At 35.7% G+C, this 288,358-nt stretch overlaps 7 protein-coding genes and 1 long non-coding RNA gene across 14 annotated transcripts; 4 read left to right on the top strand and 4 right to left on the bottom strand.

Annotated features, from left to right (window-relative positions):
- Nucleotides 1–13,506: 13,506 nt before the first annotated feature.
- On the top strand, nucleotides 13,507–30,905 carry LOC123548515 (uncharacterized). 3 transcript variants are annotated; one of them, XR_006685900.2, is made up of 6 exons: nucleotides 13,507–14,908; nucleotides 15,955–16,034; nucleotides 23,722–26,124; nucleotides 26,398–26,710; nucleotides 27,256–27,438; nucleotides 27,996–30,905. It is a non-coding gene; the product is annotated as an uncharacterized LOC123548515 (long non-coding RNA). The 3 variants fall into 3 exon arrangements; XR_006685901.2 differs by lacking the exon at nucleotides 27,996–30,905 and having other exon boundaries at nucleotides 23,722–23,778; nucleotides 25,987–26,124; nucleotides 27,256–27,569; XR_006685899.2 differs by lacking the exon at nucleotides 27,996–30,905 and having other exon boundaries at nucleotides 27,256–27,569.
- Nucleotides 30,906–32,381: 1,476 nt separating this feature from the next.
- LOC123550377 (L-xylulose reductase-like) lies at nucleotides 32,382–33,445 on the bottom strand. The gene has a single exon (XM_045338806.2). The coding sequence runs from the start codon at nucleotides 33,311–33,313 to the stop codon at nucleotides 32,558–32,560; it is 756 nt and encodes a 251-aa protein (XP_045194741.2). The 5' UTR covers nucleotides 33,314–33,445; the 3' UTR covers nucleotides 32,382–32,557.
- An 8,379-nt stretch (nucleotides 33,446–41,824) lies between these two features.
- Nucleotides 41,825–65,219, top strand: LOC123548516 (uncharacterized). Its single transcript, XM_045335819.2, has 3 exons — nucleotides 41,825–41,977; nucleotides 55,832–56,634; nucleotides 63,383–65,219. The coding sequence occupies exons 2-3, from the start codon at nucleotides 56,453–56,455 to the stop codon at nucleotides 64,608–64,610; spliced, it is 1,410 nt and encodes a 469-aa protein (XP_045191754.2). The 5' UTR covers nucleotides 41,825–41,977; nucleotides 55,832–56,452; the 3' UTR covers nucleotides 64,611–65,219.
- Nucleotides 65,220–82,160: 16,941 nt separating this feature from the next.
- On the bottom strand, nucleotides 82,161–123,241 carry LOC123548517 (stimulated by retinoic acid gene 6 protein-like). The gene is made up of 16 exons (XM_045335820.2): nucleotides 123,086–123,241; nucleotides 121,365–121,443; nucleotides 113,678–113,763; nucleotides 112,545–112,678; nucleotides 111,730–111,850; nucleotides 110,637–110,688; nucleotides 109,349–109,489; nucleotides 108,832–108,962; nucleotides 106,482–106,581; nucleotides 104,863–104,995; nucleotides 97,051–97,208; nucleotides 95,155–95,203; nucleotides 92,676–92,793; nucleotides 91,171–91,302; nucleotides 85,844–86,007; nucleotides 82,161–85,253 (listed from the first exon to the last, which is right to left on the bottom strand). Exons 1-16 carry the CDS (start codon nucleotides 123,133–123,135, stop codon nucleotides 84,835–84,837), a joined length of 2,067 nt encoding a protein of 688 aa, XP_045191755.2. The 5' UTR covers nucleotides 123,136–123,241; the 3' UTR covers nucleotides 82,161–84,834.
- Nucleotides 123,242–133,445: 10,204 nt separating this feature from the next.
- Nucleotides 133,446–159,232, bottom strand: LOC123548518 (NEDD4-binding protein 1-like). Its single transcript, XM_045335821.2, has 6 exons — nucleotides 158,738–159,232; nucleotides 154,877–156,573; nucleotides 153,729–153,965; nucleotides 147,023–147,130; nucleotides 146,695–146,817; nucleotides 133,446–138,772 (listed from the first exon to the last, which is right to left on the bottom strand). Exons 1-6 carry the CDS (start codon nucleotides 158,951–158,953, stop codon nucleotides 138,163–138,165), a joined length of 2,991 nt encoding a protein of 996 aa, XP_045191756.2. The 5' UTR covers nucleotides 158,954–159,232; the 3' UTR covers nucleotides 133,446–138,162.
- Nucleotides 159,230–179,037, top strand: LOC123548519 (probable tRNA N6-adenosine threonylcarbamoyltransferase). 3 transcript variants are annotated; one of them, XM_045335823.2, is made up of 12 exons: nucleotides 159,230–159,330; nucleotides 163,693–163,836; nucleotides 164,201–164,320; nucleotides 167,317–167,418; nucleotides 167,894–167,967; nucleotides 169,030–169,125; nucleotides 169,627–169,676; nucleotides 170,182–170,260; nucleotides 171,258–171,414; nucleotides 174,443–174,518; nucleotides 177,903–178,001; nucleotides 178,395–179,037. In XM_045335823.2, the coding sequence occupies exons 2-12, from the start codon at nucleotides 163,722–163,724 to the stop codon at nucleotides 178,432–178,434; spliced, it is 1,008 nt and encodes a 335-aa protein (XP_045191758.2). In that variant the 5' UTR covers nucleotides 159,230–159,330; nucleotides 163,693–163,721; the 3' UTR covers nucleotides 178,435–179,037. The 3 variants fall into 3 exon arrangements, with proteins under 3 accessions (XP_045191758.2, XP_045191759.2, XP_045191757.2); XM_045335824.2 differs by having other exon boundaries at nucleotides 159,252–159,330; nucleotides 163,696–163,836; XM_045335822.2 differs by lacking the exon at nucleotides 159,230–159,330 and adding an exon at nucleotides 159,469–159,544.
- On the bottom strand, nucleotides 178,933–213,938 carry LOC123548521 (mitochondrial inner membrane protein OXA1L-like). Of its 2 annotated transcripts, none has more exons than XM_053546336.1 (9): nucleotides 213,885–213,938; nucleotides 205,066–205,188; nucleotides 202,122–202,332; nucleotides 195,187–195,330; nucleotides 193,293–193,378; nucleotides 187,496–187,660; nucleotides 186,240–186,344; nucleotides 185,464–185,623; nucleotides 178,933–180,510 (listed from the first exon to the last, which is right to left on the bottom strand). In XM_053546336.1, exons 1-9 carry the CDS (start codon nucleotides 213,921–213,923, stop codon nucleotides 180,368–180,370), a joined length of 1,176 nt encoding a protein of 391 aa, XP_053402311.1. In that variant the 5' UTR covers nucleotides 213,924–213,938; the 3' UTR covers nucleotides 178,933–180,367. The 2 variants fall into 2 exon arrangements, with proteins under 2 accessions (XP_053402311.1, XP_045191763.1); XM_045335828.2 differs by lacking the exon at nucleotides 213,885–213,938 and adding an exon at nucleotides 208,657–208,766.
- A 307-nt stretch (nucleotides 213,939–214,245) lies between these two features.
- Nucleotides 214,246–247,390, top strand: LOC123548520 (lipopolysaccharide-binding protein-like). 2 transcript variants are annotated; one of them, XM_053546332.1, is made up of 16 exons: nucleotides 214,246–214,391; nucleotides 226,365–226,496; nucleotides 230,461–230,560; nucleotides 231,240–231,362; nucleotides 232,220–232,290; nucleotides 233,604–233,758; nucleotides 234,699–234,762; nucleotides 239,238–239,329; nucleotides 239,686–239,865; nucleotides 240,345–240,425; nucleotides 240,969–241,139; nucleotides 241,884–241,951; nucleotides 242,418–242,460; nucleotides 242,721–242,784; nucleotides 245,112–245,188; nucleotides 246,038–247,390. In XM_053546332.1, the coding sequence occupies exons 2-16, from the start codon at nucleotides 226,388–226,390 to the stop codon at nucleotides 246,161–246,163; spliced, it is 1,524 nt and encodes a 507-aa protein (XP_053402307.1). In that variant the 5' UTR covers nucleotides 214,246–214,391; nucleotides 226,365–226,387; the 3' UTR covers nucleotides 246,164–247,390. The 2 variants fall into 2 exon arrangements, with proteins under 2 accessions (XP_053402307.1, XP_053402306.1); XM_053546331.1 differs by lacking the exon at nucleotides 214,246–214,391 and having other exon boundaries at nucleotides 226,268–226,496.
- Nucleotides 247,391–288,358: the final 40,968 nt, after the last annotated feature.

Below are 288,358 nucleotides of genomic sequence, written 5' to 3'. Positions count from 1 at the left end.
CTTTTAAACTTTATGATATTGATGGATGAATGTACATGTATGCAAAATAAATTACACTGATTTATTCTCCTGGTAAAATCATTTCAAATCGAGTTTGTTTTTAAAGTGTGTTTGTCGTTAAAATTGTGCTACTGATACTCTTATTGTTGTAGATACTGTGTTTTAATATTTATGTAGAAGGCCATATTGGAAATAAGTTGTATGTATACTATGTACTCTTAATATGTCACCTTCTTAAAATAAAGTTATTATTATTTATTATTAATCGTTTGCTTGGTGAGGATGGGCAATTCGACATTCAACTGAACTTCGGAAAAAACTTCACTTGGCAGCAAATTAAAATTATTCTTTAATGTTCAGCAGAACAGAGAAGTCAGACACAAAGCAGAACAAGGTTAGCCTTTGTTTTTCGGCTCTAATTTTATAATATTTTTATTTTAAAGACCTGTTTGTGTAATGGTGGGGCGTATTAATTTCTGTGCAAGACAGACTCAGATCTAGTTGGTGGTAAATTTTGAATTTTAATTAAAGAATGATTTTAGATCAGAAGGTAGGATAAATAGAACATTAGGTTACTGTCTTATAAATTTAAATTTATTAAGTTCGTCTACGAAAAAATAAAAGTCTCGGCAGAGCCTCGACTTTTATATTTTCTCCGACTCACTTAATAAATTTAAATTTATAAGACAGTAACCTAATATTCTCTATTTATTTGTTGTTGAGGTTGATTCATCCCTGGATTTAGTACTTGATGACGGAGATTCATTATGTCTATATTAGAATCTGAAGCGCCATGTTGCGATTATGGCGTCGCATCATATGCTTGCCGGTGATTCTTATTTCCAGGATTCCCGTCTTTTGATGAATTCATTCCACGAGTGGGCACCGTTTGGTTGTGTATGAGTATTCCCTGCTGCGGCGGACATAACCTGAGAAGTAGAATGACACGGTATGTGTTCTTCTTGCGATGGATTTGAACATGTGAGACACTGGTGTCTGACATATGAGTGTTTTGTTCATTAGTTGAAGCACACCGAATGTCGCAATTCTCCAGACTTTGTGAGTTTACTGGTGCCTTTTCTGTGGCTGAAATACCCGTAGTAGGCATGGTGTTCCCATCAGTCTGGGTAGCTGTTTCTGATTGCGACATAAAAAGATCTAATTTCTGCAACTGTTTTTCAATCTGTTTCATAACAAAGTATGTTACATTGTTATGCAAGGTTTCAACAAGATTAGTTTTCGAATTGGAAGCCCGTATTTGATTATCGTTTTGTTGAATTGGTGTTGTGGTTACCAAAGGAAATACAGATGTAGGGTGTTGAGATTTTTCCCCTTGAGCACTCTAGAGATTGTACACTGAGTTTGCTGTTTTCACAGAGTCCTGCAATTCTAGGTTTCTGGCTTCTAACTGTTTAATGTATGACTGAAGTTTTGAGGAAACACGATAATCACGATAATATTTCCAACAAAGTTGCGCATATTTTTCTGAAAACATTATCGCAATATTTTTTTCTGGGTATACTTTTTATATACAAGAAACTTTAGGCTATTAAGATAAACATTTCAGAAAATTCGAAATATCGAGATAATTTCTGAAAGTATCGAGATAGCTATCTAGCTAATAAGTGGCAGCTGTTGGTACTTACGCAAATCGTATCTCGTAATGACCAATCTAAATTATACCAATGATATTTCCAGAAAACTTGCAACTGTTGAGATTATTTTTTCAGAAAACTTCGCTTCATAATATTTTTATCTAAATATCTCGCGGCAGAAATATGCCACCATAATATGTCTACGATGTAATGTTTTGGGTATTTTTTTCTTCTGGAAAACCGTAAGCTACAGATCAGCAGATTTTTTTTTCATAGAAAGCGTATTTCTCGCCCAAAACCTACTTACCTATGGGTGTTGTGGGGAAAGTGCGCACAGGCGGTTAGTAAGGATAAAAGCACACATCTGAAAGACAGTTCTTTTTGCCACAGTGAGAACATATGTGGCGGGTTATTTAAATCATTGTTGAAAATAAGTCTGAGTCGGTACTCCCAAACAATCATATAAAATTATGATTATGGGAGGTGTTGTCAGAGAAACTGCGTTAGTCTTTAAAAGTTAAGTGTTATAGATAAAAAGATAAAAGAGCAAGTTAAGAGAGAGGAATGACCGTCGTCAGCCTCTCGGTAAAAGATCTTGAGGCTATGACTAGTCTAGATATAACCAGGTAGACAAGGTATAGAAGCTAGTTCTAGGAAAGAAACAGTTTAGGTGATACTGAATTCGATACTGCAGTATAAGAAAGTTAAATTTCTAGTGGGTATGGGGGATCATGGTCAACAAACAAAAGCTGGTGTTAAATTTTATACAAAGATATGATAGAGTTATTGACCCTTCGATGCTATAAAGTTTTCCTGTGCAGGTCGTTTATCGTTTGCGTTACATTGTTGGTAAAATTATAATTGTAACAGACATACATAGCCACACCTTTCTGGACATTTTCGATTTTAAAGGCAAGATGTTTCTGCCAGGGGTACCAAACAACTGAGCAGTATAGGCAGCCTCTTCGACCTTTTTGTTTGCTGTCTATATGTTTCTTTTGATATATCCAGGTGAATAGCAGGGTTGTAGTAATGCTAATGTTAAGGCATTAGTATTTTACTGTAATGCATTATTTTTTTCAAATAATGCCAAGTAATGATTAATGCCACAGTTTTAGCATTAAAAGTAATTCTAATTTAATGCCAAAGTTAGTAATGCTATTGCTAATGCTAATGCTTAGCAATATTTAGGCATTATTTTCTGTATCTCTGGAAATCCCAGGTTCAAGTTAACTTGGTGTGAACCAGATCAGATCCAGAGATATACCACAAATTTCAAACTGAAGGACATAAAACACAGTCCAAATGTTCAGGTATGCACAATATTCTGCCTAAATACTGATAAAATTTAAATCATATATCGGCCATCTAGTTATGAAACATTTTTGAACAAACAATTTTACTTAAAACACTAGCACTATTTGTCTGTAACCAATTAAATATTCAGTAACATTCACAGTGTATCTAATGCAAATTAATGCATTGAACTATTGTTTAAATTTAAAACCTGGGACAGCTCCAAAGTGCAAATTTACAATAACCATTAAAGTGTGACATAATTAGTTTTGTCAACCAAAATATCAAACAGAATCATTGTTATCTTTTGACACCTTTTTATCAATTAACAGTATGCCACTGATAGTGATGTTTATGACCTTAAGGCAGCTAGCTTTTACATGTCATATCAAATAGGCTGTTATGGAGTCATTAAACAGGTACTTGACTTTCAACATAAGTGTTCTTTTATAAAGTAATGGTAAAAGAAAAATTCAGATATAATACAAGAAAGTCATGCATGTATTTAACTATAGATTACCTTGGTAAATACTGTAAAGCAGACTAAACGGTCAAATCTTTGAGCAGCTCATGTTCATTAAATGCAACAGTGATACACTTTAATACTTTAACAATATCAAGCACTGGAGATATAGACACATACAAAATACTGTAGAATTTAAATGCTGTGTTTCTTATGCTGCTGTTGGATCATTCCAAGTATTTCATACAAATTATATATAATCCCTAGTTGGTAGATTTGATTATTACAAATGATAAATGAATAAAGTCATGTGTTGCTGCTATGAAATAAACAACTAAAATGATGAAATGAAAAACAAACAAATAGTGTATGTGATTATAACATGCAATGATTCACAAAAAGTAATGCTAATGCTAATGCACCCTATGTAATGTTAATTTAATGCATTATTTTGACAAAAATGAGTAATGCTAATGCTAATTTAATGCAGATTTTTTCTAAGTAATGCTAATTTAATGCATTACTTTTGCAAGTAATTATTAACAGCCCTGGTGAATAGTTAGCTTTACTTGTGATGTTGTTTATTTGATGGGTCCAGTTGAATCCTTAGAGGTGGTCACCCCTACATATTTAGCGAGTCAGTGACTTTAAGTGTGGTTTTATGAAGTACATATGGGGCAATAACTGGGTTTTTCTTCCTGGTGATCACTAGAACCTCAGTATTAAATAAGATTTATGACTTGCTCCACTTTATATATAATGATTTGAATTGACCAACTGAATATGCATTTTAATGTAAATTGGTAGAGCATTCTAAATAGTGGTGCCAGTTAGAGGACGATCTCAAAGTTCTGCTTTGAATGTCTGAACAGAAAGTAAATGTATTTTGAGGTAAATTGGTGCTAGGTCATTAAGACATTTGTACATTAAAATAGCTTTTTTGAAAATAATCCTTTCGGGAAATGTCATCCATTTTAATTCAAGGAATAATTCAGCTGAAGGAGTATTAAATCCTTTTTGAAGAATAAACATTGCAGTCTTTTTTTTTAATAATTCTATCTTCTTATCAAGAACAGGAACCCCATGTAATACACCAACAGTCAATTTACATAAGAATTGTAGAACATTTTCCTCATAGTTAATGAAAGAAAATAGTTTAATGCGAGACAAGAGGTAAAGTAAGAATTGCATTTTTAAAGATACATATCAACATGTGTATTCCAAGACAAAGTATTGTCTAAAGTAACCCCAAGCAGTTTTTCTTCTGTCTACCTGTTTCTGTGCTGCAAGCAAGTGGTTCATTTCTAAATCGAATGACATGGAGATCATTATATACCTGCTTAACTTTGTGCTTTAATGCTGTATACATGACATTAGTTTTTGCAATATTAATTGACATACCGACTACGTTATTTATACACGATGTATCAATACTGTTAATTTCTTTAGAAATCTTCTGTTGGGTTTAATATGCTTGAACAAATATGTTTCAATATGAGACATCGGTCATGCAGTTTACCTATATGCAATTTCCATCAAGTTTAAACTAAAAAGACCAATGTTTTGAAAATGGGTTTCTACTGTTATAATTTTATAAAGAATTTAAATGTTGTCTTATTTTCTTTCCCTTAGAGTATTTCATTGCAAAGAATCTCTGTTACTTTCTACAGAATGCTGGGGTCATCTAGGGTCGGTGTGTATTTCAACATGTAGCTCCATAAATCTCTCGAGTCTAGGCTACCTAGCTGACTGGGCTAATGCTATAACTTATGAGACAGTATTTCATATTTGGAGGATAGTTTACAATATTTTGTAGCTGGTATAAAAGGGTTTGTTTTCATGTTCCTGGACGTTTTCTAGATTCTTTTAAGCTTATTGGAGGGTTTTGAGGTGAAGAAGTCGAATCGCATATATGCGAGAGGAAGAGAACCTATCATTTTGAAACAACAGCTGTACATATTCGTTATAACATAACTTTAGTGTAAATTGAAACTGTATTCGTAGTTGGACTGTGTGTGTTGCGTATAAACATAAATGTACTTATATTACTCACTGGCGGTTGTTGTCGCAAGTAGTAGGCTACTGGTATCGCTGAATATTTCGGTGGTGCTGGTACCCCTCCCCTCTAACACTACACGTAGAGCGTAGGGATTGGAAAGCTTGAGGGCTTCTGTACAGGTTTTCTCGACATTACCAGGGAAGCTGGTCTTCTTTCACAAACAACGCCTTTTTTAATCGCTACTTTAGAATCAATCGAGACACCGGCGGTTGGTGAGTTCCAATAACCTTTCAAACGCTGTGATGCTTTGGAAATCATTGGTCTACAAAAGGCAGCAACATTGAATGCCGATTTTGACCTAATGAATTCACAGGATGTGTTGAGTTATTGCTACACTGATGAAATGTACTTGCTCTTGGCCAAAATACAGCCGTGCTTACCTTTTCCTATCGTCACGGAAAGAAGTGCTATCAAGATATGTTGGGAAGATTCTGCTTGTTAGGTACTCTTTAGTGAGCCTAACCTCAGTACTTACGACGAAATCTGGGTTGTGACCGTCCAGTATAACGTAGAACTGCTGTTTTTCATTGACGATGGGCTGGCATTTGAGATACATGGCTTAAAGGATGGCCGAAAGGGAAAGCTTATTTTTAGATTTTCTAGGTAACATGTCGTGACCTGATTCTGCTGTAGAGGATCTATCATATGATAGGACTGAAAACTATTGTGATGACCGCTTGGTGCGCAGCAAGTACTGGATAGGTTTCTTTAAAAATACGTTTCTGATAGTAAAGATCAAAATTGAACCGTCACGACTAGTCTATATGATTTTTCACTAGATTTAAGGATATTTTGAATAACTACAGACGTGTGTCCATTGGACACAGGTGCCGCCTACTCCTGTTACTGTTCGTGATTTCATGACTCTAGGTGAACTATTTTTTACATATATGCAGCATAAACTTTCAAGCACTTTTTGTGTATTTTGCACTAAGTGAAGGACCATAACTCTGGCCTAGCTGAGTGAAATCCTAAAGGGACCACCCGGTGCACTTTACGTTCTAAATAACAATCCTGCCTCTATGACTCTAGGGCAAGTGCATTATGAGATACATGGAATACACACATTTCTTTTTCGAGTAAGTCAAGGGCGATAAATCTAGTCTTGCAAAGTGAAATAAAAAAAGAATCAGGTGCATACTGGATAATATTCCTACATGGTTTCATGACTTTAGGTGAAATATTTTTAGATATATGCAACACAAACTTTAAAGCACTTTATATGTATTTTTCACGTCAAGGACCATAACTGGTCTGGTTGTGTAATATTTCAAACAAAATACCAGATGCACAACTTCAAATGCTATTTTAAAATACCCTGATGTTTAATGACTTTCATTCAAGTACTTTTGAGATACATGCGACACAAACTTGTATCCTATTTATGGATATGTTTTACAATCAAGGGCCAGAAGTCTGATCTGACTGACAGAGAAAAAACAGGTGCACAACTTCACATGCTGAATAATTTTCCTTTGATGGTTCATGACCCTTAGGTCAAATACTTTTTGAGATATGTGCGACACAAAAGTTCACGCCCGTTTATGCATATATTTGTATATCATACTACGTCAAAGGCCATAACTCCGGTCTAGCTGGGTGATATCTCTATCAAAACCCGAGGTGCACAACATCACCTGCTGAATAATATTCCTGTAATGTTTCATAATCCTAGTTCAAATACTTTTTGAGATATATGCGACACACACTTAGGCCCTTTTCATGCATATCTTTTACGTAGTCAATGGCCGTAACTCTGTTCTGTGTGAGATCCAAATTAAACCCCTTGGTGCACAACTTCCCGTGCTGAATAACAACCCTTTGAAGTTTGATGACTCTGGATCAAATACTTTTTGAGAAATTCACGGCACAAATTCGGACGGACGGACGGACTGACAGACGGATGGACAAGAGCAACTCTGAGTGCCCCCCCCCTTTCCCCTAAAACTTTGTGGGGTACAAAAACCAGGAATTGTATTTGCACTGGAAGGCGAAATATTATCGAACATTGGCGGGTGTTTTTGGCTGTTCTATTTAGATGCTGAAAAGATCTATATATTTATTTTGATTTTCTGAAAACAATCCACTTTTTTGGCAGCAAGTTACTGATAAATGTGAATGTAATGACTGAATGCTATTTTTGTGCATTTATACGGGTATAAACCACATTGGGACTTCTTGCAAGTCATCCAAGAATTGTTGACGTGATTCATGGAGTTGCAAGAAATCCCAATGTGGTTTATACCCATATAAGCTCAAAAGCTTTTAATTATTATTATTTTACCATTTAATGTTCAATGACAGTTTCAGTAAGCAAGATTTGGTGAAAAACATTCCCTTGGTTTTGTTCAGTGACACTAGAATCCACTTGCTCCTTGCCTAAACAACAAAGATTGCGGCATCACGTGCAAGGTATGTTAAAGACACTGACTTCCAGATTTTGGCAAACAAATATCTTCCTTAAAAGTTTGGTTATATTATGGATATTAGAACATGAGTTTCTGTTTCTGAACTATCTTAAAAATGCCAAATATAGAAGAATAAAAGACATTACCGAGTCGAGAATCGTTAAAGAGCGTCGAACATGAGTTTATGTTTCTGAACTATCTTAAAAATGCCAAATATAGAAGAAGAAAAGACGTTACCGAGTCGAGAATCGTTAAAGAGCGTCGAAGACAGGAAAATGAGTGTTTTCCTTTGCACAAACGTCTGCAAACAGTTTCCAACACCTTTTTCTAACACGTCGCTCAACTTCGCAAGTGTATACGTTATCTACACAGTTAATTCACGAAAAGCAGTTGCATGAAATGTTTGAGAAAAGTACTGAGAACTGATGACGATACTTTGTGCGGAGGAAAGCAGTCCTTTTGCTGTCTTCGGCGCAGTTTGTATTTTTAAAGTTCGTCAAGTAATAAGGAAAAAATAGGCAAAATATTATCTAAATCGAGACGTTTTCTCCGTATGTACGGTATCCAGAAGTCACAGGTTGGCCATCTTGAATAGAAATGGATAGTGAATATGAACAAAATAAATCTCAATTCTTTTTTTTTTTAAAGTTTTTTACATACAAACAGTTATTACTGTCAAAATGATTCCAAAACATGACAAGAAGCTGAGGATATGATTTCTAAGTCCTCCAATTTTAACTTTTGTCACGGCGAGATGTTCGTAAAGTACATGTCTTATATCAATACTTAGTCTACTAAGGCTTCCTGAAAGAGACTGCAAAAGCTAACAGTTAGAAGACCTGTACTCATGTATATTCTAAATTACATTGAAATTGCAGATGCAGAAATTTTAATATCAATTTTAAAAAAAGCTTTCTTCAAAATATACTTCCTCAGCAAAACCTTTTGTTAAATACTTTGAGCTTTCAGGGTTAATTTTGTTTATCTACATGTCATGTTCAAAGTCCATGCTTTTTCCGTGGCACACATGCATATAGTGAACAATTTTTTGTTAAAGTTGAACACCCAAGTCTGTATTTAATAAAATTAAGATGGTAGTAGACAATCTGAGGCCAATTCTTAACAACTGCACAATTTTATTCCCTTGTAATATTTAGTGTTGCTTCGAATGTTTATTTACTCCACCCACTTTTTCCCAGTTTGAAAGTGTATTAATCAGAGTGTATTGATATATTGTCAATTTAATGTTTATTTTTTAGTTTACAAAATCTGCAGAAAATAACACCTGAACTTCTCAACTTATAAAAAATGTTTTAGCTTTATGGTGAAGTGCATCCATTGAAAATCAGTAAATTTGATCAGGCCACTTTGTGGCTCTGTGATGAAAAAAGTATTCAAGACAATCTAAAATGCAACATGTTGTGTAAATATCCATTTCATAGTTATTTTATCATGAAAGTTTAAGGTAAAACGTTTGAACCAGTTTTAAAAAAATAACAGACATTGTATTCCTGTCTGGTCACGTGTCAAAGTTTGACTTAGTTATTTTTATTTGAACTTTTTTTCATGTATTGCATGGGTAACTAAAGATTATAAATCATCAATAAAATTTCATGTTGGAATTTGTTTTAGGTTCTGACCTTATTTCTAGTAATTATAACCAGCCTAAGTACATCGCTCAAACCCAAAGTATGTGGACTTTAGCTAGTTGTCCAATAGCGTTCTGTTACTTATAACTTATAATCGCCTTCTATTTGGACAAATGTATCTGAAAGTATCGTTGGTGCAATGGAAGCTCGAGACAACTCCTCTAGTTTATTTGCCAAATCCGCAGCTTCTTCCATTTTCACTTAATTACAGTAAAAGGAGCGAATACAAACGGGCGGTTACTCAAACTCTGTGCTTGTTACAAATGAGGATCAACTTTTGTAGGCTCATTTCACGAAATTATAATAATCACACTTGACTACATGAACCAGTCATCGGTCTGGTAGATGAAATGATGTAAAAATAGAAAAAAGGTAATATCAATCATATGAACGTTTCGAATGAAGAGTAACATAATTTATATAACATATAACTGAATAACATATAACTGATGATAGTTTTCAAATTAATACTCTTTGTGATGTTTTGTAAAAAAGGTAGGAATGATAATCACGATTCACCATTTCAACTAATTGTTGGCGTGAAGTCAATACAATACCTCTTTGAATAATAACTTATTCAATAATGAAAACTTTCTAGATAAAAATAATTAGAATATACTGGTGTTTTCTTTCAGAAAACAAAGAAGTATATAATTCTCCAGGCTGACATATTGAGTATTAATTTGCGACAGTCATTTAAAAAAAATCATTTTAATCTCTTTTCTTGCAACATCTGATGTATACACTAGTATTGATTTGTGGGTCCTGTGACCAGCATAAAGTTGGTCGTTAGTTGATGGTTGAAGGTTGAATATTCAACCGACTTCTAGTTGTCGGTTGAATATTCAACTGCGGCCAGTTGTCAGTTAAATATTCAAACGACTATCAGTTGTCAGTTGAATATTCAACTGACTTGTAGTCGTCGGTTGAATATTCAACTCACTTCTGGTGGCCAGTCGTCAGTTGAATATTCAACCGACTTCTAGTTGTCTGTTGAATATTAAACTTACTTCTGGAAATCAGTCGTCAGTTGATGATTCAAACTTCTACTGAAAGTGTCATACATAACTACATGTAATAACTCCGATTATCTGCCCCTGCCTCCATATTATCCATTAAGTAGTGCATATTTAGAAAGTTATGGCCCCTCAAAAAGTTTCATACATTACTACATGAAGTAACCTCGACTAATTGCGCCTGCCAGGGGGAAGTTGGGGTAGGGGTAGGCGGTGGGGGGCAGGTGTTTTGACAATCCGGTAGGCAAGTGCTTTCACTCGTTTGAAGTTGAATATTCAACCGACGTCTGAAAAGCAGGAATAATTCAAAGACCGTAACCTACTTACTAATGGACAGTCGTCAGTTGAATATTCAACTTCTGGTCAACTGACATCTGGTCGTCAGTTGATGATTCAACTGACTTCTAGTCGCCAGTTGAACATTAACTGACTTCTGGAAATCAGTGGTTAGTTGATAATTCAAGTTTCTACTGAGAGTTTCATAAACAACTACATGCATTAGCCCCGATTATCTGCCCCTGCCACAATTATAGCTATATATAGAAAGTTATGACCATTTGAAAAGCAGGAATATTTGAACGGCCTTAACCTATACGACACAAGACCCTTGTTGGATAGAAGAAAAACAGGGGAAGATGTATTTACAAACAGGTAGGTAAGTGCCTTCACTCCTTCCTATTGGACAGTTGTCTATTCAACCGACTTCAGGTCGTCAGTTGAATATACAACTGACTTTTGGAGATCAGTCGTCAGCTGATGATTCGCGTTTCTACTGAACGTTTCACACATAAGCCAGGGTTGGGCGGATGTTTTGCGAAACAAGTAGGCAAGTGTCTTCACTCGTTTCTAATAGACAGTTGAATGTTCATCTGACTTCTGGAAATCAGTCCTCAGTTGATGATTCACATTTCTTCTAAATGTTTCATACATAACTACATGTAGTAACCCCGATTATTTGCCCCTGCCTCCATTATATTAAATTAAGGGTTAAATCAAGGGCCCTTGGCAGTGCATTTTTAGAAAGATATGGCCCCGTAAAAAGTTTAATACATTAGTACATGTAGTAATCTCGAATAGTTGCGCCTGACAGGGGTGGGGAGGGGGCCAGATGTTTTGACAAACAGGTAGGTAAGTGCCTTCACTCGTTTGTAATGGACAGTCGCCAGTTTAATATTCAACCGACTTTGGGTCATCAGTTGAATACTGCCAGTTGATGAGTCAAGTTTCATACATATCTGTGTGTAGTAACCCCCAATATCTGCCAGCCCGCCCGCTTAGCTCAGAAGGTAAGAGCGTTGGTCTACGGATCTCGGGGTCGCGAGTTCGATCCTCGGGCGGGGCGTATGTTCTCCGTGACTATTTGATAAACGACATTGTGTCTGAAATCATTAGTCCTCCACCTCTGATTCATGTGGGGAAGTTGGCAGTTACTTGCGGAGAACAGGTTTGTACTGGTACAGAATCCAGGAATACTGGTTAGGTTAACTGCCCGCCGTTACATGACTGAAATACTGTTGAAAAACGGCGTTAAACCTAAAACAAACAAACAAACCAATATCTGCCCCTGCTGTGACTTTTTTCCAATGACTTTTTTTCCATGACTTTTTTTCCTGTGACATTTTTTCTGTTCCGCATAAAATGAGAACAAGACTCTATTTAATAAACAATGTGCTCTTTGTTTAATTCCCCAATGCAAAGTACAATGATTATATTATATTGACAACAAAAAGATACATATTAAAGCAGGACCGTCAGTTGGTGCACACCTTATGTATGTTTCAATGTTTGTAAAATTGTCTTTCAATAAAATAGTTGGGTGATGCCAAGCACCAATTACCAACGCTTTAGTACATTAACATTTAAGACAATCAAACAGGCATATTGGGCCGTCCCAAAAGCACATATTAAGCCCATTGCTCTTGTGAACTGAAAACTTTAAAGCATTTGTTTGAACTCACAATCAATATAAAAACAAGGAATCGGTAAAACCAAATGATGCTTCCCGATGCATGTGTTTGTCCCAATATGGGGAATAACGTTAGAAACCAAAAACAGTGGAGATAATAAAAAGAAGAAAATTGAATAAAGTGAGGTAATTAAAAAACTAGGTAAGATAGAGTTATGGTTCTTTGACACTGCACTTCCCGTCAATGGCCTCTATCATTTTGTGAAGTTTCAATGAAATGCCATTAATACTTTTCAAGTAATGCTCCGGAGAAGACTTATTTTGTATAATAAAGGGATATAATTAAAAAACTTGGTAAGGTAGGGATATGATTCTTTGACACTGCACGTTGTCTCAATGGCCTCTATAATTATGTGAAGTTTCAATCAAATGCCATTAATACTTTTCAAGTTATACTCCGGACAAAAGTGTGACATACAGAAAGACAGACAGACGGACGGAATGAAGGACAAAGCGACAACTATATGATCGTCCTTCGGAGAGTATATAAAACTTCTCGTATGCTCAAACAGCCTTTTACGAAGAACAAGGGGCATGAATGGGCGTACTTCATTAGACCTTGGGTGGCTCTTTAACTCAGAACATCTAACTTCTTCAAAGGAATGTTTCATTAAAATGGCATTATGTGCATCTTAGCGTTTCTGTTTTATAAAAGCAATTTTCAGTTGCTCTGCATTTACATGTGTTGCATTAACGATAATGCTGCATAAGTATTTAAAGTTGATGCTTTAGAAACAAAGAAATCAGACTAATAAAACAACAGTTCTTTCCCTTTCAGTGATCTTCCTTATATTGTTGTTGTTGTTGTTATTGTTAGAGAGTTCTGCAGTTCTTGCGTACGGTTTGTTTTTCTTAAAAACAGTGGCCTGGAAAGTTATTTTGTACTGGTAGCAGGAAGAGTTAGGTATATTGGGTTAAAAGCTATTATTTCCTCGACCCTTTTTGTTTACATATATCTATTTCAGCTGAATTTTTACTTGAAAAAAATGCGCTTAATTCCACTTAAAGAAACGTTGAGCATTAACAAAGCTGTGTTCATAGAACGAACGCAAGGTACAGGTGTACGGAGCACACAAACGTCAAAGACGTCATAAAAATGCAAAATTTTCATGAAAAATAGTTTATGGTAATCAAATGTTTTTCTTATTCATCACATTGTGTGCCCTATAAAATTCTGCATACATTGTTGATGTCCTGTTTCTGATTTACAAAACTCATTTGATAATATTTTCTCTACAGGACCTATAGACTGTATGGTGTAGCTAACTGTGAGGTGCGTAAGATGCAACGTATTCAAAACATATAGGCAAAAGTTGTCCTTAACAAGATGAAATTTGACAGTTCTAAACAAGCATTGTATCACTAACATTGGTTGCCGGTGAAAGCAAGAATTGAGTTTAAGATACTTTCTTTCATGTATAGCTGTCACACTGGCAGAGCACCTCTGTATTTAACAGAATTGCTTACAGAGTATATTCCTAGTAGACAAGGTTTGAGACCGTCTGAAAATTCCGAATGTCGTTATGTTGTTCCAAACAACAAGTGCAAAACATTCAATGATAGAAGTTTCTGTACTATCCGTCCAAACCTTTGGAATGGACTGCCGTTAGAACTACACAAAAGTAAATCATTTGACACATTCAAAAAAATCTTAAGACACTGTATTTCAGAGATTTCGCGGCATTGTTTTAATTTTTTTTTGATAACTGTTGATTATGCAAAAAACAGCAGATGATAGTTCTTAAATTTTGTAAAAGGTTTAACATTTCAACATTTATATTTCCAGGGTTTGTTTAATTAAACGCACTTGTTGGTAAGGCTCTATGGGTAGGGTTGTGTGAAATATTTCTTTCTTAAATAGTATATGATGGCACCATTAACCGGGGGGTTTGAACCTCTATATGCAGCTCGTCTGGGCATACCATGGGATGCTTTAAGCACCCGGTATTCGCAATAGGGGTAAAATGACCTCAAGGGGAGGGGTGCAGTCATGACTGTTTGTTACAATAAGGCTGTTATTATTATTATTATTGTCATTTTTAATATTGTTATAATAATAATTATTGTTATTATTATGTACAACGCCACTTAATATACCATTGTATAAAAATAGGCGTTTAATCAAAATATTAAGTTTCAGTTTCTGTTTTACTACAATTATTTTACATGAAAATGCTTCCTGACACTTGTTGTTTTTACTAAATTATCGTAAATATTTAGATCCTGTGTAGATATTATCATAAAGATATACTTAAATTACATAAGTGGGAACTTGGTGAAAGTACTGACAATGCAATTTAATCTAATAACATGTACAACAATAACCGTCTATTGCACCCAAACAAGAGGACCACGATGACCATGATATCAGGGCTCTAAATCGCTCGTCTGAGTTATAGATCCACTACATGTCATCGCTGAGCAGAAATAGGTACATATGAGAATGTCAGGGATAAGTAAGTACTGATACATTGTATATGTTTCCAGTTGTGTGAACATGTTTGAAATGTCAAAGCTGATGTTAAAATATTAAGAAGGTTAGTAACATTTAAGGTCACTTTCTTTAAGTGGAATTAATATAAATCTGGTATAATAATAATAATAATAATAATAGTTAAGCGCGTTTGTTTTCAAGTAAAAATCCAGCTGAAATATATATATGTATAAAAAGGGCCGAGGAAATAATAGATTTTAACCCAATATACCAAACTCTTCCTGCTACCAGTACGAAATAGTAACTTTCCAGAGCCACTGTTTTTAAGAAAAACAAACTGTACGCAAGAGTTGCTTCCCGTCCGCTGCAGAACTCACTAACAACAACAATAACATAAGGGAGATCAGTGCAGAGAAAGGAACTATTATTTTATAAGTCTGATTTCTTTGTTTCTAAAGCTTCAACTTTAAATACTTATGCAGCATTATCATTAATGTAACACATTTAATGCCGAGCAACTGGAAATTGCTTGTGGAGAACAGTTACATAAAACATGAAGATGCACATACATTGTAATGCCACTTTAATGAAACATCCCTTTGATGAAGTTGGGTGTTCTGGGATAAAGAGCTATCCAAGGTCTAGTGTAGTACGCCCATTCATGCCTTTACGGTGAGCATCCTTGTCCTTCGCAAAAGACTGTTTGAGCATATGAGAATACTTTTTTATACTTATTGTGACTTCACACAAATGCTTTAGTTTTCAGTTCACAAGAGAAATGAGCTTAATATGAGCTTTTGGGACGGCCCAATATGTCTGTGTGATTGTCTTAAATGTTAATGTACTAAAGCGTTGATAATTGGTGCTGGGCATCACACAACTATTGTTGTTGAAAGACAATTTTATAAACATTGAAACATACATAAGGTGTGCACCAATTGATGGTCCTGTTGTAAATGCATCTTTTTGTTGTCAATATAATACAATTATTGTACTTTGCATTGGGGAATTAAATAAAGAACACACTGTTTATTAAATAGAGCCTTGTTCTCATTTTGTACTGAACAGAAAAAAGTCACCTGTAGGAAAAAAAGTCATGGAGAAAAAAAAGTCACTGGAAAAAGTCACAACAGGGGCAGATGATCGGGGTAACTACAATTAGATATGTATGAAACTTTCAGCAGAAACTCGAATCATCAACTGACGACTGATTTCCAGAAGTCAGATGAATATTCAACTGACGACCAGAAGTCGGTTGATATTCAGCTGACGTCTGTCCATTACAAAAGAGTGAAGGCACTTACCTACCTGTTTGTCAAAACATCTGCCCCCACCCCACCCCTGGCAGGCGCAACTATTCGAGATTACTACATGTATTGACGTATTAAAATTTTAAAGAGCTAAAACGGTTTAAATATGCACTGCTAAGGGCCTTACTTTTACCCTTAATTTAATAAAATGGAGGCAGCAGATAACCGGGGTTACTACAAGTAGTTATGTATGAAACGTACTACAAGTAGTTATGTATGAAACGTTCAGAAGAAATGTGAATCGTCAACTGACGACTGATTTCTAGAAGTAAGTTGAATATTTAACTGACGACTGTCCATTCAATCAGAAACGAGTGAAGACACTTGCCTATCTGTTTCAACTTGTCCAACCCTGGCTGGGGAGATAATCGGGGTTACTAGATATACTTATGTGCGAAATTTTCAGTAGAAACGCGAATCATCATCTTGCTTTTCAAGTGGCCATAACTTTCTAAATATGCACTGCTAAAGACCCTGGATTAAATATAATGCATACATGGCTTAATACATGTAGTCGGTTGAATATGCAACTAACGACTGTCAATTAGAAAGGAGTGAAGGCACTTACCTACTTGTTTACAAAACGTCTGACCCTGTTTTTCTTTTATTCAGCAAGAGTCTTGTGTCTTCCCGAATATTCTTGCCGTTCAAGGGACCATAACTTTCTATATATATGCAAAGCTAATGGCTCTTAATTTAATGTATCTGTGGCAGGGGCAGGTAATCGGGGCTACTGCATGTAGTCATGTATGAAACTTTTCAGAGGAAACCTGAATCACCAACTGACGACTGAGTTCCAGAAGTCAGTTGAATGTTCAAATGACGACTAGAAGTCAGTTGAATTTTCAATTGACGATCAGAAGTCGGTTGAACAGACAACTGTCCATTAAACAGGAGTGAAGGCACTTACCTACAAGTTTGTAAAAACATCTGCCCCTGTTATTCTTCTATCCAGCAAGGGTCTTGTGACGTATAGGTTCAGGTCTTTCAAACATTCCTGCTTTTCAAAGGGTCATAACTTTTTATATATACCTAAGGCTAATTGCCCTTAATTAAATGTAATTGTGGCAGGGGCAGACAATCGGGGCTACTACTTGTAGTTATGCATGATACTTTCAGTAGAAACTTGAATCATCAACTGACGACTGATTTCCAGAAGTCAGTTGAATGTAGTCAGTTGAATGTTCAACTGACGACCAGAAGTCAGTTGAATATTATGACCAGAAGTCGGTTGAATGTTTGACTGACGACTAGAAGTCAAGTGAATATTCAACTGACAACTAGAAGTCAGTTGAATATTCAACTGATGACTGGCAGTCAGAAGTCAATTGAATATTCAACTGACGGCTAACAGTCAGTTGAATATTTAACCGACAGCCAACTTAATGCTCTCGACAATAAATCGTATTTATCACATGTTAGATGTTGTGGGAGTGAAATAAGTAATAAAATCTGTAAGAAGAATCGATCTTTATAGATACTCTGAGGACCATTTTAGCCAAAAATACCGTGGTTATAGTGGGTTTATAGTGACTTTGCTGCATTCTATGATGCTTCCAAAGGATCTTCGTACAGATTTTATTATTTATTTCACTCCCACGACATCTAACATGTAATATATAAAATTTACTGTTCGAAAAGAAATGCAATAAAATGGAAAAGAAAAATACTTTCATTATCAGTATTTTGCAATTTTCAACTAGAATGGCCGTTAGGGAGGTTCGACTTTCATTTCTTTGAACTATTTGAATGCAATGCGTTGCATTAATAGGAGGTTGACTACCGTATAGCGGGTTATTTCTGCGTTCAAAATATTCTGCGTTTTGGCCCCAACAATTGTGAAACAAATTTCTGCGTTTTTAATTTCTGCGTTTTCACATAAAAGGAAGAGAAATTTCTACGTTTTGATATCAGAGAGGAGGTAATTCCTCGATGATCGTCCGTTGTGAGAATTATAGCGTATGAAAACAATAAACTAAATTACCGGTAACTGTTGTAAAATATCTTTGCATTTAATGAATACAGTGTAGGATATAATAACATGTGAATTGAAAAAATATAAGTCCAAAAACAATTGCACAAACAACAACTGCAAACTACGGTATATCGGCATAACGGTTACACTTATATAAAGGTTAATAAAGTAAAGTTCGGAATTTCTTCACAAGGGATTAATAAGAACAACACAAGTGAAATTCACTCAGTTTATTTCATTCACAGAAGAAAAATGTTTTCTGAGCGATTAACAGTTAGGAATTTGACTGACCATCACACCTAATTATACCCTTATCGGTAATTGTCAGATGGCGACGGTAATTTCTAATAATTAGACCATGCCTTTATGAACTTCGGATTACCTAGGGAAACACAGCGTGAAACAAAGTTTGTGAAAATACCGGGTAATGCATTTTTTTGCGTTTTAAATTTTTGCTGGATGAATATTCTGCTGGAATTATTTTTGCGATTCTACCGAGAGACCGCAGAAACGCAGAAATATTCCCCCCGTAGAAATAACCCGCTATACGGTATTTATAGAACTGGATCACATAATTGGTATATACAGATAAGGAATTTCCCCATGCTGGATCATGTGATAGATTTCCCGGCTGTTTGATATTTGTTATGGAATTGCAAGCCGTGTAAAATAAGACTACAGCAATTTATTATTTACAACACAAGTTGCGCCACTCGCTTAAAATGGTGCTTGATCGCGGTTATATTGTTCTGTGTGTACGCGTGCATGGTAAGACAACCAATAGACTTCGGCAGCTTGAAAATAAAATGCTGTTTGTCTTGAAAAGAAAACAGGCACACACAGTGTAACAGTCTAGACAAGCACACGTCTGCTGGGTTTGAATTTTGCATTTATATGAATTCTGTAATCACAAGTGTTTGGTAGACAGGATGTGTGGCATCCTTCTAAAGCAGACATGGCATATTTGTTCATGATATAATTGAAATACAAGTCCTTTTATTCAGGAAAATCTTGCACTTACTTAGTAGCCGCCAGCTGACTCAATTAGAACCCAAAATTCAGTCAAAAGTATACACTTTGGCATATGGATCCGCCATGAAATGAAAAAATAAAAAGTAAGTATAATGTCAAACGCGTCAAAGGGGAATTCGAGGTAAATTTCTGATTCACGCTTCTCTTTCATTCGAACCATGTTACATGCATAGGCACGCCGTACCCGGATAATATGTATTTAGATAATCAGTGTTGCGCGCACATTGTTTTAAGAATCTGTCACAGTTTGCTCTGTCAATAGTCAATGATAGTGGACATGAGATTTTTCTGACAAAAGCCCATACTAGTATTGTGTTAAAAATATGTAATTTAGAGTACACTATTGCAAATATATGTATGGTAGTCGGCAAGATTACGAATTAATATTTTATCTGTTTAGAAAATGCTGGACAAAACATGCTAAAACGTCATGTAGGCCTAAATCAATTACGTTATTTTAGTGCCAGACCCCTCGAAACGTTGGAATGAAACATAATGCTCAGGGCCCACTGGGTTTTCCTCTAGTGTTATAGCTGGAAAGTAACCATCTGACATAAACTGTGTGTTACATCACAAAAACAAAACAATATTTCTTTCTTCTACCTAGAATAAAGTAACTATTACAGTAATATACATTCCTCCAAATTTAAATTTTATCATCAATATATACCTTTATTCTTTTCTTCGTAGGAGGGGCGGGGTTGGTGCGGGGTTTGGTGAAGGGGGGGGGGCGCTCCTTGGCCGGGTGGATAATGTGAATAACCTACTATAGAAAACAGTATATTGTGTGAATTCTACATATAGATATATGAGATGATAGAAAAAAACACGCATTTTCCTTGCTAGTAAACTCTTATGCCATAAGTAAAGGGGAGGTCTCCATAAGGCTGTTTTTCTGGTACAAAAGATTTTGAGTCTTTTTCTGCAGTCAAGGGTAAATAAGTCACTTCTCAGGCAAAGCACAGAAAAATCCCATTAATTCTGCAATGTCTAGTCATTATTGTATTCTCAATAAATGGGATTTGTCTCTTTTCTTGTATTAAGAAATGTTGTGGTTTTCCGCAAAGATGGTAGATGCAAAATGTATAAGAGTTTACAAAGTGCATATGAAGTGGCATATTTTTGTAAAGGTATGCTGCAGAATCAAATGTTTTACATCATGTCAGTATGTGTTTATAGTGTACACATTATACCCCTTTACTTTTAGTTCAGCTGATATACAAACATTGAAATCCACCTATTTGTTCTGTAAGGCATAGAAGTATGGAATTACCCCATCCACACTTAAGACATAATTCTCTCAAAACTAAAGCTCCGATTGGCTAACTATTTCCAGGATGTAAGGCCCATTCATAATGCTATTAGCAAAAATATATCAAAATCTGTTTGTACCAGGAAAACAGCCTTATGGAGACCTCCCCTTTGTTGCAATTTACTGCATTGTCCTTAATTTTCATTTCATCTCAAACAATAATCCTTTAATCAACATTTATAGGTCATTTTAATACTTAAAATTGGTGTAATCGATTGTAATTGCTAGGTCAAATATTTGATTATTGTGTATTTTTCACCATGGTATCGACAGGCGCGGTTCCAGATAAATATGAGGGAGGTTTGTTGGGGTAGGGGCAGTTTAGAACGAAGGCATCATCGGCGAGGCGGGGTAGGTACGGAAGGGGGCATCTCCTTGTGTAAGGGGATCAGAGGGGCTTCCCCTGGAAAATTTGAAATATAGGTATGAAAAGGCGGCATCTGGTGCATTTTGTGTCTAAATTTTGAGAAAATATTATTCCTTTGTCAAAATAGTTGGGTGCAACTTTCATAGGTCACTTTCTTGCAGACTGGAGGGGTGGGGAGCCTCATCGTTTTGTTGCGATTCTTCGGTGAACACTTCTTACGAAATAAGTAGAAAATGTATATTATAAGTTGTTAAATGAAACTTATTTCCAATAGACGCCTTCAAAAGATGCTATGAATAGATGGTGGCATAGTTCACAAATATAAACATAATTGTAACAGAAAATGACGGCGGCGTTCAGTAGATTTCTAATTATTCATTGTTCATTATTGTTGGGTCGTGTGTTTTCCTCGAGTCTTGGGCAGCAATATGAAGCTCAGTTTCTAGAAAGAAAGAAATGCAGTTTCATTTATTTCTGTCAGAAAATGGTAGTTACATTAAAAAGCAATCTTGGTCTGCGCTCTTCTGCTAATTCTGTGTCATGGAAACTCGGTGAAAATGAACTAGCTATAATGAACTACCTGTAAATATGATCTTGCAAATTATTTAAATGACTATGAACATGGCATGCCCTTCCCGTCAAAGTTTAACTGGAAGTCAATAGTTAATAAGCGCATCGAAGATAATCATTTAGCACCATGGACAGCAAGAATGAACTTATCACCAGATTTCAGTAGGTTTAAGTATGGAAAGCCAAAGTTGTCTTCTGATGTTGATATAGCACTTTATGCTGTACATTTATCAGTATATGGAGTGCTTCTATATGGAGTGCTTATATGATTATATGATGCGCTTAAGACTGTATATGGGGTGCTTTCAGCTGTATGTGCGGTGTTTTTAACTTTATATCGAGGGTCCAGAGCGGAACCAGGCTAAGTGTATATAGAAATAGAAGCAGATAGACTAGTTTCGCGCTGAGTCCTCCTTTCAAATGTATATGCAATGTTTTCATCTGACTGTGAGGTATGTTTTCATCTGACTGTGAGGTATATATAACTTTGTATGCGATCGTTACAACTGTTTATGTGGTGCTTTCAACTTTATATGCGTCGCCTTTATCTGTATATATATGCTGTGAATTTAACTATGTATAATATTTCGATTCTAACACGTTACCAAGGATTTTAAAGTGCATCCTTGACGACATTCATTAAAAATATTTGCCCGTTTTCAGTTGGTTTCCTTTCCAACGCGCCGCTATGCCGTTTGACGCTATGACGTAATAATTGTGACGTCAGAAAAATGAATTGTTGTATAATAGCCTTTTTTGTTTAATAGGAAAATGAATCGGATCGTGTTAGAATGTACTTTTAACTATATGCTGATTTAACTGTACAAGGGGTGCTTGTTTTTTCTTGGTCAATAATAAATAAAAATAAAAATAGATATCTGTTTGAAAAATATTGTAAGATCAGTTAAACTTTTGAACAGGTGGAAAGTTAGTGCTGGTCCTGAATAGTAAAAATCAATAGTTAACAGATACTGACAGATTGTATGCATGTAAAGTATCTTGAAATATGAATTCTCGTCTGCTTTTGACAGATCGTTGCGATTTTTTAATATATCATCATCCCAAAACCTGAGGAGGACCCCAAAGTTTAAAAAGTAGAGATTTCTCCGAGTACCCTGTTCAAATAATTTAGTGTCTAACCCCGGCACCGGATATAAACATAAAGGTACAGCATACACAATTAAACGAACCGTATATACAATTGAAAGCACCGCATATACAATGCAACGCGCCACATATAAAGTTAAAATCACCGCATGTAAATTTAAAAGAAATGCACATACAGTTGCAGGTACCTCATATATAGATGAAAGTTGAGAACACCGCACATAAAGTAATAAAGTTATAACATACATATGCAGTTGAAAGCACCACATATACAATTGAATGCACCACATATACAGTAGAAAGAACTGCATATGAAGTTAAAAAGACCGCAAATACAGATGGAAGCACCGCCTATACAGTGTTAAGCTCTTTATATACGTGTATTATTACTGTATATATGGGTAGAGGCATTTTATATACCGGTATAAGAACAGCGTAAAGTGCTATCTCAACATCAGAAGACAGCTAGGGCGTTCCATATATAAGCATATATCCATGCAAAGGTAGATACTGCTGTTATTTACAAGTACATTTGCACTGAATTTACACCGGGAATGACCCAGTGTATTGCAAATGTACAAGTTCCGAATTCTGATGAAAAACTGTTTGAATATCGTAAATGACATAAATATGTATTATAAGGTAATAGAATGTTTGAAATATTTACACTAAGGTATAAATTATGTAGACTACTGATAGAAGCTGTTGATACAGTGATTATCCAAGAACTTCGACATATGAATGAAGAGATTTTGTATCAAACTCTACTTGGAAAACTAATAATGAGTGCACATAATTGGGATATGCAAAAGAAGTTCCTTATTATGTACTAGGCAAGTAAATATTTAGACTATAATCGAATATAAGTGTGTTCGTGAGGGGTAATGACATAGGCAAAACTCCTCACACCCCTAGCACTGAAATATGTTATACATATCATTATTATTATACATTTATATATCAGTCTTTTTATGCATATGTGCACGATTACAAATGCTGTAAAGAATGCATCCCAACTGTACAAACGATTTCAAATTCAAAAGAACCAACATGAATATAAAAATAATTATACTAACGTTTGCGGAACAAGACAAAACTATACACATATTAAAATTTAAATGGTATTATAGGATGAAATATTGTTTTTCACTTTCATATGAAGATATGTATCTGTTTAACTTGAACTGACTCCGTGAACAGCACTGAAGTAAGTAAATAAGTAAGTAGCGAGTGAATTTTTAGTAAGTAAGGCGTACGGTCCTCTATCAACATACATAGAGCTTGAGAGTTTATTATATTTCATTCCATCAGGCTAAGAAGCTCACGAGGACAATCATCGCATGATAACAATATGACGAACTGTGATATTAACAAATAATATTCGAAGCTTAATGATAAATGTTCTAAATACATACATACACATACACTCATTCAATCAAAGGCGTATATTCATAACAAAAATGATAATGACTCTTGTGATATCAATTTTTCTTATATGTATGAAATATGGGCCAATCAAATGATTGCATTTGAGAAGGGCATACAATGCAACAATTATAGACTTATGTTTTGCAGACTGCGTCCTCGGTCAATATCATTTTTACAGGCCCGTAAAAACACATATTGACTTCAACATAAGTCAATAACTGTATAATTTGTGAGGCAGCAGAGTATATGCATTTAGGTATTGAAGTAGAGCATAAAAAGTGTTTGATTCGTAGAAGACAGCAGAGAACTGAGATGCATCTTTATAATGTGTTTTTTTTTAACTTGTATTTTGCAATTATTAGTTTTGTCAGCTGGAACACCTCTTTATCTGCAAAAAAATCTATTTCCTAATTCTGTAAGAATACGTGTTTGTCTGGTGACATGATAGCGTTTTAGATGTGATTGGACGGTGATATAAACAAAGCTTTTGTCTATTGTGGATTTGTAGCTATATAGTTCCTTAGTAGCAGTCAGTAATGACGTCATTTTATGAAAAGACTGTATAACGTAAGTTATGGTAGCAAAGAAATATCGTCAGCAAACATGTCTGTTGACTCGCTTTTAAAAAGTAGTCATAAGTCATTGTTGGAAGAGGCTCGAGTGTAGTGTCATGTGATTAGTAACTTCAAAATGTCTCGTAAAAACAAATAATTTGTGTGTTACTGGATTAGCGCCGTTTTTCCCAACTGAACGGTTGGCACTTAACCTAACAAGAGTTCCTTGATTCTGTACCATTACTAACTGTTCTCCGCAAGTTACTACCACCTTCTTCATATGAATCAGAGTTGGAGGACAAATAATACAATTACGTAACATCTTATCTTGTTTATAACATACGGCGGTCAGTTAGTTTAACCGATGTTCCTGGCTTTAAGCCGGTTTTCCGCAACCAACCAACAACTTCTCCATAAAACTTGAGAGGTGGTTGACAAATGGTCCTGTACGTTTTTCTCGTAAGTTAATCATAGCGGGGAGAGGCCTCGCTCAGAATTATGAATCTGATACTTCCGCATTGGAAACCAATAAGTTTTGTGTGTGTGTGTGTGTGTGTGTGTGTGCGTGCGTGCGTGCATGCGCGCGTGTGGTGTGTGGGTCTGGTTGTTAAGGTGGCAGAAGCTCAATCTGGAGGCTGCGGCCTAGAGCCCCACTGGGATCACAACCATGCCTTCTAATAGACACCACTAACGCGGACTCAAATACCAACACCAAGGTTGAAGCAATCTCAAGATAATGAGCCGAACTTGTACAGTAACTGTATATTTTCTAGTTAATTAAATACATACATATTTGAATGATATAAACTTTAAATCGAACTAGTCTTATAACTTTGAATGAACAATAATTATAAAAATGATGTTGGTGGTGATGATGATGATAATGATGATGATGATAATAATGATGATGATGAATTTGCTTTACTTTTTTATGTTTACACACTTCAATAATTCTGTCTAACCAAGATGCGCTGTTCAAGAGGCAATAAAGTGTAGAGCCTTGTTTACCTAGGTTAGCAGGTTTATCGATATTATAATGGAAAGGGAAACAACTACAACGGCGCAGAAGGAAAAAAAATCAATTCCGACAAGAGTTGTGGGTTCTCGTATATTTTGCGCTCAATGTTGGTGATGAATTTCTTTGTAGTATTTACATTATTTTGATATATACGAGTGCACCAATAAAGCTATAATGTTAAGTAAATTCAAACGTTTGTTTAATGTGAAAAAAGCTTAAGGACAACATTGTCATCATACTGCTATATTTGTTGTTCATTTTATTTTATTTCTTTATTTTGTAACTATAATGCTTAAAACTATATTTATTTAGAGTAATATTATTAGACTTTTTACTCTATAAAAGAAAAAATGAAATAGATATTTACTTATTTAAGAATAAGTATTGGCAGCTAAAATAACTCTCAATATAGATTTATTTTTTACAGCCATTTGAATTGTTCGTGTATACCAGAAGTGACATTCAAAGATTCAGGATACGTCAGCTTGTGATGCTGGTTGTCTACACCACTTTCCATTTTAAATATCTCTGTTTGTCTCCATGTCAGTGTTTGTGCTGTGAATGGGTAATTTTACATTTTCTATATTTAGAACGAAATCTAATGAACTATAATTAGTTAAAGACCATATTTCCATATTTAACACAATATTTTGAATTCTGTGAATTAGATGCTTGCTAAAAATACTCTCTGTTGACATTTTTGTCTGGGAACCGCCTTATGAAAGAAACCCTGAAGTAACTGAACAATCCGTTTATCCATATCCAAAAATGATCTGGACAGAAGATTGTTTCTGTTTGTTTCTGAAGTAGGTTTTTTCAGTCATTTTTTATTTTTCAGGAGGACAAAATGCATATAAATGAAGAGGTTGCTAATCAGCGATTAGAATTCCATGCTGAATGTATAAATGGTCTCGAGTGCAAGATGTATGAAAATGCAATGAAAATTAATATTCAGAACCATCAGTATGTTTTAAACCTTGTTGAAACTCATTTGAAAGCATAGAGCAGTCTCATACACATGCTTATTGCACGTACCTGTAAGGGATAAATGTGACAGCTAGTTACCATGGTGATACTGGGGAGGGTACTTTAACAGAAGTGAGACCAGACAGGTGCTCCTTTTCGCCAGTGTTGCCGAGGTTGTACAAAAGGTAGGTATTTGTCAGTAACACAAGTAATTTAAACCATTCATTGCATTTTTGAGAGTAGGTTGATATACATAAGCTAAAGTTTGCTGTATACAAAACTCCCTCTTTAGCATGTAAATTGCTGTTTGTACTTAGAGGAAGGCATTAATCGAAAGTCATAAATGTTCATTTACTGTTTTTGACATGTGCCAAGAATTATTTTTACAAGATATCTAAGAACGACTAAAATAAAAGTTAAGGGTAGCCTTCCCGGAAGAACAGAGCTCTTAAAACAGAGCCAGTAGCATCGCAAAGTAAGGTGGTAACGTCTTGATTATCTATATGTATATAGCTTGCTTACATAAATATTGAAACAGACTTTATAAAATCTTATTTCAGGGAAAATAATTGAGCTTCAGCCATTAGTTTTTGCCAGTTACTGAAAAAAAAGAAAAAAACTCATTAAATCGCTGCAGTTAAATCATACACAATCTTTATCTTTTTATGAAAATATGCAATGACATTCAGATTAATGGTTACCTTTGCTCAAACGAATTTTACTTTTTCAGAAATGTGACGTCATCATCATAAATCGCCGGCATGCAGTTTGATGGCTTCTACTTTTCAGATTTTATTTTCTTACTTAATATTCGTAAACTGCTTAACGAGACGTGTTATATCATTGTAATTTATTTATCTGCTATCGTTATAAAGAAACTGCTTGGTACTGTACTGTGGATTTATATCAAACGGTAATACATGTACAGACTTAATACAATCGAGTCTGTTATTATGTTGCTTGTTTATATTTTAGCTTTAAAGAATTTTCTTATAGATTTAATAAAATAACAACAGCAGTATAACGCTGTCAAATATTATCGTCCAGTACTAGTACAGGTTTGTGTTTTGGTCCTTCGGGATCATGTACTTAACTCATATTATTTATGTAATAGAGTATCACTTAAACGGGATGGTGTAAGAGCTGTTGCTCATTTGAATATCATAATTTGATTACCTTATGAACAAACCCAGCCTAACCGAGTCTGCTGTCACTTAGTCTCGTTCTTTGATCTCAAAGATTTATAGATTTTATTTCTTAAGGCATTGTCAGAAGTACATTCTTTCATTTTAATTTGCATTCATTTCGGAACAATGAAACGTGTTTATAGGTAAAAAATAATTGGGAGATCGCAAGTACCCCATCTGGTAGGAAACCTCAAGTAGGAGTTTTTCAAAACGCTTATTGTCGTATTTAGAATAGAAACAACACAAAATTAAATACTAAGGAATACTAACCCTTGAATTTCAGGATTTCAATAACACCCGCAGTTATTAAAAAGGGAGAAAATCTTTCATGGGACCACCCACGAGGTAGCAAAATCCCCAAGGGAAAACAAATCTAATTGAGACGCCAGCAATAAAAAGGTGTGTTGTTATGTGCTGATAACATTAAATTTACTAACACGACATTTATTTAAAATACTGCATAACATACATGCCAGCAGATTCACCTGCTGTATGCTTTGTAGTGTGTATTATGTTCAAATATTGTATAAATTAAGGTATTAATATGAAAACATTTCGTGCATTTTGTTTTAAAACGTCTATTTGTTACACATGTAACTGTGGTATTATGCTTTAATAATGAAGCATTGTTTGATCTTTTTTGCGTTTTAATTTGTTTTAAAAATTGGAAAAAATGTAATAATTTTAACCATTTTTGTTGAGCTATCGATACATGCAGTTAAATAATATGTATTGTTGATAAAAGGATATACACCTAAATAGTTTTAATATACTGACAATGTCTTATAAATCTGTTTAAGCAAATAATTTATTTGCTTGTTTTGTTTGGTATTTAAAGTAACGTCCACACAGTTTATAAACAAAGGGATTTCCCAGGCAATACCCTCTACCCTGCCATAATGTCAAAGATGGTTATGCCCTTTAGTAGATCTATTCAGTTTATGAAAGCCACACGATGGCTCCCTCATTTCAAAGATTTCTTCATCCCAAGTATTGTGTATCAGGGTTTCGAACACAGTGGTTCGGGAAAGGTATATTTAAAGTCATCGATCTTGAACGTTTCGGACTAGAAGCTGCTAATAAAAAATACGTTAATTTAAATACATAACATTTAGTCAAAAATAAGCGCGAAATGCACAATGAAAGAATAGACAATGCTTAGATAGTTCAGACGCAGCCATGGCCTCATGGATAAGCACCTGCCCAGCAACCGAGAGGTCGAAGGTCAAGTCCTGACAGACGCGGTCTTATTTCTGAAGAGAAACCGGTTGGGGAACAGCTAGTTAATTAAATGATGGTTACCGATTTCCTACCTGCCAGGCTCTTGAATGTAAAAATACACTCAAAAATGTTAAAACGCTACATAAAACTTAAAGAAAGTGTTTTAGTATAAAGGTATAGGTCTTGTTTAGTATAGTGTCACCCCTATTGAAAGGGCCAGCTAATTTAACCACTCTGCCACGGTGTATTTTTATCAAATGTGTTAAATGAATGCGGTTGTCAAACTTGTTTTGTGCTACATAAAGTGTGACTACCACTCATAAAACTCTAATTAGGATTATTTTCTTTCGGATATACAAATATTCGATTGTCGCAAAGAAATATGAAATATCCGTAATCTTGTGATATCGTTAAATAATAAGCATGTTGGTCAGGATTTGTTCAGGATTTCCAATTATAAACGTTAGAGTTGATTGTTACGTTGCAAAACGCTCTGTACATGACGTTGACGTAATTGAAAACGTTGATATTGATGTAACAACAGCTGTCTTAAATCTCAATCTGCCCATAACTTGTTCGTATGGCTGAAATGGACTTTAAGTGTTTTTGTATTTGCTACCTGGTGAAATGCAGTATAAACTATTATTACTTTGAAGTACGAGTAAGATTGCAAAGCTTCTACTGTGGGATCGTATCAGCTGTTTAACTGTTGAGTCTATAATAAGATATGATGTTTATTTTGATTATATGAAATCTCGTCAGGTTGTTATTTTATTTCTCCATTTTATGTATGGCTACACTGGTTGGATACTGTGCTGCCTCATAATGTGTGATTTATGTTAGTGGACTTCTTCATATCCAGTTCCAGCCTCTTTCAGCATTTTCGGAATGCCATACGCGCATTCACCAAATTAGGTCCGAAAAATGCCGAATTGCCTTTTTCTTCTCCTTATTTTTTTAGAAAGTCAGTTGTGATTAAAAATGTGCATAAACTACCGACAATAAATTTTTTGTGAAAGTAAGAACAAGTTATAAAAATAAATTTAAAATGGGAAATAATCCCATTTTTAAACAAGAGAAAATCTCCAGCAGGCGAACTATCCCAAGGGAGATCGCAAGTATCCCATTTGGTGGGATTTTTTCAAAACGCTTATTGTCATATTTAGAATAGAAACAACACAAAATTAAAGAGTAAGAATACTTACCATTGATACATTGAATTTTAAAACTGTTATTAACACCCGCAGTTCTTAAGATGGGAGAAAACCTCCCATAGGACCACTCACGGCAAAATCCCAATGGGAAATAAAAAATCTCCCATGGGAGGACAGACTATTAAATCGTCAAAGAAATTCATTTTTTTTTGATATTTGTAAAAGGAAAAAGTGCAATTCTTTATTGTTACATGTCAAAATAAATTAAAGAAATGTCAAAAACAAATTGAGACTAAGTTTTGAGAAATTGTCGGGTTTGCAAGCTAAATCCGGAGACAGTTTTTACGAGTGTACATAAGTCAAGAGCCATTATAGTATCGACTCACTGTTAAACCCATTTTACTAGTTTAGACACCTGTGAAAAAAGAGTGTGTTGTTATGTGCTCTCAGTTATAACATAAATATTACGAACATAACATTTTTTAAAGTACTGCATAACATAATAGATGGAAGAAGATTCACCTGCTGTATGCTTTGTAGCGCGTATTAGATTTAGATATTGTATAAACTAAGGTATTAATTTGAAAACATTTGGTGCATTTTGGTTAGATATACAAGGTCTTTTTGTAATATATGTACATCTTTTATTATGCTTTAACATTTGAACATTTTTGATCGTTTTTGTGTTTTAATTTGTTTTCATAATAATTATTGCAAATATTGTTATTATATATTTTTTGTTTGTAACTGGACAATTGGTCAGTCAATGAAAACATGATTTTATTACACTGACAATGTCTAATACTAGTAATTTAATAAATCTGTTTAAGCAAAGAAATTATTTATTTGTTTTGTTTGGTATTTGAAGTAACGCCGACACAATTTATGTCATATGCTGACTTTCACGCTTTAGTTAACGGTGGAAGAATACTGTTTATGAAAATACATAATGTTCCAGTAGAAAAGTTAGCGAGAAAGCAAAATGAAAGAATAGGCAATACTTATTGTTGTTAGTGAAAAGAGACTGGACGGTCAGCCTTCATGTGTATATTCATCAAATCTGAGGGAAAAGAAACAAGATGTAGAACGCCGGAAATGAATATCAAATATCCGTAAATTATGATATCGATTAATGATAAGCATGATGTCCAGGATTTCTAATATTAAAAGTTTCAGTTGATGGTACGTTGGAAAATTCTTTCGTGTGTGACGTTGACATAATTGAAAACATTACCATTGATGTCAGAGGAAGTTTCTGATTTTTTCGGTCTGCCTGGGATGCTTAAGGCGACTCCGCTGTGTTGTTATTACTTAAGGATGACTGTACCAATGATATAATACATTCGACCGTTTTGGAATGGTTTGCACAAATCTTGTTATTTAATCGAACGCACTTTTTTGTCTTGGTCTAAAATATCGTGCAAAATGTCCAATTTTTCATTCCCAAATAATGTTACATTAGTAAGTTGTGGTTTATCAGATTGTTATATATAGTAACTATTACCTCTTAAATGCAACATAATGTGCCAGAAAATAATTAAATAGATAAATAAATAATAATTCATTTTACAGTTTAAGTTATGAGTACATAACATAACATCAAGATGCACCGTAAGTTCAAGTAACTTTTGGCTATAATACAACAGGCTTCATATAATAGGTATAATTTGACCTCGGGCATTGAGCCATGAATGCTGTGCTGACGGGAATATATACTATATAAATAAAAGAACATCTCTTATTTATGCCTCAGTTGATGAACTATTTTAGGGTAATTAGCATAGCCTGAGGTGTTTATCTCATCTCCATCCGATGTATTCGTATTCAGTGCAAAAAAGGTCAATAAAACACAGCGCTTAAAGAAACATACAGTAAATACACAGTTATTGTCAACATTGAAATTTTCAGGGCGATTAATTAAAAAAAGCAACTTAATACCATAATTTTACACCATAACGCTTCAGAAACAAAACGGGGAATAAGCTTTCAAAAATATGAATTGAGAAAAAGAATTGTTTCGTGAGATGTGTTATGTTTCCTCTTATTAAGCCGGTGCTAGGTGACGTGGGCAGTGTTGCATTTTACTGCTCATGAACAGACTTAATCAAACCGAGTTTGCAATTTTCACTGTTTGCCTTGTTCTCGATGCTTCCAAGGGATCTACTTTCCGGATTTTGTTTTCTTTTGTCATTTAAAACGTCACTCTGGTATACCACGCGTTAAAGCTCTGACCAGTATTTATTGAAATAAACCCGAAGATAGATCTAGAATCTATTCAAATACAAAATGCAAAATGTGTTTCTGTACTTTATTAAAAGAATAGTATGTTATGTTATTCAGATATGTTGCTTAAGGCGTGCAGATAATTTCATTTTTTTTTTCATTTTAATTAGTGATATAGCAATCGGCAATTCTTTGCAAGTTTACACGGACAGTTTTTTTTTGTAACACAACCAAAACAGTTTTATCATCATTTAGAAAAATCATATTTCACCGCTATATTGGACAGCAGTCCTCCGTCAACCGGATGCAACTGGCCAGTAACCATACTTGAATAGTCACTAAGAAGGTACAATACCGGCCAAACAACTTCCTCCACCTTTGCAACTCTACCCATAGGTGTTTGGGAAGTTAAACCCTTTGCAGTATTCTTTAGATTTGTAACCATAGGCGTCACGACAGTCGCAGGATTGACCGAATTAACCCTTATCTGGTATGGTCCAAGTTCCAGTGCAAATTGTTTAGTGACCATATCCAGCCCTGCTTTCGAAACATTGTACGGCAAGTAAGAATAACACGCACCTATTCCGGCCACACTTGAAATATTCACGATAGATCCTTTTACTTTGGCATCAATCATTTTCTTTGCAACCAATTGTGCACAATTTATTGCGCCCAGCAGATTAATGTCCAATATTTTGATGATTTCGTCTCTCGGACAATCAACTGCAGAACAACTCTCTCCAAGAATCCCGGCGTTGTTGACCAAACCATTGAGCGGTTCTAAATCTTCGAGCTTTCTTCTGGTATCATCCCAGTTGGATACGTCAGCAAGTATAGGAACAATCTTAGGATGTTCAGCTACCAAAGTGTCGAGAGTAGACTTCGTACGACTGAGAGCATAAACTTTACACCCAGCTTCATTTAGTGCAATAGCTATAGCGCGTCCGATTCCTTTACCTGCACCAGTAACAAGAACTTTCTTGCCATTAAAATCGAAAGACATTTTTAAAGAGATATCCAGTCAAAATCATTTAAGACCTTTTCAATGTCTTTTCACATTTAATTATAAACACTCAAAATACATCACTTGCTTATGACATTCTTTTTTATAAGATAATTGCGATAACCTAAATGTTCAACGTAGTGCAACGGTAAACATTTATGCTTATACTGTCATTGAATGTCATTAAAGTATCAAATATAGGAGACCGTGTGCTGTGGTAAATAAGACACGTAGCCGTTCAAACACGAATTAAACAGTCAGCCAATAATCAGACTTTTATTGCAACTTTTTAAGTATCCACAAAAAAAAAACAACACTTTAATTTCTGAAAAACATACAATGTGTCATAGAATGGCCTGCATAGAATTTATTATAGTCAACTTAATATACATTTGTAAATGACTTAACTTAATTATTATACATGTACAAAGTTTGAAATTAATTTATAATACTAATAGTTTTTCAGGAGTTGTCCCGATACCGAGGAGAATTTTCAATTTACGACCTTCGCCTTTGTTCAAATTGCTCAAAACAGAACGAGTTCATCTTCTGTCGTGTAGCATAAGCGTGTATTTGTGTGTGTGTGTGTGTGTGTGTGTGCGCGCGCGTGTGCGTGTGTGTGAGTGTGTGTGTGTGTGCGTGCGTGCGTGCGTGTGTGCGTGCGTGCGTGTTCGGGTTTAACGTCTTTTTCAACATTTTTTCAGTCATATAAACGACGATGTCTACAGCAATGAGCACAATGCCCAACTTTATAGTGCTGCCTGACTGGAATATCACGCCGTAGACACGAGACACGATACCCCACCTAGTCACATTATACTGACACCGGGCTGGCCAGTCCTTGCACTACCCTCTTAATGCTGAGCGCCAAGCGAGGAAGCTACTAGTACCTTTTTTATGTCTTTGGTAGAACGCGGCCGGGGATCGAACCCACGACCTCCCGCACTCGAAGCGGACGTTCTACCACTAGGCTACCGAGGCGGTTCCAATAAGTTTTAAATTCAAAGTTATGAACTTTATTTTTTGTTTGGAAGAAAAAAATGCGTCCATATCATAAACGCAATCGGCGAGGATAGAGTCGGAAACATATATACGCCTACTCGTATTTGTAACAAACAGGAAGCAATAGCTCAGATATAAATTTAAAACGTCTTCATGGAATAATATAATGTTTTTGGAGATTGATATGTCGCTGTAAACGAGGCGGAATTAATGCATTTTCCGTGAAACTGTAATATCTGGGGAATTCTATAACAAATCTGTCTAGCGCGAATGCATCAGCATTCAGGAAGCTGCAGTTATAGAATCACAATCAAGAATCAGGAACTTTCCTCTTCACGAAATGAATTTACTGTATTGCATCCGCCATGAATTGTAAAATTGCTCCCCAGTCTTAGAAGAAAAGTTCTAAGAAAACAAGAACAATGGCTAGTTTGAGAAACATGCCCTTCGTAAAAATCAAATTAAATAAAATGTTCTTCTAAGAAGGTGGAGGAAACAGTCCGGAGAATGGAATTATTTCAAACTAGTTAGTGTCCGGTATTGAAAATGTAGTATATGTACACGATATCCTGAAAATGCACTAATTTTTGTAACCCATGATTCAAGTTGCATGCCATCATAAGCCAAAATTTCCCTTAAGATATCCATTTGGCAGATTGCATTAGTTTATCGCTTCGGTTGACATTTTCTTCTTCTGGTGAATATCGCATCATATTAAATGGATTCATAATCAACAATTGTTTTATTACTTTAAAGTTTTTTCTCTCTCGGCTGAATGGTAGTAACCAATATTTGATAGATAAAATACTTCTAATTTTTTATTTAAAAGTTTAACATATTTAAATTTATAACGTATCAGGAAACAGTCGTAGGAAGTGGAGATTCACCTTGCCTCGTCTTGCTTTTAGCCTGCTTACCACACATGAAACAAACATTTTCACTTCGGAGACATTATGTTTGAATCGGCATTAAGTTGATGCTCTAGAAAGGGTTTCTGTCTACAGTCTGACAGATCTATGACTAAGAAATATGGGAGATTTAGACTTCTTCTTTTTTGAAAATTCGTCTGTAATACATGTAACAGACAAACGAGTACATTTCGATTACCAGCAAGTTGTTAATGTTTTTCAGTCAATACTGGTGAAAGTTCAAACCCGACTGACAAATTCTCTTACTAATATTCTTACCAAATACAGTTGAAATCTTTTTAAATTTGGAAATTGCCAGTAGTGCATGTTCTATCGCTTGAATGTTTGACAGAATAATACTCGAAATTATGGCGCTTTTTCCCTGCATGCAAGTGCTTTACATCTAAACGTTCGATGATCTCCCTTACCTGCATCAACGCTTTCAGTGTTGTTACTCGAATGCGTTGTTTCCGCAGGTATGACATATTTCATCTTAAAGACAAGTTGTACAAGAATAGACTGCATCTTTTTAAATATATTTTGGAAGGTTACTGAAAATAGATCAAATTCATATTATCAGCCGCACTATGAGAAAACCAACATAGTGCATTTGCGACCAGCATGGATCCTGACCCTGACCAGACTGCGCGGATGCGCAGGCTGATCTATGCTGGTCGCAAATGCACTATGTTGGTTTTCTCATGGTGCGGCTTATATAATAGGCCTGTAAATTTTGGATGATCCAAATATCAGCCAAATTTATAACGTTTACACCTTGGGGTTTTGTCCAGCAGAGTTGAGTTCTGACGTGTAGGACTATCACTATTTCAAAAAAGTCGCCCGATTCATGGGCGGTTCGAACACTGTGAGTAAGGTACTGCTGAATAGCTCCTGCATATTCGTTGCACGTTAAAATCATTTTTGAGTCGTAGCGCATTGAAAAGTAAGATTTCGAAAGCTAGATTTATAAAAAAGGAGATCATGGCTTAAACACATTCAATACTTTATCACAAAGGAATAAAATTTATCGACACTGACCAGACTTGAGAACTGTTTCATTAACATGTCCCCCAAACTCCTTTGTTACTTATTAAGGGCTAAATTGTCACTTCTAACAAAGAAATGATATTCCCAAATACAGCGCTCTTGTTTCACATATGTGTAGATATTTCACTGAAGACTTGGAATTTCAAATCAAACTTTTTCGAAATAATAATTGTAGTTAAAAGCAGCAAAATGTTGTATCAAACTACTAGTAATAAAAAAAGAAACGTTCGCGTTCGGCATCATCATCTTTAATCAAAACCTGACTATTTACGCGCAACGCATCATTTTCTCATTTTCATTAACATTTCTTTTACGTAGTATCAGGCTATTGACACACAGTCTGTATTTTTGCATAAAATAAACATACATTAGCAATCACTTGAACAATATCACCAAGAAATCTTTATTTTCGATAAATTATTGACTATACGTGTAAGGCATCGTACGACTTTATTTTGAAAAAGTTCTCGACTCGCTCAAAACATCGAGGTAATCTAAGAAACCAAGAAAGCTACAGTTTAGGGTGATATACAGTCGGAAAGTGATTTTTGTGCTGCTTAGCCTGTGTTATGTCTAATGAAAAACGGTTGCATATAAATGTCACTTACTTCGCATTTTTCGTGAAATTTGGCTCCACGGCCGCCATTTTATCAGTGTTACGCATCATTTTAGGTCACGTGTTCTCCCAACACTTAATTTTTTTCAATCTTTACGTTTAACAACATTGAGCTGTATAAACTCAAAATAGATACAGAATGTAAATACATAAATAAGATACATGCTGCATACTTAAATAAAAAAACATACATCGGGCATGATCTATGGAAAAAAAGAAAATTGTGAAGGAAAATAAATGTATGTAGTTATGACGACATTTGAACAATAGAACCCAACATAAGATCTGGAGGAAAAATAAATTGAGATCTATTCCAATGGCGACACCATTGACTAGTCAAGTCTGTAATCGTTTCGCAAACATAGAAGAGACATTTTGCTGTTAAACAGTCATTCTTTTATTAATTACTTTTTGAGACTTTGATTGTTTATTCTGCCGATTGTCAGGAAACTGTCAGAGCGAGTGCTCCGCGAGACTGACAAGTCAAATCGTGTGGAAATCTCCAGAATTTATATGAACGACGTGCACAGATTTGGTGTATTTAGACAAATTTCTTCACGACCTGAAATGAGATTAGACATGTAAGTGGGAGATAGACTATAAAGTAAAATAGGATGAGACGATGTTTTTTCCTTCGCACTGCGAGGGTCTCCTACTTTAAATCATGTAGTAGCTTCTGGATGTTGCATAATTTTGTTGCACCGGTTACTACACTTCACTGCTACTATAGCCTTTGTACTTTCATTTTCTTTACTTTCAAAAAAAAAAAAAAAAAAAGCTTAAGGTCTTCCGACGCCACTTTCTTTTTTGTCAAATACATATAAAAATGTACTATATTCCTTACCTCTAAAAATATGGTGAAAGCGAATACTCCAGTTAAAGATTTCAGATAGTGAACATTATAAATTTCTTTTCTGTTTCTAAGGCAAGGTCACTCACATTTTAGTGGTCCAGCGTCGTAATAACGCTGTAATATCCAGCAAGATTTATCAGTTTAACTCTTGAATGTGGCCATTTGAAGCACTTTGTACATCTTTCTAAGAACAAAGAATGACTGTATATATAATATTCCTGAAGAATTGATGGAATGGGTTACAGAACTGTGATTCATATGCGGGAAATTTTTAGACGTGGCTAAACCACGGGGGAGGAAGTGTTACACGAAAGATGGAGTTCTTCTGATAACCTGTCATGTTTTCTTCTGATAACTGTTACGGAGTTCCTGGAAAACGTTACAGAGTTCTCCTGATGTCTGAATGACGAGCCAAGGAATCGGTGGATAAAATGGTAATTATTTATCTTTAAATAGAGAGAATGGGGTGTAAAACTAAAGTTTGATGATCAAGGTTGCCTGATGTATTGTGCTATGCGTCAGAATAAACTGTTTAGTCTAATAATCAGTGCCACTTCTTTGAAATGAAGACATTTTGAGTAAAATATCGAAATCGTTTGCTTTTTCATACATATTATTCTTCTTATTCACGTTCTTCATCCTCACCACATGCAATAGAATAATTTTAGCGCAAAGTTGCAAGCATAAACCATTTTCTAACAATTTTATGCCCGATTTTTCAAAAGTTACGGAATTTAGGTGATAACTCTGAAGATGTTACAGAGTTCTTATGATAACTTTTATTACTGCCAGGGTGTTTCATGAGCTATGTTAAGATACTTTTTAGCTAATTTAATTATTTACAAAGGGTGTTAATGATGTTCTAACGTAATATATTTATCCAATGCACAGTATTGTGGTTATATAATGTACGGTATGAGTCTTTTGTAAAGTTTAAAACTATGTGCAGTATAATGACATATATAGTAAAATACGAATGGATAACAAATGCAGTAAATTGTATTTTTTCGTTCTATCAATGGATGTGCCATTGTTCGTGAACAACGGTTTATTGGTTTCCGTTTTGATTGATCACTGAATTGAAATCAAATCCGTTCATCTATTTGCTGCATTTGCAGAGGCTGTCTTTTTCTGAAGTGGTTTATCGGATTAATATGTATGACTGCTGTTGTCATCGCATGCAGTTCAATTGCTTGTCTAGTATGCATATTCATATTATGACCTTTACGTTGAGTTAATATGTGGTAGGTTGAAAAGGCCAATATGCTAGGTAAAGCTTTAGATAATTGTCCTTTGTTTCAGGATGCGACAGTCAGATATAAATACTGTCATAAAAGATTCCTAACGTCTGAAGCAGTTGCTCATGTTGTAAATATTCATCCTGAAAGGAAAGTCGCAATTATAACATTGAGGCCATGTAGCAAATTTAAAACAACTGTTTATGCACATTCTTGGTTGGTGTATTTATTCTTTTTAATTTGTGTACAGGACTTTATGTAGTATCTTTCGTCAACACTTGTATCAAACCATCTTTTTGATTCCACATCTCATTGTTTTTTTTTATTTCGATGTAAATGAGATGTGAAACCAAAATTTGTAGTCCTGTTTGGCGCCATATAACCTATACTGTGTTGGTGCGCCGTAAAACCCAAATAAATAAATAAATAAATAAACATTTTTCATCATAGGATATTTTTTATTCGTCCTGTCCAATGTCTCCCCCCAAGTAAATCAAACTGTGTTTTAAGTTTGCCACAGTCATACATATTAATCCAATAAACCGCTTCAGAAAAAGACAGCCTCTGCAAATGCAGCAAATAGATGAACGGATTTGATTTCAACTGGGTGACCAAAAACACTTTTATGTACATATGGATTTGCTTATATTTGGGATAATTCATTTTCGGTTGATAAAAATCTTTTAGAAAATTTTAAGGTAACGGGTGATAGATTGTTTTACGTTGGTTTTAACCAGGTATGTATAACAACTGCCTCGATAGCCTAGTGGTAGAGCGTCCGCTTCGAGTTCCGGCAGCGTCATACCAAAGACGTAAAAAATGGTACCAGTGGCTCCCTTGCTTGGCGCTCAGCATTTAAAGGGCAGAAACTGGCCTCTTCTCTCATACCCTCGTGGCGATGGATTCCATCAGGAATGAGGTGTCGAGAGTGATTAATATAAGTTGTAGAACTTCCTTCACAATCGACCTAAAATAAATTATGTATAAACTAACTGCAAAAAATCCTTTTGATTGCGCAGTATATTTAGTTATTTATTTTTATATAATGCGATTAAGAACGGCAGCAAACGCTCTTAGAAATCAAACAGGAAGATATTCCAGAAATAGAATACCTAGAAATGAAAGATATTGTCAATGCTGTCATTCTGTAGACTTGGAAGATGAATGTCATTTTATTTTAATATGCCATTGCTATATAGAATTACGCAAAAAAGGTATTGCAATATTCTATTTTGCTAGACCAAGCGTTTATAAATTGTTAGATTTGATTCAATCAGAAAATAAAATGAAATTTTATCGATTAGCATTGTACTGTAAAACCGCACTGTCTAAGAGAAACTCTACTTGGATTCAGTGTTGTTATATTTTCTAGTCCTTCGGAATCATTGAGTTCATTCAATATAAGTGTAAAAGAGTTCCGCTTAAGCCGGTGCTAGGGGGCGTGAGAGGTGCTGAACATTTCATTACTTCTCATGAACAGACTGAATCAAACCGAGTCTGCTATTATTCTTCTTTGTTGCATTCTTTGCTTCCAAAAGGTCTTTTTACAAATTTGTATTGTATTCTATTACAGATTATTTTACACTCTTCATCCTCAATTGTTTTACTGACATATAACTTGTCGTGAAATATATAAACTAGTCACTGTGATTGCTTGTATTTGTAGATATGCTACATATGTGTTACCGATGATGTACTTTATAGTTTATACAAATCACAATTAACTGTATTTTCTATTTTGGTCTATTAAATATTTTAGAGAACGCAAAATTGAAAAAAAAAAAACAGCAAAAAAAAACACACACAAAAAAAAAACAAAAAAACAAAAAAAAAAAAAACACCACACACACACACACAAATCGGCCGGATTTCCATTGGGACAATCATTTAATTATTATTTGTCTAAAGGAAATATGTTTTGACATATCGACTAGAAATTCTCTGCTCTATTAGATAACAGCTGCATCATTTTTTATTTGTTAATATATGAAGAAATGAAAAAGCATTTTATGGTACTTATTGAACACCCCTCTTTTTCCAAACACGTAAGAACATGATGATTCTGCCAGCTGCGACACGTTTCCGATAAAGTTCGATAAAGTACAAGCTACTTCATCTTATTCAAAGAAATTAAATGTCTGATAACGAATTACACCTGTTTTACCTTTGAAAATAAATCACATATGATGACGTGCATTCAGCTAGTCTAATTAGCCGCTCAGCTGATATTATATCTACCATTCTAGCCCACATGGTATTTCCGGCGGCGGAGTCAACAAAATCAACACACACATACATTTGTATCTAACTTTAAGCTACTACTTCTAAATAACATACAGATAGTTATTATCAGGTCTACTATGTAGTTCACACATATCAAATAAATGCGTTTACATGTATATTGGTCTACCCAGCTGGCTGATTAGTAAAGGGTAAAAATAATCATATTGTACGCACTAGTACAGAGTATGTTGTTACGTCGCATTAAGCTTACATCAGTATAGAAGTACCTGTTTGTTGCTGTTTTTGTTGCTAATATTTTTGCATAATGCAAGACGGTGCAATAAAACTACTTACCATTCTATTACTTAATACCTTAATCTGATTAAATACTTGTAACTAGCAAACAAACTCTGCACTAACGGGCTTATATTTTTTCCATTGTTAACGTCAAGTAAGAGGACACAAAGAATATATTTTCTAATCACCTTGTTGTTTACCTTCCAATATATTCTGCGAGAGCCAAGTATAGTGGGTATCGATCAGAATCTATAGTTATATCTCTTCCTCGTTCAAACCGACCTAATTTTCGCTGATTGGCCAATATCGTACACGGAAGTACTTCTCGCACGTTTCTCTATTATATTATCGTTTGATACTTTTATATCAAAAAGTTAAATAAAAAATAACAAGAATGACACTGAAATAAAGGAAATAAATGTCATGGAATACCCGTCTGGATTTTACGGAATATTGATACAGATCTCATTTTTGTAAACGGTAAGGTTTTATTTTAATGATGAAAACCCCTAGCTTGAATAATGTTTCAGGATCTGTGAGAGTTTAATATATTTTTTTTGAATTATGTAAAACATCCTCAAGGTAGAGAATAAATTTTATGAAAGGTGAAAATTCGGCAAATTAGGTGCTACAAAATTGGTAATTTTCGCGCGTCTTTTATTTCACGAGTTTATAGGCAACAGGTTTATTCACGTTATTGTGAATATGCCCCGCGTATGTTTTACACTACCGGAGATAATGCCTTCTCGAATTCGCATATCGCTCTGATCATCGTTTAAATCCACAAAATTTAAACCCTCGCATAAAATATTCTCAGTTTGAAGTATTACATTTGAAAATTATTTTGCATTTGAAGATGATTAGACAATTTTCCCCATATTAACAAAATGTGTTTTATAGAATTTTTTGATATATGTTACCTTTAGGCGTTGATATTTGTAGGCGATTAGCAGTCTTGTTTCAGAAATATGCAGAGACTGAAATGCGCGCGAAATCTAATTGCACATACATAGCTAATGATATAAATTACTTATTATAACTAACTCGTTTTTGCTTATAACCAATATATATGTACCCACAATGTTAACAGAAACATTCAAACTTTTGTTCTTTTTAAACATTTATAGGTTTAAAACAATTTATTTGAAAATTTAAAGAAGTTATATCAGTATGTATATTGCACACGCTTGGTAAGATATTGAAAATTTTGACTACAATTTACGAGTATATCATCAAACCTCATAAATATTTGGTAACCAAACAACATGTTTACCAACAGCCTACCGTACTGTCCCCCGTAAGACTGCATACTTCAAGTATGTTCAAAAAATTGTTCCCCTTTAAAAACGAGAAACAGAATGAAGAATTGCTGGGAAGTTTCTACACTATAGGATATTATTACCAATGCATTAAAACGAAGATTTGTAAGAAGTCTTTGAAAATTGTGAGTTTTTACAGACGTTGTGGCCCCTTTATGCAGTCCTTCTCTGAAATTCAATGTATATATCATCAGTAAATTGACAATTGTTTTGTACAAAAATGCACATGTTTTATATGCTGTTCAGCTTTCATGTAAAACAGTCCTTTCTTTCTATGATCAGGTGTTGTTTTTTTTTCTCAAAATATGTTGCTAAGCGTTAACATTACATACGTATATTTGGAAATTACGCAGTTTTGTTGATACTACATATACATTTGTTATTACTTCTTACATGTAGGTATTTCTTTACGGAAGTCTTGTAAATATGACTGGATTTAAGTTTCGCTTTCACGTGACGAATAATTAAGATGAATTACGAAAATAGTTGTGTTTCTGCGCTTGCCCTAATGTGTTGGTGGACACATAGGGCCTTTCATTACCATTGAAAGAAGGATATAGCTGCTGTTGTCTCAGACTAACAAATTACCAGTATTTCTTTTTTTGACTGATTGATCGTGTTTGGGCAAAATTTAATTATCGTACATTAAACGAAATTTCTTCAAGTAGTGATACAACGCATAGTAACATAGCCTACTCCGAACTCTGATACCTGAACTATAAAAGGCAAATATAAACGCAGTTTGATTCAGGTAGCTATTACCTGAAAGCTTGGGCGGCTTTTGCGTGTGCTCGGTCAATTTGCTCGTATGTATTTGCTTGTGCTCATGTTTCCATGCGGGGTGTTGCTGTTGTTGATGCATTTCTTGACTGTGGTTGTTCATATGACGCCTTTGAGTCTTTGACAAGATTTACTTTTGATATCTATGTATTTATGTATTTTGGTTCAAATCCGTGTAGAAGGTCAACAAGATAAACTTGCCAACATGTATTGGATTCCTAAATAACATGCACAATTATATAAAGTTAATGCTTAGCTAATTCAAGCTCTTGCCCAAATTGCTAATATATAATGTTATCTATGTATCACTCAACCAAGTAAACTAATAGTAAATTTAGTTTGATTGAACGTAATGAAATGTACAACATCCCTCACGCCCTGCTCACCTCCCTAACGCCCTGCTCACCTCCCTCACGCTCAACTTCACAGCATCGGCTTAAGCATAATTCTATTAAGTTAAAGTAAAATTGTCTGGACGCCATCATCCCAAAGGAACAGAAAATATAACAATTCTTAGTCCAGACTTCTTTATTAGTTCTTAAATTACTAGATCTACATATGATTTCTTTATTTCATAAATCGCGCGTTAATTTCATATATCGCGCGTTACCATATAATCTATTAAGAGACGTACTTTACTCTTTCATTGAAAAGTTTTTTAGCCACCGAAATACTTTCATAAGAAAGTTATTTAAGCCAGTGAGGATGCTACATCTGGGAATACAGATTTCCGACAGGTTACTGGTATTCCATAAGGACCAGTTATACAGATATTTTGCTTAGTTCTTTTGATTTATAAAACTGTTGCTAACTGAATATTACGAAATCAGAAAACATAGAATTGTTTAAGACTTTGTAGATAATATCGGTTAAACCCGCTTTTGGGAATTGTTTTGATGTTTTCAAACGTGCCGGCGGCACAAAATATACAATAGTTTGGAACGGAACACTGAAAATTCGTCTAAAAATTCTGCATATATGGTGTTTGGTTCTGTAGGAAAATCATTTTTATGTGATGAGGATACTGATTTCTTGGGCATACTTCATGTTTTGCATGTTGATTGTAGAGTAAACTGTGAGAATAAGTGAACCAAAAAAAAAAATAAACATTGAGATAAATTTTAAAACTAGGTGTTGTCAGTATATGCAATGATCAGACAAGACGGGGTATTAAAACATTAAATACGACACCTCAAGTCCTTCATTACAACAGGGTGTAACCATTCATTAAAGAAACGTTTGCCATTAAATGCACGTTTGATAGATATATGATATATAGTAAAACATTTTGACAAAACGTTTGTTAGACATATGATATGTAGTAACAAGAAATATCTTTAAAAATGATGGTCGGCGAATTGTAATAAGGAAAGAAGTCTATGAATTTTTCATCTAACATTCATCTTTCATCTAACATTTTTCAAATTTCAAAACTAAACACCGCACTTTAACAATTTAAATGGTTCTCTTTTAATTTTTCGCAAAGGTTTCGTAGGGTTGCAATTTTGTTTCGTTTATCCTTAGACGAATAATTACAGCAGTAGTTTGATGAAGATTCATGAAGCGGTTCATAAGAAGAGGTCATTAAACGTGTTTATATTTATATGGTCCCTATTCCCATTTGTAACAAAATAGCAGGAGACCTTACGATATTGTTACACATCGAGTTTGATAACAATCCATTACGTTTTAGTGGTTAATGCGAGGAAAGGCATATCTACTTTTAGCTATAGTGGTCCCTAATACGGCCCAAGTTCCTATATAAATAAATTTGGAAGAGGACCTTATAATGATGCTCCAGACCAAGTATGACAAAGATCCACCAAGCTGTTCATGAGACGCTGTATAAAGGCATTTCTAGTTTTAGCTCTAGCAGCCCCTAAAAGGGGTCAAATGTCCCAGCTGAACAAAGTTGGCTGCGGGCCTAATAAAGATGCTACAAATCAAGTTTGATTAGAATACATGAGAAAAAATCAATTAAAGGATTTTTTTATTTATTATTTTTATTTATTTCTAAAATAGGCCAACTGATCCCGCTTTAACAAATAGCATATTCGCTATTCATGAATCTTTGGACAATGACGTCACACCTATAAAAAAGTGAAGGTCAAGCAAAACATACAATTGTAATTATTTCAACATTTCTGTTTCATAAGCAAAGTTTGACTGTAGTCATATCACATAGAAACTGTATGCAGCGCACCTTCGTTTCAGTGTAATGAGATTCAGTCATTATATAGCATATATATAATAAAACAGATTTCAACTGAGTTCAATATTTGCATACCATACTAAAGAAAAATATTCATATATAATAAATCAGTTAAATAATTTATAACAAATATATCAAAGCAAACAAGTACTCATTTTAGTATGCAATCTGAATAAGTCACAAAAGCAAGAAACGTTTTCATATACAGACGACAATTGTAACAAGGAAAATCTTTTAAAAAGCACTTCTCTACATAAGAGACTCTTATCACACCCTTATTCATGTGATACGCAGACCGTATTCAGCTCTTTCTTTAATTTGATATATGTTGGTATTTGAACAGGTTTTTATCATATTTATTAAACTTACTTATCATTTTGAGATATATCAATATTCTTGCTAAATATACTGAGCCAAAGTTAGCTTTAAAACTGTGAACAGCGTCGTTCAGGATAAACGCTTTTTCTACATTTCACTCAGCGTAGCACAATCAACAGAGTGAAAGAAATTGACACTCTCGTCCAATCAGGCAGAGTGTTGCATAAATCTTCCATTTTGATAAATTATCTATAATGCGTTATCAAGTAGTTTGATTTGCAAACTGAAGTCACGTGGCATAGGTAACGAAAACGAATTTAGACGGCGTCGCCGAAAAACATCAAAACAACAATGGAAGTATTGCTATTGGCAGACATAGTAACAGACATTGGCTACAACAAATATATTAGAAGCAATTAATATAAGCAGAAAAACTATTAACAAAAAACATTTTCCCCAATATATTTTGCATTTTTAGCTACTGCACCAGAAATTACTGGCTACTGCCTTTGATATTTAGCAGTTTCCCCTGATATTTAGTCCATTTTGCGTCAAAAGGATTATTCTAATTCAGCATTTTCTTATCAGGGTTTGATTGGTCAGCTTAGATTTACTTTCGGAAACCCTAATTTTATTATTCTTAACAGCAATACATAAAGTATCAAGAGCATTCATTGTCAAAAATGAGTTGAAAGGTTGCTATGCATTTCTAAATTATTCCGCAGGACGTTTAACCTCTAAACCGTGATACGCGTATTATTAAAGCACGGTTACGTTGACGTCACGTCGACCGACAATTTGACGCCACATATGTTCCAAGAAATAGTGCTTCCCTATTGCATCCACTTTTTACATGAAAGACATAATATGAAATAAAGCACTGCCTCAATCGGCAATCGACCCGACTTCAACTCATCCCATAAGGCAACAACGCAACACACGATAGCGCCTTCCTCGTAACTTCATCCCTCATATTGAGTATTATTATACCTCACTTTTGTCTACAATGGTAAAATCCCATTACCCGAAAAAGAGATATTTTGACTATCAGAAACATTTTCAACATTTTTGACACGTGACCTAGCGAAAGTGACTGTCAGGTCATGTGACCGCGCTGATATTTTGAATGTCATATAAGGGCAAATAACTGCTTCAATTTTTTGGCCAAATGATTGCCTCCCTTGTACACAATGTCATATTGTAATGACGTCACTATTCAATGTGTACACAGGTGATTACCGCGCTAAAGATGAAACTGTTGTATTAAATGAATTAAAAACCTTTTAAAAACTTTTTTATGTGCTAATTTTGTTCGGTATAATAAAATAAATATCATATGACAGCGTGTGCGACATTGATATTGTCAACCCTCGAAACAGAATGTCACCACTCGGCTTTCGCCTCGGGTGACATTCTGCCCTCGGATTGACAATATCAATGTCACACACGCTGCCATATGATATTTATATATTGTCGAAGAGTATGCTATTTTCAGTCTTGACGGGAAATAACTCGTGTTTACCGCTTTAGTCTTTCGTTTTCTTTTCAGTCATTATGTGTATAGTCAATCAGCTTGCCCACAAATATTTAAAAAGTAGATTTTTGGAATAAATAACAACACTGCCCATATTTGTACTGATGTGCAATACGTTGCGGTTCGGACAAGTTATGTGAACGCTTATTAGGCACAATGAAAAAGCGTATTCTTCCGAAAAATCCAAAGTCAGACGCTCTCTGCACGTGCCGGAAGTACACATTTTTCAAATTCGATAGTATATCTCATTCGGTAAATCGCATGTTACCATAGATGGATCGATCCCGATTTTCGTCGCTTCACGACGACAATCGGTAGGATCGATTCCCTATAAGAATCGAAATGTTTTATGACTACTGGAAGCATAGAATTATTAGCGTGAAATTATTATGCAGATTTATTACCTCTTCGTCAGTTTTGAATATGTAAAAGAAGCTTCTGCTGTATATGATTTCTTATTTTTGGTAGCATGACGATTTACTTAAAGAAACGAATCTGTTATTCCTAAGCATTTTCGTTGTCTCACAATCCCCATTGATGCACCGTGTAGATTACGTCTTGTACTTAATCAGACACTCTTCAGGCGTGGTGTGGTTTTAAATGATGAATGCATGATTTTGTTACATTTGAAAAGAAATTGAACAAAGACTGTGTAGGAAGGCTGTTTAGACCGATTTTCAGATGAAAAATTCAAAATTGTTTTAGTTATAAAAGCCGCATGAAAACCGAAGTCACTTTTCTATGGAAGCCCTGGAGGGACAATTGATTTCCGTACTTCCCACTTCTGACTTCTAACTTTTGCACTTCTCACTTCCAACTTCTCGACTTCCTACTTCCTACTTCTAACTTCAACACTTCTGACTTCTAACTTCCACACTTCTGACTTCCAACTTCCCGACTTTCGACTTCTGATTTCCAACTTCCACACTTCTTACTTCCGACTTCTTGACTTCTCACTTCCTTCTTCTAACTTCCTGACTTCCCACTTCCAACTTCCGCACTTCTGACTTCCAACTTCCTGACTTCTTACTTCTGACTTCCAACTTCCGCACTTCTGACTTCCAACTTCTGACTTCTTACTTCCGTCTTCCAACTTCCACACTTCTTACTTCCGACTTCCAAAGAGGGAAAGTTGGAAGTCAGAAGTGCGGAAGTTGGAAGTCGGAAGTCAGGAAGTTGGAAGTCAGAAGTGCGGAAGTTAGAAGAGGGAAGTAACAAGTCGGAAGTAAGAAGTATGGAAGTTGAAAGTCGGAAGTAAGAAGCCAAGAAGTTGGAAGACAGAAGTGCCTAAGTTGGAAGTCGGAAGTAAGAAGTCATGAAGTTGGAAGTCAGAAGTGCGGAAGTTGGAAGTCGGAAGTAAGAAGTCAGGAAGTTGGAAGTCAGAAGTGCGGAAGTTGGAAGTCGGAAGTCAGGAAGTTAGAAGAAGGAAGTAAGAAGTCAAGAAGTCGGAAGTAAGAAGTGTGGAAGTTGGAAATCAGAAGTCGAAAGTCAGGAAGTTGGAAGTCAGAAGTGCGGAAGTTAGAAGTCAGAAGTATGGAAGTTAGAAGTAGGAAGTTAGAAGTCAAGAAGTTGGAAGTCAGAAGTGCAAAAGTTAGAAGTCAGAAGTGGGAAGTACGGAAATCAATTGTCCCTCCAGGGCTTCCATACTTTTCACAAGTATCAAAGTTTCATTAGAACTACGTGCCAGCTGCATTTTATTTCTTTAGTAAACCTTACCATTGTACGTTTTATTATAATATTATCTCACAAAAGCTTTTGAAAACAATGTAGAATTCCACATATTTTATACAAATGTTTAAGGGATATAACCAGGTTTTTGACAGGTGGATTTGCCACATGTTTTTGCGATGTTACATGCCAGATTATGCTTTTTATGACAATATTCTAAATAACTTCTTTCATTTGCATTTGTTTAATTAAGTGACATCACAGCGTTGTTTCATTAAAAAAGAGAGATCTTTATCTCTATTTAAACTGTAAAGTTTCGATGATAAACGTAAACGGTGCACCTTAAAAATGGAATACGATAACCCTACGTTCTTTAATTACGGAAGGGTGTAACCGTTCGTGACAATTTCACTTATTGGCAAACTGCCACTTAATGGTGCATTCTTCATGATTCCCCAAATATTCAGTAAGAACCCGGTTCTTATTTCGTAATTTTAAACTGACAGGTTTAATTGGGAAGGTCATGATAAGACCACAATCAGGTGATAAAGGTAATTTATTTATCAGACTCATTTATTGCGGTGTACTTTACAGGAATGCAGTGACATATTGATATTATGAAGTGTGAAAATATTTAATTAAACATTTAATTCTTTGCTAAACATAATCCTTTGAAACAAACTGAAAACGGTCCACCAATTTGCTAGGCATTCACATCTGTTTTGTCACCAAAAATTACAGACAGAATAAATGACGCAATTCGCACTCGGCTTACCTCTAAAGACACAAATGTGTTTGACAACAGCAATTTCATGGTTAATTAGGAAGGTCAGATTTCTTTACCCCCACATATTTGCCAATAAGTAGGTAAGAAGTTCTGATAACCGGGCGAACTTACCTATACTAAGAAAACATTTATTAAGCTCAGAATCATATTACAAAATAGTTTACAACAGACTCATGTGATATGTCGGAAAACATTTGAACGACAAAGGGGGCGCTACTTTTTGTCTGAAGCCATGAAGGTAGAAAGTTAGAATTTTAAGTTTTTGTACATTATTGTAATATTTAACAAAAAATCAATGTATTCGAGCGGTTTTTTTGTGTACTTTATCACGATTCGGTATGCGTCAGCGCGAGTTGTTAAATATCCAAGCAGCTGAACGATAAGCTCAATAAATTACACGACAAACCAGAAGGCCTTGATTGTTTTCATTCTAACATGTTTATTGAAGTATTTTAATAAAAACTAGATCTATGCTGGGCTTCATTTATCCGAGTAGTAATGAACCGGAGTCATGCGTCGATTTGACGTCAATATTGACGTCATAATGTTCTCTTACCGGTCCGCACGTCAACCGTTGTACAGATTTTGAACTTCTTCTTTGTTTAACTGGCAATCAAATCGAACCATGTTATGATTTTATTTAACTACGTGGATTTAACTTTGGATCATACTTTCAAGTGTAAGGACCACTACTGGGAAAGTGGTGTTTCTAGTAAGGTTTTCTCTCTACACAATAACACAAGTTAATTTAAACTGTTAATTAAATGGGAAGAGAAAGTAGTGGCGTTAATTGGCAGATGTTCCAACTGTGGCCTTTATTCTGAGGTGGTCTGTAGTGTAGGGTTGACTGTAAAAAGGTAAAGGTAAAGGTCTCGTTATTATAGTGTCACCCCTATTGAAAGGGTCAGCCAATTTGGCTTATGAGACACCTTTATTATGCGTACCAATTACCTTCCAACTCCTACCACTATACCAGGCGTCAGGCGGATAGAAGTCGGTAACCATTCATTTAACTAGCTCGCGACTCACGAACCGGCCTTTTCGGAACGTGTTTCATGACAAACATCCTCGGACGAACGCTCCCCATTGGGCTCGAACCTTCGACCTCCCGATCCCGCGGCGGACGCCTTAACCACTACCATGCCATTATTTACCCGTGTGTATAAAACAAAGTTTTTGTTTCGCATACTAGTATTTTTAATATAAATTAGTTTGCAGTTTTGAATATGAAGGGGATAAGAGGGATAAATTCTAGAGTGATTTGATATAAAAATATAAAAAAAGTTTGCTCGATTTTCGGAGTATAATGGATAGTTTTACAAAAACAGAATGAATAAGAATATTGTTCGGTTTTGAGAGGTTTCCGGATTAGAGGGGTTCGGATTAAGGAGGTTCCACTGTATTTCAAAATGTTATCTTCCAAATTAAATTTGATTGGTATACTCGCATCAACTAATGGATCTTCTTTTCGTTTTGATTTGAAAAAAATACGTCATGATTTATCAAAAGTAATACGTAATAATTTGAACCATCCCTTGTACAAAGAATCAATATATCCGATAAAACATTTTGCTTAATTATGTAACTCCCAGTGGCACTTTTGGCACTGACCATTCACGGCGTTCCTTTATAAGTCTATTTTTGACCTAGTTATCTATGTGCTTTTTTCTCTACCCACTTTATATATATATATATATATATATATATATATATATCCATAGTTACACTGTTGAAGGGCTTTGGTTATGGAATGGGGATGGTCCTGTTGAAGCTCTGGGCCAGGGTTTGTGCTTATATGATCGATCTATATTCAACTCATGTTCAAAACTGCAAATATTTTAACTTCTGATACACAATGTATGTTAGCGGCAAACCTGATCTAGCTTTCTTCAGAAACATTTACATTTAAATAATAGGTTCAAAAAGTCAGACGGTGCTACCCGTTTTTATTGTAGACTTACAGTACAAGAAATAAAAGTATAGGACCTCATAAAACCTTTTCTTGGTCATCAAATAAACTACAAGTAAACCTTTTAGATATCAAACTACACATTTTGATATGGGTATTACAAATGATTTGTCATGACTTAATTCTATGTGAAGTTAAGTGTTAAAATTTCCACTGCTATTTACAAAATCGCAAATTGCAGAATCACATATAAAACCACGTAGCCATAAAACATTTAAAAAGCATAGAAAAATATACATGCTCAAATTTTAAAGATATTTTCACGACTAAAAGCATTACTTGTTTAGCCTATCTGACCCTGGGGCACTTACGGGAATCCCCACGCGCTCTTCAGCCAATCCGAGAATCTTGTTCCAACAACAACATCATCTGACCAAAAACTTTGTCTGTTATTTTGTTTCCTTGTTATTTCGTTTGCTAAAACCCAACAAGTGTCATTAACCTAAGTACGTCGTCGCGTGCAGTCTGACTTCAGCACGCGATTTTTATGCCCCCGAAGGGAGGCATATAGTTTTTGAACCGTCTGTCGGTCTGTCAGTCTGTCGGTCTGTCCGCAATTTTCGTGTCCGGTCCATATCTTTGTCATCGATGGATGGATTTTCAAATAACTTGGCATGAATGTGTACCACAGTAAGACGACGTGCAGTGCACAAGACCCAGGTCCGTAGCTCAAAGGTCAAGGTCACACTTAGACATTAAAGGATAGTGCATTGATGGGCGTGTCCGGTCCATATCTTTGTCATCGATGGATGGATTTTCAAATAACTTGGCATGAATGTGTACCACAGTAAGACGACGTGCAGTGCGCAAGACCCAGGTCAGTAGCTCAAAGGTCAAGGTCACACTTAGACGTTAAAGGATAGTGCATTGATGGGCGTGTCCGGTCCATATATTTGTCATCGATGGATGGATTTTCAAATAACTTGGCATGAATGTGTACCACAGTAAGACGACGTGCAGTGCGCAAGACCCAGGTCCGTATCTCAAAGGTCAAGGTCACACTTAGACGTTAAAGATCATTTTTCATGATAGTGCATTGATGGGCATGTCCGGTCCATATCTTTGTCATTCATGCATGGATTTTAAAATTATTGGGCATGAATGTGTACCACAGTAAGACGCCGTGTCGCGCGCAAGACCCAGACCCAGGTCCGTAGGTCAAAGGTCCTAAACTCTAACATCGGCCATAACTATTCATTCAAAGTGCCATCGGGGGCATGTGTCATCCTACGGAGACAGCTCTTGTTCCCTATTAATTATGATAAGTATAAATTACTGCGTATTACATGTTAATTATTGGACTAAATTGAGGTATATTCGTTATAATGCAGTAATTCGGTCCTAAATGTGCTTCCGTGGTGTAGAAGAAGTCCCTAACAAATAGATCCTAATTTTTCCATTTTTCGCGCATTTGCGCGTAAATCGGGGGCCAAATGGGCATTATTTCACGCGTGGAATGAATTTTACATAAAATAGGACACGTTTCATGCTAATACTCGCATGTTTTCGAGTTGTTTACTTTAAAACGAAAGTAGGGTGTTTATTCTGCGGACCGCTTTCTGAAATGCGGCAATATGAGGGTACCTGACTTCAGTTGACTTGCATTTCACTGCATACTATTCAACACCCCTTTTTCTTTTCGTTTTCTTGAAGCAAATGCATGGATATCTTGTGGAAAATAGGTCTACGACGGAGTGAAAATCTAGAAACTGCAACAAAACTGGTCTGAAGTAGCTGAATTTTATATGAAACAAAGAACAAATTCTTTTATTGGTATATAGCATATTGCGTCATTAAATAACTGTTTTATTAATTAAAGCGCCCTTTCCCTACATAGCTTCAGGATAATCACCTTTCGCATGACGACTGTTTACGAATAAACTATCAAGTATTCCAATAAAGTGGAAAAATACAGGATTTAATGAAGCAGTGATAAAAGCACATAAGTTCAGTTATTCAACAGGGATTACACTTACGGGAACCTCGCACATTCTTCAGCCAATCCGAGAATCTTGTTCCAACAACAACATCTGGCCACAATGTTTGCCTGCTATTTTGTTTCCTTCTTATTTCGTTTGCTAAAACGCAAAGCGTGTCATTAACCTCAATACGCCGTCGCGTGCAGACTGACATAGCACGCGAAATCCCTAGTAATCGAACTGCAAATTGTGTATTTATTATGGGTCTACAAGGAAATATGAGCCGTGCCATGGGAAAACCAACATAGTGGGTATGCGACCAGCAAGGATCCAGACCAGCCTGCGCATCCGCGCAGTCTGGTCAGGATCCATGCTGTTCGCTAACAGTTTCTCCAATTCCAATAGGCTTTAAAAGCGAACAGCATGGAGCCTGACCAGACTGCGCGGATGCGCAGGCTGGTCTGGATCCATGCTGGTCGCAAACCCACTATGTTGGTTTTCCCATGGCACGGCTCATATGTTGTATAATGAAATAACGGTGTCACTCACCAAAGCGCCATTTCTATGCATAGCCAAAGGATATGAAACTGTTATTCACCATAGCATCTCCGCTCTGTGAAAACGAATACAATATCAGGAGTTAACTAAAACTGTGATAAAGCGAATCAGTTTAGTTCGTTTTTAACTCTCTGTTGTTTCTTTGGATTCTCTTTAAACATCATTCTAAAAATCTCCAGGGGTGGTTACTGTATATGAACGTTTTTACTTTTCAAGATATGTTCGAGATTACTTGTGAATAGCTTATCAAAGTATACACAAACTGATTTTGATGTAAATCTAAGCCATGTATTTCAGTCATTTTTACACCATTTTCTCAAAATTCCAAGTTTGACTTTATTTATGAATAGATTTTTATAAGACTTTTAGAATATCTATAGTATAAAAACAATATCTCCTTGAAAAAAAATTAAAAAAATGAAAAAAGTGCGAATTTGTGATTTTGCCCGATTTTCACAATAGGAAGAATACAATTTTGGAAATAAAATTTCTTAAAAATGTAAAATATCCTACTATTACCCGCGGATATGAAAAATACATATAATTACGAAAAACCTCTTTACAAAATAGGCAGCTTGACAACTTGCATGATTTATGTCTCATACCATATTGATAAACGAAGAAACTGCAAGCAGAACACGTAAGATTGATGATTTATTTTGTTACCGTTGAATTTACATTATGTACGAGGAGAGAGTTTCTAAAAAAAACTTATAGCTTCCTACTCAATCCTTTATGTTGATATTTATAACATTGTATTAATTGCAATTATGTGAATAAATATTGTTTAAACCGAAATAGGCAGATCAAAGAATAAGTAGCACTCCCATTGTCATTTAAATTAGTTCTGAATTATCAAATGACTATATCTTCTTAATGTTGAAATGTGAATCGACCAGTGCAAAAAATACATTGATTACGTGTGCAACCATTTATATATCATTTCATTCAAGGAAATTGTACCGAAACTAGATTTTGTCGAACCGTGGAGTTTTTAGTTAAAGTTCAACTAAATGTTATTTGAGCCGTGCCATGGGAAAACCAGCATAGTGGGTTTGCGACCAGCATGGATCCAGACCAGCCTGCGCATCCGCGCAGTCTGGTCAGGATCCATGCTGTTCGCTAACAGTCCCTCCAGTTCCAATAAGCTTTAAAAGCGAACAGCATGGATCCTGACCAGACTGCGCGGACGCAGGCTGGTCTGGATCCATGCTGGTCGCAAACCCACTATGTTGGTTTTCTCATGGCACGGCTCATTTTATCTTTTCAGGCGAATGAAGCCGCAGTTCCACGGTTACAGTCAGTCTTATATTCCTGATTTGTCTCCGATTGGCCACTCGCTTTAACCAGGAAGTATTAAGTTCAATAAGATCAATACAAAAACGTTTCAAACACCATTGACTAGATACAAGCGGTACGCGGAAGTCAACGTAATTAGTAGATTATGACATATCATGGGAACGGTGCCGAGTGGTATTTTTTTGTTTACTGATATCATCGTTTAGTTTTTTTTATCTCTTTTAAAACAGTGTTGCGGTTTCATACTACAGTAAATTTCCCAGGGAAATTCAATAAATAACAAAACCAGAAGGGGGAAGTACAATTGATAAATTATTGTAGAGAAATAAACTAGAAGAAGAGGAAGTACAGTTTATAATTTATTGTAAAAAACTAGACTTAGATGTTATAAGGAAAGGGTGAAGAGTGTTTCGTTCATAGTGATGTCCGCACAGCTAGAATATCAGTAACTGATTAAAGGACGAAGGCGACAGTCAAATTGAGGGGTGCTAATGGAAAATAGTAATTTTCTTATAAGAATAACGACAAAAATAACTCGGAGTGATCAACTTGTAGGTATCGGCATGTTCCTCTGGATTCATGGACTTAAGCTATGAGTCGGCCATACAGCGACATTATGACTGTATCAGTAACGGTTAATGTCTGTGTGTTCCTCTTCAACGTTGTGCCGAGGCTGCGTACACAGGTACTGGCCACCCCTGCGTTGAGAAAATACAAAACTATTATTACAGTTTGTGGACATTACGCTGAGACACCTCTAGATCTGGCCAGAATGTAAGTAATCATTTCCTATTTTTTCAAAAGTATGTTTTGTTTTAGCATCTAAGCATAATCTCAGTTGCTTTGTAATAATAATGTGGTACAATAATAAGAACTGGAGTATTTTTACAGTGGAAGGGATTTAATTAGTTTCGTTAAATACCAACAAAAAGTAGTTTATTCATTAACAGCAAAAATAAAAATGTAGTCAAACTTGTATATAATTAAAGACAATGCTTGGGGAAAAAGGGCGGCTTTAGTCACAGGTCAAAAATCTAATCAATGTGTAAATTGGGTTACAATCGACGTGTTCGTACATTTATTTTCTTCGATTCTTAGATCATTCACTGCACGATGACCATGGTCTCGATTTAAAAATTGACAAAAAATTGTTTTCGAATTTTTATTGCGGAGAGGAAACGCATTATAACATATTTACTTGGAATTATAAGGATTGTTATGAGCCGCGCCATGGGAAAACCAACATAGCATCTGCGCAGACTGGTCAGGATCCATGCTGTTCGCTTTCAAAGCCTATTGCAATTAAAGAAACCGTTAGCGAACAGCATGGATCCTGACCAGACTGCGCGGATGCGCAGGCTGGTCTGGATCCATGCTGGTCGCAAAGCCACTATGTTGGTTTTCCCATGGCACGGCTCTTATTTTTTCTTCTGAGCTTCATTCATTGTGTACGTTATTCGACAGGGATTTCTCATGTATAAGCAGCAGAAAGAAATAATTGAGAGTCTTTAAACATACTTACGGATTTGCTGTGTTAAACTTACCAAAACATATACGATATAAAATGAAATAATACTCCGGCATTAATACTATTATGAGAATTCCCCATTAACGTTGAACGTAAATATACACTCTATCTGACTCTTACTTTCCTATTATATGATCTGTTTCTTATTTGTATTATTTTATTGGGTGGATTCTTTTTTAATTTAAGATCTGATTTCATCTGGATTAATTCAGTCTCAGCAAGGCGTCATAACGTAATACCGACAAACAGCATATTGATTAAGAGACTTAGAGACATAACTCCCTTAATAGTATGCTCGTGTATTGCATCAAGCGAATCAAACAAGGACAGTAGTGATTATAAATTAACTGTAAATATTTGATGTTGAGTATATTCATATACGTTTACAATTGTATATATAACATATATTGAGAATACTAAATAACACATTTTAAGGAGAATAAAGGCCAATGCCTTTAACAACGGGAGGTAAATGATTTGCTAACCCATTCCCGGTTTTGTACTTAAGGTATTTTGGTTTTGCGGTAATAAAAGGATGATTATGCTACGACAGTAAAAACGGATACCGGTTTGCCTTCTTCGAAACGGAGGATGGTGATTTCAAAGCACGGTTTACCAACATACGGATATGTGTGATTTATTTGCATTATTAAATCGGAACGCGGAATTCATATTATCGATCCCATTCCAGATATTTTTCCGATAAAGGACAACGTAGTCACCGTTTAAGGAAGTAAAGGCATTCTGCGCAAAAGGAAGTAATTACGCATTTTCTATTATCCGCACGAAGGAACGACTGTTATTTTAAACACAGGCAATTTAGATATAAAACATTTAATTATACACAGACTGTCTATGACTTGTTTCTTTGAGAAATTTACTATGGTGGCTGATTTCTGCCATTTCTTGTCTTCATTCGCCTTCGGGGCGACGACATGAAGACACGAGGTGCAGATTAGACATATCTTTGTGTTCGTGTGTGTCAGGGCGAAGGTACGAGAATACGAAATATGCAGCTAAGGCAAATTAAGGAAACTTTATATATTCTTTGTAAACAATGTCATCGTAGTGAAATATATTGTATATTTGATATTTTATCTAAAACATGGCAAATAAGTGCCCGACACAACACTTTAAATACACCCCAACACGACATTTTGCCCGTGTTATATTTCGCTCGTTCGCTATTTATTTTGTCTTTGATGTTTCTTTTCTAAATCGTCTGTTGTCCTTTCGAGTCCTCATGTCCGCGTGTTGGTGTCCCAAAGACACGAAGACATGAAATGGCAAAAATCAGTCAGCATAAATTACTGATTAAACATTTCTTGACTTGATACAGCATTTTGTTTATAGTGAATTGTAAATACAAAAGATTGACCCCGTGTGAGGAGATGTTCTTCATAAGGACTGTTTGCAAATTAACCATAACATTCTATATCTGTAACCAGTACGTCTTTATGAATGTTAGACCGCATCCTCATACCTTGTTTTTAATTTCGTAATGCTAATTTTAATGTTGACGTAAACATACGTGTGTATATACGTATATGAGCCGTTTTTCTTCCTTATTGTTTTTTGCGGTCATATATCAGGGATGGTGAGGCGAACTAATTTCATTGTTTTTACGTAATTTTCTCGTATTTTTCTGAAAATTGCAGCTTCAAGTTACTGCGGAGAGCTAAACTTGTCACCGTCGATAATGCTATTCCATTTTGGTTGCGTTTATTTTCGACTTCGAAGAGGCGACGGGGAAGTGGTTTAAGGGACTTTACCGAGTATGGATACAACAAAATCAGACATTTTGCGAGTCATTTTTAAAACAAAACTGAAATTGGTGCGCATGTTATAAAGTGTTTTCAATATACGGCGGGTATTTATGTTAGCCGGTCCACGCGTAGACCATCTTATTGTACAGTACCTGTATTAATCTAGTGTATCTAAACTTTATCTCATCTTGAAATCTGCGGTTTTGTTTTCTCATTAGTTTTAAAACGGTATTGAATATCTCCTGTTGCAATAGATAGGTACACATGCACCCTTTCAGATAAAACTCAAACATTGAATAAAAGGAAATTAATAGATAGCTATAATGTAACGAATGACGTATAAACCATTTCAAAGGATGAGGAACACGGTGATGTAACATCAGTAGGGTGAAGCTAGTTTTGTGAAAGTTTCATTTTAAGGTCCTTGTAAGGTCCTTTACCATTGGTCGAACAGACCGCGAATACAAGAGTAAATCTCTGCTTGAAATGTATTCTAACTCGGTATCAAGGATTATTATCCGTGACGACAACCGCCTAATAATTGTCTGATATTTCCATAAGCGGCGCTATGACGTTTGAAGCTACGACGTACATAAGTTATTTTGTTACATAATAACACATATAAAAATAAATCAGTCAGGTTCGAATTACTGAATAAAATATAAAGAACTTGTTTGCAGGATCACTGCGGTTACAGTTCTATATTACGTCAGATTATTTTGCGCATATAAAGTAATAAGTTCTTTTCGATGAGACTATAATAGTAAATGTAGCGACTGCATTCCAGTTAAATTTCCATCAGTTTCAGCAGTTTTGTATTTTCGAAGGAGAGCGAATATATGAATCTTGCTATTTATTACTGAGTGTTATGATATTAAGTTTGCGCTTGAGCGCAAAATAAAACCCGTTTTCAACGCGAATATCTCGCATGCTAGTTTTTATTATATTTACGTTATTGATAGGGAAATTTCAGAAATTTGCTCATAAACAAATAGCGAAACGCTCCGGAATTTGTGATTTGTGAGCCGAAGTACTGCCGTTAGTTTTTCATATTTCTTGTAAGTCATTTTTTGTAACATTGTCGGATAATTTCAGCGGAATCAAAACGAAAATAAGCAAGAAAACGCAGACAGCAGCATAATGTTCACAGGATCAAATAGCAACTTAAAGAATGATTGCCGTTCAAGAGCGGGAATAAAAGTTCCTTTTTTACGCTTGCAGTTCTATTCCTATTTTATGATGTTGTACTTTACCGCACGTTTCAGAGATTAAATAGTACTCTTAAGTGTTACTGTTTACATCAAATATTGTAAATGAGGGAGAATGTAAGATAGGCATCGAAGTTTCATTCATTTGCATCTGGCTGAAATCTTCAGGCATTCACATACTTTTTAACGTCCATGTACTCAACACCTGAAAAAACTGTGATATAGATTATTTTGCATTGCAATCTTTTTGTCATTAACCTTTTGAAATAATACCATTTACCGTTTGTAAAGGGGTATACTAATACTTCGCCGATTTTAGAAAAGGCTTGTCAATTTTCTTTCGCCTGTCATTTTTCTGCTTTAGATATGATAAGCAATATCTTGCAAAATGTACTCGTTGGGTGTATTGATTGTTGACTCTGGCGCAAGCCAGTGGAGAAAATGTTCCGAATTTTCGGTGTACTGACTAATACAAACAAGTGAGGTGAAATGCGTTTGTTAATAAAACATCACCATCTTCAAATCAGGAAGTGTTTTCTGTTATCTGCTCCTCGAAAGATCGTCTAACATCAGTAAAATGTGTTATCAAATTTCTCTATGATGAATGAAATATACTAGATTACGTTTGATATGTTTGTTGAAATTGTATCTCAAAAAAATGATATGTATAAAAGATTTGATGAGGGGTAATGTGTACGTTGGGATGTTTTACAATAGCCTAAGCGCAGCGAACGTAAAGTAAAAAGAAATGAATAGCGACATTTGAGACATACTGATAAACTAATTGAACTGGTAGAACAGAATGAATGTTTTTAATGCTTTTTTGGACTAGTTTAGGGACTCAACATTTTTCCTAAGGGAAACGAATTACAAATACTTCAGAATTTCTGTTTTATCTAGTCGAATCGTTGTGCAATTTACATGTGGTAAAATATTAATGCTATCACAACAGAGTTACTGTATAGACAATTACCCGAGAGCCGTATATCCCTCACGCACCTATGTTCGCGATCTATTTAAATAGCACCTATTGCTTATAATCATTGGTTTTGCAACAATCAAGGACGGAATGATCTAATGAATTGCCTAAATCTAACAGCGCTGTGACGTTATTTGCCATAATGTGGATAAAATGACCTTATACGGGTATACATTATCGTTTTCCGTCTAGTGCGGAAACGAAACACTTCATGGATAGATTTTGCGGTTTATATTATTTCCTCTTGGCAACAATTATTGCAACAATTTCGCGTTGTTAGAAAACATTTTGCTAAATTCTACTAGTGAATAAAATATAGACACTCGTTCGGATGAGAATAAATAAATCAATCGTTAATCCAAACTGCTGCCTATATTTCATTCGCTGATTAAATATAGGAGTGTTTTTGTCGAGCCCGCTTGAGGATGCGAAGGCATAGTTGTCCAAATGGCAGTTCGGTGTATGTGCGTGCATCCGTCCGGATTTGTTTGTCCGGACCATAACTTTGACATGTATGGAGCAATCTTGTTTATGTTTGGCATGAATGTTAACCTCGGTGAGACGGAGTGTCATGCGCATACCCCAGGTTCCTATTTCAAAGGTCAAGGTCACAGTTGGAGGTCAAAGGTCATGTCAGATCTTGTCCGGCCCATATATTTGACATGCATTGAGGAATCTTGTTTATATTTGGCATGGATGCTAACCTCAATAAGACGGAGTGTCATGCACAAACCCCAGGTTCCTATCTCAAAGGTGAAGGTCACAGTTGGAGGTCAAAGGTCATGTCAGATCTTATCCAGCCCATAACTTTGACATGCATTGAGGAATCTTATTTATATTTTGCATGAATGTTTAACTCAATGAGACTGACTCTATCTCAAAGGTCAAGGTTACAGTTATGGGTGTGTCAAAGTGTGGGCTCGACATGTTGCCCGTGGGCATCTAGTTATTACATATATATACAATATAGACCGGAGGTATACATGATAGAATTCGCGGATATTTTTAATATTGTGTAGAACTTGTAGCTCACAAAATCACTAAGATATTCCTCAACTTTATTATTTACAATTTACTAGCATATGAAACTTCCTAATTTTCGAAAAAGACTTGACATAACCTGGAAGATTCACCCTTTACAGAGAATATCTTATTTTGTTTTGTTTTTATACTGTACCTATTTCCGCCGTTGTCGCAGCATAACATTGAACATTACTCAAGGATTTTCTTTTTTCCCGTTAACTTGTTACGTATTCGCCCACTATTAAAGAATAAATAAGGAAGAGCCAAGTTCTGTTATCTGCAGTATTGATCGGCCGACATCCATAACATGGTGAATTATGTATAACACATTTGGAATGATTAAGACCTCATTGAAGTGCTATCTATAGATGGGGTCGCAATTTGTAGATTGATTTTGACATCATGTCGGAATACCTTTTCAGTCCGTCTTGTATGTGTCATTTTATGACGCTTTATGTAAGTTACAATGTACATATAGAAGGCCGTTGTTACAACGATGTACATTTTTCAATAGAATTCAGTTGTGGGTGAATTATATACACTACAGTCAATTGCATTCGTAAAGGGTGGAGTGAAATAAAGTGTTCTGACTGTGCGGGTGTTTCAATACTCTCTCTGTGTGTCTCTCTCTCTAAACAGTGCAACCAATGACTATTATAAAACACCTTTGTTAGAAAACTATTATTGATTGGCTATTATACAGACAGTGTAATGTTAAAGCTCACCTCTATGATATATTCTTGAGGAAGGTGGCATATCTACGATCCCTCAAATAAACCAGATACCCTCGCTTTACCATATTCTGTCTAGTTTTATTTCTATGCTATTTTATTATACAAGCTTTTCAAGAAAACGTGGCGACAATTTACTTTATTGTTTGTGGTGTATAAACCATTATCCCAGGTTATTGCTAAGTTGCTAGTAACAGTTATATCAATGACGTCATCTATTTAATATTGCTAGTTATTATCTAAGTTTCACTAATAAATGAATTTATATTATAGTTCTGTATTTCCAGATTAACCAATCAACTATTACTATGGATACTCGTATTATGCAGTCTTCTCGCCATTTGTGCCAGTGATGTCATTAGGTACCCATTTCATTCCGAAGTTTCGAGCAACTGGCAGACGATATTCGTTGAAACTTTATTCGCGGTGAATATAGGCAGGTACATGTTCATCGTAACAGAAAAATTCCTATTTAAAAGAACGACAAGCAAGGTACAGTTCAGAGCAGATATTGTACACCACTTTGTGACAGTTTTGTGTTATATTCTATTTTTAGCATATGGACAGAACTTGTTGCTAGGGCTCGTGGGTATTTTAATTGAATCTACCTCAATATTCGATGAAATTGGACGTTTCTGTAAAGACCGAGAGAGGCGTCATACCCTATTTTACAAAAGATTAGTGGTAGTGAACTGCGTTGGGGTAATTTGCTTTCGTGGTGTTATTCCAACGGTCTTTCTTGTAATAGCCATGTTTCAACAAAGTCCATTTACAATGCATTATGCTCCGCTTATGTTATTTTTTCTCAGTATAATATTTTTTTCTGTAATTAACGTTTGGCAGATACTGTCAAGTATTCAACGATTAATGAAACGTATCTATGAAAAATCTCATGAATTGCCAACGACTGAACCGGATGTGGGTCAAAGTCAAGGAACGCTTGTAAGACATACCACACGTCGACCAAGCCGCATAAAACTCGCAAAAAATAATCTAGGCTACCTTCGTCCGTATGAAAACAAAAATATTGCAAGTTATTCAGATGAAAAATACAACTTAAACAATCGTAAAGAATTTGCCAAAGAAACTGTATGCTTACATGTTAATCCAGAAATGTTTTTCACAACAAATAAATTGAAAGGATTCAGTACGAATTTAGATGGAACTAACATAGTTTTAGAGGACCAAACATTACAGACAGAAACAGGTGAAACTGGGAATTTGGAACATCTAAATAGGGCCCCTACCGTTCTGTTTTATTCCGGACGAAGACCATTACGTGAAAGCAGCAGCACCAATGACTCGTCACAGTCTGACACGGTGCTTATATCCTTAAGTGAGAGAAACAGTGGTAACAGTGCAGTTCATACCTCGTTGAACAATGTTCACGAGAGACTACAGAGCGATGACTTAGATACTTTAGCACTCGAACCAAGATTAAATGCAGTAAGAAGTAATTCTACGGGTAATATTGTTGATTCATGTGGAGCTATAACGGCTACAAACCCTGTCTGATGTTTTTGGCCTTCAGCGCTACAAATAACAGATAGTGCTGGAATAGAGAAAGATGAACGGGTAGAAATGAAGAATGATCATGCAGAATTTTATGAAACAGTAGCCTGGGGTTTGATCAGGTTGTATAAATAAATAATGTTGTGTAATGCGATATTAACAGGTGCTAGTTAATTCTTTTCATAGATTGATTTAAATATAAACTTTATTGAACACCGGGGTTGGAGTAATTTTATTTGGAAATGAAATTAACTCACTCCAAGTGACCATTCATCAGATGTTAACATTGCAATTACTTAGGGCTTTCAATAAAAACGCTTTCACTTTTATATGTTTATGTCAATGGGCATTTACGTGTTACATGTAAACTATTGCAAAGAACACTTGAAGAATAGTACCACCATATCTCTAGTTGGTATTATTAATGATCTAGTCTGGATAGTCGTTATGTGCCTAAAATCCTGTTTTTAGACTCCAGTGTAGACCATTTATAGCTTATTGTTAGGCAAATGATAGTTTCAAGTGTTAAGTATTTATATTGCTTAATGTTTGATTACTCTTATCTAGAAGGAAGTGTCAACAAATTGTCAATCATCAAATGACATTTGTCCTCCTACAAAAAAGCTCTATTCCACGTTGCCGAAGAGCATGCATAATGGGATTCTTTAAAAGATAATAAAATGAGCCGCGCCATGGGAAAACCAACATAGTGCATTTGCGACCAGCATGGATCCAGACATGATCAGGATCCATGCTGTTCGCTAACAGTTTCTCTAATAGCGCTCTCTCGTATTCTATAAATAGAACATACCGCAGATATACCATAGTGCAACGCGCGAATTGCGGACAAGGGAGCGTTGTTTATATATAACGCATGTATATTAAATTTTTACATTAACCTTTCAGTAAACTTCGAAGAGAATTAAAAAAGTAAAATACGGAAAATTTCACTTTGCCTGCATAAAATTCCTTGAAAAACCTGCTAAATAAAGGAATCAATAAGAATATATATTGAAATGAACGTAGGAAATATACAGACATATTATTTGAGCGTTTCAAGATGTGTTCAAATAAAAAAAACTTTTAAAAAGTACAGTACATTGCATACAAATTACTCAATATTCTGCAAATTACATCAATAAAATATAGCATCAGAAGGACTGGCTTAAAGTCTTTATCACAATTCATTTATTATCTTTATTACAATATTTTCGGATTCGAAACACCGGCGGTCGAAAAAGTAAGTGCAAGATTATAATTTTGATTCATGATTTTCAAAGCATATATCAGCACAATCATTAATACATGTACTTCTTTTCATACATTTGGTTCACACAACACCGCGCTGAGCCTCAATGAGGTGCTTGAAAGCGTGGTCAATTAAATACTTCCTAATTGAAAAAATATATGACAGGACGTATGTAGAACTGTATGGTGTTGCATTAAATTAGCACCATGTTTTATCAGATCACATCTAAATATCATTGCTAGAAGTCAAATATCTACATGTCACACTAAGGTGTCATTTGTAACATATCATTACAGATGCATTTCACAGAGATGTTAATTGTTTTAATGAAGAGCTAGATCTAAGTTATGAAATATTGCTGACTTTCAGTTATTGTTCATGACATTTCGAAATTTCAATAGGATTACTAGGATGTGATCATGTGATATCATATACGCAGAATAGTGATAAACGTTTGAACACTTGCGAATGAGGTAAATAGCAAATAGATATAATTATATTGATAAATGACCGTAACTGGAATGTGTAAAAAAATAAAGAACAACATCATCCTTTAAATCATATACTGATGACAATTCGATGTGTTATTACTGACATGGATTAAAAAAATTCAAAACTGTGCTGTCAACATTTTTAAGAATTTCTTTGCATTGGAAGAACTGTTCAGTATTTAGGCCTACAGTAGTATATAGAAATTGAAAGCTATGGGAAACATTCGTTTGATATGCATGAACTTGAAAATACATAAGGAAATAAATGCAAAATCTGTGATTTACTGATGCTAATGTACAGGAAAAGCACCGATTGTTTGTCCACACATTGAGACCTGTGCTATTTTTAGATAAGCAGACATTGTCGGTGACGTCACAGATCCTTACATACGAGACAGCGCTATTGCAATAGGCTTTGAAAACGAACAGCATGGATGCTGACCAGACTGCGCGGATGCTGGTCGCAAATGCACTATGTTGGTTTTCTCATGGCGCGGCTCAAATGATATGAATTATAACTGTATAACTGAAGTAAAACTGAAAAGCAAAACTATGTTTTTGATTTTTCACATGCTTAAATTTCTGAATAAAAGTCCTGTGCCATTCTACCTCAATCGGGCGGACAGACAGTCCAATTAATATGCACGGCAAGAATGGTATTTTGTTCATAGAAATATTGTTTATCACAATATAATATAGCTTACTAAATATCTCGTCTCTCAGGAAAATATACCAAATAAACACCGGGAGGTAGCATGAAACATTCTAATTTCCCGTAGATGAATAATGGTATCTCCCTGAAAATAATAGCGTAGAACTTTTCCTAAAGAAACAAGACAAAAGTCCAATAGGAAAGGTTACATTCAAAGAACACAGTCGCACATACATCATGTGGGTATGTGTAAATATATACACATTCACAGCGGTTGAGCACATGTATACATTGATAAGACCGAATGCAATATTAACAACATAAACATGGAATTAACAAACAAACACAAACGTACTCGGAGAAGGAACACAGCAGGGCACAGCCTTGAAACGTTCCGTTGCAAAAACACCAATGGGAAGTTTAAAATATTATGCTGGCTCCAAACCTTATTCTTTAACCCATACTATTTTCCTACATGACAGTGTCTGAACCAATAAAAAGAGCGAGGATCCCTTAATAGAATGTAATACGAGTTTGGCCGTTTGTATTCAGTAATCTTTAAGGTCAGTAAGCAGACGCTTAAAAAACATGCATTTGCGGATGGTCACACTGTTAATATTACTGAACTAGCCCATAGCATACTCGTAGCTATACTATCTCTTCATTACGTGTATCAGTGCTATACACTGGGCACGTTAAAGAACCAGGCTGTCTATTCGCAACGAGCTAGGCTAAGTTAGCCGGACAAGCCTGTATCTGATTTCTGATCTCTCTGTCGTGGGGGCTTTGTCTCACTCTGTCCCTCTGGTCAGATCGCTCTGTGTCTGTACTGGTAGAGGATGAATTATGCGCCCTGTGTGGCAGCATTTGAGCTATGTAAAGCGCCTTCGAACGTGAAATTGATCATGAAAAGGGCGCTTTATAAATCTGGTATAATAATAATAATAATAATAATAATTACAATCTGAAGTACATGACATGACATATGTCTGGTTGCCGCTGAGACAAGTTTGACACAAGGAAGGAGGAAGGAGCAAGAACAAGTAGTGGCTTAAATCATTGGCAGGTAATTTATGGAATGTAACCTCATAGTGTATAGATTAAATACAGAGTTAAGGTATTGAACCATTTTTTTATTCTAACACGAAAAGCAAATAACCTACGTAAATGAAGAGCAAAGTCTGTCTCGGGTTATTCTACAACAAACCACTCGCGTGCAATGACGTCATCCGATCAAGGTGCGTAGCGCGGTCGTAAAAAGTAGTTACCATTTTTTCTAACACTGTTGATACTATTATGTCGCGTTAGAATCGAAATAATAAGTTCCCAAATGTGATTTATCGTAGAATAACCCGAGTTTTTCATTCTTATGCGAAACAATATATCACTCAGGCGTACGTGATATATTCTTATGCATAAGAACTCAAAACTCGGGTTATTCTACGAAAAACCACGTTTGGGAACTTATTATTTCTTAAATATACATGTAAGTCCAATAGACTTAATATTAAAGAAATCTCCGTAAATCTTCTTAAACAAGACGAGGTTACAAGCATAAGGAATTGTTTTGGTGCCCGACTGTTGTTTTTTCTTGCTTATATGTGTGCGTTTATGTGCTTGTGCGTCTGCGTGTCTTTGGCGGTGCCATACTTCCTTGTTCTGCTTTCCCCTTCAACCCCCCCCCCCCCCCCCCCCCCCCCACACTCCTTTCTTCCCCTTACCCCTTCCTCCCCCTCTATATATATTTTGCATAAAATTAAAATGTACTCGTTGGATTTTTGAAGCAACCCGTCTGTAATATTTGTCCGCTACAGCTCCTTTTTGTTGTGGGCCTACTTTGCAAATGCGTGGTGGCTCTGAGGCTGTGTTTGTGTTGCTCTGTGCTTCCGAGAAATCTACCCTTACCTATTATCTTTTGCATTCGTTTGATATGTAAGAAAAGCAAACAAAAACAAGGAAACAATTCTTAGTTTCTAAGTAGTCTATACTTGAATGAGAAAAAGTGTATCCTATATGTCACTACAAAAGACCTATAGACAGTTATAAACAGCGTATTGGATAAGCGTAAAGTCAATGTCCTACATTTGAAGAATAAGGAAGTACAGTTTACAGTCCACTATTATTGAGAGATTTGATTTTTCTGTAAAATACAAACTTAATTCCAGACCTAACGGCAAACAGTGCCCCCTTGCAAGGGACTGTTGATAAATGTTTCCCTGTTGAATATTTATCCTGGCTATTTTCCACTTTACCCCCAACACCCCCACCCTTTAATCTACCACTTACACCCCCTTTTTGTATTTATTGCCTATTAAAATGTGCTTGCTGTTGGATTCTTGAAGCAACCCGTCTACTATATTTTTCCGTCGCAGATTCTTTTTGTTGCGGGCTTACTTTGCGATGTATTGCTCTACGGCTGTGTTTGGGGTACTCTTTGCTTCCGGGAAATCTACCCTTACCTTTTATCTTTTGTTCTTTTGTTGCGTTTATATGTCTTAGTATGTATATTTATATAATTACTTTAAAATCACCGCAAAACTTTTATATATAGTATTGAAAAGATTTATAAGCCTTTAGTACATGTAGTTATTTATTAGGTAGTGTCTATATTAAGATCATTCAATGTCTTTTAATAATTAAACTTGCGATAAAGTTATATATAACTCTAGACGTTAATGGGCAAACAGTTACCGAAATATTTGCGCCCTAACAACAAACTTGACATTTTTACTTTCTTGGTGACAAGAAAATATAAGCTAAAAATTTGCACGAAATGCTCTTAGTGCTGAGTCATTGAGGTCGTTCCGGGGGTTCATTCGAAATTCAAATTTTGATATTGTTCTGACTTGCTTTGACGGTAACGTCTGTTGCAGATTTATGTACCTTACACATACATGTACACACGAGAACTTTTGTTTTGTAAGCAAAGGATTTTATAGTCATTATATTACGTACACCCCAAATCACCGTTATAACAATTGAATATATGGTATGCATTATGAGGTTGTTGTACAAAACACAATAGGTGATTTTCCTTTAAACTTGGTTGTCAACTTACTTAATCGGTTGAACAAAGATTACGGACAGAAACAGTTGGAACTCAGAATCCGGACCAATCAAATCGGCTTCTACCGTTTTGTTTTATTTAGAAGACCATTGTGTGGGAGCAGCAGTAAGAATGACAAGTCACAGTCTGACACGGTACTGATATCCATAAATGGAAGAAATAGTAATAAAAGTGTAAATCATACCGTGCTGAACAACGTTCACAGGGGAGTTAGGGACCATATATAGTACTTGATCCAGGATTAAATAAAGTAAGACGTATTTCTTTGGGTAATATGATAACATTGCTGATTAAAATGATTAAAAGTGGTGCTAAAATACCTACAGAGCCCGTCTGAAAGACATACAGCTATTTATTTTCAATGCGGAAGTATTGAGAAAGTTGAACGAGTAGAAAATGACGCAAGTTTTCAGATAGTAGCTTGGGCTTATGTTAGGTTGTTTAAATAATACGATATTGATAGGTGGTAGTTGATCTACTACAACGAGGAAGTCAACTTTACAAACCACTTCAATTCATACGTATAGATTAAAATGTTAAACATTGTGGGAAACATGGGTTGAATAATTTTATTTGGAGACGAAATTGACCATTTATCAAATATGAACATTACAACTTACACAGGAGTGTCCATAAATACATTGTGACTTTTAAAACGGGCATTTATATATAATGTGTATATTCATTATACCTTTGAAAATCATTGTAAAACATACGTTAACAGTATTGACAATACATTTGTAGTTGCTTATATTAATGATCTAGTCGGAGTAGCCTTTTTGCCTTAAAATTGTATTTCATTGTACACATTTATGATATTCGGTAAGGCGTAACCAACAGTTTCAAGTATAAAGTGCTTATATTACAGATTTTGACTGTTATCTGAAACGAAGTGTCAACAATTTATTAGTCTCCCAATTAGATTTTTTCTTCTCCTCAAAACATTCAAAATCTCCATTTCATACAGCTGCGTTTCATCAAAAGGTTGTCAAAAATGATAAAAACTACGCCTGTTTCCTTAAAGCAAAAAGAGAAAAAGAAAACCTACTTTTTTCACATGCTGTGGACAAGGTCAAATATACACTTAAGTCATTGACATAGCAAGGTAATCCTGGGCCAAAGTTGTAAAAAACTCTAAATATGATAAATATTTTAAGATATTTTACTTAATAAATGGAGACGTCGCTCGCAGCGGTTTTCACAACTTGAGTTTCTCTGCAATTAACTGACACGTTCCAACATGAATCAGGGACGTCCCTGGTCGTTTTAGCTTCTTTTAGTCATCAAAAAGAAAATACAGCTCGACCGGCCAGCAGTCTTCAGCTCTTACTATAAGTCATAAAGACTCAAAGACAGACAGACAAACTGATGCATATACACGATAAGAACACGGTTTAACGGTAAAATATTAACGTTACTGAGTAATAACATCCTTCAGGAAAAATGGCGAGGAACAAATACAGAGCGAGGACCGCACAACACAAGGAAATGTGGTTTGGCTATTCGATATTTCATTGTATCAGTTCACTGTAAGACGTTTCCAAATAAGCAACATATTTTGACGATGACTAAAACGGAAACGGTAACACCATAAATAACTCTTAGTACCGTTACCGAAGTTTCAGTTCGCGGCATTTACTATCGCTACATATCATACGTGTCTGGTTGCCGTTGTGACAGGTTTGACAAGAGGAAGAAGGAAAAATCAAACACTAATAGTAACTGTTCCTTATTGGTAGAAATATCAACGAATATAATCTTATAGGGTATACATTTAATGCAACCATAAATTTTTTGATTATTAAACCATTATTGTTTTTGAAATCAGTCTTCATAAAGTTATATACCCAAGTAAATGACTTTCTGTTTAAGATTGCACTGAAGCAAAAGCGCGAACATTTTTGTACGTTTGAAAGTGATCCGCATTAAAAAGTTATGAATAACTTCTGACAAGATTATAATCATTCACTACCCCAATAAGTGTATAAACTACATGTTTATATTTTCAAAAAGTAAATGCGGTTGATGTTATCGAGTGTTAGGTCGACACTTTGTGTAACTTTCGTTAAATCATTGGTCGAGTTCATATTTCACCTTTTATTCTTTGTTAGTACTGTATATATCTATTCATTTATTTCGGTAAAAATTATCACAGCATGACGGTAACATGATGCATAAATACATAAAAAGGCCAGCATGAAGAAAACACACTGACATGTACATCAATACCTAGGATAACACAAAAAAGGAAAGCGTGATTTTTCTTATTTCCATTGTGGGCCTTGGTAACCAGAATGCAAATTCAAAGGTAACATAGTATACAACAGTAATAGTGATAGTCCATGGGCAGAAACATTTTTTTTTATTTCGCGGCAAGTAGCAAAACACCTTTGTTCAATTCGAAGAACCTTCTTACGTTCATGCAGCTACGGCGGTTTGAACTTAAAATCGACGAGGGGCCAGTAATTAGAAGAAGTATTTCTCATGGTTTTTACTGGGATATATAACGCGCGGATGATGACGCAATTACCAGGCTTGATTTAAGAAAGTTTGTAAAAATTTCAAAACGCGTAAGAGATGAATTTAGGCCGACAGAGTAGGATTTCTACCCGTGAAGAACGAGGAAGTATCATTTATCATTCACGGAGATAAAAAATATGAAACTCAAACCACCATTGGCTGGAAATTTTCTTTGGTAAATATAATAAACATTTTACAATACTATTTATAACGGTGAACACTGCGATTTCAAAGGGCTTATATTGATATATCCAACCTTAAAGTCTTTTCAATCTGAAACATATGCATTATCTAATCCTTATATTTAGATATATATTCAAATTCTTTAAATAATACACGTATTCGGATCACACATTTGGTTCATCTGAAATTAAGACTTTCTCGCTACACCATTTACCAACGAATTCGATAGTTCTATGCAAGCCTCAGATATCCCAGATAGATTTATATATTCGGAATATTCACATAACCATTCATCTAAGCGTTGTAAAGAATCTGCTATTATCTTTTATTATTTTGGAACTATTTCAAGTCATTTATCGACGATGGGTTATCATTTAGATTATCTATAGACAGTTAGACAATCATAATTATGTACTGTTAATGCGGGAATTAAAAAAAAAAAATTATCAACGTTTCACTAAATCTAATGGGTATGAGGGAATAACGCACGAGGTCATTATGGGACAGTTGAGTCAGGTTTCTACATTTAGTGTTCAAAAATGTCAAGTCGTGAGGAAGTTAAAGTATAAAGCTCGAAAAGTCATTGGTTAGAATTTTATGTGTGTGAGCAATGTAATATTTCCTACCTTTGAAATAATTACAAGTTTGTAATATTATCTTGTCTCTAAATTTAGGTTATTCGGTCTATAAAAAGATAACATAATATAAACATTGGTCTTAATTTTGACAAAATGCCTTGTCATTTGCAAACAGATACCAAAATTGTTCGTTCATGTAACAAATCAAGTTGACATTTTGTGTATCTAGGCGACTAGTAAATAGAAACAAGTATTTGTTTCTGTATGTTTATTTATTTTTTTTAAGACTCATTTGATTTTAAAAGCGGAGATACGGACACAGGGCGATCACAAATTGCTGATGCTACCTCGGAAATACGGACACAGCGGGATCACAAGTTACCCTATAATCCCACAGATAATTGGTTGCTACTTTGCTTTTGAACCAACTGTAAAAATATTCTGCTATAAATGAATAAACAACACTATGTTAAGTTCACTTCATATATTATACCAATGTCCATTCATCAATAATTAAACTTTTATATAGATCTACCGAGGTACCATTAAGGCTGCGGTTAGATCGTCTTAATAAAGTCAGATCCACTGAGGTACCATATAGGCTACAGCTCGATCTGATCAACGTCCTAAAAACAGTTCATTCACTGGAAAAAGTAGCAAAGTTCTTGCGCTTGTCCTGAACAGCTGAAAGTTTCTATAGAGTGGAGAAATGTGGCCGCTACGTGAAAAACCTAATATGCTGCCAAAAATTTCTTTGCAAAATTCTAGCTCCAAATCTGCTTCCTCGTTAAATGCCTAGACCGTGGAAAATTAAATTTATAAAAGCTCTCCCCCGAATTACTGCGTGACTAAAAGGCGCCTTAGATCGGACGCTACAGTGATACAAATTATTACACCTAAACCTGCTTAGATACCATGCGCGAGCAATAAACTAAACTTATACCATGTACAACAGCGCTTATACCATGCGCAACACCAAACTGTGCTTATAGCATGCACAACTGCGCTTATACAGTGCGCAACACCAGACTGTGCTTATACCATGCACAACTGCGCTTATACCATGCGCAACGCCAGACTGTGCTTATACCATGCACAACACCCTACTGCGCTTACACCATACTGTGCTTAAACCATGCACAAATGCGCTTATACCGTGCGCAACACTATACTGTGCTTATACCATGCACAACTGCGCTTATACCATGCGCAACACCAGACTGTGCTTATACCATGCACAACACCATACTGCGCTTACACCATACTGTGCTTATACCATGCACAACTGCGCTTATACCATGTACAACACAATGAACTAGTAAAATTTCGATTTTTGCTGTGCAGTAATAACGGGGGAGGCTTTAGCATACGTTATACACAAGTATATTCAAAATGAAAAGAAAGTAAGGGTTACTTTTTATACAAGCACGTGTGAAGCTAGAATTTCCGCCACAAAAAAGAAAGAAAATAGATTTTTATTTCTTTTTCCGCCAAATTCTAGAAATTTCTTTTTCTTTTTCCGCCAAATTCTAGCGAGCAAACTGTATTAGAAAGCTTTTTAATGCCTCTAGAGTTAAATCAAGACCAGTGTCTGAAAGGTGAACACCATCCGGCCGAAATAAAGCGCTGTTTTTGTGGTCTATGTCTATTGTGAAGTGTCTTCCTCGACTATTTTCACTTACGAGTTTAAGACCGATGTAGTTTATATGTTTCCGTTTAGCCTCGACACTTTTGACAGATTCAGCACCGGACCATAAAATCCTTTGGAAAATATCTAGCCAAACAATAACAGCGTCAGGAAATGTCTTGAATAAATACCGAATACTTTCGGACACTTTTCTAATTAAGCTACAAATACTGATCGATGTAAGATCGTTGCCACCGAGATGAATAACTATTACCCTCGGGCTTGTGTTTTGCAACATTCTCCGTTGCAGCTGCCTGTGAAAGTCTATCCATTTAAGGCCCCTGACCCCAAACCATCCGATAGATGTATTGTTTGGTAAGCTCAAGTTCGGCTGGCCCATATCATTTGCTCTTTTGCCGGCCCAGTAAAGAATCGAATCAGACAGGATCCATATATCTGTTGACGATATAAATTTAGAATTAAAATAGTATTGTACTGATTTAGCCCATATAGCAAACTGATCAAGCTTAAGATTACATGACCTACTGAGGTACCGTTTCGGCTGCAGTTAGATCATTGTATGACCGGGTTTATAATTATTATTTTTATTATTATTAAATTATTATTTTAAATTAGGCCAAAATTTGATATTTGCATAAATCTGATTCGACTATTTGATTGCTGGCTTACTAATCATTATCCTAATTATTATTATCATCATCAATAATAACAACAACGGCATTATCATTATAGTCGTTATTGACGCTGCCATCTCTGTTATTATTTTATTCTTATGTAAGATCTGTATGCGTAAGACCTCCAACGCCCCAGCTTCTGAATTGTTGCCATTTTCACACCATCGACAGCTAATTGAATTGCTCTGCCTATGCGAAATGAGTGCGATGTATAGTGACCGCTATACAGGCCTGCGTGCCTAATGCATTTACTCAAGACTGCGGTAAATTGATATCTAGACAGGGGCTTGCCGTCCTCGTGCACCAAAAGTTGACCTTCGACAGAGGGACGAAATTTGCTGTACCGAAGTAAAGCCCGGACTGGACAATAACCTCCATTTTCAGCTGGAATTATTAAGATATTTGGTGGACCAGACTGGTTTGTTTTAGACTGGCGAACACTTATTATTACCGATTTATAGCAATCTCTGAAACTGACGTCACTCAAGCGCAAAGGACGATGTTTGTAGCTTTCCGTAGAATAAACTAATTCCCCTACCCTAAACAAACCAAAATAAGCCAGTACAAAACTGGTATAGAATAATACGTTTTCATATTCAGTACTACAGACGTACGGAATGCTTGCCAAATTTTTTTTAAGAATTCCAAGAGTAATAGGTGATCTCGAATCAGGGTTAGCCTTTGACCTGCGACATCCTTCCAACAGCTTTCCAACTATAAAAGAGTTAGTTGGATCGTGAAAACCGAAGACTTTGTGAAAGAAGCCTACCCCAGAAACGTAGGTCTTAGTAGTGGCTGGCGTGCACCCGAGCTCGAAACAATATGAAATGAATAAGGCCACGTGCTTGGTTTCATATGGCAGTTGGCAACTTAAAGAGTACTGCTTACAGAATTTTTGAAAGACTGAAATAGCGGTTTGGTATGTTTTAATGGTGTTCTTTGCGAGGCTTTCTTTTAGTAAAAGTGCGACTCTTGCCTGAATACTTCCCAAAGATGGCTTGGCATTGGACACTGTTCGGAATCCGCTTCTGGGGCCAGAGTTCGGAATCGTTCCCACTGAAAACGAGAGAATGAGTGACATATGTCATTTTTTGCACCAGGGACATGAGAGGCTTTTACGAGCATGTTATACTTCAAGCAGCGCATTGTAATACATCGTACAAGGGTCATAACGCGTTCAGATTTTGATGAAAAGGAATTTAGGATTTGGACAACTGCGGCGTTGTCACAGTTAAAAACAATTTTTTTACAGGTTAACTTATCGCCCCAAATATGTAGTGCGACGAGGATGGGAAATAGCTCCAACACAGTTATATCCCTTGTAATGTTTTCCTGTTCCCATTCCTGTGGCCACTTGCCACTACACCAATGACCCTGAAAATAGGCACCAAAACCGAACCCCGCTGCACTGTCAGTGAAGAGCTGGGCAGCCTCGTTGGAAGACCAGTGGCGGTCGTAGAACACTGATATGCCATTATAGCTACTAAAGAATTTTAACCACATCTGCAAATCTAATTTTATGCCTCCATTCACACGAATGTGATGATATGATTTTGTTAAACCACAAGTAGCGTTTATAAGCCGACGACAAAAAGGTCTACCTGGGCGAATTACCCTACAAGCAAAATTGAGACTGCCTATAAGCTTTTAAGGTAGTTTTTTCTTTTGATAGCATTGCGGATATTTTGCCTATTAAGTCTATGATTTTGTCTCGCGGCATACGGACAACCATTTCCTATGAATCAAGCTCTTAACCGAGGAAAGTCAGCACTTGAACGGGACCAATTGTCTTTTCAGACGTAACAGGCACCTGAAGTTCTGCTAATACGTTGTTACAAAGTTTGGGCAAATCTGCGCATGTTTTAAAACAATTGTGGCCTCCTAAAAAATCGTCTAAATAGTGAAGAATCTTTTCAGAATTTGTCAGCCGCCACTTTATGCAAAACTCATGAAAAACTGCGAATTTTTCGAAAAGATTACATGATATACTGCAACCGAAAGGTAAACATTTATCTATAAAGTAGGAATCGAAGAACTTAAAACCGAGCTGATCAAAGTCGTCCGGGTGCACCGGAAGTAACCTGAAAGCATTTTTTATATCCAATTTGAATAGATAGCATCCGCGACCGAGATCTTGCAACATGTGTATTGCTTCGTCAAAGCTAGTATACTGAACTGAACAGAGCTTCGGGTCTATAAAGTCATTCAATGAGTTGCCCTTTAGATGCGATAAGTGATGGATCATTCTAAATTGTCCATTTTTCTTGGGGACGAGTCCAGTTGGCGAAACCCTTAAATTATGCACTGGTAAAGTAGAGATATCAAAAGGACCGGCCACTCTACCTTCTTTTAGTTCTTTTTCAATTTTTTCTTTGGTAATTTCAGCGTAATCTAAGGCTGATTTCAAGTTTTTCGATTCTATGAAAACTCTAGGACCACTGTAGTTCAATGAAAAGCCGTCGGTAAAGCCTTTTTGCAATATTTGTTTATCACTATGTGTGTAAAAGCTTAACTCACGGTACAATACAGTTAGGTTGATTGGTGATTTACAGATTTCAGACACGTTTGTATTCATTCTGGAAATTCCTATGAAATGGTCGGATGGATGGGGCTTTGCCTCTGGGCGCACTGAATGAGCCACGAAAATTAGGCACCTTTCCCCTAGGGGCTGAGATATTGGAATTACCTGCTACTGGAGGAGGATTACTTGATGGTTTCCAACACAAATATTTTGGATGTTGGGCGCCACACGACGAACAAGAGTGTGCAAAGCGACAATTGTTATAAGTACAATGTCCCCTGTTATATGCATTGCACGTGTTTACCTTTTGCGTGCTAGATACATTTTCAGCCAACGACATACAACGAAGCCATAACTCTTGATTTATAGACGCCCAAGATGCTGGACAATGTGCCTGTCGCAGTCGAAACTGCTCATCGTATGTTACCCATGCAAAGCCCTGTAATTGTACTGAAGCCTCACTTATAATTGACATATATTTAATTAAGTCTTGGATTAATGTGGGTGACTTTTTCAAAAGGATACTCATATATATTAAAAAGGCATCCGTCCACTTTTCAATGGATGTTATTTTACCTTTGAACTCTTTAGGTCTAGATTCAATGAGGCCACTTGGTGATATGTACAGACTGTGGCCGTTCGACAGTTCAGACAATTCTAAAGCGCCTTTTAGCAGAAGCGCCAGATTAACGTACTCACCCCGACAGATTTGGTCTTTTATAGACTGCGGGATGTGCATCGCAATGTCATCTGAATTAGACTTCATTGGTTCGAGACCCGGTTGCAAGAGCCGGCTTAAATTAGCAACATCCGGTTCCCTATTGGGACTTAAATCACCACCACACCCAGAGCTTTCCATATTATTATTTGGATTGTAAAGAAGGGATCTAAAGTTAACAATGTTATCTATATCATTACCCGGGTTTTCTGAATCCTCGGCGTCACATAGCCTGACATGTTCAACATCATTTTCGGTCTGACTGCTCTCATCCACCTTTTTTCTTTTCGCTGTAGTATTCTGAGTTGTCGAGTTCTGGGTCTGCGATCTTTTTTTTGCTACCTCTACCCCTCATTTCGTTGATTAATTTGGATATTTTGTTGATGTTAGATTTTTCTTGTTCGGCCATTTATGACCTTGCGGAAAGAGGCAGCTGTGACGTCATTCCGCGTGCATGTGATGAAAAACAAACATCGGCACTTTCCGTTAGCACCGAGAATACCCGACCTGTCATGTGGAGTCGTCAGTTTAAACTGAACTCAATTAAGCGTCAAGAAGTGACTGTAATATAACATTATTTCGCTAAAATAAATATGGTTATTCACGAGGAATAACCACAATTATATTTTTGTTGTTGTACAGAATAGGTAAGGCCTCATCACATTTCAGGTTAACAAGAATTCATTATTTTTTTCTGACTTGCTCTTATGGAAACACCTCAGTTACATTTGGATAAATTCGGAAAATACATTAAAAACCATGAAAACGAAATTTTCGGTGTTCACACCCGCAATATTTCATCTGTATGCATTATCACAATCTAAAAAACATCTAAAATATGTTATACATTATGCACCGTTGCACACTGCTTAGTGGGTGTTTTATCTTGTACATGGATCGTTAAGACAGGTGTCATTTATTTTAACTACGATATTACATCGATCTTCGTAGTCAAGTGGATTGTCAATGGTTCTACCAAAGTATTAACCTGAACCGGAAGGGACACATACGTGCTCCTTTTCGATAAAAACTAACAAATTGTCATATATAACCTAAAATGCGTCAAGGTGGCTTTTAGATACCCAACAATGAAACACTGACTGCATGACTAATATAGAAAAACAGTCCTTTACAATAACTATTTCAAAAATATTTAACTGCAATTTTGGAAACTACGCAATGGTTTCGACAGCATTGTTGGTGATGAATATAGCGTTTTGGTGTAGAATATAGCATTTTTATACTAAGTAGTATTTATGTGGACCATTACATGATTTATATACATACCTATGTCACAGTTGTCGTGACCAGCCTTTAGGAAAACTGGGGAAAATATCAATCTTTAATTTTATCGAGGATGAAAAATCACTTAGTAAGCATTTTTGTGTCGTCAGGCGTAAACCGAGTTTTATTTTATCCTTTTATCTCTACATAAAATATTGAATTTGTAATGAAAGATACAACTGTCACGTGCCGCTGAGAATAACATTGATACCAGGAAGAAGGAAGAAGACAACTGTTATACAGTAGGTTTTTGGGTAATTTGTTCTCAAAATTTTTCTTTTTTCTGTTTTATATTTATTAATACAGCCAAACCTGAGCAAACTACCACCTCTAAACAGAGACCTCCGCTGGTTTTGTTTCCTATTTTAACATTTATTGTGTACTTGAACCTGTGAATAAAGACCACCTACCAATGAAGACCACATTTTATCCTTTTAGGGCGGCCTTTAAAGACAAGTTTGACTGTATTAAGATATAAATGACATCTTTAATGATGCATATGAAGACAGATGTTCACTTTCCTTTAATGATAAATTCAAAACGGGTTTTATAATTTTGATAAAGTGTACGTAATCAGCATTTCTTTATAAAATATATTTAGCGCTGTTAAAACTGAATTCTTTATTTCATTATTTAATATTAACAAATATCATGCAGTTTTTCTTTATAAGAAGATGATAAAATCTGACAAAAAATACCCAGTAATTTACTGCATATAAAGTACAAATAATAACTGTCAAAAATTAAATGATAAACTACAATCTGTAACCTTAGAGACCAAAACATTTTAGATTCAGTTATTCAAGGTTAAAATGCACGTGTTTTTCAGTGTTAAGAAATACGTCGGTGGTTACTTTACATTATAAATAACATCCTTAGCGAGTATTACAAATACAAGGTGATGTTTTAATTTTTAACTTCTCATTTTACTAATATGATACAGAATACTAACATACGCAATTTTTCTCCAACAATATTAAAATGACCAGTGCAAATATAAACGTTAATTTTGAAGGTTTAAATAAATACTTTCATTTTATATCTTTGCAACAATGTGTAAACATTTCATTCAGTCATTTTTAAATTTAAAGATCATGGGATAACAATATTTCGAACAGCAACATCTATATAGCCAAAGGCACAAAAACATCATATTAGATAAATATGACACCCGCCGTCCACATTTTATTTGCTAGACAACGTCGTTTGATTTGTTGATGTTCCGAGTTTCCGTGACGTAACGGTCCAGGTTGTGTAGGATAACCGGGTGTGGCTGGTATCGTTTCAAAAAGTCCTAAATGTGATCTGTTGTACCCAAATCCTGACTTTCAGCGGTCAATTCTATTCTTCGTACAGTGTTATTCATCAACACGTTTCTTTTCATCCGTCAGTTTAGCACTGTGGCCATGATACAGGTTGCAGCAATATGAGGAAGTATGGCAGGGATTTCTTTCAGGTACACCTTGTCTGGCAACAATAAGTTCGGACAGCGAGCTATCGCGATAATGCTGTTGTGATTTCGGCTTAAATTGATGCTGTTGTTTGAACTGTTTTTATTCTGTGATATTTTATGTGAATGAAACAAAACTTTGCGCACTGTTGGTAGGATACAAAAAAAAATGATACATTGGCTTTTGTTGATATCTGCAAGCTCAGTTTAGTGACCAGTTATAAAAGTTGAATGTATAGAATCAAGCAAATTGTCCACGATTACAAAGTTAAGTAAAGAGACTTCTTGTTTCTTTCCATATAACTGGGGATGGGTGCAGCCTTATAAAGTTGTATGTATGAAGGCCAGTCTCAAATTTCTAAAATTCGGCTTCCTTGTTTCTCAGCATAACCTTATGGATTGAACATTGCCGATGACAAATTCTGGAGTGATCTTCAAATATTATCTACATAATCTGAACCTGGCAAGCACAGTAATCATAGGGATAATTGGGTGTTAAATTAAAACAAACTGCCAAATGATATTATATTGCATTTATGTTATGACATTTAAATACAGAGTTTTATAGATTTATATTTTTGTACTGTCATAGTATAACTAGTAGTCACACCACTCTGAAAATGGTTTCTACATACATGTATATTCGCTACTTTGGCACTACCGTCACATATATAACTTAACTAAAATTCTACTGTTATGTGCACAAAGATCGTTCATAGCGGCCATTAATTTTTCTACCTCGGGCTGTAAGAATTATTGATTACCTGAAAAGTGCCTTACGTCTATTTATATCATATCTTAGTTTTGACGTAATTTATGATGCCATTAAATGTTAACTGTAGATTTATTCAATGTGTTAAAAGACGGGCAGGAAGTAGTGATGTAAAATCTGTCGTGACTGAGTTACATAGGAATGGATAAAGAAATTATAAAATTAGCAGGGTGTAACAAAGACATCAAAGTAAAATTAAAAAAAAAACCAAAAAACAACAAAGACAAATATCAAACAGGGAATCCCACGTACCAAAAACGCAGCCTCCCCAAAACGAAATCCGCAGCACGCAGACGACATGCACACCACAAACACACACGCGCATACACAAGCCAACATACGAGGACAAAACGAACGAACAAACAAAGGAACACAGTGGGGCACCGCCTTGGAACGGTCAGTGGCAAAAACACTACTGGGGAGCTCAAACCGGTTTATGGTGCGCACCCAACCTCACTCGTACCCCCATCATGTTCCAAAGACACGGGACAGTGTAAATAAAAGCAATCCCCTCCAGGTGAATCTCTAACACACGCAATGGAAACAAGTATTATTTAAAAAAAAAATCGAAATAACATCTGTGTAAAACCTTGCTAGAAGTAGAAGACGTAAAACCGTCAAATACAGGGATTATCGGTAGATAGAAAACCTTCTGAAAAGTCTAAGGAGGGATACTTTAAGCAAAATGTCTGCTAAATTAAATGAGAGTAGAGACAGAGAAGTGTCAAAACGTACTGTTCAACACCATTTGCACTGATAAGAGTTTAGAAGAAACTTTCTGTGGAAGACGTAAACAAATGTTAACACCTTGCCTGGTGTCACTGGTTATACGTGGTAGGTGACAAGGACAAGGTCATTCTGGTAGTTGTTGGCAATGACAGTCGTGTACGTGTGAAGACTACAGGTCTGGTCTAGTTCAACGACCAACAAACAGAAGATATAAGGTAATGATATGGAGGCTGTATTTGTTGAAATGGTGTTGACATTCCTTGCCTAGGTAAATAAAAACACGATTGCAGAACAATATGAAAACATACTAGAAGGCTAGAAGACCTGTAATCACAAAATGTTTTCTTAATAATTCATATTTATTTCCAGGTGATAATGCCCCCTTTACATCATGCATGCAAACTAAATGATTACACGGCTAGAAACAAATGTGTTACCGAATGACCACAGCATAGTACCTGACCTAAACATTTCTGAAAATGTATGGCTAACACATGTGTCATCCGCATTTAATCAATACATATTTCAAAATATGGAGAATTTGGATATCTATCACACCCTAGTATATTGTACATTCAAAGCTTATATTTGTCCAAGAAGATTACTGCAATTTACTTGTTTCAAGGGCCGCCCTTTAAAGGATAGAAGTAAGAGTTTAACATTGTTTATTTTAGTGTTTGAAATGTAAACTGAATAATGGCCCTGAAGATGGCCGTTATTTACGAATTCTTTTCGTACATTATTATACCTGACAGACATGATAATAAAATCTATCAGAAGATCCTTCGGAAGAAAAGAAATAATAGCAGACTCGGTTTCATTGGATGTGAGTCTGTTTATGAAAGGTAATGGAAAATACAACACCCCAAACGTCTCCTAGCACAGGTTTCAGCAGAATTAATTTTATTACATAGATATTGAATGAACTTCATGATCCCAAAGGACCAGGAAATATACCAAAACTAAATCAAAGTACGGGGAGACTTTTTACGACCGCCACGCGGCACCTAAAAACTGCTGTTGTGATAGTTAATTTATCTGTTAGAAGATCCTACTGAAGCAAAAAATGCAACCAAGCAAAATAAAAACAGACTTGGTTTGACTGAGCCTAGTCGTGAAAAGTAATGGAAAGTGCAATCCTCTCACGCCGCCATGCACCAATTTAAGCTGAATTATGTAACATAGATATTTAATGACTCCGTAAACCAAAAGGACCAGGAAATATGAAAATACCGAATCCATGTACGGGGAGACTTTTTTAAAACACATAAGTGAGTTTACTAGTAAATTAAATGTTGATAAAACAGCTGTATTATAATCCTAAAAGATTACAGATAATAATGATAATGATTATGATGATGGTGAAGATGATGATTTTATAACAATACACACTTCATTTTACGAAGGTAACATATTCAGGCATCACATAATTTTCAATATGGCATTTGTCAAACATGCTGATTTTATCAGCTCTAACATTACGACAAAGTATCATAGACAGCGGTACACGCCAAAGTATCATGTTATAACGCAGTAGGATTGTCAGATGTGATCCCAACGCTAAGATACAGAGACATGTATCAACTGCAATTGATGTAAATATTTAAATGTACATTCTCAATATCACAGAAATGTCCCTAATTTTACATTATTGTTACGCAATTTCTTGAATATTTTTTTCAAGTCAATAATTATACTTCTACGCTGTTTTCAAATGTTTTATCGCTTAAACGTCTGTGACGATAATGTGTTCCTAGATCCGTTAAAGTATCGAATTCTTCCTCAACCTCCTTGTCTTTCAATCCCGGATTTCTAATCATCGTATAAGCTTTAAACCAACGGTTTCTAGCAAGATGTTTGGATTTGTCGAATACATATGGTGTTTGAGTGTTAATGGTTCCATATGTTGCTCCTTGATTCAAATCATTGTTGGAAAGCACTGCCTCGGTGTCATGGATGACATCAGTACTGCCATAATTATCCAAATCATAAGTTTGCTTATCTTGTCTCTTACCTTGCAAACCGTCTAGTAGAATATCACAGAAAACTAATAACACCGGGTGCCGGTGACACTCTTCAACGTATAGGAAACTCACGTAGTACATGTAACCTGCGAAAAAATAAACACAACCATTGGATGTACGCACGCAATACCGACTAAAGGTTAAGGTAAGAAACAGCTACCATTCAACGCGCATGAACGAGTAATGTGGGGGAATTAAAGCCGAAGACAAAAAGACAAAAGCATCCGCTAAATATGCCCAACAATTAAAATATTCGTATCTGAAGTAACAGATACATAATTCCTAAGTGATTTGAAACGTATTAAATCATGAATGACTTTTGTAAACCTGAAACATAGAAAGTATTTCTAAGTTAATGATAATCTAAATACCAGTGGAACTTAAAATTAGTTTTAAAGCATGCACATTCCAATCACAAAAGATATCTTAATAAAGGTCTGAAGAGAAAGTTCTGCTTTGTTGGACTCTAAGCGGGCACATGAAGCTTAATTAACACAATATTCAAAGCCATAACTAAGTCAGAGAACGACTTTAAACATTTTTCTCTTAGGACCCAACAATCTTGCCATTAATGGGTGCTTATCTAATTCTACCTTTGCCGATGATAACAAAATCATACGAACCATTCCTTATTGCGTGGCAAGGCCAAAACCACGTGACGATTGTTTATACGTACCTTTATCCCAAGTCTCGTAGCCGGTAACGAGACCACATTTGTCAAGCCTAGCCAGATGCATTATGCCCAATACCATGCCTTTGAGGATTGTTAAAAAGCATCCAAATACTCCAAGAACGATGTAGAAGAAAAATAGAAAGTAACACACATTGTGGTAGACTTTTCTGCAAGACAGAACACATGTATACCATATAGAAATAGTTTTCAATAAAAACTGGGACGTACAAAACATCTGATCTTTGTTTGTCAATACTAGTACTACCCGATAGTATTCTAATTTAATATCGGTTAATGCTTTAATAACCACACAAATAACTGATAATATTAGTTTGTTAGCAGGTGAACTAAAATTTAAAAAAAATACCGCCTCGATAGCGTAGTGGTAGAGCGCCGAGTGCGGGAGGTCGTGGGTTCGATCCCTGGCCTCGTCTTACCTCACTTGGCGCTCAGCATAAAGAAGATAGTGCTAGAACTGGTCAGCCCGATGTCAGTATAATGTGACTGGGTGGGATGCCACGGGTGATATTCCATTGAGGCAGTACTATGAATCACTGCCGATGTTATATTGTAAACGCATTTACGGCATGCCTACCCAAGACTTAGTTAAGACAGGAAAATGCGAAAATAGCAATACAGTCAAAACTGTGCTAACGGCCACCTGTAAGTAGCGGTCACCTGTCGACAACGGGCAACCAGATTTCGATTTCCCCCCGTCGAAATATAGTCATAAAAAGGCCGTGAAAAGCGGCCACCTGCCGACCGCGGCCAGCGGCCAGCCAAAGTCCTTCCCATTCGTTTTCAAACTTCGTAGATATGGGGTCATTCTAATTTTTCAGCTTATAAAACCTTTCATTAAAAGACGTTATGACAGAACTGTTTTGAGATATACTGCGCAGTTTTTAAATCCCACCGGGACTGAGCTGTTTTGATATCTTAATAATCTATCTTCAGCCTGTTTCGTCGGGCCCTTAAGGGTGTTTCTCTTGATGCTTTGCCTTCAGCAAAGACATTGAGTTCATGCGTTTTTATTTTGGTTCTTAATGTTTAACTTTGTATAGAAATTCACAATTTTGCATGCCATGCCTTCTGATACTTTTTTTGTATTTTATCATGCAACTACTATGCAAAGTGTCTGATATCACTTGCCTGATATTTTATTTTGTTATCAGGTCATTGACTTGATATCAAAATTACGCTCCTCCCATATTGACGGACTAGTTTTTACATCAGTTTCCTTCCAGATTGAATTTTATTACAGAGTCCAGTTTCGATGTTGCACAACTTTTTTTTTCTAAATAGATTCTGTAATCTCAACAAATTTCCTTGAATATGGTTGTCTCTAATTTTATCACACAGACAATAGCACTGTATGACGTCATTGTGAAACGTTCATCATGACATCACAACGTTTACACGAATCGATTCTCGGAAAGGTTTACACCGGGCTAGAGGGCGTGGACGGTAGCATGCATTTCCACTACCGCCCATGAACAGGCTCAATCAAACCGAGCCTGCAACATTTTCGTTTTTGTCGTGTTGAGCGACCTGTGAAGTTTCCACTTTCCTCTATTTTACAATACACTTGACAATGTATGATATACTTATTCTTGATTTATGCCTTATTTAAGGCATGCACATTTTATCAAGTACATGTATTAGCAAAAGTATTTGTGTTAATTATTATTCTTGAATCAGTTAATTATAATTCTTGGATCAGTGTACATTTAGTGATTTTAAAAACTATAAAGTCTGGAACTGGAAGTGAAATTTTCAGCGCTTTGGACATGTAGTTGTCTGAGTCAAATATTTCATGATAGATCTATGGAAATAAAGTATGTTCTGGTTTATTCAAGAGGATGATTTTTGAATTTTACGCAGGTGAGAGTTTATTTCATTGTTATTTTTTTTTTACAAGAATATCAGAAAGTCAAAAACATTGTCGGAGTTGAATTCAATATGGCTGCCGTATTGTTTCGTTCAGAAGTTTCAGGGGCGGATGAATTTTCAAATCCGTAAAATATAAATTTAATCTTTTGCTTCAGAAGACATTTTTTTACGAAATAAGAGATGAAGACATGGTTTTTTTAGGCAGTTTGTATGAGTTTCATGATAAATAGAAAGGTTCCCTCACCCCTTCCAGCCGATATCAGCCTCGACCTGATAACATTGATATCAAAAGACAGTAGCCTGTTATTCTCTATTAGACATAAGCCTGACGGGATAACTTTTATTTGCACTGCCCTGTGACTCTGGAGCTTAATGTCTGTACGAGTGTGGTTAGTTGCGCAACATTAACCGCTTTAAGCTTTCCTGTGTTAGTTTTGCCTCTGACCGTTCCGAGGCGGTGCCGAATTATGTCCCTTGATCTGTTCGTTTAGTCCTAGTGTGTTTGCTTTATCTCTGTGCATGTGTGTGCGTGTGAGCATTTGTGTGCTAGTCTGCTTCTTCTTCTTCTTGTTCGCGACTACACTGTCAGACCAGTAGCCTCGATGAAACGTGTGGTTTGCCGCAGATCCTCAATGTCTCCATACAGTTTCTGGTGGATTGATGTATCTATCGGCCAAGTCGCAGCTCGCTCCTGGTCATGCCTTTTACATCTCTGTAGTATATGCTCCGCAGTCTGATCTTCTTCACCACATGGACAAGCTGGCGATGATGTCAGTCTGTATTTCTTGTACATGTGAGCATTGAGCTTGTTGTGCCCTGAGCGGGGCCTGACCATCATCACTTGTTCAGACCGATCAAGGAGATGAAAAGCATCTTCCTCCATCCTTGGTCTCGTTAGTGCCTTGATGATGGTGACTTTCTCCTTGTAACTCACAGGTTCTGTTGGTTGTTCTGACTGAGCTCCTAGCTTAGCCAGTTTGTCTGCCTCTTCATTGCCTGCAAGTCCACAAGGGGATGGAATCCACCGAAGTGCTACTTTGCAGGTTATACTCAGGCTCTGCATTCTCCTGGCTAGCTGTGGAGCTTTATTGTTGATCAGAGCTTCCATGACAGACAGTGCATCTGTGAGAAAGACAACTGAGGAGCTTTCTTCTGCCGAGTCTTCAACCATTGAGACGGCCTTCATGAGTGCTTCAGTCTCTGCCTTGTAATTGCTGCAGTGTTTTCCTGTGGCTGCATGTAGTGTTTCTCTCTTGCCAGATGGGTACTGAATGAAAACACCTGCTTCTCCATCTTTGACGGCGCATGTGGCTGATCCGTCTGTTTAGACATGAGTCCATGATTCCGGAGGATAATCTTCATTGATCATAGCAAGTGTGAGGCTCTTCCGAATGCCGTCATCCTCTTGCTTCCCGCGGTCAAGACGAGGAACAGCAAGTCTCACAGTCACTGAGGACAGATCATTCGCTAGTGGGTTTATGATTTCTTCACTATCTAGGGGAGTCGTTGGTATGCTCAGCTCAGTTTTGAACTCTCGGTTGAGTTTCTTTGCCTCATGTACGAAGCTGCTACGTTTGAGCCGATTCTTTGTGTAGCCATCTAGCTTGGCTTTCATGAGATGGTCTTGAAAAGACCTGAACTTCTCTGCTTGAAGCATAACCTTTGCATGTCTTCTGTCTTGTAATGGATGTGTGCCTGTCAGTTTCTTCATGAAGGAGATTGGTGTAGACTTTGTAGCACCTGTCATGATCCGCAATGCTTGGTTCTGAACCTTGTCTAGAGCCTGTTGGTTAGTTTTGGCAGTAGTGGACCAGACAGTTGAGCTATATTCTAAATGGGGTCTCACTGTTCCCTGATATACTGTCTTGAGTATTTGCTCATTTGCTCCCCACGTTGTTCCAGCAAGTTTGCGCATCATTGCAAGCTTCCTGCGGGCCTTCCCTTCTGTTTGACTAATTGAGGGGTCCAGGTTAGCCGTTTGTCAAAGGTCACTCCGATGTATTTTGCCTCGTCTGCTTCAATCAGCGAAGTATTTCCCATCTTGATTTTACCCGCCCTTTGCTTTGACGACAGGGAGAAAAGTGTGGTGGACGATTTCTCTGTATTGATCGATACACACCAATCTTCAGCCCAAGCTGAAAGCTTGTTGATGGTTTGCATCCTGTATGTGACTGTAGTGGCATGTTCTTCCTTACACCATAACACCAGATCGTCAGCGTAGAGAGCAGCCTTAACTCCTTTCGGTAGCTCAGACACCAGATCATTGATGAAAAGCAAGAAGAGTGTAGGGGATAAGACTCCGCCTTGTGGGACACCATGACGCAACAGGAACTTCCTACTGCTGGCATGTTCTAAACTGACTCTTGCTCTCCTGTTGTGGAGGTGTTCAGATGGATCTTAATCCATAAGTTGGTGTCTGGTCCTTCAGTTGTTGAGCTTCCGGAATATGTCTGGTCCCATGAGCGTTGCTGAAGCGCTTGTTGCGTTGCGAATAGGTTGTTAGTCTCCATGTACCACTTCAGGCGTGCATTCACAATCCTCACCATGGTCTTTCCAACACAGCTGGTTAGGCTGATTGGGCGGCAGCTTGCGGCCTTCTTTGGATCCTTCCCTTTCTTGTGGATGGAGATCATGACTGCCTCTTTCCATATCTGTGGAAGCAGTCCTTGTGTCCAGCTGTAGTTGTAAATTTCCAGGAGTTTGCAAATTGCTTCAGTGCCTAGATGGGTCAGCATTTCATTTGTGACTCCATCTGGTCCAGGAGACTTCTTTGTCTTCAACTGCCTAAGAGCTGTCTGTAGCTCATGCAGTTTAAGACCCTGCTTCATGCATTCTGGTGTCACTTGGCTTGTCTGCCTTTCCCTTTTTTCTCTTCGGGCGTCCCTTTGCCGTTCCTGTTGATGGGGATGTTGGAAACATCTTTGTAGTTAGAGGCAAAAGTGTTTGCCGCTTGTTTACCCGTCAACAGTTCACCATTCTCTTCCAAAGTTACTGAGCCTCTTCCTGTTTCTTCATCGTTCAGCTGTCTCGTCAATCTCCACAGCTTTTGGCCATCTCGCTCTAGGTTGAGCGAGGCTGTTTTGTTTCTCCAGCTCTTCCTCTATGCTTCCCGTTTGTGCCTGAGGAATTTGGCCTTGGCTTGCTGTAGAGAGAGGTTACTTTCTTGTGAGGGATTCATATCCGCGTGCTTTGCGTTGATCTTTAGGGAGGCTGCGTTTTTGGAACGTGGCTTTACCCCCAAGCGCAACGTTCAAATGGTAAATACCATGCTTCCTGTTGTGTTACAATACGTTTATTTTGTTGTTTCTCCTTTTAGCATTGACATTTCTTAATTTACTATTTAATCAGTAATGCAAAAATTCTATATCAAAACTATTTCTACCCGACATGTTTTAAAAATTAAATAATTTCACTAATCCATATATATAACAAATGTGTACCTGTTATCCAGAGCCAAAATGACAGAGGAAGTGGTTTTGCCTTTTTCGTTAACAGAACTCCGTGTCTGCAGAAGCAGACGACTGAATACTTTCTGCGATATCATCACCAATTGCAATATCGCAACTCCAGGCCTACCAAAATAAACATAAACCAGAATCTAAGTATCATCGTAGGATATACTTAAGCCAGAGTTCTTCAACATTTAATGTCTGATACTTAGACGTAAGAATAGCATGTATTCAAACTGCCATAAGTATGTATAAAGCTAACTGATACTGGTAAAGTTTTGCAGACAATCAAGCAAAGTTTCGTTACAATATGTACTAATTTAGCAATGACAAAACAAAGTACAACCTAGCATATAAAGACTCAGAGAATACGAGCCCTGTGGTTATATCAAATACATTTGAACAGCGTTCTCATTGACTTTCATTCATTTCCTTTTGTACACATTTTAACTTTCTTTAAAAAATGAAATGGCGATTTTACGTTTAGGTACTTTTTAATTTTTTAACAAAAATTATTTTAAAGTCATTATCAAAAATTGTTTTACTGGAGTATTTTCCATTGTAAAAATAATAGTAGAAGGTCACCCAAGGAACATTTCTCTGAAATTATCTCAAAATCGGACGGAAGACTTTGGAGGAGATTCTATTTAGGGAAGCGATTTTTTGACAAAATGGAATATCAATATGATCAACCAAGGAATTTTATGTTGTTTTCAGATTATTATATTTCTAGTTCTGCGGATTATTCTGCTTGAAGAATCAAAGTAAGTTGAACAATCTTGCTGAAAGGTCACTCAAGAAACATTTATGTGAAGTTATTCTAAAATTCCAGAAGTTTCCGCTAGATGCATATATATGGAAAAGGTGATCACGCCCTTCGGCATACATGTTTTGACAAATCTGATGAATGCAGACTATACTAATTTACGGTTACGCATTTGTACGAAATTATTTAAAAACGATCTATCACTTTTTTGAAAGATTTTAAAAGTATGGAAACTGGCGGCCATATTGTTTCTTTACGAATCGGAAAAAATGAACAAACTAAAGTATGTCACCCAAAGAACATTTCTAGGACTGTATTTCGAAATTGGATCACAAGTTTCTACGGGAGGATTGTCCAATTTCCCACTAAGTACATATAGGGAAAACTAACCACGCCTCGGTAAATTTACTTGAGAAGTCACTGGCTGTCATTATATAATCTGTATACTGTTGAAAAGTTCAGTTAATCCTAACCCACTTAAAGTTTATCAATTTGAAAAGTTTTAGTATTATAGCCTAGAAATTATTCGTTATGGAATGTAGTCAGCATAAACATGTACAAGTATTGCATCAAGTGAGAAGCATTGCAACTTACAAAAGATTCCAAAAAAAAAAAAAAAGCCCCTGTGCATGAATTATCAAATGAGCATTTGCTTATACAAAGGGCTATTTTACATAAAATGTCCAATGAGAATGTCTTTATTTATAATCTGTATAACAAAACAACTTACAAAACATTCCACAGGACCTTGAGAAAATCTCGTGGTATGAAGCCAAATGCAGGCAGAACGAGCAGATACATCAAAGCCAAACATGTTATGGTCAACATTACAATTACAATCACATAACCTACAAAGTATTAGACCTATATTTATAAAAGATAGATTTATATTTTCCATAAAAGTGGAATTTTTCCAGGAACAAGGAGCTGCTTTTTCAAAAAAAAAAACAAAAAAACCCCTGTGTGTATGACCAAAGACGTTGCTTTTTATGACACAAGTGAAGATCATCTATATACAGGTCAGTTTGTAGACCTTGCCACAAGATTTATCTATAGTGAGTCTTAAAGGCAAAGAAAATCTCCTATATAAGTGACCCCCCCACAAATACCAGACTTTTTAATCCCCAATATACAAGATCCTGTCTGGTCCAGTCTGAAAAGGGTCCATAAAACCCCTGTAGACTTGACATGTAGCCTAATTATTGTCAGAGAATCATAAATTTTATTGCCTACAGGTAAATTGGTTATTTCCTGTGTTTTGCATTTTATTAATTGAAATGCTTTTGTTTTTTTAGTCTTTTTTCAGCATGTACACAAAATTATTTTAATTGATAAGATACTAATTTTGATTGCTCAGTCATGTTGAGTAATGTCCTGGCCAATTAAATTATAACTCTTATAGCAAAGCGTTTCTCACTATAAAATAATTATTCAAAACTTAATAAGAGAAATTACAAGTTTGTTTATTCAATGATTATGATCTTTTTATCAAAAGTAACAAAATAAAAAACAAAAAATAAAGATAATTGCTGGATTTTATTAGAAATTAAAGAAGCGTTCAGTTGCATTTTTAATAGATAAAGAAGGTATATAGACAGAAGGATGTTATATATTAAAAATGCTTAATTCCTCTTGTGTTGTCTAAATAATGTTAACTTTCTTTTATGTATAATAAAATCCAGCAATAAAGATATATCATTGTTCAAAATACACAATAATTTATTACTTCTAAAAGCTATGTGCCTGAATGCATTTTTTTATATTTTTGATAATAAAAAAACAGCAATAATGAGATGTAATTGTTAAAAAACTTACTTTATTAAAAATATGATAAAACACTGTTGTATCTTATCGCTTTGTTTATTTAGCCCTAATTCAATCAAGCTTTCTAAACTTGTTATAAAGGTGAGAACTGATTTGCTATAAAGGTGAGAAATATCACCTGCAATTTATTTACTGCACAGTAGCTATACAGTAGCTTATTATGATAAACAGAAGCAAGTCTACCAATGGTCCTGACTTGTGTATTGGCCCTTATCGCCAATACGCAGACCTTATCATGGGCATAAACAATATTGTACAAAAGCTGTCTTTGTATGAGCTATAATATTTCCTTAAACGTAGATACAAATAGCACAGACCCTCTTAGACCAAACTTCTAAGGTCATGTCGACAGATAAAGAATGTATACTATAGGGATTTTACATGTTTTGTGTATTAACGCAGAAACTCGCGGGATTGTTTGCGTCGTTCAAAACATTCCATTTATTTTGAGTACGAACACATTTGGAGCACGGATGAGTACGGATGAGTACGTACAAATTGACAAACTTCTAAGATTTATATGAATTCTTTGAGAAATTAAATGAAAACATAACGACTGATACTGCCCAAAAACCTTGATACAATTACTTAAAACGAACAACTGCACAAGTTACACGCGATTTAATACATTCATGCAAAGAAATATAATTATACAAAATTGCAAAAGAATATAATCACAAGTAATCCAGAGAAAAAAATGAGGCAGATCTGCACAAGAATATTTTTTTTGTTCCCGGCAAAGCGTCTCAAAAATAAAAATAATGTACTAATAGGTCGTGAATCGCCTTGTTAATACACGATTTTTCTCCCGTTAAGACATGGGCGGATCCAGTGAAAAAGCAGTTTTATGCATGAATAAGGTACAAGTGTATGTATGCAAGAGATATATAGAAGCATTGCAAAAAACATAACACAACATGTTTTTATTTCAAATGGTTATTTCCGTACTAGAGACAATTTGCAATAATTGTTCAGCACAGACTATACAGCACGACACGTGATTTGAATTACAGATTTTGAAAATGGATGAAAGATAATAAAATCTATCATGTTTGTGATAACAAAAATGCCAGAACACATACAAAATATATCGCATCAATGGATATAACATTATCTATCGGTCCGTAGTTTGTGCTATTGACCAAAAACACAGAGATAAAAATTTTAATTTTATTTCTGGTGTTATGTAATAATTAAAATACCTTTCGGGTCAATAGTAAAATGTAAAAGCTTTCGGTCCTACAGACACCAATGTTAAATTGACAGCCAAGCCATTCCTTAATTATATACTGGCATAAAAGCAATGTATACTTACTGTACGCAAAATAAAGAAATGACGAAAAACATTAAAATCAATATTTACGTAATATTTAGTGAATACATACCCCAAAGTGTGTAAGCAATCTGAGACCCCGCATAAGAAAGACTATCTGACTGTAAAAAATAAAACATTACGATATATTATTATGTCAATTATGTCTGCTATATACGTATGTGTCTATTGTATAATGTCACTGGATTTGATCTTCGTTTATCAGTTGTAATGTTTTATTTTGCATCAATGTCAAAAATGTCTCATTATAAGGCGGTGTACTTCAGTGTTGTTTACTTTAATCTCATTATATTTGTCTCTATCATACAAGCATTTCCAACAAAGCATTTGGAATTGCTACGGGTATGCAAAGGTTTGCTATATATATTACTTTGTTACCTCTGACGCAGACAAGCAAAATAATGGCAGACCAGACTCGGTTTGAAGACTCGGTAAGACTGAGTCTAGTCACGGGGGATAGTATAACAATATATTTGTACAAACGTGTTTGTCGAATTAAAAGCGCGGAGCTATGGCCCAAGCAGAGCAGTTTGCATTTCATACTTAACCGCACTGGAGATTACGTAATAGAACAAATAAGGACAAAACTCCGAACCACGTGATGTGATGTTATTACGCGGGCCTTGCAAAAACCTGTCATTAACTGACTGCCGTAGTTTATCCCAGGTATTTCTTAAAACGTTTCATTGTACTTGCATGGTATGGCCAATAACTAACGATATCCGTTTATTTCGTGCAAATTGCTTTTCAAATGACCGAATTATTTCAAATTGAAATAAATGCAGTCATATACACTGACCAATTTACTCGCACACTGTAAAATGGACGAAAAGACAGAAATTCGTAGCTTTATTAAATACCGTATTAGGATTGAAATAAATGCAAAGCAAATATTTTGTGAGTTGTGTGGTATGTATGGACCTCAAGTCATTTCCATGTTCACAGTTTTAGATGTGTTAAAGCTTTTAAAGCTGGGAAATTATCTATCGAATATGATACCCGTTTTGGAAGACCTAAAACCTTCTGTTGCCATGGCAAACATTGCTGTTGTAAAAGCTGTGATCGAACAGAATGCGCGATTGTCGGTGAGAGATATAGCCAATCGTACTTGCATATCAGAAGGCAGTGTCAGACAATTCTGAAAAAGCGTTTGGACCCTAGAAGGGTTTTGTGGTAGGTGGGTACCTCATTTGCTAAATGTGCCTGGGAACTTTTGAAAACATACAAAGGGTGTGATAGTCGGGTTATTTCTAAATTGCTAACAGATGAAGAAACCTGGATGCACATGTTTGAGCTACAGGGAAGGACTGATAATAAGCAAAAAGATAAAAAACGCCCCTGCATTGCCAAGAGAACCATAAGTTCGAAAAATATATTGTACGCAATTTTCTTCAATTCCAGTGGACCAGTCGTTCAAGTGCCTTGTCCATCTGGTCATACAGTAACTGGACGATTCTACAAGAATTCTATACTGAAGAAAGTGAAAAAAGTTTTACAATAGGATGGTAGTTGAAAACCATCCGCCTTATTCATCTGACCTGATTCCTGTGACTTATTTCTATTTCCAAGGCTCAAGAAAAATCTTTTTAGATAGAAATATAAGTCCAGAAGTTTTCTTGTGCCATTTATCAGTGTCGCAAACAAATACCAAAGGAAGACTATTTATCTGCTTTTCGCGATTGGGTCAAAAGGTTACATAAAATGTGTTTCGGTAAAGGGGGAATACTTTGAAGGTTTGTGATAAAAATGATTTTGATAAAACGAAGCACTTAAGAAATCCGAACCCAATGACAAAACTTTTTGCAGGACCCCCGTAATACATTTACCGAAGGAATTATTCATAACCCTGGCAGAACTAAGAGGAGAATTCTGTAACACCATGTAATTTTTCCATGAAAAAAACTTTGAACAAATGGATTTTGATATACAATCAAGCAAATATCCAAACCAGAATAAATTGGGGATGTCGTTGGTCTCGTCTGAAAGGAAGGTTTTTGAAATCTCCTTTGTACATCCGCTTGATATTTTGTCTGTAGTTGGTCAATATTTGGAAGATTGAAAATATCGTCAGAAGTGATGACACACAAAACGAAAACAACATAGATCCTGAAAGCAGAAACAAAGAATATCCAACTTACGGGTAATACAAAGTAATATAAGTTTAAGCATACTAAGATGACATAATCCCCCATAGCTTGGTGGTTAAAAGCAGTGAGGCGCCTGTCACTTAAATTCAACTTTTTGCCCCTTTTTGTATAAAACGTTAAATATTTTTCAAAGAATTTAACAGATCAGCGCTGGCATATTGTTTAGACTATAATTATACTGGGATTTCTGGATATATATTTTGTATAGTTTACAAATAAAAAACCCAAAGAACATGAAGGAACAGCGAAATGCTAAATTTGTTCTGGGGGACTTTGAAAGAGACGTATTTCAAAGAACTAGAAGCTGAAAAAAGAATATAAGTTATATGTGCAGTTGGGAATATCGGGCTCGAGGGTAAGTGTTTAGGCAGTAACGAGTTACTCGAGAGCCGAATATTCCCACTCGCACCTACAACTAGTAATATAACCATATTCTTGCATGTCATATTCAACAAGCAGCGGTAAAATAAAGTCAAACGAATGACCTTCTTTATAGCACTTTTTTCTTGCAGCAGCGTATTTAAACCAAACGCAGGAAATCAACGTCCGTAAACAGGAAAGATGCCATGACGTTTCGTAGACAAATAACAATGTTTCGATTTTTGTTTAAGAAATAATATATCTCATTCAGTGATTTGTCGCTGAATAAATCATTGTTTGGAGTTCAGATGCGAAGGAATTATATCACGATGGCGCAGTCTGAGTGATATGCTAATACGCATCTGACGACAAACAATGATTTTGTTCAAGAGCAAATCACTAAATGAGATATATCATTTCGATTCTAACACATTACCAAGGACTTTAAAGTATATGCATTCATTAAGTATTTGCCCGTTTTCAATCGGTTTCTTTTGCCAGCGCGCCGCTATGCCGTTTGGCGCTATGACGTAATAACTGTGAATTCAGAACAATGAATTGTTGTATGATAAAAAGACTCTATAGTTCTCACTCAGTTTTATTAACGTTTCGGCCATAAGGCCTTTATCAAAATGACAAATTCCGAGAATTACTCTACATCATGGCGTCTCATAATATAACAACATTTGAAATACAAAACCGGAACTGACGTAACGTTATTAAACGTCAACGTCAAATCCCGCTAAAAATCGATACACATTTATGATGCACAAGGACTGTCTCCTGGCCTAACGAAGTTATGATTAAAAAATAAAAGACTTAATGTGCAGAAACACAACAACCTAGTGAAGTCCCATTGCTATCATGGGAGATAAAATTATATCCTAGTCAATGCGTTGGTAGGACAATGAAAGTTTATATACCATAGATATATGACAAACAAAAAGCTAAAGCAAACAAAGATACTCATAAAATTTTGCACTTAACCATTAGATCATTACTTAAATGAACAAAAATAAATTTAAAACGAATAGTTTATCATCAGACAAAATAAAAACTATAAAAAATAGGCAAATTTTACGTATAAAGGGAAGTAATTACAAAAAAAAAAACTATATAAGTATTGGAACCAGTAAAATATGACAAATATGTATTCGAAACTCACACAAATGTGCGTTAAAGGCAGATAATAGGACATAATACATGAAAGAAATACATATTGAGAATATATTAATGGGTCGCAACGACAAACAACCAAAATTAATACAAAAACGCTTACTTAAAACCAAAATACCTCCGGATATTACATGTTACTTAAGCATCAATTTGATTGAGTTTATTTATATTCTCTCCAAAGAACCCCAAGTTTCGCTTTCGTGTTAAGTCCATTTGGCGCCTCTGTCTGCAACTCGTGGATCCACTCAAGCTCCTTGATCTGTCGGTAGTATCTACTGTTTTCCTTCATGTGTTCTAACACCGACACCCCGACATCACCTATGCTATGACCAGGCGTATTAAAATGTTCTGCCACTGGTTTCGTACGTTTCAGCCGTATGTCCGCTTCATGTTCTCGCAATCTCTCCTTCAGCGATCTTGACGTTTCACCAATATACACAATTTTATCACACTGGATACAGTTTATCCCATATACGAGGTTCCATGCCTGGCAGGTTTGAGTTCGCTCTATCCGTGCCGCTATAGCCTTGTCATTATTGTGCCTCCCTTTGTCAATCATTTCACATACCACGCACTTTCCGTTACATCTTGGTTTCAAATCGCCCGTTTGGTATTGCTTCATAACCTTGTTTGTCTTTCCATGTACCAAAAGGTCAGAAATATTCGTGTCCCTGCGGTAAGCTACAATTGGGGTGTCACTGAATATATGTTTCATTCTTTCTGATTTGTGTAAAGTGTTCATATGTTTACGTACAATATTATGTAAATTCGGGAGATGTCTGGAGTAAGTCACTACTACAGGTACCCTCTTCATTTTCTCTTTTTTCAGTTTCTGCGGTGTTAATAGTTTAGCCCTATCTATCTTGTCTACTCTATCCAGCTGATTTTCAATAAACTTTCCGCTGTAACCCCTCCTCCTTAGCTGGCCTCTTAGTTCCTGTCTGTGTTTGGCGTAGTCTGCTTCCGTCGAGCAAATCCTTTTCAATCTTACTCCTAATCCATACGGAATTGCCTTTTTTACGTTTTGAGGGTGGTCTGATTTCCAGTTTAAATATAAGTGTTTGTCCGTCGGTTTCGAATATAAGACTGTTGTAATTTCATTATTTTTTTCAATTCTGACTGTCGTGTCCAGAAATTCTATTCTTGTTGTATGCCACCTTAATTCCACTTTTATGTTCGGGTGTATCTGATTCGCAAAATCTCTGAATTTTAACAGATCTTCTAGTCCATGTTGCCACAGCCCAAATCCGTCATCAATGTAACGCTTGTAAAACATTGGTACTTTTTCATTCTCCATCAACTTTTCGTCCCATTTGCGCATGTAGCAACAAGCAAAATTACGACCTAGCTTTGACCCTATCGCCACTCCTTCCTTCTGGACATACTCGCTATTATTGAATGAAAAAACATTGTTCGTTAGTACTGTATTTATCATTTTCATAACGGCTTCTGTTGTGACATTTGGGTTAGTTCTGCATTGGAGAGCTTCTTCACAAGCTGTTAAACCTTCTCGTCTGGGTATAGATGGGTACAACTTGACTACGTCAAAACAAAACAAAATCACTCCTTCCGGGATAGGTAGGGGAATCAGTTTCAGTTTGTTTAAGAAATCTGTGGTATCTTTTAAGTAGCTGGGACTATTTTCAACATATTCATTAAGTTCCTTCTCCGCTACTTCTGCCATGCGCTCTGTTGCAGTTCCAATTCCACTAACAATCGTTCTGTATGGATTCTCACGCTTGTGAATTTTGGGATTTCCCTTCAATTTGCCGGTAACTGGATATTTCTGTATTAAATAATCTTTCAACTTCTTGGAAATAAGACCATCTCTACACATCTTGTTGGTAATCTTCTTTACTTCTTTTTCCGCTCTATATTGTGCTCCGCCATCAGTTTTCATATAAGAAGCATTGTCCTTTACTTCCTTTTCTAAATTTTTTATATAATCTTCTGCATCCACTACTACAATACCTGACCCCTTGTCCGCCGGTCTTATAATTATATTGTTGTCATTTAGAAGTGCTTTCATTGCTTTCCTTTCTGACTTGGATAGGTTCGATGTGCATTTGTCATGAATGCCATTGACAATCGCATTTTTTACTTCTTCTGTGTAAGCATCTAAATACTTATCTCTTCCTGGTTCTGGTGTAAATTCACTTTTTTTCTTCTCACACCACGGTTCTTCATCGAGATCTACACTATACATGTCTTCCTTGTCATGGAAATATTCCTTTAACCGCATTCTCCTTTCCCATTCAGCCAAGTCACTGTGAATTTTTGTCATATCTACTCTATGTCTGGTTGGTACAAATGATAAGCCTTTTGAAAGGAGGGACAGCTCTGCCTCCGTTAGAATCCTTGACGACAGATTTGTAACAACCATTTTCTCTCTCTTTAACGCTCTAATTTTGGACTTATCTATAACAGGTTTTACGAACTTTTTTTGTTGTTGTGAATCCCCATGTTTCATATCTTCTGGTTTTATTTCACTAGTAACATCATCAACCATAGATTGTTCAATAATGTCCTTATTGTTTAACATACTTCCTTTCTTAAGCTCATAGGTCTCATCTACCGAAGAGTTATCTTCCATATGATTAGTCATACTATACCAGTCATACCCAGTCGGACTACCTTTTGATAAAGGCCTTATGGCCGCAACGTTAATAAAACTGAGTGAGAACTATAGAGTCTTTAAACATTTGGTACCCCTTAGGGTAAATACTGTGTTGTTGTATAATAATTCACTGTTTTCAGCCTTCTTTGTTTAATAGGAAAATGAGTCGGATCGTGTATGAATTATCAGTTGCAATGTAACGTTATGTATTTTTAATAAAATAACGTTTTTGGAATCAAGAAATATGCTAAAAGGAACAAAGAGGAACTATCGAGGTATTTCATTTTTATCTTATTTTAGGGTATAAGATATAAATTACTGCATTAATCTTCTACAAAGATGTAGTTCTTCATATGCCATTTAAGACATGAGAGTTATCTTATGCCCTGGGGATTAAGATGGAATTTTTCAGCACTGGTGAAATCAACTGAAACCCGAGCCAGGTATGCAAAAATATAGAAGATATTTGTTTGTTTGTCGAGATAAGAGAGACAACTGAATATTTTAACGAACGCGGGGCCTGACTAAAAATATCAGAATTGTCTCCCTTATCGGTGAAGATATATTTCGATATCCCACTGATTACAAACAAATTTTCTTTTTATTTGATGCTAATTTGTTAAGATCAACGAATTATCTGTTTATTACATGTTATTATGTTCAAATAAGACCAATACTTCGATCTTGCACACCGATCTTAAAACTTTCTTTCAGTGGCCTAGAGTGTGACCTACTGACCTACTTTCTTGTTTTTTTAAGATACAGCCTTGAATTTTGGATGACATGTACAATTTAGCAAACCGGTCTTAAATCTGACTTTCAGTGATCACAAATGTGACCTACTGACCTACTTTATTGTTTTTAAGACACAGCATTGAAATTTGGATGACATTTACAGTTTAGCACACCAATCTTAAAACTGACTTTCAGTGACCATAACTATGACCTAGTGACCAACTCTTAATATTTTAGCATCAATTTGTCATTTGAAAACATGTAGCTCATATTACTCAAGTGAGCGATCCAGGGTCATCATGGCCCTCTTGTACTTAATTAATATGTAACATCTGGAAGCTGAAAGGTATGGAAACCTTTTCGAAGGCAGAATATGCCCTGTCTGTAAATCTTCAACATGAACTTAATCAGTGTCGTTCATACGAAGAATTAAGGCAACCAAATGGTACCAAATGCATAAGATTAAATTTCTGTTTTGTTACTTTTCAGAAAATGAAAAGCTTGCCTTTGTACTCCAACAAAGATATGACAACTGCGAAAACCTGCCACAGTATTCTTCAACTTTAATATTTTGTATAAATAGGCTTTATGTTTTTACCACTGAATAAAGCATTGATTTTTATCATATCGAACAATGTCTGGTATAACATCGCTATAGTACGATAACTCTGAGAAGCGGTTTTATAAGTACACCACTGAGATCAAGAGTTATTTTTTTATCATTTAATAGCACATTTAGACTGGTTTTAAGTGTTGCTTAACGTTCAGTTAGTGACTGCTCCTCAGCTTATAATTATAAATATGATACGTTGTAGAAAGATATATGTTTCTGTGAAAGTAAGTGAAATTGAATGACACTGTATCTTAACTGCATGCATCACTCTAAATATGTTATATTTTTGTTGTAAAATGATAAGTCGTATAAGTAAGGAATAAAACCTTATTTTTTTTTCAAAGTTAGTCATTCTGGTCAGTATTAATGTAAAAAAAAAGACATTCGTTTCAAAATTATTTCGTTATGCCATTATTGCTTTTAAAATATCGGTAAATTTAATTCGACTCAACAACATTCTGTAAGTGAGGAACCACTGAAAAAGCTTAAAACTTTTTTTTGTGTAATAACATGAAATTTAAACTGATCCCTAAAGTATTGTGTAATTTGTACAATTTATTTAATGCTTTTGTTGAATCTGTTCTGAATTACGCATCAGAAATAGGGGGACAGTCTAAATCAAAAGAAATTAAACGAATTCTAAAATTTTATAAGCAGCTGTTAGATGTAAGAGTGAGCATACGCTGCATAGGTATCTATGGCGAATCCGGCAGGTACCCATTATACATCAAAAGATATGTTAGAATTGTTACCTGCGGCCTGAAGGCCGCAGGTATATTGGAATGCAACAAGTAGTATAGCGCATGGAGACTGGGTGATTTCACGTGACTTTTTACCGATATGCGATTGGCTTATCACATTTATGGAACGCCGTTGTTGCAATATAGCTAGCACTCTATATGAAATATAGAGAAATGTTTGTAACCTGAATTCCTCATTCATTATTTCATATAATTTATTCAAACTTTCAGCAATGATCAATATTGATACCTTGTTGTGCATAAGGGTTTTTATGTTAACTTGCTCTTCAATTTCCTAGATTATGGTCCTGTGGTGTCAAGCAAGTCCATGTGAAGACATGAATCACATTTGTGAAAGCTCTAGTAAAGTATTTCAATAGTCAAGGAATGCGACCAGTTGAGCTAAAAGTTATGTTATACATGAAAGGGAAATATAGTTATTTTTGCTCAAAACAATAACTTTCACAATTAAGAAATACATAGTTCATATATCTACTTGTAAATCATGTAAAATGGAGTAATATTTCTTACATTAAAGCGTAATGTTATAATAAAAAAAAACAAGTACGTTATTCACCCATAAGTTACTATCAACAATTTCTGGTCTGTATAACTTCTGGCCGCAGGAAATCTTTCGACTTGTAATATACTGGATGAAGACATTAAATACAGAAAATGTAATAATAGATGTTTTGTAATCGGAAGCACTCGATGATCACTGTGAACAAGGATGTAAAGAAATTGGGTTGCTGGTGTGAAGAATTTAATATGTAAATACGGTTTTGACAATGTGTGGTATTAGCCAAATTCAGTCAGTAACTCTAAGATTTTGAATATAAGTAAGTAAGTAAATGTTTTAATAACGTGACATGCGCATAAGTATTACAATACATATCTACAGAAACAGTACAGCATCCGGCCAAATGGGCCTATAAGTCACCAAAAATCATATAATTGTTTTAAAGTAAATATAGTGTACATGTATTACAGTACCCTATATTCTCTGGTTCATATTTAGTATAAAAATTTGACAGAAACTGAAAAAGAGATGTCACTGACATTTGCGGACAACAATAAATAATAACATATGTTTAATTAAATCAATAAACATAATCAGTCAATATATTTAATACCTTTTTGTCCCTTTAATGTGACCTGAAGCTTTTCTCGTTCAAATCTTCAAAGGTTTGTATTCTTTTTATTATATTTAAAGTATACCAATGTTGAAATTAACAATTGCTGTAATAAATAAGAGACACATATAAGCTGAAATGCTGTTCCTGGCCTCTTTGACAAGAATATAAACATTATAGTAAACTGAAAATACAATATAACGATTTACACCGAAAAGGAAAATCACAATTCTGCTTACCGGTAGTCACTTTAACAAACATGCGAACATATTCATATTCCTCCGCGTCTTCATCAGTCGCGTTAATACCAGGGTAAATGAGTGGTAAAAGTTGCTTTAACTGATACGATGCCAATATAATCAGGATTCCAAACTGAAAAATACGCATGATATATATACGAAATATTGTTTCCGCCATCAATTTTTCGACACACTATGAATTTTAATTCCAAATCTTGACCTTTCGTACCGAAGTAAATGAGCAAAATGCTGAAATATTGAAAATGTTAGGGTGGTAATGATAGTTCAAAATAGATATTCTTGATTTCTTCCCTTTAACAAACACCTGAAATGTAATATTAAAAACGCTAACATTTCGCACCGAAAATGTCCTATAAAAGTTGATGTTTTAGAGCTATATTTATCGTAAACATTTCAGTTTAAGTAATGAAAAGTACATTAAATCAAGATATACCCTTGCATGATCGTAAGAGGCGACTAATAGGGTCTTAACATTTGGTTTTGCGGTAACTCTGTGATTCCAGCAGGTATGCAAATTTTGATTCCATATCTCATGTTTTTATTTCGACGTAAATGAGATGTGGAACCAAAATTTGTAGTCCTGTTTGGCGCCATATAGCCTATACTGTGTTGGTGCGCCGTAAAACCCAAATAAATAAAATCGACATATCGCGTTGTAAGTCGACAAAATGAACAGAGAAGCTTCCATAGTTGTTATGGAACTAAATATTGCACATTTAATTCCACATTAACAACAACGGAAGCTTAACGAGATAAAATAAAAAATCTGCCAACTTTAAGGGCGGAATGTAAAGATTATTAAATTATCTTTCAGACAAGAGATGTAGCCACAGGCGAAATGTTATATAGTTATGATAATTTAGTACGTTTCATCGTTTCTTGACTGAGGAACACATTGAAAATAGTTCATTAACCAGGAAAATCTATTTGTTAATCTCATTGTGAAATAATACTGTAAGAAATCAAAACTTTCAATATGTACACATGTAACCGTAAACAACAGATGTGGAAGCAATCACGCATTTTTGTAAACAAATGACCAATTCTAAAATAAACAGAAATATGGCCAAATTCAATTAACAAAACATTCGACCTTGATCAGTTTTGCTAAAGTTGTAAATAACAACAATTTCTTGAACAGGTAAACAAAGTAATTAACATTTCCGAGTAATAAATAAAAGTTACATTGAAAACAATGTCAAAATAATTAAGGTAAACCAAATACATTTCCGATGAGAACTTCGCAAACCAGTTATGATAGTAAATAAAGTTATTAAAGTCAAAACTTAATGGATAAAATATTCCGCTGTTATGAAGTTTACTTGTCTAAGAGTAGTAAATATCAGCGATGATATAAACATGTAAACAAAATTATTAGTATCTCTATAAATTCCCTTAAGTTTTCAACCCAAAACAAAAACAGATAAAATAAACGCAATAATTACACAACTGAAGCTGACCTACACGCTATCATTATGTTACATGTTAAAGGGGTATGTCCTCACATTTGGATCACTATTTTATTTAAAAGGAGTCATCAATAATTAATTGCTAAAAGAAAACAACGGAATCATTCTATCAATTAAGAAAAATATTACCTGATATGCACAGATGAGTGCCACTGTAAATATGCAAATGATTCTTGGTGAATATTTGAATGTGGGGTCGTTCAAATAAATGTATCTCCTCATAAAAACCCTGGAAAACACATTACAAAATTAATGTTAAATGAAAGAAGAAATCATTGGTTTTAAGTCTTGATATCGTAAAAGATCGAACTAATATTTGGCGTGTTGCAGTATCACTCTATAATAACACTAAGACTACGCCCTTGGCATATAATTCCATAGCATCTGAGCCCCAAACAATAACGTTATTCAGTGATAAAATCGCTGTTTGTGATATTATTGCTTCTTAATCAACATAGAGACTGACCCGAACCTAACTGTATTTCTTAATGTTGACGACAGACCATCGACATGAGTGGGTCATAATTATATCAAAGTACTCCAACTTCCTAACTGTAGCCGGGGAAAACGATCAAATCAGGGACGCCTGCCAGTACATGTATACATGGTGCAAAGAATAACGTTTGCCATCCCTACGCTAATGATTGGTTGTGGGAGTGAAAGATTATTACCACTGAACCAGCATGATACAATAATCACCTTTGTAAGTGTGTATGCTTTCCTTGCAACATAACATTATCACCTGGTCACTGTCGTTGAATTCTCATTGGCCGTGTGTAGAGACCTAATTCGTGTGAGTTTTTGAGTTCGCTCGATGTCTGGCGTCTGTCTGTCGTCTGTCTGTCAATATTTAGATTGTGTATGCAATAGAGGCTGTATTTTTCAACTGATCTTCATGAAATTTTGTCAAAATGATTACTTTGATAAAATCTAGGCCAAGTTTGAAAATGGGTCAGCTGAGATCAAAAACTAGGTCACAATGTCAAATCAAAGAAAAACCTTGTGTATGCGATAGAGGTTGTATTTTTCAACTGATCTTCATGAAATTTTGTAAGAATGATCACCTTGATAAAATCTAGGCAAAATTCGAAAATGGGTCATCTGGGATCAAAAACTAGATCACTAGGTCAAATCAAAGAAAAACCTTGCGTATGCGATAGAAGCTGTATTTATCAATTGATATTCATGAATTTTGGTCAGAATAATTGCCTTGTTAATTCTAGGTCGAATTCGAATATAGGTTATCTTAGGTCAAAAACTAGGTCACCAAGTCATACACAGAAAAAGCTTGTGTATTTAAATAGGGACTGCATTTTACACCGAATATGCATGAAATTTGATCAGAATGTCTGTTTGGATGAAATCTAGGTCAAGTTTGAATGTGGGTCATCTGGTGACAAAAAACTAGGTCACCCGGTCAAATTCAAGAAAACCTTGTGTACGCAATAGGGGCTGCATTTTGCACTGGATATTCATGAAACTTGTTCAGAATGATAGCCTTGATGAAATCTAGGTCAAGGTCAAATACGGGGTCAAAAACTAGGTCACTAGTTCAAATCAAAGAAAAACATTGTGTATGCGACAGAGGATGTAATTTTCAACTGATCTTTATGAAATTATTTTAGAATGATAGCCTTGATGAAATCCAGGTCAAGTTTGAATATGGGTAATTTGGGGTCAAAAACTAGGTCACTAGGTCAAATCAAAGAAAATACTTGTTTACACTCCAGATTTTTGCTCCAATTTTAATGGAAATTGGTCAGAATATTTGTTTCCATGAACTCACTTGGTCAAACATGTTTACTTTGTTATGGTGTGTTCTCAGGTGAGCAAACTAGGGCCATCTTGGCCCTCTTGTTTGGCATATAATCTATGAAAATTGTAAAGGGGTAAATTATCTTCACCTTCTGGCTTCACACAATTATTAATGGGCATTCTATGTGATATGTCAGCGGTCTGTACAATACATAGCAAAACGCTAAACTGTATTATTGATAGAAACAGTAAGAATACAGAAAAAATATTATACTGCTATATATTGTCTCTTAAGCATATAAAGGTTACTGACATTTAGCACTAAATACTTGTAATTTAGCATCCATCACGCTCCGGTCTTCCATAGATTTGAAAAACTTGCAAAAATCTATTTCATAGTGATAAAAGCTGAAAGAAAACTGTAAAGGAGTGGTATTTGTTATCATCTAGCTTCAATCTAAATTATTCGATGGTAATACTAGCTATCCGTAACCATCGTTACGTATAAATGTTAAAGAAAATGTGCTTTCTGTGTGATTTAATCACATTGGCTCTTGCATAGAACCACTTCATAAGCGAGCAACTCACAAAACTTTCATATTTTTTTTTTGTAATCAAGAGTTTGCGTCAATTTTCTTATTCGTCATGTTAAAATGGCTGCTTAATTGGTAAAGCAAATAACATATAATAAATTAAATTTCCAGATGATACATTTAAAGCTTACTTAAATCGCTTGTGCCAGGTTATTTCTTCTGTAGGTCCTTCATTGCTAGGGACTGAAGACTTGCACGCGGGTACCAGTAACTCCCGGACATACATCCGGTTGTATTTCGTGCCAAGATGTTCCCGTTCTTCCTAAATTTATTGAAATATTCTTCTATTTAATAACTTAAACCAAATATTTTGAATCATAATAAAACTTTTTCAGCATACTATGTCTACAATTAATCATGTATAATTAAAGATGGGCGAATAGTAAAAAGGAAAACTTCTTGTATGTTCTAACTATATTTATTTTATTTTTTTGATACACGGCTACTCTGAGACAGCTGCTTTTGTTTCCAACGATGAAACACCTTTATTCACTTAATATCATTTTTGGCTTCTAAAATGCCCAAGAGACTTTGGATCCAAGTAAAAAAAACTGGTATTTGAGCTGTCTTAATATCGATCAATGGCGAGGCTGAATTCTGATCATGAAATTGTAACACTGAAACTTAACAACAAAAATTAAAGCAAACCTGCTGGATGATTCTCCCCACAGACCTGTCCTTGACAATGTGCACGGAATGTTTTATGAGAATATAGCCATACCGCAAAAACAGACATACCAAGCAAAACAATACTGGAATCTGGACGGCAATATCTTGTCCTGTGAAATTCTTAAAAGACAGTATTATTTTGCACTGAAATTATCTAGAAAAACGTTTGTAGCATGTATTTATAGTATGATGATATATAAGTAATATTTCATTATCGCTCGACTTTGGAGTAAATTTGAAGCATTCATAAATAACTTGAGAACCAGTACCTTGTCATACAAGGAGACAACCTTCCCCACTTAAATGTTTAAGAAAAGTTACAGTATTTTTTTTTCTCTTGCAAGTGGCAGTATCCATGTCCGGCTGTAATCCACGGGATTCACTACATATTTTCACCTCGTTGTAAATGTTCTAGGCCTACACTTAACAGTTTAAAACACAACATCCGTTTATGCCAATTATTTAATTTTTGATGTTTTGATATATATATTTTATCATTATTCATTAAATTTTGATCAAAGAGCATGACCTTTATCAGATGTGCATATGGAGTTTGTATCGTAATTGATGTAAATACAGAATCTATATCATGTCTTGTGAACCACCATGTCATAAAAATTGCCAAACATTTCGAAACATTTGCACATCTTTATTAAAAAGCGTTGTCGACTTTTAAAAAATAATATGTATGTACAAAACAGGTGTTTTTCAAGTCTTGTTTGGCGTTGTTACAAGACCAATTAACATATTAGTTATTTCGCTTGAAACGGACTAAAGATCGAATTTGTGTATATCCGAATAAGACTCACACAAATATGAGATTCACGGACGGATGTTAAATGAATTACAACACGAGCTGTTTATGCACATGTGACCCTGGTCATGCAAAATGGATATTACTTTTTTACTATCTCTGATATGCATATGTAAAAAGTAGTAGGAAATGTTATGCGATTTTAACCGTTAGCCTGCTGGTGGCAAGTGATTTTGCCTTTGCGACCAGTACAGACCAAGATCAGCCTGCACATCCATGCAGTCTGATCATGGTCTGCACTGTTCACTATTCAGTCAGTAATTTTTCAGTGAACATCCCTTTGAAAAACAAGTGGTACTGTTCAAATTGAAAGATGGACCAGTGCATTTTAGAAATTTAGCAGGGTGAAGGTTAAAAGATATGGAAATGCAGGTGTGTGTGTTCGTTATCATTTATATCCCGATTTTTGCTTATTGCTTGCTGTCGGTAGATACGTCATCATTAAGCACTTACCCCATCAGATCCATTCGGACACATGATGACTGTTCTTAAGTTTGAATACAGCCTGCAACACAAGAGACACTAAATTTGTACAATCACTAAAACACTGGCAGTTTTTTTAATAAATGACTGTTATTACCTGAATGCAGTTCTAGATAAACAATTAGTTTATTTATCTAGATCTAAACTGTCCTGAAAGTTAATATCCGATGACAGCATATTCATGTGAAAGAAGTGTATAGTGCATCTTTAAGGCAGAATTAAAAAATCATTTTGAATTGATCATAGATACGAAGTTTTAATATTGATAGAACTGTCAAAATTTAACGCATTTTGGAAAGTTGCAAAGTAAAAACCTGTTCTTAAAATCCCCCCTTAGATATAAGTGTTAATATTTTGCATTTATTGAAAAGCAAGCCGTGTAATAAGAGTCTATTGCATGGCACCTGAAAAAAATGTTCACAGACTTTTTAAGTTTCGACTTAAACCCACAGCACATACTACGAAATGTAAGGAATAAAGTATGAATGGAGATCATTTGAGATGCAACCAAGCAAAATGTTTGTTCATGAGAGATAATGGGAAGTGCAACCCTAACGTTCCCCTGGTACCGGCTTAAATAGAATTTAATTAGATAGATAGTGAACGGACTAGAAAATATAACAACAAGAACGGAAAGACTTTTTACAGCCACCACACGCTGTTGTAGTAATTAAATCTATAAAAAAAATCCTTTGGAAGCATAGAATACAACCAAGCAAAATAATGCAGACTCGGTTTGACTGAGTTTGTTCATGAGAGGTAATGGAAAGTGCAACCCTAACGCCCCCTGGCACCGGCTTAAGCAGAATTTTATTAGATTTTAAAAGATCCTTTGGAAGCATAGAACGCAACCAAGCGAAATAATAGCAGACTCGTGTGAATGAGTCATTTCATAAGCTTTTATATATATTTAACGTGTACTTCAACAGAATATTGTTGAAATTTGCCGGTAACTACAAAGTTAAATCAAAGACAAGTCAAAGAGAAGCGATGTCACAAAGCAACAAAACTGTCACCACAGGCCACTGATAGTCATCCATGTATATTTAAGGCATTGACTTACCAGAGAGATGTATAACCAAGCCCTAGAAAGGAGCCGACAAACACCCATGTTGTTGTAAGGCAAGCAAACAGCGGGTAGAACATCATCCCATAGAGCAACACGAATAGCATTACATACAAGGCTGAAACAATAAAATTTTGTTTTAGACGTTGTAATAATTGTTCATCTTTTTTCTTTTTTGGATTTAACGTCGCGCCGACACATGATAGGTCATATGGCGACTTTCCAGCTTTTTAATGGTGGAGGAAGACCCCAGGTGCCCCTCCGTGCATTATTTCATCACGAGCGGGCGCCTGGGAATAATTGTTCAGCAATACACCTAACTGTTTTCATTTTGCTCTTTTTATATTAACACAAACCATCAAAAGTTGTATGAATGTTTATTTGATATATAAATTCAAAAGAATTATATAACACCAGCTTGATACTGGTTGATAACAATGTTCTAGGCATTTTAGCAACCTATTTGCTTCTCTGGACTTTGCTACTTACAGATCGTTGGAATTAGCAGAAATAGTTTAGAAACCATGCATCTAATTTATAAACTCATTAAGACATTCCACAGTTACAACAAAGCGGTTATGTACCGGTAATGACAATCGGTACTTTCCGTGCGTTTACGTATTTTCACATATTTCGGCATCCTTCGGTCATAACACAAAATTGTTTCTTTTCATCATTATTGAATAACCATAGAATCCCGAAATAACATACCGTAATCGAACGGAAAATGCCGATTGAAATTACGGGTCCGCTAATTTAAGTTCAAGTCTTCTGCTACAGAAGATGTCATGTTGTTTTGTCTTTTAACTTACTTTTACTCCATTCAGGACCTTTACTGTACAAACTATTTGAGTCAAAGAACAATCTGAAACAGTAACTAGCAACACTGCCAAATGCCATGGAGTAACCAAAATTATCACATCCGTGATCTAGCAGATTAACCGGGCTGAAAACATAAAATTAAATAAAATCTTTTAGTTACTGGCTTTCAGACTTTGGTCAAATTTACCGCCGCTCTATATCTTGAAACTTTTACATTCAGATTATCAAATAAAAAATCACCTTTGCACGCGTATATATAATTGGATATCCTATATTCTCTTTAATAAAGACACAGCTTTATACAACTTCTTTAAAGAACTTATCAACCCTTGAAATATAAGATATTAATATCATAGACATACTTTAGTTTTCAAATATCAACATCGTCAGCCTTGACATTACGCCGGTAAAATGGGCAAATTTCATTTAAATCCTAGTGAAACATAAAAAAGACTTGTTATCGTTGCAAGATAAAATTTGTGTATTTAACGTGAACACCAGAAAACAATTTGTTAACTCAGTCAGTATACAAATATTCAATTCATTAGTCTAAGTCATCAAAGAAATCAGACATAAACCAACCGAGTCTGCTAATATTATCTTTGCTGCATTCTTTCCTTCAAAGGAATTTTTTTAATTAAATATCAGAGCATGCTTTAAAATGACACCCCGAACTTGGACTCAGTGTTTAATAAATGAGCGCCGGCTGCGCGAAAACCAGTGTTAGCGCTTTGCGATCAGTATGGATCCAGATCAGGCTGCACATCCTTCTGGATCCATGCTATTATTTTATCAGTTGCATAAAGGTGATTAAATTGGTAAGTGAACAGTATGGATGCGGGAATAAACAAACAGGATGGATATTCACTGATCTGGATCGTTGCTGATTGCAGAGCTGTAACGTTGGTGGCGCTCTTATATTCTTATACACTCTGGTATTTTGTGAAAATCTAGTCCATTCAATGTCACTAACCCGGAGCAAGTGGACGTGCGAGTTGTTGTACATCTCATTACTTCTTGTGATTAGATTCAAATTAAACGAGTCTGCTATTATTCTACATGGTTGAATTATTATGTTTACGAAGGATCTTCTAGACTTTATAATAACAAATTTAATACTCACTAGACTATCCCTGGTCTCTGTCCTGCACAACGACATGTTTGAGACGATCTCTTTTCAAGTATTGAAAGACATATGATTATACCAGCCTGAAAGATATGAAGAAATCAAATATTTTACTGACTTATAACTATGACACAGTTATTGCTGGGGGTACTAGGAGCATATACAGTCATACTATGACAGATTCAATACAGCAACACAATAACTACGACAGCAGTTGCCTTAATAATATCGAACAATATAAGCACAACAACAATTAGTCTAAACACAACAACTCGCAGTTAAAAAAGTGAAATCTTAACACCACAACTCGCAGTTTAAACACAACACACAGTATTTACACGACAACATGCAGTTTAGACACGACAATATGCAGCCTAAACACAACAACACGCAATTTAAACATAACAACGCACTGTCTAAAAAACAAAAGCTCAGTCGAAGCAAAACAAACATATCTGAAAAGTGAGACACATGTATACGATGATACAAGCGAGTTCTAAGCGATATGTACGCTGTATAAACTGTAGACCTGACAATGCAAATATGTTTGTACGATCTAAACGACAGCCTTGACGTAATCTCAGCGATAGTTTCAATACAACAATCATTGTAGCAAAAGTCCAAGGGCAGTCTGAATGATTCTTGATGCGATCTTAACGATAGTCCCGATACATCAATCTTTGTAAATGACGGACAAAGCGTTCTAGACAAAGGTCCAGGAGCGGTCTTAAGAAATCTTGATGCAATCTGAACGATAGTTCCGATACAACAATCTTTGTAAAAGGGGGATCAAAGCAATCTAAGCAAACGTCCATGGGCAGTCCAAAGGATTCTTGGTGCGATCTTAATGATAAAACTGTCTAAGCAGAAGTCCAAGAGCGATCTAAATAAGTCTTGATGCAATCTTAACAATAGTACCGATACAACAATCCTTGTAAACGGGGGACAAAGCGGTCTAAGCAAACGTCCATGGGGAATCTAAAGGAGTCTTGGTGTGATCTTAACGATAGTCCGATACAGAAATTTTTGTAAATGGCGGACAAAGCGGTCTAAATGAGTCTTGATGCAATCTTAACAATAGTCTCGATACAACAATCCGTGTAAATGGGAGACAAAGCGGTCTAAACAAAAGTCCAGAAGCGGTCTAAGGAGTCTTGATGCAATCTTAACGATAGTCCAGATACTACAATCATTGTAAATGGGGGACAAAGCAGTCTAAGCAAAAGTCCAAGGGTGATCTAAATGAGCCTTGATGCAATCTTAACAATAGTCCCGGTACAACAATTTTTGTAAATGTTTGGACAAAACGGTCTAGGCCAAAGCTAGAGGCGGTCCTAAGGAACATTGATACAATCTTCACGATAGTCCTGATACAACATTTTTTTAAATGTTGGATAAAACGGTCCAGGCCAAAGTTCAAGGGCGATCTTAAAGAGCCTTGATGCAATCTTAACGATAGTCCCAGTACAACAATTTTTGTAAATGTTGGACAAAGCGGTCTAAGCAAAAGTCAAGGGGTGTTCTAAATAAGTCTTGATGCAATCTTAACAATAGTACCGATACAACAATCCTTGTAAATGGGGGACAAAGCGGTCTAAGCGAAAGTCCAGGGGCAGTCTAAAAGAGTGTTGGTGCGATCTTAACGATAGTCCGATACAACAATCCTTGTAAATGGGAGACAAAGCGTTCTAGACAAAGGTCCAGGAGCGGTCTTAAGGAATCTTGATGCAATCTGAACGATAGTCCCGATACAACAATCTTTGTAAAAGGGGGATCAAAGCAATCTAAGCAAACGTCCATGGGCAGTCCAAAGGATTCTTGGTGCGATCTTAATGATAAAACTGTCTAAGCAGAAGTCCAAGAGCGATCTAAATAAGTCTTGATGCAATCTTAACAATAGTACCGATACAACAATCCTTGTAAATGGGGGACAAAGCGGTCTAAGCAAACGTCCATAGGGAATCTAAAGGAGTGTGGGTAAAACGGTCCAGGCCAAAGTTCAAGGGCGATCTTAAAGAGCCTTGATGCAATCTTACGATAGTCCCGGTACAACAATTTTTGTAAATGTTGGACAAAGCGGTCTAAGCAAAAGTCCAGGGGCAGTCTTAATGTGTCTTGACGCAATCTTAACAATAGTCCCGATACAACAATCCTTGTAAATAAGGGAAAAAGTGGTCAAAGCAAACGCCCAGGTGCGATCTTAACGATAGTTGATACAACAATCCTTGTAAACGGGGAACAAAGCGGTTTAAAGGGGCAGTCTAAAGAAGTCGTGATGTAATCTTAACGTTAGTCCGATACAGCAATCTTTGTAAATGGCGGACAAAGAGGTCTAAATGAGTCTTGATGCAATCTTAGCAATAGTCCCGATACAACAATCCGTGAAAATAGGAGACAAGGCGGTCTAAACAAAAGCCCAGGAGCGGCCTTAAGGAGTATTGATGTAATCTTAACGATAGTCCCGATACAATAATCTTTGTAAATGGCGGTGGGGGGGGGGGGGGGGGGGGGGGCAAGGCAGTCTAAACAAAAGTCCATGGGTGGTCTTAATGAATCTTGATGCAATCTTAACGACAGTCCCGATACAGTCTTTGTAAGTGTGGAGACAAAAAGCGGTCTTAATGAGACTTGATGCGATAGTAACGATAGTCCCGGTAAAACAATCTTTGTAAATGTTGGAAAAGTCCAGAGGCGGTCATAAGAAGCATTGCTGCAATCTTAACGATAGTCCTGATACAAATTTTGTAAATGTTGGACAAAACGGTAAAGGCCAAAGTCCATGGGCGGTCTTAAGGAGCCTTGATGCAATCTTAACGATAGTCCCGGAACAACAATTTTTTTTACAAATGTTGGACAAAAACGGTCCAGACCAAAGTCCAGGGGCGGTCTTAAGGAGCCTTGATGCGATCTTAACGATAGTCCCGATACAACAAAATTTGTAAATGTTGGACAAAACGGTCTTGGCCAAAGTCCAGGGGCGGTCTTAAGGAGCCTTGATGTAATCTAAACGATAGTCCCGATACAACAATATTTGTAAATGGGGTGCAAAAATGGTACGGAAACAATTTAAAAGGTCGTTAAACAAAACTGATCTTTGTAATTTAATAGCCGGTTAAGCCAAACTGGCCTTTGTAATTGGAGACTATACTAGAAATAACAAAAAGCTGTCTAAAGAACATTCTGGACATTTCAGTAGACATGTTAAGATATGTTTGATTAAAGGAATAGCAATCTTATTTAAATCATCTCTTATTAACGCTACGCAGTACCTTGGTCAGATTGAAGGAATAGTAAAATTACTATTTTAATATTGTTAAAAGATTTTTGACGCCTCCTAGGTCGAATGGTTAAGGTCGTTGGATTTGAAACACTCACCCCTCACTGCTTTGGGTTCGAACCCCCTTTCTAGGTTAAGAATTCTTAGGAAGACATGCAGTTGGTTTACGGAAGGTCGATGGTTCTATCCAGGTGCACGCCCATGGTTGAATCAATGCTATGAGTGAGATCTTCCCTTGATATCAAAAGCTAGAAAAATCTTCATGTGACCTAAACTGTGTAGGTGTGACTGCAAACCCAACAAAAACAAGCATGATTTTTTGTTTATAATATGAATGCGAAAATGCCTACTCATCATGCACTATTGTTTGTCTATGGTGATATAAATGCACTTTTAAACATGCACAAAATAACTTAGGCATTTGATTTAAAAAGACATAAAACATACGTCCAGCAGTACCCAGTTTTTCAAAACTTTAACTAACGGTCGATTAACTTCTGACATTTTACAAGTAAATCAAATGTAAGAGTTAAGGATTATGAACATTTTAATTGAAGTAAAATAAAAACATCAGACTTGTGTTTTTTACGACCTCGTTATTATATTCCACAAACAATGATTTTATTTAAAAGGAAACTATTTTTTGATTCTGACACATGATCTACATATTCGTCAATTTGTGTGGTTTTCTATGGAAGGCCGGTGCGCCAAGCTTATTGGCAAATGCTAAAAGACAAACATAGTTAATAAAAATGCTATTTGGCAAATGCTGCAAATGCTGAATGTCAAATGATGACAATTGAGAGAATCGTATTTAAACATGTTTTCAACTATCTTCAAGATAACAGTCTTCTTACACCTTTACAATCTGGTTTTGTGCCAAGAGATTCCATTGTCAATCAAGTTGTTTATCTTTACAACACATTCACTTATGCAATTGACTCTGGCAAAGAGATAAGGGCTGTCTTCTGTGATATCAGTAAAGCATTCGATCGTGTCTGGCATACTGGTCTACTCTATAAGCTTAAGTTATTTGGAATTTCTGGTCGTCTGAACTCTTGGTTCTCATCTTATCTTTCAAATCGTAGGCAGCGTGTGGTAATATGTGGTGCAAAATCTGACTGGAATTCTATCAGTGCTGGCGTACCTCAGGGGTCCATTCTGGGCCCTTTACTTTTCCTGATGTACATTAATGACATCGTACATGACATCGGAGCTAATATACGTCTATTTGCTGATGACACAAGTCTTTATGTAATTGTTGAAAATGAACAAGAAGCGGCAAATACACTCAATGTTGATTTGTCGAAAATCCCTGAGTGGGCTGCAAGATGGTTAGTTAAATTTAACCCAAAGAAAACTGAATGTCTTCTCTTTTTAAGAAAAATACACCACAGTTCCCCCATCCACCAATCATAATTTTCAGAACCAAATCGTTCAAGAAGTTTAAAAGCACAAACACTTAGGTGTACTATTTTCTAATGATCTTCGATGGAACCAACATATTGAATACATTAAATCCAAAGCTTACAATAGACTAAACATAATGAGGAAACTCAAATTCATTTTAGACCGGAAATCATTAGAAACAATGTATATTAGTTATATAAGACCAATACTTGAATATGCAGATGTCCTTTTTGATAACTGTGCAACTGAAGAGTCAGATGAACTAGAAAAAATTCAATATGAAGCCGCCCGCATCGTGACCGGTACTACTAAATTAGTTTCTATCCAGATATTAATGAAAGAAGTGGGCTGGGACACATTGAAAAATAGAAGAAGTAAACATAAACTAATTCTTTTTTATAAAATGAAACAAGGTCTTACGCCTGAATACTTGTCATCTTTAGTTCCCCCACTCGTAGAAGATAGGTCTAATTACAACCTCCGCAACGCAGACGACATAGAAGTTCCACGTGCACGCACAACACTTTATCAAAACTCATTTCTTCCTTCAGCTGTACGTCTTTTCAATGAATTGCCACGGCCTATTCGGGAAGCTGAATCACTATCTAGTTTTAAACACCACCTCAACTCTAATATCGTATATGTTCCTAAATATTATCATTATGGGAGTCGAGAAATTCAGGTTTTACATACTAGGTTACGTACCAACTGTAGTTCACTTTCGCAAGATCTTTATTCAAAGAACATTATTGACTCTCCAAACTGTACTTGTGGCTACGCTGAAAGCGCTAATCATTACTTCCTTCACTGTGAAAGGTACAATGACCTATGAATGAGTCTCCTGGAGACAGTTTCTAGTTATTGCCAGATATCTTTAAATGTTCTCCTTTGTGGTGACCAGTCTCTCTCGTACGAAGACAATACCGCTATCTTCTCTGCAGTACACAGATATATAGAGAAATCGAAACGCTTCCTTGGATAATTCACCATTGTACAAAACTAATAACCCTGTCGCCTATCTTCATCTTGGTGTCCAGTTACTCGCAAGATTTCTTTTTACTTATCTAGAATCTATATTATATTTTGATTTTGATTAATATACTTTTGTTTTGTTTTCGCTAGTTTGATATGTTTCTTTTCCGATAACTTAGATCAACTCAAATACAATAATATAAGAGAGCATTTCCTTTTTATAAGTTCGATTACTCAAGGATTTTGTGTAAATTGATTATATATATGGAGAGGACTTCAATAAGCCTACTGGCTTCCAGTCCAATCCAGAATTTATGTATGTAAAAATCATTGAAATGTACATATTGGGAAAATAAATATGTTTAAACCAAATGATGACTGTTAAACCTTATTTGCCAAAAGATAGATGCCAACTGTTAATTGAGACAAGCAAAACAAGAAATGGCCAATGCTAACTGCTAAATGCTTATCAAAAAACAAAAAAAAACAAAACAAAAAACAAACAAATCTGAATATATCAGTGTATGAAAGCATCCTTTAAATAGTCATCCGGGGTCATTTTTATATATTTTTTTTCTCTATTACTTTTTTTTCTAAATATGTTAAGCGTAAACAGTTTCGGTCCAATGTTCTTATGGCCGGTAGAACATGTTTCGAGCCGGACAGGCAGAATATCTTATGTCTTAAATGATCAAATGTTACATTAGACTCAGTTACAAGCCGATTAAAAACGTACAGATTTCTGTACGAATACCATAATCCACCGCGCGAATGCTAATTTAAAAATAGTCAGGCTTTCCCAAAGAGAAATGTTTAGCTCGGGTTAAACCTTGGTATTGAATGCATACAGTACATGTACATTGTCTTATTAATGTTGAAAGGATTGTTCAATCACATAACACAAAAAGTTAAACTACAACTATGAAGGTTTAAACAATACACATTGCAATAAGCGCTTCCAGTCAGCTATATTGTCCATATTGTAGAATAGGTATAGAAATCTAGATCTACTGGTAACTTACTATAAATCATTCTCTTTGCACGCAGGTATCTAGTATTGATAATAGAATTGTAATTAGGTATAACTAATTGAAATCTTCTACTGCAAAACTTCATAAATTAATGACTTTCCATATCCAGTGGTCAAATTACTAATGTATCTCCATCATTTATTTTTTCTAACACATTCAACTTTTTGGGTTTAAGGATACTGAATTGTGTGTTACTTTCTTCATTTTTATTTATTTTTTAATTTTTTAAAGAAATATCTAATGTTTTTTGTAAATTCCATCTAGCAGCCGACAAAAAAAGAGATCTAAAATAAAAGGGAGCTCTGCGTGACGTTTACATCGATATATACACTCAGCCAATCAGCGATTGCTATCTTTCACTAATTTTATACCTGGTGCGTCATAGTTCTTGGGTTGTAACAGTCGCTAATATGTATTCGATAAGACAGATCAGTGTAACAGACTAATGTTACATTCACTAGGTTAAGAGATAGAAATCAGTAATACTTAAACTTAAAGAGTTTGTCGATTAACTACATTTATCATTTAGCAATTTTTTTGATTTGACATTTAGCATTACGTATATGGCATAAAGCATTTGATATGTAGCATTCAACATTATGCAATTGGAATTTAGTATTAAATACCTGGTATTTAGCTATAAGCAGTTGGCATTTAGCATTTAATATTTGGCATTTGGCAATTAGCGTGGCGCACCGGCCTTCCATAAGTTTTCTTTTCTAGCCGCTTTTAACATGAAAACAAATTGCAATTCGGGACACAGAAAATGTAAAGGTTTGCGGTTTGGCATTAAGCAAAAATATTTGACGTTTAGCATTTGGCACTTGACGTAAATCATTATTTATTGCCATTAATAATTTTGTAGTAAGCATGCAGTTTTCGGGGTAAGGTGTTGTCATTTGGCATTTGCATAGTGTGTCCGCCTTTCATACATGGCGCACTGGCCTTCATCCATCAAAGAAACAGAAAAAAAGTGCATAAACAAAGAACTTACCGACGCAATTAGACTGTACGCCTCGAGTTCATTGTAAAAACTGTCACTTGGTCCACATGGTGAGCTGTCGGGTATAATTCTGAAACACCAAACGTACTGATCTTATAGTAGTGAAGTGAATGAGAGTTTTACTTTGAATAATTGTCTTTTAAGAATCGTGTGGATGATAAGATGACGATAGATTAGTAAAATGTCTGAAGAAGTTCTGACCATTTTGATATGTTATACATTGTGATGTAAAGTTCAGACACAATGTTTGGAAATATTAACTTTATGTGTAGCCGCTGTACGCTAATATGATTTTCAAATCTTGATAGAAAAAGTCTATATTTTCATGGCACTAAATTCATGTAATGAAAATTCATTTTTAAAAAAAATGTATAATAAATATCGCCAAGTTTCCAAATTATTCATAACATAAATTTACTAATTTGCGATCTTGGCTTTAGTCTAATGTTAAAGATCTTTATGAAGAGTCAAATCAATGAATATCATGAAAATATCATTGAGCTTCTGTTTCTCCATGTATGTTTAATAAATTAATTATAGCATTTATATATGTTTTGTGATTTTTAAAAATGGGACATGGTCGTGAAAAAATGAAACCTTCTGATTTGCATTATTCAGTTTTTACTGAAACTTCGATATACCATTGAATAACAGCTGAATGTCTTATCATGTACATAAATTGTACGGTGAATGGTATGCACTGAATACTAATATTACACTCAACGAAGGTCAGGTAGTTATAGATCGCGGTCGGAAATGAAAAAGTTTATTCTTTGTTAGTAAACGAAGGAAAGAAAGCAGGATGACTTTTCGTTCGACAAATGTTCTTTAGTCATAGTCTTGATTTGGAAGTGTTGGGGTGATTTTTATTTGTCTTTATTGAGAGCAAGTGTTGTTTATTTGTCTTTATTTAGAGGTTGTCTTTATATCGAGGTGGTCTTCATTTGGAGGTGGTGTTCATTTGTCTTTATCTGGAGGAGGTGTTTGATACAGCTTGGACTATAGTAGAAAATAAATGATCAACGGCAAATACTTGTATGCATACAGTAAAGTTTATACAGTTATAGTGACTCATTTAGGATGCCTTATCCTGTTTATCAAATTTCTCACAGTCGTAAGATTAATTTATATCTTAGTTTCTGTTCACAATTTTAGATATATCAACTTGCGTGTCATATTTGCCCTCCCGAAATATTTGCGTTGACGCAAGTATATAAAGATTGGGTACATATCCCGGGTTTTGGAGACAAATAAATTTACTTCCTCGACTTACGAAATTTATTTTTTTAATAATTAACATTAATTCATTATATTGATATCAATGATGTAATTATCATGTTTAAATACGCGTCAAGCTTGGCTTCAAAATTATTACCATATTATATTAAAAGTTGCATATTCACTTTACGTCCTTAGTGGAATTTTTGATCTAGTACATTAAAATGTTGTTTCAAACAAATTTGCACAGGTTGTATTCCCATTATTGTTTCATGTGAAAAGAAAACACCCGGTACACTACTTGCAAATGTACCGCAGGTCCTGTGAAAAGAACACTATTTATGTACGCTTTTTCATCAGTTAACATATTAAAAGATATTTAAAGCGCTCATTACAGCAATATACATGTAATGAAATTCAAAAGTTCTTCATAAAAGTGATTAAAATTATCAAAGATAAGGAAACTCCTTGTAAGTTACATGAACTTTACTTACGTGGGCTTTATTGTCACATTCTGACCATCACGTATTCCTGTAAACACCATATTTTCAGTAAATAAAGCTAATATGCATGATTAATATTGTATCTATTTCATTCGTATCCTAGTGTATAAAACACTTGAGCTTCTCTAAAATTACTAGTGCATGGCTAATTGTTAAACCACCGTATACAACCGGTTACTCCGATTACAGATTTTCGGTTGAGATAAAACCAAGACAATTGGAGTTCCCACAAGTCGAAAACCTACATAGCTATTTGTAAAAGAAACGCCATATTTTTAACATTCAGTATTACTATCAGCACAGCTAACACTTATAAAAATACAATTAAATAATTTTGCAATTAATGAAGTTATGAAGAAATCTTTGTACCCTTATTTTGCCGTTATCAAATGTGGCATTGATAGCAAATTTATGCGACGAACAGTAAATGTATAGTTTTGATTTAAGATTCATATTTTTATTTTTGAATTAATGTTTGAAATTATAGTGGCCTACATGTACTATACCTTATCAACTTGTTTTTACCACGGATATTCCCATCTAAGAAAAGAACGATGTCTTCGCCGTGTCCAAAATGGTCCCGACTGGTTTGAAAATAAACGTACCTTCAACATTAATTTTATTGACCGACTTTCATTTTCATTTTTCAACAGTTTTCGTCTTTCGGGACACGTACGGACGCTCGACAATTTCCGTGTGGCTGCGTCTTCTCGGGAGGCAATTCAACGGCATTCTTCATCTACCTAAAGTAGCTCCACGTGAAAATCGGAAAATGCCGAAATCGTAGAACGTATCTATTGTCATCACGTGTCCACTACTTCAATAAATCACAAATAAGTATTTTAGGAATATGTCGTAAAGTAGCCCTAATTCTATACTTCTGATGTAATAAATAAATAATCGAATGATCCTATCATTACTTTACTTTTTACAATACTTTAACAAATTAGAATATTTTCTAAAGGGAAACATATGCCACTGATAAAAAGAAGAAAAGAAAAAAAAAGTGAAAATCAAAATTAAAAAAAAAAGCCCGACATAGTTACAAAAAGTTAGTTTAACAAAAGCACCGGAGTATTCCGAAAATCAGCTGAATATTTTAAGTCCTTACTGCAAAACATTTAATTTCTTCAACAACCAGAGGTCAGGAAAAGTAAATTACCTCTTGAAAAATATTGTTTTGTAGGGGAGTTATTGCTATTTTATATCGACAGTTAAACAGAAAGAGTTTGTTTTGCTTTTTTTACGATGGTCATTCTAGCCAAATTTCACACGTACTACAATTAATAGTTCAATAAAAAGACCTGGATATAGCTGAAGTAATATGTTTTCGACTGTAGCATGGATAAATGTTTTCGGTTGTACACTGTGAATATGTAATCTAAGGTCAAGTTTTATCGAAACTGCATTAAAAGGAAGGTTAACTCTATCTGCATATATTTAACATAAGATGTTTAGTGTCAACATTGGTAAATAAAGGATAGTAGGTTTGACCTACGCAATTGAGTTTGTTTTGATCAAGACGAAACGTACATCTTCGTGTCTGTAGGATCAGTTTGTGCTGCTTGCCGGTAAATAGTTAAAACTTTCAGCACGAGCTCCTTCACGAACGCTCCCTGAACCCAGATCTTGGCTCTGCACCCACACCTGCAAGCCTATTTTTTCTGATTTTTTTTTTTTGCACGTAAAAAATAATTGTGTGTTTGTATTAATATATTTAATTTATTATAATAAAAGTAAGCGTTAAAACTAAGCTACAAATTGTCCTCTCACTTGACCCCCTCCCCCAACCCCTACAGGAATTTGCGTTTATTGGTTTGGTATGCTGGGCTTTAAACAACTAAGATTAAAATTATGAGGCGATCCCCCAGTTTTTAAGGGTGGATGAAGCTAGAACAAAGGTAATTATTTCAGAAATAGGTGAGTACCAAGGTAGATCCGCCAACCAGCTAGATGACGTCATCGCAGGAAAAATTCTACATCCAAAGTGATGAACTTTTACTTTTGAATAACTTCTTGGTTGCAAGGGATACAACAGATATATCAGACAACTTTATTTTCGAATACATAGCACATCACAACCAGTTTTTAGTATTACTGATCAGTGTAAACAAACTGTTGGAAAAAAACAACATCTCCTTGTGCGTTCACCTAAAGCTAGGTATTCCTGGTAGGAATTGTTCGTATCTGGGGACATTTCATGTCGCCACTGGTCCTCCTTACGTGCCACTCCTCCAGAAGAATATTAGTTGTTTTGAGGATTTGGAGAAAAGAATTCTCCTATTTGTGAAGTCTGCCCATGCATGTTCTTTAACATGCTGTGTGCAATGATGGCGGCCCGGCTCAGATGGATACACCATTTCATAGTAGAGTATTTCTACACAATGCTATATGTCAAATATATCTAAGTTCCAAGCCAACGTTTTCAAAAACAAGTTTTTTTAGACTTCCTATGTAAGTCAATGTAAAAGAAGTGACCTAACTGAGTGGGGCCAATTTTGACCACAGGGACATGATTTGAACAAAACTTGGTAAAGGACCACTTCTGTGAAGTTCACAATATCTAAGCGCCACATCTTGCGGTTTAAGACGAGAAGATTTTTGAAGTTTTTCTTCTATAAATCTATGTAAAAGAAGTGAACCCTAAACTGGGTCAATTTTGACCTCAGGGGCATGATTTGAACAAATTTGGTAGAGTACCACTACAAAATGCTACATATCAAACATCCAAGCTTAAAGATTTTTTAAATTTTTAAAAAGTTTTTGGTACATCAGTCTATGTAAAACAAGCGAAACCTAGGTCAGGGCCAGTTTGTAGCAGATACTCATTACATGATACAACAAGAGGGCCATAATGTGCAAGTTTGATTAAATTCAAATCATAAATGAAGCTGCTGTTGTGCAGACAAGGTCAAAATAGTTAATTCTGGCCCTTTCACGGGCCATAACTCTGGAACCCATAATGGGATCTGGCCAGTTCAAGAAATGAACCAAGATCTTATGGTGATACAAGTTGTGTGCAAGTTTGGTTAAGATAAAATCATAAATGAAACCGCTATCGTGCAGACAAGAAATTGCTGACGGACGCACGCACATGCGGACTGATGAGGGTGATCACAAAATCTCACCTTGTCACTATGTGACAGGTGAGCTAAAAAAACTCCACCATATTGAAATCTTACTTTCTTTGCTTCAAACAACAAGAAAAACAACAAAATTTACATTTAAAACAATATTTAATACTACAATTGAAAAAAATTAACAATGTACAATTTTTCTGTAGTACACAATTCATATAATGTTCTGCTAAAATAAAAAAAAGTCTGTCAACAAACACTAACCTTTTCTCTAAAATATCATACACAGAATTACAAAACAAGGAAGAAAATAAACAAGAGGCCCAAATGGGCCCAAATCACTCATGTGAAGAGGACCTCGAACATCTGACCCTTAAAGGGGCCAAGTATCCCAAATTGAACAAATTTATGAGAGGACCTTATACTGATGCTACAGACCAGGTTTGATGAAGATTCATTGTGTAGTTCATAACAAGTAGTCATTAAAAGGTATTTTTACTTTTAGCCCTAGCAACCCCTAAAAGGGACCAACTGTCCCCATTTGAACAAATTTAAGAGAGGACCTAAAATGATCCTACATACCAAGTCTGATGAAAATCCATCTAGCTATTTATTAGAAGAAGTTGTTTAAAGGTATATCTAGTTTTAACTCTAGCAGCCCCTAAAAGGGGCAAGTGTCCCCATTTGAAAAAAAACTGGTAAAGGGCCTTATAATTATTATCATTATTATACTAGATTTATATGTCGCCCTTTGCATGAAAACAGGTTCAAAAGCACTTTACATGTAGCAAATGCAGCCACACACAGTGCGAAATTCATCCTCTACTAGTACAGATACAGAGCGATCTGACCAGAGGAACAGAATGAGATAAAGCTCCCAGAACAGATAGAGAGAAATCCTTTTAGATACAGGCCTGTCTAGCTCTTTGCGAATAGACAGTCTGGTTCTTTAACGTGTCTGGTGTATAGCACCAATACACCCGAAGCTGTCTTTCCTGGGAAGACCCAGTACATGCCTCTTAGTTAGGTAGAACACTTAAAAGCATCTAAAAACAAGAGCTGTCACTAATGGTGACAAATGCCCCCGCAGCACCTTGACCTTTGACCTGGTGACCCCAAAGTCAGTAGGGGTGGTGTAGTCAATAAGTACTATCAGCATGTGAAGTTTGAAGGCCCTGGGTGAAGTGGTTCGCGAGTTAAGTGCCTTCATGCAAAAAGTTAACGTTGGCCCCTGTGACCTTGACCTTTGACATGGTGACCCCAAAGTCAGTAGGGGTGGTGTACTCAATAAGTACTATCAGCATGTGAAGCTTGAAGGTCCTGGGTGCAATGGTTCGCGAGTAAAGTGCCTTCATGCAAAAAGTTAACGTTGGCCCTTGTGACCTTGACCTTTGACCTGGTGATCCCAAAGTCAATAGGGGTGGTGTACTCAATAAGTACTATCAGAATGTGAAGTTTGAAGGTCCTGGGTGCAGAGGTTCGCGAGTTCAGTGCCTTCATGCAAAAAGTTAACGTTGGCTCCTGTGACCTTGACCTTTGACCTGGTGACCCCAAAGTCATTAGGGGTGTTGTACTCAATAAGTACTATCAGCACGTGAAGCTTGAATGTCCTGGGTGCAATGGTTCGTGAGTAAAGTGCCTTTATGCGAAAAGTTAACGTTGGCCCCTGTGACCTTGACCTTTGACCTGGTGACCCCAAAGTCAGTAGGGGTGGTATACTCAATAAGTACTATCAGCACGTGAAGTTTGAAGGTCCTGGGTGCAGTGGTTCGCAAGTAAAGTGCCTTCATGCAAAAAGTTAATGTTGGCCCCCGTGACCTTGACCTTTGACCTGGTGACCCCAAAGTCAGTAGGAGTGATGTACTCAATAAGTACTATCAGCATGTGAAGTTTGAAGGTCCTGGGTGCAGTGGTTCGCGAGTAAAGTGCCTTCATGCAAAAAGTTAACGTTGGCCCCTGGGACCTTGACCTTTGACCTGGTGACCCCAAAGTCAGTAGAGGTAGTATACTCAATAAGTACTATCAGCATGTGAAGTTTGAAGGTCCTGGGTGCAGTGGTTGGCGAGTAAAGTGCCTTCATGCAAAAAGTTAACGTTGTGACTAACGAACTAACGAACGAACGAACTGACGGACAGTTGAAAACTAATATGCCTCCCTTCGGGGGCATAAAAATTCCAGTGCCTGAACCGGGATTTGAAGCCCAAAAATCTGGATTGACAGTCAAGTGTGTTACCACTAGACCACCGGCCCACGGTTCATGAGAAAAAGTCTTTTGAAGGCATTTCAATTTTTAGTTCTAGTGACCCCTAAAAGGGACTGACTGCCACCACTTGAATAAATTTGGGAGAGGACCTTATGATGCTACAGACCAAGTTTGATGAAGATCCATCGAGCAGTTCATGTGTAGAAATATTTTAAAGGCAGTTCTAATTTTAGTTCTAGCAGCCCCTAAACGGGGCCAAGTACCCCCATTTGAACAAACTTGGGAGAGGACCTTATAATGATGTAATCGACCAAGTTTGAGGCAGATCCATTTAGTGGTTCATGTGTAGAAGTCTTTTAAAGGCATTTTTATTTTTAGTTCTAGTGGCACCTAAAAGGGGCCAAGTGCCCCCATTCATATAAACTTGAGCAAGAATCTTATAATGATGCTACAGACCAAGTATGATGAAGATCCATTCAGCCATCCATGAGATGTTGTATAAAGGTATTTCCAATTTTAGTACTAGTGGTCCTTAGGGAGCCAAGTGCCCCCGTTTGAAAGAAATTGAGAGAGAACCTTATAATGATGCTACAAACCAAGTTTCTTAGAGAGCCATCAAGCACTTCACAAGAAGAAATCATTTAAAGAAATATCTATTTTTACCTCTAGTGACCCCTAAAAGGGGCCAAGTACCCCATTTGAACAAACCTGGGAGAGGACCTTATAATGATGCTACAGACAAAGTTTAATGCTGATCCATCTTGCAGTCCATGAAGTTGTTTAAAAGTACTTCTAATTTTAGCTCTAGCGGCCCTTAAAAGGAGCCAAGTGCCCCTATTTGAATAAAGCGGGGATAGGACCTTAATTATAATGATGCTACAGACCATGTTTGATGACGATCAATCTAGCGGTTCACAAAAAGAAGTTGTTTAAAGGTATCTATAATTTTAGCTCTTGCGGCCCTTAGAGGGGCCAAGTGCCCCATTTGAAACAAGAGGGCCATGAAGGCCCTGTATCGCTCACCTAACCTATTGACCTAAAGATCATCAAGATTAACATTCTGACCAAGTTTCATTAAGATATTGTCATAAATGTGGCCTCTAGAGTGTTAACTAGCTTTTCCTTTGATTTGACCTGGTGACCTAGTTTTTGACCCCACATGACCCAGATTCGAACTTGACCTGAAGATTATCAAGGTTAACATTCTGACCAAGTTTCATGAAGATACAGTCATAAATGTGGCATCTAGAGTGTATACAAGCTTTTCCTTTGATTTGACCTAGTGACCTAGTTTATGACCCCATCTGACCCAGATTTAACTTGACCTAAAGATCATCTACATTAACAGTCTGACCAAGTTTCATTAAAATACGGTCATAAATGTGGCTTATACAGTGTTAACTAGCTTTTCCTTTGATTTGACCTGGTGACCTAGTTTTTGACCCCACCTGACCCAGATTTGAACTTGACCTAAAGATCATCAAGATTAACATTCTGACCAAGTTCCATTAAAATGGTCATAAATGTGACCTCTAGAGTGTTAACTAGCTTTTCCTTTGATTTGATCTGGTGAACTTGTTCTTTACCCTACATGATCCAGATTCAAACTGGACCTAAAGATCATTAAGATTAACATTCTGACCAAGTTTCATGAAGATACAGTCATAAATGTGGCCTCTACAGTGTTAACAAGCTTTTCCTATGATTTGATCTGGTGACCTAGTTTTTGATCCCAGATGATCCAATATCGAACTCGTCCAAGATTTTATTGAGGGTAACATTTTGACCAAGTTTCATTAAGATTGGGCCAAAACTGTGACCACTAGAGTGTTAACTAGCTTTTCCTTTGATTTGACCTGGTGACCTAGTTTTTGAACCTGCATGACCCAGATTCAAACTGGACCTAAAGATCATTAAGATTAACATTCTGACCAAGTTTCATGAAGATACAGTCATAAATGTGGCCTCTACAGTGTTAACAAGCTTTTCCTATGATTTGACCTGGTGACCTAGTTTTTGACACTACATGACCCAGATTCAAACTGGACCTAAAGATCATTAAGATTAACATTCTGACCAAGTTTCATGAAGATACAGTCATAAATGTGGCCTCTACAGTGTTAACAAGCTTTTCCTATGATTTGATCTGGTGACCTGGTTTTTGATCCCAGATGACCCAATATCGAACTCGTCCAAGATTTTATTGAGGTTAACATTTTGACCAAGTTTCATTAAGATTGGGCCAAAAACTGTGACCACTAGAGTGTTAACTAGCTTTTCCTTTGATTTGAGCTGGTGACCAAGTTTTTGACCCTACATAACCCAGATTCGAACTGGACCTAAAGATCATTAAGATTAACATCCTGACCAAGTTTCATGAAGATATAGTCATAAATGTGGCCTATACATTGTTAACAAGCTTTTCCTTTGATTTGATCTGGTGACCTAGTTTCTGATCCCAGATGAACCAATATCGAACTCGTCCAAGATTTTATTGAGGGTAACATTTTGACCAAGTTTCATTAAGATTGGGTCAAAATTGTGACCTCTAGAGTGTTAACAGTCAAATTGTTGACAACAGACGGACGGACAGACGACGGACACAGGGCGATCACAAAAGCTCAGCTTGAGCACTTTGTGCTCAGGTGAGCTAAAAAACAAGAAAGTAGGTCAGTAGGTCAAGGTCACAGTCAAGTGACATCATATTACTTGGGGTCATCAGGTAATTATAATTAAACAGTCTTGGAAATAGGATCAGATGATTTTTTAAGTATTTTTCCTATATAACTCACATAATAACTATGTGACCCCAGAGCGGGCCTCTTTTAACCCCAGGTAGAGGTAGAGGACTACTAGACAATGCATCATACCAAAAGCCTATGTCGTATGGTTTCAGACAAGAAGATTTTTAAAGCTTTTTCCTATATAAGTCTATATAAAACTTGGGATCCCAGGGCAGGGCCTCTTTTCACCCAAGGGGTACAATTTGAACAATTTTGGTTGAGGACCATAAGACAATGCTACAAACCAAATATCAAAGGTCTAAGTGTTGTGGTTTCAGACAAGAAGATTTTTAATCTTTTTTCCTATATAAGTCTATGTAAAACTTGGGACCCCCTGGGTGGGGCCACATTTGACCCTAGGGGGATAATTTGAACAATCTTGGTAGAGGACCACTAGATGATGCTACATACCAAATATCAAAGCCCTAGGCCATGTGGTTTTGTATAAGAAGATTTTCAAAGTTTTCCCTATATAAGTCTATATAAACCATGTGACCCCCGGGACGGGGCCATATTTGACCCTAGGGGAATTATTTGAACAATTTTGGTAGAGGACCACTAGATGATGCTATACACCAGATATCAAAGCCCTAGGTCCTGTGGTTTTGGATAAGAAGATTTTTAAAGCTTTTTCCTATATAAGTCTATATAAAACTTGGGATCCCAGGGCAGGGCCTCTTTTCACCCAAGGGGTACAATTTGAACAATTTGGTTTAGGACCATAAGACAATGCTACAAACCAAATATCAAAGGTCTAAGTGTTGTGGTTTCAGACAAGAAGATTTTTAAACTTTTTTCCTATATAAGTCTATGTAAAACTTGGGACCCCCTGGGTGGGGCCACATTTGACCCTAGGGGGATAATTTGAACAATCTTGGTAGAGGACCACTAGATGATGCTACATACCAAATATCAAAGCCCTAGGCCATGTGGTTTTGTACAAGAAGATTTTCAAAGTTTTCCCTATATAAGTCTATATAAACCATGTGACCCCCGGGACGGGGCCATATTTGACCCTAGGGGGATAATTTGAATAATTTTGGTAGAGGACCACTAGATGATGCTACACACCAGATATCAAAGCCCTAGGTCCTGTGGTTTTGGATAAGAAGATTTTTAAAGTTTTTCCTTTCGGTTGCCATGGTAACAAGAGTTCTGCATGGAATTCAATTCTTATAATAATTTTGAAAGGGGGCCACCCAAGGATCATTCCTGTGAAGTTTGGTGTAATTCAGCCCAGTGGTTTTCAAGAAGAAGATTTTTTTAGAAATTGTTGACGCACGACGCACTATGCACGACTGACGAAGGACATCAAGCAGTCAAAATAGCTCACCTTGTCACTTCGTGACAGGTGAGCTAAAAATGGGGAGAGGACCTTGTAATGATGCTACAAACTAAGTTTGATGAAGTTCCATCATGCAGTTCATGAGAAGAAGTTGTTTAAAGGTATTGCTAATTTTAGCCCTAGTGGCCCCTAAAAGGGGCCAATTGCCCCCATTTGAACAAACTTGGAAAAGGACCTTATAATGATGCTACAGATTAGGTTTGATGAAGATCCATCATGCGGTGCATGAGAAGAAGTTCTTTAAAGGTTTTTCTATTTTTAGCTCCGGCTGCGCGTAGGTGAACCATTTGAACAAGCTTGATAGAGGTCCATGCCAGGATGCTACTGACCAAGTTGGGTGTAATTCTCACTAGTAGTTTCAGTTAAGAAGAAGTTTAAGTAAAATTCTTGATGCAGGCCACCGGACGATGGACACTGACTATTCACCTATACTAATAGCTCACCATGAACAAAGTTCTGCTGAGTTAAAAAAATACACCGATACATTTAATTAATTTTGATTTAGTTTAATAACTGGACAAAACTCCCTGCTCTGGCCCAGAAAAAAATCATTTGCCTGATGTATGCATCCATGGACTAAAAACATAAATTTTTTATCATGTAAGCCAAAACTGATTTAAACTGCAGGTGCTGACGCTCATCTGATTTTTTTGTATAATAGAAAAATTGTCCTACCCATGATTTTCTAAGTCCAAAAGGGGACATTATTCTTGCAAAAAGCAGGATGGAGTTATGTTTCTTGCTGTACAGGGTAAGTTATTGATGGTGAACATGTGTTGCAAGTTTCAAAGCAATACCTTTGATAGTTTAGGAAAAAAGCTGACCTAAACATAAAACTTAACCAGGCAACGCCGACGCACGCCGATCAAGTGATGACAATAACTCATCATTTTTCTCCTCAAAAAATCAGATGAGCTAAAAATGTAAAAAAATAACTAATTGCTTGAGTAATATATATATTATATATATATATATACACATTAATGCTTCATTTCAAATTGATAATTCTGTATTCAGTGCATTTTTACAAAAAAAATGAAAAAGAGTATCTGTCAACCTACATAAAACTTCTCCTGTAAGTTCAACCTATTCTCTTTTCAGCACTTCTACATGTTGTAAGTTCAAGATCTTACAAACCCGAGTGATGTCATCAAATACATCATTTTCGTTGGAATTTGAAGAAATTAGAGCTATTAATTTATATACTTAACCTATAATAAAGGTAAATAAAGACAAGAGGGCCATCATGGCCCTATATCGCTCACCTGAGTAGAGTTGCTTGCTGGAACAAATTTCTTAGCTAAAACTTTAAGTTCTAGGCCTTCTGGTTTATTTTTAGCAAATTTATGAAGATTTCCCTATGCATGATCAAGCAACCCTGGGGCTGGGTCAATTTGACCCTGGGGGGGGTCAAGATTTGAACTTCTGGGTTTTGTTTTAGAAAATTTAGAAGATTTTTCTATGTAAAATCAAGTAACCCCATGGAGCGGATCCAATTTGATCCTGGGGGTCATGATTTGAACAAATTTTGTAGAAGTCTACTAGGCAATGCTACACGTCAAATATCTAAGCTCTAGGCCTTCTGGTTTATTTTTAAATTTTTTTTGAAGATTTTCATATGTAAAATCAAGTGACCCCGGCAGCAGGGCCAATTTTGACCCCGAGGGTCATGATTTAAACAAATTTTGTAGAGGTCTACTAGGCAATGCTTCATGTGAAATATCTAAGCTCTAGGCCTTCTGGTTTGTTTTTAGAAATTTTTTGAAGATTTTCATAAGTAAAATAAAGTGACCCCTTGGGCGGGGTCAATTTTGACCCCGGGGTCATGATTTGAACAACTTTAGTAGAGGTCCACTAGGCAATGCTACATGTCAAATATCTAAGCTCCAGGGCTTATGCTTTTTGAGAAGAAGATTTTTTAAAGATTTTCCTATGTAAAATCAAGTAACCCCTGGGGCGGGGGCATGATTTGAACAAACTTGGTAGAGGTCCACTAGGCTCTAGGGCTTCTGGTTTTTGAGAAGAAGATTTTTTAAGATTTTCCTATGCAAAATCAAGTGACCCCTGGGACGGGGTCAATTTTGAACCCGGGGTCATGATTTAAACAAATTTTGTAGAGGTCCACTAGGCAATGCTACATGTCATATATCTAAGCTCTAGGCCTTCTGGTTTATTTTTAGAAATTTTTTGAAGATTTTCATATGTAAAATCAAGTGACCCCTGGGGCAGGGTCAATTTTGACCCGGAGGTCATGATTTGAACAATTTTAGTAGAGGTCCACTAGACAATGCTAAATGTCAAATATCTAAGCTCTAGGGCTTCTGCTTTTTGAGAAAAAGATTTTTTAAGATTTTCCTATGTAAAATCTAGTGACCCCTGGGGCGGGGTCAATTTTGACCCCGGGGTCATGATTTGAACAAAATTGGTAGAGGTCCACTAGGCAATGCTTCACACCAAATATCTAAGCTCTAGGGCTTCTGGTTTTTGAGAAGAAGCTTTTTTAAGTTTTTCCTTTCGGTTTCCATGGCAACTAGAGTTCTCCATGGAATTCAATTCTTTGAATAATTTTGAAAGGGGGCCACCCAAGGATCATTCCTGTGAAGTTTGGTGTAATTCTGCCCAGTGGTTTTCAAGAAGAAGATTTTTTTACAAATTGTTGACCAACGACGCACGATGGACATCAAGCGGTCACAATAGCTCAACTTGTCACTTTGTGACAGGTGAGCTAAAAATACACACAAAAATATTTTTTCTTCAAAATAGCAGTTATGTCTATATTACAGTGTGCATGGCATACGGAGACATATTTAATAGATATTTTCCCCAACTAGATCAGTACTGTCAGGATATAGGTTAGTTATCATTGGTAAAACAGTCAAAAGTACAGTTCAGAGACAGCTGCAATGACTATAGCTTTTTCCTAGGGTTAAAATGCCCATGAAAACAGTTAGATGTGTGTACACAGGAATATTGTGTCCTCCTTGTGCAGTCATATGTTATTTGTTGACTGCAAGACTAAGTAAATTTCATATTAACTTAGTGGGATGGGGAGTATGGCCAAGGGGGAGTGGGGTGGGGGGTGTTGTAAGGATACTACAAAACAACATGGGGGATGAATTCCAAATAAAACCACAGGTGCACAACTTCACTTTCTGGACAACATTTCTATAATAAAGGTATAGTACAGGCAAACCTGTGTTTAAAATCACCTGGCTCTAAAGACCACATTTTGTTTCCCATTTTAACATTTACAGTGTATTTTAACCTGTGAATAAAGACCACCTCCCAGTAAAGACCACATGTTGGTTCTCCCAAGGTTAGTCTTTACAGGCAGGTTTGGCTGCATACATAAACAGCTCAGGACTTATCTTCAAGCTTTATTACAGTGAGACTCTAGCTATTTTACTAGTCTGGTTGAATGGGATCCTAGACCAATACTCAGATGCATAACGTTGCATGTGTACCTCTATGTCAAATATGTTTTAAAAATATGTTTTCAAACATTTAGGCAGACAAATGTTTAGCCAGACATTGAAAGGTATCTGCCTATCCTTACAAACTGGACACAGAAAGTCATCCAAAAACACATTTTATTACTAGAAATTTATCAAAACAATAAGTAACAAGGAATTAATTGTAGCCATTTCCACAGTTGCTTTGGATATGAACAAACTGTTTTAAAATATGTATCTGTAATGTAATTTATGTCCTTTAGGATGCCTCAATAGATATGCCTAAAGATGGTTGCACATATCTGCGGCATATGAAACTTTTCTTGTAGAAGACATAGTGTCTGGAGGCGGTCAAGCATCATCATATTAATACAGTTTGTGAGTTCAAACCACTAGGATTGATATCTCAAACTGATTTTTTCATTTCCTCATCATTTATATGACTTATACATACATTCAAATTGAACATCTTTTAACTGAATATAAAACATTACAGTTTTTCAATTTTCTAGCTAAAGGTGCGTCTTCTAATGCAAACACTAATAAAAAGCAAATTCTGTGAATTTACATCCTCCGCAGAATAGGTTGTACTGTGAATGGGGGGACTACTATTTTGGAAGATATTAATTTCCAGATATACACAAGTTATGTAAGATGTGCCATGGTTGGTTGGATCCTACATTTTACCAAATCAAAGGGAAAACTCCACCGTATACTGATGACTATTCGTATTAACTTTCATGAAGTTCAATCTATGGGTCACTTTGAAATGGTGGGAACTTGTAATTTTTAAAACATTTAAAGAGCATTAACTCTACAATACATTAAGTGATCTTGAAATGTGTGCAAGCACCACTGCCCTATAGTAACAAACAGTTGTGTTAACTTTCATAAAGATCCATCAATGGATTACTTTATGTGAGAATTTTTTAATAGTAAAACAACTGAAGGACAATAACTCTAGTTATTGAAGTGGTCCCGACAAAAGTTGCACTGCACCACTGCCCTTTAGTGATCTACAGTTGAGTGAAGTTTCATGAAGGTCCATCAATAGGTTACTTACAGTAAAAAATCCCTTACTTTTACCAGTTTGGGAGAAAAAACTCTGTTTTATCTGGGTCGAGGAGTGAGCAAATGTCATACGTTAATTAATAATTATACAAGGTTTGGTGATTCTAACTAAAATACTTGTTTTGAATTACAAGCATTTACAACATTTTTTCTATCAAATCAAGGGGGAAAACTCTTTATCAGGTCAAGGGGAATAACACGATATGAGAGCAAAGGGCATGCGATAATTAATAATTATGTGAGGTTTGGTTAGTCTAGCCAAATACTTTTTGAATCATAAGATTTTTGTCAATTTCGAACAGACTAGCGGCTACACGGATGAACAACACCAAAACAATATCCCTCTGCCTTCCCAGTGGGAAAATTACGATATTCTAAAATCATTAATATTGTATTTCCAGTTTATTTCAATCAGTGATAAATCTGCTTCAACCTTCTGGTTTCAGTACAAAAGTAACATTACTAGAATTTATCTCAGAAAATAGCTTCATATAAAGATCCAATGAAGAATATTGTACCAAAAAATTAAAGCACGCTGATTAAAAACAATTCTCATTTTATTTATCTGTAAAACTAGGAATAGACAAGCTCAAGCCTTGACAAATCAACCTTCTCGACAAAAAAAAAGAAATTTAATAAAAGCAAAATTTTCAAACAAAATGAGATTTTACATATTCAAAAAGAAGAATCATGAAGCCTGTGCACAAAGTTATGCCAAAAACTATACCAAGATGTTTCCGACTACAATGTATCTTTAACAGTTCTTCTCCCTAGATTAACATAAAAACCTGAATGGCTGAACAGAATGTGTACACAAAAAAAAATAGTGTAATTGAATATCTCTATATTGCTTAACAATAGCATCAGAATGTGTACAGAAAATGTGTGTTAAGGCAGCTTTTGATATTGCTTGTAAACAACATAATGATTTTCAACTGTTTCATAGTAACTTGTACTTATACAATGTATGTTTCAGTAAATTTGCACCATTTATGCACTTGTCCGAATGATCTCAAATACTAGTATCAGTGTAAAATGAAAGATTCAAATATTTCTTATCATTTGATTATATGCAATACAAGATAGCCACGTTTTATTCAACCACAACAAAAAAGAACTCATTTATGTTACCGGTAGTTAGAAGAGAACACTCATTAAATAATTAGTGAGTTTAGTTAAGTCTCGTTCTCGATCATGATTGGCTAGCACATTCCTGACTTTTTCTTCTTGGTCATCATCTGGGAATATTGTTCTCAATTCTTTAAACAAATCTTCTGTCTCTTCATCTGTCCTTGGAATACCTTGAACTTTACCTCTAAATGAACCCTGCTGACCTTTCTGTGTATTTTTCCACTGACCTTTGACCTGCTTTGTTCCTTGTGTAGAACTATCAGCTTCATCAAACTGATGGGCATCTAACTGTTTTTGTACAGGTGTTTTATTTTTAGCACTACTTCCCTGTTTCTGATATGGTTGGTTATTTTCAGAGTTATGAACATTCTGGTTAACTGCTTTGGCAAAATTACCTTTTCCATGCGGAAAATGTCCCTGACCTTGCTGGAAATTGCCTTGACCTTGCTGATAATATCCCTGACCTTGCGGCAAATGTCCTTGACCTTGTGGCAATTGCCCTTGGCCTTGCGGAAAATGTCCATGCCCTGAAGGTTGTGGGTATTGCTGCTGATAATTTTGTTGCTGCTGCTGATAATGTTGCTGCTGCTGATGATAATTGTACCCTTGCTTTTGTCTGAAAATTTTCCAGAAATACATGTATTCACATAGACAAGTATAATATCTTGGGTATTTATAATGCACTCTTTCAGAAATGTAAAACATTTGAAACTGTGTTGCATGTACCATTTACAGTTATATTATAATTCCATAACCAAAAAGATACCAAAAACTATTATTGATAACAACAGCTACTTTGACTAATGGCACTATACTGCCCTGTATGTATTTATTAGGTTTCATGTCAAAATCTTTTTCTTAAGATAAAACCTGGATACATTTTTTTATCAACTTGTTGCCATAACAACCACAAATTTTGATACATCAAAAGAAAAGAGTCAAACAAGAATGCTCCTTAATGCAGACATTTGGCGTCAACCACTTTCCTTCCTCTGCCCCTGCGAACAGTCACATATCTTTTAGCCATTTAGCCATGATCAATGCATTAAATGTAAGAAAGTACTTTTAAATTACTTTAAGGTAGTTCTGCACGTCTGATAAACCGGAAGTGATGGCATAACGTCATTTATCTGGAAAACGTAGAATAAAGCCTGGATTTGGAATACGAAAATGAAAATCATTTTATGAATTAGTTGAAATATGTAAGTAAAACAAGAGCTGTCCGTAAGACAGCGCGCTCGACTTTTCTCAGTGCTTGACTCAAAATCAGAGCTTTGCCAGTAAAAACTTTATAAAACCTTAAACAAACATTCTAAGTTAAAAAGGGGCATAACTTTGACAACCTTCAAAGCAAAGTTATAGGGATTGTTTCACCAAGTGTACACTTTGATAGTTAATAACTATTTTAAGTTTCAAGTCAATAGCTTTGATAGTAACAGAGATATTTGACTTTATCAGAAACTTAAACAAGAGCTGTCGGATGACAGCGCACTCGACTATTCAAAGAATTGATTGAAGAATGGGGTCAAAATATTACCACAGATATTCAGACAAAAGAAAAAAAAGATTAGACAAACCATGTTCCTGTATTTGTGGATTTCAAGAAGTTTTCACTAAATGGCAACGTGTGAACCAATTTCAAAGTCCAAAAAGGGCCATACTTCAGCCAAAATAGTTGTCAAAGTTATGTACTCTTGCCTACAGATTGAAATCATGATGATAAACAAGTGTTCAAAGTTTAAAAGCAATATGTCAAATAGTTTTGACAAAACATGGACTTGTATGAAAACAGAACAAATTTCCAAGTCCAAAAAAGGGCCATAATTCAGCCAAAATAGATGACAGAGTTATGTGCTCTTTCCTACAGATAGAGACTATTATACTAAACATGTGATAAAAGTTTCAAAGCCATATGTCAAACACTTTACACAAAATATTAATTGGTACGGAAAACTTAACCCAGATTTCTAAGTCAAAAGTGGCCGTAATTCAGTCAAAATCCTTGATGGAGTTATGTACTCTTGTCTATAACTAGACATGCTGATGGTAAACAGGTGCTGAAAGTTTCGGAGCTTTATCTCAAAAGACTTTGTCAAAAGATGAACTGGTACGAAAAACTTAACCCAGATTTCTAAGTCAAAAGGGGCCATAATTCAGCCAAATTCCTTGATGGAGTTATGTTCTCTTGCCTACAACTGGGCATGGTGATGGTAAACAAGTGTTGAAAGTTTCAAAGCTTTATCTAAAAAGACTTTGTCCAAATATGAACTGGTACGAAAAACTTAACCGAGATTTCTAAGACAATAGGGGCCATAATTCAGCCAAAATCCTTGATGGAGTTATGTGCTCTTGCCTATAAATGGTCATGGTGATGGTAAACAACTGTTGAAAAGTTTCAAAGCTTTATCTCAAAAGACTTTGTCAAAATGTGGACTGGTACGAAAAACTTAACCAAGGTGTGACGCCGACGCCGACACCGACACCGACGCCGTGGTGAGTAGGATAGCTCTACTTATTCTTCGAATAGTCGAGCTAAAAAAATCTAAGTCAAAAAGGGGCATAACTCCATCAAAATTCATATGAGAGTTATGGGTGTTGTTTCTCCTGATGTAGACTTTGATAATAAATAACTATTTCAAGTTTCAAGTCAATAGCTTTGATAGTAACAGAGATATTTGATCTTTAACCAAAAATTCTAAGTTAAAAAGGGGCATAACTCCATCAAAATTCAAATCAGAGTCGTGGGGATTGTTTCTCCTGGTGTAGAATTGGATAGCAGATAACTATTTTAAGTTTCAAGTAGGGATGGGAATGAAAATTCGAATATTCAAAAATCGGCGGAATATTTGAATATGAAAATCAAATTCGAATATTCGTAAATTAGTGTATATTTTTTTTACCAAAATAAGTATCGTTGATTTTGGGCAATATAAGCATGCTAATTCTGCAGAATAAAACCATTTGTTCTGTCGTGTTTGTTTATCGTTTATCAAAAAATGTCCAATTAACAAGAAAATTGCAATGCATAATTGGCAGGGGCCACCGTTATGGATTAACAGTTTGCAACAGGCGTAATTGTGATGCATGTCAAAAATTGTTCAATTAACAAGAAAATTGCAATGCATAATTGGCATGGGTCATCATTACGGATTAACAGTTTGTAGCAGCCTCTTTATCTTTTGTTCATTTTTATTGTATTTTTTTCGAAAACAATACCAAACTTGTAGATATTGTTGATCTTTTTCCAATATTTTGTATGACATTTCAGACCGTCCGCAGAATCGGGTTTCATCCACAGCGCCCGGGCAATCGGCCGTATTTGAAATAAATTTTGTAGTAGATTATAACAAAATCAAGAAGTAATATATGATTTATGCATAAGATAATACTGAAGGAGGTTTAAGTCTGCCTTCGTTAAGTTTATAGCTTTTTACACGCTGATTGAAACTTTTCAAAATGGCCACGGTAATACAACAGCGCGACACGTGCTTATATCGGACTTTCTGCTATTATTAGATAATGTTGCAGCGTTCTAAATTATAATCGATTTGAACTGGGTTTTTTATGTACAATTTTGAAGCTAAAACACTGAATTAGTTCAACATGTTCATGATTATACTGACAGAATCATGAAATAAAATGCTAGGGTTGGCGGGGTTAACTAGGCCTTATTATGTTCGATGATTCACGTGTTTAACTACGGAATATATTGTGTATATGCCAGTCATTAAATAAGAATTTAAAAATTCCATTAAAACAGGTCGAATATTCGAATATATTCGAATATGGCAAACCAAATATTCGAATATTGATTTCAGTATTCGTTCCCATCCCCAGTTTCAAGTCAATAGTTTTGATAGTAACAGAGATATTTGACTTTATCAAAAACTTTAAACGAAAATTCTATGTTAACAAGAGGACCATGATGGTCCTGAATCGCTCACCTATCCCCACATGACCCAGTGTTGAACTCAGTATGATGTCATTATTTCTATTATTTGACATAGTGACCTAGTTTTTGAGCACATGTGACCTAGATATCATCAAGATAAAAATTCTGACCAATTTTCATGAAGATCCATTGAAAAATATGGCCTCTAGAGAGGTCACAAGGTTTTTCTAATATTTGACCTAATGGCCTAGTTTTTGAAGGCAAGTGACCCACTTTTAAACTTGACCTAGATATCATCAAGGTGAACATTCTCACCAATTTTCATAAGATCTCGTGAAAAATATGGCCTCTAGAGAGGTCACAAGGTTTTTCTATTTTTCGACCTACTGACCTAGTTTTTGACCGCACATGACCCAGTTACAAACCTGATCTAGATATCATCAAGCTGAACATTCTCACCAATTTTCATGAAGATCCGTTGAGAAATATGGTCTCTAGAGAGGTCACAAGGTTTTTTCTATTTCTAGACCTACTGACCTAGTTTTTAACCTCACGTGACCCAGTTTCGAACTTGACTTAGATATCATCAAGGTGAACATTCTGACCAATAATCATGAAGATCTCATGAAAAATATGGCCTCTAGAGAGGTCACAAGGTTTTTCTATTTTTAGATCTACTGACCTAGTTTTTAACCCCATGTGACCCAGTTTTGAACTTGACCTAGATATCTTCAAGGTAAACACTCTGACCAATTTTCATGAATATCCATTGAAAAATATCGCCTCTAGAGAGGTCACAAGGTTTTCCTATTTTTAGACCTACTGACCTAGTTTTTGACCGCACGTGACCCAATTTCGAACTTGACCTAGATATCATCAAGGTAACCATTCTGACCAATTTTTATGAAGTTCCATTGAGAAATATGGCCTCTAGAGAGGTCACAAGGTTTTTCTATTTTTAGATCTACTGACCTAGTTTTTGACCCCACATGACCCAGTTTCGAACTTGACCTAGATATCATCAAGGTGAACATTCTGACCAATATTCATGAAGATCTCATGAAAAATATGGCCTCTAGAGAGGTCACAAGGTTTTTCTATTTTTAGATCTACTGACCTAGTTTTTAACCCCACGTGACCCAGTTTCGAACTTGACCTAAATATCATCAAGGTGAACATTCTGACCAATTTTCATGAAGATCCATTGAGAAATATGGCCTCTAGAGAGGTCACAAGGTTTTTCTATTTTTAGACCTAATGACCTAGTTTTTGACCCCACGTGACCCAGTTTCGAACTTGACCTAGATATCATCAAGGTAAACATTCTGACGAATATTCATGAAGATCTCATGAAAAATATGGCCTCTAGAGAGGTCACAAGGTTTTTCTATTTTTAGACCTACTGACCTAGTTTTTGAACCCACGTGACCCAGTTTCGAACTTGACCTAGATATCATCAAGGTGGACATTCTGACCAATTTTCAGGAAAATCTTATGAAATATATGGCCTCTAGAGAGGTCACAAGGTTTTTCTATTTTTAGACCTACTGACCTAGTTTTTGATGGCACGTGAACCAGTTTCGAACTTGACCTAGATATCATCAAGATGAACATTCTGACCAACTTTCATAAAGATCCCATGAAAAATGTGACCTCTAGAGTGGTCACAAGCAAAAGTTAACGGACGCATGGACGCACGCACGGACGGATGACGGACGACGGACACCGCGCGATCACAAAAGCTCACCTTGTCACTTTGTGACAGGTGAGCTAAAAAGGGGCATAACTGCATCAAAATTCAAATCAGAGTTATGGGGATTGTTTCTCCTGGTGTACACTTTGATAGTAAATAACTATTTTAAGTTTCAAGTCAATATCTTTGATAGTAATAGAGATATTTGACTTTATCAAAAACTTTAACCAATGGCGACGCTGATGCCGACACCGGGGCGAGTGCAATAGCTCTACTTTTTCTTCGAAAAGTCGAGCTAATTATTACAATGGCACTGCTGCTATATTTCTAAAGTCAAAATATGATATTAAGACATATAACACGTTAAAATATTCAAAATAATGTCTCAAAATAGCGTGAAATGTCCAGTTCACTTTAATCATTGTCAAATATCTCAAAATTAAGCACATGGACTTATACATTTTATTTCACCAAATTATAGGCCATGTGTTTATTTACAAAATCTACATTGTTGAAAAATTTCTGTTCGCGAAAATGTTATGAAAGTAATGATTTTCCCTTAGAATCCCATTATGAAATATTGTGCGAGGTCCAAATTTTTCAAATCAGTCTAGCAAACAAGAGGACCATGATGGTCCTGAATCGCTCACCTATCCCCACATGACCCAGTGTTGAACTGAGTATGACGTCGTTATTTCTATTATTTGACATAGTGACCTAGTTTTTGAGCACAAGTGACCTAGATATCATCAAGATAAAAAATTCTGACCAATTTTCATGAAGATCCATTGAAAAATATGGCCTCTAGAGAGGTCACAAGGTTTTTCTATTTTTCGACCTACTGACCTAGTTTTTGACCGCACATGACCCAGTTACGAACCTGACCTAGATATCATCAAGGTGAACATTCTCACCAGTTTTCATGAAGATCCATTGAGAAATATGGCCTCTAGAGAGGTCACAAGGTTTTTCTATCTTTAGACCTACTGACCTAGTTTTTGACCCCACGTGACCCAGTTTCAAAACTGACCTAGATATCATCAAGGTAAACATTCTGACCAATATTCATGAAGATCTCATGAAAAATATGGCCTCTAGAGAGGTCACAAGGATTTTCTATTTTTAGATCTACTGACCTAGTTTTTAACCCCACGTGACCCAGTTTCAAACCTGATCTAGATATCATCAAGGTAAACATTCTGACCAATTTTCCTGAAGATCCATTGAAAAATATGGCCTCTAGAGAGGTCACAAGGTTTTCCTATTTTTAGACCTACTGACCTAGTTTTTGACCGCACGTGATCCAGTTTCGAACTTGACCTAGATATCATCAAGGTGAACATTCTGACCAATTTTCATGAAGATCCATTGAGAAATATGGCCTCTAGAGAGGTCACAAGGTTTTTCTATTTTTAGACCTACTGACCTAGTTTTTGATCCAACATGACCCAGTATCGAACTTAACCTAGATATCATCAAGGTGAACATTCTGTCCAATATTCATGAAGATCTCATGAAAAATATGGCCTCTAGAGAGGTCACAAGGTTTTTCTATTTTTAGATCTACTGACCTAGTTTTTACCCCTACATGACCCAGTTTCGAACTTGACCTAGATATCATCACGGTGAACATTCTGACCAATTTTCATGAAGATCCACTGAGAAATATGGCCTCTAGAGAGGTCAAAAGGTTTTTCTATTTTTTGACCTAATGACCTAGTTTTTGACCCCACGTGACCCAGTTTCAAACTTGACCTAGATATCATCAAGGTGAACATTCTGACGAATATTCATGAAGATCTCATGAAAAATATGGCCTCTAGAGAGGTCACAAGGTTTTTCTATTTTTAGACCTACTGACCTAGTTTTCGACCCTACGTGACCCAGTTTCGAACTTGACCTAGATATCATCAAGGTGAACATTCTGACCAATTTTCATGAAGATCTTATGAAATATATGGCCTCTAGAGAGGTCACAAGGGTTTTCTATTTTTAGACCTACTGACCTAGTTTTTGATGGCACGTGACCCAGTTTCGAACTTGACCTAGATATCATCAAGGTGAACATTCTGACCAACTTTCATAAAGATCCCATGAAAAATGTGACCTCTAGAGTGGTCACAAGCAAAAGTTTACGGACGGACGGACGCACGCACGCACGCACGCACGGACGGACGACGGACGCCGCGCTATCACAAAAGCTCACCTTGTCACTTTGTGACAGGTGAGCTAAAAATCAAGCACACGACCCTATCTTTTTATTTGCTAATTTTCTAGGTATATTCTGAAGTTTTGAAAAATCAGAGTTTAATCAAATTCTACATTGTAGAAAAAATATCGATTCAAACGTGCAGAACTACCTTAAATGCAAAGATAGTATGTGGGAAATTTTTTAAAACATGGTAAGTTGTAACAAAAAATGTTTTATGATGAAGAAATCTGGTATATCAAGTTAATTTTAAAATGGCTAAAAGATACTGGTTGACAGTTTGCAGCCCTTTACAGTTGGCCGCAGCAGAAACAGGGAAGGGTGCTGACCCAAAGTGCTGTGTCTGTGTTCTCTAAGGGTGCCAATGCTTGCAATTAGGCAATAAGCAAGTGTACCAAACTCAAATTTTCACCAAGAAATACCCTTTTTAATACAAAAAAAATTCTTAATTCTGACGAATTCATTATTGCAAGAGAAATTTAAGGTCCCTGGCCTACTTACTCATCTAATGATAACAGATTCAAACTTTAGCCCTTGTACTGTTCAAGAAAAGTGGACTTAACAACACTGATGCTGATAGTAAGTGACAACAATGCATGTTAGATTAACTAGAGCTAAAACGGTTACCCCAAATTCAACTTCATAACCTGCTTTTACTGTCAGACTGAGATAATATTCATACATCATTCTTTAAAGTAGCCAAAATGACCATGCAAACAATGAAGCCAATCATGTGAAACATACCTTGGAATGCCTGGTACTTGTTGTTTGAAGACTGTCAAGAAATCATCCAGACATGGACCATCTCTCCCCAAGGGATCATTTGGTGGCATAAATCTATCCCTTACAAAACTGTACATCAATAATCTGAAAGATAAAATCAATATAAATCTTTACTTCTTACTGGCTTTTTCTTTGATACATTTCATTATTAAATATTTGCATTTGCCCTATTCGTTTTGACGATGTCTGCGTATAGTCAGAGAGAACGTTCTTTAGAGGATGTTACAGTTGTTCTGTCTGGTGAACAGAATGGTCTGGAAGCTAGTATCAAAATATAGGAACATCATACCTCTCTTCGATCAATTTTCTCCATCCAGCTTTTTCCGTCATGAGATCCCTATACTGGTCATTTGATACAATAATACCATCTTCTGCCTCCGCAAGCTCCAACACAAACCTACAAAACAAAAAAAATGTAATGTTCTGTATAAACCATCTATTCTTTAATAGATCAACACAATCTGGCTACTTCAAACTGGCTACTTCAAATTAAAACATATTTTGGGAATTATCCAACTGGCTGCTAAGGTCAAATGACTGCTTACCATAGGTGGCTGCTAAGACAGGATCAACTGTGTCACCTGAAATACTGCCACCTCAGGTGTTTTCTCCCACACCTTTACCATTTACTAACTCTTAAAATAAGGAACCCATCATGGCATGGATGGATGCTTGCTCCAGAATTTCAGCAACATATTCATTGATTTTGTAATTTTAATTCAAACATTTTGACTTGCTACAGTATAGCAAAGTTTAATTTGCTTGAGTATTACTTAGTAAGAATTCACCAGAAGTGTTATTAAATAAGCTTCCATCTTCCATTTATTATTACTTCCCTTTATGGTTCTTAATTGTTTCAATCAATCAATGTTGCATTTAACAGTGATAAGCCAATTCAATAATCAACATCATTAGCTGCTTCTAATTCTGTATCAACTTTTGTTTAGTTATAAATGTAACCAAGATGGAAAAAATGAAGGCTATAACATTTTTTAACAATCATTTCTTCTTAATATTTGCACCTTAAGGTGGAATGCGCCCCAAATTTTTTTGCCGAATATTGTCCTGAAATTTATACTGTACAAAATTCAGGATATATGCGATTAAGTTCCGGTTTTACTTTTTCGCCATATGGTTCGTGTTTTTTGCTATTGTGTCACAAACATGGCCCCTGACGTCACTTTTCATGCAACACCCAGTTCCGAGTGTTTTCGACATTCTTCCTTTCCCGCGCTCTGAATGTTGTATAAATGAAAAATACAAAATAATGTTCATTTTGCAAACATAAAATACTACTCAATGGTATAAAATTCAGTGAAATGAAATTGACGCTTAGGACGTCAGTGACGATTTTGTGACGTCAGAACAGAAAAATTCACATCAAGTTTTGCTATAAATTTTGTCTTAAAATTCAGTTTATAAAAAATCGGCTCGATAAAAAAAAGTATAATTTTGGTATGTTGTTTCGCAATGTGTGTACATCTAGTAGACACATAAATACTTAGGGGTCACCGACTTTAATTTTTTGCAATATAACATAACTTTACCCTCACCCCCACATGGTTTGTGGCTATATGACGTTAGAGTAAAAAAGAATGTGTTTCAACTTACACAACTCACGTTCGTGTTAAAAACGAGATGTATTTATTATAAGAAATTTTCACGATATATTCGATCTCAACTTCAGATGCCATGTACTAGTGAAAGGAAACACCTTTGACAAAATGTATATCTTGTACAATTGTCCGTAAGTATTTGACCTGACACTCATCAATCTTCGCTAATATTTTCGGACGTTTTCGTTACTTTACGCAATATTGTATCCTGAAAAGATCTAAAATTACACAAATAACCTTCATAGTTAACCGTCTGACTTCCTCGCAAGTTACCACGGGTACGAAATTACCTCAGACCATTTTTTAAATTCAATATGATGAAGTGTCACCGTATTTGCTTTTATTCTTACAATATTTTTTGCGACGATTTTCACCAATTCTAATTGATTTCTCTTGTAGTTTCTATTTTCGGGAGAAATTTGTCTTTTTATCTTAGATACTTTAAAGATTTTACTCGACACTTACTACAAAATATCTTGAATACAAGTATATTTCTTTCAATAAATGAACCATAAAAAAGAAATAGATTAGTGTATTAATTTTCCGTCCTGTAAAATTGGAGATAAAATTTGAAAAAAAAAGATGTTAGACTGAGGATTACAACCCACAACTCCGAGATTGATGGCTAATCGTTTTGTCCCCGCAGCCACTTGCACATGCAATATTTTTTAAATCCTATAAAGAATACTTACGCAGCATTTATTTCTCTATTGAGGGCCAGGTCAATACTTATGGACAATATATCCACTTTTATCATCCATTTGTTATTCCTATTGATGGTTTCAAAATGCAGATTCAAAGCTTGAAAAATAGATGTTACTAATCTTCTCAGTCTAAGGCAAAATGCTAACTTTGCTTTGTAAAAAAGCTAGTATGCGGTCAGTTGATGATTTAATTTCGTGAAAATAGGTACTTTAAACATTTAGAATTTTCGTTCTTATGTAATTTTATCATATGAGGGTTTCCCTGATTTTACCAGACATATTCATCGACGCAAGTCGGACTGTTGCTCCATTTCACATGTATTATCAGCACGAAAACAGTATACCAGATCCTATATCTGATATGAAATTACAGTTTTTACACGGATTAATTTATTGTAAATCATGAAACAAATTCTACCAATTTAGACACCAATCTCCACGAGATTACGAGTTGAGAGAAGAGTCTGTTCTATACGCATAATGCTGAGTAAACGACTAGCGATCAAAGCCCCGACCTTCCGCACGACAGAGACAAAGAGACAAAGACAGTGAGGTCATAGTAAGGCAGAGTAGCTAGTCCAGCAAACAGACTTTATTCTTAAAACAAGAGGTCCATGATGGTCTGATAGTACTATCCACATGACCAGAGTTTAATGTTTGACGGTCGTTTTTTATTAATAGACATAAGTGGGGCCTATTTTTTGAGACATTGACTAGTATCATCAAGATAAAAAATTCTGAACCAATTTTCATGAAGATCCATTGAAAATTATGGCTCAGAGAGAGTCACAAGGTTTTTCTATTTTTCGACCTAATGACCTATGTTTTGAAGCACGTGACCCACTTTAAACTTGACTAGATCATCAAGGTGAACATCACCAATTTCATTGAAAAGTCTCGATAGATAAAATATGGCTTAGAGAGTTCACAAGTATTGTCTATTTTTAAGACCTATGACTTGTTTTTTGAGACACATGACCTTTTTACAAACCTGACCTTTGAATTCATCAGCTGACATCTCACAGTTTTCATGAAGATTTCCATTGAAATATGCCTTAGAGAGGTCACAAGTTTTTTATTATTTCGACTAATGACGTTTTTGACCACGTGTACCAGTTTCGAACTGATCTAGATATAATCAAGGTAAATATTGACAAATAATCTGAGGACCATGAAAATTTTGGCCTCTAGAGAGTCACAATGGTTTTTCTTTTTTATGATCTACTTGAACTAGTTCTTATCCACGTGACCAAGTTTTCGAAACATGATCAGATTTTCAAGTGATACATTCTGACGCAATTTTCCTGAATCCATTGAAAAATTTGGCTCTAGAGAGGTCACAAGGTTTTTTATTTTTATAACTATGACTAGTTTGACGCACGTGACCAAGTTCGGAATTGACCTAGAATGCATCAAGCGAAATTCTCACCAAGTTTTCATGAAGATCCATTGAGGAAATATGGCCTCTAGAGAGGTCACATGGTTTTTCTATTTTTAGACCTATAACTCTAGTTTTTGATCCACATAACCTAGTATCGAACTTGACCTAGATATCATCAAGGTAAACATTCTGACCAATATTCATGAAGATCTCATGAAAAATATGGCCTCTAGAGAGGTCACAAGGTTTTTCTATTTTTAGATCTACTGACCTAGTTTTTACCCCATGTGACCCAGATTCGAACTTGACCTAGATATCATCAAGCTGAACATTCTGACCAATTTTCATGAAGATCCATTGAGAAATATGGCCTCTAGAGAGGTCACAAGGTTTTTCTATTTTTAGACCTAATGACCTAGTTTTTGACCCCACGTGACCCAATTTCGAACTTGACCTAGATATCATCAAGGTGAACATTCTGACCAATATTCATGAAGATCTCATGAAAAATATGGCCTCTAGAGAGGTCACAAGGTTTTTCTATTTTTAGACCTACTGACCTAGTTTTTGACCCCACGTGACCCAGTTTAAAACTTGACCTAGATATCATCAAGGTGAACATTCTGACCAATTTTCATGAAGATCTTGTGAAATATATGGCCTCTAGAGAGGTCACAGGGTTTTTCTATTTTTAGACCTACTGACCTAGTTTTTGATGGCACGTGACCCAGTTTCGAACTTGACCTAGATATCATCAAGGTGAACATTCTGACCAACTTTCATAAAGATCCCATGAAAAATGTGACCTCTAGAGTGGTCACAAGCAAAAGTTTACGGACGGACGGACGCACGCACGCACGGACGGACGACGGACGACGGACGCCGCGCGATCACAAAAGCTCACCTTGTCACTTTGTGACAGGTGAGCTAAAAAGATCTTCAAATGACTATAAAGTATTGCAGCTGGTCAGACGCAGAGAATTTATTCTTCAGACGGTGTCTTTTTATTACAATCAAGCACAAATGCTGGTCCGATGCAAATAATTTATTTCTTGGCGGGAACCTTCTGATCAAGTGCAGTTACAAGCTCCTAATAATGAATGCTAGAAAATATTTCATAAAACCCTCACCAGTTGTAGCTTTCAGATTTAAGAAGTACGGAAAAAGTAAAAGCCGTTTCTGTTTCTCCGGATGCCCGGGATATAGATGTAGAAACTATAGTTTCGTGTTCACAATCTGAACACTTAAATCTTAATAATCATAAGTCATTTCAAGGAATCAACACACATAATACATGTTGATTAACCAATGATCAAAAGTCTTTTTCGATAATATCCTTAGATGCGAAATGTCATTTACATAATTTACACCCTTTATCAAATATCTCGTTAAGATATTTCAAGTCCGTTATCACTTGAATGTTATTACATGTTTAAAAAAATCGACTTTTTTCTTTAACACTTTCTTAGCAAATCTCACCATGTCTCTCAATACTTTCATGTCAATACATTTCATCAATTTATTCCGAATTTACCGTTAATACATGCAGCTTCGCATATTCTTTAGATTATTTTGTTAAAAAAATGACGATTAAACGTGTCATGTCTTAATAGGGTAGGGGTAAAATATCGTCAAATATTGAAAAATTAAAGTCGGTGACCCCTAAGTATTTATGTGTCTACTAGACGTACATACACTGCGAAACAACATACCAAAATTTTACGTTTTTTTATCGAGTCGATTACTTATAAACTGGATTTTAAGGCAAAATTTGTAACAAAACTTGATGCGAGTTTTTCCGTTCTGACGTCACAATATCGTCTCTGACGTCCTAGGCGTAAATCTTAATTCGCTGAATTTTATACCATTAAATAGCATTTTCTGAATGCAAAATGACAAATATTTTGTATTTTTCATCAATATGTCATTCAGAGCACAGGAAAGGAACAATACCGAAAACACCTGGAACTGGGCGTTGCACGAAAAGTGACGTCAGGGGCCATGTTTGTGACACAATAGCAAAAAACACAAACAATATGGCGACAAAGTAAAACCGGAGCTCAATCGCATATATCTTGAATTGTATACAGTATAAATTTCAGGACGAAATTCGGCAAAAAAATTTGGGCGCATTCCACCTTAAATAGTATCTAATAAAGGGAAATGTGATGCTATGGTGTCCCCTGACAGCTTTGCAATGAAGAGGAATGATCTAAAGAAATTGGAAGTGGGTCAACTATGGACCATTTATAAATGCACTATCATTTGGAATCCAGTCAGTAGTTTCTGTCAAGAAGATTCTCATTGTTTCCTCTATGTCTTTATAAAGAAAACCTGCAGTCCCCTGGGCCACTGGTGGCCATGGATTGAATAAAGGAAATATTGAAAAAAACAACTCAAAACTGTTTCTGTAAATGTATGTTGAAATAAGGCCTGAAGTATCTGACACAATCTGAAAATTTCAACTATAGCCATATCAGGAAAACCTGCCCTGTCCCCGAGCACAATGTTTGAACATAGCGGAATGATCTGTAAGTTGGCAGTGGGTCACCTAAGGAACATTTCTTTAATTCTAATTTAATATCAGACATGCAGTTTCTTACAAGATTGTTCAATTTACCACTTTAGCCATATATGGCCCATTGGCAGTCATGTTTAAACAAAGTAACAAGACCTGAAGTAATTTAGTAGAGGGTCTCCCAACGAATATTTCATAAAGATATTCTGATATAGTTCTGAATTTGATCTAGACTTCATTAACACATTCTGAAAGTTTGGTGAAGATCAGACAGAAAAGGGGACCTCTATTGTGTTGGTGTAAACATTTTTTTTTCTATAATTAGATCTAGTGACCTTGTTTTTAGACCTAGAAGATTCAGTTTCAAATTCATCAGAGAAGTTACTAAGGCAAACATTTTGACCAAGTTTCATTATGATTAAGCAAAAATAGTGACCTTTAGAGTAGTATTAAATTTAGTAAAACTCTGAACAACGCATGACAACAGACACAGAGGTATCACAACAGCTCACCTTGTGCACTTTATGCTAAGGTGAGCTAAAATATGTGTACAACTGAAAGACGATGGATATCATTTATACAAGATTTGCAATTTAAAACTAAACACTTCACCTGATTTGAGTCATCAATATTCAAATAAGGAACAAAGATATACCTAACTCAAGAGGTTCTGAGGAGATGATTACAATCTTAAGTGGGAATAATATAAAACTAGAGTGCCAAGACTTAAATGTTATCATAATATAACATCATAGTTTATAATTATATAAAAGTACCTATCGTCGTATGCAACCACAAGTTTCCTTCCAATCCTTCGAGATGGAGTAAACACTAAAACATCTTCCTCCTTCAGTTCAGACAGAATATTCTGATCTAGTATCATGTTAGTTTCACTTGGCTGATACTGTCGCCATAGAGGAACAAACACGGTGATCTTATCGTGCCCTCTCTGCCGGAAATAATCTACACAAAGTTTAATACCTTTACAGGAAAAATGCTTGCCATTACCATGTCTGTAAATAAAAAACATTTCGTATGATTGTTTGGGTTTTATTTTTGTCACAGTAAGACAATTTTAATTTATGTCAAATGGTGGCATTCAGGCTATAAAAAGTAAAAGACCCAATGATCTCCACACGACGGTATTTCAGGCATGAGCCCACATCTGGTTTGCTTTTTGGGACCGGGGCCAGGGTCCATGCAAGGGGGAATTTCGCATGATTTTTCCAAAAAAATCTTTTGAGGGGGAATTTCAAATGTGAAAAGAAATGCAAACAAATATAAACATTCTTTTCGATTCTGCTGATCCAAACCTGAATTCTGTTAATTATAAACTCTTCTGTATGAATTCTGCCAATTATAAACAACATTATTCAGTCATCACACTTGGTATTTTTTTCTCTCAGCTACTGAATTTTCGGAAACAGTAAAATTTTATGGCCAACAAGTCAACTGCAAAGCGCTTAGCACTGATGTTAATGGACTCGATGGGGGAATTTTTTTTTGAAAATAGGGTGAAAAAAACATACTATTTTGAGGGGGGAATGGGGCCTATATTCGGCCCCAAATTTTGCCAAATGAGAGCCCTGTCTCTTCATATCATTCATATTTTCAGATTCTAGGACAGTAAATCACCCATCCCCAAAAATAAAACAACTTATATAGAGATTCTGACAAAAGCTAAGGAATATTTGAAAAATCTACAGAAAACTGCCCATATTAGGGTTAAGAAAATATACATATATACCGAGATGTTTTTAAGCACTATATTTTTTCATTTACTACGAAATCTCTGGATTATCTTATACAGAAAAAAAAATAAAAATTCCTTAGAAACTTCAATTTTTTTTCAAAAAAGTTAGTAAATACAGACAAATAAATTTGCAGATGACCTGTGGGCCAAGACAATAGAAAATTTACTTACGTCATGGCTACATTAGAGCCATCTATGATAATGTATCTTAACTCTGCTCCAACAGTTCTACTCTGTCCTTGTGGTGCCATCTTGTTATATCCTCCAAGTGGAGCATTCACAGGTGTTACAACTTGCGTAGGTTTTCTAAAATTGCCCCTGCCCACAGGTCCCGACCATTGTGTTCCACTCTGTGCCCCAAAAGCACGATTTGGTGAATTTTGTCTTTGATTATTATTTCCTGAAGCAAGTTGAGGCCATTGTGACTGGTTATTCCTGCCTTTGCAATTTTTACGTTTAGGTGTTGTCTGAAATGGTTCATCAGTAGATTTACCACCACCTGGTTCAGTCTGTCCCTGATCCTTACTCCAAACCCTTAAAACACATGTTTGTTCATCATCATTTGAATAGGTTTTATTATCATTTTCACCCGAGTCTAACCGAAACTGTTTATCATGCAAATCCGTCCTATCAGTCTTGATCTCAATACTTTGCTGCTGCTGTTTATTTTTCTTACGTTTATTTTTCCCTTTATTCTGTTTTTTCCCTGTCTGCCCTTGAGCATTTGGTTGTTTGGTCGGAGTTCCCTGCTGACTTTCAAAATTTTGACGTAACAGTTTTTGTCTCTCTGCATTTCGTTTTTTCAGTTCATCAACTGAACAATGTTCATCTTCAGTAAAGAAATCTCTCAATAACCTTTCCTTATACCCGTCAGGTAGTGAGGACTGATACTGCTCTTCTGGTGGTCTACCTGCATTAATTTTCTTATTCTGATCTGATACTTTGCCATCATCTTTTACTTTCAACGTTTCATCAACAACTGTTCTTTCATCAGTAACAAGATCAACAGTTTCAGTTTCTAAAATTACTACATCATCTCCACTGTCATTTTCATGTGATACATCAGCTTCTTGCAGGGAATTCAACAGATCAAGAAAATCAGAGGGCCGTGTTTTCTCATCAACAAACTGTAAAGCTTTAGTTACCTCGGCTTCCTGAAAGCCTACAGATGTACCAAAGCTGCGCAGATACTCTTGCTGTTTAGTTAATAAAGGGGTTACAGGTGGATTTATGTTTAATTCTGTCATTTTGTCCGCAAATGCTGTTGCTCCTGGAGAAGTTTGTTCTGTCTGTTCTTTATCAACATCTGTCGCTTTACTAGTCTCTTGAGTATCACCTTCATAAAACATCATTATTTTAGAACCTTTCAAAGATGTGTCCTTTTTGCCATCAGCAAAAAGTAAGTCATCATCAATATCATCTTGATCATCATCTTGTAGACAATTTACAAGTACTCTCTGAACAGCTGGTGTTGTTTTACGATAGTCATCAAAAGAACAGATGCCATCACTGTTAGCTGATAGAGCTCTCTCTAATACCGAGGAAAGTCTGGATGAAGCATTATGGGTATTTGGAGAAATTGTGATCACACCTTCATCTTGTCCATCTGTTTCATCATCAAACTGATCACAATCCGCACCAACAACTGCAGATCCTGCTAATTCCTCAATCTGTGACAAGGCTAAAGTCACAGCAAGATCTGTCCCAGTTATTTCAAACTGAGCAATTTTCTTTAATGGTCTTATAAATGCATTGGTAGTTTTTTCAATGTATTCTAAAGTTGATGGATCAGTTAATTCTGTGCATGATGAGGTTGGAAACTGTACTTGCCTTTTCTCTGTAGGGTTACACATAGCTGTGATATAATTCTGAAACAGGTAACATTATAATATTCATAATTTTAACATGTCAGAAACATTGCGGAATGACACTCATTTCACTTGGGTAATGATTACATTTTACTCAGACTTTATCATAGACTCCCTGTGTAAAATATCAAAACCTTAAACTCAAATCAAAGAATTTTAAAATTCATATATTTCAATGAAACTTCAAAATTTTGTAGTGTGTAGCATCTTCTGTGGCATGTGCAGTCAAAAATCGAATTTTATTTCTTCATAATGTGATATTTATTTCTAAAGTCACTATGTACTGTAATTGTAAAAATACTTTGTTTTACCCAAATTTATGGAAACTGGCAGATACTAGAAAATGCACATTGCAGTAACTTCTCTGACTTGTCAGTTAGAACTCATGATTGTCACGATAAAGTTATAAATTATTAAATGCCCAAAAGAAAACATCCTAAAACTCAAATTGTCTGGCTACATAATGGTTTAAAGACACTGATTCTGGTATGCCTGGTATGTGGCCTATGGAGATGATAAGGTCTGCGTATTGGCGATAAGGGCCAATACACAAGTCAGGACCATTGGTAGACTTGCTTCTGTTTATCATAATAAGCTACTGTATAGCTACTGTGCAGTAAATAAATTGCAGGTGATATTTCTCACCTTTATAGCAAATCAGTTCTCACCTTTATAACGAGTTTAGAAAGCTTGATTGAATTAGGGCTAAATAAACAAAGTGATAAGATACAACAGTGTTTTATCATATTTTTAATAAAGTAAGTTTTTTAACAATTACATCTCATTCATTATTGCTGTTTTTTATTATCAAAAATATAAAAAAAAATGCATTCAGGCACATACGTAGCTTTTAGAAGTAATAAATTCTTGTGTATTTTGAACAATGATATATCTTTATTGCTGGATTTTATTATACATAAAAGAAAGTTAACATTATTTTGACAACACAAGAGGAATTAAGCATTTTTAATATATAACATCCTTCTGTCTATATACCTTCTTTATCTATTAAAAATGCAACTGAACGCTTCTTTAATTTCTAATAAAATCCAGCAATTATCTTCTTTTTTGTTTGTTTTTATTTTGTTACTTTTGATAAAAATTATCATAATCATTGAATAAACGAACTTGTAATTTCTCTTATTAAGTTTTGAATAATTATGTTATACTGAGAAATGCTTTGCTACAAGAGTTATAATTTAATTGGCCAGGTCATTACTCAACATGACTGAGCAATCAAAATTAGTATCTTATCAATTAAAATAATTTTGTGTACATGCTGAAAAAAGACTAAAAAAAACAACAGCATTTCAATTAATAAAATGCAAAACACAGGAAATAACCAATTTACCTGTAGGCAATAAAATTTATGATTCTCTGACAATAATTAGGCTACATGTCAAGTCTACAGGGGTTTTATGGACCCTTATCAGACTGGACCAGACAGGATCTTGTACATTGGGGATTAAAAAGTCTGGTATTTGGGGGGCGGGGTCACTTATATAGGAGATTTTCATTGTAGAATTCATTAAATTTCCTCATGGTGAACAAAAAACAGTTAACAGACAGAAACTTGCTTACAAAGTGAATTATTTTGTAAGAATAAGGTGACCATTCAAATAATAATAAAAATTTGGGAAAACAATATATTTTTCAGTGTATAGTTAATGTATACAGGTTTGTTTAATTGTTACATTATCTCAGCACAAAGAGCCATAAAAATAAATAGATTGGCAACTTGAAAGGCATATTGAGCAAATCTCGCCAAAAAAACGTGACAACTGAATGAGATCTTGTTCACTGGAAGTGACGCGTTCTCCACGTGCCATTTTGTATGCGAAAGCAATTATTCATCGGTAAATTAATTTCCACCGTACGCTTCTTTTGATGGTAAGAAACGTTTACTCTGTGTCTTAAGACTATTTCACATTAAACTAATGTTGTTTTAGAAGCTAACATGTATTTTAAATGCAGTTTTTAAGGTACAAATTGTAACTCCATGCTCGCCGATGTTTGTTTTTACTAAGATAACGCCGATTCACGCTCTGACACGAGATCACGCGAGTTACAGCCAGTTGCCATTCTGTGTATTTTATACTTCTTTGCTCAGCATAATTGAGAGAGGGCAACTTGTGCGAAATAGTTATCTGAAAACAAATAATACCTTAGCATTTCTCCGATCTACAGGTTCTCCTTGCAGTATCAACCACTGTCCTTCCTCGGTCTTATTCTCAAAGCTTATCTGAATTTGATGCATATTTTCTATCTTGTCTTTGAACTGAGTGACTTGTATCACATCATCTGTACTGATAAAAAACTCATCTTTCACCTGTGATTTTGGCTTTCTTGTAAACTTTTGCACGTATCTTGAGGCTGCCATTTTAAATTATTATTTTCCTGTAAACTGTCACTGAATAGAAAAACTGTCACTGAATAGAATTCCAAAATTTTCAGAAATAATATAGCTGACAAGTGTGTAAAGCGATACTGCTGACTTTTAACTAACATATGATATATTCTCAATTTTAAATCAGGTCGTTTAGGCGAAAATAGAAATATAAACAACGTACGATTTCAATGAATTACATAGGATTTATTGCGAAATGAACTAAAAATAAACATTTCAGTAAGTTCAATGGTTTTGTTTTCCTGGGATTTCCATTTTACCGGAAGTACAGCCGGTGGTAGCGTAAGAAATTATAAAACGTGACAATTTTAAATTTTATGCCGAAAATTATTTGCCTATCAATTATCATGGTAATTTGTCCTTTTCTTTAAACTTATTCCGCAAAATTATCATAAGTAAACTTTATTGTATAATTTTGTTTCGTAGAGATTAGCTAGAAACATCTGTAATTCCACTCTTATTTGCTGTACATACCTTTCGAATTGAATAAGAATTCGGATAAAATGTTCAATGTCTTTCTACTGCTTATACCCTGGTCACAAAAACGCTACGAGCTGCATACGAGTAAGTTTTCAGTAGAATTTCTGGTAAACTCGTACAGCGTCCATAAGGACGTTGTTGACTCGTAGGAGCGTCATACGTATTTAACATTTAGAAAATTAGAGGACTCTGGAACTGGGTGAAAATGTTTCACTGAGGTCCCAAGTTCTCAGAGTACGAGCTCATAGAGATTTTTGCAGCAGCTCACAAGAGCACTGTACAGGAACGGCACGGCCCCTCCTATAGTCATCGCACAATGTCTGTGGGGATTTAAAAAAATGTGCTCAAGGCTTCCGATGCTCAAACGGCTATCGCCTAAGCAACTGCAGTCTTTTTTTTCAAAGTGTCTTGACATAAACCTTTTTAAAACAGACAGTAAGAGCTTAAGCAGAGTGAACAAAAAACAGTTTAAATTTTGAAAATATCTGTACTAGAACAAAAGTTACAGGAATTAAAATATTAATAATTAAAATATTTGACGTATTTTTGGATATTTTCACATTTAAAATGACTATGCGCGACTGAAATGTTGCGGAACTCTTTTTGGCAAATATCGCAGGGGTCTCGCTTTGTCAACGTACGATGTCCACACAATATCAGGGATACAGTGCTTTAGGGTATAGTGGATAGCTAACTAATTTTTCCTGCATTCTAATTCAAAGAATCAGAATTTATTAGTTCTTTTCTGTATATCAGACAGAAAATAGCTATCCTTTCAAAACATTCAGCATTTAATAGAAATTCATGTGATTTTTCTCTCCATGCTATTGTTTACATACGTGCTGGTTTAGGGTGTACAGGATAGCTTTGGTAATTTTTTCCATTATTAGTGTAAAATCCACATCCAAACAAACTTAATTCCTAAGATATTTTTACTATAAATCAGAATAATAATTCTCTTTTCAGAAGCATTCAGCTTTTTAAATTTCTATCAAATACTTTTCATTCATTGATGCTTTTTACATACACACTCATTTAGTGAAGGAAAGGATAGCCATGATTTTTACTTGATGACATATGAAAAATAACACAACATGCAATCATTCAAAATGTATGTCAGAATGTCTGTCTGCGTGCCAGTAAAAGAATGATATGAAAATTAATACAATAATTAAAGTCTAAATGCAAAATTTTTCAACCTATCCTCTATACCCTAAAATCCGCTATACCCTAAAGCACAGTACCATGTAGTCCCAGTCTGTGACTCTAGTTAACTCCCTGGATGGTCCGTTCACAGAGTCACAAGCAATGACTCAAAAATCGGCGTAATGGAGGTACTTCAGTATTTCAGACATGATTGCAAGCATAATGATGATTGAATGGCGAAAAGAAAAATATTTCTGAATAGCAAATTTATTCTTGTGCTTGTCTTGTGAAATACACAATATGTCAGAAGAAGAAAGTCACCCACTGACCTACATTATCGATTTGTTTTTCGCCATTGGTGACGTCACAGCTTTATTATGTCACTATTGACACGTTTCATTCATAGTCAGGTACCGGTACCGGATGAGCACAATGTCTCGGGCTAATTCTAAATGTGTTAGTGCAATATTATTTGTACATTTACTACGATCTAAAGTTAAATTACAAAATTTGAAAACTAAACAGATATTTGGAGAGATCTGTTCATATATATTCTCATGTGCTTGTTCCTTCAGGAACACCTGGAATAAACTTGGTAAACAAATCTAGTACAATTTCACACAGTGCTGTTAAAATGCTGTACATTCATGCATATACTTGATAGCTGTTTTTCTATAGTTTTTTATGCAGAACATGTCAAATAACATTTCTGTTCATGAGATAAGTGTATTACCTACAGCAAATTAAAATATATCTTTCGTTTTTCATACTGTGAAGCTTATAATTTATGTTCATATTTTAATCACTAATGATTATGCTTGTGTTTTGATGTGGCTGAGTTTGGATGTAATATCAGACTCAAATGAAATTTGTGAAAGTGATAATTACGTCTAAAGTTGGACTAGGATACCATGCAGAGAACATGTGATGTCTGCATGAGGCTTGCAGGGCATTGCGATCACTATATGATATGACTTCCTTGGAGTGATCAGAGCCAAGTTTCATTGTGCATATTGCCGGCATGTTCTTAATCAATAATTTTCAGTGGAGTTATAGCCCATGATTTTTGAGTCGGCTAAAGGCTGAAAGCCTTTTGACGAGTCCTTGCTGTTCAGCGATTCTCTAAATGGACCGAATAACACGTGAAGGGATGTAGTTCCATTAGATTTCTCAAACTTCAAACAGTTACTGCATGAATGAAGTTAAGTTGTGTCAATTCCCTTTGCTATTACCAATATACGATGTAATCTGTCATATTTATGACTTGTAATTGTGCAATACTCGAATGTAACTCATTAAGCATAAATGTGCATTTTAAGAATTGCGCAGGCTTACAAAGCTTGGGTAACATCCAGCGAAAGACATAAAATAGTTTCACAGGGCTCCAGATAAGATGCGTATTAGCGTAAATTACGTATAGAAATAATGCAAATACGCATGTCTAATAATTTCTAAGCGTATAAAAACGTATATAAAATTACAGAAACGCACACAATGCTTTTTTAAAAACAAAATCTGAATCGTCTGGATGCGTTAGGTAACATAGCAGATCAGCCTTAATTCTCCCACATTGAACGTAAACACGCATCGTATGATTTCTATAAACTTTGCGTGGGTTGAATTTTGCAGTCAGTAAATGGATAAATTATCGGAAGAAGAAGCTCTTACTGGTTTGTTTAGTTACTACTGATATTAAAAATGATTTTAATTCTTATTTTTCGAGAAATAAACAAATCGGCGAAACATTAAATTGTATTTTCTTGTAGTTTTTGAAATCGAAAGTAGATCGTCTATGTTTGGCTGCTTTCACGAAACGAAACAACTTTTTTATGAAAAGATTTAAATAAGAGGTAATTTAACCATAAACTTCAATGTCAGATACTGCCAATTGCTGCTAAATGTCTTCGTATCATCACAATTTGTAAAATGTATTGTTGAAACTGGAGAAAAGTGTAATCGTATCCGGATATAATATTTTGGGTAAATATCGAGCTGTGTTATGAAATTTTAAGAAAAAAACTAAAAATAAACTGAAACTGGTAGACTATACTGTCAGTACATCAATCATTAGCCGACTCAGGCCCTTCAGGCCTTTGATTTATGTCTTACCATACCTTAATGGTCAAAGCTATTGCTTTAAAACTTAGAGCAGTTATTTGCTATTAAAAGCTGACTCTGCCCAGCGAGTAATATAACTCTACATTGCTTTTTGCAAGAATAATGGCCCCTTTTGGGCTTAGAAAATAAGATTTCTTGGTTAAGTTTTGTGTTTAGGTCAGCTTTTCTCCTAAACTATCAAAACTGTTACTTTAAAACTTGCAACACTTGTTCACCATCAAAATCTGACACTGTACAGCAAGAAACAACTCCATCCTGCTTTTTGCAAGAACTATGGCCCCTTTTGGACTTAGAAAAGTGACAAAAAATCAGATGAACGTCTGCACCCGCATGACAATGCTATTGTTTAGTTGTGTCATTGTAGCACTAGGATAATAATTCAAAACGTTAAATCTTGTGTTCACAAGTTAAAGATAACTTTGATCTTTCATGATTTTTTCATGTCTTTACAATAGATTTAACAGCAATTTACATGTTTCGCCTGTTAATTTCACGTGTAGCATAATGACATTGGTGCATCTTTAAAATGGAAGCCAGTCTCGTAGAAGGTTTGTCTGATAAATATGTTTATCAACAATCTTATTGATTAATCAAAAGATGCCTGCTCTTCACTATGAAGCAGTGTTGCTGCCAGAAGTGATGTCACAAACAACAAAATAACAACAGCAACAAAACTGTGCTTAAGTATAAATATTCACCACTTCAATGGTTTTATAGGTTTTACTTTGAAATATACTTGTACACATTAACTATAGACTGAAAACCCTTCTGGTTTTCTGCATTAATAACTGAGAAAATACACCACATTGTTTGGCAATTGTTTGTTAAAAATTCTACCTTATGAAAGTTATAACCAGTGGTTAAGTATAGACACTATAAGCCCTCTAATCTTATTTCTTGAAATTAATTTTGGAATTTTTGTAAAAGAACAAAGAATAGAGGAGAAAATGTTATTAAAACTGTTTCAGAAGTGATCTGCCTACCTGGATTCATTACCATGGTGATTGCAATAGGGTTTGAAGGAAGTGCCAACAAACTTGGTATTGGAATAATCCGAGATGGTGAAGTGTTGTCCAACCCAAGAGATACCTACATAACACCACCTGGGCAAGGTAAAAATTGGGCTGATATTTAGATTATTTGTAAGCATGGTTTGTTACTTGATCAATACTTTGAAAAGCTAGCTGACAACTGCTTTTTGTTTCATACATAGCATGAATAATATAGCACCTGATTTTAAGATTTTTGTTCAAATTTCCATTTTGGAAATATTCAATATTAAAACATTTAGAAGCTGTCTATTTCATGACTGTCTAGTGACCAACAGGTTAATTTTGCCCGTGTAGGCTATACAATTTTTTTTTCTAAGGTAGATACTGACCTGAAATCAATATATCACATTGTTTTCGGTTTACTTTAGGATAGTGCATCCTCAGTTTCAGGAAAATTACCACACTTATATCTATTTTCTTGTAGGGTTTCTGCCACGAGACACAGCTAAGCACCATCAAGCTGTGGCTCTTGAGGTTTTACACAAGGCATTGAAGGAAGCTCATCTTAAACCTGAAGATATAGATGTGATTTGCTACACAAAAGGTTTGTACTCTTTTTGCCTACTTTTACAATATATGAGCTGTGCCATGAGAAAACCAACATAGTGGCTTTGCGACCAGCATGGATCCAGACCAGCCTGGGCATCCGTGCAGTCTGGTCAGGATCCATGCTGTTCACTAACGGTTTTTATACGCCCGAAGAGACGTATTATGTTATGACGCTGGTGTCCGTCTGTCCGTTAGCAATTTCTTGTCTGTCCGTTAGCAATTTCGTGTCCGCTCTGTAACTCTTGAACCCCTTGAAGGATTTCAAGGAAACTTGACACAAATGTTCACCACACTGAGACGACGTGCAGAGCGCATGTTTTGGATGTCTCGCTTCTAGGTCAAGGTCAAACTAAGGAGTCAAAGGTCATATCAGTTTGTTTCGTGTCCGCTCTGTAACTCTTGAACCCCTTGAAGGATTTCAAAAAAACTTGACACAAATGTTCACCACACCAAGACGACGTGCAGAGCGCATGTTCCGGATGACTCACTTCAAGGTCAAGGTCACACTTAGGAGTCAAAGGTCATATCAGTTTGTTTCGTGTCCGCTCTGTAACTCTTGATCCCCTAGAAGGATTTCAAAGAAACTTGACACAAATGTTCACCACACCAAGACGACATGCAGAGTGCATGTTCCGGATGACTCGCTTCAAGGTCAAGGTCACACTTAAGAGTCAAAAGTCATATCAGTTTGTTTTGTGTCCGCTCTTTAACTCTTGAACTGCTGGAAGGATTTCAAAGAAACTTGGCAGAAATGTTCACCACACTGAGACGATGTGCGGAGTGCATGTTCCGGATGACTCACTTCAAGGTCAAAGTCACACTTAAGGGTCAAAGGTCATATATGACTTTGCTTTGTGTATATTGCTCTGCATTGCAGTGCTCTTGTTTTTATTTGGCAGATCTCTTTTTTGTACTAACAATTATTTTTTTTGAATTACTTCCCTTTTATGTTACTATAAATAGCTTATTTTGAAACTTTTTTATTATTGGCCGTAGGGAAAAACCGAGACCACTTTTCTGTGGTACAACATGGATGGTACCTCCAATTTTTAGGTGTATTTTTACATACCTGTACCTGATAAGGATTTGTTTGCTCCCATCCTATGGTGTAATCCTTCGGGCGTATATTGCCCCACTTGGCGGCGCTCTTGTTGTAATTGCTATAGGCTTTGAAAGCGAACAGCATGGATCCTGACCAGACTATGCGGACAAGCAGGCTGGTCTGGATCCATGCTGGTTGCAAACGCACTATATTGGTTTTCTCATGGCACGGCTCACAAGTTTGGTCTCTCTGGTCCATATTTACTTACAAGATACAGAAAACCTTATTTTTACATCAGATGCAATCATATTGTAATAAAATATGAAAATATATAACACATTAGCTGATGAGCTATTTCCTGACAGACATATTTAAACAGAAAATAGTGTTAATGATTAAGTAGCTCTATAAAGGAAAGATATGCATATGGTTAAAGCATATTTGAGCCGTGCCATGAGAAAACCAACATAGTGGCTTTGCGACCAGCATGGATCCAGACCAGCCTGCGCATCCGCGCATTCTTGTCAGGATCCATGCTGTTCGCTAACAGTTTCTCCAATTCCAATAGGCTTTAAAAGCGAACAGCATGGAGCCTGACCAGACTGCGCGGATGCGCAGGCTGGTCTGGATCCATGCTGGTCGCACACCCACTATGTTTGTTTTCTCATGGCACGGCTCATTTAAATATTAAAAATATAAAAAACATTAAAACTGAATATAACATGGTATAAAATCTGATAAAGACTACCGGTACTCATACAGTGCAATACATTATGATATTTTCAGAGCAAAAAGAGGCATAAAAACAATTACATACCTGTGAGAATTTAGTTTATTGTTTAAGAAATATTAAAATTAGCAGACATATACTGGTAGTATATAGGGCTTTAGAACTTAATCTTGGTTAAAAAACAAACAACACAAAAAAGACAAGTGTCTTAAGAGATCTTAATAAAACTCAGGGGGAATCAGTTGTATAAAAAGCACCACTGTTATTAATTGAAACTATTGATCATCAGGCTGCCAAGAACCATGATAAGCCCTGCCTACAGTAACTGCTTCTCTGATGGCAATATGCTTATAATGCTTTTATGTTGTTGAGTTTAAGAATTAGAATAGATTTAGTAACCATCAAGGTGACCTGTGTTTTTCTTGTCCCACAAACATTGTCATAAAAGAATCCACAAGAACATTACTACCACACTCACAATGATTTGGCTCAGCAGACTCGTAGCATACATGTAGCTTTGCCATTCAAGTTCAGGATTGTTTTGAGACCAGTCTAGAAATACAATTCTTACACATAAGATTTTCTTTTATATAAACTAAGAAGGATTTTACCGTGTATTGTCTTTCGTCGATTAGAACACATTTCACAAAATGACCTACTTTTGGCTATTCCAGTTTACTCCCTCATATTAAAAAGCGCATTTTATTCCAGATTAGTATCCCTTCCTGGTGTAATTTGAATGTGTTAGAATGGAAATAGATCTTAGTTTTGCGTGCTTTGTTGGCAAAAAAATAATTGTTTTTTCGTTCATGTTATTAGATTACTACATATCTGAACTCAAAACCATGTTTTATTTGCCAACAAAGCACGCAAAACTAAAATCTATTTCCCAATTTTACCATTGGTCAATTCAAATATTCTGCTCAGATAGAAGAAACTACATACCAGAGTTTTGAGACTGTAGTTAATACAACCAGGGAACCTGAGCTTTGAATACTCCATGCATAGATTGAAATAAAAGCATGTTATGAAAAAAAAATCTGGTTTAGATTTTTGCTTAATAGTTTCCAAAACTGAAGTAAAGGTTTTGGTTTTGGAATTTTTATTCGAAAAGTAGGCCAGCAGGTCAAGTTATTTTAAGGAATGAGTGTATGTTTCTAGAAATAGGTCTTATATTAGATTTTGAAATGTTTGATGTCATGAATTGTGCCTGTTACAGGTCCTGGTATGGGAGCCCCATTGGTGTCAACAGCCCTTGTTGCTAGAACTGTAGCACAGCTGTGGAACAAACCTATAGTGGCTGTTAACCACTGTATTGGACGTATCCTTGTCTTCTTTATGCCCTTATTGTTCATGATACATTTGATTTGTTATTTACTATTGTTGGGTTAAGGGTTTGTAACCTCGCTTAGAATTCTTTTATGTGAAGCAGCCGTCAAGAATATTGGCCGTTTAACGATTTGTAAATAATAAAGATAATTCTTTAATTAAAACCACTTCTATACTTCTGGTTGCTCAAGGCTGCATATTTGATGAGTAGTTTTCTCATTTTGAACAATATTGTGAATTCAATTAATTTTGTGGATAGGAAATTTTTTTTGAAGTTAAAGTGAACAGGAATTTTAATCGCTTGTTGGGATTTTGTTAAATGTTGCAACCCTGAAAATTAGTTCCCCATGAAAATTAATGGTTTACTCCTTCACTATGTCTAGTCCCCCATGAAAATTAATGGTTTACTTCTTGACTATGTCTAGTCCACCATGAAAATTAATGATTTACTCCTTGACTGTGTCTAGATATAGAAATGGGAAGATTAGTGACTGGAGCAGAGAACCCTACAGTGCTGTATGTTAGTGGTGGAAATACACAGGTAATGTACATAAACTTTAAGTCATTTTGATCACAGAGCTTATGGAACAGTAGTGATTCAGTGCTAATTAGTATTGAAAAAAGTCTTGGATTATCGTTTTCTTTAACCTGTCAAAATCTCCCATCCTCCAGTTGCATTTCTTTTCAATAAAGGACCCTTTCCCAAAAAGTCAAAAAAAAAAAAAATCACTGGCATACCTGGTAGCTTTTAGCTCAACTATTCAAAGAATAGTCTAGCTATTCTACTCACCCTGGTGTCGGTGTCACCTTGGTTAAAGTTTTGCATGCAAGTAAATATGGCTATCATTTTTAAGGGTTATAGCTTTGAAACATATTTTTTCTTTTTCTAGGTCAATTGCCAATGTCACTGGATCAAGTCCCTTAACTCTGACATGTATTTTGGCCAAATTATGCCCCCTTTTGGACTTAAAAAATTCTGGTTAAAGTTTTACATGCAAGTTCCTATCTCCAAAACTAATGCAGGTATTGTATTGAAATTTCACATTATGTCTTCAGGGTTATAAAACTAGGTGATAGCATTAAATCCGATAACTCCGACATGCAATTTGGCCAAATTATGCCCCCTTTTGGACTTAGAAAATCCTGGTTAAAGTTTTGCGTGCAAGTACATACAGCTATTACTAAAAGGCATATAGATTTGAAACTTATTGTTTCTTTTTCTAGATCAGTTATCAACCTCACTGGGTCAAGGCCCATAACTCTGACATGTGTTTTCGTCAAATTATGCCCCCTCTTGGACTTAGAAAATTCTGCTTAAAGTTTTGTGTCTGCAAAACAAATGCAGATCATAAATTGAAACTTCATGTGTGTCCTCAAGGTTATAAAACTAGTTGATTGCATCAAGTCTCATAACTCTGACTTGTACTTAGGACAAATTATGCCCCCTTTTGTACTAAGAAAACTTCTGGTTAAAGTTTTGGTTGAAACACTATTGATATTTTAACATTAGATTAATATTCCTGCTTCTGTGACAGTGATTCAAATAGTCGAGCACTGGCTGTCTTAGGACAGCTCTTGTTAACTTTGTAAAGTGTAATTTCAGGTGATAGCCTATTTGCAGAGAAGATACAGAATATTTGGAGAGACCATAGATATAGCTGTTGGTAACTGTCTGGACAGGTTTGCTAGAGTACTCAAGGTATTACACTTTATAACAGATTCCAGAGCTTTCTACAAATTTTTTTTGTTAGAGTCTATGTGAAATTAACAACAGAATATTATTGTCAAAGCCATGAATTGCATTAGAGGTTATGTTGAGTGTTTCAAAGTATCATTTCTTTAATTTTTTCACAAATTAGTTTCTTTTAGAACTAAATCTCAAATATTGAGCAGTTTTTCAAAAAGTACTTTTAATACATAATAAAATAGTTATTTCATGGTTGTTAGTGAAACAGTCAAAACTATTGTCCCTTGTTGATGACAACATATAAAACTGTTTCCTTTAGCCTATCTGCCCCTGATGACAGTTTCGACTGTTCCCAAACACCAGTGAATTAATAGTAGACTGAGATTACGATTGAGGAATTAGTTCCAGTATACCAGTATACACTGTTAGCTTTATATACTGTTGTACTTAAAATAAAAAATACGTAAACCAAAGAGAAAAATGTGTTGAAGGAATGTTCACATGTATTTGCAGCTTTCCAATGATCCCAGTCCAGGATACAACATTGAACAGTTAGCAAAGAAGTAAGTTACGCTGGATTATTTCTCCCTTTTCTGTGGTTTGTAGCAGTTGATAATATCTTGATAATCTTAAGGTGTCTCAGAATGATCTTCACTGATGAGTACCAGACATTACATTTATGAAATGATTGCACCTTTTGCTCACTGTCAGTATATTCAAAGCAGTCAAAAATTTGTTGTTACCGCCTAAATAAATATCTGAAATGATTAAGCAGTTAATATCAATCGTTTTTATTTTAATAGAACATTTAAACCTGTATTAGGCATTTAACCAAGGGAGTGACACAGTCTGGCTGCTTCAAACAAATTGAAATTAAAACAGTCAGTCAGTGTAGAAAGTTAACCGAGTGGCTGTTTAATGCAGGCAGCTGCTAGGGCAAGTTCAGCTGTGTAAAAAAAGAGAACAGTTTATGGAAAATATAAATCAACAGATATTTCTTTATGTAACTACACATGTACAATCTTAAATCAGTATGTTATATTGTTACTCTGTTTTGTTATTTTACAGAGGGAAAAAGTTTCTAGAGTTGCCATATGCTGTAAAAGGAATGGATGTGTCATTCTCTGGTCTCCTGTCATACATAGAGGTATTTACTTAGGTCTAAAAGAAAATTGTTTATTTACCAGATCCTGCCTAATAAAACCCCATACCCTTGAGATTATTTTCCAGTTCTGTAGCAAAATGTTTGCCATTTAGCAAAAAAGGGAGTGCTAAAGGGGGGAAAATGCAAAAGGACTCTAAATTTGTCAATACTGTTTTAATCTCAATTTTTTTTTTTGTCTTTTTTAAAAGTTTAACATTGATCTAAAAATTTTAGTTTCTGACCTAAGTAACAATGGCATTTCTGATGTTGTTAAAAACAAAGTCTAGTAATATTTAGAGCATTACCCTAAACAAATTTTTTAGGCCTTATCATATATATTCTATGTTGGACTGGCTTTAGCCAAATATGTAATCATCATTAAATAAGTTGCTATTATTGTCGTTATCGTTATTATTATTACAAACCAACCCAAAAACAAAATGAAACCAACCAAACATACATACAACAGTGACCGTCTCTTCTTCTACATATAGGTTTGTGTTATGCTACTATTTGTCATTTAATTGCGAGTTAATAGAAAAATTATTTTTAGAAAATCTGTATTCTGCTAACTGACATACTATTAAATTTATGTGAAACAAACCTTAAATTTTCCCACATTTGCATTTGATCTTTAAGACAGACAGAATTACATATCTATTCTTTGAGTAGGTGTTTTCTGACTAAAATTTTATCTGCAGTAGATACAAAATGGTTGTTCATCCACTTGCTGAACAGAATTAAATATGATGATATGGCAAGGGGGACATATTCAAACATAAAACTGTTGTACATAAAAACAATGATATACTGGGAAATCCAGAAGACTTGTTTTCATTGATTTTGTGGTTGCACGAGTCAGCCCACAAAATTAAATACTAATAAACAATGAAGTTGGGTGGGTGAATTCATATCCATATGAAGAGCCATGATTTTTGGCAAAACTAAGAAATTTTATGCTCCTGGAATTAAATGATTTCCCAGTATGTATTATTTCTAGGAGAAAGCTACAGGTCTCATTGAATCAGGCGAGTACACAGCAGAAGATTTATGTTTTTCACTACAAGAGACGGTATTTGCAATGTTAGTGGAGATTACTGAGCGAGCTATGGCACACTGTGGCTCACAGGAAGTACTTATTGTTGGAGGGGTAGGCTGTAAGTATTTCAAACATCTTGGGATCACACCAGCATAGAATGATATGAGCTGCACCATGAAAAAACCAAAATAGTGGCTTTGCGACCAGCACGGATCCAGACCAGCCTGCGCATCCGCGCAGTCTGGTCAGGATCCATGCTGTTCGCTTTCAAAGCCTATTGTTATTAGAGAAACAGTTAATGAACAGCACGGATGCGCAGGCTGGTCTGAATCCATGCTGGTCGCAAAGCCACTATGTTGGTTTCTTATGGTGTGGCTCAGTTATACAGTTTATAGAGTAATTAGCTCACCTGTCACAAAGTGACAAGGTGAGCTTTTGTGATCGCGCGGTGTCCGTCGTTTGTCGTCCGTGCGTGCGTCCGTAAACTTTTGCTTGTGACCACTCTAGAGGTCACATTTTTCATGGGATCTTTATGAAAGTTGGTCAGAATGTTCATCTTGATGATATCTAGGTCAAGTTCGAAACTGGGTCAGGTGCGGTCAAAAACTAGGTCAGTAGGTCTAAAAATAGAAAAACCTTATGACCTCTCTAGAGGCCATATATTTCATAAGATCTTCATGAAAATTAGTCAGAATGTTCACCTTGATGATATCTAGGTCAAGTTCGAAACTGGGTCACGTGCCTTCAAAAACTAGGTCAGTAGGTCTAAAAATAGAAAAACCTTGTGACCTCTCTAGAGGCCATATATTTCACAAGATCTTCATGAAAATTGGTCAGAACGTTCACCTTGATGATATCTAGGTCAAGTTCGAAACTGGATCATGTGCGGTCAAAATCTAGGTCAGTAGGTCAAATAATGCAAAAAACCTTGTGACCTCTCAAGAGGCCATATTTTTCATGGGATCTAAATGAAAATTGGTCTGAATGTTCATCTTGATGATATCTAGGTCAAGTTCGAAACTGGGTCACATGCGGTCAAAAACTAGGTCAGTAGGTCTAAAAATAGAAAAACGTTGTGACCTCTCGAGAGGCCATATATTCCATGAGATCTTCATGAAAAGTGGTCAGAATGTTCACCTTGATGATATCTAGATCAAGTTCGAAAGTGGGTCACATGCCGTCAAAAACTAGGTCAGTAGGTCAAATAATAGAAAAACCTTGTGACCTTTCTAGAGGCCATATTTTTCATGGGATCTGTATGAAAGTTGGTCTGAATGTTCATCTTGATGATATCTAGGTCAAGTTCGAAAGTGGGTCACGTGCCGTCAAAAACTAGGTCAGTAGGTCAAATAATAGAAAAACCTTATGACCTCTCTAAAGGCCATATTTTTCATTGGATCTGTATGAAAGTTGGTCTGAATGTTCATCTTGATGATATCTAGGTCAAGCTCGAAACAGGGTCATGTGCGGTCAAAAACTAGGTCAGTAGGTCTAAAAATAGAAAAACCTTGTGACCTCTTTAGAGGCCATACTTGTGAATGGATCTCCATAAAAATTGGTCAGAATGTTCACCTTGATGATATCTAGGTCAAGTTTGAAACTGGGTCACGTGCCTTAAAAACTAGGTCATTAGGGCAAATAATAAAAAAACCTTGTGACCTCTCTAGAGGCCATACTTTTCATGGGATCTGTATGAAAGTTGGTCTGAATGTTCATCTTGATGATATCTAGGTCAGATTTGAAACTGGGTCAACTGCGGTCAAAAACTAGGTCAGAAGGTCTAAAATTATTAAAATCTTTTGACCTCTCTAGAGGCCATATTTTTCAATGGATCTTCATGAAAATTGATCTGAATGTTCACCTTGATGATATCCAGGTCAGTTTCGAAACTGGGTCACGTGCGGTCAAAAACTAGGCCAGTAGGTATAAAAATAGAAAAACCTTGTGACCTCTCTAGAGGCCATATTTTTCATGAGATCTTCATGAAAATTAGTGAGAATGTTCACCTTGATGATATCTAGGTAAAGTTCAAAACAGGGTCATTTACCTTCGAAAACTAGGTCAATAGGTCAAATAATAGAAAAACCTTGTGACCTCTCTAGAGACCATATTTTTCAATGGATCTTCATGAAAATTGGTCAGAATTTTTATCTTGATAATATCTAGGTCAAGTTCAAAACTGGGTCACATGAGCTCAAAAACTAGGTCACTATGTCAAATAATAGAAAAAACAACGTCATACTCAAAACTGGGTCATGTGGGAAGAGGTGAGCGATTCAGGACCATCATGGTCCTCTTGTTTTTGTTAAGAGATTTAGCGTCATTGCTGTAGTGAGACAGTGAATCTATTACATACATGATTTACAAATAAACTCTAGTCAAGGTGCATACACTGTAGATTTGGTGATAGTTGGAATGGTTTTATTTTTGCTAATAATAGTGAATTATACCACACACATTCAAAATAATCGTGATTATTAATCTGCATCATGTCCTAAGACACAAACACTCATGTTTCATGAATTCTTAACACTACAAACAAGGCATTCTCGCATACCAGAGGTCTACCATGGTTCCCCGGATGATCCTCTGTTCACATTTCGCCGATATTTTTGGTTTGGTTACATTACAGGTAAAACGTTCAGCCAATCAGCGTTGTTTCACGACAAATCGTAGCGAGCCAATCAAAATCGTACGTGAAAAGCGTGACCACTTCCTTTTCAATATTGGTGTTGAATTACTAAGTATATTATTATTTCTTGATGTAAATCTTTTTACATGGAATTACAGGAGTTGATCTATATTAATCGCAATCATGGAATATTGCATTTATCCATTGTAAGCAAGTGCATGTTGTTTGAAGTTTCAATTTGGAGTGCCAAATAATGGCGAACAGTGATTGGCAGAAACAACTCCTGGTAGTAATTACGATTGCATTGCGCATGCTCACCAAATAAACGACAGAAATAAATCAGATGTTCGTCTCGGGATTTTGACGAACCTCTGATGGATGAGAATGCAAACAAGGCTGCCAGCCATGAAATTGCCAAATAAAGTATATGCAGAAAATTACCAACAAGTAGTCTAAAGACAAAAAGTATTTTTAAAAGTTGTGTACTTGTCATCTTTCTATCATATGCCACCAGGTAATGAAAGATTACAAGAGATGATGAAGATCATGGCAGATGAAAGAGGTGCTCATCTCTATGCTACAGATGAAAGGTATGTATAACGTGATGTTTGTGGTTTGAACAGCTATATGGTTACCGTATTTATAATTTGATGTTTGTACTTTCCAATATAGCTCAGCAGCTCTTGCTATCTCTCTTAACAAATGAACACCTAACTGTTTGAGGCTGAAATCATTTGATTTTATGACCCAGTCAGGGTAACATACAGGTTTCCTGCCAAATCCTTTGAAATGGTTCAATTTTATGGGCATGAAATTTCGTGGTTTGGGCAAAAATTTCCAATGGGGAAACGAGTTTGTGGATTTCAACCTAAGATAAAATGAATGATAATTTTGTTCATTTGTTTGGATTTAACCTCGTTGATTGACACAACTACGAAGTACACAAAAATGAGTCCCCCACAAATATTAAGTTGGTAATTATCGGCCTGTGTCGATACTCAGTATTATATCTAAGATTTTTGAACGGGTTATTTATGACCAAGTGGAAGCCTATCTTAATGAAAAGAAGCTTCTCTACAGTTTCCAGTCTGGATTTAGACGTGGGTTCTCAACTGATACTTGCCTTATTCATCTTTCTGATTTTATTCGCTTCAACATGGACAAAGGTAACTTGGTCGGAATGGTACTTCTAGATCTGCAGAAGGCCTTTGACACGGTCGATCATGGTATTTTACTAATGAAACTTGAAGCTGTGGGTCTTCATGTTGATGCCCTACGCTGGTTTAGGTCTTATCTATCTGATAGACATCAGTTGGTCGATTTTTCAGGCACAATGTCTTCTGAGGCACTGGTCACCTGTGGTGTGCCGCAAAGGTCTAACCTCGGTCCTCTGTTGTTTTTAATCTATGTGAATGATATGTCAGCTGTTGTAGATGACAAGATTCTCTTATATGCTGATGACTCTGGAATTTTGGTAACCGGTAAGTGTAAGTCGGAAATTGAAGCTATCTTATCCAATGATCTCGAACTAATTAGTGCCTGGCTTGTGGATAATAAGCTTTCTTTGCATTTGGGCAAAACAGAGTCTATTTTGTTTGGGTCCAAGCCAAAACTTAGAAATGGTTCTAGTTTGGCTATTACCTGTAATGGTGTTGGTATCTCAGCCTCTGAAACAGTGAAGTACCTTGGTGCTACACTGGATCAACAGTTATCAGGTGAAACAATTGCTTGGTCTGTAATCAATAAAGCTAACTCCAGGTTAAAATTTCTGTATAGAAAAGGTAAATTTCTTACTATGCACACTAGGAAGTTACTGGTGATGTCCTTGGTTCAATGTCATTTTGACTATGCTTGCTCTTTCTGGTACCCTGGTTTGAGTCAGAATCTTAAAAACAGACTTCAAACTACTCAAAATAAGCTTTTTAGGTTTGTTTTAAACTTGGATAACGGGTCTCATATTGGGCCAGAACAATTTGTCTACTTGGATTGGTTACCAGTTTCTAAGAGGGTTGATCAGATCATATTGTGTCATGTTCATAAAATCAAGTATGGTTCTGCCCCAGACTACCTTGGGGAAAATTTTGTCCCACTAAGCACTGTGCATACTCGCAATACCAGGTCAAGCGTAGTTGCACAATCCAACCTTGTTGATTGTGATGGTAGTTATCTTTTCAGGGATACTGGGCGATTTTCCAAACCCAGAGTTCGTGGTTTTGGGGAAAGGTCTTTTGCTTCAAAGGGAGTTCAGTTGTGGAACAACCTCCCTCAGTCTATTAGAGATATCCCTGTCCAAAGTAGATTCAAGGCTGCTGTCAAGAAGCATTTGTTGTCCTTTTAGATATATTTTCAACGGATAGGAACATTTTTATTCTAATTACTTTTCATTTTTACTAAGTACAGTGCTGGTTTATTTAATTTAATAATTATTTATTAAATTTTTATCAATAGATAAGTATTTAAAAATTTTATTTAATTTATTATTTTTCTATTTATTTTTATTAAGTACAGTGCTGGTTTATTTAATCTATTAATTATTTATTAAATTTTTATCAATAGATAAGTATATAAAACATTTTTATTTAATTTTATTACTGTTCTATGTACTTTTATCAATGCTCAAGGAGTAAGTAAGAATCTCACTCTTATCAATAATTTTTTTTTAAATTTTTTATTATGTGTACATTTGTGCAATAACTCTGATTCTCTTTCAAGTATAATCATGCATAATGCTCAAATTTTATCAGTATTACATATATTAGAATTAATAATTTAAGCTCTCTGTGATAATTACATTCCTCTATGCAGATAATTTATTATAACATGCACTCTGTGTTAAGTACATTCCTCTATGTAGAATGATATATTTATTATAATTAATACATGATTTTCCCATGGTACTGCCACCAATAACAAGGACCACAATGGAAATAATTGAAAATCACTTTTCACTTTTTTGTGTTATCCTTGGTATTGGTGTGCATGTCATGGTCTTTAACATGTGTATAATAATATGCTATTACTTTTGCTGATATTTATGCATTTTGTTATTGCTATGCTATGTCACTTGTTACCTAAATAAACTTACTTACTTACTTACTTAATTATTTCACTTTTTAACAGTGTGTTTAAATTGATGATTTACCAGACATGTCCATATTAGCACAGCAGGTCCATGTTAATATGCAGCTGCCATTGTGTGTACCGGTTATTTAAAGTGACCTAATTCTGAATCACATGCCCCTCATCAAAGTTTGTGAAAGATGCACTGGTGTCAGAATCTTCAAATGGCAACAATTTTATATTTAAGCCGGTTTGCAGAATTACCATGGTATTTCTGTCAGGTCAGTCTATGCCAGAAATAATGCCCACAGAGGCACACAACATTCCTTGATAATGCTGGAAGTATCCTTATTAAAGTCTGTAAAATAATAGAGGCATACCAGTATTGACAATTACTTAAAATCCCAACTTTCTGTAGGGGGAAGAGTAATTTTCATGGTTGCATCAGTTCATGTAATTAGATCATAAGGAATGAGTAAAATGGCAATATATTAGATCTTTTAAAATTGATATCAACAAATTAATTTCCTTTTGAAATAGCCAATTCAGGCAAAAACACAAAATTTCATGTCTACCAAATTGAATATTGGACATTAGGTAAAAATATCTAAATTATAGCAAACTACTGTTTACTGTTTTAAGTTACTTTTATTGACAATTGTATTGCACTGTGAAATCATTTAATTTTGGGAATATTAAATTTTGTGATTTTTGCCAAAACTGCAATTTATTTGGGATCGTATGAATTTGTGAATTTCAACATTTTGGAAATGTATTTGTTAACTGGAATTGAATTTTGTGGATTGACACAAGCATGACATCCACAAAAAATTAGTCCCCTGATAAATGTAAATGATTACATAGTAGTATTGCTGGCAGTTTTAGTAACATTTATAATTCATCTTCTATTCCAGGTTTTGTATAGATAATGGTGCAATGATAGCTCAAGCTGGTTACTTGATGTACAAGTCTGGACAGACAACCCCATTGGCAGAAACGTCCTGTACACAAAGGTATGTTCAGATACTTTGAACGCATTTGTCTTAGAAAAGGAGTTACATAAATCTGGTTTGGCTATTTCATGGTGACATGAATACATGGATTTCAATTAAATTTCATGCAATGAAGCAACCTTAAAATCTACGAAAAAATGGTCCCCACTGAAAAATAATGATTTCACAGTATCAGTATCTCTGTAATCCATTAGAAGACTGCTTGCTCAAGTATTGATGACCGGAGCTGCCTTGCTCACTTGAGCAGTTCATGTGGTTTCTCGACATTTTGCTAAATATTTTCCAATGTTTAGGTCAAATAGTTCATGTTTTACTGTATTATGTAGTTTATTATTTCTTCCTGTATTTGTCAGATCAAGCACAAATTTGAAGAAAAACTTTTTTCCCTATTAGGTTTAGAACAGATGAAGTTGAGGTGACTTGGCGAGACTGATTGTGGTCTACAACAAACAATTTTATTGGTAGAGATATAATTCATCATGTGACACAACCTTCAAAAGGCAGCTTTATACTCATGCACGACATCATAGTCTGAAGGACTGTTAAAATATATACCAGTTGTGTTTTGTTAATGGATGATGAATTTCCTACAGTTCAGCTCCAGACTACACCAAAAACTGCTAGTATGGATTTATAGTCGATACAAGAATATTACTGTGTATTTAGGTCATTGAAAGTTTATTTAGGCTTGTAAAATCAAATATTTCAAAAATCAAGATGGTTAGCAACTGAAAAGTTTTTCTTTGCAGGCTAAAAATATGTTTTGGTCCATGTCAACTTCAGCATGGATTCTTCAAAACTGCTTCACAAACCACACACAGGTGACAGAGGCAGGACAATTAATCCTCACATTGAACAAATTTGTCATATTTGTTCACTCGTCTTGATTCACCCTGTGGCCAGGACAGATTCTAAGTACATAAATAAGACATATTTGTATCACATTTTATTTTCAGTTTAACAGTTATCCTTCATTTAACTTGTAAATAACATGCATTCTCTCAGAAGAATGATAAAATACACACTATAAAATGACCATTATGTTCCTTTTTCCTTTATCATTTCAAAAGAAAAGAACACAAAAATCTCTTCTAAAATTCAGAAAATGTTTTGTTCAGTATGTAATAGTTAAAGGGCTATGCCTCCAAATGAACAAATTTCATCTTTTTAAACCTAAGGACTATGGATACTAATAATCACTGCTTACATAAAAGTATGATGGAAAGAACAGACAAACCTTTATCAAGTAGTCAACCAAGGGAGAGAAACTTTTTGGTGAGCTTAAAGCAGGTAGAAATAAAAAAGAAAATGTCAATATCAGAAGCAAGCCATCTGGTTGCTTTAGGCAAGTGGCTGCTTAATAGAGGTGACCCTAATGTAGATTTGTACAGCTTAACTCCATCTATTCAATATCTAACATTTATCACATGACTAATGCTTTGAGATTTTCTACACATTTTACAGAATACATGTCTTTCTTTTTAAATCACTGCTTGTAAGTATGGAATTCAACTCTGTTTTTCTTAATAAATACAAATGAAAACAATGTCTCAGTTTTGAGAAATATGAAACAATCTGGAGATATATCTGCTGCCAGCAAGTGATTCTACTTTTGCAACCAGTGCAGAACTGTTCGCTATTCAGACAGTAAATTTTCAGTGAGCATCCCTTTGACTAATAAATGGTATCGCCCATTTTAGAAATTTAGCAGGCTAAGGGTTAAACCATAATTGATGCTCATCTGTATGGTCTGGTACTAAAATACATCACAAAATCATTAACAGAATTGATGTGGCTTACTGCTACAAAAGTTATGAACTTTGCCAACCATTTTTCAATGCAAACATTTGCACACTTACATTTATGCAATGCAACAGGTCAAACTGTCCCAAAGTCATGTAATTGTTTCTTAGACCTCTCGTTAGAATGACATAAATACAAACTTGAAGACCAGTCCTTAATCCGGCCTTGCCATTGGTCAATTTCCAGACAGTGCCAATCAGCCAATCAGATGCTGACCTCTATAAATTCAACTTTGAACTTTCAATTCTTAGGTTGTTCTCCACCAGAATACCAGTACAAGTATAGGTATATGTGAAGAGTTCATTCATTGATTCAAAAACTGTTGGAGTAGTTAGAAAATTACAGTTGTCACACAATCTTGATGTACACTTTAAACAAATACTTGTATAGTCTACTTTCAATTTTTTTAAATTTAAGCAAGCAACTTTTATTAGATTTATCATACAAATTTAAGCAGACGCTTAATATTAGTTCTTGTGCTGTTGTAGATAACAAAGCGGTTTCTTTGACAGAAACTTCCAAGGAGAAAACATAAAATATTCATCACAGATGTCCTTTGAAAGCTATGCAGTCACTTTACTCTTCTGTTTGGTTGGATCGTATCTGTAGGTTTTTGGAACAGGTCCAACTCCGGCTTTTTTAAATGCCATATCGTCAATATGTCTTCTTTGATTGGACTCTGCTGCTAGCTTAGAAGTATCGTACACTGAAAATAATATGCAACAAATTCAACAAGAGGGCCATGATGGCCCTATATCGCTCACCTGAGTACCATTGCTCTTAATGATAAGATCAAGTTTTGACATAGATCACATAGGCATACACTTCAAATATCATCAGGATAAATATTTTCTTGTAACAGTCCCTGACCTTTGGGTCACATACTAGTCATAACAATCTCCATACCAAGTTTGAGGGTTCTTGGCTCAAATGCTGCATTTTTGTACTAGCATGGCTATTCCTTACCCTGAAAGACTTAAATAACATTTAAAACCAATCTCATTAGATACTGCCGAGGTATATTCATTTACATAACCTAAAGGGAGGTAATTTGTCATAAATTCAGCCAAAAGTTATCAACCCTGATTGTTCGAGTCCATCTGATGGCATAAATGACATTTCAAATCAGTATCTTCATTGGTTACCGAGATGCACCCATTTTAATTTGAAACATAGGGAGGTAATTTGACATAAAATCAGTCCATAGTTATCTACCCTGATTGTCTCAGTCCAACTAAGGACAATAATAAACTTCAAATAAGTCCTATAAATACTTACTGAGATAAATCCATTTTTATTAAATCATGCACTGTAAAATGCATGTAGAAGATACAGAGTACAAGCCTTTACAACAATATATTAGAAAAGTAAGAAACAGTAGAAATTACTTACCATGGAAGACATAACAAACGTTTCAAACCAATCTCATTAGAAGCTGCTAGGTATATTCATATAAATAAAAGATAAAGGGAGGCAATTTGTCAAAAATTCAGTCAATATGTATCTTCACTGATTGTCCAAGTCCATCTGATGGCATAAATGAAATTTCAGATCAGTATCTTCATTAGTTACGGAGATATGCCCATTTTAATTTGAAATAACGGGAGGTAATTTGACATAAAATCAGTCCATAGTTATCTACCCTGATTATCTGAGTCCAACTAATGACAATAATAAAAATTTCAAATGAGTCCTATAAGAACTTACTGATACAAATTCAATCTGATTAAAATCAGGGGAGTTCATCAGATATAAAATATCTCTAGAACCTATGATTGGATCTGACAGATTCATCATGGAATCCAAAATTTATTGTTGAAGATATTTGGCAAGTTTGTATCAAATCAAACCATAAATGAAGTCTCTATATGTCTGCAAAAACCAAAATTAGCAAAACTCTGAAACCCATGATGGGATCCGGCCAGTTTTCGAAAGGAACCAAGATATTACGCCAATACAACTTGTGTGCAAGTTCTATTAAAGTTGATTGCAAAATCTGGTCTCTATCGTGTTCACAAGCCAAAAATAGCAAATTTTGGCCTTTTAAGGGGTCATAACTCTAGAACCCATGATGAGATTTGGCCAGTTTTCGAAAGGAACCAAGATATTATGCCAATACAAGTTGAGTGCAAGTTTGATTAAAATCAAATACAAAATGTGTCTCTATCGTGTTCACAAGGAAATTGTGGACTGACGAAGGACGAAGGGTGATCACAAAAGCTCATCCTGTCACTATGTGACAGGCGAGCTAAAAATGCAATTGAGCTGCGCCATGAGAAAACCAACAGGCTGGTCTGGATCCATGCTGGTCGCAAATGCATTATGTTGGTTTTCTCATGGCGCAGCTCAATTTACAAATTTTCACAGCATATCAAATGGTTTTTGTCTTGTCCATTCAATTATGCACATTTACACCTAATTTTGTAACGATCATACACCATGATCCATGATTTTTTAAGACTGAAGCTCTGCTGTTTCTGCTACTTATTCTAAGATGGGTTTTGGAAGTTTTTCAACAGTATTTCAGTTCTGTAATGACGACAGTTTACCTAACCATTGTTCCTGGATTCTATACCAGTACTTATATATTCTCTACAAGTAACTGCCACTTCTTTACATGAATCAGAGGTGGAGGATGAATGATTTCTGACGATTTCTATCAAACTGTCATGAAGAACATACACCTCGCCTAGGGATCGAAATCTTTATTAGTAGACCTCTGCACTCCCTACTAAGCAGAGAGGTCATTCTTGGAGTGGGGTGAAAAATTTAAATGAATTAAAATGCACATCTTACAAACAGAAATGAGTTTGAACTCAGTTGATAAGTTAGGGCTGCTGACTCAAACTATTTTTCTCACAAGTGCGAGTTCAGTCTTGGCTTGGGTCATGATGTAAGTAAACTGTCCAGCTGGACCCTGGCAGGTCACTAGTTCTACATAGGCAGATACTGCACATATGGTCTCCATCTAATATACAATGGAAAGGTGTCATAAATATTGTGTTCGATTTTTATTCCAACTAAACCAATCTGGAGCTATCACTTTTTCAATAAATGTGATAAAAACAAGATATTTTGTTGCCCCCCCCCCCCCCCCCCCCCCTCCCCTACAAAAATATAAATATGCAGTTCACACACTTGTTAAAGAAAGGTATTGAGCATCCCCCACCCTGTCTAATCTTTGTCTATCCCAGAAAAATAGGCATATTTAAGGTACACCACATTATGTGTATAATGTCTAATTGGAATCCATTAAAAATGATGAGTAATTCACCCCACAAGCATTTCTGCAACACATTTACAAAGCAGCAAAGTTTTTTGAGTTTTTTTTGTTTGAGTTAGATTTCACATAAACACTATTTTAGTCATATGGTGACTTTTCCAGCATCGGATGGTTAGGGAGCTGGGTAGAACCACTAACCATGATGCTTAGGTCAGCATGATGACATACTCAAATGAAGAATTCTGTGCCCCGAGACAGATTCTGAATACACATCAATGTGGGACAAGTGATTCATTGTCAACAATGCTCACCACTCCGCTACAAATGCCCAAGAAATAAAAGCTTTTTGTTTTTGTTGGTATAACGTCACAACAACACAATTATAGGCCATATGGCGACTTTTCAGCTTTTGAAGGTGGAGGCAGACCCCCTGGTGCCTCTCCATGTATTATTTAATCAGAGGATACCTGGGTAGCACCACGGACTGTGATATGCCAGCTGCATGACTTCCTCACATGAAGAATTCAATGCCCCAGGTGAGGCTCGAACCAACATCGATGAGGGGCAAGTGAGGCTTGCACATACTTACTATGTAAGCTTGCAGGTACCTACTATCTATGAAGCTTGCAGAAACTTATAATATGAACCTTGCAGGTATTTACAATGTGAAGCCTGCAGGCACTTAAAATGTGAAGATTATAGACACAATGTGTATATCTGTGAAGCTTGCAGGAACTTACTATGTGAAACTTACAGGTATTTATTACCTGAAGCTTGCAGGCATTTAAAATGTAAAGCGCGTGTATTTTTTAACTAATGGATGGCAGTCAGTGCTAGTCGGCACATGCTTAGTTTTCCTCCTACAAAAAAGAAGTGATTTCCTTTTAAATTCATGTAAAATTCCCGATATACATTTCAGAGGATTAAAATTTACATTGCCGTTGAAGGCAGCGTGTTGCGCATAATTATTTTGCGTTTTAAATCTTTGACATCACTTACGTTAAAATAGTCATGTAATATTGAAAGTAATGGTTGCATGCATTTTCAGAAATGACAACATCAGATAAGTTTGCAGCGCAGAAAGTATTAAAAGTATTATGTCGCCCTCTTTTTGAATCACTCGCCTAACCTTCCTTATAACGTTTGTACCACGTAAAGAAGAGTGTCCTGCTAACATCTGCCTGACTTCCAGAATTTTCCACTTCCCGTCTTGTTTATGTAGAGTCATACTGCGACCTGCACAATATTCTACTAATACTTTCTGTGCCGCGAACTTACCTGACGTCGCAATTTCTGAAAGTTTCTGCGGCCGTTACTTTTAAAATTATATTACCATTTTAAAGCAGGTGATGTCAAAGACTTGAAACACAAACTAATTATGTGCCACACATTGCAAATTACGACGATATAGATTTTAATCCTTTGAGGTGTATTTCGGGTAAGTTACAAGAGTTTAAATGGAAGCCGCTTCATTTTGTAGGAGGAAAACTGAGCATGCGCCGACTAACACAGACTGTCATCCATTATTTAAAGAAAATTTAAATAATATGAGAGGAATTTAATTTTAAACTCTCTGGTCCTGTGGAGTATACATTGAAATACCATCAGTTGAAATAATTGTTTCAGGAGTCGCTTATTTTAGAAATAATAAAAAAAGTTCGCGATTTTCTGGGACAACCCTCATACTTACTATTGTGAAGCTTGCAGGTACTTACTATGTGAAGCTTTCAGGTACTTACGATGTGAAGCTTGCGGGTATTTACTATGTGAAGCTTTCATGTACTTACGATGTGAAGCTTGTGGGTACTTACTATGTGAAGGTTGCAGGTACTAACTATGTGAAGGTTGCAGGTACTTACCATGTGAAGGTTGCAGGTACTTACTATGTGAAGCTTGCAGGTACTTACGATGTGAAGCTTGCAGGTACTTACGATGTGAAGCTTGTTGGTACTTACTATGTGAAGCTTGCGCGTACTTACTATGTGAAGCTTGCAGGTACTTACTATGTGAAGCTTGCAGGTACTTACTATGTGAAGCTTTCAGGTACTTACGATGTGAAGCTTGCAGGTACTTACTATGTGAAGCTTGTGGGTACTTACGATGTGAAGCTTGCAGGTACATACTATGTGAAGCTTTCAGGTACTTACGATGTGAAGCTTTCAGGTACTTGCGATGTGAAGCTTGCAGGTACTTACTATGTGAAGCTTGCACGTACTTACTATGTGAAGCTTGCAGGTACTTACTATGTGAAGCTTTCAGGTACTTACGATGTGAAGCTTGCAGGTACTTACTATGTGAAGCTTGTGGGTACTTACAATGTGAAGCTTGCAGGTACATACTATTGTGAAGCTTGCAGGTACTTACTATGTGAAGCTTGCAGGTACTTATGATGTGAAGCTTGCGGGTACTTACTATGTGAAGCTTGCAGGTACTTACTATCTGTAAATCCTTTCATAAATCCTTTCTTTTCCCGAACTTCTTTCTTATGTATAACTTCATCTGGCAGTTTGAACATTTTCTTTACTTTTGGTTGCTTGAGAAACTGGACTGTTATCAAACTGATTAAGTTATTCATGGACCAATAAAATGCTATTCCCTGAAACAAAGAACTTGACAGTCAACTTTGAAAGAACAATTCTGGAAACTGGAAACTAAACTAAATGAGATTACAACACAACTCCTAAGGCCTAACAAAAAATTCTTTGCTTCCAGTAACATGCTCAAACAAAATTGAAGGTTGGTAATTTTTTTTTATCAAGTGGGAATTTCAGAAATTATTTTTGTATCAAAAAATGAATACAAATAAGGAAGTTATGCCTTTAAAGTATCAGTTAGTTGACTTCTAACATCACTGACCATATTTAAAGCATAAAAAGTGCATTTTTGCAACTCTGTTAAAAAGTTGAAAAAAATTCTACAAGGCCATAACAACGTTTAGGGTCAGGCCAAAGTTTAGGGTAAGTCAGGATACCAGAAACAATTTTTTTAGGCCATATCTTATTATATCTTTTCAATAGCTTAACACAAATCTTTGCTGTGCTAATACTGAAAAAAAATATGAAAATTTATTTCTAATGTCATGATGTAATAAAACACTTATGAGAAAATTTAACTCCAAAGTTTCCATGACAATAAATGAGATGTCTGACTTTGCAAGATTTCTATAAATAACTCCCAATAAAAACAGACTGTAGTAAAAGCCTGAAACTTACTGCTGAAAATTTACAGGTTACTAAAAACACCATTACTGGCATGCCCCGCATCATCCATTTAACTGCATGTGACATATCTGTGGTCTTCTGGGATTCTGCGCCAAGCTTGAAAAGAGAAATAGAAGTTTAACTCCATCTATCCAAGAATTTCTCTTTCAGCATTTTCAGTGACATATCTATGTCAAAATTTACCACAACTGGCAACACTAACAGACTATGAAAACCAGGTATCATGGGTCCGAGCCCTTTCTCCAAACTAGAGATGCTTTTGAGAAAAGCGCAAGTCTCCCACAACTGCCTAATCATCTAAATAGTAAGTCAGTCTTTATATACTCTTTACTTAGAGCACATGTGCAGGTGCTTTTTTGACACCAAAAGGACCCCTACACTATTTTTAAAAGTAGTATAGGTACTGGTTTGAGGTCAAAAATATGCAAGAATCAGAGTGTTTTTTGGTAATTCAAGGGCCATAATTTCAAAGTGCCTGAGCCGATTTGGCTAGTTATCGAACTTGACCGAGCTTTTATAGTCAAATACATTTTGTTCAGGTTTGGTAAGATTGCACTGAGAGGACACATAAAGTGCCCTAAAGGGACTGTTATACTACTAATGATTAGTAGTATATTGGTCCTTGTAGGTCCCAAGACCTGAGCATATTTCCGTAATTCAAGGGCCATAATTCCGAAGTGCCTGAAAGGATCTGGCTAGTTATGGAACTTGGCCGAGGTCTTACGGTCAAACACATTTTGTAAAAGTTTGGTGAAGATCGGATGAGAAATGTTCAACTTAGAGTGCGGACAAGGTTTGTGACAGACACACAGACAGACACACACACACACACACACACACAGACTGGAGTAAATCAATATGTCTCCCACACCACTGTGTGGTGGGAGACATAATAAACTTATTTATATCTATCAAATAAAAGACTCCTTAATGAGTGTTTTACTCATGGCATACGAACCAATGAACCAAGGAAGCTGAAAGAAAGGGAGCATCTTTTGCATTGTGCAATACATCATGCATTGTCCAACTAAATATTAATAGTAGTCTTCTGGGAAGTTGCTCATAAGGGTTACTGCTGGTGACTACCAATGACAAACTACAATTTTTAAAACAATCAACATAATGAAATCTCTGCACCTTTTTTTTTTTAATTGACAAATAATACTAAAACACTATAAAAAGAAGATAATTTTGTTCAATTGTTTTATTGTTCCTTACTGGTACTGTCACAAAAGTAGTTACTGTACCTCCAGCATGAGAAGTATAGACAAGGCTGTAGATGCTGGCAGGATGTAGTATGGATCAGCCACAGTAAGGTCAGTGAACCATGAGATTCCACCTGTCTTCAGCACCTCTACTGGAAGATTACTCATTGACTTTATTGCCTGGTAAACTGATAACAGTACAGGTACCTGAAAAGTTAGGAAGACAGAATTAAGAGTTTAACTGGACAAAGTTAAGGGTAAGAACTGCTGATGACTGACTGCTAAAAGCCAACTTACGTAAAAATGTAGCCAGTAAATGTAAGGAATAAGTTTAGCTCATATGAAAATTGTTAAGCGGGTTGACAGTCATAGCAATCAATTGGTGTGTTTGACCCATCTATACTGCCAGTGATTGAAAATGCCCTTTAATGCTGCTGGACCAGTGTTACCTTGTTCAAAGTCTTAACAAAGGATAAATTTAATAAATAAAATGTACAATCACTGATAATGATGTGTCAGTGCCAATATTGTTGAAATAACCTAGAAGTCAGTAAGCCTGAATTTGATGCATGCAGAAAAATCAATCACCTTTTACTTTGTACTTGATGAAAGATAGATTTGATGCCCAACTTTTCAAATACTTTTGCACTGAAAGCATAAACTGATGGTAATTCACCACCAGCTGGTAATGATTTAACATTACTTCATCATAAAACATTATACTTGCTATGTTACATAATACAAATCTGCTTTCCTGAACTACTGCAATGTTCAATTAAAGTCTGATTGAAACAAATAGTCAACTTATTACAAAAGTTTCCTGCAGACTGACAACAAAACAAGATGCATGATAGTACCACACTGACTAAGTTCAATATTCACTCCAACCCTTACATTGCACCATATACATGTTTAAGCAGTTTTATAAATTAAATGCATTCCACAGCAGACCCAGAGTGTTAATGAACACTTCTCCAAACATTTTTTTTTCTGGTAGGCTAATGCTGTTGGAAAACTAGAAATGTGTCACGGACACGGATGCCCCCGCAACATGAGAAAGGTCACAGGCATGGTACTGCTCACTAACTAAAAGAAGGACCCTTGGCCCTATTTATTTACAAACAAGAGGACCATGATGGTCCTGAATCGCTCACCTCTTCCCACATGATCCAGTTTTGAGTATGACGTCGTTTTTTCTATTATTTGACATAGTGACCTAGTTTTTGAGCTCATGTGACCCAGTTTTGAACTTGACCTAGATATTATCAAGATAAAAATTCTGACCAATTTTCATGAAGATCCATTGAAAAATATGGTCTCTAGAGAGGTCACAAGGTTTTTCTATTATTTGAGCTATTGACATAGTTTTTTAAGTCATGTGACCCAGTTTCAAACTTGACCTAGATATCATCAAGGTGAACATTCTGACCAATTTTCATGAAGATCCATTCAAGGGTATGGCCTCTAGAGAGGTCACAAGGTTTTTCTATTTCAAGACCTACTGACCTAGTTTTTGATCGCAGTTGACCCAGTTTCAAATTTGACCTAGATATCATCAAGATAAACATTCAGACCAACTTTCATACAGATCCCATGAAAAATATGGCCTCTAGAGAGGTCACAACGTTTTTTCATTATTTGACCTACTGACCTACTTTTTGATGGCACGTGACCCACTTACGAACTTGACCTAGATATCATTAAGATGAACATTCTGACCAATTTTTATGGAGATCCATTCACAAGTATGGCCTCTAGAGAGGTCACAAGGTTTTTCTATTTTTAGACCTACTGACCTAGTTTTTGCCCGCACATGACCCTGTTTCGAGCTTGACCTAGATATCATCAAGATGAACATTCAGACCAACACTCATGAAGATCCATTGAAAAATATGGCCTTTAGAGAGGTCACAAGGTTTTTCTTTTATTTGACCTACTGACCTAGTTTTTGATGGCACGTGACCCACTTTCGAACTTGACCTAGATATCATCAAGATGAACATTCAGACCAACTTTCATACACATCCCATGGAAAATATGGCCTCTAGAGAGGTCACAAGGTTTTTCTATTATTTGACCTACTGACCTAGTTTTTGATGGCACGTGACCCACTTTTGAGCTTGACTTAGATATCATCAAGGTGAACATTCTGACCAATTTTCATGAAGATTTCATGAAATATATGGCCTCTAGAGAGGTCACAAGGTTTTTCTATTTTTAGACCTACTGACCTAGTTTTTCACCGCACGTGACCCAGTTTCGAACTTGACCTAGATATCATCAAGGTAAACGTTCTGACCAATTTTCATGAAGATCTTGTGAAATATATGGCCTCTAGAAAGGTCACAAGGTTTTTCTATTTTTAGACCTACTGACCTAGTTTTTGATCGCACGTGACCCAGTTTCGAACTTGACCTAGATATCATCAAGGTGAACATTCTGACCAATTTTCATGAAGATCTTGTAAAATATATGGCCTCTAGAGAGGTCACAAGGTTTTTCTATTTTTAGACCTCCTGACCTAGTTTTTGAAGGCACATGACCCAGTTTCGAACTTGACCTAGATATCATCAAGATGAACATTCTGACCAATTTTCATGAAGATTTTGTGAAATATATGGCCTCTAGAGAGGTCACAAGGTTTTTCTATTTTTAGACCTACTGACCTAGTTTTTGAAGCCACGTGACCCAGTTTCGAACTTGACCTAGATATCATCAAGGTGAACATTCTGACCAATTTTCATGAAGATCCATTGAAAATTATGGCCTCTAGAGAGGTCACAAGGTTTTCTATTTTTAGACCTACTGACCTAGTTTTGATGGCACGTGACCCAGTTTCGAACTTGACCTAGAATTTACCAAGATGAACATTCTGACCATTTTCATAAAGATCCATGAAAAATGTGACCTCTAGAGAGTCACAAGGAAAAGTTTACGCACGGACGCACGGACGGACACACGGACGACGGACACTGCGCGATCACAAAAGCTCACCTTGTCACTTTGTGACAGGTGAGCTAAAAATTCTGACCAATTTTCATGAAGATCCATTGAAAAATATGGCCTCTAGAGAGGTCACTAGGTTTTTCTATTATTTGACCTAATGACCTAGTTTTTGAAGGCACGTGACCCACTTTTAATCCTGACCTAGATATCATCAAGGTGAACATTCTCATCAATTTTCATGAAGATCTCGTGAAAAATATGGCCTCTAGAGAGGTCACAAGGTTTTTCTATTTTTCGACCTACTGACCTAGTTTTTGACCGAACATGACCCAGTTATGAATCCGACCTAGATATCATCAAGCTGAACATTCTCACCAATTTTCATGAAGATCCATTGAGAAATATGGCCTCTAGAGAGGTCACAAGGTTTTTCTATTATTTGACCTACTAACCTAGTTTTTGACCCCACGTGACCCAGTTTCGAACTTGACCTAGATATTATCAAGGTGAACATTCTGACCAATATTCATGAAGATCTCATGAAAAATATGGCCTCTAGAGAGGTCACAAGGTTTTTCTATTTTTAGATCTACTGACCTAGTTTTTAACCCCACGTGACCCAGTTTCGAACTTGACCTACATATCATCAAGGTAAATATTCTGACCAATTTTCATGAAGATCCATTGAAAATTATGGCCTCTAGAGAGGTCACAAGGTTTTTCTATTTTTAGACCTACTGACCTAGTTTTTGACCGCACGTGACCCAGTTTCGAATCTGACCTAGATATCATCAAGGTGAACATTCTGACCAAAATTCATTAAGATCTCATGAAAAATATGGCCTCTAGAGAGGTCACAAGGTTTTTCTACCTTTTAGACCTAATGACCTAGTTTCTGATGGCACGTGACCCAGTTTCGAACTTTACCTAGATATCATCAAGGTGAACATTCTGACCAATATTCATGAAGATCTCATGAAGAATATGGCCTCTAGAGAGGTCACAAGGTTTTTGTATTTTTAGACCTACTGACCTAGTTTTTGACCGCACGTGACCCAGTTTCGAACTTGACCTAGATATCATCAAGGTGAACATTCTGACCAATTTTCATGAAGATCTTGTGAAATATATGGCCTCTAGAGAGGTCATAATGTTTTTCTATTTTTAGACCTACTGACCTAGTTTTTGATGGCACGTGACCCAGTTTCGAACTTGACCTAGATATCATCAAGATGAACATTCTGACCAACTTTCATAAAGATCCCATGAAAAATGTGACCTCTAGAGATGTCACAAGGAAAAGTTTACGCATGGACGACGGACACCGCGCGACCACAAAAGCTCACCTTGTCACTTTGTGACAGGTGAGCTAAAAAAATATTGTAGGAAAACCAGAAAATTTAGTAATCTGTACAAAAATTGGCCAAGTTCAGCCAAGGACTGTGACTTTGACCTTTGAGCTAGTGAAATGGTTTTTGCATATGACACATCATCTATCCATGCTTATCATTTGTGTAATTTTATTTTGAAATTGGACCATGAATGTTAAAGTTATGGACCAGACACGAACACCAACCTTTCCCGAACACACAAACAAACACATGGACATGGTAACACTATATGCCCCCCACCCCTAACTTTATGGCGGGGGCATAATAAACCTAATAGAGTAGCACCCTGTTGCTTCTAACAGTAATAGTGTCTGATTTAGAGAAGTTGTATTGTATCTGACAGAGACAGTACAGTCTTACAGAAACAACTGTTGGCAACTTGCCAATAGGTCAAATAATTTCTCCCGACCCCCACGTGTGTGTGTATTCGGGCTTAGCATCTTTTTTTTACTATTATTCAGTCATATTAAAGACGTTGTCTACTTGTACCAGTGAGCCCAGAGCCCAACTTTAAAGTGCTGCCTAACTGGAATATCAAGGCATAGAAATGTGACACGATACTTCATCCAGTTTATATTTACACTACGCTGACCAATTTTAGTACTATCCTCTTAATGCTGAGCGCAAATCAAGGAAGCTGCTAGTACCATTTTTCAAGTCTGGTGGTATGACACATCAACAGTAATTAGGTCAAGTCCTTGTGACCATGACCTTTGAGCCACCAACCCTTAAAACAACAGGACTATCCTCAAGTGTTAAAAAGTCTGAAAGTTAAGGCTACTACAATTTCTGACTTTATGTACAAAACAGAAGTATTAACATACAGACAGACACACCAAGGTTTTTCTAAATACATGCAAATAAAAAATGAGCTGTCAGAGGACAGGTACATCGACTATTCAACAGCCTTGTCAAGTGAATGAATATAAAAGTCAAAAAAAGTGCATTATCTTTTAAAAATGCAAATCAGAGTTATGCAACTTGTATAATCTATGTCATATCATTACAGTGGACAAGTATGTGCAGTTCCATTCCATTCCCATATGTTGGTACTGAAATACCAGCATACAAACTAAAGCATAAAAGCATTACTCGAAATAGCATAACTTTGCAAAAATTCAAAGTTGAGTTATGGAGCCCATGTACTGCATGTCAATCATTAGAGTGAACAAGTGTTTGAAGTTTCAATTTATTCATGTTCATGGGCACTGAGATACCAGCTTACATAAAAAACTTAACCTACCTTAAACTGCTAAGTCGAAAAGGGCATTATTTTGTATAAAGGAAAATACAGCTGTGTAGCATGTGCAGTGTGTCAGTTTATCACAACAAATAAGTGTGTGAAGTTTCCATCCATTCCCACAAGTTGTTTCTGAGAAACCAGCTCAAAAATTTGACCGAAATGGGACGTGGACGCGGATGCCGACACATGAGCTAAGTCCAATACCCTACCTATTCCTTGAATAGTCAAGCTAAAAATGTCATAAGTTAAATTTGAATACCTGGACTGTTGGCATAATAAGCAATCTCCGGAACTTAATGTCATTCCTTTTCATAAACTCTGCTAGTTCAGACGATCTTTTTGTTACTGAAATAATTAGAAAACAATTATTGTCATATAAATTTCCATCATACGTGTCATAAATTTTTATTTTATGGAATTTACTTGTTTGAACAGTTTAATGAACACTTTTTATCAAAGAGGATGACAACATTGCTTATTTGTTCTGAAAATGTCAGCAAGAGCCCCAATGGGAGGCAACTGAGGCCTGAAGTTCTAGATAAGGGGTGGAGGAAATAAAAAATTTCTTCTTTCTTTTTTTGAGGGGGGGGGGGGGGGGGGACCAAGATGATGAAATGTGTAAGTAAATCGGGGGGGGGGGGGGGGGGGGGGGGGGGGGGCAGGGTAGTGCACACTTTGCACATTGTCTCATTAACACCTACCTATAATGCCCAGATTGAAGTCAATATCTTCAAGGGTTATTAATTTATAAAGTTATGCTCCAGACACAAAATATGGATAAATTTGACCTTGGAGCTCGACTTTTGAGTAGTGTGATGGAATTCTAGGGCACAAGACACTGAACATTTTTTTTCATGGGGGGTGGGGGGGGGGTGAAGGCAGTAATGTAGGTCATTGCACTCCAAAAATCACAATCCACCTTTATTTCCAAGTTAATAGTCAATAACTTGGATAGTTTTAAAGTTGTGCTTCAGACACAATTCCGTGTCATTACCACCTACCCACATGCCAAGTCTAAAAGTCAATACCATGACTGGTTTTTAAGTTATGTTCTGGACACAAAATATGATGGACAGATTTGATCTTTCTGTAACCTTGCCCAACAGACCTGTTTTATGCACTTTGCACATTGTCTCATTAACACCTACCTATAATGCCCAGATTGAAGTCAATATCTTCAAGGGTTATTAATTTATAAAGTTATGCTCCAGACACAAAATATGGATAAATTTGACCTTGGAGCTCGACTTTTGACCAAGCAACATGGTTCATTTGCTCTTCACACTGTGTCATCACCACTTACCTATAACCCAAGGTAAAAGTCAATACCTTGAATAGTTATTAAGTTATGCTCCAGGGTCAAATTTGACCTTTGAGCTTCATTTGTAACCTCGACTTTTGACACAATATTACAACCTTGTTCATTTGCTCTTCACATTGTGTCATCACCATCTACTTATATGATAGGTTTGAGGCCAATACCTTGAAAGGTTGAATTTTTCTTGTACAGCAATTATCATAGCACAGTTTGTACTCTTTACTTGCATGGTAACTACCACTGCAACCTATAACCAAATATTTTTTGTCTTGTTAAAAAAAGGTACAAGTTATATACTGAAATACAAATAAGTTTTGAGTAATCTTGCAGGTCGACTACAGAAGAGTATTGCCAGTAATTAACGAAGTTTTATCACACTAATTGTCACTAACACCTGTAATGGACTATTTTATTTCGCTTTTCTTACAGACTGACTGCATTATTTACATTAAATTTACCATATTTATTATACAATGTATATGGTATAAGACGTATGGCCATGGTTTTTTTAAAAATCAACCCTACCTATATAAACACACATGACAATATCACTGTCTGTCTGGCATGTACATCTGTTTCCAGTTTGATCTAGAAATCAGAGTAACAGAAAAACATAGAAATGGTTATTTCTGAAATCTATTATTCCGACCGAGTTGGGGATACCATAAAAGGAAATTCCATCCTCAGTTTGATATAAGCCCCAAATCTCTGTAGAACCTCAATTTTGGACAAAATCTAAACATTGGATATGAATTCCCTATCTACAACACATGAAGTAGTAAAATCACTTCACGTTGCAGAGTTAGATGTACTGAAAACATGAAGCAATACATACACTCCATCTGATTTCCAACAGTCTTAGCATCATTTATTTTCTGTTGTAATCTTGTTATTGTTGGCATGTGATTTCTGAGGTTGATTGTTGCTCTACGTTGATAAATCATCACAGGAAAGAGAACGGTTCTGATTGCCAGAGCACCTGAAAACAAAAACAATATCTCAATAAGTTCATGGAAAAACAAGTTGGTATAGTAGCTACAATATCAGGAGGCACTAATTTTTCTATAATTCATGTCAGTGAATATTCTGATGTTTAAAATCACACTTACTAATACAAGCTTGATTGTGAAAGAAGATGGCCAAGATAGCCTGAGTTACACAGCTTGCTTGAACAGTTTCATTAAACTGACATGCAAGGAAAATATCTGTAAAATTATTTTGAAATATGGGCAGTGATTGTATAAATATCCATAAAATACAGGCAGGTGTGTTTATGATGGTGGAGGTAGGAAGGATGGAGACTGATGATATAGGACACTGAAAGAGAGTATCAAAAATTGTCGGAAACATTTTCAGAGTGCGTCTAGTTATTGTAACCTTGTAGTAATTTTGTAGAGCAATAAAACATATTTGGGTCAGCAGCCTCAGAGAAGAGATTTTTTAAAGTTTACTATATAGCAATATAAAGAAAGGTAGCCACACCCTTAGACAGCCAAGTTTTTAACAAATAAGTATAGCTTGAAGCAATCTGACTAAAGTACATCTCCTATTACGCTAAGCTTAGGATCTGAGAACGAGCTATTGATAGCCTTGTTTGGACGACCCTTTCGCTAGCCAATCAGAGCTTAACTTACAACATTTTGCAAATCTCTATTTAGCCTTGATTTTTTATATTTACAAAACATATGTCGTAATGTGTCAGATAGCCGGTTAGCTCAGTCGGTAGGCCAGTTGCTCTGTATGCGAGGGGTACCGGGTTCAAGCCCTGGAATGACTGCACATTTTTCTTACTCTTTGACATTGGAACAAGTCGTCTGATTGGTTCAAATAAAAATAGATTTGCGAAAACAAAAATAGCAATATTGGAAATCCAAAATATACAGAAGACGTATGTGAATAGGTTGTTCTCAGATCTTCGTTTAGAAGATCAAGTACTTAAGTCAGATTGAGCTTGAAGGAATTTGGGTTGAGGGTCACCCTGGAAAGACTGCTGTCAAATAAATATGAAATTGAACAAGGAGTTTGCGGGAAGAAGATTTTCAAAGTTATTCTATAGCAAAATAGGAAAAACAAGCCCTACCCACTGCAGCAAAATTTTTCAACAAGAGGGCCATGATGGCCCAATATCGCTCACCTTAGTCTAGTTACTTGCTTGAGCAGTTAAAGGTTTCTACTAAATAAATATAGGAAATGTGTACTACGCTTTCTTTTTCTTGTTTTGGTGGGGGCTGGGGAGTGGAGATGGGGTAAGACATTGGGGAAATGATGTGATATGACAATATCAAACATGAAGATTTTTAAAGTTTCCACAGTCAACATAAATAATGGGTTAAGTGACCACATCCCAGGTGGCAATACTTTTTGATGAAACAAAATAATTTCTACAATCTTCGTAAATAGTCACCCAAGAAACATTTGTGTAATATTATTTTAAAATTGGGCCTGCTGGTTCTGAAAAGAATATTTTAAAGTTTCCAAAATATATATGCCAGGGAAAAAGTGATCACATCCCATGGAGGCTGTATTTTTGACGTAACAAAATAATTTGAAAAATCTTGGTAGTTGGTCACACAAGGACCATTTTTGTGAAATTATTTCAAAATCGGGCCAGTCCATTTCAAACAACTTTTTTTTTTTTTAAGTTTTCACTATATACATATTATAGGAAACTGACCATTCCTCTTGGTTACCATGCTTTTTTACAAATCTTGAACAATCTTGGTAGATGGCCACAAAAGGACCATTTGTGTTGAACTATTTAACAAGAGCACTGCAATGTGGAGCAATATACGCCCGGAGGTATGACATTTAACCCCTAAATGTGACCTTGACTTTATATCTTGGAATATACACGGCCTATGCGACAAATTACATGATACTGACTTTTTGAATTTTATAGGGAAATTTGACATTGTTTGCTTACAGGAAACTTGGCTAAGTGACACTGAGTGTTTAACAAATGTTTTACCTGAATATATGTGTTACAGTTGTTTAGCAAAGAAATCTGTATTAGGTGGTAGAAATATGGGTGGAATTTTAGTTTATATTAAGCGTAATATTGCAAAATTTGTTGTACGAGTTATAAATAATTGCAATTTTGGGATATTTTTAAAGCTAGACAAATCCTTATTTCATATGAATAAAGATGTCATATTTGCATGTTTATACTTTCCGCCACAAAATTCAAACTTCTATGAGAGTTCCGAATCTGGTATTAATTTATTGGAGGGTACTATCATTGAAAATATGCATTTGTTTGTTAACAGAGAAATTTTGATTTGCGGAGATCTAAATGCAAGAACAGGGAATGAGAATGACTATTTAAGTACTAATGACAATATTCCTGTATTACAACAATTTCTTGATATTATTGATGATAACATACCTACATTTAGAGCTAACAGAGACAGTAAACTAAATTCATATGGCAGAGACTTACTAGCTTTTTGCAAAAGTTATAGGTTGTTGATAGTAAATGGAAGACTTGGGACAGATAAGGATATTGGAGATTATACATATTTAGGATCAAATGGATGTAGTACAGTAGATTATTTCATAGGCACAAGCGGCATATTTGATGCAATATTAAATTTTAACATTGAAACTAGGACTGACAGTGATCATTTACCAATATGCCTTAGTATACAAAGTTTAGCTTCTAAAATGTGTCTAAATAAAGTCAAAACAGACGCAATCAAACAAACAAATTCAATATTAATAGTGAAAATGCTGCTGATTATAAATCAGTGTTAACAGAGGGTGTATTAAATGGTATATTTGATATTATTGATTCAAACATTGATGATATAGCAGTTAGTATAGATGATATAATTTCAAGTTTTGAAAATGTAATAATCAATTGTACAGAGAAGTTTAGAGAGCAGAAAAATGTTTACATCAATAAGGACAGACAGAAATGGTTTGATTCAAAATGTTCAAAGTTAAAAACCAGATGTAACAAGTTACTACGAAGCTTCAGAGTAAGTAAGAATGTACGTGAATTAAATGTTTACATTTCATGTAGAAATGAGTATAGAGCTGTCTGTAGAGAGAAAAAGAAAGCATATTTCAAACGTAGTTTACAAAGTCTGGACTCATCAGTGAATGATCCGAAATTATTTTGGAAAAAATTAAAACGTCTGACGAATAAAAATGTGGCTGAACCAAATATTTCCATAAATGAATGGTTCAATCATTTTAAAAATGTATTTAGTTCTGAAGATGGTGATTATGTACAAGAAGTGGAGTATGATACCAATATATATGATAGTGTCGAAGATATTCTATTTAACAGCGATATAACTGATGAAGAAATTAAAGATGCCATACATGATATAAATCCAAGGAAAGCCTCCTCTGGTAATTTGATAGCTGAACATTTTATATATGGAATTGATGTCATTTTGCCATATCTGAGGAAATTGTTCAATAGAATATTTAAATCAGAAGAATTCCCTAGTGCTTGGACACACTGTATTTTAATACCTGTACATAAAAAGGGTAGTTTAAATGAACCTGACAATTATAGGGGCATATCACTGGTCGATTTATTTAGTAAAATATATGTAAGTATTTTGAATAAACGTATAACCTTCTATGTAAATGCATATGATAAAATTACGGAGAGCCAGGCCGGTTTCCGCTCTGGTTATTCCACAGTTGATAATGGTTTTATTCTATATTCTATGATAAGCAAATACTTGTGTAAAAAAGGTAAAAGTCTTTATGTAGCCTTTATCGACTTTAAAAAGGCATTTGATTCTGTACACAGAACAAAACTTTACCAAGCCTTAAATCAAAGTGGTATAAAAGGTCATTTATTCAAATCTATACAAGCAGTATACAATACAGTTAAGGCTTGTGTAAGAAACGGATCTGTCTGTTCAAATATATTTGACTGCCCTATTGGACTAAGACAAGGATGTAAGCTGAGTCCAATCTTATTTTGTTTATTTATCAATGAATTAGCATCAGTAGTAGAAAATTGTGGGTCACATGGTGTTCAGTTGAGTCCAGATGTGGTTGAAGTATTTACATTAATGTTTGCAGATGATGTTGCCCTTGTTTCCGACACAGTGGTAGGATTACAGAAACAATTAAATGCTGTGCATCAATATTGTATAGATTGGCATCTGTCTGTTAATATTAGCAAGACAAAAGTAGTTGTATTTAAAAATGGTGGTCAGCTGTCAAAAAATGAAAAATGGTTTTATGACGGTACTCGTATTGAAACACAAAATTCTTTTATGTATGTAGGTTTACAATTAACATGCCGTATGTCATTGTTTAAAATGGCTGATTGTATGGCTTCCAAAGCTAAAAGGGTTATTGTTTCCCTCTTGCAGAGTTTGAATAATGTATTACCTATGTCACACAAAACATATTTTAAGATATTTGATACTAAAGTTGTACCTGTACTACTTTATGGGTCTGAGTTATGGGGAATCCATATGATGGAAAATACTGAAAGAGTACATATATATGCATGTAAACGGTTCTTAAATGCTTCCCTTAAAGCATGTAATGAAGCTATTATGGGAGACTGTGGTCGATATCCTATGTATATTGTAGCACAAAAAGATGTATTAAGTACTGGATCAAGATTTTAGAAATGCCTGACTGTCGATATGTGAAAAAATGCTATAACATGTTATTAAAATTAGATTCCCTTGGATACAGTAACTGGGCCAGTGTTATTAAACGTAATTTGTACAGTAATGGATTTGGATATATTTGGGAAAGTCAAAAAGTAAACAATCAAAATGTTTTCATATATACCTATTTGCAACGTCTAAAAGACCAGTATCTGCAAATGTGGAACACAAAATGTGCTGAGAATAGAAAATTAACATATTACCATGTATTTAAGACAAATTTTGATGTCGAAGCATATGTAGATGCTATAGATATAGTTAAGTTTAGATCAAGTATCGTCTCTCTAAGATCCTCATCTCACCAACTATTAATAGAAAAAGGAAGACATTTGGGTATACCTAAAAATGATAGATTATGTTTTTATTGTAAAAATTGTGTCGAAGACGAGTACCATTTTATACTTATTTGTCCAATATATAGAAATATACGACAAAAATATCTGCAAGAAAAATATTTTAGATATCCAAATGTTAATAAATTTTGTATTTTGATGTCAAGTACCAATGTTAATATTATAAGAAACTTGGCAATATACATATATTATGCATTTAAGTTAAGAGCGGAATATAGTGACAATAGGTAATATGAAATTTGTATAATATGTGACGAACTGAATAATTACTGTATTATTTGTGTATTATATTTAATAAAATGTCAGCTGGGTATCACACAAGTACAAACTGTATGCATGTATTGTATAAGCTTAGCTATGTAAATATTGTGTATATGGGCCGGAGGCCTTCATGCTTGTTGAAATAAACTGAAAGACTTCATACCTAGCCATCCAGAACATATGCTCTGCACATTGTCTCGATGTGGTGAATGAACATTTATGTCAAGTTTCTTCTAAATCCTTCAAGGGGTTCAAGAGTTACATAGCCATGACCTTTGACCCCTAAGTGCGACCTTGGCCTTGAAGCGAGACATCCAGAACATGCACTCTGCAAGTCATCTCGATCTAGTGAACATTTGTGCCAAGTGTCTTAACAATCCTTTAAGCAATTCACGAGTTAAAGTGTGGACACGAAACACACTCATATGGCTATTGACCCCTAGGTGTGACCTTAACCTTGAAGCGAGCCATCCAGAACATGCACTCTGCATGTCATCTTGATGTAGTGAACATTAAATTTTGTGTCAGGTTTCTTTGAAGTCCTTCAAGGGGGTCAAGAGTTACAGAGCTGACACGAAACAAACACATATGACCTTTGACCCTTTTAAGTGTGACCTTGACCTTGAAGCATGCCATCCACAACATGCGCTCTACAAGTTGTCCCAATGTGGTAAACATTTGTGTGAAGTTATAGGGTTTGTAACCACATATGCAGACAGACGGACACTAAGGGTATTAAAAAAACGTCCCTTTGGGCATATAAAAATCAGGCCAGCAGTTTTGAAGTTCCCACCATATTCAAATAGGGAAAAATGACCACGCTCTCTGGCTGCAATGTTTTTATGAGGAATTGAAATAATTTGACCAATCTTGGCGATGGATCATTTGTGTGAATTTATCTAAAAATCAGGCCAGTAGCTAATCATACAAGAAGACTTTTAAAAGTTTTTCCTTTTGGTTACTACAGCAATCACAGTTCTGAATGGAATTTAATTCTTTGAACAGTTTTTTAAACAAGACCATCCAAGGAACATCCCTGTGAAGTTTCATCAAAATTGGCAAGGTGATTTAGGAGGAGATGTTGTTTTATAGAAAATGTTGAAGGACGACCAACAATCACTGACCACAAGAGCTCATCCTTGAACCCTTCATGCTCAGGTTAGCTAATAAGAAGACACAGATTAAATATTTGCAGTTTTTAGACCTAAAACCTACTGGTTGAGTCATAAATGTATCTTTTATAAATATTCAAAATCCTCCACACTACCTGATTTACCAAGTGCAAAGGTCACCCACTGTGGTATGTCTGCTTACCAAGACCATTAGCTCCATATCATGATATACCTAGAGCAATGGCTCCCAACTGTGGTATGTCTGACTTACTAAGACCAATAGTTCCCTATCATGATACAAGTCTGACTTGCCAAGAGCAGTGGTTCCCTACCAAGGCATATCTGACTTACCACAAGCAACTGGTACCTGCCACTGTACATCTGACTTACCAAGAGCAATGGCTCCCCACCAAGGCATATCAAGAGAAACATGTATTAACTCCAATAACTGTTGAACACATCCAGAAGGGCTGTTTCCAGCAAGTCCTATACTTTGTAATGTTGGCTCGCCCAGTGCATTTAATTCTGGCAGCACAGTTTTCATATCATCCATTGGTGCTATAGGAATATCTGGTATATAACCTGGTGGCAAGTTGGCTGACTGAAAGAAAACGTGATATAAAATTTGAATTTTTACTTTCAGAAACAGTAGTCAAAAAGTGCAAAATACACTTGAAAACCCTTTTCTTGTAATGCATTTCCCATTGATTCTCAACTTACAATTACTAAATTTTTCCCAAATGTGTACAGAATCGTTAACAACACTGAATTAGGTAAGTAGCAAAAATGTTTTCCTTTGGACAATTCAAAATAATAAATATTATTATCAAGTCTTAAATTCTAGTGAAAAAAAGCATTTTAAACAAAGTCAGTTTTTACACTGGTGCAGGAAGGCCACTTCCTTTAAATTAGGTATTTGGTATTTAATTTAGTTTATGTTCAAACTTAACAATTAAATTGCATGAACATTCTTTGTTAAAAAGTTTATGGTGGAAGATGCATTAATCCCCATACAAAGATGTAAAAATTAAATACTACGAACTGTGATTCTTCTGCCTGACCCCTTTTAAAACCAAGTACCTAAGATTTGAATAGATCTATAATAGAGCTACGAATTCAGCTATCCCTATCTTGCTCCAGTCAAATGGCAGCATGTCCATACAGGCAATCAGCTGTTTAGATGGAACAGACGCTACATTTTGTTTGACTATGATTTGAGCAGAGTTTCTTCATAAAAGCACTCATAAAGTGTTTAACAAGAGCACCACCTACGGGTGCCATCACCCGTCTGCAAGTGCTTGTAAGAAAAGAGTTATAGTTCAGATTTTCTAAGTACGAAAAGGGCCATAATTCTGACAACAAAATGCAGGTTAGAGTTATGGTTCTTGGCCCACTAAGTCAACTTATGATGATAAACAAGTGCACAAAGTTTCTGAAGCTCTTATGGTTTTTGAGAAAAGGTGAACCTAAACAAAGATTTTAACCAACGCCAAGGCTGACGACAACGATCAAGTGACAACAATACCTCATAATTTTTTTCAAAAATTAGACGAGCTAAAAATGCAGAAATTTAAAAACTATAAAACATCTTGTGACACAATTAGAAATCAATGCAAAATAGAAAGAGTTTCATTGTTCTTTATACCATACACCTAAAATACCTACCTAAATAATAGCTATTTAATTAAGCTTTTTGACATTTCACACATACTAAACTCTAAAGATGGTCAAAAACATCTACACAAAATCATGACATTAGAGATTATTTAAGGAACAAAAAACAACAATTAATATTTCAGTATTCTTTATACCATACTCTTAAAAACCTATAATGATCGCTATTTAATTAAGCCTTTTAACATTTCACACATATTAAAATCTGTTTCAAAGATGGTCAATCGCATTCAGGCAAAATTTCACGACATTTTCCAGTTTCTTTAAGGAAAACAAGAGCTGTCTCCATAGGATGACACATGCCCCCGATGGCACTTTGAATGAATAGTTATGGCCGATGTTAGAGTTTAGGACCTTTGACCTACGGACCTGAGTCTTGCGCGCGACACGTCGTCTTACTGTGGTACACATTCATGCCCAATAATTTTAAAATCCATGCATGAATGACAAAGATATGGACCGGACACGCCCATCAATGCACTATCATGAAATATGACCTTTAACGTCATAGTGTGACCTTGACCTTTGAGCTACGGACCTGGGTCTTGCGCACGACACGTCGTCTTACTGTGGTACACATTCATGCCAAGTTATTTGAAAATCCATCCATGGATGACAAAGATATGGACCGGACACGAAAATTGCGGACAGACTGACAGACGGTTCAAAAACTATATGCCTCCCTTCGGGGGCATAAAAAATCGATTACTTCTTGCATGCCAGACAGGATTTTCCTGTTTTTCCCTTGATGGAAAAACTTGTGGATGGAAATATCTGGCTCTCGGGTAATTTTTTGCAGTTACTTGGCAGAGCCTCATTAATATCTGAACTGAGTTACCCTCGCACAATCAACCAGTGCAAAATTTTTATGATATAATATATTATATACACAGAGTGAGATCTCTGTTAGACATATATATGTTTAATTACCTTTTAAGAAATTTTGTAATTACCAACCTATAAGATTTAAAGTATTTTAAAAATGGAATATTTCTTTTATTTTCAAAATAATTTTTACTTTTACATTTGCATCTGATATAGGGACATTACAACAGTTTGTACCAAAAGTTCAAAATAAGCATGTAGCTTCCAAATTCATCTATATCCAACCAAGACAGGCAAAGGGAGGTAATAATTATTATACAAACTTGCTTTTCTAATGGATTTCTGCTAAATATGTAAATGTCTATACAAGTCTTTGACAGTTACAATACAATAGATCTTATTTATATCATTATTTAGGCAACGGCTGAACAAGAGTTCATTAACTATTATACTTGTGCTTAAATAACTCTTTCATTGTTGGGCACACAGGTTAGGAAAATCAAATTTGAAAGATACTGACAGTGCAAATCAACCATGAATAAGCACTAAGTGAACACAAATATCTGTAAATGACCAGCTGCTAAAATTTAGCAATAAGTCATTACTTCACCAAATTCTGATTAACCACCTTTAAAGAGTTTTGTTTTTTCACCATGTACATCTGGATTCACATCCCTTTAAAATCTCACAAAATCTACTTCCTTCACAACATGTTTGTGTCCATGTCTATTATTTAGCGGACACATGCTGCCCATTTGCAGTTTTAATTGAATTATATTTTATCCATGCCCCTTTCAGATTTTTTCACTTGTATAAATGTCTAGTTAATACTTACGCCTGTACTTGCATGCCTAGCTGCTAACAGTCTATATAAGCATTGTTTGTGTCTATGCATCTGATGCTGATCACATCTTGTACTGTTCGACAATAGCCCAGAAAGATAGCGTTTTGGTAATACCTTAAATATAAAAAAAAATCTATATATTTTCCGAACAAACAATAGCATCTTCTCAACATCTTTTCGTAAAACATATCAGAGTCTGTTTTGACTGATTCTTAAGACAGTTTGAACACACTTGGAGTTTGGGCAGATCAGATCAACATTCTGGCATCTAAAAACAAGAGCTTTGCAAAGTGAGGCAATATACATCTGAGTGAAGAGTTCTAGATCAGGGGAAACACTTAAAGAAATTTTTTTGAGACAGAGGTTGGCAGCAGGGTAAACTTCCCTTGTACGGGAAATCAATTCATGGCTTTCCCTACTTCCAGAAAGAGAAACTTGTTTCAAAATAACTGAAACTGATTAATTTGATTAAAACACATATTTCTATATAATGACATATTCAGTGGTATTGTACATTCATATAATATAGTAACCTGTTTCCCGTTTGGGAAGCAAAATCATTTTTTATTACTTCCTTTCTTCAAAAGGCCCATTGCAGAAGACTATACATGGTGTCATTAAATTATTCAAAATATGCAAAGTTACACTTTAATTTTCTACTTTCAAATTCATTTATATCTGAAGATTTTTAATATTAGTAATATGTTTTAATAAACACAATGTTCATTCAACTTTTATATTTCTGAATTTCAAAATTTCACAAAGAGTAAACAAATACAGAATATATATATAGATATATTTACATTGATTGCATTTAAAATACTGATTCAACAAATTATTCTCATATTATGCAGCTGAAAGAATGATTTAGTCCACTATGTTTTACTGGCTTTTTCCAACCAGTGACTGGGAAACCCATGAGACATGAGCCATAGTCACATAAAAATGAAAAATGTCTCATAAGTTTTAAGTGCTGATGAGCCCTGTGTCACATTGCTAAATTGTATTGAATTCAAAAGGATGAAACTTTTTAATAGTGCAAATCTTACGCAAAGGAATGTATTCAGTGTGCAGATTCAAAGTGCTTCCAGTGTTTAAAAACATGTTTTAACATCGTATTTTATTCTAGACTTTCATTTTTTGCCAGTTTTCAATAATTTTCTTTATAATTGATAAGTTGTGAAGCTGTTACAGTTTTAGTTACTATATTTGTTTTTTACTGAGAGCTTCTTTAATCTGAAATATGTACATACTACAATGCCAGTTCCTAGTTTACAAGTCGCAATTGTCCCATAGAAATTTCTGAATGTCACATAAAATTTTTAAATGTCACATAATTTATTGTGTATGACGAGCCATTGTCCCATGGACAAAATTTCTTTCCCAGTCACTGCCAACCAGAATCAATGACATCTGTTACGATCTCCGATACAATTCCATGTCTGATTTCTTCATTAGTTTTTTTTTGTTCTTGTCACAAAATTAATCATAAAAGGAAATGCGCTGTCAGTTTTTATTTTTGCTCATCATCGCTTTCTTACTGCCGACGCCATATTAATTTTGCAATTTCTTAGAAGGGGAGATCATTCTAGCGTACTAATAACGGCACGGTTTGGATATTATCGCTGACTTGCATTAGCGGTGTAATCATAATTCAACGCCCTGACAAAATATATCAGTGTAAACATAACGATCGGAAGATGGTTCCTTGGCATTTTCTGTGATTTTAAGGGTTTTTGAAACTATAGAAATTAAAAATCAAATCGTTTTTTAACGACAGCTTTTGGAACTTAAAGGGAATTCCTATAGTTTTTTATGCGCATCTTTCTGCGCAGCCGACACTTTCTATGGAAAACTGAACTGAAGTCAACATTTGTTGAAACATGTTACAGACAATCTTAAATATGAGGAATTTTGAATGAAATAACATTTTTGATAAGTTATATCAGTAATCAAATGTTGATACTGGTTTATGTTGTATTGACAAGTATCATGCCTCACAGGTATCTTGCTATTTTTGTGGTTGTGTTTTCACATCGCATTTTAGTACAAAGACAGTGTTGTTCATATAATGTAAGATAATTTACTTAGCACTGATAAGACAATATCACCTTTCAGATTATTTAGTATTCAATTATAGAAAGAATTAAGAATTTTTAAAACTTTTCTTTAACTTTTAGCAGACATACATGTAATCAATTTGGCCAGGTTCGTGCCATTTCCGTCCGAACAGGTGTTGTATTCTAGCGGTCTTAACATAAAATTTAGCCTGGTGACCCATACATTTTTAGCCATTTTTATGCTCACAATGCAATTATCTATATACAAGAAGAAAAAGAAAAAATTCTATGAAAGAGTTTTTTCAAAATTTAAAAAAAATATTCTTCACTATGGGTATTTTTCACTGAAAAAAGTTTACAAAAGTAAATATGAAACAATATTTTTTTTCATTTGTATCCATTCTTGTAAGGATAGAGTATTACAAATATGACTATGATATCAAATAAGTATATAGTAAAATCTGTAAAAAGAAAAAACCGTATTGTGCTGCCTGGATGTATATTTTGGTTGGTATTTATAAAAAGCAGAAAATTATGAAAATGTTGAAAAATCGCTGGCAGTTTCAGCAACAGTGGGTGTGTTCAAAACAATTTTTCACAAAAACAAGCCTGGTGACCTATTGTTTTTATTTGTTCATTGTTTTCAGCACAAATTTTCCTATCATATAATGTGAATTTAAAAAAATTCTATGAAAGGAAAAAAACTATAGGAATTCTCTTTAATTCGTTATTGATGAAAATAATTTCGTTATAATGATAAAACGATGCTTATCTGGAGCCCTGGATATGGTAACAGTAAGAAGAACTATTCCCAAAAAGACGGACCTCTTTTTCCTTTTTTTTTCTGCCGCTAGTGTCAGTGCCTTTTGAATGCTTTTCATGGCTGTGCCTCAGCGAAATATTTCAACTTATTCATTCTCGGCATGCAAAATTTGTTGTCATCTCTTGGGTACCCCAGTTAACTCCCTTGCATCTGAGGTAGATTTTACAAATGTGTAAAATGCATGAAAATGGTGTAAATGTAAACAAGATCTACGGACGAAGGAACTTAGCGAAATGTGCAGGTTTGCAATGATTGCTTTTGGTAAATTAATTCCTCAGAATTTTTGTAGTCCGGCGGGCTACGGTCTGCCAATTTTCTGTCGTCCGAGCCAGTTTTTCGTAGCCATTGGCAATCGGGCTAAAGTTAATGTCGCACACTGGGTTTGATTTTAGAGAGTCATTACTTCTTTAAATTTTGGAAGTCACAGGTCAAATTTTTAAATAAGAGGAAGTCACAGTCACAACTGTATGCTCTGGTGTACACGTGTAGTCAAATAACATTTTTATGTCCGCTTAATGTTGGGTTGTAACAACTGACTGAAATATATCAAAGTAAAATAACTCATTAACTGACACTAGCCGAAAAATTGTTTGTCCGGCTATTGTAGACGTTGGGTTGTTTAAGAGCGGTTATTGCAAAACAAAATGATCACAATTTCTGCTTACAATCTAAAACTGATAACTTTGACGATAAACATACATAATTCAGTTGTATTTGTCCACATTTTGGCTTCTTAGATGTCCATTTAGTTAATGAACTTGAGATGAATGTCATGTTCCGCAAGCAGGCCGCCATGTTTATAATATTGACACAACGTGTAAATTACTTACCTCGCATGGCTACGGTATCCTGTTAGGGCCATCGACGCATTTTTAATAGCCGTATTCAAGACGGCTGGTTAAATATTGCCAGTCACAGCGGTATTGCTTTTTGTATTGTTTAAATGTTATAGCAGCAACAACAGTAGTTTAGGATTATACTAGATATAATATGATATCAGTTACGAAAAAACATTCAGATTTAATTACAGTAGGCCCTATAAAATAATACTTTTTTTCTCATTTTGCGTGTGTCTGGTAATGGACTCGACTCCTTCTTACTGCTGTGATCAATAACGTTCAGGTGGGCATTGCATTCTACATATATGGCCCAAAAACACAACACTTTCCACACCCTTCGTTTTTTGTATCCTGGTTACATAGGATACATAGGGATGCACTGTATGTGCAGATTTTTTGTTGTTACCATTATAACATTATATTATTATTCTATCAATTTATTATTTTTATTATGGGTTACATTTAACACACTATATGGAAAGTTTTGTGTTTTTAGGACATATCTAGCGTGATCATTATACTACGAATTCAGCTTCAGCAGTTAAGTCATTATGTGCAGATAGAGAACAAACGCGACGGTGGAGGCTTCGTCGCAGAAACGGTGGATAAATATGGCCTGGTGAATGCATTTCTGCTGTCATCGGTTTTATTTTTTTATGTTTAGCTGGAAAAGAACAAGTGATAAGAAACCCACATATCTACTCTAATCCAGCAAAAAAAACAACAACAACACTTGTTCAATGCGGTTCTTTGCCATTAATGTAAACGCTTCTATACAGTTTGATGACGGACTACTGTTATGGTGAAATTTCGATTAGATTAAGGGATGGTAGAACTTTGTCGGAACGACCCTTGATTTAAGTTTTCATCGTAGTGTAAGTACGACACTATCAAACTGAGCAATGCTCCTCGTAATCGGCGAATTGTCACTGTAGGAATATAAAATAATCGACCAAAAAGCATTCCAACGCACAGACGGTGAATACAACTTCAAAGCATTACGACGTGTCCAATTCCTCGGTCGTATCCAAGTCAATCCTAGGAAAAGTGCAGGATAGTGAAGTTAAAATTAAAGGAATCGGACACTGCAGTCGTATCCACGGCCGTCTGCGTTGGAATCATTTTTGGTCCATAAATACAATTAACCGAGTACGAATAAGTAATAGAAAGAGCATTGAAATTCGAGGGTAAACGATTTGTACGAGGGGGCATAGCCCCCGAGTAACTAGAGCTATCACTAAAGGTGATGAATGTACCCCCCGCATGCACTGACACAGTACATTGCAATTTGACGCACACAAGATTGCATAATTATGCGGACTGTATGTATATAGACTGTATGTATACAGTTTAGTAACAAAAAACAAAGTCCCATAACTATGCAGAATATTTATCTAAAAGAACGTAACATGCACCATGCACAACTAGGGTTGGTACTGATCACTTGTGTGAAGTTTCATTAAATTGTGTGCAAGGGTTCGGAAGATTAAGCGCGCACAAGACTGCATAATATATGCAGACTGTATGTACATAGTATGTAAACAAGAAACAAAGTCCCATAACTCTGCAATTTTTGTCGTTGAAAGAACCTAACATGCCCCATGCACAACTACTGTTGTTACTGATCACTTGTGTGAAGTTTCATTAAATTGTGTCAAGGGGATGAGGAGAGATGGTGCGCACAAGATTGTGTCTATGTATATAGTTTAGTGACAAAAACAAAGTCCCATAACTCTGCAAAAAAATTTTCTGAAAGAACCTAACATGCCCCATGCACAACTACTATTGTTACTGATCACTTGTGTGAAGTTTCATTAAATTGTGTCAATGGGATGAGGAGAGATGGTGCGCACAAGATTGTGTCTATGTATATAGTATAGTAACAAAAAACAAAGTCCCATAACTCTGCAATTTTTTTTCTGAAAGAACCTAACATGCCCCATGCACAACTACTGTTGTTACTGATCACTTGTGTGAAGTTTCATTAAATTGTGTCAAGTGGATGAGGAGAGATGGTGCGCACAAGATTGTGTCTATGTATATAGTATAGTAACAAAAAACAAAGTCCCATAACTCTGCAAGTTTTTTTTCTGAAAGAACCTAACATGCCCCATGCACAACTACTGTTGTTACTGATCACTTGTGTGAAGTTTCATTAAATTGTGTCAAGGGGATGAGGAGAGATGGTGCGCACAAGATTGTGTCGACGGACAGACAGACAACCTGAAACCAGTATACCCCCCCCCCCCCCCCCTTACAACTTTGTTGTCGGGGGGTACAAAAATCGTTTACCCGAGAGTTTTAATGTTCTTTCTGTTTTGTATCATAGCCATCCATATATGGTAGTTGTAGGCGTTCCACATTGCCATATACAGCAGTTCAAGTGAGAACTTAAAATCCTTGCTTTACAAATGTGTAAAGCCCAGGTAAAATAAACCAATGCCAGAGCAGAAAATCAATAAAATACACTTCGCTGTCTACTGTTCCAGACATGCTGGCATACTTTCCTATCCAACAGTGCGGTAACTAGCGTGCGGGTATTGAATACCTGCACACTTTCAGCTACCGCACCCTGTACTCAGTGTATACGATTTACATGCACCAAATTTGTTAAGAAAAAACACCCAGCTATGATACAAATTGTTGTTTGATAGCGTCATACTTATACTATGATGCAAACTAAATCATGGGGCGTTAAAAAAACAATAGAAATTTTACGGAAACGGTAGTCCCTCGTCAAACTTAATCACTTCAGCCGCGGTTCAGGGAGGGCTTGAGAATGATGTAGTGAAACAAGTCGATATACGAGTGGAACTCAGAAATTTTTTAGACTGTCCATGTAAAATATAGAAAGTATACAAAGTGTACATAACATGAAAATGAAACGTATACTTATTTTCAGTATGGCCTTACAACAATACACATGTATACAAACATTTACTATTTAACAAATCAATACACATGTATACAAACATTTACTATTTAACAAATCAATACACATGTATACAAACATTTACAATTTAACAAAACAATACACATGTATACAAACATTTACAATTTAACAAATCAATACACATGTATACAAACATTTACAATTTAACAAAACAATACACATGTATACAAACATTTACAATTTAACAAAACAATACACATGTATACAAACATTTACTATTTAACAAATCAATACACATGTATACAAACATTTACAATTTAACAAATCAATACACATGTATACAAACATTTACTATTTAACAAATCAATACACATGTATACAAACATTTACAATTTAACAAATCAATACACATATATACAAACATTTACAATTTAACAAATCAGATAAATAGATAAATATTTAATATTTTTTTGTACGGTAACATTTTCTAGCTCTGTGTCATTTATCTTGAATTGAAGAGTATTACATTTCTTTACCTTCATTGAAGAATGGATTATCACACTTTTCGTTTTTTTTTTTGTTTTGGATGTAAGGACATGTTGTTTAGAATACACCATTCATTGGCGTAGTCATGGTTTTATACTACTTTGCGCTACCAAGGGCACAGGCACCAGTATCGGACCTGGAACAAAAATATGTTTGTTTTCATCCTAAATGAGTTCAAAATGAAAAATATGTAGTGAAATATGAGCCCCCTTCAAAATATACATATGTCTACAGTAGACATATGTATATTTTGAAGGGGGCTCATATTTCACTAGACATATGTATATTTTGAAGGGGGCTCATATTTCACTACATATTTTTCATTTTGAACTCAGTAGACATATGTATATTTTGAAGGGGGCTCATATTTCACTAGACATATGTATATTTTGAAGGGGGCTCATATTTCACTACATATTTTTCATTTTGAACTCATTTAGGATGAAAACAAACATATTTTTGTCCCAGGTCCGAAACTGATGCCTGTGACCAAGGGCGCCTCTGAAATTGTAGTGACGTCGGCCAGCTTTTTATTTCAGCAAAGGAAGGAGAAAAAAATCACATCCACAGGGATTAAGGTCGGGCGAAAATGGACGATGCGACAATTACTGGTCCTGTTAATATACTGTATACTGCTTTACATGGCTCTTGTGTGCAGATGCATTGGAATGAATGAGGCAGATGTCCTGAAAACGTTTGTGAGCGGCGTTTAACGTAATGTTTTCTAACAGATTTTAGAACATTGGGCCTGTAAAGCTTTTCAGTAATAGACGAATTTACAACGCCATTGGTTGCCCTGATGTTTTACCAGATGATTTGATTTTAATGCGTGCGCAAAAAGACAGCTGAACAATTAGGAAACCTACATTATAATCATCATTATAAATTACGAATTGTTTTGGCACAATAAGATTTTTATCACACAATATATTGTACAGAATGCAATGATTTAAAAATAGATATGTTTTTAATCATAACTTACCAGAGAAGACGGCTTTATTCTTATTTTCATCAGAAAAGAACAAGTATTCGCAAGTCTAGGTCCACTCACAAAATAAATAACAACTTGTTCCTTACATGTGAAAAAAGTCATATTTTCTTTCATTTTATCTGTCAAAGAAGTTTTTTCTTCAAATAGCTGTTGCATATATTTTTCTCCGACTTGAATGACGTCCATTATAAATTCTTAGGGGACGCTTTTTGTCACTAAAGTTGCTGTTTTATTTAAGAAATAATATATCTCATCCAGTGATTTGTCGTTGAATAAATCATTGTTTGGAGTTCAGATGCGAAGGAAGTACAATTATCACGATGAAGCATATATCAAGATGCTGCCATGCTAATTATTTCATTGTTTTTGGTAAGGGACTTTGCTACGGTTGCTACGGGTAAATTTGATGGTGTCAGAAATCTGGGGAAGTGTGTGTTGACCAGACTATTCATAAGCTTATATAAAGCGATAATAATTATTCGTTTTCTATCCCTCTGCAACATCTTTTTTTAATGCTGTAAATACACTGATTGCTGTCCTATATAACGTTATTTTGTGTCACGATAAGAATCTAAATCCTCAATGTTCACTCAGCGGGAAAAAAATAGGGGAAATAACTCGTATCCAAATTGAATCAAATTGTAATATTGTAACCTACCGGTTGATTTTTACCCGGCTGGGTTTTGTACTTCAGCATCCATTTCGGTCTGTGTGTAGGAAAAGCAGACTTGTAATCCCGTATGAGCCAAAGAACTGTTGAAAGATAAGAGTATGATTTATATGGATATAATCTGATGTACTTTTTGTTTTTCCTTACCTAGCATCAGACAATCCACTTATGCACCTGTCAATATTTTGCCCGCCCAGGGGAGCGGCGGGATACACGGGACTTTAGACAGAAGACCATTCCCGACAGGCGGGAATTTGACAAACATTTGATGTACAACCAGGCTCTAGGGTGGGATTTAGACAAAAAAAGTTATTCGAAGGGATGTTTACTGAAAATATACTGACTGGGTAGCGAACAGTGCAATCTTGGTATTTCGCTGTTAATCAAGTAACAGTGATCTCCCTTGCGGTGTTTTCTTGCTTGGCCAGTGACCCGTATCCGAGGTCGATCTAATACGTTTGTTTACAAAATGGCGACAAAACAATGAAAATACAGGTAAGATTTTGAAAATAAATACATCTCTGTTTACAAAGGTTTATTAGTAGAGTAGTAATATCACGTTTTGAAAGAATTGATCGATATACTAGTATCTTTATAAATAAAAAAAAAAAATGCTTTAATAGCCTATTTTTAAGAAAATTGTTCTGATTACAGGTACTGATAGTTACTTTGAGACATATGCACCAGTTAATGTTCAGAATGCATATTTACATAACGTATTATGTTTAGCTGACAGCATTTATTGCTATATTATTAAACAGAAATAGCGATGGACAGTTATCGTTTGAAGTCCCGTTTTTAGCTCCACTATTTGGAGAATAGGGGAGCGGGGCCTATTCTACTCGCCCCGGCGGCGTCGGCGTGAGCTTTCCTGGTTAAATTTTTTCGGCAACCTTTGTTTTTCTGTCATATCTTTGTTACTATTGCTTCTTTCTTACTGTAAGTTCACATAAACATTGTCCAGCATACAGCACACTGGCCATAGCTTTCGCAGAAGCGGTGGTTCCAACGCCGCGGCGGTGGAGGATTCGTTGCAGAAGCGATGGAGAAATATGGCCGGCTGACTACATTTACGCTGTGATCGGTAAGTTTTCTAATGAGTTTTTCACCACGCCATGTACCCGGATAATCCTAACTCTGTTCAGCGACCCTAACTCAGTGCCAACATGGCTGACAGAAAGACGATGTATGTAGTTAATTTCCTTGTATTTTTTCGTGTTTTTATGTGAGTATGCAATGTTAGCGTAAAACTTTTGATAGTCATAATATCCTGTTTTGATAACATGTTTTGTGTAGTAAATATTTCAATCGAAATGTCACATTATGTGGCTGGAATTCATTAAAATGTACTGAAAAAAGTCTTCAAAATGAACATGTTTTATGTTTCTAACTGTTTTAAAGTATCAGAAATTGCAGTAATACCTTACTTATTAAATGTATTAGTTCCATAAATATCTCTTTGACAATGTTTAACAGTATCAAAGTTTGAAATCGATTTCTATAGCTTAAAAATTGTATTGATTATGAGGTGGGTTTAAATTTGCGGATAATTCCTAACTGGTATAGGAAACAGTGCTGGATAAATACGAACTTCGTCTGTGCTTTTTTATGGGCTGCTGATGCTCGAAGTTCTTTGATCCACCCACCCCTGCAGGGATGTTGGATTCCTATGTCCAACTTATCCGACTCGTGATTTTTTGCCGGCGGACAAGTGCATTTTTCATTCTGTGTGTCCGTGGAAAAGCATACTTTTTCAGGTATAAAATGAGAAAACATAAAATATCATTTAGATTGTGTGTTACTTCAGGTGTATGGAGGTGATAAAGATAATGGGTTCTTTGACTATGTCTCGCGCACATGTAACTCGGTGACTATGATAAAATATCAGAGAAGATTTAGATACAAGAAGATTTATTTAACGTCGGAAAAGTATAAACATATAACACTAGCTTAAAGCTATTTTCCGACAAACACATGTAAATAAGTTCAACATAAGTAAAACAGCTGTAATAAAATGCAAATATGTTAAAGCACATTAAAGCAAATAAAGCATCTGGCTCTAAGTAGATAAGAAACCAATCACAAATTATCACATACATGTTACAGCGCATTAAAACAAAATAGCACATATGTACTAGCAAATAAAACGAAAAAATAATTTACCACATACAGATTTAGCACATTTAAAGCTGACACTACACAAAAATAAGAAGAGTCACATTTTACAACATGCATTTAAAAAAAACAACATAAAAGAAGAAATTATATTAGGGATGGGAACGAATACTGAAATCAATATTCGAATATTCGGTTTGCCATATTCGAATATATTCGAATATTCGGTTTGCTTTAATGGAAGCTTTCAATTCTTATTAAGTGATTGGCATAAACACAACGTATTCATTTGTTTACAGCGTGGATCATCGTACGTAATAAGGCCAAAAAATGTTTGCTTCGGGTAACCCGATCCTACTTTGCAAAACCCGCCGATCCTAGCATATTATTTTACGATTCTGTCAATATAATCATGAACATATTTAACTAATTCAGTGTTTTAGCTTCAAAATAATACAAAAAATCAAAACGATTATAATTTAGACCGTCGCAATTTTATCTAAAAATAGCAGGTCGCCCCATTTAAACACGTGACGCGCTGTTGTATTACCGCCGCCATTTTGAAAATTTTTAATCGTCGTGTAAAAAGCAAGTAAGGCAAACTTAAACCTCCTTCAACATGAACTTATGCATCAGTAATATGTTATCGTGATTTTATTATAAAAGTTAATTCGAATACGGCCGATCGCGGATGAAAACCGATTCTGCGGATGGTCTGAAACGTCGTACAAAATATTGTGAAAAGATCGGCAATATCTACAAGTTTGGTATTGTTTTCGAAAAAAAAATTCTACAACTTGTTACATAAAACAGGCGCCAATAAAAATGAACAAACGATATAAAGATATCACATTTACGCCTAATACAAACTGTTAATCCGTAGCGATTACCCCAGGTAATTATGTATTGCAATTTTCTTGTTAATTGGACATCTTTTGACATGCATCTGACACAATGACGCCTGTTGCAAACTGTTAATCCGTAACGATGGCCCCTGCCAATTATGCATTGCTATTTTCTTGTTAATTGGACATCTTTTGATACTCGTGAAACAAACATGACATGGTTTTATTCTGTAGAATTAGCATGCTCATATTGCCCAAAATCAATGATACTTATTTTGAACAAAAATATACAATAATTTACGAATATTCGAATTTGATTTTCATATTCGAATATTCGACCGATTTCCGAATATTCGAATATTCGAATATTCGTTCCCATCCCTTTTTTTTTTTATATACATGCTAAAGGGAACATAAGAACTACTTAAAGTAGCTGAAGAAAAATATTTGCATCATCAGCATATAGCATTCTGTAACTAAAACTATAAAAAGGAAAACAAGGGTTACACACAGAGAACAAAAAGGACATTTAAAGACATCAGAAACGTAAACAACTTATAAAAAGTATTATGACAAGTTTGTAAGTAGAATTCCAACTGCTGAGACAATAAGTCACTGCCAAAGGAAATATTTGACCCAGTAGTCAGCCAAATTAAAATCAAAAGCACACAGAGATCGCAAGTATGACTAAAACAAGTCGGAACGTTTTAAGAGTCTTTCTCTGAATTCATCTGGCTTTGCACCATTGCGTGGGCAGTGTTTCGGGCATGACCTCAAAAGATCCCGAACACTGCTTACGCGATTTCAGACTTTTATAAACGTTAAAAGGCAAATATTTCAACAGCTTATATTTTACCACAGTTACTGTGATATGCTTTTCTTTTCATTGTCCTAAAAAAGAACTCGATCTCCAGTCTGTTTGCGCTTTCATGAAGGTTTGATATTACAAATCAGAGCAAGTGAAATTTGACTATGGACAAGTGGATTTTAAGTGTCTGTGGACAAGTGAAAAATGTAAGGATACCCACACCCCTGTCCCGTCAGTCCATGCATCACTCCCCCACCCCACCCCACCCCACCCCACCCCACCACACACACACTTTTCTTCCCTATTTACCGTCTGAAAAATATCATATTTGATAATTAATCATAAATCTAACCCCATTTAAACAATATCAAAAATATTCCATTAGCACCTCTATAAAAATCTCTTACACTATACGATACACAAGATTTGAAACAAACACAATTCTTCTGAAACAGTGTGTGTGTGTGTGTGCGTGTGTGTGTGCGTGTGTGCGTGCGTGCGTGCGTGCGTGCGTGTGTGTGTGTGAGAGAGAGAGAGAGGGAGGGAGAGAGGGTTGGGGACTACATAACGTCGAACATCGGTGGTATTGAATAATTTCTTATGTAAATATAATAATTTTGACTTTTATACTGAGTTATTTTTTAGGGTTTATTCCAAACATTGCTATTTGCATTATATTAAAATTATGAAAAAATATTTGACTGTAGTGGGCATACATATAACTTCTTAAAATTAATGGCAAAGTTTGAAGACAATACCGCTTATAAAGTAATGTTTACAATAATCAGACCATGTACATGTCAACTCATTCATTTCTATAGAATACTAGTCAGTTAGGTGTTTATCCGTCACACAATTTCGTGTAAGTTAGGTTTTTATCCATTCCTCATGTAAACTGAGTTCGGTTTTTATCAAATCAAAGTTAGGTTTTTATCCCTTTTCTCGCTGTCAGTACATTTGAACATGTATTGTGTCAACATGTAGTGGGTTAACAACATAGTGTAAAGGGGCCTATAAAGCAGTATATCTTTGCTTTCAAACAACAAAATAGTCGAGGCATCAAAAGCATAGAAGTATTTTTAAAGATTTTTTGTAAAAGTTTTCATTGAAAAAGTTGCCTTGTTCGTCGTTTTTCCACCTGAATACACAAAGGTTGATATATTTAACATGATACATTTTGAAATAAATATACACTTGATCAATGGAGATAGATATAACAACAGAAACATTCCTTTATACATCGTAATTATACAGAAAACAAAGTTGTATCAGCTTTACATCCGCCATGTTGGCACTGAGTTAGGGTCGCTGAACAGAGTTAAGATTATCCGGGTACATGGCGTGTTCACGTTTGACTGAAAACAACCAGTGAGACAGGAGCCCACATGTGTACTCTTCCAGCCACAAACACTGTTCAGTGCAATTCTTTGTCATTAATGTAAACACTCCTGTATAGTTTGACGAGGGACTGCCGTTTTTGTAGAATTCCCATCAAAAATGGTAAAATCTTATACAAAGCGACCCCTGAACACGTTTGCACCAAATCGTAAGTACAGCACTGTCAAGCAACAACTATTTCTTCGTAATCGGTGAATTTTCACTGCAGACATATGAAATAATCGACCAAAAATATTTGCAACACAGTGTGCGGTGGGTACATTTGCAACTCATTACGGTGTATCTTGTTTCTTTAATGTTCGTTATGGACTTAGATTAGACTTTTAACTTAAGTAAACAGCAATTTTCCAGATTTTGATTGGGGTAGGTCCATGAAATCACTTTGATATTAGACAGCAATAGAAACTGAATGTTTAGTAATAATATACTATTGATTTGCACTTCCGTTCTGTTGAATACAGTACGCTTTATTTTGAAGCATTATAATGTTATTAAATCTACTGCCAAATAATAACGACATGTTCTTTCGTACCAAATACACCTCAATTATAATTATTCATATGAACGCAATTAAGAAGGTTTTCTTCATCTTCCTTTTCCCTTATTATATACAAAATATCAACGACAATATCGATTGTTTGATTAAATGCTGACCACAAGCGACTTTTACATCATATAACAGACCAAGTTATGTAACGTACAAATTGACAGGGTTTCCGCTGGCCCTAAAATATCGAAGTCGGTGACGCATTGGCATTTTGGGGTGGGGGCGGGGGAGTATTCTCCAACACATTGCACATGCTGCAATCATTTGTCATTTTTATAGTATTTTTCATCATTTTTTAACATATTTATGGATGTTCCCAGCTGTAATTTCTCTTCAGTTGTTTTAATAAGAATAACTGAAATTAGTTGTTTCTTTGTCGTCCTCTTGGCACTAGAACAAGGAGTTAAAGGTCTCTTATGTTTTAATGGCGTTGTGACAGTTTTCAGAGGAGAATGAAGTTTTTGTCTTTTATTTGTTATATCATTGCTTTCTGCTTGTCTGTTGATAACTGTTTTTACTCTGTTTCTCCGTTTATTTTTCAATGTTAAACTTAGCCTTGGAATCATCAAGATAAACATTACTGAAGATAAGGCCATGAATGTGGCCTCTAGGGTGTTAACAAGCTTTTCCTTTGATTTGACCTGGTGACCTAGTTTTTGACCCCACATGACCCAGTTTCGAACTTGACCTAGAGATTATTAAAATAAACATTCCATGCGAGTTTGTATCCAATCAAAGCATAAATGAAACCTCATATGGCTGAAAGGGCCAGAATAGAAAATTTGCCCCTTTCAGGGGTAGTATCTCTAGAACATATGATGGAATCTAGCTGGTTTTCAAAAGGAACCGAGATCTTATTGTGACTTAATTTGTGTGTAAGTGTGGTTAAAGTCGAAAGTAAAATGTCACTTCTATCGTGTTCATAAGGTAAACATTAACACATTTTGGCTCTTTCAGGGATTAAAATCTATTGCAAAATGTGGTCTCTATATCGTGTTCACAAGAAATTGTGGACAGACGACGGACGGACGAAGGGCGATCACATAATCTAATCTTGTCACTACGTAAAAAATCTAAACCTTTTCCTTGACACTTTGAGATCCTGTGGTAAACGTCTGAAAATAAAAGGATATTGTAGAAGAAGAGGTAAATCAGCCTACTTGCAAAAAGTCTTAACTTCTATAACGGAGCTGCTCAATGGCATTTTGTAATGGTATGCTACATATTAATTAGTCATTTTATTGTACTTGTCAAGTTGGTATATCATACGATGCAGAAGTCGCATGTGGTCAGCATTTAATCAAACAATCAATATTGTCACTTGATAGTTTGTATTTATGGATGTGGAAATCAATATTATATAAATTTTATTCAAAACTTTTAGTTTCTGTTGCTGTCTAATGTCAAAGTGATTTCATGGCCCTAACCCAATCAAAATCCCGGGAAAAGTGCTGTATAGTTAAGTTAAAAGTCCTTGACGAACAATAAAGAAACAAGATACACCGTAATGCGTTGCAATTGTACCCACCGCACACTGCGTTGGAATCATTTTTGGTCGATTAATTTGTATGCCTGCAATGAAAATTTACCGATTACGGAGAAAAAGTTTTTGCTTGACAGTGTCATACTTACGTTTTGATGCAAACGTGCTCAGGGGTCGTTTTGCACAAGATTTTACCATTTTTGATGGGAATTCTACAAAAAAACGGCAGTCCCTCGTCAAACTGTACAGATCGAAGTGTTTACATTAATGACAAAGAATTGCACTGAACAAGTGTTTGTGGCTGAAAGAGTACACATGTGGGCTCCTGTCTCACTGGTTGTTTTCAGTCAAACGTGAAAAACTCATTAGAAAAAGTACCGATGACAGCGTAAATGTAGTCAGCCGGCAATATTTCTCCACCGCTTCTGCGACGAATCCTCCACCGCTGCAGCGTTGGAACCACCGCTTCTGCGAAAGCTATGGCCAGTGTGATACAGACAAAGTATGTGCAGGGGCTGGGCCATTATACCCAAGGTCAAGGTCACAAAGATGTTATACTTGGAATTATTTTCATGGTATTTTTTTTTTTCGAAAGCTTCGTTTATAATCATATCTTTGATACTTCCATCATCCTCCTCCTTTCAAAAAGCCCGTTAGCCACTTGAAAATTAAAGATGGCCGCCACAGGAAGTTGATTTTTGACTTGAACAGACCTAAACCGAGTTCTTTTTTTGTCAATTTTGAGGAAAAGATATATTTTTAAGATGTTTTTAGTGTGCAAAACCTATTTTTGAGACACAAAAGACTGGTTTCAAAATCCAATATGGCGTCTTTTTTTTCGAGATGGCCGCCGTTTTATTTGAAAGAAGTAATTTTCCATTAATATTGGCGTTTTAAGTTGAATCAATTTTAATGTTATTCTCGAACGGCATATTTAGAGTGCTGAAGGACAGTTTTTAGGAATTGACGGCGGACTAAGGCGTAGCTTTTCCGGCGGAACGGTGATGACGACTGCCGCAGGCATCAAACCGTTGGCGTCAAAGTTAAGTTTGTAAGTCAAGTCCTTATCTCAGAAACTACTCTGTTTATTGAGTTGAAACCTCGCACATGCCTTTGTGGTCATTAGGCGATGTACCAGGCCAAGTTCCATAACTCTGACAAAGATTTTAACAAAATTATCTCCCTTTTTTACTTAGAATTTTCGACGTCGGGTCGTCGTATTAAGTATTTTTCTCAGAAACTATTAGGTTTATTGGGTTGAAACTTCACACACGTCTTCATGGTCATTAGGCACTGTACAAAGCCAGGTTCCATAACTCTGACATGAATGTTAACAATTTATCCCCCTTTCAAAATTAGAAATTATATTTCTGGCCAAATAGTTGTCACTTTCAGAGAAAACCAGGGGCGTACCTGGGCATACGCCGATACGCCTGTGCGTACAATTAAATTCGACACCGGGAAAATGAAAAAGCTTAAAGTGTGAAAAAAAAATGCAATAAAATGTAAAACTTAAAGGGAGTTAGGCGGCTATTTCATGTTCTTCGTTTAACAATATCATCTGCATGAGATTTATCAAATTTGTTTTTGAAATAGATTTATTTGTTCCTGTAATTATCTTGTAAATGGTAAGGGTAGATTCCTTACAAGCATACGGCATGTGAAATACAGCCAGGGCCACACATCGCCAAAATGCTTTAAGGCCCGCCTTAAATAGAAACACAGACACACACATGCACGCACGCACACAAACAGACTGCGATGACAAAAAGAACACTTTTAGCACCGCCCCGAAACGGTAACCTGTTCGATATTTTTCTTCATTCTAAATCATATATTGTTTAAAAAGAAATAATTTTATTGATAAAAGCTGGCCCTATTGATAACATTTCATTTAGTTTTTCCCCAGGTGCTCCTCCTTGCATTATTTTATCACGGGCGGACACCCGGGTAGAACCAACGACCTTCCGTAAGTCAGCTGGATGGTTCCTTCATATTATGAAAAATTCAACGCCCCGAGGGAGACCCGAACCCACATCGTTGAGGTGCAAGTGATTCAAAGTTAGCGACCTTAACCACTTTACCACTAGGCCCCAAGTAAAACACTGGTATTCAAGCATGCAAGAGAACAAAAATACTTGAGTCATCCGTGGGCTCAAATAAAAAAAAGCTTGCGCTTAATATAATATTCAACGTCAATATCGATGTGCAATTCAATCTATCAATCTACATCCAGATCAAGATACCGAAATACCAAAGCAATTTACGCAGTTTGAATTTTAGTTTGCAAAAAATGGTGTTCACGTTTTCTAGAAAATGAAAATGTTTACTTTCGTGTGAGAAAGATATATCAGTGATTACTTGATAAAACCTGATACATTCCCAATGTATATGTAGACGCATTTATCAAAACCTATGCGGATGTAGAAGTCATGCATAAAATTTAAACATTACGATGATTTCAAAAAACGATAGAACCAAAATAGAATATCCTTATGAAATCAAACCGAGACTCTCTCACCTACCCACACTCGTAGCATCGCTGTTTGGCTCGTCTATCTGGCGTACAGTTCAAAATCATCCAGGTACGCCCCTGGAAACTAGAGCTATCACTAAAGGTGATGAATGTACCCCCCACATGCACTGATACAGTACATTGCAATTTGACGCACACAAGATTGCATAATTATGTGGACTGTATGTATATAGACTGTATGTATACAGTATAGTAACAAAAAACAAAGTCCCATAACTATGCAGAATATTTATCTAAAAGAATGTAACATGCACCATGCACAACTAGGGTTGGTACTGATCACTTGTGTGAAGTTTCATTAAATTGTGTGCAAGGGTTTGGTAGATTAGGCACGCACAAGATTGCATATGCAGACTGTATGTACATAGTATGTTAACAAGAAACAAAGTCCCATAACTCTGCAATTTTTGTCGCTGAAAGAACCTAACATGCCCCATGCACAACTACTGTTGTTACTGATCACTTGTGTGAAGTTTCATTAAACTGTGTCAAGGGGATGAGGAGAGATGATGCGCACAAGATTGTGTCTATGTATATAGTATAGTAACAAAAAAACAAAGTCCCATAACTCTGCAAATTTTTTTTCTGAAAGAACCTAACATGCCCCATGCAAAACTACTGTTGTTACTAATCACTTGTGTGAAGTTTCATTAAACTGTGTCAAGGGGATAAGGAGAGATGGTGCGCACAAGATTGTGTCTATGTATATAGTATAGTAACAAAAAAACAAAGTCCCATAACTCTGCAATTTTTTTTTCTAAAAGAATCTAACATGCCCCATGCACAACTACTGTTGGTACTGATCACTTGTGTGAAGTTTCATTAAATTGTGTCAAGGGGATGAGGAGAGATGATGCGCACAAGATTGTGTCTATGTATATAGTATAGTAACAAAAAAAACAAAGTCCCATAACTCTGCAAATTTTTTTTCTGAAAGAACCTAACATGCCCCATGCAAAACTACTGTTGTTACTGATCACTTGTGTGAAGTTTCATTAAACTGTGTCAAGGGGATAAGGAGAGATGGTGCGCACAAGATTGTGTCTATGTATATAGTATAGTAACAAAAAAAACAAAGTCCCATAACTCTGCAATTTTTTTTCTAAAAGAATCTAACATGCCCCATGCACAACTACTGTTGGTACTGATCACTTGTGTGAAGTTTCATTAAATTGTGTCAAGGGGATGAGGAGAGATGGTGCGCACAAGATTGTGTCTATGTATATAGTATAGTAACAAAAAAACAAAGTCCCATAACTCTGCAAATTTTTTTTCTAAAAGAACCTAATATGCCCCATGCACAATTATGTTGGTGCTGATCACTTGTGTGAAGTTTCATTAAATTCTGTCAAGGGGATAAGGAGAGATGGTGCGCACAAGATTGCGTCTACGGACAGACGGACAGACAGACAGACGGACAGACAGACAGACAGACAGACAACCTGAAACCAGTATACCCCCCCTTACAACTTTGTTGTCGGGGGGTACAACAAGTACAGTATATCTGCATTGTTTCACCTATGACACAAAGCAGACCTTTTGTTAATCAAAATTGATGTGTGCTACATATACTTTGATTTTAAAAATGTCTGCCTTATATAAAGTTTGACTACAAATTCCAGTCAAGCAGAGACGGCCATAAAGGAACATAATTAAAACATATTCCATGTAGAGACACAAAAACTTATCGTTATAATTTCCAGTTTTAAAAGGGATAATTTTGTTAAAATTCCTGTCAGAGTTATGGAACTTGGTTTTGTACAGTGCCTAATGACCATGAAGTTTCAACCCAATTAAAATAGTAGTTTCTGAGGAGAAAAAAACTTTAATACGAAGACTATACGTTGAAAATTCTAAGTTTAAAAGGGGGATACTTTTGTTAAAATGTATGTCAGAGTTATGGAACTTGTCTTTATACAGCGCCTAATGAATACAAAGACGTGTGTGAAGTTTCAATCCAATAAACAGAGTAGTTTCTGAGAAAAAAAACTTCACATACAACCTTAACGTTGACGTCACCGCCGCCATTGTCATTGCCGTCGGCGTCGGAAAAGCTACGCCCGGAGTCCGCCATCAGTTTTAAAAGTCGCAGGCGAGACAAAACTGTCCTTCAACACCCTAAATATGTTATTTGTCCATAACATTAAAATTGAGTTAACTGGGAACGTCAGTGTTAATGGCAAATTAGTGCTTTTTACATGAAACGGCGGCCATCTTGAAAAAAGACGCCATATTGGATTTTGAAACCAGTCTTTTGTGTCTCAAAAATAGGTTTTGCACAAGCAAAGCTTCTTAAGAGATATATTTTCTCAAAATTGACAAAGATAATCTCTGTAAAGGTCTGTTCAAGTCAAAAATCAACTTACTGTGTCGGCATTCTTGAAAAATGGCCGCCATTTTGAATTTTCAAGTGGCTAGCGGGCTTTTTTGAAAAAAGTAGGCTCAGATGAGTACACATGCCAAATTTCAATGCTTGCATCACCAAATGCAGAATTGTTTCAGTTATCTGCCCAGCTATATTGAGACATATATTCATTTTACTGTCAAATCGCCGAATAGTGGAGCGCGCTGTCTTACGGACAGCTCTTGTTAAACTATCCTTCGTTATTTGACGAGTTCTTTATTTTTCCATATCATGTCGTCTAGTTCGTAAATAATGACGAGTCACTGACTAGCGGTTTTAAGAGGAAGAGGAAGTTTAATACTGAGTCATATCATTTTTGTTACCATTAAAAGGAGATATCTGACATAAAGCAGAAATGATGAGACTGGATATAATTGCGTGTCTTCTTTGTCTGTGTATCCTGCAAGTCTACGCGAGAAACCCAGGCTTCAAGGCTAGAATCACCAATAAAGGACTCAAATATGGTAAGTTTATTGTTTAGTGTTTTACTGTTTACAGTTCATTTGACTGATTTATCTGTGTTTCGTAACTGTCACATCCCACTTCCTATTGTTAAGAACAGAAGTGCGTGCCATGATTAATGAAGGGTAAATATAATAATACTGGCCAGTGGGGAAATAAAGTTTAAACTAAGGTAGAAATAACAGACAGCAGAAGTGTTAAAAATCCCTTTGTGACCTAATACTTTAATTCTGAGACAGTCTGCTTGAAAGAGCAAGGTTGGCGTGACATCAATGTAATCACGGAGGTTTGAAAAAAGAGAATTCTGTGTCAACATGAACCTGGCGGGGACAATAAGGGTGTACAAGGCGATTAATCCTAACAAGAGGTTGGAGATAAGGTGGAAGGTGTGTAGGTCAAAGTTATTGTAAATCTTATCAAACATGATAAGCATGGCACCATTTTCACGGTTCCAACCTAAACTTATCTACATTTTGAAAAGACTGGAGTAAGTGGAGTAGATGTTATTTTTAGTACGAGGGGATCAGACGGTTGATGTGTATTCAAGTTGGGATCGAACAAGGGTTTTATCGGCTAGAGTTCGGACATGTTCATTTTTCGCAACAATATCTCTGCGAATGAACCCCGAATGAATTTATTGAGAAATCAGACTGACTTATCAAACAATCGAGTATATTGATCGAACGATTTTGTGTAATATATTAAATCTGTTTACTTCCTGTATTTTGTTAGGTTATTTCCCAAGTTATGTGAAACTTCGGGAAACTCCAAAACAAAAGTACCGTTCTTGTCGAAGTGTGAAAGCTGCTGACTTGCCGCTTTAATTAGGCCAGACTCGGCTCTTCAAAAATATTTTAAAGTAAAAGTCCAACGATTAAGTAGTAGACCTGGTTGACCGAGCGTTAGTATAAAGTCTTTCATAATTAGAGACAGATTTTTTTCCTGAGTTTGATATTGGTATTGTATAATATCTTTGATCTGTAATTACTTATTTCACGTTTGTTTTGTCAAACTTAATAAAGGCAATATAAAACTCTTTTGATATTACATAATTAGTAACAAAACATTTATAATTTCAATTTATGGAGTCATACATGGGTGCAAGAAACTTCTGCCTAAGTAAGACAGCAGCTGCTTCCCCCAGCAAAAGAATATGTAATAGTTATAGTCTGTGTGAGAGTGTGTTACCAGGATATATCAGAGCTAGGGGTACATCGAGGGTATTTTTGTCTGCACATATCGTCGAGGCCAGTAGGCCGAGACAGATATGTGCAGAGAAAAATACCGAGATGTACCCCTAGCTCTGATATATCCTCGTAACACACGAGCATTACATATTATAACTGTTTTATCGCATAGTTTTATCATTAAAATTTATATATTATTTTCATTTAAATTTGTTTATTATTATTTTTACTCTTGATTCCCTTTCTGCACCTCGCTGACTGAAACACTAAAACTTCTGTTTTAAAAAATGTGTTTTCCAGATAAAAGTATCCAACAGATTTCTGCATTGGTTTTAAATCTTTGCATTTCATTGGCCAAACATATTGTAAAACTTGTTGTTTTGTTTGTAAAAAAAAAAAATCAAAGAAAAAGAAACATTTGAAAAATCTCAGAATTTCATATATTTCACGTATTTCTGAATTTGGCGCTAACTACCGAGTTTTTGAAATATTCTAGTTTATTTATTCTTTTATTTTATAAATGTAGGTGTTTGTGATAATTCTTTCTCTGTGAACTGTAAATTGGAGCTAAAATCATCTTTTCTTTGAAAGGAAAAATTTATACTCCCTCGATAGGACCTCGATAGAGAAAAAGTGTTGCGATATATATCGGAACAGTTTTACTGTGCTGATATATATCACAACAGTTTTTAGCTCACCTGTCACATAGTGACAAGGTGAGCTTTTGTGATCGCACAGCGTCCGTCGTCCGTGCGTACGTGCGTCCGTGCGTAAACTTTTGCTTGTGACCACTCTAGAAGTCACATGTTTTGTGGGATCTTTATGAAAGTTGGTCAGAATGTTCACCTTGATGATATCTAGGTCAAGTTCGAAACTGGGTCATGTGCCCTCAAAAACTAGGTCAGTAGTTCTAAAAATAGAAAAACCGTGTGACCTCTCTAAGAGGCCATATATTTGATAAGAACTTCATGAAAATTGGTGAGAATGTTCACCTTGATGATATCTAGGTCAAGTTTGAAACTGGGTCACGTGCCGTCAAAAACTAGGTCAGTAGGTCTAAAAATAGAAAAACATTGTGACCTCTCTAGAGGCCATATATTTTACAAGATCTTCATGAAAATTGGTCAGAACGTTCACCTTGATGACATCTGGGTCAAGTTTAAAACTGGGTCACGTGCCTTTAAAAACTAGGTCAGTAGGTCAAATAATAGAAAAACCTTGTGACCTCTCTAAAGGCCATGCTTTTCATGGGATCTGTATGAAAGTTAGTCTGAATGTTTATCTTGATGATATCTAGGTCAAGTTTGAAACTGGGTCACGTGCAATCAAAAACTAGGTCAGTAGGTGTAAAAATAGAAAAACCTTGTGACCTCTCTAGAGACCATACGTGTGAATGGATCTTCATAAAAATTGGTCAGAATGTTCATCTTGATGATATCTAGGTCAGGTTTGAAAGTGGGTCACGTGTCCTCAAAAAGTAGGTCAGTAGGTCAAAGAATGAAAAAACGTTGTGACCTCTCTAGACGTCAAAGTTTTCATGGGATTTGTATGAAAGTTAGTCTGAATGTTTATCTTGATGTTATATAGGTCAAGTTTGAAACTGGGTGAACTGCGATCAAAATCTAGGTCAGTAGGTCTTAAAATAGAAAAACCTTGTGACCTCTCTAGAGGCCATACCCTTGAATCGATCTTCATGAAAATTGGTCAGAATGTTCATCTTGATGATATCTAGGTCAAGTTTGAAACTGGGTCACGTGCCGTCAAAAACTAGGTCAGTAGGTCAAATAATAAAAAAACCTTGTGACCATCTAGAGGCCATACTTTTCACGGGATCTGTATGAAAGTTGGTCTGAATGTTCATCTTGATGATATCTAGTTCAAGTTTGATACTGGGTCAACTGCGGTCAAAAACTAGGTCAGTAGGTCTAAAATTAGAAAAATCTTTTGACCTCTCTAGAGGCCATATTTTTCAATGGATCTTCATGCAAATTGGTCAGAATTTTTATCTTGATGATATCTAGGTCAAGTTCAAACTGGGTCACATGAGCTCAAAAACTAGATCACTATGTCAAATAATATAAAAAAACGACGTCATACTCAAAACTGGGTCATGTGGGAACAGGTGAGCGATTCAGGACCATCATGGTCCTCTTGTTTTCTAATGAAACTCTATAGAGATTTCTGTGTTGATATATATCGTAACAGTTTTGTAAAATATCAGCACAGATTTTGTAGTATTAATGTGTGTTACCATGTTTAACATACTGCAAAGATCAAAGGAAAACTGCCGCACTATGCGATAATTCTCCTTACCCGACATATTATTGTTTCAAATGATTTTTAATATAAGGATGAATTGGGTTTAGTAATTAGAGTGAGGCTGTTAAAACTTAATTTCCGTGAGAGGTGTTCTAAGGCCACTATTTTTCCATCATACTTTTTCAGTCAATGACATGCCTTACATTTTTTTAGAAATTTCTAAGAGTATCAGGCTTTTCGCCATGAGGGCTGATGTATAATAGTGGGAAAACACTAAGTTGGATAGAGGCTACATTCCAAGACAGAAATTGTCGTTATTCGTTATGAATAGTAATTGTCAACGAAATAAGTTTGTACATGATGACAAATTTCTGAATTACAGTTTTGTTTTCAAAGCTCTCAAATGTATCATTCCTTCCGAACAAATCTGTTTTGCTTTTTATACCAATTAGATTAATAACGGCACGATTAGGGCAAATAGAAATGTATCTTTTTCAAAGATTGTCCTTGTGTGTTTCAGCTAATGACGTAGCTATTCAGGCACTGAAGGCAAATGTTCAGAAATTGAAAATACCCAACCAGAGCGGCAAGGCATCGGGCTTCAAATACGACATTACCAAGTATGTAAAACAGAAATGTGCGGCTTCACGCTAGCCATCCTCTAGATGTCAGCTTTATTGCGACACGTCTTTTAGTTAATGCTGATTGGGCATCTTTCATAAGATTTTACTTTTGGGAAATATAAAATGTATGTAACAGTGTTAACTTTTCTCTGAATTAACGAATAGCAAGTGACATTTTTTTCCGAATCTGCCACACCAGAAATTTGAAGAAATAATATCACATGGTCTTTCTTGTGTTGCCAATGGTGATTAAGTAATTTCGGACTGACCAACAGTACGTCTTCAAGTGGATGCGAGAGTGACTCAGAAAAAGCTCGGTCTGTAACGGCATGAATTGTTTGTATTTGATTTAGACATTTTGCCACAACACATGCAGGCTGCACTTAAGTACAAACTTCCTGATATTGATTGGGATAAAACTATAAACTTCCTTGAGATAAAAATGCGACTACGCATGATTCTCTTTTAAGGGTTCTCAGGGCCTGAAGGGCGGGATGGGATTGGGGGATGGAGGATTGGTAGTTGGGCGGTTATAGAAATATGTTAGTGATTATATTATAGAATGTTATGCTTTTTTTGTCTTCTCTTTTATAAATATAAGTACTACATCGAATTTAGAAACGTGTTTCACATTAAAGGTGTTCCACATTCGTATAACGTTAACATCACATTCCAGCATCAATGTTCAGCAGTTTAACCCTCCTACAAGTACACTTGGCATCGTCCCTGGAGATGGTCTCTCGTGGAAAGGTTCAAACGCAGCTATCAAAGTTCATGGTGACTTCCATTACAAAAAATGGTAATCAGAATTTTCAGGTTTCTTATAAAAGAAAAAATATAAAAAAAAATTAATGTTACAATTTTGTCGTATAACTCTATGAATATTTCTGTAATTATGCTAAATTGTGAAATACTTTGTTTTACGAATGAAATATCTATATAAGTCCCTGTGAATGATATAGCTTTGCCGACTCGATCTATTTGTACATTGTGTATTAATTTCTGATTGTTTTACCTAAAACGAACTAACTTTCAAATTGTTCTTTATATATAGTATACATATCAATTTATATAACGTTATTTTGCAAAAGATAAAACAAAATGCCGGAACTTTTTATGCAATGTGCGTATCTGTAACGTCACAAAACGTCTAGCGTCATGTTCGTCTACGCGGGTCTGTTCCTCCGTTCTGAGGTCCGACTTTATTGCAAAATACATATTTCAACGTAATTTAGCATAAAAATTGTTTATTTTTGGTACTTAAAGGGCATATCTGACTATGAAGTAAGACCGTTTTCACATTTTCACTCTTGCTACGCGCTCGTGAAAATGTTTGAAATTTTCTCATTATTCACTCAAAACAAATAATTGCATTCTGTATCATATTTTACAGAGTATCTATCACACTTACATTTGATATGAATAATAGACGAGACATGGGCAGTGTTGCGTTTTCCATTACTGCTTGTGGCTCAATCAAACCGAGTCTGCAATTTTCACTGTTTGTTCTCGGTGTTTCCGAGGGATCTACTTTCCAGATTTTATGATACTTATTGCATGTATTGTTTTACACAATTTGAAAGGTTTGATAAACCGTTGGGTTAACATACAAATACTCTTATGTTTTACGCTGCACGTCTGTTATATTTCTTTCAGGTTTATTTCCGACGGTGGGAGTTTCGACGCTTCAGTGTCTGGGGTGTCCTTCAGTTTAGGGGTAGATATTGGTATGTAATTACACCTGTTGTCTAGTTAATCACTTCAAGAGAAGTGAGTCTTTGGGAAGTCTATATAGTTATATACAATGATATACGAGATTTGTTTTCGATTTTAAAACTGAAACTGAATAATTTGATTAAACGCCTATTTCTTTACAGTGACATATTTAATGGCGTTGTACATAATAATAATAACGACATTAATAACAGTCATAACAGCCTTATTCAAACAAAAAGTCATGACTGCAACTATCCCCACTGAGGTTATTTTACCCCTATTGCGAATACCAGTGCTTAATGCCTTACTTGGTACGCTCAGCCGCGATACATATAGATGTTCAAACCCCCCGGTAAGTGGTACCATCACAGACTATTTGCAAAAAAAAGAAGAAATACTACACACTATCCTACCCATAATGCCTGTACCAACAAATACTTGTAATTAAACAAACTTTAAAATACAAATGTTGAAATGTAAAACCTTTTACAAAAATTTAAAAACTATCACCTGCTGCTATCGCATATAAAACAGTTATCAAAAAATTTAAAACAGTGACACGAACTCTCTGAAATACAGTGTCTTAAGATATTTTTTTAATGTGTTAAGTGATTTACTTTTACGTAGTTCTAACGACAGTTCATTCCACAGTTTTGGACCAATAGTACAGAAACTTCTATCATTGAATGTTTTGCCCTTGTATGAAACATGTTCGTTTCGTTTTATTATTAAACCTTATCATGCTGAACACGACTGAATCTGAACACGACTGAATCTGTCCAATGTAGATGTGCAGGCTGATTATGATCGGCACTGTTCGCCATTCAGTCAGTATCTTTTGGTAAGCAGTTAATGGTACTATCCAAACTGAAAGATGAAGTTATAGAAATTTAGCAGGGTAGGGTATAAACAGTCACATGAGTTATAACTCGTGATATTAACTTGCGGGCGAGACCGAACTCGAATTTGCTTGTGTCATTATCAGTTTGATATGCAACAATTTATTTTGCTCAGAAGACACGGACTTTGCATTATAAATGCGTACTTTGAGATTTAATATTTGTGTGGGTACCGTATTTTTTTTATTTCAATGTGCATTTGAGACGCAGAACTCAGAGCATTTTTTTCTCTCAAAATTTAGCCGAAACTGTTCAAAATGTATATGCAAAAATTTAATCGAAAGTTTTGAACGTGTAGATATCCGTATGGCGGAAAAAATAATGTTTTTGTTTCGTACACAGTTTCAGGATATGATTATTATTACGTGTAGGGATTTTGCTACACACGTGTTTCAAAACTTCTTACCTGTTTAATTTTCGCACAGGCAATGATGTAAATGGAAGACCAACTATTGCGGCTAGAAGTTGTAGCAGTAACGTTGCTGACGTGTCGTTCAAGTTTCACGGAGGAATGGCATGGCTGTATAACCTGTTCAGAAGTAAAGTTGAGGGCGTCATTAAAGATACATTAAAGAAACAGGTATCTACGCCATATTAATTTGTGTCAAAGACGCTTTTTGTATAGAAAGAGTCTTTGAGGCGTGTATAACCTGTTCAGAAGTAAAGTTGAGGGCGTCATTAGAGACACATTAAAGAAACAGGTACCTACGCCATATTAATTTGTGTCAAAGACGCTTTTTGTATAGAAAGAGTCTTTGAGACGGACTGATATAATATAGCACTCTCCCAGAGGTACATACTTGTAAGAGTTCTTACCACTGTCACAAATGGTTACTAAAATTTATAAAAAATTCAATTTCGACAATCTATAAAAGAAAATCATAACGTTCAACATTCTAAATGGACACATACCAATTCGTTCATATTTAATTCCAAGTAACTTCACATGTTGATATAAATTCTCTTTTTTTTTCGCGGGAAAATTAGCAGAGTGGAACCACCAGAAAGATAGTCTAGCACATGCAATGACGATCGAAAGTTTAAAGCAAAATCTCATAGACTCTTTGGACTACTAGTTGGTGTATATACCAAAAGCGGTCTTTTTTGCGCACACAAACAGATAATGTGTATCTTATTCGAGGCTTGATCTGAAAACCTTTAATGAGTTACACGAGCTACGGCGACATTAACATTTCCGTTGGACCATCCTCGGAATGTTACTTATTCTGAACGTGAAAATTGTGTATTAAAGTTTGTTAGAAAATATTTCATTATATAATATCATTTATACAGCTGCAGCATAAGATTCTTCATGTTTTTAAGTCCTTGGTTTTATTTCATTAGAGAAAAAAATCAAAACTTCTCTATATATACCATACGTTTTCATGTTTTGTACCATACCACATGTATATATTGTTTGTGTTTTCTGTGTTTAATTTTTTTTTCAATTAAGTTTAAATACTTGAAAGCCTTGTATGATTGGAGCTGCTTGAATCAATTAATTTGTTATCTCTAACCAGATGTGTACATTGATCAACAAAGAAATCAATGAGGATGGTGAAAAGAAACTTGCAAAGTTAAAAGGTAAGGTTTGTCTTAATTAGCGCTTTTGCTAATTAAGTGAATATATAGATATCTATAATGATAAAGAGTTTGTCACAAACTTTAAAAAATGTCATTCTTAGCGGACATAATGCACAGACGACCATTGTGTGTTGAATATGGCATACAGGAAAAAGATTCTGCCACTGGTTGTAGGAGCAGATGGGAATATCCGGCTTCCGTGTAACTGTTATGTGGTAACCCGACAAAGCCTTGTTACCGTCTCAACACTTACCCTTGGGCCGGATATTCCCATCTGCACCTACAACCAGTGAAAAAATCTTAACATTACGCTACATGTGGTTGGCGGAAATGACTTCGGGACTTGCGTCTTTCATTGTTATATTTTCCATTTTAACTTAATATGGAATTATAATTCTGTGACATATTTTAATATAGTTTTCCTAGTGAGTTCCGAAAAGGCTGTGAACACCTTTTGAGAATTTTTGTTGTTCCCAGTGTCTGCAATGTAATCGGACAGTCCTTGTATAAACTGGTAGAGATTCGTTGGTCCATGTCTTAACCCTTCTTCCGTTAGTCGCTACGCTTTCCTATTTGATGGTGCGATGACTAATAAAGTGTAAGACTCTATGAAGCTTTTCTCCTAAATCATACAAAAAAAAACGGACAAAGGGGGTGGAACTTTGTCTTGCGACTTGCTTAACTGTGCCCTTAAAAGTTAGGCTGTTGGTGCCCTGACTTCATACAAGTTGTTTGAGAACACTGGTATACTGATACCTCAGATTGACCGTATTTTTATGTTATGATTTTACTAATGTTAGAGATTTTCTCAGCGGGAGTGATTTTATTTACACTTTTTTGTCTAACCTGTTGAAAAATATGGTAAGTGCGAGGCTGGCATGCCCAAAACGCGTTTAATACTGCCTGGAGCTCCCGGCTGGTGATTTTACCACCGCCCGTCCATGAGCGGTGCTCTTCTGTGTTTCTTTGTTTGTTCATTTTGTTGGACTTGTCTCTTTGTTTTGCTTTATCCATGTGTGTGTACGTGTGTATGCGTCGTTCATCCGTGCATGCCTGTGTGTGTGTGTGTGTGTGTGTGTGTGTGTGTGTGTGTGTGTTTGTCTTTTGCACGCGCATGCATACTCTACTGTGGTCTAGGAATGCTGCGTTTTTTGAATGCGGCTTTCCATATTTAATATTTATCCGTTCCTTCCATCAAACATCCCCTACACCTCTTTTTTCTACCTCATCCCCATATAATCAGTCTATACTTGTTGGGTTTTTGAAGCAACCCGTCTTTTAGATCTTTCCACTACAATTTTTCAAAACGTGATATGTGATGGCACGTACTTCTGTCCGTCCGTCATAATTCGTGTCCGGAGCAAAACTTTATAACCATAAAGGTATTGACTTTAAACATGGCATATAGGTAGATGGCGATAAGACGATGTACAAAGCCCTTGAACCGGCTCTGTAGGTCAAAGGTCAAGGTCACAATATGAGCTCAAAGGTCAAATTTGTCCGTCATATTTCGTGTCCGGAGCATAACGTATTAACCATTCAAGGTATATATAGTGACTTCAGACTTGCGGTGTAGGTAGGTGGCAATGTGACGATATGCAGAGTGCATGGACAAGAGTGGTAGGTCAGAGCAAGGTTACAGCAAGGTCAAATCTGTCCGTCATATTTTGTGTCCAGAGCATAACGTAAAAAGTATTAAAGGTATTGACTTGAAACTTGGAATATAGGCAGGTGGTGATGAGACAATGTGCAGAGTACAACAGTCTGCATTACACCCCCTCTCCCACCCATTTACCCCCACCCCCAAAAAACCCATTTAGTTTCTTAATGGAACAGTTAAACGGTTTCTGATCTTCTTGTCTTCTTGTCCAAAACCATAGGGCCTAGGGCTTTGATATTTGGTATGTAGCAAAATCTAGTGGTCCACTACCAAGATTGTTCAGATTATTTCCCTGGGGTCAAATATGGCCCCACCCCGGGGGTCACATGGTTTATATAGACTTACATAGGAACCTTTTTTGAAAAACCTCTTGTCCATAACCACAGGGCATAGGGCTATGACATCATCTAGTAGTCCTCTACTAAGATTGTTCAAATTATTCCCCTAGGGTCAAATATGGCTCCGCCCTGGGGGTCACATGGTTTACATAGACTTATATAAGGAAAAACATTGAAAATCTTCTTGTCCAAACCACAAAGACTATGGCTTATATATTTTGTAATGTAGCATCATCTAGTGGTTGTATATCAAAGGTCAAGGTCACAGTGACCCTGAATAGTAAAACGGTTTCCGGATGATAACTCAAGAACACTTGGGCCTAGAATCATGTAAGTTGATGGGGAGGTTGGTCATGACCAGCAGATGACCCCTATTGATTTTGAGTTCAGTATGTTAAAGGTCAAGGTCACAGTGAAACGGTTTCCGGATGATAACTCAAGAACGCTTAGGCCTAGGGTCACGAAAATTGATAGGGAGGTTGGTCATGACCAGCAGATAACCCCTATTGATTTTGAGGTCAGTAGGTCAAAGTCACAGTGACCAGGAACAGTAAAATGGTTTCCGGGCAATAAATCAAGAACGCTTGGGCCTAGTGTCAGGAAAATTGATAGTTAGGTTGGCCATGACCAGCAGATGACCCCTATTGATTTTGAGGTCATTAGGTCAAAGATCGATGTCACATTGGCCAGGAACAGTTAAACGGTTTCTGATCTTCTTGTCCGAAACCATAGGGCCTAGGGCTTTGATATTTGGTATGTAGCAAAATCTAGTGGTCCACTACCAAGGTTGTTCAGATAATTTCCCTGGGGTCAAATATGGCCCTACCCCGGGGGTCACATGGTTTATATAGACTTACATAGGAACATTTTTTGAAAAACCTCTTGTCCATAACCACAGGGTCTAGGGCTTTGATATTTTGTATATGACATCATCTAGTAGTCCTCTACTAAGATTGTTCAAATTATTCCCCTAGGATCAAATATGGCTCCGCCCTGGGGGTCACATGGTTTACATAGACTTATATATAAGGAAAAACATTGAAAATCTTCTTGTCCAAACCACAAAGACTATGGCTTATATATTTTGTAATGTAGCATCATCTAGTGGTTCTCAACCAAGTTTGTTCAAATTATCCCTCTAGGGTCAAATATGGCCCCGTCCCAGGGGTCACATGGTTCATATAGACTTATATAGGGAAAAACTTAGAATCTTCATGTCCATAACTTACATCATTCAAATTTAGACCACATGTATAGTTTTGAGTGGCAAGATGAACCATGACATGAGTTGACTTTGATCTTGACCTAGTGACCTACTTTCACATTTCTGTAGCTACAGCCTTCAAATTTGGACCACATGCATAGGTTTGTGTGCTGAAACAAACTTTGACCTTGTTATTGACCTAGTGGCCTACTTTCACATTTTTGAAGGTACAGGCTTCAAATTTGGACCACATGCATAGGTGTTTGTTCCAAAATAAAATTTGACCTTGATTTTGACCTAGTGACCTACTTTCACATTTCTTAAGCTGCAGCCTTCAAATTTGAACCACATGCATAGGTTTTTGTTCCAAAATAAAATTTGACCTTGATTTTGACCTAGTGACCTACTTTCACATTTCTCAAGCTGCAGCCTTCAGATTTGAACCACATGCATAGTTTTGTGTACCGAAATGAACTTTGATCTTGAGATTGACCTAGTGACCTAATTTCACATTTCTGAAGCTACAGGCTTCAAATTTGGACCGCATGCATATTTTTGTGTTCTGAATTGAAATTTGACATTGATTTTTACCTATTACCTACTTTCACATTTCTCAAGCTACAGCCTCCAAATTTGAAGCATATGCGTAGTTCTGTCTACCGAAATGAACTTTGACCTTGAAATTGATCTAGTAACCTACTTTCACATTTCTCAAGCCACAGCTTTCAAATTTGGACCACATACACATTGTTTTGTACCAAAATTTGACCTTGATTTTGACCTTGAGCTAGTCTTGAATTTTGGAACATTCAAAAATGGCTCAGTGGATGGCGCCAAGATCACTCTGTAATCTCTTGTTAGGTTAATAGGTTAAAGGTCAAGGTCAGATTAAACCAGAATGATAGAACTTTTGTTTACAGTGAGCATATAATTTCTGTTCCTTGTGCAATTACTAAATGCATCAAGGGGGGCATTTCGTGTTCGACGAGCTCTTGTTAAGTAAAATAATTTACCCCTTTACGTTCCATTCCTGCTGCCGCCGTGCCCACAGTGTTTCAATGCAAAATAGGCCGGATTATCTATTAATCTATTAAGGTACCGGCATTTGCCTGAATTAATGCCGGGATAGGCACCTCGGTTCTCCCGATACCATTTAGACTTGATAATTCTCATTTGCATTAAAATTATGAATCCAACTTCAGATCCAACGAATTCACAGAGAGATCATATTTCAGTTATACGTTATTATTTTATTAATTAATGTCTATTATAGTAACAACGCCACTCGGAAAGAAGTTCCTTCTGGACTACCGGCTTACACAGAAACCTAGTTTCCAAACACAGTATATGGAGACTTTTCACAAGGTACGACTAATTGAAAGCCCTTTTTTGTTTCGATTTTTTTTTCACGCGTCTTACTTTCATGTTTTCATGAAGGTATTTCTGTTAGCTGAAAACAATTGAATTAAATGACAGAGTCGCTTTCGGGATGTAAAAGTAGTCCTAGTAGAAATAATAAAAAAAGATCTGATATTTATTTTCTTAATACATGCAATTGCATTTCTGTGGTTTATCCAGAATATATCTAGAAATCAATTGTTGAGTGTTTGTGAAAAAAATCAATTCAAAGCATACATGAAAATGCCCGTTTTAAAGACTAAGTCAGAAATTTTGATTCAGACAGTTCAAATGATAACGGGTTAAGTTGTTTCATATTTTAGGGAGAGATATTCTGGTTGAGTTCCCCGACTACCGAAAGTCCTTTGATCCCTCCACCAATGCCAACGAACACAGACACAGACAGTATGCTGTATCTATGGGTGTCTGACTACATGTTTGATACCATTGGTTATACAGCGCAGAAACATGGATTCCTAGTCTACAATATGACACAGAAAGACGTAAGTTGATTTTTAAGTCTTCACGTGCATTCCCTTTTCAACTGTAAGGTAAGAACATAGGTATGTACGAAAAAGTTGTGATACGACGACTTTCAACACTGTCCATTTTCACATAACCATATATACTCACTTAATTCGAGTCCCCTGTACTTTTTACCGAGGATATAAACAGTCGATAGAAAACTTCTCAATAAACGAAAAATACAAAAACAACAACAACACGGAAACATTCGCGGGGTGTCTGGGAATTTCTAAAGGAGGCTGTATTCTGTACAAGGTAAATAGTGAAAAGAGGTGTCATTCGACCGTACTCTGTAAAATCACCATTTACGCATTTACTGAAAATGTTGAGTACCTTAACATGTTGTAAATGAAATAAATATAAGCTATGCAAAGTAATCCTGTGTGATTATATGAACCAAGTGTTTATAGACCTTATAGACATACAAAATAGTAACTCATCTCGTGTGTTGTTTCAGCTACCACCCAGCGGTAGGGGTGTTCTCAACACAACGTGTGATGGCTTCATACCCAAGTGTATTGGCAAACTTATACCTCAGGTAAGTCACCGTTTGCAAATATGTCGTTACAAACTCGAGAGAGCTAAAACTATTCTGTAAGTTGATTTTTGTCTTAAAAAGCTACTGTTGATAAGTATTCCGTTACAGTGTTCTTTGAATATTATCGAAAATCCCCGTTACAGGTAAGTTTGATCATACAGTAGACAGAAATATTTTATAGGACTGTCAAATGCTGATAATAAATGTATTACTGTTGTTTCGGACACAAAACATTCAGTCGGAGAATGTTACAGGTGAATTAATGGGTACTTTCTAACAGTTCTTACATTGTACTGTGTTATCAATAAAATAAAATTTTACAGTTGAATCTCAGAGTTGCTCTGGTCATTGGTACAGACGTTTTCTGGGACTAATTTCCAAGCACAGTTATTCTTTCATACTTAAATTAATATAGACGTGCACAATCTGAAAATTGTAAAAAAAGCTACTATACTACACCAAATCTTACTTGTGACATATACTTGAGCCATACAACTTTTCAAAGGAAGTTTAGCAATTTCAATCCTTGTGCATTTTTCACAGATTGGGGAAAAGTTCCCCAACAGCGTTGTAGAGTTGCGAATGAACAGCACGCAGACCCCGACAATGAACGTATCCAGCGCTGGAGTGAGTCTGAACTTTGCAGGAAAGATCGATCTCTATGCAACAAAACCGGGGACAAGTTCCACACCTTTTCTTCTATCACTTAATGCAGTAAGCCTTCTCCGTACTTTTTATTACTAAATGCACTAGGTAAAAAGTATTTTTTATACAGTTCCGCACAAATTGTACCAACGACACGGGAACAGTATATTATACCGGTCATTAGTCAGTACTATTTGCCCGAGGTCAGAAGTATTCTTTTTGTTACCCGACATGAGAAATAAAATATCACGTAGTTATTTTTCGAAAAGAGGTCGGCCTAGTGGCACAAACTATGGACTGGCAGTCTGTATGAGTCATGTAATAATTTTAAATGCTGCGCTCTACGTTTCATGCACACAGATGTGCAAACACTGCCCCATCATGTGACTTTTGTTAAAATAAAGTCTCTAACTAAATCTCGGTTACTGAGTGTTTTCTGAAATGAATTTTGATATTAAAGCAATTGAAATACACCCTTTCATGTCATGATTTTACAGTGAATATGGAGAGATTCGTCGCTTGTTAGATTTCTATAGTATTTATAACCACATTACATTTACTGCTCTAGAGCTATTCTCGCACACCAGAGGTCAAGCATGTTTTCCTGATTGACGAGACTAGGCCGGACCTCTGATGAATGAGAATTCTGTAAACAACAACAATGACTTTTTACCGGATATATAAAGACATGTAAACAGGCGGTCCTTAACTGATGTGTTGTTTAAGTGTACTAGATTAATAACGACATAAAATATTGCATTATTGTATATCGTCCCAGTACATGTATGTATTTAATTGATTATATTATTTTAGATTATGTTCACAACGGTGAATGTATCCATACAGAATGAGTTGCTGTATGCAAGAATCAACGACCTCAAGTAAGTTCTGTGACAGTTCATGTTTCTGAAAATGAAATCAACTGACTTATTTAATTTAAAGCATTACAGCTAATCATCATTCTGTAATAATATGATGCATAACAAAAAATAAAGGATATTACATGTGTACCTTTTCATTTTGATTATATTAAACGAGTTGAATAAAATAATTAAATACGAGGCTGTGTGAAGTATAAAACATTTTAACAACGTGGAAAGACGTTGACATCAAAATATGAAACCAATGAAATACGAAAATTTTGTACTTCCAAGACTAAACATGTGCTAATAATTGATAGTTTTAATCATTTCAGATATCATGTTCATTTATAATTTAAAATCGCTCGGCCTACCTCGTTCAATAGGTGACGCTTCAAATATCTTAATGCACGGAGAATAAAACTTTTATTGTCGAAAAACAATGTGTGACATGTGGACAATTTTAATTAGAAATACTCTTTTCCAGGCTAAAACTGAAGGTTGGAAAATCTGCAGTCGGTAAAGTCAGTGTAAGTTATTTTATATTTATACATTTATCATTGACAAATATGCAGTTGTCTACATGGCACCTGTTGCTGTGGCCACAGTATTTTTCCTTGTTAGATATGCAGATATGCAGTTATAGTCCGATAAAGACAAGGATTTCATGAAATAATAGAAACTTGTAAAAAAAAACAAATTTGAATTCATAGATGTCACAATTTTTGGTTTGTTCTAACATTTAATATTTTGTATTTTATAATATATATATATATATATTTTTTTTCAGGATGTGTTCCTCGACTTCCTGATCAAGCAAGCGCTGAATGCTTACCTCATACCGCAGTTAAATGGTAATAATACTTCTACATTAAAGGGGCTTGCCTCCAGATTTATTTATTAAAAAGTGCACATTTAAAAGTACATGTATTAAAATTTTGTAAATAAGCAGTAAAAATAAATATGTGAGTTCTAAGCAGGAACTGACCTCCAGATTATATGACAACAAAGAAAAAAAAAGAAAATTTTAAGATATCAGAAAATTATTGCTATATTTCTTCAGAAGGCTTTAAAATGTAGTTATTGACAGTTTATAATTTATGGAAACACGCGAAAATTAGTTGTTTTTACCAACTGTTTCATCCAGAGTTGAAAAGGTTCTTCACGTGGTAACTGCCTTACTTATGAAATTTTGTAAAAATGGTTGTTACCTACAAATTCCTTTGTGGTGTATTGGTCAAGATCATAGTAAAGTTTTTATTGCCCAGGCAACTCCGGTTCGATTCCAGGCTTAGACATGTATTTTTTCTTGATGCAGCATTTTATAAGTACAATGTGGTACGGAAACAAAAACCGATATTCTAATGTTCATAATATTTCAACTTTAAAGGAAGATCATTTTAGCCAAAATATGGAGTAAAATATGTCAAAATATTCATAAAAGCGGAAATCATACATGTCATATAGTAAAATGTTTAATATGAAATAGAAGGAAGTTAACTGCACTCTTTATGTTGTAAGAGCATACAACATCTTTAATGATATTGATAAATGTTATAATTTTTGTGTCCCCCACCCTCTCCATTTTTGTTTTTGGTGTGTGTATGCTGGGAGGGGGCATGGATTTCCCTTGTCTGTTCGTCTGTCCATCCGTCCGAATTTGTGTTGTGCATATCTCAAAACATACCTGACCTCTAAGAGTCAATAAACATCACATGATTGTTATTCAGCATGTTAAGTTGTGAACCTGGTGTTTTAATTGGGATTTCACACAGCAAGACCAGAGTCACAGCCCTTGACCTAGTTTAAATATGCATATAGGAGTGGGGGTACCAGTGTCCTATGGACACACATCTAGTTGCGAATTGATTGATAGTCTGCGCTACTTGTGCTATACATTTTGTTATTCTATATCTATTTTATCTATCCAATCGTGAACGTTTATTTGCAACACGTGACCGCACAATATATTACCATATTGGACGCCCGTGCGCACAAAAAAACTGTATTTTTCTGTATTTGGACGTTCAACAGTCCTATGTTAAACATACGATAAAGCTCGAAACGCGTGGAAATGTTCCGGAATTATGCGCTCTATGTACAGAGTTTGATTATGCGTCTGTATAATATATATTTGCACTCATACGAAGCTGGAGGCAGTAATACAATATTTAGTGAATCATTTTTAATTTAAACTAAAATAAAATAGATATAGAATAAAAAGGTTATTTAACATTGTATATTGGTTTTCCCAGCTGGGTACGAGTCCAAATATATCTCGTATTGTACAGAACAATGTTAGATAACCTAATAATATTTTGATGTTTAACCGGATGTCTGTTCCTTTTAAGTACTTCCTGAAGTACTAAGGGCTGTCCTTTTAAATACTTCCGAAAACAGTCTTTTTTATAATAAATAAACGTGCTTGTTTGAATGTGATTTCTGTAAACAAAATTGATACCAAGCACACATACACCACTCAAAATGATTTAAATACAACGAAATAAAGGCACAAAAATCTTCTACTAAATACCTTTTGGGTTAGGCGCCGTTTTAATTATGTAATGTCGGGCAGTTGACCTACCCAACATTCCTGATTCTGAACCGGTATTCACCTGTTCTTTGCTTCTCCACATGAATCACAGATAGGGGACAAAATGATTTCAGACGCAATGTCTTTTATCAAATCGTCCCGGAGAACAAACGCCTCGCCTTGGAATCACCGCCTGACTGGTGTGGTAGCCTGGTACAGTAGTGATAGAGCGTTTGCGCCGAGTGCGGCAGGTCATAGGTTTGCTCCTTGGCACTGTCACACCAAAGACATGAAAAATGGTACTTGTAGTTTTTTCGCTTCGCGCTCAGCATTATGAGGAGGTAGGCCAAGTGTCAATATAATGTGACTGGATGTGGTATCATGTCACGTGACTAACTGAGGCAGCACAATAAATCACTGCTACAAGTAGATGACTGAAAAAGACACTAAATCCGAATACACAAACACATATCTCCTGGGAATCATGTTGAATTTGTGAATTATTTCTAAAAATATTGAAGAAAATATTTTGTTATGCGAAATGTGCGTTGGGGGTTTAAAGTTTGATGATCTGCTGTACTTGGTTTAATGCTGTAATTATTTTACACGGTTTTATTATGTACTGAGTGGTGTACTTGTAAATTACAGATCTTGGAAAGAAAGGATTTCCACTCCCGGTTACAGGTGAAATTAAATTTACGAATACCAAAATCTCTTTCGCAAAGGTAAGTTTTCCTTGAAGCAATAGAACAGCACCTGTGCCCTAACCCAAGTGCCCGTGACGTAAAGCAGACAGACCATAGATAAAGTCTGAAAGTGATATATTTAAGGTAGTGGATCCGAAATGAGCCGCGCCATGAGAAACCCAACATAATGCATTTGCGACCAGCATCCGCGCAGTCTAGTCAGGATCCATGTTGTTCGCTTTCAAAGCCTATTGCAATTAGAGAAACCGTTAGCCGATGCGCAGGGTGGTCTGGATCCATGCTGGTCGCAAATGCACTGTGTTGGTTTTCTCATGGTGCAGCTCAAATGACAAATCAGCAAATTCCGTCCGTTCACGTATTCACGTATTATGCTATTTCGGCATCCTTCGACCACAACAGAAAATTGCTTTTTTGTAACAACCAGAGAATGTCCATATCGTTTAAGAAGAATACGTGATTGAACATAACTTGCCGATGGTTATGACGAGTCCAATACCTGAAGTTTATATTCACGTTGTGCATTAAAATTTCTCATTTTGATGATATATCGGAGCCTTTCATTCACGTAATATATTTACAGTTGTACATATCACATCATTTATTTAAAGTTTCGCAATGCAATGGTCCATTGAAGTATAACATTATACAGGATGTATTAAAACTTACATATATTCAAGTGTTTCATTAACATCAGATCCTGTTTACTTCCAGAGCGCTTAAAGCTGAAGTATTTTTTTCCATTAATTAACCAAATATACAAACCATTAGTTGTAATCTAATAATTCCCTTCAGTCCTCTTATTTTTATGATTATTTTGTGTGTTGTTGAATATTTCAGTATAAAGGTTTGTGTTTTATATTTTAACAGGATACCGTTTTGATTAGTACCGACCTGAGTTATACCCCATCTTCCCAGGATCCATCCGACGACCTGTCGGGACCGCTGAAATTCAAGCCATCGAACCGAGTACACACGTCAATAAATATTCTGTAGTGATAAACATCTGGTTAAAGAGGACCAACAATTGTTACAAATTAACTATGACAAAAAATTCTGCAAATCTCAATGAAAGTCTTTCGTTTCCGAAAAAGTGACTGACATCAAGTAAAACATTTTTATTTTGTTACTGTTTTTATTGAGATCTTTCATGTTAAACAGAGTTTCGTTTTTATGAATATCTTTTTTTTTAATGATTTTGATCTTTACTGACAAAATGTCATGTTCAACGTTATAACATCACAATACTGAAAAGATGAGACTTAGATTTCATGTTTATGTAAATAATTATTTACATTTTGCATAAATTGATGGAATAATGTAAATTTATAAGGATACAACCTAACATTTTATTGCAATAAATCACGCATAATAAACGTGAAAAATATTGAGTTTTTGTAGGCTACTGATCGCATACAAATGGATATTATTAATAAAATATCTAACATTTCTTTATATATTTAACTTACAAGATTGCATTTTCGCATGTGATTTTTATATATCTTATTTTTTTCTGAACCTTTTTGTGATATTGTTGTCGAAATATTTTGTAAAGGATAATTCTATTTGCTGTAAATTTCTCTCGTGTGATTGTGAGTAGATTTGAGGGTACCAGTGTACTTTTCAAGAACATCGACGTTTAAATCTACATAATAATAATTGAAACATTATTATGCTCGTGTATAAGTTTTTCTATTAGTTATATTTTTGTTAACTTTGAAACTCAAATATTCCATGATAAAGACACAGGCATTATTTTTAACCTTAATTAAAATGTTATTTTGCCAGTCTTGATATAGTGTGGTTCTGGGACAACTTGTATATGAAAAAAGAACCACTCAGAACCACTAGTTTGCCCTTGGACTATTTTTAAGAGGCAATAAATAGCGTATCGACACTTGGATTTTCTTTAATCTCTCTGAAACCAACAGGTTTCAAAATTTTGAGTCATTGGTAGCTTTATTTTGATGTAAATGACATGTGAAAATATTGTGTTTTTTTTCCTAATTGGCGCCATATAACATGTACTTGTTGGGGCGGCGTAAAATCCAAATCAGCAAATCAACAAATGTGTTCCTGTATGTTAAGTCTTCTATTCTCACAGTCTTTATTGTATGCATTTCTTTTACACTGTGATCTGGATCACTTGTGTCTTTCAATTTTCCGCATTATGATGTAACTTGCTTCTTTACGTTTTAAAATAAACAGTCTTACCAAAAACAACTCTTGTTGTTTTGATGATGTGATGCAAAGTAAAGTACAGTGGAACCCCTTCAAACCGAAAGGCCGCTGAACCAGAGTAAAAGTTTGGTGTTGAGGGGTTGTCAGTTTAAAGGGGTCTTCTCGGTGGAATATATGCCGAGTTACATATATAGTTATACAATTACCAAGGAACCCGATTCATTTTAAATCCTGTTCTTGTTTAGTAACTGTAACAACACCATTAAACTTTTTTAGATGTACGCTACCGAACAGTAAATTCTGGTAATCAGGATAATGAGCAAGGACAAAAATAAACTGTTTTGTATGGAAGCCGTGGAGGGCCACTTTTGAGTTTCGACTTAAGTTTTTTTTTTAACTTTTGAGTTATGACTTTCGACTTTTGACTTATGACTTATCATTTTTGACTTATGAGTCCTGTATTTGTTCCACGTGCATGCCTCATGATGGTGGACAAGGAGATATCAGACTAAGTAAGTTCATTTTGTCTTAGTTTTTTTCCTGTATTATTAGCGAAATAATTGAAAGTGAATTTTTGAATGATAGAACAAGTTAAACGTAGAATAGAAAGGAAAGAGGGAAGAAATGGGAATGTCTCGGGGTTTGCTAAAAGAATCTCTTACATTTGGATATGTATGTCGTACATGAGTGAACAAATCATTTTACCTGATCAAAAGGGTTGGGTTTCAAATGAACAGTGAAATCATTTACGAAATTCGCAAAAAATTAAAAAGACTTTTTTTTCGAAAAACGGTTTTTAAAGATCCTCTTTCAAAAAAAAGGGAAATAGTTTAAACCTGTCCAATTGGTACAAGGGTGAAGAAAATATTTTTTTAGGAAAATGTTGTTTCGTTAAATGCTTTTGGGGTTCGCGTGTAGGAGCCCCGGAAATTTTCCTTTTCTTGGTAGCCCGGAACAAGTGAGCAAAAATTCTTTTAAATTTTTTCGAGTTGACCCATTACATACTTGGTAAATTGCCCCACACTACGTCGCGTATTCGAATGGCTAAGAAAAAATAATATGGTTTTGGGAAAACGACGGTCAATGAAAATTTTTCAATTTACGCATTATGTAACCCCTTCTTTTCTAAAATGAATTTAAGAAAGACATCAAAAATCTTTGACAGGAATACCCAAGATTTTTTTAAAAAACCCGTAACAACGGTTTAAACTTTTAAAGGGGAGAATAAGTGAAAAATTTGTTTTCTAAAAATACAACGGGTTCTTTTTGGGAGGATTGAATTTTTCAAGCCATTTTTTTCTCAGAGAAATTTTTTGGAGCAGATTTGCCGCAATGTCCGGTTCTGAACTGTGATAAAAGTCGGTACCCATCAGAAAAAGGGGTGATGCATGTCAAAATTTTTTTCTTTGAAAAGATAAGGAAAAGAAGAGACCGGAATTAAACCCCCTGGGAACCAGCTTTGAGAAATGCCAGTTAGATTTACCCTGGCAAACAACGCGTTATTCTATGTAAGAGAGAATCTTAAAACCAATGTGAAAAAACCCCTTGATTCCTGCAAATTTTACATAGAAACCTTTTGTGCCAATTTTTGTAAAAGGCCTTGCTTAATCGAAAAAGACGCACGAACTTCTAGCCCGTTATCGACGTTTCCCCAAAAGAGTTCGTATAGAAAAAAAAGTTTTTAAAGCTTACAGATAAAAAAAAAAATCATAAATTTTTAAAACACTGAAACTGGTTTAAGAACGTTTTAAATGGGTTTTTAAAATATTTTGGACAAAATATTATTTAGAAAAGTGGCATCATCTTCTGAAAAATTTGCACTAATATCTTCCTTTCACGGGGGTTTCACAGTAGAAATTAAAATAAGCATTGAAAATACAAAGAAAAAAGAGGTTCATGAAAACCTAAGTAAATTGGGTTGCTTATCCATCAGAAGTACGGCCTTGTGAACTTTTGGGGATTTGAAACATTTTCAGTTCTACGGAAAAAAGATTAATTCTTTTAAAAATAGTGGTAGAATTGTTGGGACCGAGTTTGGGGTAACTCTAAATTTTTTTCATCAAGACCCTTCAAAAATCCCAATGACCTGGCCCACGTGCAAGGAAACCCAATTTTTTTAATTCAATAGAATCCATCGGTAACCGTTATCCACACCGTAACGACCCCGATTTTCGCGCTTCGCGAATCAATTCCCTAAAAATTTGAAAAAAGGCAAATGCAAACGAGAACGTTTCTTTAGGAAAACCATGTAACAAAAAAATATGTTGGGGAAACATGTAACAAATCATACACCAGACTTATTCCTGTACAAGATTGCGGAAAAATGGCTCCCCGAACTCCTGCCCCACAAAAAGGTTTCCTAATACACACTTTTTTTGTCTTTTATTTTGGGCGGAAATTAACTATCATGGTCTCCATCTTTTTCACTTAAACTTTTTTTTAAAAATACTTATTAGAGGTTTAATCATATTAAATCCATTGGAATTTTTCTAGATGTCTATTTTAAAATACGCTTTAAAAAAACCGCAAAAAACCAATAAAAAAAAACATCGCACCGAGCCTGATTTTATTTCTAATTTTAAAAGTAAAACTTTTTAAAAAGGGAAAATTCCCCATTTAAAGGGGTCTGCAACCCTTTTTAAATGATCCAAGTTGTTTTTCTTCCATTTCGGGGACAAAAATTTTGTACTTGTGTCGTGTTAGTGAAATTTTACAATCGATAAAAGAAGAAAACTCGAAAAATTTCGATAGCTTTCCGACTAACTTTCAAAAAAAATAACCATATTTCCCCCCCCTTTTCGCTGCCATGGGAAAAAATCAAAAGAGGAAAAGGGGGCGTCTATGCCGTCGAAACCTTTACAAAATCCTGAGTCAGTAATTAGTTCAGTTGGGGGCCCAAAAGGAAAAAGTCTCAACACCACTAAATGTCGCAACCAGTTAAATGGCCACTCCCTTTGACACTACGACTTATAAATAAAAACAATCCTGTGTAAAATTTTTTTTTTTAAAAAAACCGTTTTTCCTGGAAAGAACCTAAAGGCCCTTTTAGTTAGGGGAAAACACTCAAAGCATCTCAGAAATTCCATCCGGACCGGTTTTCCCCAAAACCCGGGACCTCCGATTGACGTCCAGTGTGTTCCAAAAAGCCCCACGGGCCCCTGAATCAAACAGCAAAAAAAAAAAAAAAAAAAAAAAAAAAAAATGAAAAACCCCTCTACAAGATGGGAAATCTCGTGCATTTCACTTTTTCTATGTGCAAAAATGCTTTTAAAGTTTCAACCTGTCGTTCGGTTTTTTGGTGGCAAGCTTTTTTAGTCGCATATATATTTTACATTTCCCAATAACAAAAATATATTTTTAAAACCCTTTACTAAAAATGAAAAGTTTGTCTGGACTGGGCTAGTTACCTAAATTTTTGATAAAAAACCACACGCTTTTTATACCCCGAAGAACTATTATATTATACACCGGGTTTCCTCTGTCCGCCATTACATTTTTGTGTCCTCTCAACTTTTTGTCCCCTTTAAAGGATTCGAAAAAACTTGACACAAAATTTACCACATAAAGACGACTGCAGAGGCATTTTTTGGTGGCCTTTCCTGTCAAAAAAAACTTAGGGGTAAAAGCATAGACTTTGTTTCGAACCCACTCTGAAACCCTAAACGTTTTAATGAAATTGGCCAAATGTCCCCACACAAGACGACGCGCACTGCGCAGTTTTGGAGGCTCGCCGTAATGCAACACTCTTGGGGTTTTAAAAATGCATATTTTTGGGCGATATTGCCCCGCTTTGCGGGGCTCTTGTAATTATTGCTATCGTGAAGGAAAGCCCGGGTGGGCAACGTTAAAACAAATCTTCTATTTTAGTAACAGTACGGGGGATAAATAGGAGCACCCTTATTTTTTTTTGGGTTTTTTTTTTTTCACTTATAAACCAGCAACCACAAAAAGATGTCTTGCGACTGAACCAGAGTTTTTCACTTACTTCACGCGTACTGGGGGTTTTATTATAGCGGTTTTTTCCCTCAAAAAATAAGAAATTTATGCATCTTTAATAGGGGCAAATTTAACACCGTTTCTAATGCCGTTATACGTTTCTTTTCAAAATATCCTTTTTTAAAGACAACGTAATGTAAATTTTAAAAAAAATTAAAATATCCGTTTTATTTACAGTAAAATAAATTTCCCAAATAATACCCTGGGCGCTTTTTTGTTAATTTTGCCCTTTTCCCTTTTTTTTCATCGCTTTTTTGAATCTATTCAAATTTTTTACACCTTTTATTTAGAAGAAAAGCTGAATCGAAAAACTTTTCTTCTTTTTCGAATGCGCATTTATTAACCTTCGGAAATTCTAGCTATTTTTCGCTAGCAAAAAAACGGTGTTGATAAACGAAAAAAATACCCTCTTACCACGATTTGAACCAAATAATCTCCGGGTGGGAACGGACACTCCGAGCAAGAAGTTTCACCTATTTTACATCGGCGCCCCCTATGCGAGGGGATCACGACAAATTTACAAGTTATTTCTTGATAAAGAATTTTTGTGTTTTATGGAACATGGGCCCACGTATTTTCGTATAAATGCCTGCGACACTAAAAAGCTACTGCACCCCATTTTTATGCAACTCGCAAGATACATACGAGCATAACATTTTTTAGCACCGCGCTAAAAAATAACGCACGGGTTTATATATTCTTACCATTTTAAACCATACAAATCAGTTTTATACGGGGCTTAAAAACATTCACTTTTCCGTAAAAGTATGAATTTCAAAGCAATTAGACCTTAGTTTTCACAGTTATTATCTTATCAAGCCCCCCAAAGCCGAGTATCTACAATACCATAAATGTTTGTTTTGAAAAGAATTTTACTAAAAAAACTTCGAAAATATAAAATACAGCTCTTTGGGTGGAGTGACGAAGCCCAAAACGGAAAGCCCCAAAGATATCACTGGAAATGACCAAGTCAAAAACAAAATTTTTTGACATTTCTAGCTAAAAGCCCATAAAACGGCTATTACGAAATTTTTTACCGGAAAAAAATGGGTTTTAGTTGAAATTTTTAACTAGTTTTTCCCGAACTGAAAAAAAAAAAAAATTAAATGCATCCATACGAACACTTAAATATCAAATTTAGAAAATTAAAATTTTAAAAGCTTTTTGAATAAATCAACAAAAAGTTTCATTATGAACTCACCTAGCAAACTGTTTTTTTTAAAAAGAAATTAGGTTTCAATCATGACTGACCCCCCCCCGAAAAACGAGCCTATCTTGCATTTTCAAATCGAAATACGAAGCGGCTAACCCTTTTTATTTTCAACATTAAAATAACTGAGGATGATAAATTTTGTAAAACTATCCAAAATTTTCGGACCGTTCCGACGGGGGTAAAGAACTTATGAAACATTAGTTTTGAGAAAGGTTTAAAGATATCAAAAATGTCTATTTAATAAAGCATTCGACTTTTTTTCGAATTCTCTCCCAATGTAAGGGTTTCAATATGAATTAGCCTGACTTTTTGAAGTCTCTCCCAAGCTAATGTCATCAGATTGGGATTTCGACTTTTCCTTTTTCGAATGTCATCCCAATTTTAACACTACAAAAGGGATTAGACTTTTTTTTTCAACTACCGAATGTCTAATGTCTGTCAGATGGGGATTCCTCTACTTTTTTGAAGTCTCTCCGAATGTCAAAGCCTCCAGATAGGGATTTTACCCACAAATTTTTTAAGTCCCCGAAAGTCTAAAACCTCCAAAATAGCATTCACCTTTTCTTTTCGAATGTACTCCGAAAGTCAATGCATCTCGATAGGACTCGACTATTTTTTTCAAAAATTCCCCTCCGAATGTCTAAGCCTCTCAATAGCATTCGTAAATTTTTTTTTAATATCCCCGAATGTCCTAATGCCTCTCAGATAGGCATTTACCATTCTTTTAAGTCTCTCCGAATGGCTAAGCCCCTATAAGCATTCGAATTTTTTTGAAGTCTATCCCAATGCAATTTCCCTAGAAGGGGACTCACCTTTCTTTTCGAATTTCCCCCCGAATGACAATCCTCTAAAATAGGCATTTTGTTTTATTTTTTTTGTGTCTCTCCGAATGCTAATGCCCCAAAAAAGGCATTACCTATTTTTTTCGAATTTTCTCTGGGAGGCATCACCCATTTTTTTTGAAGACTCCCGAATGTCAATGCCCCAGGGAGTATTTGTTATTTTTTTCGATGTCTCTCCCAATGTCTTTTCCCCCCAGATAGGCACTCGACTATTTATTTTGAATTCCCCGAAAGTCAAAGCCTTTCAGATAGGGATCGTATATTTTTTCAAAGTTCTCCGAATTGTTTAAGCCCCTTTAGATAGGCATTACCTACTTTTCGAAGTCCCCTTCCGAATTTAATGCCTCCAATAGCATTTGTCTATTTTATTCGAATGCTCTTTGAATGTCTAATGCCTCCAATAGGCATACCCAATTATTTTCGAAGTCTCTCCGAATGCTAATGCCTCAAAGGGATATACTATTTTTTTCGAAGTTTTCCGAATGTCTAAGCCTCTAAAAAGGCATTCCCATGTTTTTTTTGAATTCATCCGAATTTTAATGTCCTCAAACAGGGGTCACCTATTCCTTTTTAAAATTTTCTCCCAAGCTAAAACCCCTCAAAGGGTTCGTCAAATTTTTTTCGAAGTCCTCTGAAGTCTAAAGCCTCTCAGTTGCATTCACCTATTATTTACGAAATTCTATCCTAGTCTAATTCTGTCAGATAGGATTTCCCCTTTTTTTTAAAGGCCTCCGAAAGTCAAATGCCCCTCAATAGGTATTCACCAACTTTCAAAATGTCACTCCCAATGTCTAAACCTCTAATAGGCATCGCCTATTTTTTTCAAAGCCCGAATGTCTTTGCCCTAATAGGCATTGTCATTCTTTCGAATTTCTCCGAAAGTCAAAAGTCGTCAGAAAGGGTTCGCCGACTTTTTCGAAGCTCTCCGAATGCTAATGCCTCACAGGTGCATTACCCAATTTTTTCGATTTTCTTCCGAATGTCTAAAGCCTCTCAGATAGGCATTTTGTCTATTCTTTTGAATTTCTCTCCGAATTTTAAGCCTTTAGGTAGGCATTCGCCATTTTTCGAATGTCCCCGAATCTTTATGCCTCCAGGAAAAGGGATTGCATATTTTTTAATTTTTTTTGAAGTAAAAGTCTCTCAATAGTTCGCCATTTCTTTTTTTAAGTACTCCGAAGTCTAATGCTCTTAGGTAGGGATTGTCATTTTTTTCGAATAATCCCGAATGCTAATGCCCCTCAGGGAGGCATTTGTCTATTTTTTTTAAATGCTCTCAGAAGTCTATGCCTCCAGAAAAGGGATTACCTATTATCTTCGATTGTCTTTCCCGAATGTCTAAAGCCTCTCAAAGGGATTGTCTATTTTTTTGAATGTCTCTCCGAATTCTAATCCTCTCAGATAGGGATTTACCATTTTTTTCAAATGTCACCCCAATTCTAAAGCCTCTCAGATAGGCATTCGCCAAATTTTTTTCAAAGTCTCCCCGAATGCTTTTGCCTCTGATAGGCATTTTCATTCTTTCGAATGTCTTCCCAATGACTAAGTCCTCAATAGGCATTTGCCTATTTTTTTTCGAATGTCTTTTCCCAATGTTAAGCCCCTTAGGTACATTCGCTATTTTTTTCGAATGTCCTCCGAAGTCTAAGTCTCCAAAGCAAGTCTATTCTTTTCGATGTCCCCCCGAATTCTAAGTCTCTCAATAGGCATTTCCCCTTTTTTTTCGAATGTCTCCCGAATGTCTAATGCTCCAGGAGGGATCCCTATTCTTTTTGAATGTCTCTCGAAGTCTTAGCCTCTCAATAGGCATTCGTCCATTCTTTTTTGAATGTTCCCGAAAATCTAATTCTTCTCAGGTAGGGATTCGTCATTTTTTCAAAAGAATCTCCAATATCAAAACCCTTTAGGGGAGGCATCCCTCTATTTTTTTTTAAAAGTCTTCAGAAAAATTTTAAACCTCCAGATGGATTCGTCTATTCTTTTTGAATGTCTCTCCGAAAGTTAATGCCCCTCAAAGGCATTACCCATTTTTTTTGAAGTCCTCCGAAGGCAAAAGCCTCTCAGACAGGCTTTTTCATTTTTTCGAAGTCCTCCGAATGATAATGCCTTTAATAGGGTTCACCTATTTTTGAATGACTCCCGAAGTATAATGCCCTCAGGTGGGATTTGTCTATCTTTTCGAATTCTTCCCAAAGTCTAAAGCCCTTTAGATAGGCTTTCCTTTTTTTTTGAAACCCCCGAAGTCAAGTCCTCAGAAGGCTTCCCATTCTTTTTTGAATGTTCTCCCAATTCAAAGTTTTCCCGATAGGATTTGTCTATTCTTTGAAATTCTTTCCGAAGTCTAAACCTCTCAGATACATCGCCATTTTTTTCGAATGTCTCCCGAATGTCTAATGCCTAAGGTAGGCATTCACCATATTTTTAAGTCACCGTATTTTTAAAGCTATCTAATTCCCCCCTTACTTTTTTTGAATGTCTCTCCGAATGTTGATGGGGCCCCTAGATAGGTATGCCTATTTTTTTTCAAATTCACCCGAAGTCTAAAAACCCCCAGTAGGCAAAGCCTATTTTCAAAAGTCCCCTCGAATGTTTATGCCTCTCAAAACATTCTCATTTTTTTCAAAGTCCCCCCCGAATGTTTTACCCCCCCAGATAGGCCCCCCCATCTTTTCGAAGCTCTCGAATGTCTAATCCCCAGGGGCCTTTGCCATTTTTCGAATGCTCCCGAAAGTCAATGCATCTCAATAGGCATTTGCCTATTTTTTCAAAATTTTTCCCCGAATGTCTAATGCTTTTCCCGGTAGGGATTCGCCTATTTTTTTCGAAGTCTCCCGAATCTAATGCCCTCCAGAAGGCTTCGCCTATTTTTTCGAAGTCCTCCAATGTCTAAAGCTTCTCGGTAGGATTGTCTATTCTTTTCGAATAACTCCGAATACTAATGCCTTCAGGTAGGTTTGTCTGTTTTTTCAAATGTCTCTCAGAATGCTAATGCCTCTAGAAGGCATTCACCTATTATTTTTCGATTGCCTCCGAATTTCAATGCTCTCAGAAACATTCGCAAAATTTTTCGAATTCTCTCCCAATCAAGCCCCAGAAGGCAAACACCTATTTTTTTTGAAATTTTTCCGAAAGGCTAATGCCTCTCAAAGGGATTTGCATTTTTTTCGAATGTCCTCCAATGTCTAATGCCCTCAATTGCAATCACCTATTCCTTTTGAAAACTCTCGAAAGGAAAGCCCCTTTAGGGAGGGATTTGTCTATTCTTTTTTGATGTCTCTCCGAATATCTAATGCCTTTCAGATGGATCTCCTTTTTTTTTTCGAAGCACCCCAAAGCTAATCCTCTCAACAGGATTATATCTTTTCGAATGCTCCCAATGTCTAACCTCCAATAGGCATTGTCTATTTTTTGAAGTCTTTCCCAAATTTTAAAAAACCTCTCAATAGGCATTTGCCTTCTTTCGAATGTCTCTCCCAATGCTAAGTCTCAAGGTAGGATTCACCATTATTTTTGAATTCATCCGTAGTCTAAGTCATCAATAGGATTCCCTACTTTTTTGAATGTCTTCCGAATGTCAATCCTCTCAGATAGTATTTACCTTTTCTTTCAAATTCCTCCGAAATTTTCTAAAGCCCTCAATAGGCATTTGCTTTTTTTTTTCGAGTTTTTTCGAATGTCTAATGCCTCTCAGATAGGCATTACCTATTTTTAAAATCCTCCCAAGGCTAATCCTTCAATGGATTTGTCATTTTTTCAATTCTCCCGAAGTCAATGCCTTCAATAGGGATTCACCCATTATTTTGAATGACCTCCGAATCATAAAGCCTTCAGGGGGCATACCCATTCTTTACGAATGCTCTCCGAAGGCTAATGCCCTTCAATAGGCATTGTCTATTTTTTGAAGTCTCCCGAATGCTAATGCCTCTCAGATAGGCATTCGACATTTTTTCGAATGTTCTCCGAAGTCAATGCCCCCCCAGACAACATTTGTCTATTTTTTTCGAAGTCTCTCCGAAGTCAAGCCTCTCAGATTGGCATTCGCAGTTTTTTTGAAAATCTCTCCGAATGTCTAATGTCCCAGACAGAATTTTCCATTCTTTTTTAATGTCTCCCGAAGTTAATGCCTCTCAAAGGCTTTTATTTTTTCGAATTTCCCGAAAGCAAAAGCCCTCAGAAAACATTCGCCTATTCTTTTTGAATTCGACCCAAGTTTAATGCCTCTAGGTTGGGATTCAAACCCATTCTTTTTGAATAAACCCCGAAGGTCTAAAGCCTCTAGATAGGCATTACCATTTTTCGAATGTCTCTCCGAAAGTGAATGCCCCTCAAAGGATTTTCTATTTTTTTCGAAGTCCCCGAAGCAATGCCTCCAATAGGGATGTTAACTTTTTGGGGGTCTCCCCCGAAGTTAATGCCTCCCAGTAGGATTCCCAAAATTTTTTCGAATGCCTCTCCCAAGCAATGTCCTTTTAGAAAGCATTCACCATTCTTTTCGATGCTCTCCGAATGTCAAATCCTCCAAAAGGCATTTACCTATCCTTTTCGAATTTTCTCCCGAAGTCAAATGCCTCTTAGATAGGCATTCGCCTGAATTTTGAAGTCCCCCTCCAAGTCTAGCCTCGGTAGGGGATTCATTTATTTTTTTTGAAAACCTCTCCCAATTTTCAATGTTCTCAATAGGCATTCACCTATTCTTTTTTGAAGTCCTTTCCCAATGCAAAACCTTCAGACAGGATTCGTCATCTTTGGAATCCTCCGAATTTAATACCTCTCAGAAGCATTTACTATTCTTTTCGAAAGTCCCCAATGCAATTCTCACAGGGAGGCATTCACCTATTTTTTCGAATGACCCCGAATGAAATGCCTCCAGATGGCACGCTATTCTTTGAATGTCCTCCGAAATTCAATGCCCTCAAAGGATTCACCTGTCTCTCCGAATTTTTTTCCCCCTTTAAGCATTTACACCTTTTTTTCGAATGTCACTGAATGTCTAATGCCTAACCCACGCCCAAATTCACGGACCTAAAAAACGTACTTTAGTTTTTTAAAAAAAATTTTTAACCTCGTGAATAAACTTTGCCCCTTTTTTTCAGTACATTTTTTTAGTTAATTGCCCCCTCATTTAAAACGGTGCTTTATTTTCTTAAAATATGAACTATGGTTAAAAGTTCCACGTATACCTCTCATATAATTTTCCGAAAGATAAACGGGGTGTGACGGACGGGAAAAACCCCGTAAAAGTGTCGTTACAGTGCGTTTTAAAAAAAAAAATTTATTTTTTCTTTTTATGTTGGAAAAATAGGGTTCGGGTCAGTCGCACCCAAGCACTCATAATAACACCACACAAAAAGGTCCAAAATATCCAGGAGATTTTTTTTTTATTTTTATGGGGACGAACCCAGTGTAGGCCAATTGGGGACCCCAATGAGTCTAAAAATACGCAGCCATCAAATTTAAACTTAATAAGCCTACCAGGGGTTTAACCTGGACGAAAAAAAGCACTGAAGGGTAACAAAAAATTTTTAAAAATTCCAAATATACGGAATCCTGTTTTGGCCACTAAAAGCGCCTCGCAACACCACAACGCTTAAAATCGCGTTGTCGCCTTGTCCGAAAACATACTTCCCATGCGAGATTTAACAACCCTCGCGAGGTTAAGAGGGCGATAATATCGTCTAATTGTCGCTGTTTTTTTTAAACCTCGCATCGGGGAAATTGAAACCCAAAACAACATAGTGCGAGAATTAGTAAAATCCGCATTGTCGCATTGTCGCTTTGTCGCCCGGTATAGGGATTATTTCTTACTACAGCACCGTTGGTGAAATTTTTCTGCTACACCGTTGACAAAGGGAAAACTAGGGAAAATCCGGTTAGTGTCCCATTGAATGCCGACGAAATATTGACTAAAACGAGTATGAAAACAATTTTCTACACGCCATCTGAAAAATTTGCTGAACTTTGCAATTTTGCTTAAAAAATTAGCCGTACAATAAGGAAAAAAGTGCTTATGAAATATTTTTGGGGTTTAAAAAACTGCAAAATAAAACTTTTTTTTATAGAAAGACACTATCTGAAAGTCTGTCTCAAAAAGACAATATATCTGTTCCTTGTCTGTACGTAATTTAGGATATCAGCTGTATTTTCCCTACTTTTCCGTGCGGGAAAAAGTCCCTGTTTTTCAAAAACCTTTAACCTGCTGGACAAGATTGATTCTGCCTTTATTAACACGTGTAGATCATGATCAGCCTGCTTAGCGTGCAGTTTGATCATGATCTGCACTTTTCGCCATTCAGTAAGTATCTTTTTGGATTAGCACCCTTTGTAACAGTTAATGGTACTGTCCAATTGAAGGATGGACATGTTCATTATAGAGAAATATAGCGGGTAAGTGTTAACTTCAAATAATTTAAAATGTCCAAGCACGAGATAGTTTATGATATTACTTCTATAATTAAATGTAAAGATTGTCTAAACAGAAATGTAAAATTGGTATTTTTTTGACAAACTACGGTTTCGTCGTGGGGACAGTTCTATTCATGTAATATTTTTCGTGAAAAATATGCATACTTTTCGTATATTAAATACAGGATTGCTTTGCAGAGGAGTAATATCTCATAACGTGATGTCCTATTGTTTAATAAATAAATGAGTACCTTAATGCAAAGGGCAAGCAGTACCTAGAGAAAAACAGGCAAGTTTGGTTCAAGTCGGTCGGCTAGGGGTCAGGTCATGGTATATGTGCGGAGTTATATTCTCAAAAATATGAATTTTTAGAGCAAGTCTAGGCAGGCACTATTTTTCATGTGACCAACGACACATTGGAGCATTTCTCACGACTCCCCGGTTGGACCAGCTTAGTCTTTGCCAGCTCCACCCTACCGCATATAACACGTTTGGTCATGTACGGATACTGTCCTGAGCTCTGATGGCATTATATGGACTTGTAAGTAGCTTAATGTAAAGCTTAGATTTCTACAAACATATTCATTTATGGTAGAGGTAGATACCCGGATTAAGAGTCTCGAACAGCGTATCAAAATCTAAACCTAGTGTCATTATAAACAATACCGTCGTCCATGTACTACCTCCCCTGACACATATGCTCACCCAAGTACTTTAACATGGTCTCAATCATTGGATTTGACGTGATTTCCTGAAAAAAAAATCGGAGTCAATTTTTTTTTTTATATTAAGTGTACCTTGGTGATATTGTCGCAAAAATATTTTTTGTCTCGATTTTTGTTGTTGTTCTTTTTTTCTTGCCAAGAAAATGAGTTTAATCTATTTCATCGACGGAACTGCCTTCAAAAATAAAATATCTTACCCTAAATAAATTTCTGGGAGGTGGGGGGATGGTAATGTTTTTGTGGGATGGGTATTTTGAAAAACCTTTGAAAAAATGCGAAAAAAATAGTTTGGTGTAATAAAAAATATTATAAGTGAGTGCTAGGCACAACTTTAAAAACAAAATGATGATTGAATAAATTTGGGACCCTCAACGAAGTGACTTGGACCTGAGAATTATACAAAAATCAATGGGAGGAAAAATCATATTCTGGTCGGGTTTTTTATTTTTTAAGTCCAGTGCTGCAGACATATATTATAAGTACATTATAATGTAGATAAAATGTCGTAGCTACAAAATAAGAACCATAACACCAAAATGCGGTCACAGGAAATAAGTTAGAGCTTTAGCAGCCTAGTGCTAGCAGCGTGAAAGTTGGCGGTTCTAGCAGCCCGGCGGCCATAGCAGCGTGAAGTTGGAGGCCTAGAGGTTCTCGTAGCGTAAGTTAGCTGTCTAGCAGATTAGCGGCCTTCTTGCAGCCAACATTATTTTGTACACTTATTGGATGTCATTGGCACGTAGAGATATACAAGAAACATAGACTTAAATCAGACTGCACGGCTGTTTATCGCAAGCGTTGTCATTCTGTAAGCGAATGACTCGCCATATCCGATGTTAATGCAGTATTAACGTTCAAATCGGGATAAATGAATAAACTATTAAAGGACTAGCGCTCAAGCAATTTGAATTCTGAACTTAGTAAATCATACATAAGCACGCGAATTCGCTTACTTAATAATATTGAAATTCCGTTAGGGCCATCGCCTTTGAAATGTGTTGATCTGAAAATGCGATAGTTGGTAGTACGATTGCTGAAAACGCGGAAATCACCAACGCACCCGAAAACGCGACCAACACGATGATGATAACGCGATAATACGATTACTACGAAGTTGATATCGCGTTTTCACCATCGTACTGTCGCGTTTTCACCATTTCGTTATCGTAGTATCGCGTTTATCTTCTCGTGTTGAGTCGCGTTTTCGTTTATCGGTATAGTCCGCGTATAGCAGGTGAGCAGATACGTTCCTTCTTAGATGACGTCGCGGGTTGTTCGTACACAAAAGCCAAATCACATTCTCACCTAAACAGGCAGAATGTGTTCCCCCCCCCTCCCCCCCCACCCCGAAAGCTGATTTTAATGTTAAATGCCACAAATATGGTGCAATTTATTTATTATCTGTCTACAAATGGAAATGAAATTTTTGTAAATATAAGAATGAATCTATTTTTTTTCGGTGTTTATACAAAATGAAACGAAGAATAAGATCGGCAAATTAAACATGATTTGCCGATCCTATTCTGTCGTTCATTTCGCATGAAACACCGAAAAAAATATATCTATTTCTTATATAATAAATGATGTAACGTCAAAACAACAAAATACGGAAATGTCGTAAAAAGGACGTCGAGGCAAAACATGAACGGTAAAATGCTCTCAAGATTATCCTGATGTAAACGCCACAAAACTGGAGCAGGCAGAAACATGATACCGTGGCATTTATATGCGGGAGATTAATATTGTTTTGCTCCCCGACATATCCAAAGTAAATAAAATTGGGATACTTGAAAGCACTTTGTACTAGATTTGTAAATCATTTCTGGGATATGCCAAAAAATTCTCAATCAAGATGAAGAAGGTTGTATTGAGCGGATTTTCAAAAAACAAGTTGCATCGTTGTATACATACGTATATAACAGCAAGTTGATCTTCACCGAATGGTACAAATTATTTTGAAATGGTTAAAATGAACATTTTACGCAAATGACGTGCGAAACTAATAATATCTCAATTATTTTACTGTAAAATGAGCAAACAAAAATAGGGGTCACTGACTTCGTTTTTTGCTGTATTGACAGTTAAGTTTTCCCTATCCCCTTTTTTTCTTGATTTGTCTGACATATATAATAATCATAAGAAAATCTTTTGGCAAATAATGATAATACACTTTTTCCAGAAATTTTTTTAGCCAAATTGCGGGCATTGATTGCACTACGAGTTTGTTAAAGATATGTTTGAGGCTGACCCCTTTTTCGGATTTAATAAAGTTGTTGCCATAAGCTTAGCATGTGTTGTTCCAAATCTGAACTCTACGGAAGTGGACGTTCTTTGTATAAATTGGGAGCATGCATTGATTGGTCCATAGACTGTTAAAAAAAAATAACACAATTACTAAAAGGCATTTTTTCAGCAAAATAAACGAATAAAAGCCTTGACTACCGACTTTATTTGCGAGTACGAAGTTCCCCCACACAATTTGATTAAGTCTCAAATGGCGATATGGAAGGCGCGTTGGCGTGCGTTTTTTTCCCGCTTTTTTCTGGACGTTACGCAAACGTATTATACTCTAAAACGGCGAATGATGTTTGCAAATAGATATTTAGCCATACGCTTTAAAATTCTAATACTTTCTGAAACATACTTTCATCTTGAATTTACAAATCATTACATTCATAAGTTGTCTTATCACTTGAATATATGTGGATATTTGTCAAGTTACTTACTTAGCAGATTGTTGGCTATTCGGGTAAATGAAAAGCCGTAATATTATCTCTCGCTGAAATTTTCTAGGCATAATTTTAGAAGATGAAGTATTAAAGTATAATTTAAGGCGGTAAATGATTTCTTTGTTTGAGAATGTTACAATATTGAAATGATTTCTTTTTATGTGCACCCCCTCCCCCCCCCCCCCCCCCCTCCCTCCAATCCATGTTGTGTTTGGTGGGGGCATAGTGTTCGCCTAGCCCCACCGTCCGTCTGTCCGTCAGTCCGAATTAGTGGTCGGGCATATCTCAGAAAGTATTGACCAAGAGTCATCAATCCTCCCAGGATTGTTATCAGCATTCCATTTGTGTTATTATTATAATTTCGCCTCGGTGACATTCTAGCCTCGGGTTAATATCAGCGTGGTCACATGACTGACTGTCACTTTCGCTTGGTCACGTGTCCCCCTTATCCCCTATGTTTTTGATAGTCATAAATAGTATCTTTTCTCGGGTAATGGGATTTTATCTTGTATACAAAAGAGAGGAAAGGTTGAATGTTGTTGATAGTCAAAATATGTCTTTCCCGGGTTAATTGGATTTATAATTGTAGAACAAAAGAGAGGTTTAATAAAATGTTTTAATTTGGATCTCACACAGTCTGACAGTGTTTTGCATTGACGTAGTTCGATATAATAATTACATAAAGTTTGTGTACATGTATCTCATTAAGTGTCTTCAAATTTTTGTTGCATATATCTTAAAAATAGTTTCTGCATGTGTAGTTGTAACATATTGGTTGAGCTCCCGCCAAATACGTGTTTTTGACTATTAAATTTATCTTTTGATACACTACTGCATCTAAACAATACTCAGACAGTTGTATAGAAAGATTCAACCAGTCAGACTAAAGTTTTAGTTTGTGAAACATGGACAACTGAAGAACCCGCTTTTGTTACTTGTTGAGATGATGTCAGTATACAAATGATGAGCAAGTTTTAATACCGGTAGGGAGTTCCGAACTCGGATAACAAATACAGTTAAATTGTCAGTATATTATTACTACATACATACAAAACAGAAACCAAAACATCATGTTTTCTAATTTTTTATGTTTATATGACAATGCGCTTGATAACTTCTATGGTTGTAGGTATACAGCAAGTATAAAATATCTGAATGATAAATAAAAATTTATACACATCAGTGTCTTCAAATATATATTGAATTTTGAAATGTTTTCAAAATTCTTAATTGTACCATGTCATATAGAATAGACTTGCAAATACACAGCATATATAGTTGCTTAACCACCAAGATTATCCAGCCCGGATGAATAAAAAAACTAAATGTCCGGTGTATACGCCTCTGCACGCTCTTTCAACCGCTTTATAGAACGTTTTAAGTCGCGGACGTTGCGATGGCGTAACGTTTGGCGTTCCGCCAGACGTCGCTGAATTACACCTTCTTTACCCTAACTCTCTAGTTATGTATGAAAAGGGTGATATTAAATCAAATACATAAATTGAGTCAAAAGGTTACGGGGAGATGATTAAAATTAAGAAAAACACTGTATTAGAAAAAACTGACTAAAACTTAAAAAGAGCAATGCATTAAGTTGCACTAAAATTGGCAACAACAATCATTGATAAATTATATTTACTTACAACTTTTACAATTTTTATTGTAAAAAGACGTTTTTGTTGTTGTATATTATTATTGTTTTTAAAAGCTGGATATTTTATTGTTATGTGCGAATTTCCCGCGTTTATAAATAGCACAGCGACGTATTCAAATACAATCATAACATAAAAATAAGAATGACACGTTTTGTAATTAGAAAAAACGTCAGGTAATATTGAACAACAATGATGATTTTGTCTAAATAATATCGAAACATAACAATAGGTATACGAAATATACAATAACAATGGTAATATTTTGAATATGAATGACAAGAATTGAATAACAATATCAATGATACAATAAGAATAATGAAAATATAGAATAAACATAATGGCTCGTTTACATAAGATATCGAAAACATACAATAGAATAACGACATATAGAAAACAATGTAAGACTTCGATATGAATGACACGACATTGAATAAAAATATCAAAGATACCAATAAGAATAAAGAAATAAAGAATAAACAATAATTGACTTTTTAGAATAGAATGACAAGACTTGAATAACAATTAACAAACATACAAATTAATAACATATATATAATTTAAAAACGTTTGACATGCCAAAGCGGAACTTAAAAGGTGTTTACTGTTTTAGTTAACGTTACGTCCATATCTCATCTGCTGCGACTTGTTGAACCATAAGGTCAAGCGCCATCTAGGCATTTGACCGTATTAATATGAACACTCAGGTAGAAACTTCCCACAGTTTTATCAGTATGTGTATCTTTTTTTTTCAAATTTCGTATAACGTGAATATTATAGCTGGATATAAATGCTAAATCTCTGTCATTTTTCAATTTTAGCTTGAAACAAATTTCCGGATGATATGAATGAATGAGGTATAAGATATGATTGACAGGTGCCGTTTCCAAACTTTTACGCAAAAATTTAGAATCGGTGTCTCCCGAAACGTGACCGATCAGAGTTCTGTTTTAAAACAGCAACACCACCCCCGTATAAGAATTTAGTATGTATAAAACGGGATGTTAGTGGGTTGTTAACAAATGAACTTTCCACGTTTTAACAGTTAACTGCTAACTTCATTTCTTTTTATTTTATTATTTTAATCATTTTGATTGCGTTTGTTTCATATTATAAGATTTTTTCACTGGTAGTAGGTGACGTCTATGGAATATCGGCTCGAGGGTAAGTGTTTCTGGCGATACGAGGTCTCTTGCCCGAGTTACCGATAATCAGTTACCTAAGAGGCCGGTATTTCCATCTTCACCTACCACCAGTGATTGAATTTTTTCTTGCATGTACAATCAAAAATCGTAGTAAAACTAAAATTCAAACAGATATTTTTATAGCACTTTTTTAAAAGTAGCGTATTAACAAAGGAGCTGGAAATGTCCGTCATAACAGGAAGTAGTCATGACGTTACAAACAGAAAACAACGTAATAGTTCGATTAGTTTTAGCATTGGCAGTAAAACGTTTATGTTTTTTCCTCTAAAAGGACTTTTTGAATGGCGAATATGTTTATAAGGAACAACGAAAAACTATCAAGGTATTTGATTTTTTTTCGTAAAACATTATTAAATACTACACAAATCTTCTGCTACATCAATAAAGTGTTCTAAAGACATATCACCATATTTTTTTTCCCTTACATTTTATTATATCAGTTCAGTGTCATGTTAAATGCTTGTTTAGATCATGTTTACACTGATAATTTTAAGACAGAGAACTTCAATAAAACCCTGTATATACCCTACTGCAAGGTATCGGTCTCTTTTCTCTGTTATGTATGGCTACTATATGTTTTTCTCGGGCACAAAATACAAAGGACCTACTTTTTGGGGGTGTGTAAGACAGAGAGGGTGCAATGTGACAGTTTGTGTTTGAAGAGTGGCGGCGGTGACTGGTGTGTTTGTTTGTTTGTGTGGGGGGGAGAGGGGACTAAATATGTATATGTGAGGAGGTGGTGTGGGTTGTCACCACTGGTGCAATCGTCATTCTTCTTTTATTACCTATCTATATCCGAAGTTAAAAGTCAATACTTTGAATATTTTTGAGTTGGTGATTGGAAACCAAAATACAAAGGACAGCTTTGTCATTTGAACTCAGTTTGTGACCTTGAACTTTGACTACAAACATGTTCATGGGCTCTGTACATCATCTCATCGCCTCCTATTCATAATGCGAGTAGTTTGAAGTCAATAATTTTGAAACGGTTTGAAGTTATGCTCTGGACTCCGAAAATATAAAGATTGACCTCTTGGGCGGTAACTCGGTACGCCTCGTTACTGCCCGAAGCGTAGGTGCCCTGGACGGGATATTTTTCTATCCGGATTAGTAAAACATGACCAGGATATAATTATTCTGGTGATTATTTTCAACGATACAAATGTGTATTACATGTAATAATTGTGTTACTTCAAGATGAGAACCTCAAGATGAAATTGAAATATAATAGCTTACCCGTATCTTGAGATATAATCCTTTATACTTAAAATGCAGAGACTCCATTTTAGTCTGAATTTAGCAATTTTGGTTCAATATATGATACAAGCTATTTTTTCTATCCACTTACATAATTTATGTTTGGCAGTTACTATATTAATTGAAAATGTCTTAAATCTATTTTCTGAATTTCAACTTACATGTATCTAGTAAATTTGGGTTTTTGACTCCTTCACGATTAATCTCTCATTTTAAAAGTGTTTTCTTAACGTATGTCTTTAATGTTTATATTATGAAATATTAACTTTGTTTCGTATTACTGAAATTGCTATTTGTTATAGAAAGCACATGTTGTTCTAAATTTGCGAAATTAAATTTAAACAAAAGATATGCTGTTTGGGAGTTTTTAATGATATTTGCAAATTTCAAACATAGCATAAGAGATGTGTTATATAATATTAATGTGTTCTAACCGAAAACAAATGTGTATCTTTCAATTAAGGTCACAGCATTGTTTTACTTCTGTGTTAGTTTTTTTTCTCATCATCTTCAGCCTCCAACTAAACAAGATCCAGATGTAACTAACTGAGAGTTAAAAAGTTAAAGGGACTTGATTGTTGTAAAACTGAAATAAAGATTATCTAACATCTATTATATGCTTTTTGTTCTGTTGACATTGTTCATATATCATTGATAAATACTAGGATCATATTGCACACACTGCATTTGGATTTAGGAGGTATGTAAATGAGCTCAGCTGTCGTTCTGCTTGTTACCTTATGAATGTCACAACTAAAATTTATATAAATATAGGAAAATGTCAAACTGCAATTATAAAATTCAGTGTTAGTTTTCATAGTTATATTCTTAAAAACATAATTTATTTACAAAAAATTCTTTCAAAAAATCTATCACATTTTTTGTGGTATTCGAAAAGTAACCGTTAATGATAACATTATGAAGCCAAAGTATTATGGCTGCATTATAAGTATCTCTTTGGTGCAGTGAGTCTCAGTTTTTATGTGTTTTAAATGTTTTACACTGGATCAGTGAAGAGGTCAATAATAGAGCTTAATTAAAAGGTACAGTGGCCAGTCGGTTTGCAGACAGACTCGAGCTGAAGGTTCATGTCTGAGGAGGGCTACTTCGGATTTAGTTTGTTCTTTCATAGATGATTTGAGAAGTACTAAGTGCTTAAATTTTGAATTCAATTACGTTGGATACTGGAATAGGTTCAATTTGATTTTGTAAAATACAGTAAAGAGGGCTGATTTAATACAGCATTTATCATTGGGAAACACTAATTCATGTGGCCGATCATAACGTTACCCCCCCCATTTAAATTTTACTAGGTAGGGACGGACAAAATGAATGTTAATTGTCTCCTTATTTTTCTTGAATTTCTTCTAATGATATGGATATCATTGCTTGCCTTTATGTAGTGTTATGATATCGAAAACATCACAAAGCGCTCGGTTAATTATTCAATTCTGTGTAATGCAAGTTCATGTAAATTGAATTTGGTAACGTATAATATGTGTGTCTGTTACGGATGTAACAACAGGTCAAAACATGAGTTTACATGTTTAAACAAAGTTTCTTGTTAACTAACATATCATATTGCGCTTTGTCTGTTTATATTTTTCATTTTTAAGTTTAGAATTGTTGTTGTTGGTGGTGATTCTGCTGGTTACCTATCTGTTGATAAATATTAATTGTGTTTCTTTTATCTAAACTAATTTTATCTTCAGGTGCTTGTAATATACAAGAAAATGATATTGCAAATACACAGCACCTTTATCAGTTATAAGCAATCATTGAAATACAATTGAAAATATTACGCTGTCAGTAGTGATTATATGGTTTCTGATGTTTCTATAAATAGAAAAATGCCAAGGATCTTCCGTGCGAAAGTCATGCGATACTGTGGTACTGTGAATGCCAATTAATGAACAGCATAAGAACGAAACTTGAATAAACCCCACTACAAAGACTTTTCATATTTTTTTGCAAGGTAAAATGTATTGAATTTGACGATGGCGGCCATTCGCATTTTCTTAAATAAAAAGCTTTCCCCAAAGAGTAATAGGTGGATTCACATTTTACTGAAGTCAAACAGAACAGGAAACTGCAAAAATACCTTGTATTACCCTATTACAAAGGTTCAGTTCAAGTTCTACCGGACTATAGGTGGGTTGTGATTAGTCTGAAGATTTTAAGCAGTGAAAAACATTGACGTAACCCTCAAATACAACTTAACCTCCCAATCCTGACCAATTTACTCCATTTCTTGTGCCTTAGTCTTCCATCACATCGCGTTACAAAAACTCCCCAACCCAACAACCGAGACATAAACACACTCCGCACCCCCTCCTACACCCCTTTGACACACATCCCGATAAATGTTTCTTAAAATTTTACTTCTTCTTCCACTTGAATCTAAGTATATTGCCCCGCTTTGCGGAGCTACGGACGGATTTAATAACAAACAATAACCACAATTAACATCCTAGTATATTATATGGTGGCTATTTCTGCCATTTCCGTTCTGTAAGGTATGTAAGCCAATAACATTGATTCGCGTTCCGAGGTAAACGTGATCATGGTTACATCATAATTTAACCACTTAGCATCAAAGCGCGCGCAGTTTTATCAGCGAGCTGATATAGAGTAAAGAGTTAGCCCGAATGACCTGCTTAGAAGCCAACTTTACGTAAAGTGGACTGTATTTCTACACAGTGATGAAATTTGAGGAACATTCGCCGGAAGTAGCAAGGGCGCATTTATCGGCTAGGAAGTTGTTTCTCTACAGTGAGAGAGAACGTCATTTATAGCTCAATTGTATATATCGGACTGTTTATGGACATTGATATGGTAAAAAACACGGTCGCTATGACTTATTTTCTTCAAATGCCTTGTCAAAAACATTTAACGAAAACGATAATGCAGGGAGGAAATGTGGACACTATGATTTGTAAAATGTGATGGCCGCTGGTGGCCGTGGACTCTGCTTAGAAACCATGTGTGTGTAGAATATCTGTCGAGCGGTGAAATGCAGTGATCGATCTAGAGTACCATCATGACTATTTGTTTTCAGGAAAAAATATATCTCGAACGCTCGATATGGCCTCTTATCTCTGGCGTCAAAACGTATTCGAGTGCAATCTTATTTCGATCGCCGACAGGTTTATCTCGAGAGCACGACATTCTTTTCGCGAGCGCGCGAAAATCTTATCTCGTGCGCACGTCATATTATGCGAGCCGAGTGCTCGAGTATAACTTTAATAATTCAAGTTCTGTCGCGCAGACGCGTCGAGGCTCAACCCTGTAAATAATCAATCAATACGTCTGTATGTGTAGCACTATGAAAAGCAAACATGTAGTTCCAGAACGTTATTGCCATTTTTAAAAGATTTAAACGATTAACGGATGACTCTAGGTGCGACAATTAACGGGGGCCACACTTTTATTACATGTCATATTTTTTATTAGGAGGTATTCTACAAATTCGATTTGTCTAGAATCCCCGATCGTGCAGCCCACGATTTGAATTATTTGAGCATATATCTAAATTTAATACACGCAATTTGCCTAACATAATTCTGGAAGGAAGTGTCTTGCACTATCTCCCAGCAACATTTTGAGCAGTCTTCTCCGGAGGGCTATCCGTGGGCGACTATAAATAGCTTGCAAACAAGAAACAGAGAGTAACGACACATATTATCCGTGTGAAATCATCTAAATTCACAATATTCAGCCCTGTACCGCCCCCCCCCCCCCCAAACTCTCCTGCAGAAATTTACAACAATGCCTAAAAATAGGTAAAACACTTCATTGGAATAAACAAAGACAAGAAAGTAAAGTGAAATAAGATAATTCTTAACTTACACTATTTTAATTACATGGATTTTTCCTTGATTATCGAATAATAGTGTGAGATAGATCTAGTATATTGACAGTGGAAAAATCAATAATGTAAAAGAAAACAACAACAAAAAACACTCCAAGAAGTTCTAATGGTCAGCCCATTATCAACTGGTTTACAAAAAGCTAAACCTATACATGTTCTAAATTATTTATTATTTGAAACATAGATAAAGTCGTGCAGCCTGATCTAAATCCAGAAGATTTTGTCCTCATCTCTGGTTGCGCCAGTGACTTAAATAAGTGGACAAGATAATGTATAGGTATAGGCCGCTAGACTGCTGGCAGCTAACTTCACGACGCACATGGGGGAACAGGGGAAATGAAAAAATGGATGTTCCGGTAAAGGAAATATTCATAAAACGGGCCTATTTTGATTGGATATTTTCAATCTGATGAGGGAAGGCAAACAGCCCCTTTACACATAAATGTTACTTAACTATTGTACCTAAATAACTATCTACATTTTAAGGTAGGTTGAAGGTGCAAGGATAACCTAGAAAGTCAAGGAAGATGAAATATGGGAATCAAACTACAGCAAAAACGATGAAACATCAGTTTTTAGACCTAACTGAACAAGTTTAGACCCTGGTTCGAGCCTCTGTGGTCATACATATACTTACTAATATGATTGGACTTGATGGTTCATTGCTACTGTTCATAATCCAATTTGGGTATACTGGATACCATTCTGAGGTCAGGACATATCATTAAAATTATGGAGGAATGTTTGGAGTCAAAACAGCATTATTTTTATCAATATTGACTGTTTTCAACCGGTTGGATGCCTGTGACCCGAGTATATATACTATGCTATATCATAAGGATAGGTATAGGTCTTGTTATCAAATAATATCAAGTTTGAGCTATTTGACATACCCATAAAGGTCATGGCAGGTCCTATGAGGTCACCGGGTTAGTGTTGTAACTTAGGAAATTACGTCAAATTTGATATGTCTTGTACGGCTTTAGACCTGTTGAACCCTTGTGACCATGGACATCTGTACATATTTTATACGAGGTCGTGTAGGGTATTAGGTCCTAGCTAACGATAGCGACCAGTTCAGGTACTAGTGTCGCCGAAGATGTCGGGCAGGTTGTAGGGTCACAAGGCAGTGTTCGAATTTGAAAATCTGCTTATTTTGACACTTCGGAAAGGTTTTCGATTAAGTCCTGGTCTATCGATTGATGCCATGTACAAGTAACTCGGATAGCGTGGGTTTGGGGTTGAGTTGAGTCTCTACATCTGGGTTACCTCCATACCATTTATGGATTTGTTGGTAGATGTCTAAGCTATTTACAAAGTCAATATGATGCCATCAGAGCTCCAGGACAGGTATCAGAAAATTACCAAATTTTGTTATATGCAGTAGGGTTGCAGACCCACGGGACTAAGCTAGGCCGTCGGGGGAGCCGAGAGATTGTTCAATGGTGAAGATTGTATTTCGTTTTCAGGACTGCCTTGATGCTGTGAAAACTTCATATTTTGAGAATATTACCGAACTTTGACCTATGACTTTGACCCCTAGCCGACCGGGTTCGAACTGATTGACCTGTTGCCTTCGAGTAACTGCTGGTTCCTTTGCATTTTATTAAAATCAGACATCAAGTTTATGAGATATTGGTTCTCTGACAAGGCCCACCCATCTATTTAGTTATACTGAAGAAAATGCATATTTTCACCAAATATTGGTACACTTTTATACGGTCCCGCGCGAAACCTTTGGCGGTAAAAAAACTATAAATTACATATCTGTTTATAGCCATGTTTAGATTTATTTTATAAAAGATATTCATTAACAATATCTTGTGCTTGGAACAGTTTACAATTATTTGTAGTTTAATGAAAAACAGAACTTTTTCGTATGGGAAAAGTTACAGAAAACAGCTTTTACCTAAATACGTACATACGGACGAAAGATGTAGTCTTTTTTTTTGTCACAAAACGTTTCAGATATTATAATAGCGATACGTCTCTGTAAAATCTGATATGCTAGAAAATGTCGAAACTTTATTTTATGTGAAATAAAGTTACAGTCAGATTTAGTGGTGTTCAGCCAGCAGAGGACTGTCATTAGAAATTTGTTTCGGTGTATGCTAAAATAAAATACCAAGAAGAAGAATATCGATCAATTTGTCCAGATATAATCCAAGCGACAGTGCGACAATGACGACAATGCGAGGTTTTACTAATTCTCGCAACTATGTCTATTGGATTTCAATTTCACGATGCGAGGTTTAAAAAAAGACAAGCGACAATTAAGACGATAATTGTCGCCCTCTTAACCTCGCGAGGATTGTTAAATCTCGCATGTAAGTATGTTTTCGGACAAGGCGACAACGCGATAATTATCGCGTTGTCGCGTGTTGGCGAGGCGACAATTTAAGTGGCACGAACAGGATTCCGTACAAATACGCTCATTTGATTGGTCAAAATGGGTGCTCGCGCGGGTCCGCAAAAGTGATATTGACCCGCAGAAGTGATAATAACTTGTGATATCAATTTATCTTATGTGTATGAACTGTGGGCAAGTGAAATGCGTGTATTTGAAGACATATAATATAACAATTATAGACTTATGTTTTGGTCAATATCATTTTTACAGGTCCTTACCAACACTTATTACATACTCGTTTCTATTCCCGTTAAGTTACACTGGTACCGGAAACGTCAATATTTTCCATATACTGACGCCTGAATTTCATATCGGGTGCGTGACGTAATTCAATGTGTGTTATTGCACTATTCTTTTTCTATTTCGTCCAGTGTTGTCAATCCTATTCAGGCCATTGAACATATTTATGATATTTACATGATATTTATACGTGTAGATGTGTATGTAATAAAAAGGTTATAATCTTTGCATCGGGAAATATGCACTTGTTCTTCAGCGGAAGAATATTGCGGTCCTAAAGTCGCGCAGTATTTCCGCTGAAGAACTCGTGCATATTTCCCGAATAATATTGATCCAGTTGAAAAAAGACCCAACGCGTCCTTTTTCAAAGTTGAGAATTACCCCTTTCTGCACTTCAGCATTACAATTTGATCAAAAGGTCCTTCTTCAACATTTGGAATTGACTCTGCCAACATTTCAGCATTAAATTTTTATCAGAACAGAACAAAACAGAACAGAAGTTTATTTACAGAAAGACTTGAACATTAGATGTTCATCGTCATATATATATATATATATATATATATATATATATATATATATATATATATACATTACAAACATGCATGATTATAGCGGAAGGTTAAATTATATATTTTATGGAAATAATATGAACACAAATATACACATACAATAAATATGAATACTGATATGTTTTGTGTAATTTATTCAAATACTGATATTTTGTTAATTAATTCTATTAATTAAGACGGTTTTTGCATAATTTCGTGTAACAGTTCATTCTTAAAAAAATACATATAATTTAACTCGACATATAATAGGATCGGTTAATAAACAAGAGCTGTCTGATGACAGCGCGCTCGACTATTCGAAGAATTGATTGAAGAATGGGGTCAAAATGGAAGACATGAAACCTGCGAAAATGTATTTATGACGTCATGTAATAAAATACAAAGTGAGTGGCTTGTCGATAAATTGTCAATCACACATAAAACACGGACATGAAATTAGTGTATCAAGCAGTGAACCTTAATTTTGGGGAAGGGAGATCAAAGCTCCTCGCGTGCTGTAGTACAGGAGACAGATACAAAAAATATAACCCCGTTTGGACTACAGAGGCGTACTATGGACAAGAAACAGAAAGAAAACTTGAAAATCTCAATATACTGGTACTTTTTATTATATGTGTGTGATGAGAATCGTAGCAAGGTTTTTTTTGCGTCAGGCGTAAAAGGAAAGAGTCGCACGTATATCTTAAGGCGCATGCATGCTTTAAAAAGCCGTACCTACGTTATTCAATGCGTTATGTATGCTACGAAAAGTCGCAAGTACGCTTTTAAACTTCTTTAAGTCTTTCGTAAACCGAGCGTGCACATATTTTTTTTCAAAGACATCAGACTGAAAAGGTTACGTCCCATGTTTACTAAATGCATATAAATCAACAACGTTGAAGAAGTGGCGGAAGATGATGTAAGCGCATGTGTGCCGATGCGCTCCAAGAAAAAATCATTGTTTTTAATTTTCGAAACCTCAGCTACGGCCTGTCGGATATTGGCCACGAGGTGTCATCCCGGAGTTGAAAATCTTGTTTGAAAAGAAATCAACTTGGTAAATGAGGAAGGCATAAATTGTAACACAGCACTGCGGTGCGGTGCAACGACCCGGTAAGTCTGATGAACTCGTATTGTCCGTAAGTATTGTCCTGGCACTCATGAATATTCCGTATATTTCCGTAAATTAATTTTCGGTGTCCGAACATAAACAACGATATAACTAAATATTACATATATCGTTCTTAATTGATGAAATGTCACATGTGCAGGTAGTTGTACGGACAAAGCGTTTACCTGTCAATATCACAATATCAGGATTGTGGGTTCGAGTCATACGTCTGACCATACCTTTTTTTCCCCAAATTTTCTATGCAGACCTACCACTCATTTGATCAAACGTATCGTGATATTTATGGTTTATTAATTAAGAGTAATTATATTTACCCGTTTTTAAAAAGTGGAATAAAATTGTTTTAAAAGTATCTTAGGCATAGAAAAGACAAACTACCTGTCACCAGCGTTCCAGAAAAAAAATACAACAAGAGAAAACAATTAAAATTCATAAAATATGATACATAAAATAATGTAAACGATAACATTACAGTACATTAAATTGAAAAAAAAAGAGATCTATTCAGCAAGTGATTTCGAAACCGTGGTAACGTGCGTGGAAGTCAGACACCTTACCTCTACGCCACCGTGTCATCGATTAACTTTACATGTTACTTAAGTAATATAGATACTTTCAGGATACTAACATTGCGTAAATTAACGAAAACGCCCGAAAATATTGGCGAAGATTAATGAGTGCCAGGTCAATACTTACGGACAATACAAAACATGTTTGACACAGTCTTACACAATTCACTCATCCTTTATAAATCAATCAACACGTTTTTCCCGAGGCAATGCCTATGTTCAGTTCACATAGCACGTGATTTTTATGACTACATATTGTTATTGTTGGCGCCAGCGCGGATATATTTAAAGTGACACGTCTAAAAAGGTATGTACATTTTTTCTTCCTCTATTTTTTTCTTCTCTATTTTCTTTCTGTTTCTGTCGTTCTTCTTTTTCTCTTTTCTTCCGATACATATATTACTTATTCATATTGTGTTTACCACATGTTTTTCCTGTGATAAAAATCGTGCAAATTCGACTGTAGTGTAAACAATGGAAACTATTTATAGAGAAATAGCTTATGCAACTGCTTCTCAGTTCTGCGGATTGATAAAAAAGAATAATATATCAGAATTTTCATAGTTTTAATTGATTAATTCGGAGTGAAAAGCATCGGGAGAGAAACCATGATTATGCTCAAACTGACGTAGATATGATGGAATTTCCGCGTGTACATGTTCCTATTTTCTGAAATGAACTATAACTATGGAAATAGCCAAATTACGTTTTGTGCAAATGTATTTTTAATGGGAACATTGTTGATCGCGCAAACAACCTCGCACCCATGAAAAAAAGTGTTTTTGGGGGCGCATGGTATAGATTCCTGCCCCAGACCTAACCCCTATCTATCATCAAAATGTATTGTACAAAATTCGAAGAAAATGTTTATTTGAAACTTCCTTATTACTTACTGAATGAAACTTTTACAGCGTCTTTTGACAAATATCAAAAATATTTTGGTCAAATTTCGAGGGTTTTCTTATCCTAGAAGTGAAAACAGTCAGTCTAGAATCTTTTTTTGTAAGTTTGGTCGTGAGTTTTTCTACCGATTGCCAAGCCTTTTGTATAAGTGTTGTTCCAATGAAAACAAGTGTTTTAAAATAACTTTGATAGTTTTAATTGCAAGTGAGACATTTATGTTTGACAAAGTCTTATTTCTTTTTTAGGTTGTGTCTTTGTGGTAGAGATAAAGTGGTGTATATAAGATCATAGATGGGTCCACGTGGTTTCAGATTTCTACTGTAGGGTAAAAAGGTGCGTATGTTGTCTTACTTTCTGTGTTTGAAATTTCTAAAGGCAACACTACGATAAATATTTGTTTCTGTTTTTACACACCCCTTTCTGTATTTCGTATCCTTATGCTGCGTTTACACTTAGCCACGATTTCCACGATTTAAAGAAAAGCTCGGAGCTCCACGATTTATTGCACGATTTTTTTATTTCTACGCTTTGTTACTACCTGCAGCGTTTTATTACGAAACCATCACGATTCTGATTGAGATCTACCACGATTTTTTTTATTTCTACGCTTTGTTACTACCTGCAGCGTTTTATTACGAAACCATCACGATTCTGATTGAGATCTGCCACGATTTTTTTTTATTTCTACGCTTTGTTACTACCTGCAGCGTTTTATTACGAAACCATCACGATTCTGATTGAGATCTGCCACGATTTTTTTTTATTTCTACGTTTTGTTACTACCTGCAGCGTTTTATTACGAAACCATCACAATTCTGATTGAGATCTGCCACGATATTTTTATTTCTACGCTTTGTTACTACCTGCAGCGATTTATTACGAAACCATCACGATTCTGATTGAGATCTGCCACGATTTTTTTAATTTCTATGCTTTGTTACTACCTGCAGCGTTTTATTAAGAAACCAACACGATTCTGATTGAGATCTGCCACGATTTCATCACGTTCTCTCAAGTTCTCTTACGATTACCACAATATGGTATCACGCTTTGTCACGTTCTGTTTAGATCCCTCTCGTTATCAAGTTTTGTTAAGCTCTCCTACGATTTATGGCCCGTTTGAGCACGATTGGAGTATAAATAGGAGTTATGGATTATCCTCACATTCTTTTCAGAGATTCCAAAGAGGAACGAGATATGCATCAAAGAGATGAGCAAGATGCCTTATTTGCAATTTTCATCATGGTATGCCTATAATAGTCACTCGTCGGCAGCAGCAACAAGGGACGGAAGTGTAAACGCAGCATTAGTAAGGTAAACGAAAATCTAGATAATGATATAAAATGAATGACCGACGTTCAACTAAATTAATATTTGACCAATATTTGATTTTTAGCTCATCTGATATTTGGGGAAAAAATGATGAGTTATCATCACTTGATCGGCGTCGGCAATATCAGATTTCTTGGTTAAGTTTTATGTTTAGGTCAACTTTTCTCCTAAACCACCAAAGCTATTGCTTTGAAATTTGTAACAGGTGTTCACCATCATAAGCTGACCCTGTTCATTAATAAAATAACTCTGTCCTACTTTTTGCAAGAATTATGACCCTTTTGGACTTAGAAAATCATGGGTGGGACAATTTTTCTATTATACAAAAAAAAAAAAAATCAACAAAAAAGTTGGTTGTCGAGGCGTTGCCATGGAAGTAAATACTTTAGAATAGTTTTAAAGCCCTGCTCCCGTCCTACCTTTTAACCTTGAATTGTCACTAAAAAGCATGAAAATCCTGACTATGAACAGTGGTGCCTGTCAAAATAGAGTCTATTTTATATAAAATTCTATTGGCCAGTTTTTCAACTCTAGCACTAAGAAAGGCTTAAACTAGTATTAGCTAAGCCATCGCTTAACCTTGTTTTCTAACGGTTTTTTTACTAATACTCGGCGGGTATATTTGCGATGTATTAGCTAAGCCTTGGTCACACAGTATGAACATGTAGATGCAGTCATCGGACCGTTTCGCTGTATTTTTACATATATAAAACGTGTTACTTTGGTGATTCACTACTTTCGTAAAAATTCTCATAGAAATCATAGAAAAATACAAAGAAACATTAAAACATAAAAGCACCAGCGCCCGTCTAATGAATGAAAAAAATATTTGCTGGCAAAAGGTGAATTTAATTTAAGGTAAGACTACAAGCATTCCTATGTTTGCTCACTGGCATATTGTTTTCATTATTCCTAAATGTTCCACCTTCCATGTACAAAACACGTGCAATATGCCTTTGTAATTAGGAATGCATTTGTAAATTTAAAACAATAGTATAGTAGTCGCAACTTGACCGCGATGGTTGACCTTCGGTTGATTATTCATATCGATTATTTCATTGTAGAAATAAAGGGTGATTAGGGTAGCCATGTATATTTATATGTAATTAGTTTGTTTACAGAGCATTATCAAAGTCTGTATACTTACATTTGATCAATTAAAACTTTCCAATACGCTAATTTATAATTTCACAAATTTATATTTCCACTTTCTCATGCAGCTCGTGTTTTACGTACACTCCTTTTCAATAATAGGTTGTGCCTCATTATGTATTATAATATAAAGGTCAACCATCGGGGTCAAGTTGCGTCTACTATATAGGTACTCAAACTGCACTGAATTTCAAAATCCACATATGATTAAAAGGAGACGTATATGAGCCGCGCCATGAGAAAACCAATATAGTGCGTATCCATATATATATATGTTCAACTACATATTTTTGCGTTACATGTAATTATAATTATTATATATTTATGCTTGCACGTATATTTTGAAACGTGTACAAACGTAGCGAATTTAGTAAAGCTAAAATTGAAGAGTTGAATCTGTTACATTTTTAGCTCGACTTTTCGAATAAAAATAGAGCTTTTGCACTCGCCCCAGCGTCAGCATCGGCGTCGGCGTCGCCGTTGGTTGAATTTTTTTTATAAAGTAAAACATCTCTAATACTAGCTTTACTGAAATGAAATCTATCCAAAAGTACAAGTCGTCGTACATAACGAAAGGGTTTGCTCAGTCCCGTATCATTCCATTCTTCCTCAACATTTCTGCTTTAACTTCATGCTGGAAATTTAAATCCATGTCTAAATACTCTGCCTCTATCTTTTCTTAAACCACCTATGTCCCAGGTTTAAAATAACAATAGAAAGATAAACCATTGCTGTCGAGCCCCGTTATTCACGTGCTGTCTTAAGCGTTGTAAATATATCCGACACGGCTTAAGTCGGAGCTTAAGTCTTTACTTAATAGTTGAAAAACTGGCCATATATGAAATACCTGTGGTTATGCGTGCTAAACTGTGGCACGTGGCGGTTAACTGTTTTCTATTGTAATCATGGGTTGCATACACACAAAAGAATTTGAATAGCAGCGTAGCAGGGCTTTAAATACAAAATGAGATCAGCCGGTGTAATGAAGTATTTCGACCCCCACAGAATAATGACCCCCCCCCACGGTCATTATTCTACAGAAAAAGTGACCCCCGGTCATAGTATTATGACCTCCAGATCATAGTACTATGACTCCCCCACGTGAAGTAAACTGAACCTCACGAAGAATATTGACTCCCATAAAAAAACGACCCCCGGTCATTTGGTCAAATTTAGTGATAACTCATGTATCTAAGGCCTAATTGCTGCATTTTATGCCCCCACTCAGGGAAGGGGTGCATATAGATTTGCCCTTGTCCGTCCGTCCGTCTGTCCTTCCGTTTGACCATCAGCCCCAGATACCATCACTTGACACAGAAATCAGAGCATTCCGCAACGGGAAAAGGGATCTATTTCTAGACGCTGTATCTTGGTGTATACATTTTTTTCAGGAAAATAACAATTCACAATACGTTTACAAAACACACCAGTGTCAATAATCCCTGCAAACTTCGGTATGAAGTAATTCTTCAGAAGAAAACTGCACAAGAAACTGCTAGCATAGAACTTAGTATTAATAGAAGTTGCAATACTTAGCAGTGGCAGTAAAGTACGGTAGCGGCAACAATAGAAAGCAGTAGTAGTAGTAGTGGCAGTGGTAGTGGCAGTTGCAGCAGCAGCAGCAGCAGCAGCAGAGGAATAAGTGATAGCAACAACAGCAGCAGGAGAAGAAGAGGTAGATGTACAAGACCTATTAGTGGAAGCAGGTATAGTAGTATCAGTAGTAGCAGTTGTAGTAGTAGTAGTAGAAGTAGTAGTAGTAGTAGTAGTAGAAGAAGAAGAAGAAGTACATGTAGTAATAGCAATAGAAGTAGCGGCACCAGTAGTAGTAGTACAATCAAAATGTTAACTATTGGCAATGGAGGGTATTAGAGTTGTAGATCTAGTAAAATTGTCCGTTAGGTTTGGTGGGGATCACTTTTTAATAGATATTATCGTCGAAAGTCTTTTTAGGAGCCGGTGTTTTACACGGAAAGAGTAACTTTTTTAAATAGAATAATGTCCGGGAATCGATATTGTATGAGAGTTCGAATGTAGTAATTTCGGCAGTGAGCACTTTACATGGAAGGAGTCACTTTTTCTATAGAATAATAACCGGGGTCGTTATTCTATGAGATTCGAAGGGAGTCATCTTTAGGGAGTCAGTATTTTACTTGGATGGGTCAGTTTTTCTATAGGATAATGACCGGGGGTCGTTATTCTATAGAGTTTTCAAAGGGAGTCAGTTTTTTATAAGAGGAGTCAATATTTTACAGGAAAGGAGTCACATTTTCTATAGAATAATGACCGGGGGGTCGTTATTCTATGGGGGTCGAAATACTTCATTACACCGGCGCGCTTAGCTCGATAGGGAGAGCGTAGGTTTACGGATCGCCGGATCGTAACGGGGGCGTATGTTCTCCGTGACGATTTCAAATTTTGATGAAAGACATTGTGTCTAAAATCATTCGTCCTCCACAATTGATTCATGTAGGCAAATTGGCAGTTATTTTGCACTGATCATAATTCAGGAACACTGGTTAGGTTAACTGAAATACTGTTGAAAAATGGCATTAAACCCATAACAAAAAAAGAAGAGATTTAAGCAGAGCAACATTATGTTTTCTGTTTTCTTGCTATGTAGGTTGTGTTCAAGTGACAAAAAAGTTCAAGATCAAAGAAACAGATCACGGGTGGATGTGTTTTTCAAATATGGAATATTAAATGTATGTATTTTACCACTTTTTATCTGGATTAGGTGCAAAATAAAGACAAATGAATAGACATAAATCTTAAAAAAAACCTAAACATTTTGTAATATAGTACTAAACATTATGATAGCCGTGCAATATTCCCTTGAAATAAACACAAGAAAAGAGAAACAAATGATTGTTTCTGTATTTTCTTAGACTGACATGGGGGGTCATTTTGTCCTACTTTCATGTTTATCGTTTTTCCGTAATCGGTCGGAAATTCTTCGGGATCACGTGATTTTAAAATTGTTTCAAACGAATATCCGTTTAAAGACGCGCGACAAAATAACTGTATTTCCATGATGGTAATTATACACAGCTTGCACGAAAAATATGAAATGTACAAAATTTATGTTTAAAATTGACAGTGATATATTAGACCAAGACAATGTGTTTAATGTCTAAAATCTTATTAAATTAATGTAGCCATATGTACATAAATCAGTGTATTTAGGTAAATTTCAATCACATTTTGTTTCGGCAGTGTAAGACAGTTATTCATTTATATTCTTAAAACTATACTGAAAAGAGATTAACTGGAAAGTTGTTAAAAACACTTTTATTCGGGAAGGGCCTGAATTGTCCTTCCGCAAACTTGTAGTATAGCTGTTTATTACCTGTATTAGAAGAACGATTTTCATGAAGGTTTTGTGAGTTACAAAATTGTTGAATTCCATGTGCTAAGTTTGTAAAAATCACGTTATCGTTTCGGCATATAATATGTTTTGCATCTATTTATAAATTATAGCCTCGTTTCGGAGGATTCTTCCGAATATGCTCGACGGGTTCGTAAGCAGTCGGAAAACATACTTTCGGTTTGACATAGGCAACATTTTTTGTTTATTTGTTAGTTATTCTTGAACATATTCATGACTGTTTGGTCAGATCTGATGCAGTGAGCCATATTTTCAGTAAATAGGAAGTCTCAGCTACAAACTCTGGTTTTCATATAATACTCGTTCGGGTTTTAGTAATGGACCTTTAAGGCAAAACTGATTTATTTTATATTTGCTTCAGTTCTTACACATGTCTTTCTGTATTTTATACAATCAACAGTGTTACTATGGAAACGTACATCAACATTCTGATATAGGTGCTATAAATGAATGACTGATTCTGTAATATTGTTTATGGATTGCTTTCATTGATTTTGAGTCATTTTTCTAATAAAAGTGATGTTGCCATGAAAACGTGTTTTATGAAACAGTTGTATGGCAAGTGTGTCATTCAAGTTTAACAAAATCATGTTTTTATCCCCCGACGAAAGTAGGAGGGATATAGTTTTGGCGTTGTTCGTCCGTCCGTCCGTCTTTTCGTCCGTCCGGAGCCATATCTAGGAAATATCTAGGAAATAGTTGGGAATATTTATATAAAACTCCATATACATGTTCACCACTATGAGTTTTTGCGGCCCGCCAAGTGTCAGTCAGACTTTATATTGAAATTTAAACAGACTTTAGATCACCATAATGTGGTTGTGTACACACGATTTCGTTCAGATTTCTTTTGTAAACTAAGAGTTATTGCCCTTTAATAGTAAAAATCCACATATTTGTACATAACAAACTTACCATTTGGTAGAATTTTTGGTCACCCCTTACCTTGATCACCCCCCTCTCCCCCCAAAAAAAAGTTCCTTATTTTAGATTTTTTTTACAAACGTCATGTACATGTTCACCACTATGAGATTATTGGGCCCATCAAGTTTCAGCCAGATTGCCCAAGTAACACCAGAGTTATGGCCCTTAGAAGTTGCTAGTGCTAACTGTATAGGGTACTTGCAATTTCTGCATCATAACTTTTGATATATTTGACCTAGAACTGTGAAACTTAAACAAAATTTAGAGCACTATAATGTAGTTGTGCATACACAATTTCATACGGCTTTATTTTTTGTAAACTAAGAGTTATTGCCCTTTAATTATCTAAAAATCCACATATTTGTACATAACAAACCTACTATTTGGCAGAATTTCATTAAATTTCTTTCATTTCTTTTCCCTGAACATTTATTATTAACGTGTGAAGTTGTTCACCCACACCTGGTCACCCACTTGCCTTGGTCACACCCCCTCCCCGTCTCCCTACACACCCCTAAAACATTTTAGCTCCACACTATTCGGAGAATAGGGGGGCTATACTACTCACCCCGGAGTCGGCGTCGGCGTGACCCTTTTTGGTTAGTCTTTCGGCAACCTTTGTTTTTCTGTCATATCTTTGTTACTATTGCTTATATCTTACTGTAACTTCAAATAAACATTGTCCAGTATACAAACAATGTATGAGTAGGGGCTGAGCACATTATATCAAAGGTCAAGCTCACCAAGGTCTTATACTGAGGTTATTTTTAAGGTTAAAGATTTTTGGCAACCTTTGTTTTTCTGTCACAACTTTGTTACTTTTGCTTATATCTTACTGTAAGTTCTCATTAACATTATCCGGCATACGAAATAGTTTTGTGGTGCTGGGTTCCATATACCCAAGGTCAAGTCACAAAGAAGTTATACTTGGAATTATTTTCATGTTATTTTTTTTCGAAAGCTTAATAGAAAACTTTGGGACTCAAAAAGATAATGACTTGAAATTAAAAATATTTGTTTATATTATCTATGAATGTGTGGTTAGATCCCCTAAACTCTGATTGTATTTTTGATAGAATTAGGCCCCATTTGTACATATATATATTTTTTTAATTTTGATTTCGTGTATTGTAACTCTAAATGCTATCTAAGATAAAAAAACTTTAAATGTTCTATATATCACCATCTCTGATACCTCTTCTTTGATTTGTATTTTTAACCTAAATTATGCCCTTTTATACTTAAATTTCTTTTAACAACTTCGATTTCGGACATTATCTTTGGTAACATCATAAGATAATGATTGAAAACTCAAAATTATCTTTTTCATCTTCATCTGCATTTGTTTTTGTAACAATCTCATGGCTCTAGTTTTGTGTATTTGATGGAATTATGCCCCTTGGAGATATCTTCCTTTTATAGAAGAGGTTCTTATTCAGACAAATTTTATTTTTACTGTCAAATCCCCAAATTGGATGGAGACCGCGCTGTCTTTCGGAAGATCTTGTTTTTTCATGCCTTACTTTAGATTTTTTTTTCAAACTTCCTTGAATTTATTCACCATGCAAGTTGTACCACTCCCCACCTCGCATTTCAATTACTGCATTTATTTTAAAGCTCAGCTTAATACGTTAAATCCCATTTAAAATAAATTCTTTAGTCAGGATCAAAGTATCATACATTTATTATGTAAATTGATTTTGATAATGAAATTATTTTAAATCCTGAATTTCTTTGCCCTATATATTTTTTGCATTTCCCACAAACCCTTTCGGGGGGGGAATACCAATCATTGAATTTGCTTGTTTTTCTGGCTTTTAAGTTGTGTTTTGTTTTAGTGGCAAAGATCAAGCACAACATACAGATCATGGACAAAGGTGTGTTTTAGTGGAGATCAAGCACAACATACGACTCATGACCAGGTGTCGTTAGATCTGGAGCCATAAACGGTAAGCATATTTTCCTACCCTTTCTTTGTTAGAATTTCTGAAAGCACATAGAATTAGTATTTGTTTCTGTATATAGCATTTACTTTTTTGTCGCCATGCGTGGTGGGCGCATAGAGATTTGGTTTGCCCGTCCGATCGTCAGTCGTCCCCGTCAGTCCGAAGTTCGTGACGGCTTAGTTAAAAAAGTATGTGATATAATTGATGAAACATTGCTTGAGTCTTTATCATGATATGAACTTGCCGCATTCCTATTATTATGCTCCCAGATCTTACTGATGCGGGTGGCCATATAGTGATTGTCCTGTCTGTCCGTACGTTCGTTTTAGTTCCGTTTCGTTCGTCGTCCGTCGTACGAGGTTAACCAATGGGGACGTTTAATCTGCATCAATACCCCTTACTAGAATGACTTGATACTAATGAGATGTAAACCTCTGGTGACCATTCTCAACTTCAGACATCACTGACCTGAGTTTGACCTAGTCCTTGAATTGACCTCGAGTTAGACTTAGGGTGCTTTGTATCGACGGTTTGCCATTGGACGTTTTATTGAAGGCGCAGCTCTTGTCCCCCCCCCCCCCTTCGTCTGGCTGGCCCGTTTTTAGAGTTATGACCCCTGAAAAAGTCAAAATGCACATTCTTCCCTGGTGACACTTAGCTCAAAAGTATTTGATTTTAACATTATGAACCTTGCATGAGGTATAATCATGATTATGAACTTGTGCACCGCCTATTTTTAATCCCGCCACAAGTGGTAGGGGGGTTATAGAATGGTTCTCCGTTCTGTCCGTCCTTCCGCCCTTCCGTCCGTTCCCTTCGCCTGTCGTTAATCACTTTCGTGTCCGGCTCTATATTTCCTGAAAGGATATTCATAAAACTTGGTCAATGATCACATCATCAAGACGACTTGCAGAACCCATGAGGCCAGCCTTGTAGCTCAATGCTCAAGGCTACAATCAAGGTCAAAGGTTGGAGCCTTTCACTTTGTGTCCGCTTTATTTACCTTAACTATTGAAAGAATGTTATAAAACTTGGGTGAAAATGACCTCCTCAACAAGATGACTGCACAACCCCCACATTGAGTTCAAGCCACCGGGCTTTAGGTCAAGGTCTCTCCAACGTAGGGTGATGAAACGTTTGAAGCCTTCTGTTTTGTATCCGTTTTATCTCTAAACCCTTGAAAAGATTTTTCATCATAAGGGGTCAAATGCTTACTTCATCAAAGCAATGTGCAGAACTTATGATCAGCCATTGCCGGACTATCAAGATCAAGGTCCCTTGAAAGTTCAGTTTTGAGTTTGCCATTTTGTGTCTGCTCTGTATCTCCTAAACCTTTGAAGGATTCATATGAAACTAGGGTTCAAATGATCCCTCATTTAAAACCAGGTGCAGGGCTTATGATTCAGCCATTTCGGCTCAAGGTCAAGGTCACAACTTAGGGTGAAAGTTTGGCTTCATTTTGGTCCACTCTGTATTCCTAAACCCCTTGAAGGATTTTCATCATACTTGGTCAAAATTGATCACCTCATCAAGAAATGAGTCAGCAGTGTCAGCTCCAGGTCAAGGTCCACACTCAATGTAAAATTGTTTGCGCTGTGTATCTCCTAAACCCCCTTAAAGGATTTTCATGAAAATCTTGGAGTAAATGATCACTTCCTCAAGGACGTTGCGCAGAATTCATGATGTTCAGCTGTGTCAGTTCAAGTTCCAGGTCACAGCTAAAGGTCAAGAGTTTCCCTTTCATATTCGTAGCATGGCGGGAGGGATTTAGCTGGTCTTTCAGGAATGCTTGTTTTTTTTTTGGTCTGCCCCAATTTTTAGAGTTATGGCCCCTGAAATATGCAAATTGCCATTTTCACTTGTGACGTGCAGCTCAAAAGTATTTCATATAAATTGATTAAAATTATATGGGTCTTTCTAAATGATATGAACTTGAGCAATCTTATTTTTTGTTGCTCCATCCCTGGTTTTTTAGCTTATGGACATGAAATATCCAAAAATGTATATTTTCACCTTGTGACGTACTAGCTCAAAACGTATTTATAGACTTGAATAAACCGTGTATGATTATGAACCTACGCTCCTTCTTGTTTTTGTCTGTGTTTAGTAAGTTATATAATAATTTCAGCTGGTCAGGACCAGTATTGGTGTTCTGATATGTTTTACAATATTTCATAATATTCAAGTGCGTCCAGACCCAGTATTGGATGTTTTATCAGTAGATATAATATTCAGAGGTCCGGCCTAGTAGTGTGTCTAGTAAGTTATATAATATTCAGTGGACAAGACCAGTATTGGTGTTTTATAAGTATATAATATTTCAGAGGTCAGGACACGTATTGTTGTTTGTAAGTTTATATACTATTTCAGTGGCAGACCCCAAGACCCAGTTATTGCTGTTTTATAAGGTTATATAATATTTAGAACTATTCAGTGCTCAGAAACAGTATTGTTGTTTTATAGTTTATAATATTTCAGTGGTCAGACCTAGTATGATGTTTAGTAAGTTATATAATATTTCAGTGGTCAGACCCTGGTTTGTTGTTTAGTAAGTTTTATAATATTTCAGTAGTC

Source organism: Mercenaria mercenaria, chromosome 6 (genome assembly GCF_021730395.1).
Source record: "Mercenaria mercenaria strain notata chromosome 6, MADL_Memer_1, whole genome shotgun sequence".
NCBI classification, from domain to species: Eukaryota; Metazoa; Mollusca; class Bivalvia; order Venerida; family Veneridae; genus Mercenaria; species Mercenaria mercenaria.
The sequence above is the reverse complement of the archived record's forward strand: the minus strand, read 5'-3'. Positions and strand labels throughout refer to the sequence as shown.

Coding starts and splice junctions, on each gene's coding strand:
- LOC123548516 (XM_045335819.2), top strand. CDS start 56,453: ATGAGTCGGCCATACAGCGACATTATGACTGTATCAGTAACGGTTAAT. Junction 56,635..63,382: donor CCTCTAGATCTGGCCAGAAT/GTAAGTAATCAT, acceptor CTGTATTTCCAG/ATTAACCAATCAACTATTAC.
- LOC123548520 (XM_053546332.1), top strand. CDS start 226,388: ATGATGAGACTGGATATAATTGCGTGTCTTCTTTGTCTGTGTATCCTG. Junction 231,363..232,219: donor GACTTCCATTACAAAAAATG/GTAATCAGAATT, acceptor TATTTCTTTCAG/GTTTATTTCCGACGGTGGGA. Junction 239,330..239,685: donor ATATGGAGACTTTTCACAAG/GTACGACTAATT, acceptor TTCATATTTTAG/GGAGAGATATTCTGGTTGAG.
- LOC123548519 (XM_045335822.2), top strand. CDS start 159,484: ATGTTCAATGTCTTTCTACTGCTTATACCCTGGTCACAAAAACGCTAC. Junction 169,126..169,626: donor GGTTTGCTAGAGTACTCAAG/GTATTACACTTT, acceptor ATGTATTTGCAG/CTTTCCAATGATCCCAGTCC. Junction 171,415..174,442: donor TATTGTTGGAGGGGTAGGCT/GTAAGTATTTCA, acceptor ATATGCCACCAG/GTAATGAAAGATTACAAGAG.
- LOC123548518 (XM_045335821.2), bottom strand. CDS start 158,953: ATGGCAGCCTCAAGATACGTGCAAAAGTTTACAAGAAAGCCAAAATCA. Junction 156,574..158,737: donor TAGATCGGAGAAATGCTAAG/GTATTATTTGTT, acceptor TACCTGTTTCAG/AATTATATCACAGCTATGTG. Junction 153,966..154,876: donor GGCTCTAATGTAGCCATGAC/GTAAGTAAATTT, acceptor TTTTATTTACAG/ACATGGTAATGGCAAGCATT.
- LOC123548521 (XM_045335828.2), bottom strand. CDS start 208,752: ATGGCGGCCTGCTTGCGGAACATGACATTCATCTCAAGTTCATTAACT. Junction 195,331..202,121: donor GTGGGGAGCCATTGCTCTTG/GTAAGTCAGATG, acceptor TTTTGTTTTCAG/GTGCTCTGGCAATCAGAACC. Junction 185,624..186,239: donor TAACCTGTAAATTTTCAGCA/GTAAGTTTCAGG, acceptor TCTTTGTTTCAG/GGAATAGCATTTTATTGGTC.
- LOC123550377 (XM_045338806.2), bottom strand. CDS start 33,313: ATGTCTTTCGATTTTAATGGCAAGAAAGTTCTTGTTACTGGTGCAGGT.
- LOC123548517 (XM_045335820.2), bottom strand. CDS start 123,135: ATGGTGTTTACAGGAATACGTGATGGTCAGAATGTGACAATAAAGCCC. Junction 110,689..111,729: donor CTTGGTTATACATCTCTCTG/GTAAGTCAATGC, acceptor CTTGTGTTGCAG/GCTGTATTCAAACTTAAGAA. Junction 92,794..95,154: donor GATTGCTTACACACTTTGGG/GTATGTATTCAC, acceptor AATACTTTGTAG/GTTATGTGATTGTAATTGTA.